Below are 288,358 nucleotides of genomic sequence, written 5' to 3'. Positions count from 1 at the left end.
GTTCTGCAGAAGATTTATAGTCCTTTGCGTATTGGAATGATGCAACGATGATTTCTACGAGTTTTAGGACGACATTAACATAGTTCAGGGAATTAGGAGACAGCGGCTATGCTGGCTGATGTCGTTCAAAGGGATGAAAACACTCCAGCTCTGAGAGTTTTCGAGGCAGTACCCGCCGAGAGAAGCAGAGGAAGAGGAAGAACTCCAGCCCGTTAGAAAGATCAGGTGGAGAAAAAGCTGCGCACATAAATGACAAAGGTCAAATTTAGAATAACTCTCTTTACAATTTATACTATACTAATCCTTGGAAAGATACTCAAATGGGTTTCCGGTTTAAAGGAAATGCGCTATTAGTAAGACTGCCATAGGTAATCAAGTTTTTAGTGGCGATGTATTATACAAATAAGAGACACAAGAGACTCTCTTGAGATATCTCCTGCTCCAACCGAAATTAAAGCCGTTCGTTCATAGGTGCCGCATATAGGACCCGGAGAAAGGCGCTTTAGGAAGCTCTCTGGCACAATTTGAATAAGGCTTTTTAATAGGTTAGGTTAGTTTGGGTTCCATGACTGATCCAGAAATCGCACTTAGACTACTATATACAGATTTTTATGAAGCCATAAACAAGAACTCCTGTATCCGAAGTTATAAGACGGCATGTGCCTTGTGGCGTTTTTTCCCACCAGCTGATGAGATATCTGAACATGTGAGCAGTTCCCAAGTGTTTATAAAGGAAGCATTGAGATCTTTCCACCTCTTTTTCTGCTATACCATTTCTATAGCTGGCATTAGGTTAAGCATTCCTAAACCAACCCTAAACGCACAGTTAGTGAGCTCCAGGATAAACTCGCCGCTTTACTAGCATTTGTATGAAGAAGGCTGCATTCCGCAGCAGTAAATCTTTCGCTACCTTAATGGCAGTAACATCAGGAAGTTTGAAACTGCAAGAGATAGAGAGTTCCTGCAATATATTAATGAAAATATCCGCTGTGAACTCGTTAAGAGGGATCGATGTCTATATATTGTGGTACTTAAAATGGTGTGGTTATGGGCCGATGTTTCAGTTTTGTCAACTGTGGTGTAAGTTTCATCACGAGCTCATAATAATGGGTTCACATGTAGACGGTCGTCTGCTGATCCTGATCGCTAAACTCTGTATATGAAATTTTCTACGAAACCAGAAGAAGTCGTCGGAGCCTCTATAAAGATATACTTAAATGATCAGTGCGACGTTGCTGATTCGATTTAGCCCTCTCCGCCTGCTTGGCCGTTGGTTTATACGGGAGCTAGGCCTTCTACACACATCCTTTTCTTACCAAAAAGCTGCTCATTTAAGGGAACCTGTGATCTCGAATGGCTGTAACATATAGTTCCCATATGAACTGGTTGAAACTTTTATGTCTGACAATATACATTTCCTTAAAATTCGGCAAGGCAATGCTACAATCGCCTAATATATAGTTCAGATCGGACGACTATAGCATGTGGCTGACATAGAAACAGACCGATTAAGGTCAAGTCTGCTATAACAACTTTTAGATACTTTTTATCTTCTCGAAATTTAGCAAGTCTGTCCAATACAATACTAAGAGCTCCGAATATATTCGCATAAGGGACCTATGTTAGATAAAACTGTCATACAAACTGACCGATCATACTTAATAGCTTGTATGTACCGATGAAAATCAGTATATCCTATATTATAAGAGTCTCAAAAATTTGTTTTTCACTTTCTTTCTCCAATCACTTTAACTCTACCGATTTGTAGCGATGCCATAACGTGCTCTTTTCCTCCTTTTTCATGGCTACATTTCAAAGAATATCAGCTTCAAATTCTACAAAAAAAGATCTACAAAAAAAATATTATTTCGGTAGCCTATTTATTCGGTTCATCCTTATAATAAAATAAGAGTTAAGAGTGGTGAGAGCAAAGTGTACTTGTATGCATTTAAACTTCATTAATTAAAAACTGAAATAAAAATCTAAGAAATACCGTTAATATAATGTAAACATGTCTACCTATCTAAAACGGTAACTGAAATACAACAACGCAGAAAAAGTTAAGGCCTTAGCGACGAACTCAAATTTCACGGCAAATATTTCCATTCATTAAAATTGCTACGCAGTTCTCGGTAACTCGCCACAGGTGCTAGGATTCCACAGACAGTGAACGGGTGGCGCGAGAGTGGTGGCGAAGTGGCGCGCTCGCTCTTATACAAAGTACAATAGGCCGCGTAGTGTAACCTAAGCCTTTCGCCGCTTTTTCTTTTGCCTCCATTTCAACAACTCGCTTGCTTGTTCGTCGCCTGGGCATTCAGTGTGCAGCACATCCTTAGTATTCATGACGGCGTCCAAGTAAATGGGACAGAGCGGAAGTTTGCTCATTATTTGCCGTTGAAATGTAGCAAATTTTATTTATGCCAATAAATATTCTTATAAAAGCGGATATTATTGGCGATCAAATGACAAGACGGGGGCAGTGTGCGGCCGCTGAGCATGTGTAGGTGCGCCAAAATGAGGACACAATAGAGCGGCCGGAGGCGTTTTGTTGGCTGACTAGTTGGTTCACTGGTTAAGTTGGTTGCGTTGGCTCTGCCCAGCGGTTTGTGTGTGTGTGTGTAAAGGATTGCGGAAGCGGTCAACCAAAATACGTTCACCCGCTATTTGCCATAATAAATTTCTACACACGCGTCACTGACACTGCCACAAAATACAGTAAGAATCGCTGGTTTGTGTGCACTCGTTGTGCTACAAACTAACCGAAATAGTTTTGCTGTTGCACCAAGTGTACAATGAATGACGCTGGTGTAGTGACTGGTTGGGTTGAGGAGTAGGTGTTGTCATATCGGCAGAGTTAGCACAACAACAGCCGCATGCCAAGTAAGCAGTTACTGTAATGCTGAGTAGCAGAATAAAATAAGACGCGTAGCTGAATGCTACCCACGCAGACGACAAGTAAGAACTGTGGCATATCTCTTGGAAACAGTGTTTTACTTCCTTATAAACTTTACTCAAAACTAGCAGAAAGTAGTTTTTAGTAGATCTTCAGAAGCCCAAGTAATTTAATAGACTATGTAATTCTCTAACTAGCCTAAATCACTTCACGAGGTCTTATTCGAAATAATAAATAATATAAATAAGTAAATAGGAGGATGGAGCCATGTGTAGAAATTCACGCATGTCGTGCCATTCACTTCTGAGAGGCTAAAAATAAATCTTTTTCATATAACTCAAGCAGGTCTCGACTTTCGGTCTTAGATTTAGTACCCTCTAGGTAGTCAAAAAACATCCGTTTGAAAGCGAGCTAAAGCGAGAAGGCGAATCATACCTTCCCCGGGTTGTGCGCTGGGTTTGGGCCAGCCACGTAAAAAAACACCTCAATAAAAAGGACCCAACAGCCTCGGATGATTGGCCCCCGTTGTGGTGACGACCATTGCAAACTTCTTTAAACTATTGATGGAGAAAAAACTCGAGCTTCAAAGCTGAATAGAGATGATGCATTCTTCTAAATAAGTGTACAACTGCTGGCGTACTCCGAAGACATCGATATAATTGGTCATAACAAGCTCGCCGTTAGTTCTCCTTTCTACAGGTTGAACAAAGAAGCGAAGTAAAAATGTCTGGTAGTGAACGAGAGCAGGACGAAATATCTCTTGTCATCAACCAAGAAGTCGTCGCATTCGCAACTTGGCTCCTAAATCATTCTTGACCGTCATAACTTCGAAGTCGTGGATAATTTCGTCAATCTTGGAACCAGCATTAACACCAACAACAAAAACAGTCTCTTAATCCAACGCAGAATAACTCTTATCAAGAGATACTATTTTGGATTGAGTAAGCAATTGAGAAGTAATGTCCTCTCTCGACGAAGAAAGACCAACTTCTACAAGTCACTCATCATCCGCGTCGTGAAAAGATCCGACCATGGCAACATCTGATGAGTCGGCGCTATGAGTTTTCGAGAGAAAGGTTTATGGTCCTTTGCATTGGAATACCGCAGTTCAGCGAATTAAGAGACACTGGTTAGCTGGCTAGATCATGTCGTCCAAATTATACGACGCAATACCCGCCGAGGGAAGCAGGAAAAGAAGAATATCTCCACTCCATTGGAAAGACCAGGTGGAGAAGGACCTATGTACACTTGGAATCTCCAATTCGCACCAAACAGTGAAAAGGAAGAACGAGTGCCCGGCTATAATCGCGTAAGACGTGTCTATGCCAATAAAGAAGAAGAAGAAGCAAATAGGTGAGCATAACGAAAAAAACGTTTCTCCTTTAGAAATTCATTGGATAGGGTGAGATAGACAAAAGCACCGAGTAAAGTATTACGGTTTTCTTGGCAATGTCTTAAAAGAAAGTGGGCACGTTAAATGGGAGTTGGAGTAATACGTGGCAAAAAGTCAGCCATAGGAACTGCAGTCCACACATTCGGTATCTGACAGCTTAAAAAGTACCTTAAAGATGCCAGCTTTTTGTGGTAGAGGATTTAGCCTATCTACAACTCCGACCTACACCGAGCTTCTTAAAGTGCCAAGGCAAACTATTTAATGAAGTTGTCTTAATTTTTATTGAAATTAAAGCTTAGGCGGACGGAAGGACATTTTCAATATCTATCTCGATTATGCGAGCGATCTTCATCTTTATCCGAGTGGAAAAGCACACAATTTTTACATCCCTGCAGCAAAATGCCTCTGTCTGAGTGTCGAGAGAAATATCCCATCTCAACCGCTTGAAGGCTGGAATTCACAAAGATTATGTGCCAGCCGAATACACTTTCCAATTTTGTGAAAGTGAGATCTTAAGGGCCTGTGGTTTCCCCCCAAATATTACCAAGTTTCCTAATCCCAAGAAATAGAAGCTTTTTGGTTTGTCCATCACCAAAACTATCCCAAAGTAACTTTGTGGTATACTCTGTCTTGCTAGTGTTTCAAGATCTGAGGTGTTCCTTTGGGTCCATTGTTTTAAACAACTCTTAAAAAGCTTGTGAGGAGTTTGAGGCAGCTAAGGGGAATTGTGTTCCCAGGTGCTCTCGAGCGACCCAACTCATCTGCATTTTCATTTCCTTCGATTCCTATATGACCGGGATATTAACCGAGTTACCTACTGATAGTCTTGCTTAGCATCATGCTGATTAGAGCAGAGTTGGTTATGGCAATAATTTCGACTTGAAAGACTGATTTAAAGTCATTTAGTTTGAGGCTGCCTTCTGCTATTGGATTACTATTTCACTCTTTGATCTGTCGGTGAATATGTAGATTTTTACGTAGAAACTGTCGATCACAAAACCATTGATCCATTCCGCTCCACTGGAGAATGAAAATGTTGTGTTTCCTTCCTCATGCGTCTCACTTTCTTGTTCGCATTGCCAGTGGAGTCCAAGTTCATTAAAAAGATCAACATACAAAGACGGATTCCAACTCTTAGAGCCACTCTTACTAAAAACTAAAAAATCTAGCAATTTTAACCCCAACTGCCACACTGTCTTCGGAACTACGATTCCCACAGCTATGCACTCATAAAACATTTTTATGATCGCCAGCACAGCATCGAAGAAGCAGCAAACGCAAGCCAAGCAATTTCTATATTCACATCGAAATCCCTTGTGCTGTACGCCCTCGTACCGTATTACTAGCACGCATATATTAGAGGTATATGACAACATTTAGATGCGATTTTTCTATTATACAGCAGATATAATAGCAATGTGTGTCTGAATGTGTGTTGTCCTTAGTGTTTACCGCATATAATATTTGTAGTATTTGTGGTGTCAGACTAACGGTCTAACGCTGCGGCGACGACAGCGCCCACGCGTGTCCGCATTATAAGTGCTGATGAATCAGCCAAGTGCCGCGCAGCAGCGACGAAGTCATGAATGGGAGTTTTCCGTGCGCCACTACGGCTGCTTGGCTCGCATGACGCGCTGACAGGGAGGCAATGTGTGCAACTACCAGAGCGCATACACCTACACAATCGTCCTTAATGGCTTTATGGGTGATGTGTTGACTGTGCGCGTCTCTATGAATATGGAGACAATGTAGCGCCCGGCACACATAGAGTAAGTGAGCGTCTTATGCGATTGTATGTTGTGATCTGTGGTATGGACCAAAACTATTGGGCAAGACAGTGGTTGAAGCAGCACAATAAAGTTACTGCTACTTATTATTGTTATACCCTTCAGAAGGTATATTAAGTAAAAACATCGGTGAATCTAATCATGTCCACAAGGAATCCGAATGTGAGATAAGCGGGCTAGAAGGGTACTTACCAGCGGCAATAACAGCAGATCAGTGAGCTCTAATGAGTCTGTGGTTAAGCGACAGAGATTACATGTGGAGCAGTCCTCCTTCGGTAAGAAGTCTCGCACGGGCGTAGCATCAACGTTCATCGAAACCGCTAAACAGGCTACCTCAATAATACTGAGGGTGTTAGATCGTAGCAGGGAAGCTGGAGTCATCTCTCAACAGGAGAGGAAGCGGATCGCGGTGGCTATATCCACGGTTTTCATTAAGTTTTGCCAAAACTGGCTACACTGAGTGATTGTGGCCTCTGGCTTACTTCAGAACCATTCACCTCTGAGAAGGAAGAAGAGATGTGGCGATACTGCAATTCGTCTCTCCCAACTCGTAACTGGAGGGTGATGAGGCTCGAGAGAATCGATGAACCAAGTCGGCAAGTGTTGATTCTCCTTAACAAGGAGTCCTGTTCCCTCTTAGTCGCAAAGGGTGTCATCAGCTAGGGTTTTGAGAGGGTGGTTCTTTGAATTCTTCCGACCGATCTCCAGCGGATGTCCAACAGCCTACAGGAGCGAAAGGAACAGAGGTCCAAGCGGACATTAAAGTTACACGAAGAACGTGGAAAGTCCCTTGTACAAAAACTGAGGCCGCTCGACTTTCTCAAGCGACATCGCTTCGCTCTTGAAAAGTTCCAAGAAGATGCGACATTTTCGAGCCAAATTTTGTTCAGCGGTGAGGCCCATTTCTAGCTCAGTGGGTATGTAAACAAATAAAATCTCTGCAATTGTGACGAAGAGCAACCATCTATTCAGGTCATGAGCTGCCGTTTCGTGCTGAAAAATAACGGTTTGGTGTGGTTTGTGGGCCGGTGGCATCAAAGGTCCATATTTCTTCAAAAAAGATGCCGGTGAGAACGTAACCGTCAACGTAACCGCACCATGATTACCGACTATCTGATACCGGAAATTGAAGCTCGTAAGCTCGGCGACTTTTGGTTTCAACAAGATCGCATCAATCAATGGATTTATTGATAGAACACTTCGGTGAGCTAATAATTTAAAGTTTTGTGCCGGTCGATTGTCCATCAAGATCGTGTGATATCACACCGTTAGACCTTTTTCCTGTAGGGATGTGTAAAGTCTAAAGTCTATGCGGACAATCTCGCTTCGATGCAGACCTTGGAGCAAAACATCACGAATGTCATTCGCCAGTTACCAGTCAAAATACTCGAAAAAGTCACCAAAATTGGATTCTGCGGTTGGACCATCTGAGACGTCATGGTGACCAATATTTGAGAGAGTTAATATCAAGAAAATAAATGCAAAAGAATGATCTTTCGAAGGATGATCTTTCGAAGGATGATAAAGATTCCCCCTTAAGAAGTTTGAAGTTTTTGTGTTATTTTTTTCAAAAAGAGTAGGGAATCTCGATGTGGATCAGCCTTAGAGAAAAATTGCACCTGTAGAGGGTATTATTGCCTCCGTGCACCCGAAGTTAAGGCTCCTTCTTGTGTTTGTTATTGTTTTCATAATAGTTTTCCCACAACTGCGTCGGTGTTAGTTTTCTTGGCATTGCAGATGGCGCTAAAGTTGTGTGACACCCGCACTATCTCGTCTGGTTTCTTTCGATTTCGGTGGCGGCGTCTTCAAGAATCCAGTTTCGCTATGCGTAGGCGTTTTATAGTAATTTTGAAAATGCGTGGACATTGCTAGCTGTAATTTTGGTGAACACATCTTATTTAAGCACACATACATTCATACAAACATACATTAATATACATACTGCTTGCGTTTACATATGTACGCGTGTTTGCTTGTTTACTACAGTGCCCTTCAGTGCGCTTATTAAAAAATTTATTTGCTTATTTTTACAGCACTTATGACGTTTTAGTTGCTGCTTTGCCGCCCGCGCTCACACACACACACATTTACCAGCCAGCGCCGGCACTATTGCCAATACAATATATCTTTGTTTTTTTCTAGTCACCTTCATCATTTTTATTGTTGTTTTATTGCGCGAAATACGTTTTCATTGACGGCATTGTGCGGCGCCTTTCGATACTATGCTTGCGATAGCGCCTAGGAGTATGCTTGTGCGTTGCTCGTAGGAAAACAAAACGCCGTTACAAACATTTACATATACTGTGCGCCTGTATTTGTGTTGTTGTGTTGTTGTGTATGCGTGTTTGCATGTGCATGGGTATTTGTCTGTTTATTGTTAGGTTGCTTGTCTGTTGACAATTGACGCTTATGGCTATTTTCATAGCTGCTCAATGCTTTACTTTTATTGTTGCGCATTGCCACGCTCCCACACTGTTGCTTTGTTGCCTTTGTTGTTTTCTGGCATTTATTTTTTTACTCTTCACTGCTTCGTTCTTTTGCGGTCATCAATTAAATATATTAATGGTTGTGCAATGGTTTGCATTCAGGGAAATTTATGACAAGTCCATATCGTTGATGGCGCTGGCATTTGTTTTGAGTTTTCGATGAATAATTTGTGTATTGTAGATTTAAGCTAGATCGCTCTTTGTTGGACTAGTGGCGTGTACTGTTGACTTGTTATACTTTTTTTTTTTAATTCAGGGAGCGTGACAAATAGAACAAGCAACTGAGATAAATGGAAACCAAATGAGATAAAGAAAGAGACGGGAAGACAGACAGTTGACACCAAGGAATAGTCGAAATAGTAGACTTAACTCGGCGAAATCGCATGGAGGAAGGCGTAGTCTATCGCAATGGCCGGAAATAGCAGTATTGTCAAACCGTCAACTAATCCTGCTAAGTATGTCGAAGGGCAGGGCAGGGCACAATAGACCCTAGGTCGCGGTGCAATCCTCATTTAATTATATCGAATTATTGATCAATCGTCGGCAAATTGCACAAAATGTTTCCATTTGGCGAAGATAAAGGTTTAATTCCTCCCGGTTACTCCTGTGCCATTTTTAAGAATTGGCCACTTGTGACTTCTTTTTCGACATATGTGGCGGCGTAGTTTCAACTGTCGGATTCACATAACCTTCGTTTTTGGAATTAACGCCGTACCTTAACTTAGGTAGGTCATCTTCATGCGATGCATCCTAGGTAGCGCTTCCCTTACATCCTGTGAAAACTCCTAACGAACCTGACCTCGGTTTCGACTCAGACTATGATTTCGGAACTGAGGATTTTGGGTTTGGTTGAATACCGGGCTGGTAATCGAGGTATTCCGTCCCCTGAACATATGGAAGTGACACCCTCTCGGGTTAATGCTTCCGTCGCTTGATGTGGTAGGTGTAAATTAATATGACTGCCTCTTTGCGCTAGTCAGCTCCGAACTCATTGTCCCTTAAGAACGTGAGTGATCGCCTGCAATGACCTCTTAATAGAGAAAACCTTGTGAATATTAAAGGCGGCTATCTTCCGGGAGTGGGATAGCGACTCTGACCGAACAAGTTGTGAGTGGCAGTAAATCGAAGTCGACCTTGATATGTCGCGGGTGAGTCACTGCCTGGAGTGACGAGTAACACGTTCCTCCACGAAAGACATGTTCTTTTGGAAAGCGCGGTTACCGACTTCGGATGGTAAGCCAGTCAGCAGAAGTCTGCCGGCTGAATAAGCAGTTATGGATGAGGTATGTGGTGGAATAGCCAGTACCAGCAGAAGAACTTCCGCTAGGTTTATGGTAAGTTCGGGACCACAGGCAATGCTGACAGCCCGGAAAGAAAGCAGGAGCCGACGACAAGAAAGTTTAAGTGGCGTGGCAGCAAAGATAGTAGTTATCTACGGTGGCATGCAGACTATACATAAAACTGAAACTCAAGTGATCTTGTTTGGATAGAAGGGTACTTAGCGGCAGCAATGACAGCGCATCAGTGGGATCGAGGGAGTTCCAACCTACGTTTAAGCGACATCGCGTGAGAAAGAGTCCTCTCTCGGTAAGAAGCCTCGCACGGAAGTAGCACGAAAGTTCAGCGAAATCACTAATCAGGCTGGCTCAATAACATTGGGGGTGTGTTCTCGTAGCAGGTACAATGGAACCATTTTCCACGAGCAGTGGAAGCGGATCACGGCGGCTATATCTGCGGTTTTCATGAATGTGATTAAGGGAAACTCCGAGCCACCTCCAAATTGTGAGATTGCAAAATGACAGCATTCACAAGCTGGTCATGTGTGCCTGCGAACGATCAGTGTCCCTATATAAGGAAGCAGTTGGGGGGATCTGGAAGAGAAGTAGACTAGATGCTTTGCCCAAAGTGGATATAATGGGTCCTCACCCTCACCTTTGGCTTACTTCAGAAGGCTCCAGCTCTGAAAAGATAGAAGAGATGTGGCGATACTGCAATCCGCGTCTTCCAACTCTTGACTGAAGAGTGATGAGGCTCGAGTGCACCGAAGAACAATATCGGCAGGTGCTGATTCTCTCTTCGTCGCAAAGGGTGACATCAGATTTGATTTTGAGGCCGATACCCGAGCGGATGTCCAACAGCCTTCAGGAGCGAAAGGTACAGAAGGAGCATTGAAGTGGATTCGTACCTTTCAGACGCAGCAAGCGTTTGGGCAGATCGTCGACTGACGATTCCGCCTTCAACTTGGGCTTATCCTTGATAAGAAGCTCTCATGGAAGCCAAATATCGAAGAGAGAGAGTGGTGAAGGCATCAGTCGTCTTATACCGTTATAGAGAAGCAATTGGGAGGGCTGGGAAACAGATCTGCAGGATTTTCAAAAGTTATTCCAGTGGCATTCGCTTGCTTTATTCTTCAAAGCATTTTAAATAAAAGTTTTTACTTTAACAACTGGTTTGACAGTTCACTACACTTCTGATAATACATTTTCTAAATCAAGTATGTTCTTTTAACACTCTATAAACCCTTTCCTTACCTACTAAGTATTGGTGCGATTCTTAATGAGTAGAATCAATGTATTACTTTCCGTTTTCGTTAGAGAACTATCTTTAAAATGTTTATGCCGTTAAATTTATTAATATCGCATTATTCTAAGTTATGTCTTTGCACTTGGCATTGACATTGTCTTTCGCCCAGTGGGTTCCAGACATTTTTAATCAATTTACTCCTTCCGTTGGATGTGCGTGAAAAATTGCGATTTCTATTGTCTGATAAATGAAATATTCATAAGTCACGTTGTCATCTGAACGGGATAACCAAAGCATCCAATTTTGTATGTTTCATGTATGGATTTTTTTATGCACTCATTTGTATGTATGTAATCGTACTCGTTACGAACTTCCTGTCTGTTCTTGACCACAGTTACATGGAAAGTTTTTGTGCCTAGCCGGCTGCCAACTCTCATGCTTTTGGTTTCATTGTAATAAAACATATTTCCGTTTCCGCTACAGAAGTGTCGATTCCCTATTTATTTATGTATGGTCAATTTTTTTTTAAGAAAAAAATGCATATGACATATGATAGAAGTAAACTACAGGGAAAGAAATTTTTGTAAATTTTGAGTAACTTTTCTCAATTGACTTAAGGCCTCTAAAATATTCTATAACATTGAAACTAAATTGAAAAATATTTCCTGAAAGCCACACCACTGTTTGTGACTCGGTGCATTATATTGGTGAAACAGCACTTTCTTTTTCTTCAACGCGGCCGTTTTTCAGCGATTTCGACCTTCAAGCGATCCAACAACGCAATGGAGTAGTCGCTGCTGATGATGCTTGCTTTATCAATATAGTCACTAACAATTATTCTAAGCTAATTCCAAAACTCAGACGTCATAACCTTGCCAGCCGACTGTTTTTTCATAATTTTCAGGGAGTCATCGTCTGCAATCCACTCGGATGAATGTGGATTGAAATGATGTAGCCATGTCACATCCATTCTCACATATCGATCCAAAAACTCGGGCTCCTACGCTTCAGTGGCAATGTGCACTTGCCCAATCGAAGCACTTGATTTCATGCTGGAGCTCACACCGTGGCCTCTAGTGAACAAACAAGCATCGAAGCCTAGCATGCTGCTCATGATAGGAGTGGTTTTGGCTAAGGGAAGATAATAACGTATCGGCAAATGAAGTCCTTAGCGGTAGCCACACCACTTCACAAAGAAGTTTAAAGTTACTGTTGGCAGTAAGGCGGAGTGAAGTGATTACACCCTAGACCCGCTAGTGAGGGGCAGCACTATCCAGGCTTACACTGACGACTCAAAAATACCGAAAGGCTTTGGAGCAGGCATTGCGGGAATGCCTACCAAACTATCCATATCAATGGAATGTTTTCCGAACATCTTTCCAGCAGAAGTCTTTGCAATAAATCAGTGTGCAGAAATCAATCCCCAACGCAACTATCGCAACCAGATAATCGCTATATTCTCGATAGTCAAACGGCTCTAAAAGCTTATGAAGTCAAATAAGGCTAAACCGCCTATCAGTTTGCAACCGTGTTCACCTGAACTGGGCTCCGGGCATAAAGGGGTAGCCGGAAATGAGCTCGCCGACGAACTAGCCCGCTCTGCGGTGGCTTCCAGGATGATGAAGCCAGAACCATACATTGCGGTGGTGTCTCACACCATAAATAAGTTGCATGGAGGCGAGAGTGGGGAGTTAAGAGCACCTAGCAATGTTAATATATATGATCAGCCTTCTCCAAAACAAATTCCATCTCTTTGTCGCGCTTTATATTGGACACTGTAGACTCAAGAAACACTTGTCCAACATGGACATAGTCTCTTGCACAAACTGCCGGCGATTTTTTTACGTGACGGGTCCCAACTTCAGCGCACAAATTTGGAGAGAGATGTCCCGCCTTCTCACTTTAGCTAGCCTTCAAAGGGATGTATTTTGGCTACCCGGAGCATATTTGGTCTAAGACCAGAAGTCGTGAAGATATAAAAGAATCACTTCCAAGTGAATGGCGCTCAGAGATCTTTCTTTGGCTACGCCGACTAGATCATGTCGTCCAATTGGATGAAAACACTCCAGCTCAGAAAGTATTCGACGCAGTACCCGCCTGGGGAAGCAGAAGAAGAGATCGATCTCCACTCCGTTTGAAAGACCAGATAGAGAAGGACTTGGATACACTGAAAAAAGGAAGAACGACTGCGCCAATAAAGAACTTCTGAGAACTGTTGGCCGAAACAAGTCTTTAAAGCGATAACAAAAATTCGAACAAAAATACGCAAGTATTGCCTCTCAAAATCTTAAGCTTCATTTGCTACTTCCAACAACTCTAAACAATAACAAATTACAGAAAATCTTTCTCTATGCTCTAAAATTCGCATAACTCAATTTCTCTCATCATTTGCCACAGTGTATGCATACAACTTCGCAAGAAAATTACCAATTTCGCATTGAACTTCAAATCGACAGGACTTCCTTGTAGCCTGATGAGTCTGTCGCCGCATAAAACTGACCACTGACCGCCGACCACCAACCACCGACTGCCGCCACAACTTTCGAGTCGAGTCAACTGCGATTTTTGTGGCTTGCGTAATGTCATGCTGTTTATGCTTGGCTAGAGCCACTAGAAACGTCACTTGGCCGCATGTCTGCCTGCCTGTCTAACGGCATGTCTGTGAGTGCGTCAAGCACCCACCCGTTTAGAGATGCCCGCTATGCAGGGCGCTATAAAGCCGCTTATGGACGAACGTGAACGTGAAGAAAAAGTAAGAAAAATCACAAAGCAATGACAATTTTGCCTACTTGCAGCAAATTGCTTTGGCTTAACGCCAAACTACGACATCAATTACAACAATGCCAACAATGGTTGAGTCATTGATCAGTAGGGCATGCATTGATGACAACGGTGGACAACGAGCAACGATTTTAGCGCAATTTTATTTTTATTTTTCATTCAGCATAGTGACACACACATACACCTGTATATGCAACGAGTGGACAACTCGCCTGCGCACAGGAAGTGCTAAAGCACCGTTATAGCAAAGCGTGGAAGTGGCATGACGTTCAAAACGGACTGAAGGCAGTTGTGGTTGGAGCAAGTGTATAGCGTGTGCGGCACAAAGTGAATGTGTATGTGTGTGTGTGTGTGTGTGTGTGTGTGGAAGAGCTGCGCATGCTAATATTTGTTGAAAAATTGCCAAAAAAATGTTGTAAGCAATCGACCCACGTTTGCAAACTTTCCAGCTATGAGTTTGTTTCGTTGTGCTTGACTTTGGCGTGTTACCCAATTGTTGTTGCTTATTTATTTTTCAACCGAAAGCGAGTAAAAGAACTAAAAAACTAATTTAAGTTTAGTTTGTAATGGCAAAAGGGGGAAGAACACACACAAAATCAACGCCGTTGACACCAAAGTTTTACTCAAGAAAATTCGCTGCTTGTGGTTACTCATACGACACGTACAACCAGACTCTCTATGGTATATAGGGTCAGTAGTATGTGAGAAAAACTGTATGCACAACTCTTGGTAACGTAAAATAGCTACGTAGGGGTGCATGGCATACGTGGCGTCATGCATAACGCTCGCTGCAAATATACTTTTTCGGAAATTTTCTGAATGAACAAGTCAGCAAACGAGCGATGAGTCGCCTAGCGTAATTTTTTCATCACCATACACACAAACTCACAATAAAAACTACAATTACAACCAACAGCAACATATTTACAACAGATAAAAAAATATATAACGGTCATATGAGTACTACGCATCACGTGGGTACACGCCGCTTGTGTGTTTGCGCCGCCACATGATGATGTCATGCGGGCGCTCTTATTTTAACGAATGAATGAATGTTCTGCTGCTTGTGAAAATCTTAATCAACAATAAACGTAGTAGGCAGTCTGGCAGCTAGTGAAAATTGTGAAATGCGCGCGTAGACTATCATTTTCACAGGAAAGGTGTGTGTTGGCATGATTATGCACTTTTCTGCCTTGTGATCAACTGCAGCGGCAGTGAAGTGCCTATACTTAAGCGTATATAAATAGTAGCGGATAGTTTATGACATACTGTGTGTGGGATTTACCTTGATATGTTTCACTTAATGTTTAATTAAATGCGGTTTGTGTGTAGGTACAGCCGTGGGAAGCGCAAAGGGTTTGAAAATAAATTAACCAAGTAAACAATTAAAATCGTGTATTAATAAACTCGTGTCTAGTGTTGATATTAGTTTGAGGTTAAGGAAAGTAGAATGTGTTATTTTAGAATAAAAGCAATAGATAAAGTCAAACAAAAAAGTTTTTCATACAAGAACTTGTTTTTGAACAAACATATGGCATATTAATACTATATAATTCTATAGTAATCTGATTTGAACTATATATTCTGAGGTTATAAACAAAAATACTTTTTTAATAATCCGAAATTTTGTGAAGAAATCTTGCCAAACAAAAAAGTTTTTCATACAAGGGCTTGAGTTTTACCGATCAGCTTGTATGGCAGCTATATGCTATAGATGTCCAATCTAAAAAATTTCTTCGGAGATTATAGTAATACTCTTTATAATAAGCTGCACCAAATTTTGTGAAGATGTCTTGTCAAACAAAAAAGTTTTTCATACAAGAACTTGTTTTTGAACGATCAGTTTGTATGGCAGCTATATGCTATAGTGATCGGTTTTCAACGATTTCTTCAGAAAATATACAGCTTCTTTTGGGAATAATTCGTGTCAAATTTCGGGAAGATACTTTGCCAACCAAAAAAGTTTTTCATACAAGGACTTGAGTAGAATCAAACAGTTTGTAGGGCAGCTATATGCTATAGTGATCCGATCTAAGCAATTTCTTCAGAAATTGTAGCGATAGTTTTTGTTATAATCTGTGCCAAATTTTATGAAGAAATTTTGCCAAACAAAAAAGTTTTTCATACAAGGACTTGAGTTTTACCGATCAGCTTGTATGACAGCTATATGCTATAGTAATCCGATTAGAGCAATATGTTCAGAGGTTATAGTGTTATGCTGGGTATTAATATGTGCAAAATTTCGTGAAGATATCTTGTCATACAAAGAAGTTTTTCTTACAAGGACTTGACTTTGATCGATCTGCTTGCATGGCAGCTATATGCTATAGTGATCCGATCTAAACAATTTCTTCGTAGATTGTAGCGATGACATGGATAACAATATATATCAAATACCGGAAAGATATCTTGTCAAACAAAAAAGTTTTTCATACAAGATCTTGTTTTTGAACGATCAGCTTATATAACAGTTACGGTTGGCTTGTGCCAGAGAGGAGTTGAAAACGCTAGGGCAAATTTCGCCACACACACTTAGCGCAGTGCATCGGATCCAGCGTTTGCGAATCGCAAAGAGTAGCCTCTCGCTAAAAAGAGGCAGCGCTTGGACATAGAGAAAGTGCAGGAACATAATCGCTAAGCTGAACCTTAAGTACGAAGACGATCAGCCGACAACGTCTACAGAAGCGGCGGCAGCCAGTGAGATTGCAAAACAATGTTTAAAAAGGATGTCGCAAGAACGGTGAGCTAGTGCAGAGGAATCTCTTGAGGATCTTGAGGATAGTCGACACACCCCTACCGTTATTTGACTGAGCAGGAAGATTTAGCGGAGTCACAATCGTAGACTTCGCTGAGGGAACCTATTGGAAATCGTAAAACTGGAAGTGGTGGACCGCAGCAACTTTCCAACAGTGCCTTAAGCCAAGCTCAACTGCAGAATCTGAACATGCCGACTAGTGACATAAGGATATTGTGCGTGACGAAATTTTCAAACAAAATTTGAGGCCAAAGCTTCATCTTTTGGAGCAATGAGGAGGCAGACGATGTTCTCTACGCAAGGTTAGGGAAAATGTCATGGGCACTGGAAACACGTATCTTCGTCTCAATAAACCCTTATCCACCGACGACAAACTCGCTGTCGAAAGTTGAAGTGGAAAAGGATCTCGGAAAGGAAGAGTTCATGGAGACTTTACTTGTACCGCAGGTGGTGGAGAAGGTACCAACTCAGAGGGTACAAACCTATAGTGACTACATGTCTTTAGACCCGGAACTATGGATAGCGTCGTTTAAAATAATCGCTGCGCTAAAGTCCCAAAATTACACTACTCCGAGCGTCTTCAACAATGTAAGAACGAGGATATTGGTGACCAAAACCCATATTCCCATACTGATCTTAGTCTTTCCACAGACGACTTTACAATTGTGACAGTAAAGGTTGTCAAGTATGAGCTTATAATCTTTGTATTCTGAGTTCCAAGATCGGAGGCTAAATCCATCATAAGGAAAAGGCGCTGGTATTGGCGCTGATGCCAACGCCCATTATATAATCTCGGGCAGCTCCGATATCAATCAAGCAAGTGACTCTATACTTAACTTTGTCTTACAAAGTAGTCTAGAAAAAGCTAATCGAAGTGAGGTCCTACCTATATAGTACCTACTTCCTGAAACGTCCCACACATAACGTTCTTTACCAGGAGAGATACAATTGTAGAGATCTGAAGAGTGCAAAGCACACGACATTCTCTAACTACAGATACATCTCCTTCTCCATCAGTTCTGAAGCAAAGACCAAACACGAGGCTAGGAGTAACCACAGAAACATAAACTGGATTTCTAAACATATACTAACGGATGATCCAATTATAAAGATCGTGCAAGCTGTCATGTTATTTTTGTTCATAATTGTTTGGCATTTCATCATGGAAAGACCTACGCCAGAACAACGCTTACAAATCGTTTTACTTTATTACGAAAATTCATTTTCTGGAAAGAATGCGTTTCGCGTGTTTTGCTCAGCGTACGATCAACATAATCGGCCTACTAAGTGTACTATTCGCAACACCATCACTCATCTTGGGACCCAGAATTCATTATTGAATAATATGCGACCGAAAGACCACATCCAGTACGCAATGAAGAAAATATAGCAATCGTAGCTGAGAGTGTACACGAAGACCGTAGAGAGTCGATTCGGCGCCTTTCTTTGCAACTCGGACTGACGTATGGAACTACTTTGGCGCATCGAGATCTTAAATTAAAAGCGTACAAAATACAGCTTGTGCAAGAACTAAAGCTCTAGGGGCTTGTGAAAGGTTCCAAGAAGATCCAACTTTGTCGAGCCAAATTTCAATAGGTATGTAAGCAAGTAAAATTGCCACATTTGGGACGCAGAGCAATTTGAAGAAATTCAAGAGCTCGCATTTAGTCCAGAAAAACCAACGGTTTGTCGTGGCTTGTGAGCCGATGGAATTATCGGTCGACGTTGAGAACGTAACCGTCAGTGGTGATCGTTATCGAGTTATAATAACCGACTATTTGATAGCTGTATTTGAAGCTCGAGATTTCGGCGACATTAGGTTTCAAAAAGACCTCGTCATTCCCATCCATCGCATCAATCAATGGATTTATTGAGAGAACACTTCAGTCAGCAGACAAAAATATTCTTAATTTTCTGAACTAAAAAAACGTGATATTATAATTTACAAATATTTTTCGCCTCAAAAATCAATTCATATGCCCAAGGACCCCTTTGCTATTTACAAAACAAAAAATAACCCCATTCCGACAAAGTCTCAAAAAATACCTAACATTCTTCAACACTGTATCACATCATCTCATTGCAATAACGCAATAAGTACTGCACGAATGCACAAAATTACGAGCACTCAATCATGCAGTGCCGTGATTCACACAGCTGCAGGCAGTAAGCGCTAACCTCACAGTCACAGTGTGTCAACCTTTTCCTGGAACTGGCGCCTGGATCCTGCATGCAGTTGTCAAAAGTAAAAGCATGCAATAAAACCTCAAACAATGAATTATATATAACGGCAGTGCCGAGCAGCGCATTCGCCGCGAACAGTTGAGTGACAACATGATCGGTCAGCCATTCAAGCAGTCAATCAGGCGCGGCTGCCGTTATTGCCGCCGTGATACAGAAGATTTCCTCTGTTATATGCGCTTATATGTAATGTGTGTAACGGTACAAATGCAAAGGATGTGCATGCAGCTGCCACCGGCTGAGCAGTAAACTTGGAAGACATGGTGCTAAAAATAAGCCAAGCTCTTACTTGCGAGACCGCCTGCTGGCCTCATGCGCCGTTGTCTGCAACCGCATAATGCCTTAAGGATTGCATACCTCCGCGCATATTAGATGATTGTTAAACGCATAGATAATCGTATTTTGTTGCATATTCTATGCCATGTGTCATGTCATGCATAAATATAATATGGGTTATAAATATAAAGATATCATGGCGTCGTATTTTAAAGCACTCATTTAATGGCGAATAAATAGTTATTGATAGCCGAATGAATCAATGCATGTGGCACGAACTTTTTGTAATATTATATTGTCGTTACAATAACTGAGAGAATAGTAACTACATAACTTGTAGAAAAGTATAAGTAAGAATATGTAGAATCAGTAAGTACATACTTAAGTATTAGAGAATATAAATGTAGCGTAGGTATAACGTAATCGATTATAAGCGGTTATAATCGAGATAATATCGAGTTGAAACTTTGCAAGAATAATGCTTGCAACATACAGCAACTCAAATCTGCTCGAATAACATACTACTGTGCCCAAAAAATAAGGTGACATTTGAATTTAGAATTTTTTTAGGTTGGTAGTACTGTCAGTCACATTTATGTCAAATTTCATGTCAAAATATTCATTAGTGTTTGAGATACGTGTCGTTTTGTGAGCTGCTAAAAGTGAGTTTTTCGTTTTTTGCGATGTCGAAATTTGTTGAGCAAAGAGTTTGCATTAAATTTTATTTACGGAATCAATTTTCTGCTGCGGATACGTTGAGGATGGTGCAGAAAGCCTTTGGTGATGAGGCTATGTCAAAAAAAAATGTTTACAAGTGGTATAATGAGTTCCAAGCCGGCCGTGAACATGTCGAAGACGAAAAGCGTCCAGGGCGACCATCAACCTCAACCGACGAAGCTCACGTTCAACAAATCAAAGATTTGATGTTGAAAAACCGTCGATTAACAGTTAGAGACCTTGCTGATGAAGTTGGCATATCGAAAGGCTCAGCCAATACCATTTTGAAGGATGTTTTGGGCCTCAAGCGCGTCAAATCTCGACTGGTACCGAAAACATTGAATTTTTTGGAAAAAAGGCGTCGCATTGAAGTGTGTGAAACGATACTTTCCGACTACCAAAGTGTCATGAAACGCATTATAACTGGCGATGAGACTTGGATCTATGCTTACGACCCCGAAACAACCGATCAATCGAGCAAATATCGTGCCAAAAGAGAGCCGAGACCAAAAAAATCGCGCCAAAGTCGCTCAAAAATCAAGGTCATGTTGACTGTTTTCTTCGATTATCGTGGTGTTGTGCATTATGAATTCCTTCCAACCGGTCAAACAAAGAATATTATTTGAACGTTATGCGTCGTTTGCGTAACGCTATCCGCCTAAAAAGGCCGGAATTGTGGAAAGACAATTCTTGGTTTTTATGCCACGATAATGCACCATCCCATACTGCCCTCGTAATTCGTGCTCATTTCGCCAAAAACTCAACCCATATCGTTCCGCAACCACCGTATTCACCTGATCTGGCGCCGTGCGACTTCTGGCTGTTCACCAAGCTCAAAAGACCGCTCCGGGGACACTATTTTTATACGTCCTCTATCGTATATCGTATCGATTCAAGCCGCAGCGAAGACGGTACTGAAGGCCATCCCGGAAAGTGACTACAACCAGTGTTTCGAAGATTGGAAAATCCGTTGGCATAAGTGCATTGCATCGGGAGGGGATTACTTTGAAGGGGATGAAATTGATTTGGAAGAATAAACAAAGAATTTACAAAATAAATACAATGTCACCTTATTTTTTGGGCACATTTCAAGCGCTCAGAAATGCCGTCTGGGACCTCAGGCTTATAACCGAATTTATACCAAAGCCAAAGAATTGTTAACTTCGGCTGCACCCGAAGTTTGAATAAAATAAAAAAGCATACTTACTAAAACTTGATTTCGATGGGCTTTCCAGAAATGGGCCTCATCGCTGAACGAAATTTGGCTCGAAAATGTCGAGTATTCCTGGAACTTTTCAAGAGTCCATAGAGCGAAGCAATGTCGTTTGGGAAGGTCGGTTCTAGCACATGCTGTAATTTGTACGCTTCAACTTAAGATCTCGACGTAAAATGCGCCAAGTCGTTCCATACGTTAGTCCGAGTTTCATGTTCGCTCTCAACTACGACTGCTATATTTTCTTAACTACGTCCCGGGGTTTTCAAACTTCTGTTTGATCTTATGCCATCTATGTATATCGATCAGTTTGAATGAAATCTTAAGAAAATTAACCGAGGGTGCAATTGAGGTACCAAAAATTAGTGCTATAGGTCGGTGAATTACTTCAGCTCCCACATACGTAATACAGTTAGTGATTCTGTTTATTCTACTTTAGACAATCGCATAATAGGTTTGGTCGTCCAATTTGAGTTTTGACTCGACACCGAAGATCATAGAAACAGGATGACAGAAAACATAGTTACGGAATAAACGAGGACGGTGCGATAAATATTTAAATATTTAGCATGCAAAAGAAATTTTTCAAAGTAATCTCCTTTTGGCATATTATACTTGACTCAGAGATGATCCAACATAAATCAGATTTCTGCGAGAGATTCTTTAATTTTGGTATAAAAAATCGCCAGTGACCAAATCTCTAGATGGTTATATGGCGGCAGTGCAGGTGGCCTAATTAAACCGATTTGGCTGTGGCGATGGCGCAGGTGTGATCAGGTGCGTTATTATGATGGAGGAGGCCATTCTGTCCTTTTTCAGATGGTCAATTGTAAATCATTATCTTTCCAACCAATATAACAATCTACGACCTCTACGGAGCGGATTCCCCGTATGAAATTGCACTTTCAACTTTTCCTTAGTATCTTGTGTGTGCCAGTACTTCAATGTTTCATCGATAGTCACGAAAGCTCGCAGAAGATCTCTCACACAGCTTCATACACTGTTGTGAAGTGGTCTCATAATAACGCTTACTGTCTGAAGAGAGCCAATGATGTACCCTTATTACGAACAGTTTTTTCATGCCCAATAATGCATGCAGTATATGATACACGTGTTCTCCCAAGCCTATTATATTATCTCGTGCACCTTCTTCATTAGATGGTTACGAATACGAGATCATAGACTTACCTTCGTGGTAGCTGTTATCGGAGGGAGTCCAAGTATGGCCGGTATATGCTATAGTGGTCTGATTTCAACAATTTCTTCAAAGATTATACCGTTGTTTTTGACATAAATTCTTACCAGATTTGGTAGAGATATTTCGACAAATAAAAAAGTCTGCTTTACAAGGACTCGGTTCCGATCGTTCAGTTTGTATGGCAGATACATATATGCTATAGTCGTTCGATCTGAACAATTTTTTTCGGATATTATACCGTTGCTTTGGACATAAATTCTTAACAATTTTTGTGGATATATCTCGACAAATAAAAAAGTTTTCCATACTAGGACTTGGTTTCGATCGTTCATTTTGTATGGCAGCTATATGCTATAGTGGTCTGATCTGAACAAGCTCCTCAGAGATTGCTATAGTACCTTAGGCAATAAGTTTTGTCAAGTTTTGTGAAGATATCTCGACAACTAAAAAAGAGTTTCATTCAAGGAACTGACTTTGTTCGCTCAGTTTGTATGGCAGCTATAGTCTATAGTGGTCTGATATCGGCGATTCCGACAAATGAGCAGTTTCTTGGACAGACAAGTACGTTTGTCAACTTACAGATCGATATCTCAAAAACTAAAGGACTAGTTGGCGTATACATACTTATATGTACAAACAGGCACGCATGATTCGTGTCTCCCTACTCAACCCTTAAACTATACGAACTTCTTCGCCTAACAGATTCATACTCGTTATCGGGTATTTCAGAGCTTTTCATGCAATCTATTTATGGATCTTATGATAAGGTAATATTTTGCGCAAGATTATAATCCAGCCATTTGTTAACCGACTGCAACAACACAACGCCGAAACGCATTGCGCTCGACTTGTTGTTGCTTTGCAAAGGTAGTGGTGTAAAGCGATTACATCGCCATTGCTTAAGCATAAATCGTAATGGCGACGCTGGTTAACGCTGCATTCATTTGCCAGCACATACCGGAGCAGATACTCAGCATATGCGTTATGATGTAAATGGAGGAGGAGCAACACAAACAACAATTGCAGACGCGGCCAGCGAGAAGCGAGCGAGCACAGCTGCTGTTGGCTTTTATTTATAGCACATGCCATGGCAAGCAATTGTTGCGACTATACACAAGTGTTGTTGTTTTTCTGCTTTACAGTTAGTTACAAGCCATTCAACGCAGCGTTGCTTGCATGTATATGTGTGTGTTGTGCGCGGCTGGTGGCTCCTTGAGAGCTTGGCATGTATGAGCGATGCCATCTTGTTGCTACATAATTGCACATCGACACAATGCCACTGGAAACAGTTATATTATGTTTATTATATACATGTGGATATACATATATGTATGTGCGTGTTTATATTGTAAGCGGCAGCGGCAGCGGCAGCAATGTTGCACGCTTCGGTAATAAAAGCGAATCGCTTTATGGCAGCGCTATTATGAGTGCACATTTGAATTATGAAAGCAAATATTGGAAAAGCATTGGCGTTGCGGCGCACACGAACACACATACAGATGTACGTGCTGTTTGCATGTTGCCACGCAGCATTAACCGACTTGTATGCAGTTTAATCGATTATAAGCGCGCGCCTTTATGCCTTTTCTCGCAATTGAACTATGCAAACAGCATAAGTGTAATTGCTTTATGCCAACGCTGCTTCATTGCCTCCGATGTATGGCTGCATAAATTGCAATTTATTGAGCTTTTGAGCAGCCGAAAGGGCACATAAGGCTGTCGTGCACCCACAGATTGGCTTGGCGGCATATAAAGTTAATATTGCAATGCTCAGGCGGAGCACCTACGCAGGAAGCAAAGTTGATCTCATAGAAGTTCCAATTACAGTTTCGAAATCTCTCTCAGCTGCATATCGTTAAACGAGCCGTAGCGGTATCGGTTTGTGCGAATCGTTGTACAACCAACGTTCGCATAGCAAGCTGTGATCGCCATCCAATCCTTCGAAGAGCACATCCAACAGTTTCAACTCTACCGCTTCCAATTTTCTTCCGTTTTCTGTCCAAGGAGGTTGCTTTTGTCAATGATGGATACGACTAAAAACCTCTTGGCTACTTCGCAGGACGTAGAGGGTCTCTTCCGATCGAACGTGACGATTGACTTTACGAGTACCTAATCCCCGTTTGTATGGCAAGAATTATACATATATGTTGTCATCGACATTATCCAACGGTAGGCTCAAGAAACGTGCTGTTTCGACAGATTCGGACTAAAGGGAAAAGGGTGTCAGATGTGTGGGTTAAGGAGGGCATGCAAAGAGGTTGTTAGAGTAATGCGGGGACTCATTGCACGCTAGACATGTTATTGATAAGTCAGGGTCTATTCTGGATAAATAGGAGTTTAACCTGCTACAGTATCCAGAAGGAGCGTCACTCTAGATTCTCGCGGCAACTCGAGCTCTTCGTCTGAAATTGGTGGTGGTTTAACCCCAAGTGCACTATTCATTAAGAGGGAGTCGGTGAAGGTGTTAATGGCTGCACTGTGAATGGCGGTCATTACAGGTCTGAAGTTTGTTGCGTCCGAAGTCTGGTCAGAGTATTATTTTATGTTGTCGACGTAGTTAAGGAAGGACCACTGCTCCTTGTAGGCGGTTCTGTTCCAAGCAGGGCAGAAACAGCTTAGAGAGGGGTTCATTATGCTCCTTAACTGCAAGCATACGGGCCTCAATGTGCAGGTGTTCGATAGAAGACATCAAGAAGCATCCTGTCGTAGTTCGGAGTGCAGTTTTCAGACACTTTTGTAGCTTCCTCGTCTGCGTTTCACTTCATCCAGGCGAAAATATTGGTGCGTCGCAGTTAAGGACCGGCTCACCGATCACCTTTTATGTTTGCCAGAAATATTTCTTTGTCTTTTCCCCTTGTTGATTTGTTGGGACTCCGTACTTTGGTAACAATCGCGGTTGTGGAAGTAAAGTCTGCCTCTTTAAAGTTTAACCGCACCCGCTGTTTCGCGCGCAATTCCTTCCTCGACCCGGTTTGCAAACCTCGCATCCGTGGATGTGAATTACGAACGCGGCGCATAGTTTGCTTGCCTTTTCTCCATTTTTGCCATAGTCCAAGCCAACCTTGCCTCATCCTTCTTGGCACGGTTGGACTTGCAGCTAAGTCTTTCGCGGACTTTATAGGTTGCTTTTGCTTTCAACGCCTCCTTACAGGGTTTTGCCCTCGATCTACTTTGTATCGCCGACGTAGAACGTTTAATATTCCCCAGAGAGCATAGCAGAGCTTCCTTTTCTGTAGTGTTGACGCTTTCAACTGTTTCGAGGTCTAAATTTTCATGAAGTGTTTTGGAAAGTCTACTTTAAGAGAAGCACAACTATTTGAGTGACACAGAACATTTAGTGAAGGTCATAAAGTCACCGAAAGCTTGCCTCATTCGAGTCGTCCATCCAAATCGGTTAAAGACGAAATTCGTTTTGTCGGCACCCAAGAGATATCCTCTGAAATCTTTTAGCATTTCTTACGGATCGTCCAAACTTTTTGCGAAAACGACGTCGACCCGACCTCTACGAGTATAAAATACAACAACGAAAATAGTTAGAAAAAAGAGAGAGAGAGAGAGAAATGGTGAGAGGAACAGATCTTGTAATAGCAGAATTATTATTTCTAATTAATATATTCGGGTCTTCTGCCTTGATATTTGCCGGTATTAAGAGTTAAGCATCATTATACATGATTCAAAATGTGAATTCTTTCATCGTTACTATGAAAATTTGAGCTGTCCTTCTCCTCGATAGTCTGAAACTAATCTGAGTACAGTAACAAAATAAATACTTGTACCCCCTAGTACCGCTATCAGAACGGGTCACATCCATCTGGTCACCTCTTTTCGTGATTTCTACTATCGTATAGCTGGGCTTCACAGGAACTTGGCATCAGTTAATTCGCTATCGTGAGGTCGTTTTGTCCCAAGATCGCTCGCAAAAGATGCAGTGAGCTCTATGCACTCAGTAAGGCTAGCCTCTCCTTATTTGTGGGAAAAGACCATTTCTCTATCGAGTCGATACTGTAAGGTTGAGATTTTAACCGGACGCCAACTGCAGAAGCTGAATAGAAGACGACAAAATTGAAACATTCCAACACATATTTCTTCATCGTCCCGTATTTGCGATATCGAGTCTTAAATACTGAGGAGCTCGCACCATCCAGCTGATGCGTATAAAAATTAAACGCCTGAACAAATTCCTATTGGCCACAAAGAGGAGTGCTTATAAGATCGAATGCAGGAGTTCTGTTTTTATGGCTTCACATAGCACTGCAGTCCTAGTGCTATCTCTGGATCAGCCCTCGAACCGTGTTCGTAATAACGATGAGTTTGACTACAGTTTCCTGATACTAAACTGCAACTGCTCTATCAACTCAATTTACATTTAGACACTTACGTTCTAACCTCAATACCGAATCCCCTTCCAGCAGATTTCTTGCAACTAAAAACGTAACCGACAATTTAGTCACTTCTAATTTGCTTTCGGTTGCTAAGACAGCCAATTATTTACACTACCCTACACTACTTGTGTCTGGCTAATCCTTAAATACCCTTTTAATGTCGCTAAATGGATAATAGCGCATGAACACCGCCTCCATTGGGTCCTTTGATAATAATTAATGACGCGTTGAGTGTATGTGTGTGTGTGTGTGTGTTTATACGGAGCGGCATTATGCGTACGAAGTGTAGACGATTAGATAGGAAATCAAGTGGAAGAAATAAATTATTTAGGTTAAGCTAGAAGCATAGAAGTAATAAAAGCGAACAGATTTTCAAAATTAGCAATTATAGCAATTAACACGAATGAAGACATTACAACCGGCCTAGTTGATTGCCTTGAGTATATTTCATATTTTTTATGTAATTTTCTGCATTGTTAGCTATCTCAGCAGCTTTTCTGACGTAAAAGCGTAAAAGCTGAAAGATACTGCAGTATTTCGGCTGTCATGGGCTTCTTCAGTTTTTGGAACCAAAAAGTTACAGAGGTTCAGATCTGGAGAATACTGTGGCTGCAGCACCTTTTTTGTGTGGTTTCGGTCTTGGCTAATGAAGCGGCTTCCATTGAGGTGATTGAGTTTTGTTCTCCACATCATAACCATAACCCTTGATATGTCACTAGTCATAACCCTCTGAAGCAGATCTGGATCACCACAAACTAAATGCAACAACTCCTGAGCAATGTCAACGTGACGCTGTTTATGGTCGAAAGTGAGCAATTTTGGCACAAACTCTTCCCGACTAAAACCCAAATCATTGGTTAAAATTGAATGGTTTGATATGCTTGGCTCCTCAACAATTTTTCAAATGATATATCGAGGATTTTTTTTTTGCGGGTGAGAGGCGGAAAATGTCTTTCGCATCATCAGTGCTGTCGTCACAGCAACGGTATGTGCCGTATTTGTATGCAGGTCACTAAAAAGAACCCCCCTTTAAAGAACTGTCGCCACCTGGAACCAAATTGGCAAATTTGAGTTACTTCAGGATGGCATTCCATTTTTTCCATTAAGAGATTTTCAACATATTCAAATTTAGGGTTTGGTCATTTTTTTAGGTCGTTTATTGGTCTGGTCGTCCACCTGCCGCGACTCTCATTCTCACATCTTCGTTGCCATGTTGTTATTGTAACTGTTTTTATTTGTTTTTTTCTTTCGTTTGCCAGAAGGTCAATTGGAGCATTATAACTATTATTGCATCGCCTGACACTATTTGGTAGGCTGATTTCTTGGCTGAGGCCCCAGATGTGAGCCATTACTCCGCTAAGTTGGAAGGTGATTTTCGCTGTCTTTCCTGCGGCGTGCTAGATTTGTACCCAGAAGGTTAGTCTGCCCAGGTAGTTTACTGCTTTTTGAGTCCTAAGAATACCCGTGGTCATACTTATTTCGAGGGGTATGTGCTTATTTGTTAGCAGTAGTAGCTCTTTTTTTTCGTAGCGAGCTGTTGCGTGAGTCGAGCCGTGCGTGCGTCCGTATCACGATCGAGCTTTCTTCGCGCTTCTTGTGTGTCTCGTGCTGTAATAACTGCTGCAATGTCGTCCACGTAGCCAATTAAGTACGATTCGTCTGACATTTCCAGTTTTAGTATAGCGTCGTAGGTGATGTTCCACAAGCCAGGGCCTTGAATGGATCTTTGTGCTGCTCCTAACGCGACCGCTATCTGTCGCGATCCCTCTATAGTTTGGTACAGCAAGTTTCTGTTACTAAGGTAGCTCCTTACCACAGCTCTGAGGTAGTCAGGGATTTTGAAGCTTTTTTCGAAAACATGAGTCAAACCTTGTATGAAGACCTTACCAGCGAATCAGTTTTGCACCACTTTCTCCAGTTTAGTCGATCTTATCTACATAAATGCATTCGAATCTGTGCCAGTTCTTAGTTGGTTCATCAAAAAAAATCACATATTTGACATACCGCCACAGTACCCAAGTAACCAATTGACCGATCCATTAATAATGACGTTCCCCAAAGTCGAAAGGAATAATGTGCTAATTTCATGATTGATATCGTTAACTAAAATGCCACGAATAACCGTTACTTCCATCTTCGGCTTTACCACTAGTCAACCTTGGTCTCGAATACGTTACAGAAAGCAATTTATATCAAAGACACGTGCTTACTTTGACAGCTATTACGACCACAGACAGACTTTACAGTTACAACAATCCGACAGCCTATTTCCTCCTCTGTCAGCTAATTCAATTACAGCTGTATCTTTATCTATTTAATTTTAATTCGATATTTTCAGTTTTTGGTGCTCCTTAATTGAGGCCGCAATTGCCAGCAATATTTTCATGCGGCATATCGCATTTCATTGCTGTCTGGATGAAAACGAATGAGTACAAATCGACATACAAAATGTGGAGTTTCTACATGCAGACTCATTAAGAACAAGCAGAGAACAAAAACAAAAAAGAAAAAATGTGGTTGTTGGAAAATTAAATAATTGCTTTAGGTCCTTAAGGATATTATTATTGTGCTCTCTAAAGTAAAAGCCTGCCTCTAAAGTAACGGCAGGCCGTTGGCAGCTTTTAGTCAAAGACCTGATAATTGTTTTACATTTGGTTTCTTAAATTTTTGCATACGACTAACTGAGCAGATAATTTTTCCTTCATCATTTTTCATGCTCTCTAACAGCTCTTGAACGATGCTAATACCAGCTAAGATCCGTCAGTAATTACACCCTGAACAGGGTATATTAAGTTTGCCACGAAGTTTGTAACACACAGAAGAAAGCGTCTATATATATTAATGATCAGTATGTTGAGCTGAGTCTATTTAGCCATGTCCGTCTGTCTGTCTGTCTGTCCGTCTCTCTGTATATATACGAACTAGTCCCTCCGTTTTTAAGATATCGTTTTGAAATTTTGCAAACGTCATTTTCTCTTCAAGAGGCTGCTCATTTGTCGGAACTGCCAATATCGGACTACTATAGCATATAGCTGCCATACAAACTGAACGATCGGAATCGAGTTCTTGTATGGAAAACTTTCACATTTGACGATATATCTTCACGAAATTTGGTATAGATTATTTTCTAAGACAACAATGTAATATCTGAAGAAATTGTTCATATAGTATAACTATAGCATATAGCTGCCATACAAACTGAACGATCGGAATCAAGTTCTTGTATGGAAAATCTTTCACATTTGACGATATATCTTCACGAAATTTGGTATAGATTATTTTCTAAGACAACAATGTAATATCTGAAGAAATTGTTCAGATCTATTAACTATAGCATATAGCTGCCGTACAAACTGAACGATCGGAATCGAGTTCTTGTATGGAAAACTTTCACATTTGACGATATATCTTCACGAAATTTGGTATAGATTATTTTCTAAGACAACAATGTAATATCTGAAGAAATTGTGCAGATCTATTAACTATAGCATATAGCTGCCATACAAACTGAACGATCGGAATCGAGTTCTTGTATGGAAAACTTTTGCATTTGACAAGATATATTCAAGAAATTTGGTATAGATTATTTTCGAAGACAACAATGTAATCTGAAGAAATTGTGCAGATCTATTAACTATAACATATAGCTGCCATACAAACTGAACGATCGGAATCGAGTTCTTGTATGGAAAACTTTCACATTTGGCGATATATCTTCACGAAATTTGTTATAGATTATTTTCTAAGACAACAAAGTAATCTCCGAAGAAATTGTTCAGATCGGTTAACTATAGCATATAGCTGCCATACAAACTGAACGATCGGAATCGAGTTCTTGCATGGAAAACTTTCACATTTGACGATATATCTTCACGAAATTTGGTATAGATTATTTTCTAAGACAACAATGTATATCTGAAGAAATTGTGCAGATCTGTTAACTATAGCATATAGCTGCCATACAAACTGAACGATCGGAATCGAGTTCTTGTATGGAAAACTTTCACATTTGGCGATATATCTTCACGAAATTTGGTATAGATTATTTTCTAAGACAACAATGTTATATCTGAAGAAATTGTGCAGATCTATTAACTATAGCATATAGCTGCCATACAAACTGAATGATCGGTATCGAGTTCTTGTATGGAAAACTTTCACATTTGACGATATATCTTCACGAAATTTGGTATAGATTATTTTCTAAGACAACAATGTAATATCGGAATAAATTATTCAAATCGGCTCACTATAGCATATAGCTGCCATACAAACTGAACGATCGGAATCGAGTTCTTGTATGGAAAACTTTCGCATTTGACGATATATGTATCTTCACGAAATTTGACATGGATTACTGCTTAAGGTAATAACATAATCACCGAAGAAATTGTTCAGATCGGTTAACTATAGTATATAGCTTCCATACAAACTGAACACATAGTTACTAAAAGAAATGCACTTGTGAAGGGTATATTAGCTTCGGTGCAGCCGAAATTAACGTTTTTTCTTGTTGTTTGACTGTGTTTATAGAGTTGAGAACGTATTTGACATCCAATGCGTCGTGAGTTCAAAACTTTACCGAAGCAATGCCCAAAATTCTATGCTGAACTCATCATTTTATTGTCATATAACATATATGTAATATATACATACATATATGCTTATGTATCAAGAGATACATGTCGAGGGTCGGTTACTTTTCGTTAGCTGCCGCATATAATGTCTGCGTGTGAGTTTTCATATGTCACCTGTCGCAACTGGTGAGCCCACACAAGGATATAAACGCAGACAGCTGTCAATGTCACTTCAATAGCAGTGACAGCGTTTCAACGCCTCTTCAAATATAAAATAAAATTAAATAAAGTAATATGAAACAATAGAAAAGGAAATGCGAATATGTTTGTAAATAAAAATGGTGAGAACTAAGGGGACGATTAAGTATGCAACATGCTGCCCTTTGCAGGACCGAAATAGACATACATATGTAAATAAGTATATAAGTATATAAGAATATATATATATATATATATAAATTTATCCACCATTTTATTTATCTGTACCTATATACAAACATATACAACGCAACATATATACATTGCCGTAGCCATTTGCTTTAGTGCGTAGTTTCTTTTAACGTGGTTTGAGTAGTATGTCTAGAACTTTAACTCCAAGCTTAAAATGTTTATAGCTGCAATAGCAACCTTCTCACAAGGCGAAGTAAATACGAAGTAAAATACGTCGGCACATCTAATAACATTGCCGAGCTTGGCGTGGGTTAGTTTAGGTTAGATCGTATTGCAGATGACTCGAGATTACAGTTGGACAATTGTGAATACCGGTTCTTTGCGATTCCCAAAACTACTATGTATGCAATACCAGCCCTTTATATTTATATATAGACCGACGAAGCGTTTTGAACTTACCAGTAATCTGTCAAGGCGGCCACTTCGCTACGTTCGTCGTAGATTCGTATACCGAGATGATTAAGCCCCAATCCGTTAAAAACTGTAGAGTTAAGCGGAAACTGCCAAGTGATACCAACTCGCCGGTAGGGTCCAGTCAAAACATCTTCCATGTCACAATAAATTCAATCAGAACACCTACCAATTCGTTGTGATGAACCTTGCTAAGTTCAAGTAGTTCAGTGGATATTTTGCGTTTGACTCTGGAAACAAATTGTGTTGTCACAGCTGCACAAGTTTTTTTGTTAACCAGCGTTCTTCAAGCACACGGGTGATCCATGGAACGAACCTAAATAAACAAGCAAAATTTCCGCATTTGGGTCACGGAAATACGGAAAAAACCCGGGCGACGGAATCATCGGTCCATTTTTCTTCAAAAATGATGCCGCTGAGAACGCAACCGTCAATGGCGACCGCTATCATGCCATGATAACCGACTATTTGATGCCTGAAATTAAAGCTCGTGATCTCGGCGACATGTGGTGTCAATAAGATGACGTTACTTCTCATATCTCGCATCAATCAATGGATTTATTGAGAGTACACTGCGGTAAGCAGATAATTAAACGTTTAGGAACAGTCGAGTGGGCATAAAGGTCGTGTGATATCAACCTGTTGGGATATGTAAAGTCTAAAGTCTATGCAGACAACTCCGCTTCAATTCAGGCCTTGGAGCGCGTTTCAATCGCCAGCTAAAAGTCGAAATGCTCTAACTATTCTTCGAAAATTGAACTCAACGGATGGACCATCAGTAGGGTTACCATATCGGTCTCAGTCAAAATCAGTCCCGTTGCATATGACGTTTCCTGCACGCGATGATTACTTTACACCTCCTTCATTCAGTGACGCGGACCACGTTGGTAATGAACAGAGGGTACGACTTGAAAGGGAAGTTGACATTTGAAAGCGATGCTCTAGTATATTTAGTAGTTACTTAGTATTAGTTCAGTTAATGGTACATTTTAAGCACCAAAGAATATATCGAAAAAAAATATCTCACGAATAGTGTTTTTATGATGTTCCGATTCAAGAAAAAAAATTGTCAAAATCAGACCATAACTGCTCAAATTCACCATAAGTTGAAAATATGAGAATCCTACCCTGATAGCTTTATGTATGTCGAAAATAGGTGGCATCAGGTCAATACTTCCCTTAGCCCCGTATACCAGATAGCAAGATTTTCGAACTTCCGGTTGACTTTATACCGCATTTCTCAGATCGGCGTGTCTTTTTAATAACCTTGCCATAGCACCCAAATAACTAATATCCACAGTTTCAAACGTCCGATTGACTTTGGTCATCACCTCAAGACCGTTAGGATTGGGAAGGACCTCTCCGAGCCGTTCGATACCAAACGCGGCTTCAGACAAAGCGACTTCCTCTCATGGGACTTCTTCAATCTACTAATGGAGAAAATAATTCGAACCGCAGTGCTGAATAGAGAAGGTACAGTCTTCTACAAGAACGTACAACTGCTGGCGTACGCCGATAATGTTGATATCATTGGCCAAACCAACCGCGCCGTTAGTTCTGCTTTCCCCAGAATGGATACGGAGGTTCTCACGTCACTGTTGAGGCAGTATTAACAACGAAATTCAACGCAGAATAACTCTTGCCATCAGTTGCTACTTCGGATTGAGTACGCAGTTGAGAAGTAAAATCCTCTCTCGACGACATTGACATAGTTCTGTAAATTAAGAGACAACGACTATGCAACGATTTTTCTTTTTCATTGGTACTGATTTTTAAGTGGTGGGTCCCAAACCCAGCGCAAAAGAAAGAACGACTGTATGGGATGTTTCGCCCTCCAATATAACGCTCGTTCGAACGATATATGTATATATGTACCCAGAGTATAATCAAAGGAAAATAAAATCCTTTAAAAAATCGTCGAAAAATATGAATGGCGATTGACTTTATTGCGTGAGTACTTCGGTGACACAAAATCCTTCCTTACTTGTTTTTTGAAGTTAGACAAAATCGCGTAAGCGGAGTCTACGCTTAAGAAGAAGAAGAAGAATGCTGGCAAGGTTATATCGTTCCAATGGATGAAAACGCTCCAGCTCTGAGAAACAGAGGAAGAAGAAGACCTCCACTAAATTTTTTTGAAAAGACCAGGTGGAGAAAGACCTGGCTAAACTTGTAATCTCCAATTAGCGCCAAACAGCGAAAAGAAAGAACGACTGATAAGCGGTGTCTACGCCAATAAAGAAGAAGAGGTTTAAGTTTACTTCCTATATATTGATAATGGTATGTGAGTAACCTTAATGAAACTCAGAGAGCATCTGAGCATTTTAAGTGTAACTTAATGGGCTCTGGATTTAGTAATCCCCAAATAAGACAAAGATAATAATATATTTTTTTTTAGGAATTTCACACCCAGACAAAGCATGGCTAAGCTCGTCCAAATATGTATGTATGTATGTATGTAAATATGTTAATAGGAATATTATTCCTGGTTATGTCACTCTTAGTTACACTTTCCCCTCCAACTTCCTTCAAATCTCAAAAAAAGTTGAAGAATTCACAAACCGGCAGCTCATGGGTGCGTGTGTATATGCAGAGAATAAGTATGTAGCGCCCCACATGCTGCTAAAAACAAGAAGGTTCGCCTCGCAAGCTCCATTACTCTAACTACTGCGGCGACTCGAGAGATAATACTATGATTTTGTTGTTGTCTTCTTATTGCTGGAAATCTCAATGCAATTGCTTCGTAAACGACATAATTGAAACACAGCAGGAAGCGCTATTATCAGCGGCATGTTGTGTTGCATATAGCACGACTTGTGTGGCATGCAGCCGCGCAGCTGTGTGTCAATGCAAGCAGCGAGTGGTATTCACAGTTATATTATTATATCCTTGCTTAACGTTTATGCAACTCTCATACCCAGCAGTACAATAAGTATTTGTATAAATATGTAAAATATACAATATATAGATATATATGTATGTATGTATATGTACATACCATTATGTGTCTCCCGATTACCGCACACTGACAGGCGCTGGCTGTATCGCCATAATCCGGCATGCGAAAATTCGCATTTATTTATTTTTAATTTAACCACACCCCCCTCATCTGTCTATCGTAATGCCCGCAACCTCAGCTCAACCAACACTTTTCGCTCAATATTTACATATTATTTGTTATTTTCCATTTAAACGCACACACGCGCGCACGCACTGCTTTAGTCACTCATTAATTTTCCAGTCAAATGGTGATTACTTGATTACTTTCAATTAGTCTCATACTAATTGTTTACATTCAATTACAATTCACCAACTACACTATTGACTATTTATAAATGTATTGGCATTTTAATTTGTTTGTTCGCGTTTTGTGATTTCGTTGTTGTTGGCGCTCTTGACAATCGGCTGCTGTTGCTGCTGCTGTTTTTACTAACTGTTATTTGTTGTTTTGGGATTTGTAATCCCATGAAAGCGAACGGTTTTAGCACCAATGTCCATAAGCTTGCACTTGTATGTGTGAGTGTATGTGTGCGAGTGTTTAGTAGTCAGCGTTTGAGAGCAATTTGTTTGTGGTGGATTGGTGGATTTTGAATGAACACTTTACGGGACTTAATTACGCTGTGATTAATCAAATTTTATAGGTTATTGTTTGGTTAAAAAAAAAAAAAATAAAAAAAAAAAAAAAAAAAAAAAAAAATAAAAAAAAAAAAAAAAAAAAAATAAAAAAATAAAAAAAAACAAAAAAAAAATAAAAAAAAACTTGTGGAAGAAACTTAAAGCATTACCGGCTGTATATTTTAAAGCATAAAAGGGTATAAAAAGATATTTTTCCAAGTTTTGTGTGGTCAGGTTTGGAGCGTTCCAAAGTAAACAGGACTTTTCTAGCGCCCTCTGGTGACGCCATCTACATATATGTCGACTGATGCGTTAGAATCTGCTATCTTTATCGCTTGTCCAGTGAGAATTTCATGATATTTCATCTATTGGAAGTGAAGTTATTGCGCTTTAAGTGTCCGTATGTTGGTGTTAACGGTGCGAAAATGAGCTTCGAACAAAGAGCCAACATTAAATTTTGTAAAACTAAAAACAAAAAAAAATTAGTAAAACTTTTACCGAAACGTTTCAATGGATGAAACAAGTTTATGGCGATGATTGCCTATCCCGTAGCAGAGTGCACGAGTGGTTTGTACGTTTTCAAAGTGTTCGTGAGGAAATAAATGACGATCAACATATGGGCCAATCAAAATCCGTGATCACCGAAAATTCCATCGAAACTGTGCGTGAATTCAACAAAAATCAGCCGAAATCAGCATTGAAATTCATGGAAATGGAGTTGAACATCTCCAAAACGTCGATTCATCGCGCTTGGTGCGCCGTATTCGACGTGTTCCCGAATATCGCGAAGATGAAAGTTGGCGTTTGTTGCACGATAATGCGCCGTCTCATCGATCAACGCTTGTGACCGATTATTTGTCCAAAAATCACATTTTAACCATTAACCACTACCCGTATTCACCTGATGTGGCACCGTACGACTTCTTCCTTTTCGGAAAAATGCATTTGCCAATGAAAGGAAGGCTTTATGCAGATGTAGAGGCCATTCAAAAGGCTTGCACCGGCATGCTGGCGGCCATACCGGCCAACGAGCTAAAACACTCGTTCGACATGCTTTTAGATCGTGCAAAAAGCTGTATTGAAGCAGAAGGAGACTATTTTGTATAAAATAAATTGATTTTGCCGAAAAAACCATTTGTTCTGTTTTTTTTTAAGTCCTGTTTACTTTGGAACGCACCTTGTAGTGGCCCGATTTATTCGAAAATTGTGGCAATACCTTGAAGAATAATATATGCTGAATTTTCTGAAGATAGCTTGCCAAATAAAAAAAATTTTCCATACAGGGACTTGATTCTGATCGTTCAGTTTGTATGGCAACTATATGCTACAGTTGTCCGATATCGGCGATTCCGCCAAATCAGCAACTTCTTGTTGAGAAAAGAATGGATGCAAAATTTTAGATCAATACCTCAAAAACTGACTAACAGACGGAGGATCATAGCTAAATCGACTTGTCGACATTGAGCTCATCACATTGATCATTTGTATACTCTTAGATACTTTATAGGGTCTCCGACGTTTGCTTTTGGGAGTTACAAACTACGTGGCAGACTCAATATAACTTGATAAGGATATATAAGTACAATTTCCTTACTAACAAAATCATTGGAAGTATTAAGAATTAGGGTACGAGAAGGTCTCTGACATAAAGTAAGCATACGGTAAACTAATGTTGTATGATTTCATCTTTTCCAAGGCATGAGCTACATGTCGACGATTATGCTTTAGCATATCATCCCGTATTATCGACGTACCAAGACCTTCGATGTCTCGCCGTCATCCACTGCTTCAAGCAGTCTGGAAGAACAGGAGCCTAATTGCCTGGAGTAGCCCTCTCATTCATTCATTCCCACACCTATTTGACTGGGAACTCAAAATTATGTTCACTGACTTCCTCACTGAAAACCTAAGTAATTGTCGTTTATTTTTCAAACACAAAAAATAAACTGACTTGTCCGAAAATAGAAGCACAATTGAGGTCATTAGTTAAACCTGTTAAAAAGTTATAGTCGTGAACATTACAACCGCTCTCGTTAAAGCAAAAGATCTGCAGAAGTCTAGAACATTTTTCCCTCCTCACAAGTCTTCGCCTATAACTCTTTTTGACTGCTGTAGTAGACTCTCCGGAATGAATTGGATGGTTATAATGCCTTCGAAGCCGTTAAAAACCAGTCAAAAACTCAGAGACTGACATTATTGCAGACGAAAGAAGTAATAACTCGACAACTCAATACAATAACCGATATAATAACCGATAAAATAACCGACATAATTGGATAATTTTCAATTATTGTTGCCAAAAATAAATACAGTTAGTGTTTTGCTTATATTTATGTACATATGTGAATTGGCGAACATATTAGACACGAGTAGCTGGCGAAATACTCGTATGCGAGTATTGCGTAGGCTTTTCATCTAATCATGAATGTCGTCCGTTCAACAAACTTTGTACAATGACGAATCGAACAAACAGCTGGTATAAATGTAATTGATTGGTAAAATCAAATAGAGATAGAGGAAATGTTATTATACTTTACTGTGTGTCCTCATATGCGCTGGTATTGAATTGAACTGAATAACTTTATTATTGGTTTCACATGTCAACTTTTGTATTGGAGATTAACCTCAATTGTCCTCAGCAAAATGACGCTTAAATATACATATATATATATATAATTCTGTTGAGTTTAGCATATTAAGCAACAAAAACTTTCAAATTCTAAGAGTAAGTAAAAGTATAACTTTTAACTCTCACGAAAACAACTTAAGTACCAACATAATATACATAATAAATACGCTGAGCGGCAGTGAACGTGAATAACAGTAGCCCGCCTGAAGAACAACAAATGACGGACCGATGGATTACCGGCCGCGCTAATCAAATACGGCGGCAAAGAATTGACAAGTTGTATGCGTCAGCTTCTCTGCAAGATATGGTCAGCTGAAAGCATGCACGACGATTGGAACGTAAGTGTACTCTGACCAATATACATACAAAAAGTGGGGGAATTACCGTGGAATAAACCTCCTTAATACCACAGGTTTTATCGAGCGTAGTGTGTGAAAGACGGAAGTCCACCAACAACAAAGTGATTGGACCTTTTCAGTGTGACTTTAGAACTGGAATATCTACAATCGTCCAGATTTTCACCATGTGTCAAATCTTGGAAAAGACCTGTGAAAGGATGATCGCCACACTTCGACGATTTCAAAATTGCTTTTGACAACACTGAAAGGAGCTGTCTTAATGCCGCTATGTCTGAATTTGGTATCATCGCTAAACTAATGCGGCCATGTAAACTAACGTTGAGCAACAACAAAAGCTCCGTCAGGATCGGTAAGAACCTTTCCGAGACGTTCGAAAGCAAACGAGATTTCAAACAAGGCGACTCCCTATCAGGCAACTTCTTCAATCTATTCCTGAAGAAAATAATTCGGGCTGCAGATCTGAATAGAGAAGGTACAATTTTCTACAATGGTATACAACTGTTGGTGTAAACAGATCACATCGATATAATTGGCCTCAATAGCCGCGTCGTTAGTTCTACTTTCTCCAGATCAGGCAAAGATGGGAAGCAAATGGGTCTGGTAATGAAAGAGGACAAGACGAAATATCTCCTGTCATCAAAGAAACTGTCGTCAAACTTGCGACTAGGCTCCCACGTTATTGTTGACAGTCATAACTTCGAAGTCGATCTTGTAACCATCGATAATTTCGTCCATCCTGGAACCAACATTAACACTAATAATAGTCTCGAAATCTAACGTAGTATAACTCTTGTTAATAGGTGCTACTTCGGACTTAGTAAGCATTTGAGAAGTAAAGTCTTCTTTCGACGAACAAAGACCAAGCTCTGGTAGTCACTCATTATTCCCGTCCCGTTAGATGGTGCAGAGGCATGGACGATGACAACATCTGATGAGTCGGCGTTACGAGTTTTCGAGAGAAAGGTTCTGGTGAAGATTTATGGTCTTTGCGCATTGGCAACGGCGATTACCGCAGTCGATGGAACGATGAGCTGAACATTGATATAGTTCAGCGAACTAAAGACAACGGCTACGCTGGCTAGGTCATGTCGTCCGAATGGGTTTTCATCCAGCTCTGAGGGTATTCGAGGCAGTATCCGCTGGGGGAAGCAGAGGAAAAAAGGCCCTTACTCCGTTGGAATGACCAGGTGGAGAAGGGCCTGGACCGTCAAAAGGAAGGCCGACTGGCGTGCTGTTGTGAACTCGGCTATAACGGCGTAAGCGGTGTACACGCCAATAAAGAAGAAGAAGATTATGTTCGATAATGTTATCTCTTTCCAGTTTCCATAGTATATCAGATGAAAATTAGAGCGAAGTTGCCTTCCTCGCAACCTTATCCAACATCTTATTTTCCTGCTTTTGGTTATTGAAAAAATGTATATTTAAAATAACTTCCCACCCAAAAAAACAATTCAAGAAACACATCTAAAACCTAATCATGCCGTCCTTTTATATAAAAATTGCAAGAGAGCAGCTTATTTCATCACACTCACAAAGTCTACACGCAACCATAAATGCATAACAATCGGTTATGGCTAAGGACCCTACTCCAATTTCAATTTCGTCACAGCACAGGTGTGAATGGTTTCATTTAGGACCCTTCACACGTCCTTTTTGTGCTTACGCTTGTATAATTTGAGCACACATACACACATACCAACAGGAATACATTCATACTCTCACACACAGTAATATATTGATCATATTGTATTTATTAGACATGTTTGTTATTGTGTTTTCCACTTTCTGCTGCCTTTCCAACTGCCATAAACACCCTGACATTTTCATAAATAATCTTCACTTGTCTAAAATTTGACTTTCCACACATACTTACATGCGCACAAACAGCTACGCAAATCAGCATAATAAGAAAACAAGTGAATTGAAAACAAGTTGGAAAATATTTATGAATATTTTGCAGCAGGAAATCGGCGCTCGCATGAGGTGACGGCAGTGGGCAGCAGTAGTGAGATTTTGTATAGTTGATTTGCTGTTTGCCACGTGGGCGATTTGCATAAACAGGCGCAAATTGAAGATATTACTGAATAACCTAAGAGTTTTTGGGAATATCCATGTGTAGAAAGTTGAATATTTATTTAGCATTTCAGCTTTAAGAAAAACAAATACGGAAACATTTCTTCGAAGATTGCACCTTGGACAAAAACCCATGCCAAATTTCGTGAATATACATACATATATTGTCAACTAAAGAAGTTTCCCATATTTGATTTTGATCGGTCAGTTTATATGACTGGCATATTCCAGAGAGTTCGATAAAAGGGCGTAAGGAAAATTTCTGATCGATATACAAGGTCTTTCGCAAAAGAAACAGGACTGTTAAAACAAAAACAACAAAAAATTAATATTTTTCAAAAGTTATATTTTTTTATTCGAGGTAGTTTCCTTGTGCTTCGATACAGCGTTTGGCCCGGTCAATTAGCATTTCAAATGAGTGTTTAAGGTCATTTTTCGGAATGCTCTTGAGAATATCGGTCGTCGCCTTTTGGATAGCTGAAATGTCCTGAAACCAGTGTCCTTTCATGGACAAATGAAGTTTGGCCCGGTCAATTAGCATTTCAAATGAGTGTTTAAGGTCATTTTTCGGAATGCTCTTGAGAATATCGGTCGTCGCCTTTTGGATAGCTGAAATGTCCTGAAACCAGTGTCCTTTCATGGACAAATGAAGTTTTCCAAATAGGTAAAAATCACAGGGTGCCAGATCAGGTGAGTAGGTTGAGTGATTAATGGTTAATATGGAGTGTTTTGTCAAAAAATCACACGGCGCATTATCTTGCAACAGGCGCCAGGACCCTGCCTCACGGTATTGTGGTCGAGCACGACGAATGCGTGACAAAAGACGCTTCATAACACCAAGGTAAAACACAGCATTAATCGTTTGGCCAGGTGGGACGAACTCTCGGTGTACAATACCCTCGGAATCGTAAAAACAAATCAGCATTGTCTTTATTTTTCACTTCTGAAGACGACCGACTTCTGATCGTCACAGAGGTCCTCATGACCTTCTTGGAAACGCTTAAACCACTCATGCACATTACTACGGGATAGGCACTGATCACTATAAACTTTTTTCATCATTTGAAATGTTTCAGTAAACGTTTTCCCAAGTTTAAAACAAAAAATTTAATATTTGCTCTTTGCATTTTACGACCGATGACCAAAAGCTGCTGTCACTTTTTGATCGATAACATCGATTGTAGTTATCTAATTGTCTTAAAATTTTTGCGAAATGTCAACAAGAGATCAAGCTTTTTATTTCATATACCCACCAATAGGTGGCGCCACCAGAAACAGTTATATTTAAAAAGTTCTGTTTCTCTTGCGACAGACCTTGTATCATACACTAGTTTGCGTATATACAGACAGACGGATAAACAGACCGACATACCTAAAACGACTTAGTCATGCTGATCATTTATATATGTATGTATATATTTTATAGTTCTTCGAACCCTATGCGAGGTATATATCGCCTTCCTTGGCTATAGTGGCTTTGTAAAGTTCGACCGATCTCTCATCGTCTTCATAAATCATTCCTATTTATCATTGGTACCAGTCGGGCTCTGTGCAAGACGGTGACGGTATTGCTTTCCACGGGCCTGAGAGGGTTTTTCCTTCTGCATCTCTCTAATCCAATGATAATTCAACACGCCCTTTGTCTCCGGTCTTTTGGCTGACGGCTTAACCTCTTCAACAGATCTCTGTTGCTTGACAGTTCAAGCTTAATGTTTGGTAAAACTGCTGTCGCGCAATCACTGGATTCTTGGAGCTTCTTCATAAGCTTTTCATATGTCGGCAGGTGAGCAGCACATCGGCTCTCCTCATACCTTGCCTTTGGCATCTTTCTTTCTTGGTTCCGGCTGCCGCTGATGTTGTTGCCTTCCGAGAGCTAGGCTTAGCGTGAACTCCCTTGCTAGTGTCAGCTCCTGCATCTATACCAAGCTTCACTCCTGCCTTTGTCCTGGCTGGTTGAAAGCGCGGAACTAATTTCCTCCGACTTTTTTTATAGGAGATCCGTACTTTTTTCTTTACGTTTCATTGTTGTTCTGGTTCAAGTTTTTGGATCCACCAGTGTAAAGGAAATTATATCCGCTTGCGCATAGCCCCCGCTACTCAAGTAAGGCTATATTGTGACGGGAGACTGGGCCATTTAAAGGTTCTCAGCCAGGCTGATGCTCGGCAAAGTTCGCACGATAGCTTGACCGAAACCTTTCAGCAACCGCAACCACAGTAAAGGTCCCCATCCGAATGCTGTGCTATTGAGGAGCAACGCACACTTAGATATAGAGTCAGTCCTTAGCGAAATACCTCCCAATATCAGCAGGGCGAACTAATATCAGCACATACCTGCTTTTATCGAGATATTTTGTGCATCGATTACCAGTCAGCAACCTCGGGTTTAGCGAGAAATTTTTGCGAACCCAACATCAATTTTTAGTCGTGTTGCCTCGACCTTTTCTTAGAGTGTCTGAATCCAAATTTTGATCAATGGAAAACAATTTATCCATTCGAAGATCGTAAAAGTCCTTATAATACCAGATTGGTGTTTATAAAGTCTGTACCAATCGATGGAAAAAAGTATGAAAAAGGTCTTGACAGTCCATAAAAGTCCCCGAATCAAAGCATTCCGTTACTGAATGAAACATTTTTATAAAAAGGCTACCTAACAAAGTGTATTGACAAACTTAAAACCCGGCAAAAATAATTCTTTCAGTTTGCTGTGTTATAAAATTTCGAACCAAAGCTCGTTGAAACAGACAAAAGCCAGATATATCACTTCGAAATCCCGACCACTTGACACCACAGAAAATTCTGTAACTTTTTAGCACTTTTTATATTAAAATTTCCTGCACTGTTGTTTTAGTAGACATATCCAGTCTTCGAAGTTATGGATTTCTGTCAATACATATTCCAACTTTTATTTCACATTAGCAAGTTATACTATCAACTACTTGTTTTCTGTATAAATTTCCGAAATGGAAAATGCGTCGCAGCATGTTGACAGCTCGCAAATATAGTTATCACAACTAATACAATATCTTTCACTTCGTAAGCGTGTTTGCACTTTGATGCGCCGATAAGTATGGCGGCGTAGTAAGCATGACACCTAAAAATAGATGACACAGGTGAAAAGTCAATTCAATAACAAAATAAAACACTTGTCCCATGTGTGGAAGGGATATAAATATGAAAACATATATGCCATTATGAGTTGGCAAATGTATGGTAGTTGATTTCTTCGGGAATACTCCATACGCTTAGACATCATATCACTTACAGCACTCTCCAGTACAATGTCTGAGGTTAGGTTAAGTTTTATGGCTGGTAGAGAGATCGCACTTTTAATGATAGTCTCCGGAAATATTCTTCCAATTTTTTGTAAATTAGAGCATACAAATTCTTTTTTGGAACTAAGGGGAAAGTCTGAACCCGAACCAACCGGATGACAATGAATGACTTTTGTCAAATGTTTGCCTTAATGCTCCGAATTCTATAAGTCCAGCACACAGTGAAGAAAAGAAAGTATCCGTAGCTGTACACGAGGACCGTGGAGAGTCGATTCGACGCCGTTCGCAGCAGCTCGGACTGACTGACGTATGGAACGACTTGGAGCATTTTATGTCAACATCTCAAATTAAAAACGTACGAAATACAGCTTGTGCAAGAGCTGAAGCCGCTCGACCTTCCGCAGCGCCATAGCTTCGCTCTATGGGCTCTTGAAAAGTTCCCAGAAGATCTGTCGTCAATGGATATACAAGTATAAACAAGCAAAATTGTCGATTTGGAACGAAGAGCAACCTAAAGAGATTCAACAGCTGTCATTTCCTTCAGAAAAAACAACGATTTGGTGTAGTTTTTAGGCCGGTTTAATCATCGATTCATATTTCCTCAAAGTTGATGCCATTTTTGGCGACCGTTATCGCGTTATGATTACCAACTATTTGATGTCTAAAATTGAAACTCGTTATCTCGGCGACATTTGGTTTCAACAAGATGGCGCCACTTTCCACTCATCTCATCAATGAATGGATTTATTGAGAGAAGACTTCGGTAAGCAGATAATTTCACGTTTTGGGTAGGTCGACTGGTCACCAAGATCGGTTGATATCACACCGTTGACTTTTTGCTGTGAGGTTATGTAAAGTCTAAACTCCTTGCGGGCAATACAGCTTCGATTCAGGTCTTTGAGCAAAACATCGCCCGTGTCATTAGCCAGTTACTCAATTGATTTTTTACAGGGAATTTTTTAATGCCTGTCCATTCAATCCTCCCTTTGGAAAAACCTTTCTTACCTTATACTGGGAAATGAATTGAATATGGAAAAACTTGGCATTGGAAAGGCTGTCAATGCTACCTTTATGCCAATAACAGACAACAACAAGTAGAAACAGAGAAAATACAGATACAGATAAGAAATGAAAATACAATAAATAATAGCTGTAAACACCAAAAGTAGAACAGTGTCATAAATAATATTCTACAACGTAATACTGAATGCAAGAGTGTGGCAAAAATAGTGTGTGTAAGAAAAAACAAAGGCAAGTGGGAAATACGCATAGGTGTATACATACATAGATATGTATGTAATATATATACATATATATGTACATAAGTACGGAATTACGAGCAGGCGCGAATATGAATGAGAGCGATATTTACGCATTTTTTATAGTCATTTTTGCAAGTTCACTTGACATGTGTCGCTGTTACAAGTCAACCAAATACCATACAGTAAATGCGTATGTTGATGAGACTGTGAGTTCTTATAAGTATAAGGTATATGTATACCCTTTAAATGTTTGACTATTTTACTACACACAGGCAATCTCTGTAGTATTTACATGTGTTATTAGCTTCACTTACCAACACTTTTCGCAATAAAGTGGTTAATTTCGAGGTTCCCTACATTTTTTAAAGAAAAACAAGGAAAAACGTTAACTTCGGATGCACCGAAGCTAACATACCCTTCACAGGTGCGTTTCTTTTAGTAACTATATGTTCAGTTTATATGGAAGCTATATGCTATAGTAAGCCGATCTGAACAATTTCTTCGGAGATTACATTGTTACCTTAGAAAATAATCTATACCAAATTTCGTGAATATATCTTGTCAAATGCAAAAGTTTTCCATACAAGACATTTTTCTGATCGTTTACTTTGTATGGCAGCTATATGCTATAGTTAACCGATCTGAACAATTTCTTCGGAGATTACATTGTTGCTTTAGAAAATAATCTATCATTCGAAAGAACATTCTTTCGCATTTATTTTTTGAAGACTACCTCTTTCGCATGTTGGCCGCGGCTACGTTTCAGATAGCCTTTCCGTTGAGTCCAATTTTCAATGACTCGTTCGAGCATTTCGACTGGTAACTGGCGAACGACACGCGTGATGTTTTGCTCCAAGATCTGAATCGAAGCGGTATTGTCTGCATAGACTTAAGATTTTTCACAGCCCCACAGAGAAAAGTCTAACGGTGTGATATCACACGATCTTGGTGGCCATTCGACCAGCCCAAAACGTGAAATTATCTGCTCATCGTAGTATTCTCTCAATAAATCCATTAATTGATGTGATGTGTGAGAAGTGGTGCGTTGAAGCCAAATGTCGCCGAGCTCAGGAGCTTCAATTTCAAGCATCAGCTAGTCTGTTATCATGGTGCGATAACAGTCGCCATTGACGGTTAAGTTCTCACCGGCATCACTTTTGCAGAAAATATGGACCGATGATTACACCAGCCTACAAACCACACCAAACTGTTGTTCTTTCTGGATGAAATGGTAGTTCTTGAATCTCTTCAGGTTGTGCTTCATTCCCATTCAGCCAGAAATGGGCCTCATCGCTGACAAAATTTGACGTGAGTCTTCTTGGAACTCTTCAAGAGCCTATAAAGCAAAGCGATGTCGCTAAGGATGGTCGAGTGGCTTCAGTTCTTTTACAAGCTATATTTGGCACGCTTTCACCTAAGTGAGGAAAGAGCTCTGATCGCCATTCACTTGGGAGTGGCCAGAAACGATTCTTTTACATATTTCTCAAGCTTCTGGTCTTCGACCAAGTATCCTGTGGGTAGCCAAGGAATATCACTTTGAAGGCGAGCTTAAGTGAGAATGCGAAACATCCCCTACACAGGGTTTTGCGCTGGGTTTGCGACCAGCCACGTAAAAAACGCCCCCAATGAAAAATTATCAACTGCCTCGTATGAGAGACCCCCCTTTTGGATGACTATCATGTCATACGAAATAAGGATTACAATTTGATGGCATACGCCTTGAATGTCCGGTCTCTTATTTGGGAAGGTGCCGCTGCCCAGCTGTTTGATGTCCTTGTAAAAATAAAGGCTGACATAGCCGTCCAAAAAATGCGATGGACGCGACAAGGGCTGAGGCGAGTAGGTCCTGCAAGGTATATTTTGTTACATTGATTTCGGTGCAACTAAAGTTAACATTTTTTCTCATGTATAGTATCTTCTTCTTGATGTAATTTGATTTAAAAAGTATGAGGTGCCCTCATGGGAAACTGGCTGCCAGCTGGCTCCATATAAGTACAGCAAGCATCGAGCCGGACCGGCGCTTAGGAGACTCTCGTGTCTCGATGTGATTTGATGAGGAAGTCGCAAAGTGACTTCAGGGAAAGCTGACTGCCAGCTTGCTCTATATAAGTAAAGCAAGCATCGTGCCTAGCCAGTGCTTAGGGGACTTTCACGCCTAGATGTGATGTGATTTGAAGTTCATGAGGTGACCTCACAGGAAACTGGCTGCCAGCTGACTTTATATAAATAAAACAGCCAACACGCCTAGCCAGTGCTTAGTGGACTGTCGATGTGATTTGATTTAAAAGTTTTGAGGTAAACCTCACGGGAAACGTGCTCCATTTCTAGCCAGTGCTTAGATGAGTCTCACACCGCGATCTAATGTAATTTGAATCAACACTATTTCATCGGAAATTGCATTATTTCCTTAGACAATACCTCATGTCAAATGTCGTGAAGATATCTAGTCTAATGAAAAAGTTTTCCCATAAAGATTGTTGACCTCGATTGAATTCACTACCATCCGTAAAGACTGTTCCTTAATGGAACTTTTTCGCCAAAAATTTAATTAAGATCATCGAAGCACTGTTGCTGAGTTAATCTACGTCGAAAGTTGTAAAAAATAATCGATTTAATTCCATTTTTTGACTGAAATGAACATTTTATGTTACTGTAAGCAATACAAATATCGCTCAACACGTTCTGAGTATGAGCAAAATCAAAAATACAAAATCCCGAAATAAAAAAGAAACCTACGTTTACGTTGTCCATATATCATATGGCCAATATCTGCGGCATCAGCAATTCTTTTTGCACCTTTAAATGTATACTTATTGACTGTTTACCTTTTTCAATTGAAATGTGTACTAAAATTGGTCCTTGCGGACTATTACAACTACGCCTGCGGTTTCTTTTCGAATGATTTACTGCTTTGACATTTGGGCAATACTTTAATATTTATGACCAGAACGATTGCTGGGAAACCTCAAGGCAATGGTGTGAAATTTTAGGTGGCTAAAAGTTATGATTTTTGCTTATGTAAGGTAAATAAAGTTCGTTGAATGCGTGGGCCTATCACTCTTTCGGCTTTTGGATTCAAATTGCAGTCGGGGAAACTTTAGAATTTTACATATTGTAACACAAAGTCGAGCGTTTGCTAGGCAACCAAGAGATTTGAAAAGGGAAGTGAGACCCATCTACAGATAAAAAAAAGAGATAGGCCGAAATGCGTAAGTACGAAGAGCTTGACAAGCTGACCGACAGGGATAATGCTCGAAAATTCTACGAAAAGATGCGGCGTTAACAGAAGGTCTCATGACCGGAGCATACCATTGTAGAAACTCCAGAGATGATCTAATGACTGATGCCCAGCGCATACAGAAATTATGGAGAGAACACTTCTCCAGCCTGCTGAATGACAGTGAAGGCATAACATCGGGAGATGATGAACTCGATTCCCCAATCGATGACGATAGCGCGGACGTTCCATTGTCCGACCATGAAGAAGTTCGAATAGCAATTACCCATCTGAAGAACAACAAAGCGGCTTCTTAATAGAATATGGTTGGACGAAAACATACCAAGCGATTGGAGTTTAAATGTGCTCTGCCAAATCCACAAAAAGGAAGACCCAACAATCTGCGCCAACCACCGTGGGATAAGTCTCTTCAACATCGCATATAAGATTGTATCGATCGAACTATATGAAAGATTGAAGCCCATCGTCGATGTTCAATCTACTGTTCGAGAAAATAATTCGTCCAAGTCTCTATCATCCAATTTGAACCAAAAATATTCGATACTCATTGAGCGGTAGTGATTCCCATTCACAGTAACATGCTGGTCTTGATCATCACGGAAGAAGTACTGCACAATGACGCCGGCCCATAAACCGCTCCAAACCTTAATTTTTCCGGGATGCAATGGAGACTCATGGTGTACATAGGAATGTACTTTCACAAGAATAAAGAATTTCATTGATGTTCCAAACATTTTTTGCTTTATTTAAGAAACTTTTATAGCGCTCTTTATGAAAAACCCGCTCTTAAAGTGGGGGCCACTGGCTCCGAATTTCGGTACTCAATTTTAATAATTTCGACTCGTTGTTGGAACGTATGTATCTCTTCTCATGATGAAATGGCGAACCTTACTGAGAGTATATATTTGCATGATGAAATGGCGAACCTTACAGAAGAGAAATGTCAGAAGAGCGGGAAAAAATATGGCGTCATTCGATATCCCTATCGGCATACTTTTGTAGCGGTTTCCCCCGAGCGGTCGCCAGAAATCAGGCGAATACGGTTGCGTCATGATATTGGTTGAAAATTTGGCGAAAACACACGAAGGGTCAATGAATTATGCGACGGTGCATTACCGTGGTACAAAAACCAATCGTTATCGGTCCATAATCCCGGCCCTTTTTACGAATAGCTTCACGCAAACGACGCATAACACTCAGATAGTATTCCTTGTTGACTGTTTGGCCGGTCTGAAGGAATTTGGAGTCCACCACTGCTCGATAATCGAAGAAAACTGTCAATATAACCTTTTTTTAACTGCTTTGACGTGGTTTTTCCAGCTTGGCGCTCCTTTATCATGACGGCGATTGATCATCTGTTTTCGATCATACAAGATTCATCGCCAGAATATATGTTTAATGGCATCCTGGTAGTCGGAAATCATTGTTTCACACACGTTAATGCAACGCTATTTTTCGAAAAAAATTACAAATTGTGTCACTTTTTTTAGTCCCAAATGATCTTTCAAAATGGTTTTCACTGATACTTTCAATATTCCAACAATACCAGTAAAATCTCTGACTGCTAATCGTCGCATCTCAAGCACCAATTCCTTTATTGTATTGACTTGTTGATCATCAGTTGATGTTGATGGCCGTCCTGGAGGTCCTTCGTCGTCAACGCGTTCTCGACCGTCTTTGAATGATTTATCACGGAAGGCCTTTTCCAATATTCTGACCGTTTCCGCACCACAAATTTGATTCCACACACAAAATTTAATGGAACCTTCCTGTTGAATAGCCCAATATAATGGATACCGTCCATGTGGTTGATTTTATATCGCATTTTCATATTACTACGTCATCTCAACAGAACAGTTCGTTTGACCTTTCTGCGTAACCGCAGCAACTGCATTCACCTCGGCAGCAACAAAGGATTTCTTGATGACTTTTGGTTAATAAAAGCGACATTTGCTCTCCTTTGAGATTAGATGGAATTTCGTCTTGACTTTCTATTTCAATGCAATCGTATTCCAACTGTGAAAATAAATTTGCAGGCGAACTGAATAAATGCATTTCATTTTACAACAAATACAAATAATTCCAGTCGCTTGTCGTTGACAGATCTGTGTGTGTGTGTGTTAGGAATGGAACACAGGTGTGGGCTGAAAGCAGAAAGCACAAGAATCCAAGATTGGATGCTGAAACCTAATTTCTATGCTTCAAATGGCAAACTACATTAAGTAAATAAATTGGTGAAGTTTTTTGTATTCGAAGAAGTGCCACAGAAATATTGTAATATAAACAAACAAAAAAATATTTATGGAATGGTTATAAAGTGCAGTAAGTAGGAAATGTAAATACGGAGAAAATGTGTGACAAGAATTAAGGAGAAAAATGTAGTCGAAGAATTGTAGTAAAACAGAAATGAGCGCACGATCACGTCACCCACGTAAGAGCAAAAGAGTTGCCATAATTTTGGAAAAAAATCTAAGAAAATAGTGAAATATATTGTATTAAGGATTAAAAGTACGTGGAAAAAAGAATGACAAAGGTGGTTTTAAAGGGTTCTTCAATAGGCCGCTACAAAAGTAGTGACCCGCTCTTTTTGGATATTTCTCTCAGTAAGGTTTGCCATTTCATCATGGAAAGAATACCATCTAACAACGAGTCGAAATTGTTAAAATTTACTATCGATATTCCGAGTCAGTGGCCTCTACTTTAAGAGCGCTACGTCCAATTTATGGTCATCGTAATCATCCTGTCAGACCAGCAATTGACCGTCTTGTGGAAAAATTTGAATCCACCGGCACAGTACAAAATGTTACCGTCCCACTAAGCAAAGAAGTGCCCGTAGTGTCGCGAATATTGCTGCCGTTAGCGCATCAACTGTGAAAGACCCATATCAGTCTCTCACACGTTGTTCTCAAGCGTTGGGCATCTAAGTGTGACGTTGTTGTAGGAAATTTGCGAAAAGATCTTCGCCTACATCCTTACAAGATCAAATTGACGCAAGAACTGAAGCCGCTTAACCACCAGAATCGTCGTTTGTTCGTGAATTCTTCGAAAAATCATGTTCAGCGATGAGACTCACTCCATGAGTCACCATAGTATTCCGAAAAAATTACGGTTTTGTGCGCTTCATAGGCCGGCGGCGTCATAGGGTCGTACTTCTTCCGTGGTAATACCGCTCAATGATAACCAAGTATTTCTGGACCGAATTGAATGATACGGACTAAGACAACATGTGGTTTCATTAGGATGGCGCCACAAACCACACAGCGAATGTCAAAATCTATTGAATGAAAACCAAGTTTGGCGAACGCGTTATCTCACGAAACGGCCCAGTCAATTGGTCGCCTCGGTCGTGAGATTTGACGCCATTAGACTATTTCCTATGGGGCTACGTCAAGCTTATGGTCTGTGCCAACAAGCCAGCGACGATTCATGAACTTCATACGAATAACGAACGTGAAATTGCAGCAGTATCGGCCGATTTATTTTTGAAAACCGTCGAAAATCAGGTTCAGCGTCTGGACTTCTGCAAACATGCCAGTCGTGCCCATACAAAATAAATCGAGAATTCCATAGATAATGGCATCGAATTAAACACAACATTTTCATTCCCGAATAGAGAAGAATAGACTAATGGTTCTGTGTTCGACAGTTCCAACGGCGAGATCTACATATTCACCGATGGATCATATGGTGAAATAGGTTCAGAAGCGGGCTCCTGTTACGCGAGCAGCCAATAATAATTAGATTAAATGAGCAAATCCAAAGTGAAAACGATGCTCATTGTCTTTTTTGACATCAAAGTGATTGTCCACGATGAATTTGTTCCTACTGCACAAACCGTCAACGCCAAGTTTTACGGTGAAGTCCTCAAGAAACTCAAGCGAAGGGTCAATCGGGTCCGAGAAGACATCGCAGCCGATTGGAAGTTGCACCACGACAACGCCCCCGCTCACATCGCCTTTCTTGTGAACAGCTACCTAACCATGGCCAGCATCTTAGCGCTTCCCCAACCGCCGTACAGCCCAGATGTGGCCCACCCGGACTTTTTTGTTTCCTTACCTGAAAAGGCCGTTGAAAGGCTAGTATTTTGAGATGACAGAGGGGATCCAAGCAGCATGCACTTCGACTCTCAAGGCTATTCCGGAGAATGCCTTCCGTGACGCCTTCAATGCTTGGAAATCGCGCTGGCAGCGCTACATCGACGCAGAAGGAGCCTATTTTGAAAGTTTTTCAAGAACTGTAACGATTGGTTCAATATTTTTTTTAATCAATTCACTCCTATTACTTTCCGGACAAACCCTGTACGTTATGTAACACTAAATATTTCCGATTTTGTGGATTTTATAAGCAGTAGTTTTAAACAGTAAAATCTTCCTCACCGCCAGAGAATTTTTTTCGGAAGTCCCTTATCGATCCGTTATGGAGTTAAAATAGTGCAGCTGCCATGGCCGCCAAAGGCGACACGATTGCACTCCAAAGTTAGGTTCGGGCGATTGCCACGCCCCTATTAAAACTCTCTACACGATATACGTCTTTCATTAACTTGCAACTACGAGGCTACTTGAATCCGATAGCCCATGTCATCCAGGTCATGAGGTCAAGCGCAAATGCCCTCCAAGGTGACATGTTATCACTTCAAAGTTGTTTTTGGGGTTTTTGGGCGATTTTCATTCCTATAGATTGACTACCTAGACGATTTATTTCTTTAATAATGTGAACCTTGTGGATAATAATCGATACAGATGGAAACCGTGTAAAATATACATGTAAATGATCGGCATGACGCGCTGAGTCGATTTAGCGATGACAGTCCGTCCTTCCGTATATACGTGAACTAGCCTCTCAAGTTTTGAGATGTCTATCTGAAATTTTGCACACGTCTTTTTCTTTCAAAGTAGCCGCTCAGTTGTCAAAATCACCATTATCGGACCACTACAGTATATAACTGCCATAAAACCTACCAGATCGAACTCAAGTCCTTGTATGGAAAACTTTTTTATTTGACAAGATATCATCACGAAATTGGTCACAGTTTAGTAACCAAGGCATTGCTACAAACTGCGAAGAAACGATTCAAATCGGGTTACTATAGCATATGGCTGCCATACAAACTGATCGCTCGAACTCAAGTCCTTGTATAGAAAGCAATTTTATTTGACAAGGCATCATTACCAAATTTGTCACAGTTTAGTAGCCAATGCATTGCTATAAATTGCGAAGAAACGATTCAAATCGGGTTACTATAGCATATGGCTGCCATACAAACTGATCGCTCGAACTCAAGTCCTTGTATGGAAAACTTTTTTATTTGACAAGGCATCATCACGAAATTTGTCACAGTTTAGTAACCAAGGCATTGCTATAAACTGCGAAGAAATTATTCAAATCGGGTTACTATAGCATATGGCTGTCATACAAACTGATCGCTCGAACTCAAGTCCTTGTATGGAAAACTTTTTTATTTGACAAGATATCATCACGAAATTTGTCACAGTTTAGTAGCCAAGGCATTGCTACAAACTGCGAAGAAACGATTCAAATCGGGTTACTATAGCATATGGCTGTCATACAAACTGACCGATCAATATTACGTTTTATATGGAATATTTTGGATTTGTGACGGCTTTTTCTTTTTTTATTTACCTTATATTATTTCAAGGCCAAGATAACATCTATAACTAGTAATTCGGAACATCCGCTAACCTAACTTCCCCAGTATACAAATTATTAAATAGAAATGAGATTTGATGAATTTAAATCTAGTTGACGTCAGAACTCAAAGGAAACGGATGTGCACACATAGATATATTTTTAACTCAAGCATGTCAGCAAACCAATAACGAACGGTGTTTTTCAAGTGGTCACAGGAAACGCACACTCCCACCTATACACCTACGCACGCCACAGCGAAATCGCACAGACGGATGCGTGTGTAGGCAGGTATAATGTAAACCAACTTTAAATAATAAACATTTAAATAAAATAAAAACATACTAAAACAAAAAAGAAATAGTCAAATGAAAATAAAAGCTTCCTTTTCATTTGCCTTTGAGGTCAAGTGTCGGCAGAAAGCACAATGCCATAGAAATCAGTAGCTGCCCATAGAACAATATGGATGTACACAAACAAACAAACAAACAAAACTAATCAAATATTTCGCTCTGAGCACTTCAAGTGCCAACCGAGATAAAAAGTTGACGAAGCAAGCAGCAGGGGGGTCACAGTAAGAGTTTTTAAGTGACTTGCTAAATAACGAGTCAAGCTTTGGACAGCCGGTTTGTTTGTGAGATAACTCGTAGGGACAGAAGCAACGCAAATATAACAACAAAATACTTTAATATAATTTCCTTTAATATTCTGTATTTAGTTGTGGTTGTTGTTGCTTTTTTGTTTCATTGTTCTTCCTGTGATGCAAAACAGTCGCAGTCAAATGTCACAGTGCCCACTCAAGATGTTAATGGCGATAAGTTACGCTGCTGCATTTGTGCTGCTTTTGATCTTGGTCATTTAATGAAAACTGCTCGAATGTTCTAAAACATGCGCGTACACACACACGCTTATGTCCAGCAGTGCTCAAGGTCAAGCCACAAATGGAAAGTGACTGACAGCACAACTGGCAATAAAACCAAAATAAAAACATGAACAAGTAAGGCAGCGCTAAGTTTGAGTGTAACCAAATATTTCTCTTTTATTCTCGCAGCTTGGAAGGAATAAAGCCGAGGAAATAACTTCAGGCGTTCTCAAAACAGCAGACCAAAACACCTTCAATCGGGAGCTTAAAATTCTTATCAAATTCTTTCGTAAGATATAGTATATTTTGACCTGATTTTATCCAGTCCTAGATAAATAAATCATTCCCAGAAATATGGTAGGGGCTATCTGAAATTCCTTAATAAACCTCTCGAATTGACCAATATATAAGTTATAAAGTCAAGCGTATGTTTGAAAATCCTTATACCGGATTTTCCAATAAGGATGATTTGATGAAGAGCTTGACAAGCTGGCCGACAGGGATAAAAACTCTACGCAAAGATGCGGAGACTAACAGAATGTTTTAAGAACGGAGCACACTCTTGTAGCACCCCCAAAGGTGATTTAGTAAATGATGCCCAAAGCATACTGAAATTATGGAGGGAACATTTTCCCAGCCTGCTGAATGGCAGTGAAAGCATAACGCCAGAAGAAGGTGAAACCGGTTCCTCAATCGACGACGATGAAGCAGATGTTCCATTGCCCGACCATGAAGAAGTTCGATTAGCAATTACCCGTCTGAAGAACAACAAAACGGCGCGCCCGATGGCTTGTCGGCCGAGCTATTCAAATACGACGGCAGAGAACTGAGAAGAAGCATACATCAGCTCCTTTGTAGAATGTGATCCAACGAAAGCATGCCCGACAATTGGAAGTTAAGTGTTCTCTGCCCAATCCACACAAAGGGAGACCCCACATTCTGGGCCAATAACCGTGGGATAAGTCTAATATCGCATATAAGTTTCTATCGACCGTATTGTGTGAAAGATTAAAGCCCACCGGCAACAAACTGATTGGACCTTATCAGTGTGACTTAGGTCCAGGAAAATCAACAACTGACCATGTATTCACCATGCGCCAAATCTTGGAAAAGATCCGTGAAGCGAGAATCGACACACACCACCTTTTCGTCGATTTCAAAGCTGCTTTTGACAGCACGAAAAGAAGCTGCCTTTATGTCGCGATGTCTGAATTTGGTATTCCCGCAAAACTAACACGGCTGTGTAAACTGACGTTGAGTAACACCAAAAGCTCCGTGAGGATCGGAAAGGACCTCTACGAGCCATTCGCACCTGACTCCATCCATTACCATAGTTCAACAAATTAAGAGACAACGGCTACGCGGCTAGATCCTGCCGTTCGAATGGATGAAAACACTCCAGCTCTGAGAGTATTCCTCGCAATACCCGCCAGGAGAAACAGATGAAGAGGAGGACCTCCACTTCGTTGGAAAGACTAGCTGGAGAAGGACCTAGCTTCACTTGGAATATCCAATTGGCGTCAAACAGCGAAAGGGAAGAACGACTGATGTGCTTTTATAAACTCGTCTATAACCGCCTAAGTGGTGTCTACGCCACTAAAGAAGAAGGTAAAGCCCTAACCCTGAGATTTTCTCTGGTGGGAACCGATTCCATTTATTCATGGCATTTAACAAAAATATGCTCGAAGACCTATTTACAAGTAAATTTATGAAGATAACTAATATATCTGCCATAAAGTCCACTAAAATAACGAGGATCAGTATACTACAGATTTAGAAAACATATATGGGATTTGGGATAATTCACTTAATTTTTTTCTTTTCAGTTGTCTTATATGTATATTGACCGATATATCGTTATAAGGTTATGCGATAGTTTTAAACTCGTATAGGGCTTAAAGGAAGTACTGAACAGAGAGGTAAAAAAAATCGGTTCTTGCTGAGATTAGTTGACATACTATATGGTAGCTTTGGTAGTTTACTATATGTACAAAATCATTATACTTTCGGTGCGACATCCTGCGAGAGTATCAACATAAAAAAATAAAATTCTGCATTCACCACAAACCCTGGCGCACGTGCAGAAGGTTTGCTTACACGAGCGGGCTGTTAATATCACATCATATGCATTTGGTATTGTGCATTTTAAATTTGTGGTTATCTTGATTTTTATTTACAAAAGCATTTAATATTTATTTTGACAAAAGGTAAAGCAATTATTTGAAATTCTAATGTAGAGCGTTGGGCAAATGCTAAAAAATGGTTTAACTACAAGTAAAGGAAGTATAGTTTTACACTACTACTAAAGGTGAATGTCAACGAAGTCGGACCATAACTTGGAAAATGATGTCGAGATAGAAAAATAAATGAGGATTGCAGCGCGACCTAAGGTCTATTGTGCCCTCTTCTAAGTCACAACGACGCACTCAGCCTCAACGTACCGATACGTTTCAATGCCTATGGCTGTCTTCTTTCCGAAAATGTCGCTAATCTGTGAGATACATCAGTAAAAGTCAGAGATCATCGTTTTCTGGTAATAATATGTGGTGATGCCAATAATGAATAACATCGGTTTGACCCCACACTCCTAATATGAATAATTTCGAACTTCCGTTTAACTTTATACAGCATATATGTATATCGATCAGTATGTAATATAACATACAGGGTCCGGCACTCGAAGTGTAAATTAATTTATAAAAGCCATAAATTCAGTTTGGAAAATTATTTTATTTATTTTAAAGTACAAAATGTGGGAAAATAATCATAATTTCAGGACCCTTAAATATGGTCAAAAAACGAATCGCAAGCTGTCCGAATGTGACTTGCCGGTATTTTGGCCCACTCGCGGACAATGGCTTTCTTCAGCATCTCGAGACTGGTTTATTTTTTACGTCGGACCTTGCTCTCCAAAATTGCTTAGAGAGAATAATCCATTGGATTCGCATCTGGTTAATTCGAGAGCCATTGTGTGGTCGTAATGAAGTTCGGAACGTTGTTTTTCAGCCATTCTTGGTTCACTCAAGCTTTGTGAAACGGTGCTCAGTCTTGTTGAAACGTCCATGGTTTGCGACCGAAATATTTGTTTGCCCACGGCTTCAAAGCAGCCTCCAGAACACTTTCCCGATAATATGTCGCATTTACTTTGACGCCAGGCTCGATGAAAACAATTGGAGAGCGCCCATCTGCGGTGACAGCGGCCCAAACCATTATTTGTGGCGGGTGCTGCCTCCTGGTGGCCAACCGATGACTTAGATTCTCGTATGAACGGTCGGTCAAGTAAACCCTATCGTTTTGAGAGTTTACGAATTGCTCAATTGGAAAAATTTTTTCGTCAGAAAACACAATGTTCGGAATTTGACCGCTTTCGGCCAAGCGAAGCAACTGCTTCGCTCTCTCAAGTCTTACTTGTTGCTACTTCGGTGTGAGATCATGGGCCTTTTGGAACTTGTAAGGCTTGACCTTGAGCTCATTTTTCAATATGCGTCGGATGCTGCGGTCGGATATTTTCAGTTCTTTAGCCATTTGATTGGCACTTCGTCGTGGATTTCGCTTAAGTCGCTTCTTCACTTTCCGAACCATCTCACGTTATGTTGCAGTCTTTTGATGACCACCTCCATGGCGTTTTGTGATGCTACCAGTATCATTGTAACGAGTGATGGTGCGATAAACAAAAACTTTATTCACATTAAGATGTTTGAGCTCACGAACAATTCCTGGCTGTGATTTTCCAGCTTTTGGCAAAACGCTTTTGTACACTTGTGAACATCACTCCGAACTGTCATTCAGCAAATTTTTCAACAGCTGATTCCAGTGCGATAGCCGCGCGAACGGTCTGAAGTTTGTTACACTTCGAATGCCGGGCCCTGTAATGAAATGCAGAGTAAAAATATTTCTTACAAAAGTGTATCCTCATGCTTAATGAATTAAAGCGAATGAATATGACCCTCAGTGTGCAGAAATTAATCTCTAACACAACTATCTCAACCAGAGTATCGCTATAATCAGCGATAGTCAAGCGGCGCTAAAAGCGACCTTATCAGTTTACAACCATGTACATCTGATCTAGGTACCGGGACATAAAGCGTTAACCGGCAACGAGCTGGCCGACGAACTCGCGCTCTCTGCTGCGGCTTCCAAGGTTATGTATTGCGATCTTAGGATTTTATTCAATACCATAAAGGAGCTGCTTCGCATGGAGGAGAAGCGGTTAGAGAAATATACTGGCTGCAAGTAATAAGTATTGGATAATAAGTATATGTTATTCGGAGGTTACGAGATTCAAGAGTATGATCATCCTATCTTAAGGCAAGAAACACCTAAACAATACAGGCTTGGCTTCTTGCGCAAACTGCCAATTTTGCGACATGGTGGAAACTCCAGAACACCTGATTCTAGATTGCACAGCAATTTGTAGACGCAGGCTCAAGGCCCTTGGATCCATTCACGTGGATAGGTATCAATAACCAAAAAAAAAAATTTTTTTGTTTAAAAGATTACCCTACTGACCCTTTAATATTTATTTTCACAAAAGGTAATGCAATTATTTGAAATTCTGATGTAGTGTAAGTTTCGTTGCGAAAACAAGCAAATAGCTACAAATAAAAGGTAGAAATATTTAAGCTTCTGGAAAAAGTTTCAGCAAATTCTTTGAGCTGCTATTCACTAAAAGGGAGAACAAAGTTCTCGTGGACTCATGCCATATTTTTATACTTCCGCAATATGTTATCCTCCCCAGGGTTGCGCGCGGGGTTCGAGACCGGTCACGTAAAAAACACACCCCATGAAATGTTCAAAACAGCATCGGATGAGATGACGACCCCAACAAGTGCGTATACCTGGAAGTCTGGTCCTTAATTGGGAAGGTGCCGTTGCACAGCTGGTTGATGTCCTCATAAGAGTAAAGACTAACCTCACCACCGTCCAAGAAGTGGATTGGACAAGACAGGGACGGAGATTCGGTGTGGGATTCGTAGTGGGAGAGAGACTGAACGTCTGATCACAATCCGCATCAAAGTGAAGTTCTTAAAAATAGCGCTGATTTTTCGCCAACACCCCGACGGAAGTAAAGAACGATGTGACAAAAGATGTCTTCTATGAGCGTTTGGAGCGGAACTATGAAAGCTGCTCCAACACGATCATGCTTAGTGACTTTAGCGCCAGGGTGGGCAAAGAAGATATCTTTGGCACAACGGTCGGCCAGTTCAGCCTCCACAATGAAACATCCTCAAATAGGTTAAGGCTGATACGACATCACAACAGACAGCCGACGGATTTTCTACTCGACTTACACTCCTGCTTCCTGAAAGCACTTACCAGTGACTCGGTATAAGTGAACTGTGGGATGGGATTTGAAGATTCTTATGTACACCTGCAAACGAAACCATTGCTTTTCGGAAAAGACAAAAGAACAGCTGGTACGATGAGGAATGCCGTGTCGCAGCGGGGAAAAAACAGATTGCCTACCTCACAACGATATAATCGACCACAACACGTGCGGATGGGAAAGATACCGAGAGTTGAAGAGAGACCCTGTCATGTGTGAGTACGAAGAGCTTAACAAGCTGGGCGACAGGGGTAATGCTCGAAAATGCTACGAAAAACTGCGGCTACTAACGGTAGGTTTCAAGACCGGAGCATACTCTTGTAGAACCCACAGAGGTGCTTTAGTGACTGATGTCCAGAGGATACTGAAATTATATAGGGAACACTTCTTCAGCCTGCTGAAAGGCAGCGAAATCATAACACCAGTAGGTGGTAAACCTTCCCCAATTGATGACGATAGATCAGACAATCCATTGCCCGACCACGAAGAAGTCCGAACAGTCATTACCGTCTGAAGAACAACAAAGCGGCGGGGCAGATGGATTGTCGGCCGAGCTATTCAAACACGTCTTTGTAGAATATGGTCGGACGAAAACATGCCCAACGATTGGAATTTAAGTGTGCTCTGCCCAGTTCATTAAAAGGGTGACTCCACAATCTGCGCCAAATACCGTGGGATAAACCTCCTCAAGATCGCATATAAGGTTCTGTCGAGCGTACCAAGCTTGAAGAGAGCAAAAGAGTATAACTTCATTATTAAACACATTTCAATATTATGTATTTTTGCCATATAACAACACCATTTACAAAACTACGTTCAAATAGTTATCACTCTTTCCGCTGAAATGCGCAAAAAAAGAGCAAATTCAAATCAATCAACAATTCAAATTGCAACATTGCACTAATTGTCGAGCAGTACCGCTATTTCTCAGAATTTCGCATATTTTCTTTCCGTCACTTATTCGAAAAAGCGCCACTTTGCTGCTGCAGTTTATTTAATTAAAATGGATATCTAATCCACCGGCTGATTCGTGACCACTGCTGCCCGGGTTAAATGGCAACGGTTCGCATGTCAGCCAGTTTAAGTTGCAACATGTGTCAGGTGACAACGTCAACTTTTGTTACTCATCCTCCAATTGCACTGCGTTATTTTTTTTGTTCTATTTTCCCGATTAGCCCCCGCAACACACGTGCACAGCGCCTCGCAAGTCCAACAAGTCGTCAATGTTGCGCTTTGCGTGTTATTCCCAGCTCGTGTCGCCTTAATAGCGCAGCTCCGCTGGCAGTTGGTTGAGTCTCTTTTGCTGGTACATCTTTTTTTTTTTGCTTGTGGATTGCGTTTGGTCGCTTAGCGTGGGTGGACTTAAACACGGCAATAAGTTGGACCATTAAATAAAGTGCAAAGACGCCAATTAAAGTGGATGAAACAGTTAGTGGTTGATGAAATTCCATGGAAGAAAAACTCATTTCTCTAACTGTGTGTAGGTGGCGTATGGGAGCATTAATTAAATAACTGTTTTATGTACAGAAAACTTTCAAATAGCGATACACGAATGGTCTGCAAAGAGTAAATATTACCTTTCTTGATATTCTTACTTTATATTTCCACTTTTTAAAGGTAATTTTAGTTTAGTAAAATCTTCAAAACTGTTAAATTCTTGTGTCAAATGCAACCCTGCATTTGTCAGCTAATACACGTCAATTCAGTGCGAGGCCTAGTATCTTTATATAGACCAAATACAAAATATAGGGACAATGACTTGAATTTACTAATTTTCATCGATAGCCATTGAGGCCTTCCGGTTTGAACATTTTAAATTGGAATCGGTTGAAAATTCACTGAATCCTAAGGTCTAAATAAGCCGAATCCAAACGTCTGATGTTTGTAGGCTATTAGGCAGGTTAACGTACTCAAGTACTCAAGTATTATTTGGCTTGACCGAGATTTTTACCTAAGATTGACTGAATCGAGCAAAGTAACCATATTTTCTTAATGTTCGTTCGTCATCTGGATCATGAAAATCATTTACATCAATTACTTTTAAAAGCAAAAACGAAAATGAGATTCACTGGCTGGAACTGTATATACAGAGCAAAGGCAGGTCAGCTCGCAATTGAGTCATGGCTAGAAAAAGCTCTCATGTATAAGGAATACGCGATGGGAATATTTCTCGATATGGAGTAAGCATTCAACAATGTGCAGCCAGAAGAGGTCATTAGTACTCTGGAGAGGTTTTGAAAGGAACATCAAGCTTCTCATATATTGAATTTATTGCGACAGAAAATGATATTTGGGCTGAGCATTCCCACAGCAAAGGCAGGTCGGTAGGCACGCCCTGGTGTCATGGCTAAAGGAGTACGAGGTGAGATCACGGTCTTTAGTGCTCTGGATAGGAGTTGAAACGGACCTCAAGCATCTCATATATTGCCTACTTTGTGACAGAAGTGTCGTGTCGGAGTGGGACAGTGGACTGCACTACAAAAATCAATAGAGCCAGCGCGTAAGGTAGAGTTCTGTCTTCTTTACTTTGGATCTTAGTGATAAAGAAACTATTGAACGAACTCGAAGAACGCGGTCGTCGGGTGATAGCCCATGTTGATCTTATGGTAAAATGAAAATTCTTAAATACCGTTTATGAGTTAACACAAGATTAACTCAATGTAGTAGCGTAGTAGCTAGCGGTAGCTGAGCAGAAAGAAGCGGCTTAGCTCTCAATCCAAATACAACTAAATTGGTTTTATTTACCAGGAGGTATAAATTCCGTATGTACCCCTTTCCCTATTGGGGGCTCTCGAAACCTCACTACCTCCTCTACTCTGTCGAAAAGATGAATTATTTTGGCTTCATTCTTGATAGAAGTCTATTATTTAAGCATAATGTTGAGAAGAGGGTGAGGAAGACATTGTTGCCTTATAATCTTGTAAAGGAGCTATTAGAAAGCGGTAGAGTCCCCCACCAAAAGTTGTGCTTTGGCTTTACGAAACTGTAGTGCAGTCAATACTGTTCTATGGAGTATTTGTCTGGTGGATGGCGATCGATAAAGACACACTCGCTGAACAGCTAGAACGTTTTCAAGCAACGGCTCTCATTGGCATCAGTGGTGTAATATGTACAACACCAACGATGGAGGATAGAGTCATGTATAGCAGTTCACGCAAGTGAGGAAAGAGCTCTGATCGCCATTCACTTGGGAGTGGCCAGAAACGATTCTTTTACATATGGCTCAAGCAGCTCACGACTTCCGGTCTTTGACCAAGTATCCTCTGGGTAGCCTAAGAACATCCGTTTGAAGGCGAGCTAAAGTGAGAAAGCGAAACATCCCCTACATAGGGTTGTGCGCTGGGTTTGGAACCCGCCAAGTAAAAAAACACCCCCAATGAAAACTAACAACCAGCCTCGAATGAGGAGGAATGGACGAAAACACTGCAGCTCTGAAAGTATTCGACACAGTACCCGCCGGGGGAAGCAGAGGAAGACCTCCACTTCGTTGGAAGGACCAAGTGGAGAAGGACCTGGCTTTGCTTGGAATATCCAGTTGGCGCCACGTAGCGAAAAGAAGAAACGACTGGCGCGCTAGTGGACATAACTGGCAAATGCATTGCTGCGAAGATTACCATCAGACTTCGGGAAACTTGACGCATTAAGCGATCGAAACAGGAATCTTCTCTTTAACTTCGATAGCATCCCTGATCTCTAGGACCACTGCGCCGTGGAGCCAGCGGAGTCGTCGAAAATTGTATAGCCGCTGAACTTGCAAGAAAAAGCATCCATATCCAAATTCCACCAGGATGTGAACGAGGTTCCAATGTCTTCGTGCACTCGGGCACTGGATCCCGCGAGCTCGGGAAAGCGGTGCTCAGCAAGCGTTGTCATAGTTTTTACGAACCCGCTTCAATAAATTTTTGGCAGGCTCTAGACATTTAATCGATATTCGACGATATTTTTGATCTATACCCAGGAGTTATGAGCATCAAAACGGACAAGCGTCTCTAGCTTGCCGGCTAATAACCTTACCCTTCTATTGGAGAATGGGGTTTACGCATGGAACAATTTTCAACTAATGCCTCGAACATGATATAAAAACCGTAAACAGAGACATTTCTCATTATTGAAGTGATTGTGTTTTGAGATCAATGTAAGACCAAGAGGTTAAGGCAAAGAATTTTCAGGTCATGCGGTATTCCTCAGTCACCAATTTATCATCACTAAGAGAGCAATGAAATAGTGGACAAGTTTGCCAATAATGGTGTACGGCTAACATCCGAAAACGTGATCAACATTGAGAAACTCTACGACGATCTCGACAGAAGCATGAAAAGAAAATCAAAACTCGATGGTACGAGTTACCTGGGTGCAAAACTGTAAAAATCATGTGCAAACGGTAGATCGGAAGTACACAAAATTCCTATTGACACTCGATAGAAGAGACTGTAGGTATATGATGGGAATACAATACTAACTGGTCACTGTCTGGTGGCGACTTACGCCAGCAGTATGGGGCTGATAGAGCGAGAAGACTAAAGCAAATGTCTAGAGCAGAGCACCAGGGAAACACTGGAGCATCTCTTGTGCACTTGTCTTGGCAAGACCACGCTGTAAGCATCTGGGGTCTCCGCGGTGTGATAAACTGGAGGAGGTATCGATAGTGAGGCCGCATAGTCTGTTGAAATACGCGTCAAGCGCAGGCATCCTAAACAGTGATTACTCCTTGGACTTAGCTACTGAGCACCATCTGATATCGCATACGACCAAACTGGTCTATGCGTGGCTTTTTGGCCTACAAAATTAACCTAATCCAGTAGCAGCATTATATCCCTATTATATAGGCAGCACACAAAGGAAAATCGAAGTACTTGTCATATAAAGCAAATTTTTAATTTAAGTCAGCAAATCATAATCCTTTCTTCTTCTTCTTCTTAATTGGCGTATACATCGCTTACGCGATTATAGCCGAGTTAACAACAGCGCGCCAGTCGTTTCTTCTTTTCGCTACGTGGCCCCAATTGGATATTCCAAGCGAAGTCAGGTCCTTCCAACGGAGTGGAGGTCTTCCTTTTCCTCTGCTTCCCCCGGCGGGTACTGCGTCGAATACTTTTAGAGCTGGAGTGTTTTCGTCCATCCGGACAACATGACCTAGCCAGCGTAGCCGCTGTCTTTTAATTCGCTGAACTATGTCGATATCGTCGTATATCTCGTACAGATCATCGTTCCATCGAATGCGATATTCGCCGTGGCCAATGCGTAAAGGATCATAAATCTTTCGCAGAATTTTTCTCTCGAAAACTCGTAACGTCGACTCATCGGTTGTTGTCATCGCCCAAGCCTCTGCACCATACAGCAGGACGGGAATTATGAGCGACTTATAGAATTAAGCTTTTGTTCGTCGAGAGAGGACTTTACGTTTCAATTGCCTACTCAGTCCGAAGTAGCACCTGTTGGCAAGAGCAATCCTGCGTTGGATTTCCAGGCTGACATTATTGGTGGTGTTAATGCTGGTTCCTAAATAGACGAAATTATCTACAACTTCAAAGTTATGACTGTCAACAGTGACGTAAGAGCCAAGTCGCGAGTGCGACGACTGTTTGTTTGATGACAGGAGATATTTCGTTTTGCCCTCGTTCACTGCCAGACCCATTTTCTGTGCTTCCTTGTCCAGCCTGGAGAAAGCACAACTAACGGCGCGGGTGTTGAGGCCGATGATATCAATATCGTTGGCATACGCCAGCAGAGCTGTACACTCTTATAGAAGATGGTACCTTCTCTGTTTAGTTCTGCAGCTCGAACTATTTTCTCTAGAAGCAGGTTGAAGAAGTCGCACGATAGGGAGTCGCCTTGTCTGAAACCTCGTAATCCTTTACATTTTATATATTTTCCAAGAATGGTTATGTGATTATGCGAACTATCCGTAGATAACACGCCCTCAATTCTTAGAAAACTGCTTTGACACAACCTTACTTTGCTTACCTGTTATTTTTTCCTTTTTTTATTAATTCAAGGATATATGTACATATTTATGTGCCTACATAAATATACCCGGCAGCATGTTTTTAACTTTTCGCTACTCAGCCCACTGCCATCTTTTCGTTTGTTCGCCTCCGACTCCTCCGCTATCTGTGAGAGCTTATGTAAACACTTGGCAATTTGTTTGCCCTTTGGCGTAGCGCCTACAGGATAACACCAGGATACACAACCACAACAACAACAGCAGCAAAAGCAATAAAGTCAGTAACTCTTAATTTGTTGCATGGCAGGGCTTCCGCTTTAGAATTTCCATCCTTTCTTCATTCCCTTTTACTTTGCCTTTGCGTTAACAAGTATTCGCCATTTGTTATGTTCATTTTAGTTGTTTTAGATTTTTTTACCGTTTTTTTTTCAGTATTTTTCTTGTCGTGTTATTTCTATAACTCCTACGACCCATTAAAGCGCCCCAATGGCCTTTTCTACTTTTGTTCAACTTTTTGTACTTTTTGTTTTAAGTTATCTTTTTTTCTAAAGGCCTCGACAGCGCATTATTTTGTACTTTATTTTGCTGTGTATTTACATTTTAATTACCGTCATTTATTTCGACTTTTATCGCTGCCATTGGCAGTCAACAACTCGTTTTTTGCAAGTTCACACGCGCACACACAAAGACACATGGCCGAGCTCGACCGAATGACGTATGGCTGTAACTATGTTTTAAACGATTTTGGTGGGAATTTGGCGTCCAGTGGTCAGTGTGAGAGTAAAACTGTTAAATACCGACATATCTCCTTTGACAATATTTGTGTTGAAATTGAGAAAAATTGTTGCATATAAATTACAAATGTAGAAATTTACAAAGTATATGGAATATTTGAAGCTAATGAAAGGTTAAAAATCTCAAATAGGGCGATTACGAACTAATAGATCCCAAAACATCGGGTCGACTTACTCCGGAACACCATTTACAAATCGTGCGAATTTATTATCAAAATAATGGTGCAGAACGGCGCAAAGCATCACGCGCTGCGTCCAATATTCAATCCAAATAATCATCCAGCAGCGTCGGTAATACGGCAACCATAGATCGGTTTCTCACAACACACATACTCTAGTGGATAATGCACGTCCTCAGAGAGGCCAGAAAAAAATTACCTCCGATCCCTATTTTCACAAGAAAATTTTGTTCAGCGATGGTGTTCGCATTTTAATTGGTGATAATCCACAAGAGACTGAGACTGTTAGGTGTTCAGTGTGGGCCGAGATACCCGCAGGTCTATTTTTCTTCAGAAATGATGCCGTAAAGCCATGATTAGTGACTTTTTCGTGCCCAAATTTGTTGATTTTAATGTAGACAAGTTTTGGTTCTAATAGATTAGATAAATAAATGAAGATTGCACAGCGATCTAAGGTCTATTGTGCCCTCTCCTAAGTCACAACGATTTATTAAATACCACATTGATAAATTTTTTAGAAAAATGGATCCAAAGGCCTTTATTCTGCGCCTACAACTGCTATGCAGTCAAATAGCAGGTGTTCTGGAGTTGGAGGCTCCATGTCGCAAACCCGGCAACTGCTTCTTGAACCAGTGTAGAAGCCGACAAGTAGCCTGGGTTTGTCCTTGAGATGTTGATTACATATTTGAGACTTTTAAAGTTTTAACCACCTATTAGCAACTTGGTATGGAATTGTTGCCAATAGCTCCTTTATGGTATAGGGACTAACCGATGGGTTCGAGCCCTACCATGTTGGTGGCTGCTGCAGCAGGCGAGCTCATCAGCCAGTTCATTCCCGACTAGACCTTTGTAAACGGGCACCCAGATAAGGTGCACTTGGTTACGATCTGATAGACTGTTCAGTCATTCTACACACTCCTGCGCCAATAGCGATTTGATCGGAGATCAGAGATCAGATCAGAGATCGCTTTTAACGCTGAGTGTAACTATACCTTCATTGTGATAGTTGCGTCAGAGGTTTATCTGCTTGCAATATGCTCGGGAAACTTTCTACAGATATGGAGAGTTTGGTGTGTGGTTCTGCGACTCCTGCGCCAAGTTCCCTCCGATGTTTTCGAGCTGTCGGTGTATCATTTTATTTTACTATCTCTAAGCAGTAGCTCGAGTGCGGAATCGTTCCATTCAGCCTTAAAGCTGAGAATAACCTTGGACTTCTTAGTGAAGTTTACAATTTTGGTAATGTTTTTTCTTGGGAGAAGATCCAGTGATATTTCGCCATTTGTAGCAGTGTGTGTTTGGCAACCTGTCCGATTACTAGGTGAAGCGGTGTCGGATCCAGCATGAATTCAAGTGCCGCCTTCGGACATGTGCGCATAGTACCCGACACGCAGATGCTGCCGAGTTGTTGCAGCTTCAATAGTTGAGCCGAAGTCTTCGATGCTTTCGAGACTCAAGGCACCCTTCCTTAAGTCAAAACCGGTCAACGGCAACCATCTGACAATCCTTGGCTTGCAGCCTCAGCATCTACCAGCCAGCCGATTGCACACCATAAGTGCTTTAGTAGCTTTGACAACATGATGCTTCCATCGCAGAGTGGAATCCATCATACGACCCAGGTATTTGACAATATTAGTCATCTCCATCTTCTCTTTCCAAAGGGTAAGGATCTTAAGATGAGGCACCATCCCTTGCCTAGGCCTAGTCCCCTTTGTACAATATCGCTGAGAGTGTCCTCAACTTTTCCTCTAGTTATGATTACAATGTCGTCCGCATTTCCTTGACAGCGAATTCGATTGTTAGTTAGCAACACGAGCAGTTCGTCCACTACAAGGCTCCATAACAGGCGGATACTCGTAGCACTCCACTCTTGCAGTGCCGAGACGAATTCTGGTATCCCCTAATGTGGTTTCAGCTATTCGGTAATATTAGTTGTAATAAGAGCTAACGCAATGAAACTTTTCATCGCCGATATCTGGTGGTGAGACTGCTGGGCTCCTTTTCGTAGGATTATGTAAAGTCACTTGTCTAAAGAGATTATTCGTCGCGTCATTGCTGACCTACGAATAGATATGATGGAAACGATCGAAAACTTTGATTCCACAAACAACCGTTTGAAAACATTTAAGTAAGGCCGGTTACAAAAAGAATCTCGTTGAACGATTGCGCCACGAGTTAATGCAAAATAACCTAATGAAACGATTTTCCATCTGCGACTAGCTGCTGAATCGTGACAAAATCGATCCATTTCTGAAGCGTATGGAGACGAAAAGTAGATCACTGACGGCAGGGTCAAGCGAAAGTAATCGTGGCCATTTTTCTATGTATTTGGTGGGATTGGCAGGGAATCATCTGCTTTCAGCTCCTCTCCTACGGCCAAGCTTTTAATTCTGACGTCTACTGTCAACAATTAGGCTGTCTAATGGAATCAATTGCCCGGAAGCGCCCAACTTTGATCAATATGAAACTAATTGCCTTCCATCAGAACTACGCCAAACCAGATACATCGATGTGACTCGCCACAAGCTCCAGGAGCTCGATTGGGTTGTTCTTATATTCTAAGTGGCGATTTTCACCAAGAAAAAGAATTTAACAACAAAGTTGCTTGTAAATTTATGTTTCCAATGGAATTACGGCTATGGAATCGTTGAAAATATGTTTTGAGGAGTATATACTTTATCATTAACATAATTATTTGAGTGGCACAAAGCATTCAGTGAAGATAGTAAAGTCACTTGACTCTGTTAATGACGATGACATCGAAAAAACTAAAGAAAGAGTGTTTGGGTGTTGCCAACCGAAAGATTTCAGATGATCTCAACATATTTTATGGATAGACACAACACATTTTGGTTTTTATTTTTTGTATGAAGCACTTTAAAGCTAAACACATAACCAAGGACCAGAGCTTTTTGGAAAAACGACAAGGTCACTGAGAACCCAACATTCATCAAACTCATAACAGCTAGTGACGAGACGTGGGCTTATAAAGATGACTTTAAAACTGTTCAACAGTTTCAACAGTGGCGTTCCAAAAATGAAGCAAAACCGAAAAAAAAAAAATTCATTGAAGGCAGTGGAGGTCATCCCAGCCGACGCTTATAACAAATATACTTGTACTCGCTCAGAAGTCTAATTTGAAGGCGTTAATAAAGATCTGTATTAAGTAAACATATATTTTTTTTGTCAATCGAGATCAATTTAAATGTGTATACGAGTAATAGAGAAGTTATTCTTCTCACATGCATGTTCTTCTCAAATAATCTTCAAATAATGCAGTATTACTTAAGGTTCATTTAGTTTTCCATTAACTCGTAATTGCGTTGTTTCCTAGCAGATTTGTATTAACCTTCGACTTCTTTAATCCCTCGCTTATTTGAAATACGCCATTAGCACATTTCCCTGTTGTACTCAGCCCGTTTAATGTACGGAATATTTATTCATTTTTCTGTTGTGCTTTTCACTCTCAGCTCTTTTTCAAATTCTACTCTTTATTTATTTTCTCTGTAACGTGAAAAACGCGATGTTGGCCTTATTTACATGCCACACATATCAGCAGCATCGCGCTTCCTTAAGCATGCAACTCCCACACAAGTGTATATACAAGTACATATCTATCAGTAGGTATCTACATACATACTTTCTTTACTCTCTTCACATGCATGTGTACCCTTCACTGCATCTGCTACTGACATTTAACCTTTATAGCTCGTGCTGATGCTAAAGGTTTAAATCGCCACAAGGAGATACAGCTTCTCCAAAGTAGGATCGATGCATTGCGCTCTTAATAATGGATATTTACTACGTAACCTGCTGTCTCACCCATACATATTCTACGCATGTTTTTGAGATATATGGGTAAACGGTTATTTGCTGGTGCCTGGAAAAATATTCTGAAGAGGGGTTTACTTAACATTAGTTGGATGTTAGGTGTAAGTAATGAGTTAACTACAAAAAAAATTAAAGTACTTGGAAAAATACAGCTTCAAATGAATATAAAGCTACAACAAAAGATGATTATTGAGTTCGTCGAGGTGGATTAAAAATAAATCTCTTAAAAATTTAACAATTGTAATCGAAATATCGCCAAGTAACAGCAACTATAACACCTTATGTTTGACAACGGCGGTGTTAACAGGATTATTGAATATCCCAAGGGTAATTTTATCCAACATACAATTAGGGATAATATAGTAGGTAAAAGACTAAAAGGGACCTTCACTTTTTTCAATATTTTCATAAGTTGAAGAGCTCGAAGGTTGACCAAAGCGAGGCATGTCTTCAACGATCTCTCGACCGTCTTTGAAGGCCTTCTACCACTCTGATTAATTACAATTTCTGGATGCTTTTTTGTCACAATATAGATTAGGTTATTGCAAAAAAATCGATGGATCTCACTTGGACAAATATTTGTCCTGTGTGTTAATCAATTTAAAGTGCATCACCTTATAGATCGACGTAGTTTTTTGAGCTTAACACAAATTTATTAAGACGACATATATCAAGATATTTTCAACCTCGGTTTGGCACAAGACGGATCTCTTACGGTGCATTTTGGGCCAGAAGGATCTCACATTCACTCAAGTTCTGATTGTTGACCAGCGCTTACCGAGTTCACTGATGTTGATCCCCTTCAATCGGATGTAATCGAGCTAAGGTTGCTCTCCCTAGCAAGTTCATCTTCTTGACAGCTTCCGGCAATTATACTGTGACCGGGCAATGAGGTCATGCAGTCCTTGACTAGTTTTGAACGCACAGTCAGCTAGCTCAAAATCAGTATAGCCCCACGCCTATCGGAGTGAATACATACCTCTCTGAAAGAGGCTGCACTTCGGAGCAGCATATCCAACACTACCTTGTTGACAGCCCCCTCTGCTTGAAAAACACTACAGTGCTCTCGTATCCTGACACTAGAGTTGACGGAAAGTTCCCGACCTAAGAATGATCCTACCCCCCCTCATAAATTGGTTTCATTCGTAAAAAAATTCCTTACATCTGTTCTCCAACGGCTTCGCCCCGCCAACAAATCTCTCGCAGGAAGGGTTCCCTGATAGAATGATCTAAATTATAAGGAATGCAATCGAAGCAGTGGAGAATTTCAGTTTGTCCATGCTCGTAGGGGTTGTTTGGCTTCCATGACAACTTCCCTTCCAGGATAAGCCCCAAGTAAAATAACAGAATAGAACCTCCCAACGAGGAGAGAGTAATATCAACGATTTTGTATCGCCCATTTCTATCTGCCCACTTGATTATGACCCTATATCCAATAATATACGAATTTCAAACTTCTGGTAATATATACATATATCATATATGCTACCATATAACGGGTCATCCAAGTATGGGTACTTTTTTCAATAGCCTTATTATGACAGATTATTATTAGATAATATTCAACCGAATAGACCATTCACAGCAACTCGGACTGACGTATGGAACGACTTGGCGCATTTTACGTCGAGATCTTTGATTGAAAGCGCACAAAATATAGCTTGTGCAAGAACTGAAGCCGACAGTTCGACAGAGCCAAGCGACATCGCTTCGTTCCATCGGCTCTTGAATAGTTCTAAGAAGGTCCGACGTTTACGAGCCAAATTTTGTTCAGCGATGAGGCACATTTCTGGCTCAATGAGTATATAAACAACAAAATTGTCGAATTTGGTACAAAGAGCAAGCTGAAGTGATTCAAAAGCTACCATCTCATCCAAAAAAACAACGGTTTGTTGTGGTTTTTGAGCCGGTGTAATCATATTTCTTCAAAAATGATGCTTGTGAGAACGTAACCATCAATGACGACTGTTATCGTGCCATGATAAACCAACCTTTGACACCTAAAATTGAAGCTCGTGATCTCGACAACATTTGGTTTCAACAAGACGGCGCCACTTCCCACACATCGCATCAATCAATGGATTTATTGAGAGAACACTTCGGAGAGCAGTTAATTTCACGTTTTGAACCTGCCCATTGGCCACCAAGATCTTGTATTATGATACCGTTCGACTTTTTCCTGTGGGGATATGTGAAGTCGAAAGTCTACGCGGACAATCCCGCTTCGATTCAGGCCTTGGAGCAAAACATCACATGCGTCTTTCACCAGTTACTAATCGAAATATTCGAACGAGTCATCGAAAATTGGACTCAACGGATGGACCATCTGAGACGTAGCCGTTGCCAACATGTGAAAGAGATAATCTTAAAAAATTAAATGCCAAAGAATAATCTTCTGAATGATAATAAACATTGCAAGTTACAAAACAAATGTATTAGATAAACCCCTATTCTGATGCACGCCCCTTTTTAAAGAACAACGATTTGCACAGCCTTTCGTGTGAGCTGCACTATCTGCTAACTAACGAGGCATTTGATGAGTACGCGCAATGTGGTTGATATGCATGGGCCACCCTAAGCTACTTTTGCATATTTTGCATCATTTAATATATGAGGAGCTGAGCAACTGAGCAACGTTCCTTCAAATCCCTGCTTAACCCCGGCGTCCTTTCGTAGGAGCGTTTCGGCGCTGTCGGGTAGAATATGGCACATGGCAAGCTACTAAAAACACTTGTAAGAAAATTAAATGCGCATGCCAAATTTGTGTAGATATGTATGTAGTATATGTCTGACAAATGAGTGCAAAATATGCAAGCGGCTTTGGCAGTGTAGTTATGTAACTGTATGCGGCCTGCAAGCGTTTAAACGAACAGCTGCTGCTGCTGCATAGAAATGCGTTTATGCATTATGTAACAGCTTTTTCGCTTGCTTACGAAAATGCCGAATTGATTGCAACTAAAATCTTCAAATTGCGTTTTAGTAATGGCAGGCAAATCCACGCACTAATAGCTGACTACCATCTAAATATTTACATAAATCTGAAATAAATACTAATGTGACTAAGTGCACCACTTGAATTGACATTTTAATTTCTATAAAATATTTATTAGCCAAAATCGGCTATAAATTTGAGCTGAGCCTACAATTAGCTAGAAAGTGGTACCATTTTTAAAAATATAAAGCACGGTAGTGTAGTATTTTGCCATCGAGAAGAAGAAATTTCAATAAGAGATAGCTGAGTTAGATATAAACAACCGTTATAGTATAGCTTTGGTGTTTCCAATAAGATTTCTGGCTACCTCCTACACTTCCGTCACCTGTAGGCATTGTTTCTCCATAAATCAAACTTGTAGTTAGGTTAGGTTAGGTATAGTAGTCAGTCCTAATAGTGAATTTACTTGAACAGGTTAGACCGCCGGTCCGTTGTCTCTTATAATACAGGGTCCGGCACTCGAAGTGTAACCAATTAAAAAAGTCATAAATTCGGTTTGGAAAATTATTTTTATTTAATTTAAGGTACAAAATGTGTGAAAATAATTATAAATTCAGGAACAATTAACTTTTGCTCTATATGACCACCTTTTGCCATAACTATGGCCTTGAGACGGTCAAAAAACGAATCGCAAGCTGCTCGGATGTGACTTGCCGGTATTTTGGCCCACTCACGGACAATGGCTTGCTTCATTCATATCGAGACTGGTGTATTTTTTACGTCGGACCTTGCTCTCCAAAATGGCTCAGAGGGAATAATCCATTGGATTCGCATCTGGTGAATTCGAGAGCCATTGTGTGGTCGTAATGAAGTTCGGAACGTTGTTTTTCAGCCATTCTTGGTTTACTCGCACTTTGTGAGACGATGCCGAGTCTTGTTGAAACGCCCATGGTTTGCGACCGAAATATTTGTTTGCCCACGGCTTCAAAGCAGCCTCCAGAACACCTTCCCGATAATATGTCGCATTTATTTTGACGCCAGGCTCGATGAAAACAATTGGAGAGCGACCATCTGCGGTGACAGCGGCCCAAACCATTATTTGTGGCGGGTGCTACCTCCTGGTGGCCTACCGATGACTTAGATTCTCGTATGAACGGTCGGTCATTGCTCAATTGGAAACATTTTTTCATCAGAAAACACAATGTTCGGAATTTGACCGCTTTCGGCCAAGCGAAGCAACTGTTTCGCTCTCTCAAGTCTTATTTGTTGCTGCTTCGGTGTGAGATCATGGGCCTTTGGAACTTGTAAGGCTTGACCTTGAGCTCCTTTCTCAATATGCGTCGAGTGCTGCGGTCGGATATTTTCAGTTCTTTAGCCATTTGACTGGCACTTAGTCGTGGATTTCGCTCAAGTCGCTTCTTCACTTTCTGAACCATCTCACGTGACGTTACAGTCTTTTGATGACCACCTCCATGGCGTTTTGCGATGCTACCAGTATCATTGTAACGAGTGATGGTGCGATAAACAAAAACTTTATTCACATTAAGATGTTTGAGCTCACGAACAATTGCTGGCTGTGATTTTCCAGCTAAATATAAAGCAATCACACTATTACGTTTGAATTCCATCGTTGATCACTTTTTTTTGCGTTCACTTTTGGCAAAACGCTTTTGTACACTTGTGAACAATACTCCGAACTGTCATTCAGCAAATTTATAAACAGCTGATTCCAGTGCGACAGCCGCGCGAACGGTCTGAAGTTTGTTACACTTCGAGTGCCCTGGACCCCGTAGATCATAACACCCTTACAAATCGACAAACGCTCTAAGCCTTTCAAAAATTTGTTAAGACGGTTCGCTGAAGTTAGGACTAACGAGATGTTTCAACCGCAGTTTTGCAAAGACTGGATAATGGAGGAGAAAGTACCTGGATAAAAACCCTTTCGATTACGACAAGATGAACTTTGGTAAAGCCAAGCAGTTCAGAGGATCTACTGCTTTCTGCTCTAAACCAAAAAAGATCATGCACACGCAGTTATTGGGTTATCGAAAAACGCCTGCTAAGCGCCTGCGAAGAACATTGGTCTAGTGCAAGAACGCAAAATAGCAATAGATGTGGAACTCGGTCCCATTCCGATCTGGCTAGCACATCTGCTTTGCAGTTACCAGCGTTCCAGTATGATCAAGCAACCACGCAGTCCGATGATGGAATAACTTGATACTATTTCCAGTGAATTAGAATTGTATGTAGAATTGCAGCTCTGCTGTCGGAGTGAAGGCTCACCTCTCTGAAAAAGTCAGCACTTCTTACCAATAAGCCTACTAACGGGGTTTTCAATGGGACGCTAAAAAGTAGACCAATCGGGACAGCAAACGACGCCATATTTTCCCCCGCTCTTTTGACATTTCTTTTCAGTAAGATTTGCCATTTCATTATGGAAAGATATACAAACCAAAAACCAGTCGAAATTATTAAAATTTACTACCGAAATTCGGAGTCAGTGGCCTCAACTTTAAGAGAGTTACGTCTAATTTATGGTCGTCATAATCATCCTGTCAGATCAACAATTGAGCGTCTAGTGGACAAGAACTGAATCCACCGGCACAGTACAAAATGTTGCCGTGCCAATGAGCCCGTATCAATAACCGAATAATTTGGCCCGAATTGGATTATATGGACTTGCAGAATATGTGGTTCCTACAGGACGGCGCCACAAGCCACACAGTGAATGTTACAATCGATTTATTGAAAACCAAGTTTGGTAATGTTGTCTAACGAAATGGACCAATTGGCCACCTCGATCGTGCAATTTGACGCCATTAGACTATTTCCTGTGAGGCTACGTCAAGTCTATGGTCTATGCCAACAAGCCAGCGACGATTGCTGAACTTTGTACGAATATCGAATGTGAAATTGCAGCAGTATCGGCCGATTTATGCTTGAAAATCGTCGAAAATTGGGTTCAGCGTCTGGATTTCTGCAAGGGTGGCCGTGTCGCTTATGCAGTGATCAAGTTCCATATATAATGGCATCGAATGTAGTTTCACAGGAATTAAGAATTTCATTGATAATCCACTTTGTAGCGTTCTTATTAAAAACCCTGTTATTTCATTTGATTCACGCGGTCTTTTGAGTTGCCTGCTGTCTCAACTAATTCGCTGACCTTCCTTAATTTGGCAAACTTCAAATACAACACTGTAAACCTTTGCTACGTCATTCTTGTTTGTCGTTTTTGAGGCACCAGCACATGGCTCTTCGAATATCAACGATCATATTTCTTCGGATTTCGCATTACGAACACATCCATCAACTATGGTAAGCCGTAATAATTATTGAAAGCTTTTAATTGCAACGCGAGTGACAATAAATTTTATACGATATCATAAAGTATATCCCTCGCTTCTGGCCGGTAATTTGGATTTCAGTAAACCCTCAACTCGCGCATTTAATCCTGACATTTGGTACTCCTTCATTTGCTGTAAGCTGCTTCCGCATATCACGCATGCGATGCTCATAAAATTACCATCAAAAAATAGCAATAAAATATTATAAAGGACTGGGAATTTGGAATAAGTAATATATACATACATACATAAAGTTAAGACGGAACTCGTAAGGAAGGACGAAGTTCAAACGAAATCAAACATTTCAAAATTGCATGGAGTGGAATATAATTTCGATACAAATGAAGTGTAAAATTAAACTTAATTGAATCCTTATATCTATGTGATAGAGATGAGGTTAATAGCTTGAAGCTCACGCCTCCGACGTAGTGCTTTGGTCAGAGGTAATACTACACCGCAAGCCTTCGGTTCGCCAAGTTCAAAATTAGTCCTAAATAGGAGTAATATTTACATCTTTGCGATAGATTTGAAATCAGGAGCTAAAAGCTCAGAAAGCTTATGCCTCCGACATAGTGCTTCGGTCACAGTTATTACTATACCACAGGGCTTCGGTTCGCCAAGTTCAATTAAATCTAAATAGGAGTAATATTTACATCTTCGCGATAGATTTTAAATAAAGCTAAAAGCTCAGAAATCCTCCGAGATAGAGGTTTGTTGTGAGCCACTACCATTACGGTTCGACCAATGTTTCGAAAGGCAACAAAAAGTGTTTCCCAAAAGTGAACTCATGGGGTTGCGTATGACAAAGCTTAGAGTGAATTCTTGTAATGAAAATGTTTCAACCGTTATCTGTCACCGTCGGTATTCTTAACTCGTCCGTTGAAACCGAGTCTCCTACTACAAATAGTAGGAAGAACTCTGCCAAACAATCCGCAAAATTGGAATACCTTTCGCAAAATGTAGTCAACGGGTATAAATAATGTAAAGTGGCAAGTAAACAAGATTATTATATGCCATAATCCCAGATTTTTATGTGCAAAAATATAAATATTTATTGACATACATATGTACATATGTAACATCAGAAGATATTTTAGGAAACGACTTCCCAAAGCGGAGATATGCCAAAAAGTTTGATTAAGTCTGTAGAGCACAGATTAGATGATGTTTTTTGGAGTTTTAATAGTCATAAAATTATGTGTGGAATTTAAAAAAAATATTACGTTTTCAGTCAATAATATTACATACAACAAATAAAGCTGAAATTGAATGGCCTTTTCCTACTAAAGGTGTGTAAGGTAGGCTTAGAAATACACATTAGAACTATAGCTACCACAACTCCCAGAAAATATGCCGATCTTGTTCAGGCAGCAACAAAAATTATACAAAATATATTATATTTACTGAACAGGGTTCATAATCTCAAGCTCCTAAAAAACTGTTCAGATCGAACAACTGTAACATATAGCTGCCATACATACTGACCTATCAATCTCAAGTCCTTGTATAAAAAGCTTTTTTGTTTGACAAGGTATCTCCACGAAATTTAGCACAGATTATAACCTCAGGCATCGCTATAATCTCCGAACAAATTTCTTACTCGAGCAAATCCAAGAAATCCACAAAAATCTTTTTGTGTGTTTATAAAAATTACACCTGTGAACCGTCTGCCAGCATCGGTGCAACCGAGTTATTTTTTTCTTTTAAAAGTATTTTAATGTCGTTCTTTAACAGTTACATACATTATGGTATATAGTATATCACGCTTGCACACGGCGTGTTAAGGTCAAAAAGCGCACATTAAAAATATATAAAAATTGAAAGCTACACTAAACCCACATAAAAAAGCGCAGCGTGTGCGGCCGTGTATTAAAGGATACAAATGGCCTGCAGGAAAGTCGTAACTTAAATTATAAGTATCATTAATTTACAATGTTTACGGTAGGACAAAAAGCCCGTTGGCATATCAACTTTCAATACACAACTTTTTTGGACTACTTAGCATGATTTTTCTTGTAATCCGGTGCACACGAGTCTAATAAAATTTAGCAGAATCGCTAGAATGTCAAAGTAGTTTAATGTAACGAGAATCTTGTATTGTTATTGTTGTTGGCATAACAGAAACCACTATCTATTAAATTGTTAGAAATATTGTTAGAGTTGGCAATCTTTAAACAAACTAAATTTGGTTCCGGGCCAATCACGTAGACCCGATTTCTGTAGTAATGACAAAAAGGTTCGTGGAAAAACTGGAATTTTCCTTGAATCAGTTGGAGATATAGCCGCCAAAATTTAGTTTAGTAGTAAAAATATCATAAACAAAACAGAATGGATCATTCAAAGACAGTCGTCAAGCCTACCAACAACGACATAACCTTCGACACCTAAGAAAATATGCTTCAATAGTTGAATTGAAGATGCACAATTCATCAAAGCATATATGTATATTGTATGTGTTCCCTTACAGAGAACAACTTTTGACGTGTTATCAAACTATAAATACCAGTAAATATTCTAAAGGGTGATCTCTTTTCTACTTTTTCCCACTCTACTTTTTTAAAGAAAAAACACAGAAATTTCAAATTTAATAGGAAAAAGGAAATTATTAAAACTCGAAGGAGCATTCTTTGGCATTTATTTTTGAAGATTATCTCTTTCAAATGTTGAACGCGGCTATGTCTCAGAAGGTCCATCCGTTGAGTTCAATTTTCGATGGCTCGTTCGAGCATTTAGACCGGTAACGGTGGATGACACGTGTGATGTTTTGCTCCAAGGCCCGAATCCCAGCGGGAATACCCGCACAGACTTTAGACTTTACATAACCACAGGAAAAAGTATAACGGTGTGATATTACACGATCTTTGTGGCCAATCGACTGACCCAAAACGTTAAATTATAGTATCTGCTCACCGAAGTGTTCTCACAATAAATCCATTGATTGATGCGATGTGTGGGAAGTGGCGCCGTCTTGTTGAAACCAAATATCGTCGAGATCACGAGCTTCAATTTCAGGTATTAAAAAGTTGGGGAAGCAGAGGAAGAAGAAGACCTCCACTCCGTTGGAAGGATCAAGTGGAGAAGGACCTGGCTTCGCTTGGAATATCCAATTGGCGCCAAGTAGCGAAAAAAAGAAACGACTGGCGCGCTGTTGTTAACTCGGCTATACTCGCGTAAGCGGTGTCTACGCCAATTAAGAAGAAGATGAAGAAATAGTTGGTTATCATGGCGCAATAATGGTCGCCATTGGCGGTTACGTTGTCACCGGCAACAGTATTGAAGAAATATGGACCGATGATGCCACCAGCCCACAAACTGAACCAATCCCTTGTTTTTTTCTGGATGAAATGGCAGGTCTTTAATCACTTGAGGTTGCTCTTCATCTCAAATGCGGCAATTTTGCTTTTTTACGTATCGATTGAGACAGAAATGGGCCCCATCGCTGAACAAAATTTGGCTCGAAAACGTCGGATCTTCTTGGAACTTTGCAAGAGCCTACAGAGCAAAGCGATGTCGCTTGGAGAGGTCTAGCGACTTCATTTCTTGCACAAGCTGTATTTTGTACGCTTTCAATTTAAGTTACCGCTTCAATTGTGAATGCACTGGCTTTCCTACAGGGTATGCACTAACGCACTACAGGCGAATGCCAAACGCAAAGCAGAAAGTGCGTATACTTAAGTGACTTTGACGCAAGGATGCCTAATGCTTTTGCACGCATTAAATTCTAACCGCACATGCATACTCACACACACACATATATTAATACAGATGTAAAATAGATATGTATATATATATATTCATATGTATATTCAATATACGTGCTGATATTCGCTTTATACTTCATACTTGGTAGGCATAAAATTAATGACAACCATTTTCAAATAATTTACAGTACGCAGATTTTCCTATAAAGGTCGGCTATGCAGCGGGAGAGTGGCGGCTGAAGTAGGCAAGTAAGTAAGACAAATCTTCAGGTGGTAACTGTGCTGCAAAGTACGATTATAAAGGCAGGGAAAAGCCTAACGTGGGGCGCAAGTTTCAACAAGTGATTTGATTTCTCTGCGGAAAAGTGGGAAAAGCGCGCAAAGAAATAAGCTTTGCTTGCTGTATTTACACATACACATATGTAAGTAGGTAAGTGGTATGTAAATATTCATCACAAAGAGGTTAGCAATATTTTATGATTTCTCCACATCCGCTCAGTGCTGGCAACAATTTTCGTTGAATCACAATCCACTTTCAGCGCGCTTCGTTTTCACGCTAATTTAACCCGCAAAATCGTGGTTACATGTAAAGAATTGTGTGTGCGTAAATAAAAATCAGTGCAAATTGGCTTTAAGCTTTAAATATATGTATACTATATTAAAAGTGAAATGACATTACAACTTCTCTTCTTCTTTATTGGCGTAGACACCGCTTACGCGGTTATAGCCAAGTTTGGCGCTAATTGGAAATTCCAAGTGCAGCCAAGTCCTTCTTCACCTGGTCTTTCCTACGAAGTGGAGGTCTTCCTTTTCTTCTGCTTCCTTCGGCAGGTACTGCATCGAATACCATCACAGCTGGAGTGCTTTCGTCCATTCAGACGACATGACTTAGCCAACGGAGCTGCTGTCCCCTAATTCGTTGATCTATATCAATATCGTCGTATATCTCGTACAGCTCTCATCCTTTCATCAACTGCGGTATTCGCTACCAGATCCATTTACTTCGTTTTCTTATCCCGTCCGGAGAAAGCAGAACTATAGGCGCGGTTTTTGAGGCCAATTGTATCAATATCATCTTAGCTTACGCCAGCAGCTGTACACTCTTATAGAAGATTTTACCATCTCTATTTAGTTCTGCAGCTCGAAATATTTTCTCCAGGTGTAGACTGAAGAAGTCGCACCATAGGAAGTCGCCTTGTGTGAAACCTCGTTTGGTATCGAACGGATCGGCTTATTTATTTTTCAAAATCTATGTACATACATATGTCGTCCCACTAAAAGTAATCCCCTTTGACTCCAGTACACTTGTGCCAACGTTTTTTCCAATCCCCGAAACAGTTGTTAAAGTTAATTTCAAGAATAGCCAAAAGTTACACGGAGCTAACTCAGGCGAATACGGTAGTTGCCACGCGATAATTCCGACCTCTTTTTATTTTACGAAAAGCTTCCCCCAATCGACGCATAATACTCAAAGAATATTACTTTGTGACAGTTTGAACGGTCGGAAAGAAATCGGAGTACACCACACCTCGATAATCGGCTCACCTTTGCCCCGATATTCAGTCGATTGATCGTCTGTTTTCAGATCTTAAGCATAGGTCTGAGACTCATCGCTAGTCATAATACGTTTAATTACACCCTGATAGTCGGAAAGCATTATTTCAGCAACGTTAACCCGACGCTGTTTTTCGCTTTAGGGATTTTGGAACCAATCTTGCTTTCACTTTTCTTACGCCCAAGTGATCCTTCAAAATGGTTTTGACTGATCCTTCCGATATTCCAACGATGCCAGTAAGTTCTCTGAGTGTTGCTCGTCGCTTCTCATGCACCAAATCCTTTATTTTATTGGCGTGTTGATCATCAGTTGGTATTGACGGCCGTCTTGGACGTGGTTTGTCGTCAGTAATCGAATTCTTTGAATTCCGCACACAAATTTTAATGGAAATCCTTTGTTGAATAATTTCAACAGGGGTGACGTGATTTTGACAGCTGTAGCTGCCATGTTTGTCAACGGATTTGTGTCAAATTTTGTCAGTTTGTTCTGTAAGGTTTGTCATTTCATAATTTTACGTTTCATATTATTGGTATAAAGCTTGGAAATTGTCGTAGATTATTACTCAAATTCACGTTCTCTCGTTCAGATGAGGCTCATCAACAAACAAAAAAAAATTGTCGAGTCGAGTCCTTGTGGGGTTCAGAGAACGCAATTGCGGACCTTATTTCTTTTGAAATGAAGCAGCAACTTAATTAAATCGACTCGAATAATCTCTACTTCCAGCAAGACGGTGCCCCACCTCATGTTTCACGTCTAAACATGGACACATTGCGTGCAAAGTTTGGGGACTCGATAACTTCGAAAAATGTTCTAGTCAAATGATCGTAATGGTCATGCAATTTAACGCCACAAGATTATTGCCCCTGGGATATGTTAAATCAAAGGATTACAATCAACCAGCAACGCTCAAAGAACTCAAGGACATCATTCAGCGTACTATAGCCGAAATACTGTACCGAGTCATCGAAAATTGGCGTAAACGCGAATTAGTCGCTCAGTTTTTGAGATATTGATCTGAAATCCTTCGTCCTTTTGTCTACAAGAATATAAAATAGAGATGTCATATGCACTGAACGATCAAAACCGAGTTCTTATATGGAAAGGTTTTATATTTTACGAAATATTTTCACGAAGTTTGGCACAAGATATTTTCCAAGTCAACGCTATAAGCTTCCCAGAATCTGTTCATAAACAGTTCGATCAAAATCAAGTCCTTGTACTTCTCTATTAGCGACGGATATTCTAACTTCCGTGTTAACGTTTTTTCCAAGTTCTCAATTATTTTTTTATGAGAAAGAAACTGCCTCCGAAAGTTGAACCGCTGCTTTAGCTTTTTAATTTTATTTTACAATCCGAGCATTTACAAGCCACAAATTAAATCAACTTTTCTTCCTCGTAAACAATGCAATTTAGGTGCAGATAATAAACTTTTCACTAGAGCAATATTTTCAAGCAATTTGCAGAGGCTAAAAACTTCGAAGGCATCCGCACTTTCATAAAACCGTTGAAATAGCGCAGAAGTCTAACATGAGCTGAAAGAGTTTGTTGTTAGTTTTCTCTGATCGCGCCTTAACAAACAACGGCGTGTAATATTTTATGAATATTTTCTTAACTTTTGCACTTTTACTTTCTAGCCGGAACATATTTCCATAAAACTGTAATAACTCTGCAGCCTTCACTTAATATTCTTTGCGTTGAAAGATTAAAAGCAAGAAAGAAAAGGAAGAAGTGAAGATATGAGCAAAAGAGGACTGAAATTAAGAGGCTTCTTCTTGTTATTTGCACACAAACTACGAAAAATATTTACAGGATATTGCTCATTTACCAATATGCGATGCATATAGGTCAGCTGAGTGCAAGTAAACATATTAATTATTTAAATATGTATATTTAATTAGAATATTATTGTATGTGATATCATTTTCCCTCAATCGCTGACCACCATGAAAAAAGTTCAAATAGCAATTACTCGTCTGAAGAACAACAAAGCGGTGGGGCCGATGGTTTGCCGGCCGAGCTATTCAAACACGGCGGCGAAGAACTGATAAGAAGCACGCATCATTTTCTTTGTAGAATATGGTCGATGATTGGAATTTAAGTGTGCTCTGCCCAATCTACATAAAGTAAGACCCCACAATCTGCGCCAAATACCGTCGGATAAGCCTCCCCAACAACGCATATAAGGTTCTATCGAGTGTCTTGTGTGAAAGATTAAAGCCCGCCGTAAACGTACTGATTGGATCTTATTAGTGTGGCTATAGGTCTGGAAAATGTACAACTGACCAGATATTCACCATACGCTAAGTCTTGGAACATACCCATAAAAGAAAGATCGACACACACCACCTCTTTGTCGATTTTAAAGCCTCCTTCGACAGCACGAAATGGAACTACCTCTACGCCGCTATGTCTGAGCTAGATATCCCTGTAAAACTCATACGGCTGGGTCACCGACGTTGAGCAATACCAAAGGAACCGTCAGGATTGGTAAGGACCTCTCCGAGCCGTTCGATACCAAACGAGGTTTCAGACAAAACGACTCCCTATCGTGCGACTTCTTCAATCTGCTGCTGGAGAAAATAATTCGAGCTGCAGATCTAAATAGAGAAGATACAATCTTCTACAAAAGTATACAACTGTTGGCATAAGCCGATGGCATCGATATCAACCGCGCCGTTAGTTCTGCTTTCTCCATGTTGGACAAAGAAGCGAATTAATTGAGTTTGGTAGTGAACGAGGGCAAGACGAAATATCTCCTGTCATCAAACAAACAGTCGTCGCATTAGCGGCTTGGCTCCCACGTCACTGATGACAGTCATAACTTCGAAGTCGTAGATAATTTCGTCTATCTTGGAACCAGCATTAATACCAACAACAGCGTCAGCCTAGAAATCGGACTGAGTAGGCAATTGAGAAGTAAAGTCCTCGACGAACAAAGACCAAAGACATGGACGATGACAATATCTGATGAGTCGGCGATACGAGCGAAAAGTTCTGCGGAAGATTAATGGTCCTATGCGCATTGGCAACTGCGAGTACCGCCGTCGATGAAACGATGAGTTATATCAGCTATACAACGACATTGACATAATTCAGTGAATTAAGAGACAGCGGCTACGCATTCTAGGTCATATCGTCCGAATGGATGAAAACACTTCAGCACTGAGAGTACCTGGGGGAAGCAAAGGAAGAGGAAGACCTCCACTCCTTTGGAAAGACCAGGTGGAGAAGAACCTATGGCTTCGCTTGGAATCATCAGCAACCATATTTACTAACAGAACAAAATTATATAAACCAGACTTCAACATTTTTGTCGATGACGCCACAATTCCGACAGTCAACAACCGTAAAATTTGAATGATAAGTAGTCTGTACGCTTCCACTACATCAGACGAATGTACAAAGCCGCAACAAGATCTTCAAGTGGCTAGCAGACAGCACCTGAAGCAAGGACAAAGAAACGCTGCTGACTTCTTACAAGACAAACGGACGGACGTTTATATATTAGGCAGCTCAAAGCACCAAACATCTCAAAACACCGCACTCCGGTATAGGACTGGATGTCGAACTGTTAAGGTGCATAACGTTTTCCTCTCCAAGCAATTTTTTGCTGGGATGCTTTCGCAGAAATCCACTTTGCAGGCATCTGCTTAGAGCGGAAACTTTGGAGCTTTTAACACTTTCATTGGCATCATCACAGTGAATGGGATTCCTCTTTGCTTGGAATCGAAACACCACCCAACGCAGACCGTGGGTTCGAATTGCCGCGTGAAATCATATCTTACGGACATACTTATCTAACAGACTTTTTTAAATCCCGGTTTTTAAAATATCCGCTTCTTGGTCTCTTTAGTATTTAATTCCATTTTGTCAGGAAAGTAGTTTGTTTAGTTAAGAACGCCACCTGTTTTTCAACGCCATCTATCGGTAAAGGTTTGAACCAAAACAAGGTGAGGAAAAAAACAAAAATAAATATAGTATCGTTAAAATTCTCTTCTCATTTATAACCAATGTTACATATATAATTTAATGCAATCAAAGGTTTTAAATGAAGCCATTTAAACTCTACTTTTATTAAAAGAATTTTTTTTAGTAAATTTTCAGCCAATCGGACCTACCAATTTATCGGCTAATTAGAATCAAAACACAACGCTGGTTCGAGGTTTGTAAAGAGCCGCACTGTTGCTGTTGTAAATGTAGCCACATCTACAATATAAATAAATATACTTAAAATTTTTTCTAAAAATTAAAGCCTTTATACACGATCTTTGTTAAAACAAAAACTGCGATTTAAAGATATTATGAAAAAGTTTGATTTTCTTTTAATGTCACAAAAACTATCAAATTGTACTTTGAGTTCACAAAAATATTGTTTACGCGCTAAACAATAGGGCAGCACTTCGGCGCATACCACGAGCAAACCACGAGAGCCGCACGCACACACTCTCGTTACGTATTGACATTTGTGACAGCTCGAGGAAAAGAAGATGAAATCTTCGAACATATTTTTGTGATATATTTAAAACAATTTTTTTGGTTAAACTACACATATTGTTTTATAAAAATTAATACGTGACCGCTGAAATTTCATATACAAGTGAAAAATATTTGATTAACTCCTGGTTTTCGTCAATAAAACGTTATTGAAAAACAGGCGGTGTACGACGGGCCCCTGAGTGCTGTGAGCTAAAAGAGAGTGTAGTGTGTTGCATGCAGTGTGCCGACTTTGCATGCGGCTGCTGCCATAAGAGCCCCAACCACGAGCAGCTGTCAAACGGGAGCAGAAAATTCTCGCACAAACTGTTGGTAAAAGAACGGCATGCACTTGCGGCTACCAGCAGCAGTACGAACGTATATAAGAATTAAAAGTTACATTTGGATTACGCGATTTTTCATTATTCGGCTGCTGTACAATATTACTTTATAGAAGATCGCTTATAAATTTAATATATATTTTGATTGCTGCACACGCTAACTAACCGTAACTATACCACCTACTGCCAGGCGAAGCTGAAGCCACACGTTTGTTGCAAACATGGATGTCTATGATGTTAGTGATGATCTTGTCAAGAAGCTGAACGATTGGAAGCTTATTGGCATAATATCAGGCAAATTTAATGAACTGAAAGAAAACTATTCTAAAGTTAACTTTGTTGAACATGTACTGATCGATTTTAAATATATTGACAAAATAATGTTAAATAACAAATTGCGCGAGGAGAAGTGCGATAAAAAGAGCTCCGAATATCGTATGCTGGGAAACGAGCAATTTTCGCTAAAAAATCGCAAATATTTTCAAGTAGATTAATATTATTTAAATTACACCAGCAAATTAATTAATATATTCTATTTTTAGGCATTAGAGCTCTACAATAAAAGTATTTGCTATTCGGAGCCTGGTTCAGAGAATCTCTCTATCGGATACGCTAATCGCTCGGCGGTGCTTTTTGAATGGAAACGCTTTCGTGAGTGTCTAGTTAATATTGAACTGGCACGTAAAGCCAATTATCCAGAACGTTTAATGCATAAACTCGATAAACGCGAAAATGACTGTCGCCAACTGCTGGCAACACAAGCGCCCGATGTTCAACCATATGAATTTCAAATGTCCTTTGAACCACATCCACAAGTACCCATCATTGCGGATTGTCTCGAAATGCAATATACCGAAGAAGAGGGCCGGTTTATCACCACGAAACGTGATCTGGTCGTTGGTGATCTAGTTGCCACCGAAGAGCCATTCTGTTCAACACTCTTGCCACCGATGCGGTATATACGTTGTGCCACCTGCAAAGTGGAAAACTACTTATCACTTATACCCTGTGAGAGCTGTTGCTCGGTGATGTTCTGCTCGGAGCAATGTCGCGAACGCGCTGTCGCCACTTTTCATAAATACGAATGTCCCATCATCGATTTACTGCATAATATGTTCAATAAAATTCATGGCATTGCGTTGCGCGTGTGCCTATCAGCAATAGAAATCTTCCCCACCATTGAAGAGTTGATGGCGTTCTGTGAGGATCCTGAAAATCAAAATAAGTCTGCATTCGATTTGGACTTTACGAATTTTACGCCACGCGAACATTATCGCGCCATACATGGACTAGTGACGAATCGTCATTTACGTTCCGTATCGGATCTATTTCAGCGCTCAGTGGTGTGCGCAGTACTGAAGCATTTTGTTATCGAGTTTACGCCATTAAAAGAATACCTTGGCGGTGAAGAGGGTGAAAACTTTTTCACCGAACTATTATTCAGACATCTGCAGACATCGCCATCGAATATGCACGGCATCGATTTGGTGGAACAGGTGAATGAGACAAATGACGATACCACACATTCATCCGGTGCTTTTGCCTTTCTTTCGCTGCTCAATCATTCGTGTGCACCGAATACACTACGCGTATACCTGGGCACCAAGGCATATCTCTTTGTCTTCCGTCCAATACCTGCCGGCGGAGTGCTGTACGATACATATGGGTGAGTAACGGTTTAATTTGCAAATTTTTTTTTTAAATGTACAGTTTTTGACGTGCTTTTTTTATATTGCTTTTTTTGTAGTGTACATTTTGCCGTCACTACACGTGCGCAGCGTATACAAAAACTATCTTTGCAATATCATTTCACCTGTAAATGTGAAGCCTGCGTTAACGACTACCCCAACTATGTGCATATGCAACCTAAAATATCCGTGCCCTATGCGAATGATGAGACGGACAATGACAGTCTGATACGTTATGACTATGATTTCGCCATGGATAATTACCGTAAATACTGTGAATTCCTGACGAAACATGCGAACGCCTACCCCTGCGCCCAGATCAGCTCAGCAGAGGAATGCTTAAAAATGGCATTGCACATACTCGTCGATGCGGTGCCGTTAAAAGCTAAAATGTAAACTGCTTAAGCCACCAGAAACACACATCTAGCCACAAGCACGCAACATATGTATGCTAACAATGTTCGCTTGCAATAAGTCAAATTTTCTTTAGTTTTTTTTTTATTTTTCAATTGATTCATACATTTGGAACACAACATCAACACACACACAAAAAGTTGCATTTGCATATATTTAGTATATTTATATAGACGATGAAATATGTTGCCATTAATGATGAAATCGATGTGGCGTAAAGGATTTTCGGCTAAAAACATCATCAAATGTTGATACTTGTGACGTAATCGTATTTTTTTCTAAAACGCGAAGTGTGCGCGTACATACTGGCATGTGTCGAGTGTTAAGAAAAACCAAGCAATTTATTCGGCGCTCAAAGTGTTGCACATTCAATGGCGGCTTGCATAACAACCGACACTCTGGGAAGCATTAGTGCGGCAGCGTTTTTAGCACCTTATTGGTGTGGCCACACAGAAATGCACGCATAAAAACCATATCCAATTGCAAAAAAATAATTGTTACAACTTTTCACTTTCATACATATGTATAGAAATATTTGTGTGCAGTGGTATGTAGGTATATGAAATTAAAACAAAAAAAAAACAAGAATTGTATTCGTTTTGCGGCATTTTGCATCAGTATAACGCCAACAAACACAACATAAGTTTTATATATATTAACATATTGAACAACTTCATTTAGTCTTAACTACAAACTTATATACTATGCTGCTGAAGTATGTTTTTGAAAAAGCTTTTTGTGTATATTTTCTGTGCCGCACGGTAAAACGGTATTACTACTTCGAACAACAAGTCAAAATGTAGCAAAATAATTCGATATTAAAAGCGAAACGCGTTTGTTTGATTTATACGTAAAATAATTTTTTTGCAAAGCATAAAGTATAAGTATACAAAAAATTTTTATTTAATAAAAGATAGAGTTTGATATGACATTCGAAAGCTATGTAAAAATATTTAATTGCAATATAAAGTTTTTCCACAAATGTTTACTTTTGAAGTGTAGAAAATGTGAAATTTGACGGTTTTTCTCAAATACAATTTTTTTAGCGTAGTGTTTAAGCCGATATCTGATATTAGCATAGTTTTCGAACGCAAAAAAAAAATATTTGTACATTACACTCAGCGAAGTGGCTAAAACTCAAAACTAGTGGCATTAACTTGCTTGCGTATGACGAATACAAGTGCTACATATTGGTTAAAAAACTCAAACAAATTGTATGATTTCATGCAAGTAACGGTAAATGACTGAAAATACACACAAAAGGTTTCTTAACAATTTCTAATCAATATCGTGTATAAATGAAACACATTATTTTTAAATTTTCATTATTTCTAGTGTTTATTCTTAAATATTTTCAATACATTTAGTGCACTACGGTGCGTTCTTAAATCTTATTTTCCTTTTTAATATTATTTTTCTTGTTTTTAACAAACCATGTAATTTCTAATTTATTCTAAAGCATTTTATTGTATGTTAAAGCAGTTAAAAAGATATAAAAGCAAAGCAAAACAAAAAAAAGTAAACGAAACGAATATTAAGTAAACCAGAAAGCAACAACACTAACTTCACAAAGCAAACCCAAATGAAAAAAAAATAATAAAATACAATTTATTTTAATAGATGAAACTAACAGCGCATAACAGCCGCTTTTTTTTACTCACAACTCCACACTTATATTTATGTAAGTATATAGCATATACATATGTACATATATACATTAGGGTGTGCAAAAAAGTCACGTAATATTTTTTCCTTAGAAACCGTAAAAATAGCATCCCTAACGACAAAATCAGGACGGAGCCATGTGTAGAAGTTCACGCAAGTGAGAAAAGTTCTCTGAGCGCCATTCACTTGGGAGTGGCCAGAAAAGATTCTTTTACATATGACGCGAGCAGCTCACGACTTCCGGTCTTAGACCAAGTAACCTCTGGGTAGCCAAAAAACATCCGTTTGAAGGCGAGCTATAGTGAGAAGGCGAAACATTCTCTGTGTGTTTGGTTTGGAACCCGCCGCGTAAAAAACCCTACATACATACATGATCGAAATTTAGTTGTTATATGAAAAAATTTTTCAATTGAGAAGATATCTTTACAAAATTTGGCATATTTTATTATCCAGAACAACTCTACAATCTTCGCAGAAATTGTTCAGATCGGACCACTATAGCATATAACTGCCATACAAACTGCACGATCCAAATCCAATTCTTGTATGGAAAAATTTTTCATCTGAGATGATATCTTCACGAAATTCGGCATGTATTATTGTCTAAAGCAACGGCATAATCTCCGCAGAAATTGTTCAAATCGGACCACTATAGCATATAGCTGTCATACAAACTGAACGATCAAAATCCAGTTCTTATATGGAATATTTTGTGTTTATGAAGGGCATTTAAAACTTTTTCTTAATTTTTCGTAATTTCTTACGATGTTTTCACGGTATCCAACAAAAAAAGTTTATTTTACCCACCCTAATATATACATTCAACTGTATGCGCATGCTGAAACCATTTATTGCGCCCTCCTAATGCTCGTCAATTTAAAGTATTTGACTATATAAATCAAGCAAATCCCGATTTAGACCCAAAGCGCCGGCGCGGCCAGTATCCGCATTACGGTTATACGTCGCCGGCAATTGCACGAACTCGCCTTGCGCTCGCCGCTTTGTCGTCGACAACATCGTCGAGGAATCGGGTAATATCTCACTATTACCAAAAGCGCCAACGAAGTCATTCTCCGCTGCTATATCTTTCTCAACCGCATACAGCTCCTCTTTAGTGTCGTCTCCGCCTCTACTGATTGTTGTCGTCGCTTCATTCACATCCAAATCGAAGAATAAAATATTGCACTGTTGCAAATTCTGTTCGAATTGCTTTTGAAAATTATTTGCATCGATCGGTTGTAGATCTTCGCTATCCGATTGCGGCAAATTAAAAAGTTCCGCCAGCGGATCAGCGTGTTGCTTCGTCGTCGCACGCGTGCTGCTGCTGTTCTCTTGACGCTGTGCTTCGGCAATTTCAACACTCTTCACATACACATTCTCACCGATGCTCTCAACGAATTCCTTATAATAGCTGGCCTCTACGGCACGCACAAAAGTGCCATCCAAATTTTGGAAACCGAGGCGTATGAGTAATGATATTTTCGTATTGAAACATTGTAGCCACGCTTTGTTCGTTTGATAGACGCCCCATTGACCGTCATCGCTCAAGACATTCCAGAAATCGAGCAGCACATTCTTGGTGAAATCGACCAACATTGTGCGTTGTGCATCGGGTCGCAGGCGACAAATCGCGTCCAAGTGTCTGAAAGTTATATCGAGTAAATGTTGTGGATGTTTCGAGTTGAAAAGTTGCCATTTGTAGATCATTGTCATGAGATTCCATAATTTATCCATCGAACTTTTGTCGAGACGCATGATTGATGAGGTGGCAATGTCATTGAGCATGTATTTACAGTGATCCACGGTAAGTAATTGCGAATTGTGGTGTGTCGAACCGACAATCAGGGAATCGAGGAACTTTGGCTCGAGTAATACAACGGTAACATCGTGAATAACTGTAAAGAGTGTGAAATTAGGAAATATTAAAATAAAGACAAAATAGTTAATATCTGTCAAAAAATATATGAGGTGGAAGTTATTTTTCAAAAAATTAAAAAGTGTCTTATAGAAATATAGTTGAGACTCCCTAACTCGAATCATCATAACCCACAAAAAAAAATTTTAGTTGGAGAGACTTTGAGTTATGAAAAGAAAACTTGTATGAAATTTGACTTTTATTGTCAATTCAAGAGTTCGAGTCATGTAGAACTTCGAGTTTGAGTTATGGAAGTTCAACTGTATTTGTATATACATATGTATGTATGTTTGTTTATATATGATATGTGGATAATATTCGACCGAAAAGACTACGTCCAGAAAACAGTGAAGAAAATCTAGCAGAGGGAGCTGAGAGTGTACACGAAGGTCGTGGAAAGTTGCTTGTGCAAGAACTGAAGCTGCTCGAACTTTCCAAGTGACATCGCTTCGTTCTATGGGCTCTTGAAAAGTCCTAAGAAGATCCGCAGATTTCGAGCCAAATTTTGTTCAGCGATGCGGCCCGTTTATGGCTCAATGGATACGTAAAAAAGCAAAATTGCCGCATTTGTAACGAAGATCAACCTGAAGAAATTTCAGAGCTGCCATTTCATCCAGAAAAAAATGCCTTAGTGCGGTTTGTCGACCGGTGGCATCTTCAGTCAATATTTCTTCGCAAATGATGTCGGTGAGAACGTAACCGCCAATAATGACTGTTATGGCACCAGGATAACCGACTATTTGATGCCTGAAATTGAAGCTCATGATCTCGGCGACATTTGGTTTCAACAAGATGGCGCCACTTCCCGCACATCGCATCAATCAATGGATTATTGAGAGAACACTTCGATGAGCAGATAATTTTACGTTTTGGGCCGGTCGATTGGCCACCAAGATCGTGTGATATCTCACTGTTAGACTTTTTCCTGTGAGAATATGTAAAATCCAAAGCATATGCGGACAAGATCGTGTGATATCTCACTGTTAGACTTTTTCTTGTGGGAATATGTAAAATCCAAAGTCTATGCGGACAATCCCGCTTCGATTCAGGCCTTGGCGCAAAACATCACACGTGTCATTCGCCAGTTACCAGTCGAAATGCTCGAAGGAGTCATCGAAATTGGACTCAACGGATCGACCAAATGCGACCTTGCCGCGGCCAACATTTGAAAGAGATAATCTTCAAAAAATAAATGTACAAAAATATACTTTCGAATGATAATAAACAATGGTCATTAAATTTGAAGTTTATGTACTTTTTTCTTTAAAAAGGTTGGGAACATCGAAATGGATTACCCAGTCCTTTCCAGTTACAGAGGATCGACAATTCATTTCAAATAAGGTAGATCCTTCCAAAAATGAGAGGCAGTGTCGTTATGTTTCCTTTTACATTTTTTCAGGAAACATTCCTGTTCTACCTAATAACTCAGATTCAACTCACAGAATGAGCCACAATTTCAGCACAGCTAATACGAAGTTCGCCAAATAGACGACTATATTCTCGGTACTCACATGACGTTAAGCTCTTATCGAAAAACCTTTATAATTAATATCCAATTATTTATATGAATACTTGGATGAATATTGGTGACATGTAGGCTTAAGAGCATATATGTACATTAAAAAACTTACTTCCTATGCATGTAAGCAATTATAAAATAAGGAGTAAAAACTAGCGGAATATAATAATAGAGCAATGAAATGTAATTATCCTTGCGGCAAATGCATTAAGCCGCTTGACCGCTCACTGCAAGGAGCTGCAACCTACCTACACTCGTAAGTATATTCGTAAGTATGTTATAAGGAAGTGCTAGCAACGACAAATCCTTAGGAGTTCACAAATTGGCACGTTCGCGTGCTTGCCGTAATGGTAAGGAGTGTGGTCCGTCGCCACTGAGAATGAAAATCAGAGCAATTTACTCGGAAAAGTAAGGATTGGCAAAACTCTGAAGAAACCGAAATTTTAATGTAAGAAACTGGAGATTGAAAGACGCTTAAAGTAACAACAACCGCATTAGATAGATAAAGATTCAAAATATAAATGTTTTGGGGCCAATGCTTTATGGCATTCGGAAAACTGGAAGAACTAAAGTGGTAACCATACTGTCTAATAATGATGTGAACTGAAATGACCACAGTCTTCAGCCCTGCTCTTGTATAACCGAACGTGATAAGTCCACCTTAGGTTTGAAGTGGTCGTATAGTTTTTCCTCGGTTATACAAGTAGTGTAAGACTGGGACTTATGCAACAAATTATGAAAGGTATTGGTAAAAATGAGAAGAACTTCATTTTCAACGAGACAGTTTTCAAAGAAAATAGGGAAATTTTTTCGAACCAGAGTTAAGATCATTAACAGAAAGCTCCAATTTTACTATAACTGAGATTGAGAAATCGAAATGAAGTGAGTTTATTCCAAGTTTTTTTGGGAAATAGTAGGAAAAGGGCTATTTTCATACTCGGTATGAGATAAAAGAGTCATACAATAAGCGAATCAATTTCGGCCATTTTTAAGACTACGCAATTAAATTTTTATAGAAAAAATAAAATGTTTTTCGAATCGCATGTGATCTCTGATGGTTCTCCACTGCTGCCGTAAGACCGGCTATCTAGCTAACTGCTAGCTCTTAGCAAAGCTTATATCGCCGTAATGATAGAAGTCCTTACTGGACACTGTGCCATTGGCACGCGTTGAGGCCAAAGATTTTGGTAGACCAACTTTTCAAAGTTGCAATAAGGAAGATGAGAAGGGAACATCGAGGCGATTTCCTCTCCCCTGTTCAGCTTTCGCCAGACTAAGGTTGAAATATTTTACTCTCTAGGAACCCTGCGAATTGACTGAAATTGATATTAGCCGCCACAATGAATTTGCAGCAGGCTCTAGGCGACCAGCTGCAAGCAAACCCATTGGTTCGTAAAGATCAATGAGGACTGTCGTATCGCAGTGGAGAGGCCGAACTGCGTAAGTATGAAGAGCTTGAGAATTTGGCCGACAGGGGTAATGCTCGAAAATTCTACGAAAAGATGCGGCGGCTAACGGAATGTTTCAAGACCCGGAGCTTACTCTTGTAGGACGCAAATTGGTGATCTAGTGGCTGATATTCAGGGCATTTTGAAGTTATGGAAGGTCACTTCTCCTACCTGCTGAACGACAGTGAAAGTGTAACTTCTGGAGATGCCGAACCCGATTCCCCAATCGATGACGATAGGAAAGATGTTCCATTGTTCAACTATGATGAGGTTTGAATAGCAATTACCCGCGTAAAGAACAACAAATCGGCTGGAGTCAAAGAAATACCAGCCCAGCTATTCGAAAAAGTGGTGAAGAACTGACAAGATGCATGCATCAACCTCATTGCAAGATATGGTCGGATGAAAGCATGCGCGACGATTGGCACCTAAGTGAGCTCTGCCCAATTCATAAAAAGAGCGACTCCATAATCTGCGCCAATTACTGTAGGATAAGCCTCCTTAATATCGGATATAATGTCTTATCAAACGTAATGGGTGAAATACTGAAGCTCACCGTCAACAAACTGATTGGACCTTATCAGTGTGGCTTCAGACCTGAAAAATCTACAATCGAACATATTTTAATCATGCGCAAAATGTTGGAAAAGACCTTGTGAAAGTAAGATCGATACACACCACCTCTTCGTGTCTGAACTTGGTATCCCCGCAAAGCTAATACGACTGTGTAAGCTGAGCGTTAAGCAACACTAAAAGCTCCGTCAGGATCGGGAAGGACCTCTCCGAGTCGTTCGATACCAAACAAGGTTTCAGACAAGGAGACTAGCTCTTGTCATTAAACAAACAGTCATAGCATTCACGATTTGACTCGCATGTCACTATTGACAGTCATAATTTTGAAGTCGTCGATAAATTCCTCTATCTTGGAACCAGAATTAACACTAACCACTATATCAGCCTTGAAATCCGATGCATATATACGGCGACATTGACATAGTTCAGCAAATCAAGAGACACCGGCTGCGCTGGCTGTTTTCCGGACGGAAAAGAACAGTCCAGCTTTGAAGGTTTTCGATTCAGTACCCGCCGGTGAAAGCAGGGATAGAGGAAGAACTACACTTCGTTGAAGCGATCAGGTCGAGAAGGACCTGGTTTCATTTGGTATCTCGAATAGGCGGCAAATAGCGAAAAGAAGAAACGTCTGGCGCGCTGTTGTTTACTTGGCTATAATCACGGAAGCGGTGTCTACGCCAGTAAAGAAAAAGAAGAAGCTCTAGGCGTTTTGTCGATGTACGACGGTCTCCTTGATCCATATCTCAAAATTCTGGGCATTATAACGAATATAATATATGGACACAATAAAAAACTCCAGTGTTTCTCTAAGGTTAAAAACATAAAATCTTAAATTTTTTCGAAAGCCTCCTTTCTGATCTTCAATAAATTTTTATCATCCCGTTAAAAGCAATCATTGCGTAAACAATGCATTGCCACCTTTGTACATATGCCGCTAAGAAAAATCTGTTGGTACTCAACTGTCCTTTCCTTTGCGCGGTTGGCTTCTTTCTTGCCTGCTTACGAAGCCTGCTTCGGGCACTTAAGTTGCGCCAGCAGCACTTTCAGAGTATTTGCAGTGGGTATGACGCATATGGTCAAAAGGACAAGCAGCCTGTGTGCAAATGCATTTATAATCTGGTCATTAAGTATATATGTATGTATGTATGTATATATGTATGGGTGTTTAACTTAATGTTATATATTGTGTCATATGCCCGCATACCCATACAGATGTATGTATGTATATATGTAAATAGTGTTACTTGTTTAATGGCATAAGTGACACCGCACAAGCACAACAACACCAACCGCAAACTAATAAAATGTTGCTATTACAAATATTATTGCTTTTAATACATTTATGCCATGCTTTGTTGTTACTGTTGTCATGAGTGTTGTACGCTACAAATGTGAACATATGTAACTAAATTTTATCGGTAAATATTTGTACGACAGCAAAACGACGACGATACACAATTCAGAACGAAAGCGAATCACTGCCACCGCTAAGTGAACGGACAAACAAAGGCGGCCAAGTGAACTTGAAGTGAACAAAATGTTGGTCGGTTTAATTTGAAAATCAAACAAACCGAAAATGCCATTGCAATAAATTCAAAATATCAGTCACAACAACAACCGACAGCGAATTGTGCGCAGTAGCTTGCAATTGACTTTTGAAATTGCAGCAACAAATGAAGAAAATGCAGAAAATAAACAGGTAGACGACTAAATTGGTGGCGAAGTATAAGCAAGTGCTCTTCTTATTTCATACGAAGACACTGTCGAACGAAAGTATGGAGACACCGAGCGCTGTTCCAAGAAGATCCGACAAAGTTTATTTAGCGATGAGGCCCATTTCTGGCTCAATGGGTTACATACAAGCAAAATTGCCGCATTTAGAACGAAGAGAAATTTGAATTCATTCAAGAGTTGCCACTTCATCCATAAAAACAACGGTTTTGTGTGGTTTGTGGGCCAGTGGAGTCATCAGTACATATATAATGATGGTGAGAACGTAACCGCCAATGGCGACCGTTTCCGACTATTAGATGCCTGAAATTGAAGCTTGTGATTTAGGAAACATTTGGTTCACCAAGATCGTGTGATATCATACTGTTGGAAGGCATCCCCAGCGGTGTCGACAATCCACCCCTTCAGGCCTTTCGGGAAAACATATACCCCCAAAGACCTTCAACCTGGTACCACGGGGAGCAAGCTGAGTTCGCTCCAGTCTGCTCATTGAAAATTGGAGATTCGTGGTTGACCATCTGTGGTTAAAACCCAAATTTGAAAAACTGATAATCAGTCAAAGTAATGCAAAACCGCTCCTTCAAAGTACGGCAGAGGTTTTAGATGGGCCTCGAGCCATACAAGGTGTTAACAATGTGTCCATGCCACACTGCGAATTGGTACTGAAAATGTTTACCCAGTTTTCAGGGCGCTGATTGACGCATTGTATTGATCCGTTGTGCTTTTGAGCACCGTGGAGTTAAGCTGTCGACAGCAGGATCCCACGTTAAACACAACCATACGTCAGACGTTGTTAGAAGGCTAAAGTCTATGTCGACAATCCCGCTTCGATTCAGACCTTGGAGAAAAACATCACTATTGTCCTTCACCAGCTACCAGCCGAAAAGCTCGAACGAGTAATCGAAAATTGGATTCAACGGATGGACCATCTGAGACGTAGCCGCGGCCAACATTTGAAAAAGATAATCTTCAAACCATAAATGCCAAACAATGCTCCTTCGAAATAGTCTTTAAAGAGTTAAGTCAGTCTAGAACCCTCAAACGTTAACAATTTTTACTGAATTATATCTTTAGGTAATGTTAAAAAGTCGATCCTGTAACAAAACCAATAATAAGATTCCCGAATAACTCTGATTGAACCTGAATTGTCGTAAGGAAAACTTTTCAAAATGGCTTGCATTAGGCCAATTTTTGGTATAAACTTTTTCTAGTGGGACAATAAGGACAACGCTGATTATGGGAACTCGCAAAATAAAAAAAAAATATCGCCAAGCTCAGTCAAACAGCACTTAAAGCGAACTCGCTAATGGTGCAAATAGTCCATTAGATCGTAACCAAGTACAGCTTATTTAGGTGACAGGTCACAAGGATATTGCCGGGACGAGCTTGCCCGCTCTTCAGGTACCACTAGAATGGTAGGATCGGAACCCTGTATGTTGGTTGGTCTCCATACCATAAAGGCGCTACTCCGCGAAGATGAAAAAGTATACAGCGAAAATTATTGGCAACAACTCCAAGACATAAGCCAAGCTAAATTGCTAATGGGTGGTTACAACCTCACCAGGTTTAAAAATGTAATCAATCTCAAGAGAGACAAGCTCCGGCTTCTTGTCGCATTTTACGCTGGGCACTGTAAGCTCAAGCAGCATCTATTTAACTTGGGTCTAGCATCTTGTGCAAACTATCGGTTTTTAAATATGAAGCCGGACACTCCCGAGCACTTGATGCTAGATTTCACAGCAATCTGCGGACGCAGAATTAAGGCTCTTGGATTCATGTATCCAAAAACTAATCATATCACCTCAATATCGCCTAGGAGAATACTGGAATCAATGTAATGGGTATATGTGAGTCGTTGTAACAGAGAGGAGGGCACAATGGACCTTATCCTTTCTGCAATATGGGTGCTAAGTGCTTTCAGAACCATATCAAACGACACTTCTGAAGTATTAGCCAGTATGGCGGCCGATTGAAATTCAGGCAGACGAATTCGCCCACAGACTACTGGACAACTTTCCAGAGATGTCCAATGTGACATAAAGAGAGGAGAGACCATCAAAAGCATGCAATCTGTTAAGCAACACAAAATCTTCATGAAAAGTTCATATTGTTCAGACTTGATTCAGAGTGCAAACATTCCTGAAGACTCTGGTCATTACTTTATCATTTATATTTTGACATGTATAGAGTGAAAACTCTGAAAACCACTGTTGGAGGTAGTCTTACGGTGGAACATTTCACAGCACTTATATGCGAGTCTTCTGTAAAATGGAAAGCTGTCAGCGAAGCGGCAGCTCTAATTATAAAAAGATTGAGATTTTTACAACAATCAGTCCGTGCAATAGTGGATATTTAAATGTCTTCTTCTCTCCTGTAATACTTAGTTCAGTGGTCCCGTGGGAGAGACATGAGATGGGAGTAGGTTTAAAGTACCGCTCTATGGCTTTCCATCTTTCCTTTTACTATAAAACAAAGAATAGACCTCGCGGTGCAAAGCTCAATTTTATTTGTATCCGTCTAACCATCAGTAGAAAATGTCGGAGACTTCATAAAATATATATATGTATATAAATTAGCCATCTTCGTCTGTCTGCATATAGGGGAACTTGTCCGTCAGTTTTTGAGATTTCTCACATTTTATTTTCTCCCCAACAAGCTCATTTATCGGACCACTATAGCATATAGCTATCAACTGAAAGATCAGAGTCAAGAGCTTGTATGGAAAATTTTTTCAATTGGCATTGAATATTCTCTGAGACAACGGTGCAATACCTGAATTCTTGTAAGGAATCTTTTGTAATTGTGAAGGGTGTTAAAGAGAGATCTCTCATCCGAGACTGTTTTCTTCTTTTCATTGGCAATGTTTTTTACGCGGCGGGAAACAAAGACCAAACTCTACGAGTCACTCATTATTCCCGTCCTGCTATATGGTGCAGAGGCATAGACGATGACAACGTCTGTTGAGGCGACCCTACGAGTTTTCGAGAGAATGGTTCTGCGGAAGATTTATGGTCCTTTGCGCATTCGCTACGGCGAGTACCGCAGTCGAAGGAGCGATGAGCTGTACGAGTTATATGACGACATTGACATAGTTCATAGAATCAAGAGACAGTGGCTAGCTAGGTCATGCTGTCCGGATGGAAGAGAACACTCCAACTCTAAAACTATTCGACACAGTAACCGATGGAAGAAGCAGAGGAAGACCTCGACTTCGTTAGAAAGATCAGGTATAGAAGGACCTGGCTACACTTGGAATCTCCAATTGGCGCCAAATAGCGAAAAGGAAGAACGACTGGCGCGGCAATAAAAAAGGAGAAGAAGGGTACAACTGAAGTTAACGATTTTTGTTGTTTTGATGTAGTCTAACAAAACAAATCAAATTGATTTATCATTTCGTTGTCGAAGTCGACCTTGAACCTCTGTCCAAGTGTTTTTACATAAATTGTCATAGGTTTCCAGTGTATCTACATATACTTTTATGACACAGTGTACCACGATAAGCATACGAATTGGACTTAGTCAATAAGAATCAGTGTCAAGAACTTGCAAAGCAAAGCAGAGAAAACTACAATAATAAGAAATAATAAGAAGAGGCTGACAAATGAAAGTGAATTGAACCAGCAACACCAATGGCAATTAAAGATACTTATGTATGTAGTTATATGCTTATGTATGCGCTACAGTCATACATGCTTACTAACATAAGTACACTAGCCTAACTGCAGATGCTTTGGGTGCGCAGGGATCATAAACATATGCAAGTATATGAGAGATATTGTTATTCTACCTGCAATATTTATCACAGAGCTCAATACATAATACAAGTGACAACCAGTTTTCATTAACATACCCAAAATCACAAAATCACAATTCTCCACTGTTGCACAACAAAAAGTACACGCAATCGCGCATATGAGCAAACACCCATGTTCATACATATGTGTGTTTGTACGCACAAGTACGGAATGTACACTTACCTACAGGCAAACACATAAAATCGAAAAATAAAATAAAACAACAACAGAATCGGAGCCTAAAAAACACCCTCACCCTAGCGAATCCACGAACTAAGCAGCAAACAAAAAGTCATAAAGAGTCATTAAATCTTAATACGTCTTAAAGCCTTGCGTCAAAAAGGGCATAAAACGATTGGGTCAACTGTGGCATGTTGTTGTTGTTGTGTGCTGTGCGGTTTCGGTTTAATATAAACGGAAATTTAGTTTTTTATACGCCAATGTTTAATTTTGTGTTTAGTACTTAAACGAGTACATAGAAATGTACACACACACGAGTAAGTGCGAGTATGTACGAGCTGTGTACGCCGTAATCACAACTGTACCTCCAGAGGAGTGAAGGAGTGGGGATTTAATTTGAAGGTAAAGACCGAACGTATAATTTTCATAAAAAAAATTGATGGCAAGAGGCAAGAGGTTAGAAGCGTGGCCGAATGGTTAAATGCGTGTAATAAATGACCGAAGTAAATTATTATTGTCAAATCATTTTGAGTATACGAAAACTTACCCCAAACACACTAGAATTAACCAACAGTCCATTAATATTCAGCACAACCTCTGAATATTATGTTGATTTGTCCGAAAACTTAATTCATAGATTTACATTTAAGTAAAATAGAAGTTCTAGGCCTGACTGATTCGTAGATTTACATAAAATAATATAGTAAGTTCTAGGCTTCACCGACACTTCGAATATGTGGTCCGTTTGCCATTATTATCGCCGCAAAACTAATACGGCTCTATGAACTAACGTTGAGCAATATCAAAAGCTTCGTCAGGATCGGCAAGGAGGTTTCATACAAGGCGACACCATTTCGTGCGACTTCTTCAATTTACTCTTGGAGAAAATAATTCGAGCTGCAAGACGAAATATCTCCTGTCGTCAAACAAACAGTCGTCGCACTCGCGACTAGGCTCCTACGTCACTGTTGACAGTCATAACTTCGAAGTCGTAGATAATTTCGCCTATCTTGGAAGCAGTATTAACACAACAATGATGTCAGTCTCGAAATACAACGAAATACAATGCCGAATAACTCTTTCCCACAGGTGCTACTACGGACTGAGTAGGCAATTGAGAAGTAAAGTCCTCTCTATCGACGAAAATATAAGTCACTCATTATTCCCGTCCTGCTATATGGTGCAGAGGCATGGACGATGACAATATCTGATGAGTCGACATTACGAGTTTTCGAAAGAAAGATTCTGCGGAAGATTTATGGTTCTTTGCGCGGTGGCTATTGACATAGTTCAGCGAATTAAAGGACAGCGGCTACGCTGGTTAGGTCATGTTGTCCGAATGGACGAAAACACTCCAGTTCTGAAAGTATTCGACGCAGTACACGCCGGGGGAAGTAGATGAAGGGGAAGGCCGGCACTCTGTTGGAAAGACCAAGTAGAGATGGACCAGGCGTTGCTGCACCATTTTTTTCGGAGATTTTGGCGTTGTAGTATGCTATACTCTATTCCAAACTTCGAACAAAGATCTTCTCAAATGGAAATGGATTTTCCATACAAGGACTTGATTTTGAGGTCAGTTGGTATGACTGCTATATGCCATAGTGATCTAATATCAATGGCTCTGATGAAATTTCAGATCGATATCTCAAAAATTAAGGGACTAATTCGCCTTTATATAGTAAGACAAACATAGCCAATTCAACTCTTCAAACCTATGATATACATATATATACATATACTGTAACTTTCAAGCAAGCTTAGTATATCTTGTTTTCTTTCAGCAGGAAAACGGTATCTTCCGAAAAATCGTCAAAGTAGTATAACGCTTGGTGTGGTAGATTTTTGAAATAGGGTTCTTCAAACTATTCGAATAATCTGTTATCATAAAAACAGATTATCTGAATATCCGGTTTGTAATCGTTTTCATAAACTTATACACGTAGAAAAACCTTTTAGAAGTTGAACGCTTGCTATTCGCATAGTCGACAACAAACGGTTAACCAGAAAGTCGAAAATGAGCGGTTAATCGAATATGGTAGTCGACGTCTTGCGACTATTAGGATACTGCAAAGCGATTATTATTATTTGAATAATGTCCTATCCGGTTAGTCGATTAGTCGTATAACCAAGAGCTCTACTCTGGAGATAAGGTTATTGATTAATAACAGCTTGTCGAGAGATTTACAAAATCTTAAACATTATTCTTCTTCTTTATTGGCGAAGAAACCGCTTACGGACGGAGTCATGTGTAGAAGTTCACGCAAGTGAAGAAAGTTCTCTGAACGCCATTCACTTGGGAGTGGCCAGACACAATTCTTTTACATATTTCTCAAGCAGCTCACAACTTTCGGTCTTAGACCAAGTATCCTCTGGGTAGACAAAAAACATCCGTTTGAAAGCGAGCTAAAATGAGAAGGCAAAATATGATTCCCCAGTATTATGCGCTGTGTTAGGAACCTGCCACGTAAAAACCACCCCCAAAAGAAAGGTTAGAAAAGGCCTCGGATCTTAAACATTACATATTATTAAAAACATTTTAAAAATCTTTTACGGAGAAAATTTTATCTAATTAGCTGGTTAACACACTAGAAAGAATCCAATAAGCAGTATCTAAAAGTAGCTGATAAGGCGAACGTTGTACTGTTTGATAGAAACATGATTGGAACCAATCAATATGAGAATTGTTGGCATTTTTCCTTTGTATTTTTGTTTAGCTCTCGGTTCGAGTATTTTCTTCGCATAAAAATATTTTTCTGCATCAATTTCTTTAAGTAAATTCATCTGATATTTCTATAATTTCCGGTATAGAGATGAATCCAGTATAACAAATCTCATAAAAATAGATATCGTCAGTAAAAAACGATCTAACTAACCCTACTTTGTTGGAAATGTATAGATTACTACCTATCGCCGACGAATTTGAACTGGAAGTTATAAAAACGAAACTATTTCGCTGTAAAGCTTTGGCTGATTTGTCACTGATTCACTGTCAGGATCGTTGAAAAAATGTCATATTATAAGGATTAACACTTAGTATCCTTAAACAACATATTTTCAAAGTGTCACTTACACCACTATCCAACTATGGTACTTTCCACTTCACAACAAAAGTATGATAAACAATCAAACATTAGAGAACCGACATTTGAATTAACGAAAACAAATCGATTGTTGTTTTATTTGAATATGTAACCAAAAAGGGAAGAAACAGCAAACTTTTAATGTAGATTAAAACTCTAAGCAAGCCATCGAATGACCGCTGCGCTTGTAACCACACCTTGTAAAAACTGTACTCAAAGGATTGGTTAAAGGTACAACTGCCCTTCCCTGAATTCTTTCCTTTCTTATTAATTTTTGTTTTGCGTTTAATTTGTTAATGTAAGGGGATGTTTGAAAAGCAAGATACATTGATTTATTGTGATAATATTCGAATTAGGTTGTTGTGTTTCTTAAGACACTAACTTACTCAGAGAAATAGACCCTCCTTATTTTTGAAAGGTACGAAATGTATATTTAAACATTAGGGTGTGTCATTTAATAGTTCGAATGAGTGAATTAATCTAACCGATTACTGAAAATTGATGAAGTTTAGGTGTTTTAAGAACTAACAAAACAACAAATTCATGTCATATTGCACTAAAACATACATACATATATACAAACGAAATCGATACACCGATTATACAACTGCCAAGGCTTTGTCTAACCCAAAGGAACATGATGATCGAGTGGAATTGAGTTCAATGTCCATGCCTCTTCGAACCCGAGCTATTTTAGCCGGCAATTTACATTGCACCCTTCGGTAGACAAAGCCAAACGATGTGTTACCTGAGGGCTCCACAAAATCCCAAAAGACTCCGCACCGCTTACTTTCACTGATGAGCATCTACGTGCCCTTCAGGTTTAAGAGGTGAACTATGAACTACCGGATCGATCGACAATCATCCGTACTGTTTCGAGGTAAAAACTCTAAATTGAAATAAATTAAAAAGGGGGATTCGCAGGATGGTGTTCTCTCCCCGTTGCCTTCTAACTTTTATACCTCGAAACTCCCTCAACTACCAGAGGGAATTTCTATCACCTCGTACGCTGATGATTGCACGATAATGTCATTGGGCGCTGGAATCGACAGCTTGTGCTCAAAAAGGTACGGCTATCTCTGCGACGTTTCTCGCTTCTTTGCTGCACGGAACCTACAAGTATTACTTTCCCCCACTAACTTCACAGCGACCATATTCACAAACTGGACGAAGGAGTACAGACTTGACCTTAATATTTCAGTGGTAGGCGTTAAAATTTCAACTGTCAATAACCCTAAGATTTTAAGTGCGACACTCAACAGCCTGTGCTCCTTCACTTCTCACACAACCGCGATTATTGCCAAAGTACAGAGCCGCAACAAAATCCTCAACTCGCTAGCTGGCAGCACATGAAGAAAAAACAAAGAAACGTTATTGGCAACTTACAAGGGAATCGGCCGGCTGGGCCTTAACTACGCCGCACCAATATGGTCGCCTGGATGCCGTGAAACGCAGACGAGGAAGCTTCAGACATGTCAGAACACTGCACTACAGACTATAATCTCTGATGTCGCCTTTCGAACATTTGCACAGTGAGTCCCATATGTTCCCAGTTAAGGAGCATAATGAACTTTTCTCCAAGCAGTTTCTGCTACGATGTTTTCGTAGAAATCATACCTGCAGTCAGCTGCTTAAAGCGAAATCGCTTCCTAGAAGCATCAAGAGGTCCTTCCTCAACTACGTCGATGACATAAGATAATACGCCGACCAGACCTCGGACGTAACTAACTTCAGACATGAACTGACCGCCATTCACAGTAGAGCCATAAACATCTTTACCGACTAACTCTCAGTGAATGACGTACTTGGAGTCAAACCACCACCCATTACAGACGACGAGCTCAACTTCCCGCGAGAATCGAGAGTGACTCTCGTTCTGGATACTGTAGCAGGTTGAACTCTTACTTATCCAGAATCGTCCTTGACATATCAAATACATGTCCAGCATCAACGAGTCCCCGCATAACCCTAACCACCTCTTTACATGCCCAACTAACCTTACACATCTGACACTACTCTTCCCCCTAAGGTCCGAACCCGTCGAAACAGTACGTTTCTTGGGCCTACCATTAGATCGCCTCGATGACAACTTATCTGAACCTTACCACCTTAATGGGGACTATATAACCGTTACAACAACAACAACTTTCCAAGCCTTCTTCACAGAGTTAAGAACAGGATATATATACAATACAATCCATTAATATCTTGCAGAGTATCAACAGTCACCATTAACCTCTTTTTACTGTGAGATAAAAAAAATTTTAAGAATTTTTTCAAGTCTTCATCCGTAAGTCCTCCGTTTTCGTATTAATAGAATTTTTATTTTTATTCCCGATTATGCCGAAACTTACGTCTCTCAAAATGCCATAGCATAGATTCAGATTTCGGAGTTGAGGATCTTATGAACTCGAAAGTCCCCAATATTAGAAAGCTTCCCTTAATTAAAATCCGCAAACCTCTAATGGGGCCAACATTTATAATCGGTTCGTTGCAGAGGCCAAAGCTGTTCTGAATTTCGATTTGATCGTCGATTTTGATACCCAGAAACTTTTTTTGGTTTCTAAAATATGTATTTTATTTAACATTAAATAGCTGGAGACCGCATATTTCAAATTTTTCAAACAGAATCGGTATGCAGTAAGACCTGAAAGTATAATTCGATTCTGCGAAATTCAATCGAATCCCGATGTTCGGCAGACCTGTATATACTATACATATATAGAAATGCTCTACATATATGAACCTCTACACAAGTATATATTTGCTCACATTCTCACAATTTCTGTTAATTGATGTTGTTTATTAGCTCTATTTCAGTATAATTTGCTTTCGATATTCTACATGAGCGATCAATAAAAATCAATCAATTGATAAACAAATTAATTCATCCGCTCCTAACATGAAATTTATGTTATATTCTTTCTTTCAGTATCTACAATGTCTGGGCGAAGAGTGAATCCAACTACACGGCTGCATTTGGCTTAATTGTATGCTTACGAATGATAAGTATACTATACTAATCAACAGATCTTCTTTTATTACAGGAAGGTAAGAGAGCGGTTTGTTAGAGGAAATAACAGGCAACTTGATATTAAGCGAGTAGTCCAGTCAACGGCGCGAAAAGAAGACTTCACTTCGATAATTTATTCTGGGAGTAAGGTAAAATTAATCGAATCTGTCTCTTTCAGGCAGTATTCAAAATCGAGAGGGATGTACGGTGGAGGACGACGGTGATTCCCTTCCGTTCCCACGACTATTGTGGGAAAAAGTAACCGGAACGGAGCCGAATTTTTATCCGGCCGGCCAGGGACTGTCAACTCTTGTCAAACATGGTGCCCAAAAACTGAAAGACCCTACTCAAAACACAAAATTTTCAGATTTTAGACGTAGACAGGACCATTTTTAGTATTTTCTATGTTTTTATAGTTACTCTTATACAAATTGTATATAGTTATAGCTAGAATTTGGGTTCACGGATACTTGCTCTGTCAACGAATGCCCATTACGTTTTAAGAATTACTTTGGGGCAAGTGACCACCGCGGCTGACCCAAATAAATTCCAACCGAGAGGCCCAATGTTAGATCATGCAGCAAGAGTCAGCAATAGCGGACCGAATATTCTCTTCCAAGGAATTAATCGTCGCGTTTTTGTCTCCTCAGATAAGCGACTTTACATAACTCCACAAAAATAGTCCAACGGCGTTAAATCACATGAAGTACTGTCTTGTTGGAACAAAAGGTTGTCCACCTCAACATACTCCAATTCAGATACGGAAAAGTCATAAATCATGACACCATAGCGTTCCCAATTGATTAAAGTTGACTTCATTTATGAAGAAATATAGATCAAAGATTCCCTCTACCCATAGAGCAAAACAAACAGTGATTATGATCCCTGCAAAGGCGTCCATTTTGTTAATTAACGTACTCATTTGTGAAAATCGGGATCGGTGGCCATCTCGTTTTGGGTCAGTTCACGATGGTTGTACGAACGAGTTAGCGACCGAATTAGCGCAGGGGTCGCAGGACCATGCACCAAACTCTCCATATCTTTGGGTAGTTTTCCGAACATATTCGAAGTAGAGGTCTTTGCTATAAGTCGGTGCATAGACCAACGCAACTATCGCAATGAACGTCTGGTTATACTAAGCGATAGTCAAGCGGCACTCAAAGCGATCTCTGCGTACGAGATCAAAACGCTATTGGTGCAGGAGTGCTTAAACCGACTGAACAGTCTATCAGATCGTAATCAAGTGCCCCTTATTTGGGTACCAGGTCACAAAGATATAGCCGGCAATAAATTGGCTGAAACTCCAGAATACCTGCTAATTGACTGCATAGCAGTCTGTAGGCACAGGATAAAGGTTCTAGGATCCATGTTTCCAAATAGGGATCACATCAACTCATAAGCACCTAGCTGTATATTGGAATTTGTCAATTTGCTGGCGCAGGGTGAGTCGTTGTGACTTCGGATAGGACACAATACCTTATGTAGGTCGCGGTGCAATCCTCATTTATTAATCTATTCTAATGTAATCTAATCTAAGCCCCCAAACCAAGATCCTTTCGGAAAGCTGTCCATAAACTGGATGAGCACTAAGTAAGTATAAATCAATTAACACCTGTCAAAAATATTAACTCCGAAAAGACAGAACACCACACGTCTAAAAGACACAATCACTAATATCCCAACTGAATTCATAATTTCGAAAAGTTATTGAAATAAAAATCTCCTTTCATTTGTTAACTAGTGTCAAAAACCAATTGCTGGCTGCTTGCTGCTCCCTCAACACGAGCACAAGAAAAGCGTTAAATATTCAGCATCTCGAGTATCACGTTTTTTGTTTTCTTAAACTTTATTAACAGCACAAAGTTGAATGAATGCAATATTGCGATTTCAATGAATGAGCAATAAACGAATGCTCAAGATGCCAAGAGTGACAATTGCTGGATTAAGAAAAAAACGGCGAGCGAAAAATTAATAACAACGACAAAATTGCATGGTTCTTGAAGAAATGCTCGCATATGCCAAGCAGCGCAATAAATTCGGCAATCAGCAACGGCAGTAAGCGTGGCGGGTAGCATTATGAGCGGCAAGCGGACATTCGAAGTTCATTGCTGATCATGAATTGGTTTGAATTAATATAAATTAAGGATTAATTTAGTCGGTTCCGTTGTGACAAAGCTGATCACTATACATACATTTATATTGTATGTAAATACATAATGCAGGTTATGAGCACACCATATGTTATGTGAATTATGCATGCGTTGAAAGAGTTACTTTCAACGAGCCTTCAAGTCAAGTGATTCCTTTTGTGCTTGCGTTCAATATCTCATTAATCATGAGTCATTGTGTTCAAAAACTGTTTTGCGACAGCAAAGTGGCGACACAAAGCCGGTATTTTCTATATGTATGTACATGTTGGCGTTTTGGAGGTATATAATCTTTTTAAGGGCTGTCAAAATAAGGAAAACAGGGTTTAATATTTCTGTTCGATATATTTGAGTAGATAAACCTACAGAAAATTAAGTCGTAACTCTTTAATTTCCCCACTAAAATCACTCTTCTGCTTACGAAATTTCAACAGAACGTTGCAATAAATCCAAGCTCACATGAAACCACGCAATCTCTATTGGAGCGAAGTTCGGTTAACCAAATTATAGCATAAAATGGGCCATATAGCCAACTAGCTCCAATGACTTGATTCCGTTATGCCACTCTTTGTTAGAGTATATCAAGTCGAAGTAGACCTTTGGTAAACCAGCTACGACTGATCCACATTCGTTGCGTTTTTGTCGAGTTAGAGCCGGCTATACTGGAATAAGCGGACAGTATGAAATCCAAAAAAGTCTATCCGAACAATAAATATCTTAAAAATTTCAAAGAAATTAAGTTCAAAATTTTCTTAATTCTTTAGTTCTATGCCATAAATTTCCAGTCATTGTTATATTTTTTCCGCTAGAAGTACATTAACCTTGAGTTTGAGTCTATGACCCAACAAGATATAGACTTTTTATACCCAGAATAGGGTACCGATCCTTCAGTTTTTAAGATATCAATCTGAAACTTTATATACGTTCTTTTCTCCGCAAAAAGAGGCTCATTTGTCGGAACCGCCGATATCGAACAACTATAGCATATATCTACCACATAAACTGAACTATCAGAACCCCGTTCCCATGGCAGTCAGGCCTACGTAACCGAGACGGACCCGTATTTTTCATCCGGCCAAAGACTGTCAACTTAGCAGAATTCTGCCGCTACAATAACAATGGTTGAATCAGGTGCTTGTATGGAAAACTTTTTGATTTTACGAGATATCTTCACGAAATTTGGCAAGGTTTATTATCCAAGATAATAATACGATCTCCGAAAAAATTGTTCAGATCGGATGAAGATAGTACATAGCTGTCATATAAACTGCATGTTCGGTGTCAAGCTCTCGTGAATTTTCATGCTGAATACTTTATCATTATTATTTTTTTGTTTTATTTTATTTCATTTTATTTTATTTTTAAGAATATTATTTCATTTTTTTTATTTTTTTTGCTTTTATTTTTTAATTTTTTACCTAAGCGAAAGCAGTTTTTATTAATATAACTAAAAAAAAGTTAAAAAAAAAATTAGCTCTCATGAATTTTCATGCTGAATACTTTATCATTATTATTTTTTTGTTTTATTTTATTTCATTTTATTTTATTTTTAAGAATATTATTTCATTTTTTTTTTATTTTTTTTTCTTTTATTTTTTAATTTTTTACCTAAGCGAAAGCAATTTTTATTAATATAACTAAAAAAATGTTAAAAAAAAAATATTTAGCTCTCATGAATTTTCATGCTGAATTCTTTATCATTATTATTTTTTTGTTTTATTTTATTTCATTTTATATTTATTTTTAAGAATATTATTTCATTTTTTTTTATTTTTTTTTTTTTACTTTTATTTTTTAATTTTTTTCCTAAGCGAAAGCAATTTTTATTAATATAACTAAAAAAATGTTAAAAAAAAATATTTAAAAATTGTTTTTTTTTATTTAAAATATTTATAGAATTTTTTTTTTTTTTTTTTGGTTTATTTGCTTAAAAAAATATATTATTCAATGTAACTAAAAAAAATATTTGAAAAAAAATATAATTATTAATTATAATTATTGAAAACAAAATATTTTTTTATAAAAAAATTATAATATTTCTTTTTTTTTATTTAAAATATTTTTATACAACTTTTTTCATAATTTTTTAATTTATCTGCTTTTTAAATCTTTCAGTTATTATATTTTTAGTTTAATACTATTTATAATATATTTTTTTTATGCTTATTTGAATTTGATAATAATTTTTACAATGAATCTCCTTTCACTAAATATTATTTTGCGCAATTTTTTGTTTTTTAATTTTAATTTTTATGATTTATATATATGTATTTGTTGTTAATAATTCGTAGTTTTTTTTATAGTTTTTGAATATATTTGCTTTCTAAATCTTTTAGTTATTATATCTTTATTTTAATACTATTATTATTTTATTTTAATAATTTTTTTATATGATTTTTAATACTTTTTATTCTTTTTTGAATTTGATAATCATTTTTAAAATAAATCTCCTTTCACTAAATATGCTTTTACTTAATTTTTTATTGTTTTTTAATTTTAATTTTAAGATTTTTATTTATTTGTTTGAAATTTATTACTGATTTTTAAATAATTTTATTTATTTTCACTGAATTTCCTTTTATTTTGGTTGTTTGTTTTTTAATTTTGGTGTGTATTATTTTTTTGTTTTTATTTGTAACTGATTTTTTAATAATTTTTATTTGATTTATTTATTTTTATTTTTTTACTGTATTTTAAAATATATTAATTATTTTTAATTTTAATTTTTGTTATTACTATTTTCTTCTTTTTATTTGTAACTGAATTTTTAATGATTTTTATTTTATTTATTTATTTTTTTATTGTATTTGTATATATTTATTCCTTTTATTTACATTTTCTTCATTTTGAATTTGCATTATTTTATACATGGTACATATTTTCTTTTGAATAGCATTCCAAATTTTGTTGTACTGTTTTTTATATTTTTTAAATGTATAACTGTTATTTTGTGTTGTTAAATTTTTGATTTTATTTATAATTATTTTTTTATTTTGTACAGTAATTTTTTTATTCTATTTTACCTTTTTTTATTTTGTATTTTTTATATTTTTTATAAAACTTATTTTTAAAATTTTGTTTCTATGTATATTTTTTAAATTGAAATAATTTTTTTATTTTTACTTTTTTTTTTGTATTTGTGTTATATTATATATGGTGCTTTTATTAATATTGCAAAATTTATTGTAACACTTTTTATATTTTTTAAATTTATAACCCTTATTATTTATTGTTAAATTTGATAATTTTTTATATTATAATTCTTAATATTATTATATTTTCTGCATTAATTTTTTTTTTAAATCTAACCTTCCCTTTTTTAATTGTGATATTTTATATTTATTTATAATACTTATTTTTAAAATTGTATTTTTTACATTTGTAAAATATTTTTTTTTTTTTTTTATTGTTATCGTTATTTATTTTATTTTATATATTTTGTTTGTGAATTTATATATACATATTTCACTTTTATATTCAGTGTTATTTTAATTAAATAAATCGCACTATTTTATTAAATTAATAATTATATTTTTGTTATTAATTTATTTTTTTATTTTATTTATTAATTTTATTTTATTTTGTATATTTCTTTTATTTTTAATTAAATTTTTTTCTTTTTTTAAATTTAATTTTTTATTTATTTATTTTTTTTTTAATTAATTTTATTGCTCATTCTTTTTAGTTTATATCAATCGCACTATGTTACATTAATTATTAATCAATAATTTGCATACCGTTACTTCCAAGAAATACACCAAATTCACATTGTTATTAGGGTAACTACAAAATTATTGATTGCCTTTACTAGTATAATAAAATTTATTGACTCCCAACGGCAAGTGTTCTCGAACATATGCACACCTGTGTTAGAATTCAGCACACCATCTGATAGCTCCCATAATTAGACGCTTAATAGTCGCGAATTTTAAATTGCTAATTTCACCTAACACAAACACACACACACATACATACATACTATACACGAGTAAAAGTGCATTCATTTACTCCCGAACCCCCGCTGTTGTTGCTTTTTTGTTTTGTTTATACCTTGAGTTGACTTTTCCTCGCAAATTTGTTGCGCCTTCAGGCGTTGATCAATCACATAGAGCATTTCACAGCCCAAATTGACCATTAGAAAGACATTGGCGCGCGGGTTGCACTGCTGACTCAAGGACGCCATGCTGCTATTCTTGTTGTTGTTGTTAGAGTAAATGTGAATATGTCACCCGCCGCGCGCGGGAAAAATTAACGATTATCAGCTGTTTGCTAGCTACCGACAAAATACTGTTATTTAAAGACACTTCCACACCGCCACACTGCAATAACAAAAGCTCGCGCGATTTTATTGAGTTTCTCAACAATTTTGTTTACTCGTACAATTGAAGCGGAGCGCAACGTCTAGCATGCTAGCGATCCAATTGAACACTAACTCAAACAGCGTGCTGGCGCACACAGGAGTCAAAATGTTACACAAGCGCCCCCACACGCCGCCACCGCATGCACACGCGCGCACACACACTCATAGCGCCGCGCTCGCATTGCACAGTTCAACGATAAGAGTATGTCCGGCGGTTCGCTTGCCGTTGTCACTGTTTTCATTGTCGGTTAGCGCGCGCGTACCGCCGCGCTGCGCCTGCAAGAAGAAACGCTGTAGGCAATGAACCGCAGTTGGTTGGCGGCGTCAGTGTGCGAGTTCGGGTTGGCTTTGGCGTTGTCGCCACATTGGAGCTGGCAGGACAATTAGTTACGGCAGCATTGCTGGCGCGCAAACAAGTGAACAAGTCGCCGGCAGTCAGGCGATCGGGCAGTCTGACACACAGGTAGTAGTGAGGCATGCTAACTGAATACTAGCAACTACCTGCCGTCACTTTGGTATGTGAGAAAATATGAATTTCTTATATGTACCATATAACATATCATACTCACATTTAATACTATAGTTACTATAGTTTGTCGATATACTTGTATATATTTTTTTCTTTCCTCTTTTCTCCAAATTGTTGAGTCGCACGGCACGCGAGCCCTGCATTATGGGCTAACATTCAGCGCCGTGTGGAGTGCCGTGTTTCGGTTTCGTCGGGCGATGAAAGGCTCGTAAATGCTATATTTGGTTACATGCTGTCGGTGGTGGGGTAAGAACAGGGGTTAGCGCCAAGATGTAGACTAAAAAATATATGATTATAAATATGCGCTCACACAATATATTCGAAAATCTGCATATATGTATGTACGGTCGAGTACGTTTGTATGATTTGTTGCGTATTTGCGTGTGTGTTACGTGGCGCCAAAGCCAAAAGTGGAGGGCAAGCTTACGAAATGATAGATGTGACCGTATAGGTACATGTAAGTATGTATGTATGTAGGTAAGTGGGCAAGCTACTAATGCAGCAGAAGAGAGCACAAGTTTTAGTTTTTGTAGTGAAAGTTATTGATCCACTAATTTTTGTAACAGTATTTTATGCAGCACGTTACCTATAACAGTGGTTAATATGTAATAACAGTGCCGTTAAGTTGTCATTAAATAGTTTTACAAATATACACATAGACTACTGTGGGCAAAAAATAGTAAGACTTTTTGATTAAAATTTCGCGCTGCTGGTGTACGTCGATGATATTGATATCATAGGCCTCAATAATCTCGAAGTTAGTTCTGCTTCCTTAAGACCGGTAAAAGAAGCGAAGTCAATGGGTCTGGTAGTAAACCCCTGTCATCAAACTAACAGTCGTCGCACTCACGACTTGACTTCCACGTCACTCTTGATAGTCATAACTTCGAAGATGCAGACAATTTCGTCTATCTTGGCATTAACACCAAAATCAACTTCAGCCTCGAAATACAACGCATAATAACTCTTACCAACAGGTGGTACTTTGGACTAGGTGGCCAATTGAGAAGTAAAGTCCTCTTTCGACGAACAAATACCAAATTCTACAAGTCACTCATCATTCGTCCTGCTGTATGGTACGGAGACATGGACAGTGACATCATCTAATGAGTCGACGTTACGAGTTTCCTAGAGAAAGGTTCTCCGGAAGAATTACGGTCCGAATTACGGTTGTCTTGGATCTATGCTTACTACCCGGAAGTAGACGATCAATCGGCCGAATACCGTGGCAAAAGTAAGCCGAAACTTAAAAAAAACAGGCAAAGCAGGTGAAAATTCAAGGTTATGCTATCTGTTTTCTTCGATTATCGCCCCATTCCCTCCGAACGGCCAAACTGTCAACAAGGAATACTATTTCGTAACACTTACCGATCCAAACGGGATTAGATCGCCGAAAAAACAGCCCTTGGTCGGATGAAATCCGAGTCAATTCCGGTGCGTACAACCGGCTGTCGTGGGAATTGAATTGCAGAATACTATTTCGTCGTACTCGTCGCTTTCGTGAAGCTAATCGTAAAAAGAGGCCGGAGTTATAGACTGACAACTCTTGGTTTTTACACCACAATAATGCGTCGACACATACTGCGTTGATTCTGCGTCAGTTTTTCACCCTCCTCGACCTTTTTTTGATGGATCAGTTTGTAAGGTAAATATATCTTTAGTGGTCCGACCTATACAACTTCTTCGAAGGTTGTACATCCGAAGTGCAAACAGTTTGCTATGTACTTGGACCTTCCATTGCATGCGTGGGCGCCCTTGCTTCCGTTGTCCACCCATGGGTCTCGAATAGTTGCTACTTTTCGCCAGAGCATAATTTTCTATGCGAATGGCATGGCGAACCAGTATATTCGTCGGAATTTTATTCGCTTACCTATATCCATGTCGCCTTAGAGCGGACGGCTCCAAAGGCCTTGTGGAGAATAGTTCTCTAGAATGCTTCAAATGCTTTCTCATCTAGGTTCATCATAGTCCATGTTTCTCCGCCGTATAATAGAACGGGAATAATGAAATACATATAGAGCGTAATTTTTGTTCGCCGAGAGAGAGACCTGTTTCTCAATTGCCTACCGATCCCAAAGTATACGTAGCATTGCTGGAATGTTCTGTTCCGAGATATAGTACACAAAGTCCTTAACTTTTTCAAAAATATACCTGCCAACAGAGACGTATTTCTCACGACGCGAGGAATCTTTGTGTATGGCCACCAGGTACTTTGTTTTTTCTTCGATCACCGCAAGACAACCCTATTTCTCCTCTTTTTCTACGCTGGAAAATTTATAAAACCTCTGAAGATTCGTTCAGTTACTAAGCTCCGAAGAAATTCTTTAGGATATAGCTTCCAGAGGTACGCAGATGATATTGACATCGTAGGCCTTAACGACAGAGCCGTCAGCTGTGGCATTTACCCTGGTGAAACAGTTCAGAAGATAGCTAACACTATTCAAAAAGCTGGAAAGGTGATGGTCATCGTTCTCTGAGGTAAACAAGGTGTGATCAACATCGACAATCTGAAAAAAAATTTTCACGCAAGGCCACGACTAACACTTTCGTTGTCGCCAAGGGCTAATTGATCGAATACCGTTTTATTCACCTATTTTTACATATTTGGCATTTCATTATATATTTATTTGTAATACATGATAGATTATTGAAAGGACATATGTATGTCTTTCTTGATTAGAATTATATGTTTTTCTAAAAACTACGTAATTTTTTTCTTCAAAATTAAAATAAACAGAAATAATAAAAATATATTTATTAAAAATAAAATATGGCAACGACATAAATGTCACGAACATGACTTTACTATTTGGCAGCCGCTGTCATTTTGAAATACACACAGTCACCGGAGGAAAATCGCATTTTTGTTTGTGTCTAACGTTTTGGTAAAATCTATTAAAATAAAGCATGGATTTCTCACAGGATTATGGTATCCACGACAATGCCGTCAGCACAGGCACCACTATTATGGCAGTTGAATTCGATGGCGGTGTAGTGATCGGAGCAGATTCACGTACCAGCACTGGTCTCTTTGTGGCCAATCGTGTCACAGACAAGTTGACTCGGATTACCGATAAAATATATTGTTGCCGCAGTGGTTCCGCAGCAGACACGCAAGCCATCGCTGATATTGTGGCTTATTCGTTAAACTACCATGAAAACCAGACTGGCCAAGATCCATTGGTAGCAGAGGCGGCATCAGAATTCCGAAATTATTGTTACAACTATCGTGATAGTTTGCTGGCGGGCATTATCGTGGCTGGCTGGGATAAACGTAACGGCGGTCAAGTGTATTCTATACCATTAGGTGGCATGTTAAAGCGCGAGTCGGTAACCATCGGTGGTTCAGGTTCGAGCTATATTTATGGTTACGTTCGTGAAGCTTATCGCCCGCAGATGAATAAGGAAGATTGCGTTGCATTTGTGGTTAAAGCTGTGAAACATGCTATCTACCATGATGGTAGTTCCGGTGGTGTGGTACGAATTGGTATTATCACAGAAGACGGCATCGAAAGGAGAGTGTTCTTTAATACAGAGTCCGGAAATCCAGTTGAAATAGGCAACTAAATACCTTACATAAATATGACTTATGAATAATAAGAAATGTATATGAGTTTTTAAAATTAATATGGATAATTTCAAATAAAATTTCTTAAAAGAAAAAAAATATATTTTGATTTTGAATTTATTTTCTAAATAAGTGTTATCTTCGGTAACAAATAAAAATAAAAAGGTATTTCAATAAGCTTGATAAGCAGACATTTCTGTTTACAAACGTAGTTTTTTATACAAATAGTATTTAGAGTAAGCATCGAGACATAGACATGTACATTTAAATGCCATTTTCTTTTACAAAGTTGGATTTTTAACAAAAATAAGCAAGCTTACGAAAACCTTGTATAACAAAAGTATTTAAAAAATATATAACGATCGATTAGTTTTGCATATCTAATATAAATTTCTTTCCAGCGAAACCTTTGAAATCCAGAACAGCAGCCATGGCATCCTTAAATTTTTGCAACGGCACCATCTCATGAACTGGTGCCACGAATTTGCCTTGTTCGATCAATTCACACAATTCTGTAAACATTTGTATACGTTCGGGTGAGTCAGCGTTTTCTTTACTCCAGCGTGTCATCCAGAAGCCACGAAATGATACATCCTTGAAAATCAGCGCAGCTGTACCCGCAATTACTGGTTCTCGTGACATACCGCCGTAAGTAACCATTACACCCTTGTCGGCCAAATGACGCGACACCTCAGTTGCACTCTTACCACCAACACAATTCAAAGCTAAAAGTGGCCGTGGCAAATGATTTTCTTTAAAGAGCGTGCTAGAACGAATTTCTTCCTCTGTTAATACTTCTGTAGCACCTTGTGATTTTAAATATTCTTTTAAAGACGCTATATCTGGACGGTCGCGTACAATGCCAACGGATTTTATATTCCATGCCCTACACAATTGATGAACAGCTTGACCTACAGCACTATTCGCACCGTTCTGTATAACACAATCACCTGGTTGTAGAGCTACAAAATCTTTTAACATACGATAAGCTGTACAAGGATTAACAGTAAGGGTGGCAGCTTCAGCAAGTCCAATTTTTGATGAAACCGGCATTAGTTGTTCTTCGGCAAATATAGCATGTGTGGTCCAAGTACCCAATCCCGAAGCAAAAGGTATAACATGTTGACCAGTTGTTAGTTTTGACACATTCTTACCAATGGCAATAATTTCTGCAACGCATTCATTACCACCAACAGCAGGAAACTTTGGCTTAACTGGATATTTACCTAAAAGAAAATGTGGACTAAAATAGATTAAAAATATAAAATATTGTCTAATGATGCAGCAATTACCTTGTATGGTATTTATATCAGCCGGATTAATAGGTGCGGCCAGTACTTTAACCAATACTTCATTATCTTTTGGGTCCTGTAGTTGGCCTTCTACAATTTCCATTACATCAACCGGTTCGCCATGTTTGGAATACTTCAGTGACTTTACTAGAACACTCATTTTACGTGTAAATTGGAAAGTTTTCGGTAAATTTGCAAACGCGTAGCGTGTCGGTTGAATTAAATTTTTAATGAACATGCTGATTAGTTATCACAAAATATTTGGATTATAATCCTAAATTATCTTTTCCAGCTTGTTATCACAGTATCAGCTGTTTGTCTCCGCAGAGTTGTATGTGTATACAGTTGACAGACTCAAAAAGTTATAAGCATTTTAATTAATAAAATTTTTTTCATTTTCGATATATTTTCTGTTCTATCTGCCCTTTTTTTTTACTTTAAATTTTAATTGCCTTGGCATTAAAGTAGCTAAATGCCAAAGAATTTTGAGAAAACAAAATTTTTAGTTGTGATTTCAAACAAAAAAATTGCAAAACTATTTGGTAAAGCTAATATTTTTGTTTAGTACACATCTGGTAACATCTCCACTGAAGTGTAACTCACGCCATTATATTTGACAGCAGCTGCGTTTTTGTTGTTTCAATTCAACGGTCAACTGTGTCAAACAATCGTTCGAAAATTTGGAGAAGGTGCGTTGTTTTCAGTTTTTTTAATATTAAATATATATAAAAAGTCGCAAACGTGTTATTATATTAAAATTGAAGGTGATAGTGGTGTACTTAAAGTATTGTTTTTTAGAAATAGAGCTTAAATATGTCGGCTGCCGCGTTGTCCACATTGGCAACATTCGACGATATTCGTCGTTGTATTCAGGTATTGACTGATGGCACCGCAGAGGAAGGTAAGAATCTTTAAGCCAAGCTTAAGACACCAGAATAAACAAAAATTACATTGTTTATCTATTCTACGTTAGAATTCCTACGAGTTTTGCGTTTACAAGAACAATTTCGACAGGAATGCTTAGATACCGCAAAAGAAGCACAGCGTATACAGAAAGAACTAGATGCTTCACTAGAATCAATGGCAGATTTGGAAACGAAGCTTTATCATGCGCGTCGTCTCCTTGAAGTAGAAAGTAAGTTACGTCGTGAAGCTGAACATGAGCGCGATCAAATGGAAAAGAAAATAATTGCTGTAGCTGACTTAGTACAGAAGGATGCCAATTTAAACAATGAGACACGTGATAAATTAGCCTTTCTAAATACTTTGCCGCGCAAACGAAAGTCAATGAACCGTGTAATGGAGGAAAAATATGGCAATGATATCAATTCGACAGGTTCATTTCTCTCCGATTTATCTATAACACAATCGGAAGATGATTTTCTGGATGTGCGTCCATCTACCGGCTGGCAAAAGCATCGTCCCTCTTTGCCTAAAAATTCAATACCATGCGTCGGCGGAAAACGTTCACGTGTTAGTGGAGCTGGTATGCAAACAACACCAGTAGCCAATACAAGGCGCTCCACTACACGACGTAGTGGTGTTGGTACACAACAGCAACATATGGTGGATGTAGCACCTGGTGCCGAACGCATATGTGCAACTACTAAGGTGACCATTCCACAAGATGGTAATGGTGCTATACGGGCGGAATCTACCATTGAGTCTATGCCTGCTGTGCCAATTGTTGCTACCGTGGCTTTAGATAAAGAGGCGAGCACTGAAGAAGCGGCATGCACCACACCTACCGGTTCACCTTATAAACAGGCAACTGCACCACCAATTACACCGATGACAGCAATTAAATGTGGGCCGGCTATTAATTTATGTTCACCACAAGTGTCCAGCCTACGCACACAGTTGATGCGACCACATAATTTCGCTTCGCGCACTTTCATACGAACGGATACTTGCACACATTGTCAAAAAAAGTAAGCATTTATTTAAACACTCAATAACACTTATAAATAAATATATTTTTTACAATTATAGAATTCGCTTTGGTACGGTAGGTGTCCGCTGTAGGGACTGTCCAGTACGTTGTCACGCAGATTGTCGTATTGCGTTGGCAGTAAGCTGCGTACCACAATCGGGTACGCCCACAATTAAAGGTATGATGAGTTACATCAGTGATTATGCACCGAACGTGTCACCGATGGTACCAGCACTTATTGTACATTGCGTTAATGAAATTGAATCACGCGGTCTCAATGAGGTTGGTATTTATCGTGTATCGGGTTCGGAGCGTGAGGTCAAGGCACTGAAGGAGCGCTTTTTACGCGGTAAAAACACACCACATCTGGGCAATATTGATGTACATGTATTGTGTGGATGTGTAAAAGATTTTTTGCGTTCCTTACGTGAACCACTCATACCTACCAATTTGTGGAAAGATTTCTGTAATGCCGTGCAACAGCCCACAGAAGTTGAGATACAAAAGGATCTCTTTAAGGCAATTGATGCTTTACCAGCAGCAAATCGCGATACTTTAGCATTCTTAATTCTGCATTTCCAACGTGTTGCTGAATGCCGCGAAGTTCTAATGCCGATTGATAATATTGCGCGTGTATTTGGACCAACTATTGTTGGGTATTCATCCGCTGATCCAGACCGACACGCCATCTTCACTGAAGTATACATGCAGTTCACCACCATGCAGAATTTGTTGAAAATCCCAGGCGATTACTGGTCACAATATGTGATATTGGATATAGATAAGGAGAACAATCAAACAAATGGCTCAACCAATACAATAACGCGCACACCGAGCCACAATACTAAAGAATCTCTCTATTCCTTGTATGGTGAGTTATTTGTATTTTAAATAACTCACTGTTTTACTAACTTATTGCGATCTTCCATATAGCAACTCCACTCAAAGGCACACTTAAAAAGCGAAAATTCCATGCCACACCGCCATATCCGTATAAAAAATAATAAATAAGGAACTTCTCGAGTAATTTCAAACCAGCCGTCAAACGTCCGTCTTAAACGCGCCGTCACAAAGAAACTTGTACTTCATTTTTCTATATTAATACATATTTTTTTGCAAAGTAGCAATTGTAATATTTTTGTTAGTCGCCGCAAAAAAAAAAAAAAATACACTTTTTGGCGCATATTTACATTTATTTAGCAATTAATTTAATTTTGGTTAACATTTTCAATGTACCTCATTTGAACTTTAAGTACATATATGCGCTACTTTGAATTAACTTTTTTTCTGTTGTTATAATTTTGAATTATCCTTGCAAATCTCAAGTATATTTACTTTTGCGCACACAAATATATTTATTTACATATGGAAGGAGAAAATAATTGGTTGTGGGCCCGTAACATATGTATGTATTTACTATGTGAATACTTAATATTTAATATATGAAGATATTTTATACTTGCACATTTTTACAATAACGCCTAGAATAAGGTATTTCTTTTATGACCAAAAAAAACAACATATTTTTAATAAAATTTCAAATGTTGAATATTTCTGAATTAAAGTTGGTGAGTGTTTTAATTTGATTTTTAAACGAAAAAGTCGTGAACAGTTAAAAAAAAAGTAGCTGTCTATAATTATTTAAAATGTTTCTTGCTAACTGCAACCCTGTGGTACACCAGGGCAAATGGAACACATGAATAGTAAGAAAAAAATTACTATTTCTACCAAAAGACATATTGCAAATATTTTTTTGTTATAAAACCACGAAATTTAACTTAATTAGACATTTATGTTTGTACCAGTTGCATAAAAAGAACAAGCGTGTGAGCAGTATTGCATGAATTCTTATCAGCGATTATTAGTGGCGTTGTACAAGAAAGTTTTCCTCACTAACTCCAGTTTTTCCTACAGGGTATGCTCGTCTCCACAATAATAACCGGCATATAAATAGAACATGTGTTATCTCGTTTGCACGCGTTGAGCTTCATAGCAAAACAAGATCAGTGCTGTCAGAATTGATTATGCCTGTTAATTTTTCTGGTTCCCAACATGGCACAATCCATTAATATTTCATTCTGTTTCCAGACCTTGCAGCGCGTAAGTGGCGTGGCGCTGATAACGAAAATTCTAATAAGAAACTAGCTAAGTATTGTGTTTACTTTGCAGGTGTGTGGCATTCAGTAATTTAAAATAATTTGTGCAAAGATGGCGAATATTGCAAAACTTTTGGCTGGACGTGCCCAACATGTACTACAAGTGGCCGCAAAGCAGCCACAGTTGGCACCGCGTTTCTTCGCCTCTGGTAAGTGCAATATACATATGTATGTACATAAGAAGTTGAAATTTATATAGAAGATTCCAAAGCGGCAATCTCTTGTGTCTCCGGCTATCTTTGTGCCCTTATGAACTTCCTTATATGTACATATATTCCATGTATAGCAATGTATATATGTGAAAGAAAAGGTTGGACTTTGCACATTATTGCCACTGTTGTTTTTTACTTCTTTTGTGCAGAAATCAAGTGTTTTGATTATAATTATTTGAGAAAAGTATATGTATGCACATTTGTTGAGTTCAAGTGCAAGGTGTTTAATTAAAAAATGAGATGTGACAAAAACTAGCTGTCACTCGTTTGTTTTTGGTTAATTTGACGACATCGTTATGTAATAATGACATTGACGTGTTATAGTTCAAATGCTTATTTGTTATTGTTTTCATTGTTTTTTTTTTTTGTTTAGTCGAAAGGCGTTTATAATATAAGTAATGAAATAGGAAACTGCATTTGTTTAAATTAATTGCGCCTGTTGTAATGTATGGTTAAATACATACATACATACATACATATGTATGTAAGTAATTTATGCAAAAATGCCGGTTGTATATAAGTGGAAAATTTATATGGCATATTCACAAATATGAATAATGATTACATTATCATCTATTCTCGCAATTATCATTTTAAATATAAACAAATCAGTCAGATTTGAAGAATAGCTATATATTTTATGAAAACATACAAAACCGTAAAAATTATTTGACTCCATGCCATTTTATAGGGAAAAAATTAAACATATTCAATATTCAGTGCCACAAAACATATTGGAATTATGGTTGTTATTTAATATTTTATAGCATAACCATCATTTTTTATTACTTCACTGCATCTATTTGGCATGGAGGCTATAATATTGTTAATATTTAACTATTTGTGGTATGTTTAAACAGGCTTGTTTTGCAGCTTCGAGCAATTCGTTCTTATCTCCATTCACTCCTTCTCTGTCTATCATTATATTTGTTATATACCAAAGATTCCCAATAGAATTGAGATCCGGCGATTGGGTTTGCCCATTTAGGACATTAATATTTTGAGCTACGAACCGATTTACCACTGGTTTCGACAAGTACTTTGGGTCGTTGGCGTTTTGAAACTCGGCCGATATCCTTGTATCTGAATCGATCCATATTGGCATTGATTCGATAAAGAGGTTTAACACCAATCCCGGAAAAACTTTCCTTTACCTTAATGCCACTCCCACCTTGCTTAACCGTATCTTGGCAGTATCGGGGATCTGACCTCTTATTTTTTGGTTGGCGAACTTTTCTTATTCCGTCTGAATATTTCAAATGAAATTTTGATTCATCAGAGAAAATTATTGTTTTCCATCGTTTCACTGACCAGTTGATGTGTTTCCGAACAAATTGTAATCGTCTTAGTCGATTTTTTCTTGATATAAAAGGCTTTTTAGCCCTATAACTTGTTAGCCCACCTGCTCACGCTCTTCTTTGTACAGTACGGCTGGTAACTTTCAAATTTAAGGCTTTAACCACGCTCGCTGCCGACTTATCTGGAAACTATTAAGTATTTTTGAATAATCAAGTCGTGTTGTAGCTTTGGGTCGTCTTCCACGAAGGTGAGTTTTCACAGATCAACTGTCCCTAAATTTCTTTCTAATAAAGCTCACTTTTGATTTGTTGACATACAATTTGTTACAAATGTATTTTTATGATAATTCATTCATGTAGTCTTTACTAATTAATTGTTTTAATAGAATTAAATTTTTGTTTCCAGCCATGGTCACTTTTTGTTATTAATTTCTTCGAAATAAGTAGAATTTTAATCTCGGCACAACTTTTTATATAAAGAAACTTGGTTAAACTAAAATGATGCTGATTTTTTATGTCGTTGTTCGAATTGCGGAGAGAATGCAAAATCTTCAGAAAATAAAGAGATTTTCGACCATTATCACGAAAAACTCCGATTAGCCCAATATATTATATTTAGTAGTTTTACATAGTCTCATAAAGTTATAAGATATAACGGTCCGAAAACATAGTGTTCAGAGTTGTATTTGCGTAAACTTATTTTAGTATGCAATACAACAACAAATTTTTTAAACTAGTATACAAATTTATGATTTTATGATTTTACGATGCTTAATGACACGTTGTGAGTACCCCAATTGTATTATCATATATTTTAATTTGAAATATAATTTATAGACACTTGTTTTTATTAGAACTTAGATTGCTAAATAAAGAAAGAGGTATTATAGCTAAAAGGAGAAACTTCAGCGAATTGCTCATATTTGCTTATTATCATAAGGCAGCGCTACATTTCCTCATAATTGTTAACACATAAATGATGCTCACTACGAGTGCAAAAAGTAATTTTTAAAATATAGATTTCTTGCTTATAAAACCTGCAAAAAGTGTAAATTGTGAATTTGTTTAAATGTTTACAGTTTAAATAAATGATTTTGAAGTGAAAAATTTGCATAAAGTGTGTTAAATGTAGTGAAATAGCTTGTTGAAATGTTCGAATTTTGGGAATTTTTGAACTTTAAAGTCGAATATCTCGTAAACTAAGCGTTTGCGGTACCTATAAATCTTTATATTATTTAATTAGGAGGACTTCCTCTTTCCAATTGTACCGCGCAGATCGCGGCGTCAAAGAAATCGGAATTGTGCCGATTTAACCATACAGCAATTAATAGTATCGTTATGTATGACATTTGTTTGAAATGTGTCAAAAAGTATAATGAGAATAATATTATTTACCAATTAATTAAAAAAAAAACTAAATATATTTCAATAACAAATGCCAAATGTACTTTTCTACAGCCACCAACTTGGAGTACATCAAGCACGAAGTGACTGGTGAAAAGAAGAATGTCGCCGTTATCACATTGAATCGCCCCAAAGCGCTTAATGCTCTGTGCAATGGTCTAATGTCGGAACTGAGTCAAGCACTCGACACATATGAACGGGACGCGAATGTTGCCGCTATTGTTATCACTGGTAGCGAGAAAGCATTTGCAGCTGGCGCTGATATTAAAGAAATGCAATCGAACACCTATGCCGATTGCATTATGGGTAACTTCCTGAATGACTGGACACGTGTTGCACGCTGCCAGAAACCCATTATTGCCGCCGTGAATGGTTATGCGCTGGGTGGTGGCTGTGAGTTGGCTATGATGTGCGACATCATTTATGCTGGTGAAAAGGCGAAATTCGCTCAGCCAGAAATTGCTTTGGGCACTATTCCCGGTGCTGGTGGCACTCAGCGTTTGACACGTGCTGTTGGTAAATCTAAGGCTATGGAAATCTGTTTGACTGGCAACATGATATCTGCCGTGGAAGCGGAAAAAATGGGTTTGGTGAGCAAGGTAGTGCCCGCTGATCAGTTGGTTAGCGAGGCTATCAAATTGGGTGAGAAGATTGGCACACACTCAGGCTTGATTGTGCAACTGTGCAAAGAGGCTGTAAATACAGCGTACGAAACTACACTACAAGAAGGTTTGAAGTTCGAACGCAGAACCTTCCATGCCACATTCGCAACTGTGAGTAAATGCTTAAATATTAATTGAATTTTACAAATAATTATAAACTTTATTTTTATCGTACTAACTCGCTTATTAAACGTATCTTTGCAGGAGGATCGTAAGGAAGGCATGACTGCTTTCGTTGAGAAGCGTCCAGCTAAATTCAGCAATCTTTAAACTATAAGCAAAAAGTAAAGCATTTGGTTCATAATGGATCCTTATGTCTGGAACTTCATGCCAGTTATGCATTTATATGTTATTTTTGTATTTTAACTTAAATATTTTTGCGCAAGAAAAAACACTGTAATTTCCAGCAACAAAAGTGAAAAATATATATTTTGTTAAAGAACGTATACATAGTATATAGTACAGAGTACACATCATGAACTTGTTATATATAAAATAAATTACCTTTTTAATTAAAACATTTGCAATACTTTAATATTTCAGTGATTATTATGCAGTTATAATTGCGAAATGACCTTGTAGGTTGCAAAGTACGAAATAATTATTCTTAAAGCTCTCTGCCCAGCAAAATAATTGCAGTAATTCCCAGAAAAAGTGGTTTTTTACATTCGATATAAAATAATTAGATATCGATCACTCGTGCTTTGATTAGAAGCGGCAACTAGCTTAATTAAGGAAAGAATGTTGTCAGAAGTAAGATCATTGAAGCATATAACAGCCAACCAAACTGACCGATCAAAATTAAGATATCTAAGCACATACATATATTCTTGTTTTATGCCCTTTTGTACTATAATAAATGTAAGTGTGAAGGGTATTATAGCTTCTATACAGTTGAAAGTAACGTTATTTACTTTTGTAATTTTTTTTTATATAGACATAACTTTTTTCCGTTACACAAACACAGAATTAAGGTTTTCGGTTTCAATTATTGATACTAAAGAACTCTCTAAAAATTAAAAAAAGGCGTTAAAGCTTAAAAATGTAGAATATTCGTGTAAAAGAAATTTCAAAATTGAAATTTTAATAATCACAAGTAAAAAAATTCCTAAATTATATATTTTCTAAAAAAAATTATAATAAAAAATTTTTATTGAAGAAGTCAAGAGACAAAAATTCTCCCTAAAAGTTTGAAGTAATTAAATATAATTTTTTGTGCATACTTCTAGGCGATAAAGCTGAAAATCGTTGATTAAGTAATATCATAATCGATAAGTCATTCAAAATTCATAGATTTTATAAGTATTTTTGTTTCTAATCAAATATTTATTTTTCAAATTATAATAAAATATTTGTATTAAAGAAATAAATAGACTACTAGTTCTCCCTAACAGTATTAAATAAATAAATATAAATTTTTTATTGCATACTTGTAGGCGATAAAGCTTAAAAATTGTTGAATAAGCAATTTCATAATCGATAAATCAATAATTATAAGTAATAATATATAATTTTTTTTGTTTCAAATAGAAATGATAATAAAATATATTTTTTTTAAGTTCAAATAAATAAAAATACATTTTTTGTTGCATACTTCTAGGCGGTAAAGTTCAAAAATGTGGCTTATAGATGAAAAAGTAATTTTGTAATGAAATATGTATATGTTTTTAAGGTGGCAGGTGATGAAAATTTGTCGCCAAAACGTTCAAATAAAGAAATAAAAAATTTTCGCTGCATACTTTTAGGCAATAAATTTCAAAAATGTGGCTAATAGATGAAAAATTAATTTTAAAAAGTATTGAAACTGTTTTGCTTTTAATATCAATTAGTATTTAATATGTTATTTTAAAATTTTTGTTTCAGAAAATTGAAATTTTTCACGCTAAATACATTTTTAATCAAGATTTCGTTTCAAAAAATTAAAATTATAATAAAATATTTGTTTTTAAGACAACATGAAACAAAAATTTGTCGCCAAATCGTTCAAATAAAGAAATAAAAATTTTTCGCTGCATACTTTTAGGCAATAAATATCAAAAATGTGGCTTATAGATGAATAAGTAATTTTATAAAGTTTAGAAACTGTTATATTTTTAATATAAGTTAGTATTTAATAAGTTATTTTAAAAATTTTGTTTCAGAAAATTAATTTATTTTTTGCTAAGAACATTTTTATGCAAGTTTTTGTTTCAGAAAATTCAAATTTTCCACGTTAAATACGTTTTTGTACATTCGCAACAAAATTACCGTTATACTTAAACGATTAGTGCTCATATTATGCAATTTCGTTGCATACTTTTAGGCGCCTATGCACATATAATTACATTTTTTGTTCAGTAACAATAAAACAGTTTATATTTGTCAAAAAATCATATTCCCACCAAAAAGTAAAACACCTGTTATTGCACAATTGGGTAACTACCGGTTATCCAATTTGAATTAACCGTTACACAAAGCACTCGTTTAAATCTTTTTTTTATTATTTTGATATCTTCATACCTTTTGTTGTGTTTACACATTTTTATCAGCAAATCAGCGCTACCAACCGCAACACTAAATTGACACTTGGTGGTGGTGTGTACGCGCGCCTCGGTTGCACAGCATTGCAGACCCACCCTCACATTGGCGTGTTACCTGTTTCGTGCGCTTACTCATGACAACTTGAAGGAGATGAAAAACAGTTAGAAAAGCTCGCGCAACGATTTCAGTACATTTTGTGTTTCCGTTATTTGTGGCAATAGCACCACGGCTAGTAGCTGTGCTGCAATCCGTATAAACGAGCAACAAACAAACATAGTATACATACAAAGTGTAAGGAATTGTACGACGAGCGACGACGACGACGACGACGCTGCTACTATAACTATTACATACAGAGGTGCGAGGTGTGCAATCAAAAGCTGAAAAAAAATAAAAAAATTAATAAAAAAAATAATAATAATTCTTAGTGCTAGTTATTTGCTATTATTTGAGTGTTGGCTAAGCGATATTAATAAAAAAAGATATTTTTGCCATACATACATACACAATCGCGCATATAAATACATACATAAGTGAAAACGAAATATTTCAAGCGCAATTTTCTATTTGTGATTTTCTTTTTGTGCGAAAATATTTCTCGCTAAGTCTTCAGGCACATAAATATTTCGCGTAAATAGACGGCTGTGTGTGTGTGTGTGCCAGTAGTTCTAGCTGCATATTTAAATGCTATTGAAAGGTTAATTTCATTAACACTCTCTTGTGAAAGCGTCAGTGCGCTGTAACGGTTATATATGTATGTAAGTATCTATGTGCGCTGCGTTGGAATGCCGTTATGCCACACACCTTCACTGCCACCGAATCGCGTTTGTATTTCGCTGTGTGTGTTCGTCCTCTAAACTCGCTTGAAAAACGCGTACGCGTGCCTGTGTGTGTGTGTGTACACGCTGTTTTGTAACCAAAAACTGTAAAAATAAAAATTGTGCATTTGCTTTCAAATAAACAACAAAAAAAAAAAAAACAAATAAAATAGAATTTAAAGCAATTGTGTTTTTCTGTGTTAAAAAGTTCTAAATATTTGCTTATTAATTTTTTTTTTTAAATGCATCTATATGTTTCTTTCAGATTTGTGCAAAGTAATAGATTTTTAATAAACAAGTTACGCTTGAATAACAAAAAAACCATCGACCCATTCCACCCGCAAACACACACATACACATACTAATAGAATGGATATCTTAACTCAAATTCTGAATATGAATGCTGGCGGCGCGTATGGCGGTGGCAAGGCGGGTGGCGCCTTTGATCCCCTCACATTTGCCATGAAACCGCAAGTGGTGATACGCGCTCTATGTTGGGTAAGTTGACAGTTTTGCGCACATTCTGCAGCTTTTGTAGAAATTCATGCACATACAGTTAGTATTTTTTTATATATTTTTCTAAAGTATATACTATGTACTATATATATCGTCACCTAAAATGCATCAGAGGATTTGAAATTGAGTTTTTTATTGCTTACGATTCACTACATCATACTACATATATATGTATGTAGCATAAAATTGTCTGCTTCCGTCGTCAGATATAACCGATATATAACCCATATATAACCGTTTTATAACCAAAACTCAAATTTTGTTTTAGTTATGTCGTTTTTCCTTCACTGCAAACTTATGAAAAGTGATGTTACGTTATTTTGCATTTTAAGTGACAATATACAGTTACTATTTTTTATACATTTATGAATATGGTTATACATAACTAGAAGCTAGGTCACACAAAAAATTCTAATTATACCACTATGTAGATAGTAGTCATGAAAAAGGGTGTGATTTTGACAGTTTCTTCTATTTCTTCACACAAACCAAATTTCTGACTTTCAAACTCTACTAAAAAATATTTATATAATTAGTCAATTAAAAAGTCCCCAACCAACATATTTTTTAGGCAAAACTCTTTTTTATTTAACATACTTCCCTACAAGGGTGATACACTGATTATAGCGACCCTCTAAATTAGTTTTTAATATGTTATTTTAAAAATTTTGTTTCAGCAAATTGAAATATTTCACGCTAAATACATTTTTAATCAAGATTTCGTTTCAAAAAATTAAAATTATAATAAAATATTTGTTTTTAAGAACATGAAGCAAAAATTTGTCGGCAAAACGTTCAAATAAATAAATATAAATTTTTCGCTGCATACTTTTAGGCGATAAATTTCAAAAATGTGGCTAATAAATGAAAAAGTAATTTTATAAAGTTTAGAAACTGTTATATTTTTGATATAAATTAGTTTCATTCAATATGCTATTTTCAAAATACATTTTTAATCAAGATTTTTCTTTCAGAAAAACGTAAATAAATAAATTTTTTCCGCTAAATTTCAAAAATGAATAAATGAAAAATTAATTTTATAAAGTTTAGAAACTGTTATATTTTTGATATAAATTAGTATTCAATATGCTATTTTAAAATTTTTGTTTCAGAAAATTAAATTTTTTCACGCTAAATACATTTTTAATCAAGATTTCGTTTCAAAAAATTAAAATTATAATAAAATATTTGTTTTTAAGACAACATGAAGCAAAAATTTGTCGCCAAAACGTTCAAATAAATAAATATAAATTTTTCGCTGCATACTTTTAGGCGATAAATTTCAAAAATGTGGCTAATAAATGAAAAAGTAATTTTATAAAGTTTAGAAACTGTTATTTTTTTAATATAAAATACTATTTAATAGTTATTTTCAAATTTTTCTTTCAGAAAATTAATTTTTTTTCCGCTAAGAACATTTTTGTGCAAATTTTTGTTTCAGAAAATTAAAATTTTTCTCGCTTAACACTGATACACTGATTATAGCGACCCTCTAGCTCTTCAATACCAGTTTTGTTGTATGATTTGACCTCTGCTGCAAAATAGGCCTTAGTGTCGGCGATCATCTATGCATGCGATGAAAATTTCTTCACAGCGAGCATTCTATTGAGATCTGAGAACAGGAGATAGTCGCTGGAGGCCAGATCTGGAGAATATGGTGAATGCGGAGAAATTCGAAGTCCAGTTCATGGGTTTTTGCCATCGTTTACACTGACTTGTGACACGGTGCATTGTCTTGGTGAAAGAACACAGGGGTTCCCCTGAGAAAGAATGCGCCCACGTTGGCAGGTTAACTCCTTACAGGATCATCTAAAGTGACAAATACGTATTTTAGTTAAAACCTTGACTTAGAACTTGAACGAAAGAAAAAACTGAAAATTGGTTTTTTGGCAGACATTTTTACAAAGAAAAGAAAATTTCAGTTTTTTCAAATTGTTGTTGTCGAAAAAAAATTCTTCAACCCAGTCTTTAAGAATTGTATCTCAAAGACCTGTGTAAACTTTTATAAAGATCAGTGGAGTAGTTCTCGTAGCTCTCTTGCCAACCGACTTCAAAAACACAATTTCGAGAAAAAGGCGTTCAAAGACGGCGCACTTAGCCTAGCTAGCCTTGAGCGCACAAGTTCTCAAGGCTGTATCTCCGAAACTATTACTCGGATTAACTTGAAAATTTACGACAATATTGTAGAGGTCTTGTAGAATTTAAAAAAATAAAAAAATATCGATTTTTTTTTGAAACCCGTAAACCCATGTAACCCGTTAAAACACTTATTTTTCAAGGTAGTCAATAAAAATTTTTCCATACATATCGAAAATACAGACGCCATAACCTTGCCAGCCTGCTTCTGTGTTTTTCCACACTTTGGAGCAGGTCCACGTGTGCAATCCATTTGGATGACTGTCGATTTGACTTCGCTGTGAAATGATGGTGCCATGTTTCATCCATTGTCACATATTGACGCAAAAACTCCGGTTTATTACGCTTGCACATCTCCAAACCCTACTCCGAATCATCAACTCGTCGTAGTTTTTGGTCAAAAAGTGAGCTCGAGCGGCAACCACTTTGCACAGAGTTTCCTCATACCCAAATATTCGTGAATGATATGATGTACATGTTCAGTTGTTATCTTTATAGACCATGTTATCTTGAACGACTTCAGTTTATGGACATCCAAAATTATTTTAGGGATCTTTTTAGTTTTTTCGTCGGTAACAACCTCTTTTGAGCGTCCACTGCGTTCACCGTCTTCGGTGCTCATTTCATCCCGTCTAAACTTAGCATACCAATCCTTGATGGTTGGTTTTCCTTGTTCAAATCCCAAATAATAGTGATCAATCCAAGCCTTGGCTTTAACCGTAGTTTTTTCCTCCAAAAATCAATGCTTTATTAACAGACGAAAATTCTTTTAATCCAGTTTTGTAAAATAGCACAAGTTGCTTCACATAAAATATAGGGTAGTCGAAAAATGTCAACTTATTGTTTTTTATAATGTATTTATAATGAACTTTAATGAACCAAATATGTACCACCAGAGACATTATTCCATCAGTGTAAAACTTTTTTTGGTTTCTCGGCGAAAAACTGCGTCAAGTAATTTGCATAGGCTTCTCTTGAAGCCAGCTTTACTCCACTAAGGAAGTTCTGCATTGACCGAAACAAATGGTAGTCCGATGGTGTAAAGTCAGGACTATATGCTGGAAAACTTCCCAGCCAAGCTCTCCCAGTTTTTGCCGAGTCATCAAAGAAGTGTGTGGTCTAACGTTGTCCTGATGGAAGTCGAAGCCCTTTCTGTTGATCAGTTCTCGACGTTTTTTCGATTGCTTGCTTCAATCTCATCAATTGTTGACAGTAAAATGTAGAATCAATCGTTCGACTAGGCTGGAGCAGCTCATAGTGGATGATTCCTTTCCAATCCCACCAAAGACTCAGCATAAGCTTTCGAGGTGTCAGTCCTGGCTTCGCGACCATTTGTTGAGCTTCACCACGCTTGGACCATGATCTTTTTCGCACATTTTTGTCGTATTTGATCCACCTTTCGTCTCCCGTTACCATTCGCTCCAGAAATGGTTCGATTTCATTTCGTTTCAGCAAAGAATCGCAGATGTTAATTCGATTCATTAAATTTTTCACAGACAATTCATATAGTAGCCAAATATCGAGCTTCTTTCTGTAGCAGGTCTTTTTTAAATGGTTCAAAACCATTTGATGATGAATGTTAAGTTCCTTAGCGATGTCACGGCTGCTTATACGATAGTCCTGTTCAATCTTTTCCATAATTTCATCGACTTTTTCAACGATAGGTCGACCAGAGCGAGGTGCATTTTTCACATCAAAATTTCCAGAAGGGAAGCGAGCGAGCCATTGTTGTGCTACACGAACTGATACAGCATCGTGTCCATAAATTTCACAAATTTCATTGGTGGCTTGCGTGGCATTCTTCCCTTTTTTATAAAAAAATTTCAAAATCTGGCGAAATTTCTTCATTATTTTCACTCATTTTTGAACAGCTGTAACTTTTTTTCAACTTCCCCGAATTTATTTATTTTTTTGTTAAATGAAGCTTAAAATCTCATCTTTTCAACACTATTTGGTATAACACAATGTGATTGGTAGCACTGGAGATATACGACTGCAACGACATCTATTGACAATATACGAAAAGACTTTTTCGACTACCCATATTTTGGAATATCTAAACTATCGATTAAAAAAAAATTTACTAGAATACCGCCTTACTTATACTTGTATATCAACTTTCCTTACGTTACATATCAGCGTTTTCCACTTCATTTTTATAGCTCCCTAAAGTAATCACCGCTTGGTTAACACATTTCGGGTAGTTTGGGACGCATGTGACATTTCTGTGTTAACAACTTGCCATACAAATCAGGCGCAAGAGCGTGTGCTTCAGATTTTTTTGCGTTTGTGGTAATTAACACGAATCATAATAATAGCACGCACGCTTATTTACCGTTACGCGAGTTAGTGTGCTGATAATTATAGTCGCTGTGAACTCGTCTTTGTTTGTTAATGTTGAGTTCTGTGAGAAGAAGTACATGAAACTTGGTTATACATGAAAAAATAACAATGTTATGCAGTTAAATTTAAATATTTTAATTTTTATATATTTTTCAGAATTTTTTATATTGAATTTACATTTTTTTATATTTTTTTAGCTTTTATTTTTTTCTATTTTAATTAGCAAATTGCTTTAATATTCCACTGCTTTCGCAATAGCTGGAATTTCGTGTGAGCACTATTCGTTGAAGCGTATAAAACTAGAAAAAATTCCACAAACTTTCACATTTCAAAAATTTACCCTTTTTCATGTCCCACATAAATATATTATATATTCGTCACTTGATTGCTGACAATATGATTTGTGTAGAGTGTGACTTTGATATTCACATTGTCAGCGTGACAACACTATATACACATTTATATACATATGTACAACGCCTACCTATATGGTATACTACATATACTTAGGAGTATATGTATTATATATACATATGAATATAATACATTCCATACTCTATGCAAGTACCTATAGTTAAGTCCCCAGTGCATTGATTGTCATTCGATTTTTTGCTCACGTCAGTGCTGTCACTACATTGCTATGTCCTGCCAACAGATTGCCAATGTTAGTGTAGGTTACTTAGACTGGCTGTCACGTCATATATATGTATGTAGACCCACATTTCCACCTTCCTTACATTACATATCAGTGTTTTCCACTTCACCTTTATAGGTCCTTTGTAATGTCAGATGGACGTTTATTATTAATATGAGCTGAAGTTTACTTGATATCCAATTCTGATACTTCATGCATTCCCTTGAACTGCGAAGCTCATAGATATCTAAGCCGAGTTCTAGATAGGGTCCGACATAAGAGGAAGAGATGTTCCAGCGTCTCTCTCATGCCTACTTCGCTGCACTTTCTACATGTGTCTACGTTAATAATGCCCATACGGCAGTGTGAAGCAAGTAAGCCTGTAAATAAGCTAACAAGCGTTCTGTCTTTTCGTGGCCGCATGACTAGAAAGCTTGCGTTTTTCCTTCTGCTTCCTTGCACTTGATCTTGGCGATCCTACATGCCACACATTCCATCTCATCCTGATCCGTCTGTCAGCCTTCACGGAAATTTCATTGCGTATCGTTTTCAGCGACCTGCGTGTTTCCTGAACGTTGCTACTTGTATTTCGTTCGCCAGAACGCCTTTGTGGCCTGGAATTCAGTATACATATATGCAGCACTATACCTACTGCCTCCCTGCTTCTAAGGACATTCTTTGACGCAATGCAATGTGAGATTATTGCTTCAATTGACGCTTCGCTATTTAAGTATACATATAGTATACTAGTATTCTTTATATCGTTTTCTGTGTTACTAGCTATCACTGCAGCTTTTCTGACCGCAAAGACTTCTACCTGAAAGTTGCAGGATTATTTCGACAGCGTGAAGGTTCACCTGCAATCTAGCTCCCCGCAATAGATCCAAGCGTCCACTCCATCAGCACTTTTTGATCCATCCGTGTGGATGTTGAAAGTTCCACTAATGGGTTGCATGTGCTTGCACCATCCATCCTCTTTTAGCGTTAAACCTTCTCTCCCAGAACAAGTATAAGGGTTTGCGGTTTATTTTATACACCAACATCTTGCCTATCGAGCTATGTCCGAAGGTTTTTGTGGAAAATCCACCTAACTCCGCCAATCTTGCAGCTGATTTCGTTGTCGAGCTTTCTTCTACAATGTCAATCGGCGGTTAGTGGTGACTAGCTTTAGTAAACTGTTTCAGAATAATTCTTGCCAACAGGTGCTACTTCGGACTGAATAGAGAATTGAGAAGTAAAGTCCTCTCTTGACGAACAAAGACCAAATTCTACAAGTCACTCATCATCCCCGTCTTGCCATGTGGTACAGAGGCATGGACCATGACAACATCTCGAAGAGGGTTCTGCGGAATATTTATGGTCCTTTGCGCATTGGCATCGGCAAATACCGCAGTCAATGGAACGGTGAGCTGAACGCATAGTAAGTAGAGATTTCAACAAACATAAAGCCTACTAACTTAAAAAAAAAAAATCTGGTATTTTAAGGTGAGAATTTTTGATTGAAAATAGGTTTTTTCTATATAAAGTCAAAATAAGGAGAAAAAATAAATGTTTTAAATAAAAGTAGTTGTCTGAAATTTTCACATAAATTCTTAGGTTATGTGAAAGAGGTGTGTGTAGAAATGTTATAGATCATTTTATTGCCTAAAACTTTGGCATATAACTTTTCTCTATAGCACTCCCAGTTTTGCGGGAAGTCGAGATTAGATAAGACTTTTAAAAATTCAACCACGCACCTTCTCTTCCTCTTCCCGACCTCAGTTCTTATGGTTAATGATGATGTACTAAATAAATTTTGGTTAATGATTTGGGTATAAAGCGTGTCAATGCTAGATTCGTAGCAAAAAAATTTGCAAAACTATGTCGAGTAGAAGTCGAAAAAGCGATGACAACATAGCTGAAGACACTGTGTATTCATCAATTACTGGTGACAAGACAATCTAGTGAATATTGTTCCAAAAATTAGCCGAAACCGGAACGACTAAAAATTCGGTAAAGACCATTCCAGCCAAGGCTTATAACAAGTGTATGGTAAATTGGAATATTTGTTCGCATGTTTGTAGGGACTCTGGTGCCTATTTTGAAGGCGATTACAAGGATTTGTATTAAATCTTGTGAAAATATAGTTCTTTTTGTTAAGCACGGGTCAAATTTGATCTCGTTCAAAATTAGCCTCTACGTAAGGTCTACGAAGCGTACTTTTCTACTGGACTGCCCCAAAGGAAAGAGGCTGTTAGTTGACTAAGCAAAGAAGTGGTTTTCGTTGTTGTTGTTGTTGTTTTAATGGATGCCTAATCGCCTTTAGGCAAGGATTAGCTAAGTTTTCGTTAACGTCATCCAACGGAAGATCCAAGAAACCTGCTGTTTCGACTTCGTCGGACCAAAGGGAGAGGGGTGTCAGATGGCTGGGGTTGGTGGGGAATGCAAAGGGGTGGCCAGTGTATAATGGTTATGTCGGGGTCTAATGGATAGGTAGGATTTTAGTCTGTTATAGTATCCCGAATGAAAGCCAGAATCCAGAACGAAGCTGTGCAAGGGTCACTCTCGTTTCTCGCGGCAACTCGAGCTCTTCGTCTGCAAGGTTTCTTGTTTTCGTTATGCGAGGGTTCCTTACGTGGATGTATACGTCATGGAATGTGATTACATAATTTGAAATTGACAAAATGTTTGATTTGTATTAAAGGGTCATAATAAGAATTTCACATTAATTATATATGAAAATGGAAATTTGTGTGGTCAATACTGATTTCCAATATGCAGGGAAAAAATATTCATACATACATATACATATGTATTTATGCATATGATAAATATATATTTACATATATATACATAAGCATATAGTACTGTATATAAGTATGAGGCCACACAAATCACTTGATGTCCTTCTGCAGCACGCCTCTTCGTTCATCCGCCCGCACAAGGCCATACAAGGCCATCTAATGCACAACATTTGCCTTTGTCATTAGTTTCGCTTCACTCACGGCGAATTTCAAAAAGTAAAAAAACAAAACTGCATATGTATGTATATATAAACATATATATCTCTCAGTAAGAAAGCTTGCCACAGTCCACTACCCAAAATGCCACCCATTATGGGGTATGATTATGACACGTAGGCGTCAGTTGTGCATTGCCTCATAGCCAACAGTTTACAAAGTTTTGCTTTTGCTGTTGTTATTGTTGTAATTACATAAGTCCCATGTTGGCAGTAGTTTACATATTTCAATTTCTTTGTTGTGGACAAGATATTCTGTCCAAGTCCATACATTTTTATATATACACATACACACAGGGTCCGGCACTCGAAGGGTAATTAAAAAAGCCATAAATTCGGTTTGGAAAATTACTTTTATTTATTTTAAAGTAAAAAATGTGTGAAAATAATCATAAATTCAGGACTAATTCACTTTTGCTCGATATGACCACCTTTTGCCTTAACATTGGCCATGAGACGGTCAAAAAACGAATCGCAAGCTGCCCGAATGTGACTTGCCGGTATTTTGGCCTACTCATGGACAACGGCTTTCTTCAGCATCTCGAGACCGGTGTATTTTTTACTTCGGACCTTGCTCTCCAAAAGAGAATAATCCATTGGATTCGCATCTGGTGAATTCGAGAGCCATTGTGTGGTCGTAATGAAGTTCGGAACGTTGTTTTTCAGCCATTCTTGGTTCACTCACGCTTTGTGAGACGGTGCTGAGTCTTGTTGAAACGTCCATGGTTTGCGACCGAAATGTTTGTTTGCCCACGGCTTCAAAGCAGCCTCCAGAACACCTTCCCGATAATATGTCACATTTACTTTGACGCCAGGCTCGTTGAAAAGAATTGGACAGTGCCCATCTAGGGTGACTGCGGCCCAAACCATTATTTGTGGCGGGTGCTACCTCCTGGTGGCCAACCGATGACTTAGATTCTCGTATGAACGGTCGGTCAAGTAAACCCTATCGTTTTGAGAGTTTACGAATTGCTCAATTGGAAAAATTTTTTCGTCATGTTCGGAATTTTACCGCTTTCGGCCAAGCGCTCTCTAAAGTCTTACTTGTTGCTACTTCGGTGTGAGATCATGGGCCTTTTGGAACTTGTAAGGCTTGACCTTGAGCTCATTTTTCAATATGCGTCGGATGCTGCGGTCGGATATTTTCAGTTCTTTAGCCATTTGATTGGCACTTCGTCGTGGATTTCGCTCAAGTCGCTTCTTCACTTTCCGAACCATCTCACGTGACGATGCAGTCTTTTGATGATCACCTCCATGGCGTTTTGCGATGCTACCAGTATCATTGTAACGAGTGATGGTGCGATAAACAAAAACTTTATTCACATTAAGGTGTTTGGGCTCACGAACAATTGCTGGCTGTGATTTTCCAGCTAAATATAAAGCAATCACACTATTACGTTTGAATTCCATCGCTGATCACTTTTTTTGCGTTCACTTTTGGCAAAACGCTTTTGTACACTTGTGAACAATACTCCGAACTGTCATTCAGCAAATTTATAAACAGCTGATTCCAATGCGACAGCTGGACGAACGGTCTGAAGTTGGCCGGACCCTGTATGTTTTGCAGTATAATTCAAATATTGAACAGCTTTTCTCTTTAATTACTTTTGTTGCTGTTGCTGTTAGTTGGATGGCGTACTGCTTTTACTACTGTGCTTCATCTTTCTTTTATGCTTCTTCTATTGCACTTTTATTACTTTAGTTTCAGTTATTTAGTAGGAAAAATACTCACCACTTGCTTCAGCATTAACTTTTAATTGAACTCAAAAACAGTTGGTCCGGCAGCCTTGCCAACGTTGTGATAGGCGGTTGCTATCGGAAACCACCACTAGCTCCTGTCAACTTCACTCACTATTTATTTAACTAACATGTCTTCGCAAACTTGGCCTTGACGGCAGCAAGCGGCAGAAAGGAAAGTGAATTTCTTTTTTCAATTTAAACTAGGTCAGTGTGGGCCACTTTCCCACATCTGTGCTATTAAATGTTGATTCATTGCGTTGGTTTGTGGTGTGTGTCGTGTATTGGCGCCACAGCTGTCATTCTGTCTGTCACACCATATGTTGTGGGTGGTCATGTGCATATTCCTGGTGTTGAAATCAAAGAGCAATTCGTGATTCATTATTTTTATTATAATTATTGTTAGTATTTCTAACGGTTGCTCACTTTCCGTCTATTTGCACGAGTAGCGCAATATGGATTCTTATAGCCTGAAAGAAAAGGGTGGAGAACATATAAAGTATATACTTATGTACATGTATCAATGATCAGAGTGACGAGCTGAGTCGATTTAGCCATGACCGTCTGTAAATAAGCAAAATAGTCTCTCACTGCCATTGGTACAATCTATGAAGAATTTCTTTAGATCAGACAACTACAGTAGAGGCCCGCTAATCCGGACATGGCCTAATCCGGATTCCACTGTAATCCGGACAGGGTTAAAAAACTCAAAATTTCTATTATGTCCCTTGTAATCCGGACCGACATTCTCTATCCGTATTCTCTAATCCGGATCACATGTTTATTATTCACTATATTCGCTTTTATGCTTTATTGGTTTAATTTTTTTTTTGTTTTTTTGGAACATGTGTATTATTTTTTATAATAAACAAACAGAAATTTATAAATATTTTTTCATAATACATAGTTCTGATATGTCTTTGGTAATCCGGATTACCTTATATTCCGGATAGGGGCCGGTTTTTATTGATCCGGATTAGCGGGCCTCTACTGTATAGCGTATAGAACGGTGATCCATTTGGTGGTTCACTTATTCTTTAAAGAAAAAACACAGAAGCTTCAAATTTAATGGGCAAAGTTTATTATCATTCGCAAGAACGTTCTTTGACATTTATTTTTTTTTTTTAATTTTTTCTTTTAAATGTTGGTCCATCTAGTGAGTTCAATTCTCGATGACTCGTTCGATCATTAACGGTCGCCATTGACGGTTTCGTTCTCACGTTGGTTTTTGAAGAAATATGGTTCGATGATTCCAAGGGCCCACAAAGCAAACCAATCGTTGTTTCTTTCTGGACGAAATGGCAGCTCTTGAATCTCTTCAGGTTGCTCTTCGTCTCAAATGTGATAATTTGCTAATTTACATACCCATTGACAAAAAAATGGACCTCATGCTGAACAAAATTTGTGTCGAAAAAGTCGGAACTTCTTGGAACTTCTCAAGAGCCCATAGAGCGAAGCGTTGTCGCTTGGGAAGGTTGAGAGGCTTTAGTTTTTGTAAAAGTTGACAGCTACTGAAAAAAGTACCTCTACTTGGATCAACCGTTATAAAAAATGCACCTGCGAAGGCATCAAAACTACGGTGGAGACGAAGTTAAAGTCCGCAAACACAAATTAAATGAAGAAATCTAGAATGAAGAGCTCATTTGATACAAACATACATTACTCTGTGACGTCATTTCTTTGCAAGTAATACAAAAGTTTGACAGTTTCTTGATATTTCCTTTTTTTGAAAATTTTGTATAAAAAAGGGAAGAATGCCACGCAAGTCATCAATGAAATTTGTGTAGTTTACGGAAGTGATGCTGTATCAGTTCGTATAGCACAACAATGGTTCGCTCGCTTTCGTTCTGGAAATTTCTAAATTTTGATTTACACTGATGAAATAATGTCTCTAGCGGCAAAATGGCAAAAATTGTTCGAACAAAATGGTACATATTTTTTTTATATTTATTATTATAAATAAAAAAGTAAGTTGAAGTTTGTTTAGAAATACGAAAAGACTTTTTCGACTAACCAATATACGTATACAATATATGTATATAATCATATATCCATATTCATGTACATTTATGAATGTATGTATGTATATTTAGTTATGTATATTTATAACAAATGTATTACAAATGTGCTTAATCTTGTTATAATTTTTTTTATTTGTGTATCTTGTCTGTTTATGCAAGTGCAATCGATTATTTAGACAATTCAGAGTAATTGACACTGGTTTGGGAGCTTGTGCTTGTGTCGTCAACAAGCACAATGATAATTTAATATTAATTGATGTGATAAATGAAATGCAGCAAGGAAATAGCATGTACAGCAGACAAATGTTACAGCTTTTTGGGTGGTTGAATACACACATGCATAAGCACCTACAACGTACATATGAAATTAATATCTTTGTTTTTTGTGTTATTTTAAGGGGGTACTCTCATGTGAACGCATACATTTTACCACTTTTTAGGAAAATTTTTTTTATGCGACAACAAAATTCAATCATTTTCATTTTTTAATATATTTTTATTTGTATTTTGAAATGTACAAAAATTTTTTTTTTTTTCGTTTTTTACATTTTTAATATATATTTTTTTTAAATCAAAGTAGTCCCCAACAAAAAAAAGTAGTTCTCTGGTCATGGTGATAGCGGCTGTTCATGTTGTCTGAAATAAAAAAATCGAATGGATTATTATTCAGTAGTTCTGCGGCTATCGTCATTAAAAAAAATGTTGAACTTCAAAAAAAAGTCCAAATAAACAATTCTGATAATCAATTTTCCGTATAATCGAAAATCCGATAATCGAAAAAAAATTATGTTATAAGAACTTCCGAAAAATGTATTACATAATACCTATGTAATTTAAAATTTTGGTTTTTTTTATTGGTCTTCGACGTAAAGAATCACATCGTTTCATTGCGGCCAAGTCCCTGAATCGTTAAAAAAAGCAATATCAAGAAAATATTTTGCGAAATGGTACTTGACATAAACAATTCTCTCTCGTTATTTATTATCGGACGACGACAACTATAACAATTAGTAGTCCGGATAATCGAACATAATCGGGATTCTACTGTATGTAAATTTTAAAGCAATCGGTTGAATAGTTTTTGTTTTTTAGGAGCATGACAGTTTCAGAAAATGATGATTCGAGAAAAATACGTGTAAAGTTTACCGATGCAAACAATAGAAACTTAGCAGCTGCAGACTTGTCATGGCGCCTGGTAGACAGTCGCTTACGACACGTCGGCGACTATGAGCTGTAACTTATCAAATACTATGAATTTCGGTCTGAATTTTTCACAGCATGTTTTCAATAGGTTTTACTGTCAAAAATCGATTTTTCGAAGTGATTACATGAGAATACCCCCTTAAATACAATAAAATATTTTTAATTTTATTTTTTTTGGATTCTTTTTTATTTCAAAAAGTAATTTTTTTTGAGAGTTTTATAAAAAAAATTCTGCGGCATATACTTACATATGTACTACTATGAGCAAGAGTTAGTAAGACTTTATTCATATTTTTAAAATTCTTAATTTATTCTTTAAAATCCAAAACGCCCCCCTCAAAGTATTCCCCCTTCCCATAACCCCCGCAATACCTTTATGCAAACGTTGTTTTCAATCCTCGAAACACTTGTTAAAGTCAATTTCCGGAATAGCCTTCAATGCTCGTGGCGATTCACATTTAATATGCTCTATTGACTCAAAACGGTTTCCCCGGAGCGGTCGTTTGAGTTTGCTGAATAACCAGAAGTCACGCGAAGCTAAATCAGACGAATATGGTGGTTGCGGCACAACATTGGTTGAAAATTTGGCGAAAACCTCACGAATCATCAACGCAGTACCGTCGCATACATTATTGTGGTGCAAAATCCAGAGTTGGCGACCCACAATTCCGGCCTCTTTTCACGAACAGCTTCACGCAAACGACGCATAACACTCAAATAGTATTCCTTGTAGTCAGTTTTGTCAGTCGGAAGAAATTCGGAGTACACCACACCTCGATAATCGAAGAAAACTGTCAACATAACCTTGATTTTCGATCTGCTTTGATGTGGTTTCCTCGGCTTCGGCTCACCTTTACCACGGTATTCGGCCGATTAATCGTCCTTTTTCGGGTCGTAAGCGTAGAACCAACAATCATTGCCAGTAATAATACATTCCAAGGCATCCTGGTAGTCAGAAAGCATTGTTTGAGAGACGTCAATGCGATGCAGTTTTTCGAAAACATTTATTGATTTTGGAATCAACCGTGCTTTCTCTTAAGCCCAAATGATCTTTCAAAATGGGTTTCTCTGATCCTTCCGATATTCCAACGATCCCAGTAAAATCGTTGACTGTTAATCGCCGATTCTCAATCAATCACCAATTCCTTTATTTTATTGAAGTGTGATAATCAGTTTTTGTTGATGGTTCGTCGTCGCCGCGTTCTCGACGCTCTTTGAATAATTTCTACCAAACAAAAATACGCTTAATTGTCCCGGGCCTAACAGCGTAGATTAGCGATTTCACAGAACGCCACAAAAAATAGTACAGTGGTGCTAAATCGAATGATCTTGGAGACCTTGCCACAGACCCCGACGAGAGTTAATTTGCACACCCAAAGTTTCATTTTATAAATTGATTGCCTTTTTGATCATGTAGCGACACCTTGTTAGAACCAAAGGTCATCCACATCAATATCCTCCAATTAGGATACGAAAAAGTCACTAATCATGGCTCTATATCCTTCTCCTTCGATTGTTACTTATTATCGGCTTCGTTTTTGTAGAAATGTGCACCGATGATTCCCTTTTACCAAAGAGCACAATTTTATTATTCACCTACCATTTAACCAAAAGTGAGCTTCATGGCTAAAAAAATGTTTTTGTGAAAATCGGAATCGGTGTCCATCTTGGTTTGGGACCATTCACCGAACGTGTGTCGCGCTCAATGGTCGTTCAGCTTAATTCGTACACGAGTTGGATTTCGTTAGCCCACGAAACAAGATCCCTTTGCAAAATCTTCCATAAAGTGAATGGGCACAGCTCCAATTGTTGCGAGCGATGGGGGTTGGTCTTATTCGAGTCTTCTTTGAAACTATGTTTCACAACAGCAACAACGTCTTCGGTGCGCACTGTACGGCCTGTCGATCCATGGTTGCTTGAATTACCGATGGCGATTATGTTGACATTATTTCTATAATAAATTTGCACGATTTGCAAACGTTGTTCCGGAATAAGTCCATTTTTTTTATAAAATGGCAAAAAACTGCTTATAAATCCAGTAACGACTATCAAAAAGACAAACTCCGAAAAAATAATGTGTCATTTATATTCTAAAAATGGAATTTATTGTCAAAAAAATAACAATTCTTGAAAAAATTAGGAACGAATTAAGTAAAATATATTTCATATAAACCCACACGTCTAAAAATCACCCGTTACTTACTTTCACAAAGACAGTTATTAACATTTCTTTTGGTTTCGTAGACCCGACTGTCATGGAACGGCGCTCAAAACCACTATTTTTGTATGATCTCAATTATAATTGCTAAAAAGACTTCTGGAAAAATTTACTTTCGAAAATGTAGAAAAATAAGGGAACATGCACAAGTATTCATACACACCGGGTAAAATATAAAAATGCATTAATACACATGTATAACCGAAAGCAAGTACAGTCACATATATATATTTACCGTCTTATGTTGGCCTCTATTTTGAATATGTTTCCTGGTACTACTGCTCATTGTTCGCATTCACTTTTTATGCTAATGCATTTGTATTCTTTATGTCTTTTTGTTTTTGTTTCCTTGCCAACCGCTTTCAAATATCCAATAATGGCATACCATGACTCGCCTTATAGCAATAATCGCCGCACGAGCACTTTCTGCAGTTATTTCCCAGACACATATACATATATACTTATGTACGTAGCTTAGTAGTAGTTCTCAAACATATTACATATCTCTGACTTGTTTCCTTTCCTTTGCCATGCTTTACTTCCTACTACTTATTGCAGCGAACATGTCTAAATAGCAGCAAAAATAAGTAGAGCAGAAGATTTTTTGCGACATTCCTCCATTACTCTGCGTCGCATTACAATGGCGATAAGAATGGAGGCGACAACGCTGGTTTTGCCGACAACAAGCGGAAGAGCGAATAGCCATTGTGTGGGCATTGGACAATGCGTAAGGCGAGAGAAGTGGTGGTGGTGAATGAAAAAAAAGTGACGTAAAAATGAAGGCAGCTGGCGCTTGGTGTATGTATGTGGGGGCACTTCACTTGACAGCTTGGTTAGTGGGCGTGTAGCACATGAGGCCGAGCAGGGCAATAAGTAGTTACAAGTACATAGATATAAGTATGTGGCTGTATGATTTTTTATTGTGGCTTATAATAGGTTGTTTTTTTAGGGGTATAGAAGTATTAGACTAAATACTGTTCTGCCGTTCAAATTTTTCATCCCTTTTTTTTAACTCAGTCAGTCGTAATGTTTTGACTCGGGATTCTATGCTAAAAATCAGTTCAGTTGGAAAAGGCTTACGGTGATTCAGTTTTATCAGAAACACAAGCCTACGAGTGGTACAAAGCCTTCAAACACAAGACGATCGAGAGATCGTTGAAGACATGTCTGATTCTAGACGAGCTTCGAGAGTGAAGGATATGGTGCTTGAAAATCGACAAGGACAAGTGATAGAGAGATAGCAAGAAACCTCGCTCGTTCGTTCGAATGATTTTGGTGAATATTTTGGGTACGAAAAGCATTCTTGCTCGACTCGTCCTAATAAAGTTGAATTTTTTTCAAAATGAGTACCGTAAACAGGTCTCCTTGGACATGCTTGATCGTGCGAATTCCGATCCCACATACATGAAGAGCAGTATAACTGCCTAAAAGAGATGGGTTTATGAGTTTGGCATGCCAACAAGTCAACAATCATCGGAATGAAGGGGGAAAAACGAGCAGAAACCAATAAAACCACGTTAAAGCCGCTAAAAAATCATGGTGTTGCTTATTGTTTTTTTTTATATTCATAGTTTGGTGCGTCATAAATTTATTCCGGCGGGACAGACGGTCAATAAGGAGCTCGATTTGGTCGTATTGAGGCCTGAGAACATTCGTCGATAAAGACCGGAATTGTGGAAGAACAAGTCAAGGATTTTACACGATGAGAAGCACCATCGCATTGAGCCACGATTGTGACCGAACTTAAGGCCATAAATGCAATGAATACTATCGATCAACCACCATATTTCCCAGATTTGGCTCCGTGTGATTTTTTCCTGTTACCAAAACTGAAATTGCTGTTGCCGTGGAGCCCGTTTTCAGTCTATCGAAAATACTTATATATAGCAAAATTCGTTGAAAGAGCTGAATGCCATACCAAAAGGTACTTATGAAAAATGTTTCGAGGATTGGAAAAATCGTTGGAATATGTGTATTAAATCTGGTGGGGATTACTTTGAAGGCGACGAAATAAATATTCATGAATAATTAAATATTTTGTTTTTTATTAACAATTTCCGGGTACCATGTACTATACATATCAAACAAGTGTTTTTTTTTTAAGAGTTGTCTTGAAAGTCTTATACCTTTATAAAGTTTGAAACATCTAAAAAACTACCTTACCATGCCTATTGTAGGAAATTGTGCCTAAAGCTCTTAACTGTTTCTATTTAGCGCTTTCTACGTACTCGTGGCGGTGTAAAGAAAGCCCGTGAAATTGTTTGGTACGTGAAAATTCATTGTTATGTCTATTGATGCTTTGATTGAGGTGATATCCGTACTTGGTCACGGTTGATAACATTGAGTATACGTTGGAGACTTGAGCAAACATATGATTGTTATCGTATCAGCTTACGAAGCGAGATTATTCTTTGCTTAGTTGTCTGCTCTTTAATTAAAAGTGGCGCCTGAAGGATACTACTATTCCGCGTTCTATTATCATTTCGATTACCATCTAGCGAAGGTTGGAACTTTTATAATTTTACAATGCAGAGACTACCTTAAATTGTTGTTTGATGCCGTGTTTGGGCAGTTATGTAATCATTTGTTATATGTGGCAATGTAAGGGATTTTGTAGTTGCAGAAGCATTAAAAATATTTGCTAATGCGAACGAATACTACAGAAATGACGGTCCAGAACCGGATATCAATCCAGATACGTTCCGGTTAAGTAGAAATTTGAAATAATGAAAATGATGTTTCAAAAAACAAAATTCAAATACAGTCACCTGTATTTTCAATTAAATATAACATTTCCACTGTCTAAAAGTTAGAATATATCATATTTATTATGTATTTACGAAGTTGGAGCAGTGATCTGCTATTCACAGTAAAAACAGTCTGCCGGACCAATGTAGTATATGTATTTCAAACAGAGGACTTTGCTTTGGGAAAGCCGCGGAGCTGACCTCTAATGCATCAGCACGAAATATCAGAGTCAACAAATACGTGGAAAGTCAAGCAGCAATCAAGGCAATCAAGGCTTCAACTTGGTTTTACATAGCGACCAGAAGTGTCTTGGAATGCAGGGCAGCAGTGGAGAGTGTCGCCAGAAGCAAGCGAATTCACATCAACTGAGTGGCAAGGCACAAAGGTGATCGGAAGCATTGAGATAATGAACGAGATAAAAAAGAGTGGTGTACGGCTGTTACTGGTTACAGTCTGGTGGAGGCATACGCCTGTAAAATGGGACTGACAAATCGAGACGACTACGGAATTTTCTTCTTGGAAAGAGTATCCTGCAACTCTTGTGCAATTGTAACGCGTTGGCAAGATTTTTTTTCTTTTCGAAGGGGGAATCTTTCATAGATACCCTCAGTCCAAGACAGCATGCAGGATTCATACTGCACGCTAAGGGTACACCTCTTTCGGGACCACGCTCAGTATGGATTATCATACCATGCTGAACTTGCGTAACAGTACACCGACGTACTAAACCCTAACTCCGACTGCAGCTAACCGATTCTACGAGACTGCCGTTAAGCATTTCTTCGCAGAACCTGGCTCAGCCAAGGTTAGCTCTTCGTGGACACCTTCTGAACTATATTTTTCTACTTCTTTGCTGCCTTTTTTTTTCAGTTCCTGGAGAGCAATTGCGGATCAATTCTTCACTTTATTCCACACGACGTATCATGTGGCGCACTATATTCTCTGGAGTCACACGTTTGTTGGTAATAATTTCTAAGTCATTCCTCTCTGCTTCCAATTACGGACAGTAAAAGAAAATATGCTGCGCGTTTTCGCTGCCATCACCGCAAGAACATTCTGTTCCAGTCTCGCTGTTCTTTCCATCAACCCATGCTTTCACCTTTCTGATTAGTTTATACGTCCACCTTCCATTTTCTGCCATGCCCCAGCGCCTCTGCCACTCACATATATTTTCCTGCCTTTCCTCGTTTCGCTCTGCTGTTGTAAGACGTCTTCCAACGCTTCTTGATTTTTCATAGACTCTTTTGAGCTCTAATGCCATTATGTCCGGTGAAATGATACCCGCTATGACTCCAGCTGCCTCGTGCGACACCATGCGGAATCCACAAATAACTCTTATTGCATTAAGTCGCATCAGAGATCCTGCTTTCTTGACGTATGTCTTATTTTGCATTGCTGGTCCCCATATGGGCGCCGCGTACATTACCACCGACTGACTGACTTTAGCCAATATTGCTCGCTTGTCATAGCTTGCTTGGATCTGCTCAAATTAGCGTCAAGCATCCTAAAGGATGCCTACTCCTCATAGACTTCCTAACGAAACTCTAACTGGTATCGCAAAGGATCAAAAGTAGTCTATGCGTAGCTGTTTAGCGTACCATGCTAATCTAACATAACCTATATACATTTTCTTCTTCTTAATTGGCGTAGACATACGCGATTATAGCCGAGTTAACAACAGCGCGCCAGTCGTTTCTTCTTTTCGCTACGTGGCGCCAATTGGATATTCCAAGCGAAGTCAGGTTCCTTCTCCAAACGGAGGGGACGTCTTCCTCTTCCTCTGCTTCCCCGGTGGGTACTTGCGTCGAATACTTTCAGAGCTGGAGTGTTTTCATCCATCCGGACAACATGACCTAGCCAGCGTAGCCGCTGTCTTTTAATTCGCTGAACTATGTCAATGTCGTCGTACATCTCGCACAGCTTATCGTTTCATCGAATGCAATACTCACCGTTGCCAATCCGCAAAGGAACATAAATCCTCCGCAGAACCTTTCTCTCGAAAACTCGTAACGTCGACTCATCGGTTGTTGTCATCGCCCAAGCCTCTGCACCATATAGCAGGACGGGAATTATGAGCGACTTATAGAGTTTAGCTTTTGTTCGTCGAGAGAGGACTTTACTTTTCAATTGCCTACTCAGTCCGAAGTAGCACCTGTTGGCAAGAGCAATCCTGCGTTGGATTTCCAGGCTGACATTGTTGGTGGTGTTTATGCTGGTTCCTAAATATACCAAATTATCTACAACTTCAAAGTTATGACTGTCAACAGTGACGTGAGAGCCAAGTCGCGAGTGCGACGACTGTTTGTTTGATGACAGGAGATATTTCGTTTTGCCCTCGTTCATTGCCAGACCCATTTTCTGTGCTTCCTTGTCCAGCCTGGAGAAAGCAGAACTAACGGCGCGGGTGTTGAGGCCGATGATATCAATATCATCCATACTATATAGTTGCTATAAGAAATGCAACTGTGAAGGGTATTGAGTTTCGGTGCAGTTAAAGTTCACGTATTTCCTATTTTTCGCCCCTGAAGAAACTTCGTCCGTATAGCTCATAGTTGATTTACTCGTAATTGCAATAAGTTTTAATTTTTTCTTGGAATCTTGACGCTATGAAGTGTGCACGTACCAATTCTACTATGGAAATTTATATTGCATTTGAGCATAATAAAAATAAATTTTCATGACTTCAATTGGATTGCATGAAATGCCGAGTTGAGTGTTTGTGTTGTGTGCGGTCGCTAGGGAAATGGGTCAAGGTGCTACATGACAGGAATAGTCAATATTCAATAGTTGTTTCACTACGGACAACCGAGCGTATGGCATTTGGTTGCCACTTGTGAAGGTTAAAGTTGTCAGAGTATGCGAAAGGCATATATATATATGTATATATAATATATATATATATATATAAATATATAAATATATATATATATATACATATATATATATATATATCAACAGTTTTACTAAAGAAATAAATTTTGCTAAATTCTAGACTTAAAACCTCTTGAAAATGCTAATTATATTATCTCTCCTATACATTGTTGCTGTAATCGGCTCAATTGAAATGATAAACCTTATTATACCAAACATACGTATCTACAGTGCATCGTGAAAGTAATGAACTCAATTTTCAGGGTTAATTAATTTCGCAAAGTCACATTACTTTTTCAATCTATTAACATTATACACACTTAATGAGAATTTTTAATTGAAAATTCATTCAGGCGGCGCTTACATAATAATTATCACGTACCATCTAACGCTTTTCTACACACAGTCATTCACACACACAAACACCCACATACCTACAATACAAGCAGTATTTCTCTATTCTCTATGCTCAATTTTCATTTTACTTTCAGCTCTTTTCCATCGTTGTCTTTGGCTGCATTTCATCGGAGGGTTGGCGCACCGACGAGAATGGCAAGGAGGTGTGTCTGTACAATGGCGATGCCATGGCGTGCAAATATGGCAATACAATCGGTGTATTCGGTTTTCTGGCGTCGATGGCCTTCATCGCTGGTGAGTACCTGTTCGAACGTATGTCATCGGTGAAGAGCAGGAAACGTTATGTGATGGCGGATATGGGATTCTCAGGTGAGTGTCAATTGCTGTGACTTCGTTTTGAGAGAAGAGCTCAAACCCGGCGTTGTGATTTACAAGTTTGTTAAATTATAATAATTTTAATATTGTATTTTGCTTTTAGCATTCTGGGCCTTCATGTACTTCATTTCGTTTGTGTACTTGTGGTCGCAGTGGTCCTCTGCGCCTATGCCACCAGGTGGTGTTGGCTCTAGTAATATGGAAGCGGCAATATTTTTCTCTTTTTTCTCGATTTTTGTGTGGGTGAGTAAAAGGAAGTTAAATGTAAACAATTTTCCATAGTTTCGTTATATCATTAATTAACTAAAACAAGAAAAAACGTTAATTTCGGCTGCACCGAAGCTAATATACCCTTCACAGGTGCATTTCTTTTAGTAACTATGTGTTCGGTTTGTATGGAAGCTATATGCTATAGTAATCCGATCTGAACAATTTTTTCGGAGATTATATTATTACCTTAAGCAGTAATCCATGTCAAATTTCGTGAAGATACATTGTCAAATGTGAAAGTTTTCCATAGAAGAACTTGATTCCGATCGTTCAGTTTATATGGCAGCTTTATGTTATAGTGGTCCGATATCGGCAGTTCCGACAAATGAGCAGCTTCTTGAAAAGAAAACGACGTTTGAAAAATTTCAAAACGATATCTTAGAAACTGAGTGACTAGTTCGTATATATACAGACAGACTTTGTAGATCTTCGAAATTTATAAGTGTTCTTAAAGTGTTTAGTAAATGTTTAATGTTTTTCAAGGTCCCAAACACTATACATAGTCATTTTTGTGAATATCAATACAGATATTAAGTTAAGTATCAGAGAAGATTAGCGAGGTTCGGAGTTGACAAAATTTTAAATACCAGAGAGGGTTGCCGAAGAAGAATTGAGAAAAAGTCGGCAGACGTATTGCAGCGGAGGTCACAGTACAGCTGAGGGATGTTGGGTACATGAAAGAGTTTAAGCAGAGACATTCCGAAAATCTTCTTACTATTTTCTGAAGGCATCTAAGAGTCTACACTTGGTGACTTTGTCTCTGCTCGCATACCGTCGAGGGATTTGTGGACGGGACGAAGTCTAAGGAGAAGAGGCGTCACGGATGGGTCGAATCGCGGAAAGAAGCTATACGTCAAGTTTAGTTTTAGGCTAAAGAAAATTCTAACTTTAACCTTCCTTTCGAGATTCGACAAATCCGTGAGCGCCTCTTATTGACGTGAAGCTAGTTTAGTTTGAGACTAACGAATCATTGCAGTGTTTTGAACGCACAACTGCTGGCCATAAAGGTAGCAGAAGATATATTGATCCGAGAACAGCCTCTTTCAGAGTATTGAGAATTCACTCCGACAGGAGAGCGGCAGTACTACAGTATCTGTCCTTACAATCGATAGTTTTAAGCTAAATCATAATCAGACTCTTTTGGGTGCCTGATCATAATGGAATTGCTGGTCACTGCAAAGCCGGTGAGCTCGAAAGTGAGCCTTGTCCCGATTACATGGCATTGGAAACGAGCTGAGTCTCCGATGTCCTCTTGCTTTCAAGCGTTGTTTAACAACCAGCTTCTGTATGGCCACAATACATATATTTTTAGCCTAAAGTAGAATGCAGGAGATCCACTGAACTACATGCTCTTAGCAAAGTTCATCTTGCCGCAATGCAGGAGTTCTTAGCGGACATTGTCCAATGAAAATACGTGCAATAAAGTTAAATATCTTGTCGGAACCAAATTGTTAAAGGATTGTGTTGGAGAAAAGCACTTTCTTCTCCACAATTAACCTTTTGAAAGACTGAGATTGATACATTTCGCCAATTATACCTTCGGCGAACTTGGCGAATTAAATGAAATTGATATAGCCGCCTCAACAAAATTGTGACAGACTCAAAGCCCTTTGTCGATTGAAAGAGATCTTTACGATCGATACTTAGGAGTATTTCGGTATCACAATATACCGACGTTCTTAGTTGGTCAAGTGCAATCCTTACTGGCTTTTGTCACAGGATCGAATTTTGACTTACATACAAGAAATAAGTTTGTCTCGATATCGGTCTGTTAGTCCCATAACCTTGATCTGAAATAGCTGCTGTCATTGGTAGTTTGTAGCTAGCTTCTATATTAGAATATTTTCTTATCTTACCAAGCTTCCGAGCTTAGTAAATGTCAGTTTGTTACTTCATACTCTTTTATTTATCTATGTTATCGTACATTGAAGTTATTTACAAATATACATAGTATAATACTGTTCTTCATTTAGGCACTTTGCGCTTTTCTCGCCTACAAACGTTTCCTGATCGGCGCCGGTGATGAATTCACATCCGCCTTTGAAACGGATCCAGCGAACGTTGTGCATCAGCAAGCATACACAAGCTACTCCATGGACAACGACAATGATCAATACAGCACGTCACCGTTTAGTGGCCAACAACAACAAGGTAGGATATAATTATACTTGTATACATATAAACGATGGTGGTTCAATAAATATTTAGGCTCACAACTCGAAAGTTACTATCGTATGTTACATTCTCGTAGACGCTAGTCCATCATCTCATAATAGAAGACCACCGATTTAAGGTTTGCGAAATAGCTGAGACATCTTAACTGAGGATAACAATTGAAACCGTGAGATCACTTGATAGTAGTGCTTGACGCTGTCTCACTGGCACAAACGAGAAACAAAAAAAAAACTGCTCCACTCCGAAAAAGTTGAAGATTGACGTATCGGTCGAATCTTGAAACTGAGACATCTCAACTGAGGACTGTGGACAAAAAAGAAAATAAAAATAGCTCCGCTCCAAAGAAAGCGACGATTGGCCTATCGGTCTATAAAGTGAAAGCCAGACCGAATGTCTATACCAAAATTGCTTTGCAAAATTTCGTGCCGGCAATTTCGATCTTGAGGGTGCAGCACATCTTGGAAGGACTCAAGTGCAAGGATGAATCAGCTCAAACCACTCCGAAGACCGATAGTCACCAAACAAAGGTTATGTTGTCTATTTGTTGTCCGACAATACCACGATCAATTCTGAAGGGTATTGTGATCAGCTGGACAAATTGAGTGAAGCACCTATTCTTCAGACTTGGTACCTTCGGACTATTACTTGTTCCGGCTTCTGCAAAATTTTTTGATAGAAGGACCTTTACCTCAAATCAAGACGTCAATAACCACTTGGACCAGATTTTTACCTGCAGAGATCAAACATTTTATGAGCGTGGAATTAATATCTTGCTCGAAAGATGACAAAAGATATGGGACCCAAATGGAGAATAATTAATTTTAAAAAATGTCTTAAAGAATAAAAAATCGTGTTTAAAGTGCACTAAAAAAACACGAAGTTACTTAGTGAACAATATAGTACTGCTTCGAGTACTGCAAAATTCGAGATACCAACTGCAGCCAGGTCCTACTGAATCGAAAAATTTCAAAATTGGAGTGTTCTCTTCCATCCGGACAAGATGACCTAGACAGCGCATCAGTGGCCTCTTGATTTGCTGAACTATGTATATCTCGTACAGCTCATCGTTCCATCAACTGCGGTACTTGTCGTTGCCAATGCGCAAGAACCATAAATCTTCCGGAAAACTTGTCTCTCTAACCTTTCTAAGGTCGACTCCTCAGGTAATGTTATTATCCGTGCCTCCGAACCATAAGGCAGGACGGGAATGATGAGTGACTTGTAGAGTTTGATCTTTATTCGTCAGGAGGGGACTTTTCTTTTCAATTTCCTACTCAGTCTAAAGTAGCACTTGGTGGCAAGACTGATTCTGCCTTGGTTGTCAAGGCTGATATTGTTGTTGGTGTTGATGCTGGTTCCAAGATAGACGAAATTATCTACGACTTCAAAGTTATGGCTGTCAACAGTGACGTGCAGGCCAAGTCGGGAGTGCGATGAATGTTTTTTTGATGACAGAAGATATTTCGCCTTGTCCTTGTTCACAACCAGATCCACCTTTGATTAAATGTATTGAGCTACAAGGAGACCGCGCTGAGCAATAAAACTAAATTATTCCAAATTTTTATTTTGTCGGCTAAATATTTATTGGACCATCCATTTGTTGCACCTATTTTGATTCATATCAATTCTGGTTTTTTGTTTTTATAAAATAGGTATGGAGCAGCAAGGCATGGAATACCAACAGCCCACCTATTAAAGTCAGCGAGCTAATACTACGTGTACAACATTAGCATTATAATAGGCTAAGATATAATAACGTGTGAGCGCCATTAAAGCTCATGCAATTGGGCATTTGTGAGTTAAGTATGCTTTGCGCTGTACAGATTTAGCAGAACAAAAACAAGTTAATTTTTAAATAAATAAATGAACCGCAAACACCGATAGTAAACATATACAGACATGAATACATAAATACATAATGAAATAGTAACGTAAAATAAATATAAATAAAATAAAAAAAAAATATAAAAAATATTTGCTAAACGAAAGACAAAGGACAGTTACTCACAAAAGCCACGAAAAAGCTGTAAAGTTGTAAAAGCTGTAAAGCTCTGCCCATCACCCAAACAACGCACATTCAGAGATGAAATTAGGCCGCAAGCTTCATTGGTATCTCAGCAAATTTCAATAATTTGTTGCATGAGAAGTGCTATTTTGAGGTTAGCGGAGCTTTGTTAAGGATTCTTGACGTTACTCGTTTTCGAAAGGAAGCCTGTTGGTGCTGAGCTCTCAAAATAATGTGTAAGTCTGAGGTACTTATTGAATTGTGGACCATGAACTTAAAAGCGTTTGTGTATTATAAAATGGCACTACAGTAACTACTTGATTGTTTGAACTATGCATAGGTGGAAGCTACTTTTATTGACTTTGCATTATTTTTATTTTTTTTTATTAAAAAATTTTTGGCAAAAATAAAAAAAATTTTTTAGGTTGATATCTAGCTAATTATATATTAAATTCAACAAAAAAAAAATAAATAAAAAAAAGATTAATATTTTTTATTGAATCCTAAAAATATTTGAGTCGTATAAAAATATATTTTTTTAAATTCAGAATTAAAACAAAAATTTAAAACTTAAAAAAATATGCATGTATATATTTTTTAATTAAAATATTTTATATTTTTTATTCATTTTTATTAAAAAAAAATTTAATTAAAAAATATATGTTATTAATTTTTTTTATTACATATTTTTGATTTAAAAAAAATTTTATTTAAATAAAAAATAAAAAAAATACATATATATTGTATATTGTATTAAAAAAATATATATACATTAAAAATTTTTTTTTTTTTAAATTAAATTTTTTTTAATAATAAAAAATTAAAAAAATATATATTATTTTATTATATACATATGTACATGTTATATGTATATATATTATTTTTTAATTTTTACTAAATATTTTTAATAATATACATATATTTTTTAATTAAACTTTTTTGAATTAAAAACAAAAATGAAAAAATTTAATGTAAACATAAACATATATTTTTCTTAAGCTTTAAATTTATTTTCCATTCAAAATTATAATTTTATTTTAAATTAATTTAAAACTTTTTTTGTATTAAAAAATTTATATGTACATATATATATTTGTTTTTAATTTTTATTTAAATTAAATTTTTTTTATTTTTATTTAAATTAATTTTTTTTTAATTTTTAATAAAATTTTTTTTTAATAAAAAAAAAATAAAAAAAATTTAATAATATACATATATTTTTTAATTAAACAAAGTTACAAAAAAAATTTTAATCAAAAAATAAATAAAATTTTTCAATTAAAAAAAAATTAATTTTAAATTTTTTTAAATTAATTTAAAAATTTTTTTGTATTAAAAAATATATATTTTTTTTGAACTGAAATATTTTTAGCATTCAATAAAAAATATGAAAAAAATTAATTCTCAATTGTTTCGCACTTAATCACATTACCTTTAACTTTAACCGCGCGCATTATTCATCGAAATTAGTTCACATAAACGAGTGGCTACTGCTATTGTTCTATAAAAACCTTTTCGACTATGGATGTACGTACCATATTTGCTAAACAAAAAATACAAATAAATCAAGTAAATGACAAAGATTGAAAAAATAACGAAAAACTTGTTAGTAATTATGTAACTGTAATTACGTAAATTTTATAAGTGAATTTTGTGTCGCATTTAAATATTAAAATTGCTGTGCATCGTTGTACGTAGCGCGTAAAAATATTAAAACAAGAGAACATAATATAAATATATTTGCAAAAACAAAAAAAAAAATAAAAAAAGTTGTAAAATGCTTTGGCTTCAACTTTAGCAATGTTCGCATAAGTGCAAAAACAAAACTCAAACAACAACAAAAATCAAAGAATTGTTTTAATGAAGAGAAAGAAAAAATAAAATTTGTTAAAAAAAGTTATAAAAACGTAGCATAAAAGTACACTTATTAAAACCAATCACCGACTCGTACATACAGACACATATTTTTGCAGCGACAAATTGTTAGCTACCCCTGGCTGATTAACATATGTAAGCTTTGCATATAAACAAAGTATTTATACTGAGACATTAACTATGTACACGACCTTTATGTATACAAAATATAAGAAATAGTATATAATGTGAGGCAAACCTCGTAAACGTTGACATATTTACATATAAAACGTATTGCTTGTTGACTAGAAGAGTGGCATAACTCAAAAAACCACAAATTTCATTTAAGTATGGTTAGATAAAACTATAAACAGGTTGCACTGCGGAAAAAATATCAGAACGGTACATTTTAAATACTAGTTATGCTGGATTATTTACTTTACTTTCCACTCTGTAGCTGTTTTCGACTCGCCAAACGTTGGCAAGTAGCGTATCGACCAAACTACCAGCTAACACCTTAACATCGTTTCCTCGTGTAAAAAATAACATTTTTTCATCAATTATTTTCCTATATAAAAATTAAATATTTTATTAGAATTTTTTATTGTTAAAAACAATTGTTAATAGTTTATAAAAAAAAATTTAAAACTGAAATTTTTGGGCAAAAAATATGCCTTAGCAAAAAAAAAAATGCGTGCTTTATTTAAAACCTTAACTTAGAACTTGGACGAAGGGAAAAACTGAAACTTGGGTTTTTGGCAGATATTTTTACAAAAAAAAAATTGAAAATTTCGCGATTTTTTTTTTGAATAGTTACAAAAAAGAAAAAAAGTTCTTCAACCACGTTTTGAAGATTTGTATCTCAAAGAACTGTGTAAAATTTTATGAAGATCCGTTAAGTAGTTCTTGAGAAATCTTGCCAAGCAACTTCAAAAACACAGTTTCGAGAAAAACATGTTTAAAGATGGGGAACCTAGCCCAGCTAGGCTCGAGCGCACCAGTTTTCAAGGTTGTATCTCCGAAACTATTAAAGGGGCCAACATGAAAATTTAGAACAATATTCTAGAGGTATTGTAGGGTTTAACAATACCGTAAAAAAAATCGATTTTTTGAAACCCGTAAACCAATGTAACCCCTTAAAAAGCCTGTCAGAATTACACTAAAATCGAAAAGATTTATTTGGTCAAATGACATTTTAGTGCCACATTTTTCCGCAGAATATCAACTTCTATAAAATATATATTTTTTAATTTAAGAGGCAGACCTAGTGTGAAAAAATAATCGATTTTCAATTTATATAGCATATTATTCAACTTAAGGGGCACACCTAATGTGAAAAAATATTATTGTTTTCACATTTCAATACATTATAATACTCAAAATAACACATCATTATTTTAAATCGATATCTCAAACAGTATCTTAGTTCCATCTTTCTAAAAAGTAACCGCTCAGTTCAATCAGTTAATGGGTTTCACGGCTTCAAAAACTCGTTTTTTATGTCCTTATTTAATTCTATAATATTTCTGGCATGTCGTCCTTAAAGCTCAAGTTGTGCCGAGTAATATACATAGCTCGAGTTCAGCTCTATAGTCACTTAAGGGGTTATAGCCAGTTAGAAGACCGTAAAAGCGAATTTTTCTGAATTTTTTCTGAGAAAACTTTTAAATTTATTGATCCCACCATACCTATAATTTCAAGCTTCCTTGCAATCTGAAATCAATAAAAATGAATAATCTGAAATAATGTTCCACTGTCTGGTTCTATGGAAAAGTATTATACCAGAGTATTGTACTACTTATTTTGTTTCTTTCGAAATTTTAAAAATGGTAAAAGTTTAAATTTGGAGATATGGATAGTTACAGCCATAGACAAGTCTATAAAGAAGACTTAAAGACCTGAGAAATAGTGGGTATTCTTTTTGGAAAAGGCAGTGAGGAGAAAAAAGTCGAATCAGTTTGGATGCCGGGTCAAAAGTATCTGTCTTCAAAATTAATTCGAATTTTAATATTGAATGGCGAAAATTTTGTTTGTATCACTTATTTTTTAAAAATAGTAAAAATTTTAACTAGCGGATGTGTATAGTTCAAGACATAGACAAGTTAATAAAGAAGACTTAGGAACCGATAAATAGTGTGTATTGTTTTGAGAAAGACATTTAGTGAAAACGCGTTTAAAGTTTCAGCTTCGGTCGAGCTAAACTTTTAAAATATAAATTTAAAAAAAATTTCTTATTTCTAGTCTAGAATACCCCCTTAAGTTACATATAAATATGTTCTTAAATTCTTAAAACAATTGATACAGTAATTGTTTTTTAACTCAGATCTTAATTTTATTAAATATCGTAAATATTTTTTATTAAATAACAAATTTTGTCTTGTCACTTTTGACAGCAATTTGACATTCGAGTCATGGCAACGTTACAGCAATTGATTGAGGGTTTTCACACTTATGTAATTTTTTCGTCCAAAGCGCAACGCGCAAAGTTAGCATACCGAGTAGTGGTGAATCGAAGATAGCTATTAAGCTATTTGAACGTTTTGAGTTGTGACACTCTTTTAGTGAGCAAGCGATATGTAGATTTACAAAATAAGAATTGAAAATTCACAACTAATATCATGAATACATACATATGTCGTATATCTTTCTATACAAAAACAAAACAAAACGAAAAACAAAAAATGTAAGTCATTATATACACATTTATATATAGTTCATACATACATATATACATCTTTATGTGAGTATTTATGTATGTACATACAATAGCTTTGAAATGTAAATGATCACTAAAACACACTTCATAAAAAAATCAAATTTATCAATATTATATTTTTGCATAATTTGTTGTTAACTTAATGAAAATTTATATTAGTAACTAATTTTAATAATTATTTAAACAAAAAGCGCATTTAAGTGTTAAATTAATTAATATTTTCATATGTGTTTTGAAGAACTAAGGAGCTATATATAAACATAGCGTAACTTACGTTGTCTTCAAAAATATGTTTTTTTTTTAAGGCAAGGGCTGTTGCGAGTTTACTTAAATTTATATTTGAATGTCATTAACATTTTGATGCGTTTCTTGCGTTGGAGGAATGCTGCTTTGCTGAGGTGCATAAGTTGTTTCGATTTTGTTTTTTTTTTTTAAATGTTTAAGGTCGCAAATATTATATAAATTTTAGTTTAGCTTTTATATTATTTATTTTAATTTAATATTATTTATTTTAATTCAATATTATTTATTTTAATTATATTAACTGTATTTAAAAAATATATATATTTTGTTTAAAAGCATATCGAATTTTAATCCATTTATAATTCATTCTGTATATATTTCTTAAACAAACACATTTATTTTTCAAGTGTGTATGAATATACATTAGCTTAAAGCTTTACGATTTTAAGTGATTAGGCCAGTCTAGAGCTCTAAGAAAGGTATAACTTTGACTAGACTTCCGTAACCCATAGGTACACCAAAGGTTTATTATGAGTTAAAACTCAACCATATCCTAAAATAAAATATAACCCCTTACTTACAAAATTCTTTTGTTTTGGAGATATGCTTATGCCATACAGTATATTCCATTTTCTTAGTTTTTGTACGAATTTATTTTTTTTTAAACAATAAAAGTTTTGAAGGTATATAACCATTAACTAATTGGTATATAACCATTAAATAATAGGTATATAACCACTAACAAATTGGTATATAACCACTAACTAATTGGTATATAACCACTAACAAATTGGTATATAACCACTAACAAATTGGTATATAACCGCTAACAAATTGGTATATAACCGCTAACAAATTGGTATATAACCACTAACAAATCTGTATATAACCACTAACAAGTTAGTATATAACCGCAAACAAATCGGTATATAACCGCAAACAAATTGGTATATAACCACTAACCATTAATTGGTATATAACCATTAACTAGTTGGTATATAACCACTAACAAATTGGTATATAACCACTAACTAATTGGTACATAACCATTAACTACTTGGTATATAACCACTAAATAATTGGCATATAACCACTAACTAATTGGTATATAATCACAACACTTACTTTTTGATATACAATTGATTTGTTGATTTGGTTGTTGATTTGTATTACCACTAGCCAAGATGCTGCATCCAAAAGCTTTTCATAGAGGGCTAGCAAATTCTTAAATTCTTCATAATTTTCATCATTACAGCATATTTCTGGCATGTGCCGTTCATTTTAGAAGTTTCCGTTATTTGATAAAGATTAAAAATGACAACGATGATAACTTTTACTACACAAATTATTATATTTGTGTACTCTGCTGTTTATTGCGTTATTGACAACATAGTATCTTCCAGGAATTGCTTGACAATTAACGTAAACAAACCGAGATATGTATAGTATGTACATATATAATTGTTTATCATACGAAAATAAGAACTTCATACAAATATTAATGTTATAATAACTACATACACACATAAAAGCAAGATTTTTTAGTAATTGAAATGTGAGCTTTCACAGTTTATTTTTGAGATCTTGTTGTTGTCACTAAGTAAGTAACAAATGTGTTAGCTTATAAAGAAGAGTGCATAGCTACTAATTCAAGTTTAGTCAAAATTAAAAATACAATTTTAACAGGAAGCTTTACTCGTTTATACCACTCAGTATTTCGCCAAGCAGCTTAAGCATGAAAACTCTTAGGATTGTACGAGTTTTCAGATGACTAAATCCAACTCGCTCAAGGCTACAGAAAAAGCTGTAAAGGCGTAATGAGTTGATAACTTTTTCTGATATTTTCTGTAGGGTTTTTTAACGTTTGTTTGTGAAAGCTTTCACTAAGCTAAAGTCGTGAAAGCTTATTATTTATTTATTTGATTAATTTTGTTTTTGTTTATTACATTAAAATTTCAAGTTTTGTATGGCAAACATTTTTAAAACGCTTTAAAAAGCTTATAAGAGATACAAAAATGAAAGCTTTCACTAACTAAGAGAAAAAGCTGTAAAGGCACATTAAGTTGACAATTTTATACAATAAATTCGGTAATTTTTTTAAACATAGCTTTATGAAAGCTTTCACTCAGCTTATTACTCATTTATTTATAGGTCAAACGAGTAATTTCGAATAAGTAAGAAAGAATAAGCAAATGAAGAAAAATTATCATTGTATTGAAATTACACACTTTTTTGCAGAAGTTATGAAGCGCTTTAAAAAGCTTACAAGAGATACAAAAATGAAAGCTTTCACTAACTATGAGAAAAAGCTGTAAAGGCATATTAAGTTCATAATTTTTTCCACTACACTCGGTGAGTCTTTTTTAACGATTGTTTATTAAAACTTTCACTAGGCCAGGTCGCAAAAGCTTATTATTTATTGCTTATGGGTCAAATGAGTAGTAAACAAAGAAAGGAAAAAAACTTTTGAAGTCAAATAAAGTATTCCATTGAAATTTATGACTTCTTGTAGCAAAAGTTAGAAAAGATATAAAAATTAAAGCTTTCATTAGCCTAGAAGAAAAGGCTGACAACTTTTTCCGATATATTCTTTTGTTTTTATAAGAATGGTTTATGTAAGCTGTTACTAAGCAAATTCAGTATTCCATTAAATCTTCACATATCTGATGGCAAAAGTTTTGAAAAGCTTTAAAAAGCTTATAAGAGATATTAGAATAAAAGCTCTCGCTAGCCTCGAAAATAAGCTGTAAAACTTAATTATTTTATGGCAAAAGTTTTGAAAAGTTTTAAAAAGCTTACAAGAGTTATAAGAATTTTGATAGTAGCAAAAACAAGCTGTAAAACTTCACGTATTTCCTGGTAAAAATTTGAGAACGCTTTGAATAGCTGACGAAAGAGATAAGAATGAAAGCTTTCGTAAGTTGAAGCTGTAAATCTTCCTTTATCATGGCAAAATTTTTAAAACGCTTTAAAAAGCTTAGAAGAGAGATAAAAATGAAAGCTTTCGCATGTCTCGAAACTAAGCTGTAAAGACACATTAAGTTGGTAACTTTTTTCGATATATTCGGAAAGCTTTTTAAAATTCGCCTATGAAAGCTTTGACTAAGCAAAGTCGTGAAAGCTTTTTATTTTATGATCGTTTTTAATTTTCAGTTTCTTGGCATGATATTGATTAATTATTTGAAAACAAAAATATCCTCTAAACGTATCTATTCTATTTTATTTTAGGAATGAAATCCTTGAACCTATTTCTCAACATCGTAATGCTTCGTTTCCTTCGTATTTTATTTATATTTTGTCAAAACACATTTAAAGCAATAATTTCACACTAAACGTAGTTTAAATTATACATATACATATATACATATGTACATACTTACTTAGATAAGTATGTGTACATACAACTGTAGTTTCTTGTATTTACTTGTAGTAGATGTGCGTTCCAACATTAGATCAAATATACATACATACATATATTTATAAAAGAAAATTTAATGCGAAAAAAGTACAGCCAAAACTAAACAAGAACTAATACCCACTACGAAATTCCCAAAAAGTGACTATTTAAAAACAATACTGATAAAAAATAATAGCAAACAAACAAAATACATACATACATGTATTATATATACATATATAAATAAAGACAAAATACAACTGGGCGTCAAGTACTATAGTAAATTATATGAAATTGTAAATTTTTCGCTGAATGACAAGTACTCACGCATACATTTATAAATACTTTAGTATTGTAAAATTATACTTGTTCAGTTGATATTATTATTGCATATATGAGAATAAAGAATATACATATAAAAGATAAATTGGTGAAATTGAAAACAAAATAACGGTATTGCGAGTTTTCACTGTAAACTTTTTAATGGGAAAATATGAAGTATGGGACGAGAGTTATGCACGATTAAAGACCATGCGGTAGAAGTGCCTTTACAAAGATCACAGCTGGTTAGTTGGAAGTGTGAGTCAACATATTTTAGGTTTTTCGTGATTTTTGTAATAATGAAAATAACAGTTTTTTGTGTTTTTAAAAGCTCGAAGCTTTAAAAAATACTTTAAAGCTTAAGGGGTTACATGGGTTTCCTGCGTCGGCAGAATAACACCTTACAGGATCATCTAAAGTAAAGAAAAATACGTGTCTTAGTTAAAACCTTATCTTAGAACTTGGACGAAGCAGAAAAAACTGAAAATTGGATTTTGCCCGACATTTTTACAAAAAAAAGAAAATTTCAATGGAAATTTTGCGAAATTTTTTTCAAATAGTTGTTATCGAAAAAAAAAATTCTTCATCCAAGTCTTTAAGAATTGTATCTCAAAGACGGGTGTAAGATTTCATGAAGATCGGTTGAATAGTTCTTGAGAAATCTTGCCAACCGTCGTCAAAGACACAATTTCGAGTCTAGGTAGCGCTCACAAGTTCTCAGGGCTGTATCTCTGAAACTATTAATCGCATCAACTTGAAAATTTAGAACAATATTCTAGAAGTGTTATAGAGTTTGTTAAAACAATAAAAAAAATCGATTTTTTGAAACCCGGAAACCCATGTAACTTCTTAAAAGCTTTTTCAGTTCGACCGCAACTCTGTTGTTTTTAGCAAGGTAGAGTCAGTATAGATCAAAAATAATAGTGCTTAAATGTCTAAGTTGACTTTTATAAAACATAAAATGATCGAAATCTAGCCTTTGTTGAAACAAATAAAAAAAAAATCGTATTATCTCAGACTCGTGAGAAAAATTGTTAAGTCCATAATACCGCAAAGAAAACTATATTTTCTGACTATTACGAAAATTTTATTGCGATTGGAGATATTCTTCTTCTCTACTGGCGTAGACACCGCGAGGTAATAGCCGAGTTAACAATAGCGCGCCAGTCATTTCTTTTTGTCACTATTTGGCGACAATTGTATAAACCAAGCGCAGCCAAGTCTTTCTTCAGCTGATCACTTCAAATGAGTGGAGGTTTTCACTTGCTGCTACCGGCAGTTACTGAATCGAATACTTGCAAAGCTAGGGTGTTCTCATCTATCCGGACAGTGTAAACTAGATAGCGTAGCCGTTATCTCTTCATTCACTGAACTATGTTAATCTCTCAGTATATCTCGAAGAGCTTATGGTTCCATCGACTGCGGTACTCGCCGATACCATTGCGCAAAGAATCATAAATCTTCCGCAAAACATTTCTCTCGAACACTGCTAACGTCAACTCATCAGTTGTTGTCATTGTCCATGCCTCCGCAACATAGAACAGGACGAAAATAATGAGAGACTTGTAGAATTTGGTCTTTGTTCATCGGGAAAGAACTTTACTTTTCCATTGCGTACTCAGTCCAAAGGCAAGAGTGATTCCAAGGCTGATATTGTTCCTTTTCCAAGATAGACGAAATTATCGACGACTTTATAGTTGTGACAGTCAACAGTGACGTGCGAGCAAAATCGCGAATGCGATGACTGTTTGACAGGAGATATTTCGTCTTATTCTCGCTCACAATTAGACCCATACGCTTCGGTTTTTAATAAAGTCTAGTGAAAGAAAAACTAACGGTGCGATTGTTGAGGCAAATGATATCAATATCATGGGCGTAAGCCGGTAGCTGCATTCTTTTTTATTTAGCTCTGTAGATTGTAAAAGTCACATGATAAGTAGTACATCTGACTGAAACCTCGCTTGATATCGAACGGCTACGAGAGCTCATTTCCGATTGTGATGTATCTTTTGGTGTTACTCAAGCTCAATTAACACAGCCGAGTAACTTTTGTGGGGATACCAAGTTCAGGCATAGGGGCAAAGGGATGGTGTGTATCGATCTTTTCTCCAAAATTCAACGCATGGGAAATGTCTGGTCAATGGATTTTTCAGACACTTTCTAAAGTCACACTGATAAGATCCAGTTTGTTGACGGAGGGCTTCAGTCTTTCATACACTACGCTCTATAGCATCTTATATGCGATATTAAGCAGGCTGGGGGCTTATCCCACCGTAATTGGCGCAGATTGTTGGGTCCCCTGTTTTGTGGATTGGAAAGAGCTCACTTTGGTTGTAATCGTCGTTGATGCTTCCATCCGTTAATATCCTGTAAAGAAGCTGATGTCAGCACCTTTTCAGTTCTTCGCCACCGTATTTGAATAGCTCGATCGACAGTGGCTTTGTTGTTCTGTATAATTGATCGGCGCGACAAGCTGAATCGATTTAATCATGTCGGTCTATCTGCCCGTCTGCATATACGCGAACTGGTATCTCAGTTTTTGAGGTATTTGTTTGAAATTTTGCAAACGTCCTTTTCCCAACAAGAAGCTGCTCACCGCTCGAAACTGCTTATATCAGAATACTATAGTATATAGCTGCCATATAATTTGAATGGTCAAACTCAAGTACTTGTTTTGAAAATTTTTACTAGAGAAGATATCTTCAAGAAGTTTGGCATAGATTTTTATCCAAGGCACAGCTATACTCTCCAAATATATTGTTCTGATCGGACCACTAAAGCTTATAGCTGCCATACTAACTGACTGATCAAAATTAGAATAAAGATTTCTTTATACCTTTTATGATATAAAAAATGGCCCTATGAGGGGTATTATAGCTTCGCTGCAAGCGAAGTGACTGTTTCTTTTGTTTTACCACAAAAATGCTTGAAATTCAGAGCTCTAATTTAGAATACGCTCTAATATTATCAAACATAGTACCACATATATTCACAAATAGTTTATTCATGTTTATTTATTGTATAAACACTTCCATATAAATATAAATATAGATAACTTAGTACGTTTCTAGCTAGCCGCACCAACACTACAATACTGATCTATAAACTTGAAAGTATACTGCCGTTATCTCTACTACCGGTATGCAGCCAGCGGAGAAATTCTTCATGACTCATGTCGGCAAACTGATTAACGCCCATCTCGAAAGTCACCTCACCTCTCTTATAGCGTTCATTGTGGGCATCTATCATGCGTAGGTTTTTGCAAAATATAATGCGACGATGGGCGTCTTCGAGGTTCGAGTTGTATTGTTTTTTATATTCAATCTGTAGCGAGCGTAAAAAACAACAAATTAAGAGAAAATATAAAAATTGAACAAAATCTCTTCACTTCACCACGAACCTTGTATAGCTGCCATCTTTGAGCGCTGCAATCGTCCTCAACACAGAATTTGCTGTAAGCCGCCACTATCATCAAAAGAAGAAGCAGCAGGGCGCGCTTGAAATGTGTCGAGTGAATGAAAGCGCACATTTTGTTCTTGGACTCGAGTGTTGTGCGGCAGGTTACGAAATACTTGACGCTTAACAACGGCGCTTTGATTTATACTACACCTCAAGCTCTGTTTAGTGGGTCTAAGCGGTGATTATGGGGCCGTATATAGGCATACATAGGCATATGCAGCTGTGGGTGTGTATACGTGCGCATGTGGGGTCCATGCTCGCGTTTCAGATAACCGTTCGAAGCAATCAATTTTTTACTCAATTTCACTTAAAAAAGTAGGAAACATGATAATGACTTTCAAAATATATATTACATTGATGAAAACATTTAACACAAATTATTACTCATTAGCAGTTCGACATTGTTCTGACATTTGTATTTAATCCAACTCTAATTGATTTGGAAAATATTGCGATGGCGATAGAGCGCAAACTCGCACGGGCGTCCGCCCACTATGAATATTAACTATTAATATAATTTGTAGATAGCAACACTAATTTAAGGAAAGCGTTATTTATGGGTGAACTCTCTGTTAACTAATGCAATATGGTATACTTCTATGAGCAAAAAATAGTAAGACTTTGTTCACAATTTTAAAATTCTTAATTTATTCTTCAAAATCTATGTCCGCCCAGTGCTCTTGTTCCAACGTTTTTTCAATCCTCGAAAAGGTTGTTAAAATCAATTTTCAATGTCAATGCACCTAGCCATTCACGTTTTATAACTTCAATTGACTCAAAACGGTTTCCCGGGAACGGTCATTTGAGTTTGCTGCGTAGCCAGAAATCACTCAGCCGAATACGATGGTTACGGCACGATGATGGTTGGAAATCGGTATAAAACCTTATGATCAAAACTTGTTCAAATCCAACAAAAACCGCTCAAAACCCTAGGTACCGAAAATGGGAACCCCAGTATCTATAGTTGACTTTTGATCGAAAATATCGGTCAATGTGTGAGATATATAAATTCAGGGATAATACTTCTCTGACAATGGTGTGTCTGTATATCAAAAATTGGTTGAATCGGGTCAATAAATTCCGTAGCGTGTACCTAATATAAAAATTTTCGAAATTCCGGTTGACTTTATACCACATATGTAAGTACATATGTATATCGGCCAATATGTAAGTTATCTCAATGAAAATCAGAGAGCGTGTGGCCGATGAAAGGCAATCATTTTGAGACGACAGAGGGGATCTAAGCAGCATGCAGCTCGGCTCTCAATGCTATTCCGGAGAATGTCTTCCAAGACGCCTTCAATGCTTGGAAATCGCGCTGGCAGCGCTGCATCGACACAGAAGGAGCCTATTTTGAAAGCTTTTAAAGAATTGTAACAATTGGTTCCATAAATTTTTTTAAATCGAATCTGTCCTACTACTTTCCGGACAAACCCTGTTTTTGAGTGTTGAGCGTCGCTTGCACGAAACTATTCGTGAAAGAGATCGCAATTGTGGGCCCAATTTGATTTCGGGCAAGTAACTGTTGCGGCTAACTCGAATTAATAATGTGGGGCCTAATGTTAGACCACTTTTTTCAGCAATCGGATATGTCACCAATCATCTCAGTGTAGGCAAACGAATTCACATAGTCATACAAAATAGTACAGCGGTGTTATTATTGCACGATCTAGGAGGCCACGTAACAGGCTCACAACGCGGTATAGTGCGCATACCAAAAGTTTATTTAAGTAAATTGTTGGCTTCGTTGGCTGAATAGCATGTAGCGCCGTCTTGTTGGAATCGAAGGTCGTCGACATCAACTCCACCTGGACTGGCTACAAGAACATGTCGTTAACGTTGTTTAATACAAAAAAAACCTTCCGATATTTTTTGGCTGTAATTTTTTAAAAAAATTAAAAACTTTGATTCTGCTTGTGGATTATTTTTAGTTGGTCTTTTAAATTTTTTGACATCAAGTCAAGAATATGATATCATGCAAATGGCCGCCGCCACATTTGATTATCATTTGAGCCCTTTTTATGACATTTTCCATCACTTTGGCCAGAACTTCCGGCGATAGGTCCTCATATTCTTGACGAATATTGTCTTTAAGCTGCAAGAGTCTGAGGCTTGTTGACATAAACCCATCAAGTTGCGGCAAAAAGAACTCGTTGATCATTGCTCTGTAGCGCTTACCACTCTCTGTAACCGTTTGGCCCGCGACGTTTTCGAAGAAAAAAGGTCCTATGACTCCTCCAGCAAAAACAGCACACCATACAGTGACTTTGAGCGAGTGTAATGGCTCTTCGTGTGTTATACGCCGATTTTCAGTGCCCCAGAAGCGTAAATTTTGCTTATTTCCGGACCCGCTAAGATGGAAATGGGCCTCATCACTCATGAAAAATGCTCTTCCTCTTGGTGGTGATTAAGGATGGCTTGAGTGTATGTTAGACGCGATTGGCGGTCAGCAGCTAACAGCTGATGCACCGTCTGGACTTTGTACGGAAACATCTTTAAATCTTGTACCAGAATTCGCTGTAAACACCGTCGGCTGATATCCATTTGCGTGGCACGTCGTCTAGTCGGCGCTTCCATGACATCCTCGGGAACAGCAGCAATATTCTCTGCAGAACGGCTACTCCGGAGTCTGCCACGCCTGGAAGCATTTCGTGCTGTGCCAGTCTCTTCGAGGTGACCGGCTAAACAATGTTTCAACAGTAGACAAAATTCACTTTGTGCCAAAGTCACCGACCGATTATTGGTCAAATAAATAATCACCAATAACCCGCGTTCTGGAGCAGTGTAGCGCACCATAGTTTATTTACGTGTATTTCGCATGTGTTTACTACACAAATGTCAAAACAGAACTGACATTAGAGGTCAATTGAAATTTATAGCATCTTCTGATAGGAGGATTACTTTTGCGCCACCCTGTATAAGTAAGCTTTAAGTCAAAGCTTTAAGTCATCTCTTATGAAGATCTATGTTGGTTTCGTGAAGATCTGTTGTGAAATAAAAAACTTTTCCATATTTGGACATGACTCCGATTGTTCAGTTTGTATGGCAGCTCTATCTTATAGTTGTCTGATATCGGCCGTTCTGAAACAGAGCCACACACAATCACCCGGAATACTGCCATTGTAATCTATAAGACAATCGACGGAAAGTCCAACCCGCTCTAGCCTTAAAATAAATTTTGACATCCAAACATCCAAGATCCAAAACATTATCGATTTAATTACTGCTTTAATTCAGTCAGATTACTGATTATTTTGTTTTGTATACCTATTGCTTTACATAACTCCATAAAAAAAGTCTGGTGCAGTCAGATTCCGTGTTGCTGGGACCAAACGCTATTGAAAGCGATATGTCTTCGGCACAGTTCTGGGTAAAAAAAACTCATTCAATAGCTTTAAATAACGATTCCCATTGGCAGTTACTGTTACACCGTGTTCTCAAAGAAGTATCGCCCGACAAAATACTTCACAGTGACTCGTTCTCAGTGAAGTTCCGCCTCGTGGATTATTTCTATATTTCATTCACTGCTTATACGGCAGTTTTGCTTGTTTTTAGTTATTTCCGTTTAGATAAAAGTGGGCGTCATCAGACATAAACAGACAATTTATTAAATTAATGGCTGCTTCGGAAATTTGAACCATTTTCAAAATTCCAGACGAATAGGCAAATTTTGAGGGTTTAGCCGGTTTGTTATTTGAACTTTGTACGGACCCAGGTTAAAGTCAACATGAAATATCCGTTGTAATAACCGTCTGCTAACACCACGTTGCGCAGATAAGTTGCGAGTCGTAACTCTTAGATTTGACTAAATTGACAATGCAACAGTTGCCTGTTGTTGTTGATTGTTGCATACGAACATACTGATCTCAATGATATGGTCTTCTTGTGATATTTCCAGTTTTGGCAAACATGTTTCTTCTACTTCTTTATTGGCGTAGACACGGTTATAGGCGAGTTTACACCAAACATGTTTACCAACCTCATAATGGTCCTTCTACTCGGCGGAGTGCCGCCAAATTCCGTCTGAATTCCCTTTGGACGGAAATAACGGACTGCACTATCCAAACCCTCTTTTCGGTAATCCAAACATTCATTGCAATACTTCCAGATTCGACAAGCATGTTTACCAACCTCATAATGGTCCATCTACTCAGGGGAGTTCCATCAAAATCCTGTCTGAATTCTCTTTCGATGGAAATGACGGACTGCAAAGCTTGGTACCGCTGCACTATCCAAACCCTCTTTTCGGTATTCCAAGCATTCATTGTAACACTTCTTCTTGCGATAATTCCAGATTCGGCAAACATGTGCACAAACTTCATAATGGTCCAAAATCCCGTCTGAATTCAATTTGGACGGAAATGACGTACTGCAAAGCTTGGTACCGCTGTACTATACAAGCCCTCATTTTGGTAGCATTTTACAGAAATAATCTAAATAATAATTCTGAGAATCTGATTGTTTGAGTTTTAGTTTAGCATGGCCTGTAGGGAACATGTAATATTTATTGCGCAAGGTTAACAAACTTTCCAAGATATCATTTCGACTAGAAACCTACAAAATAACAGACTCAAGTGATGCCTAGCAAGAGTTAAATAAACACAAAAATAAAAAAAAATATTAATCTCACCAAAACTTATAAAATATGTATATAATTAATTTATAATAGCCCTCATTTAATAATAATAAATATGATAAGCTTTGAAAAATGCATAAGATCAATAACATGTGCCATGAGTGGGCCAAGAACCTTTGAATTGTTTTCGAGATCAGTGTGTTATCACTACAAAATTTATTTTTCTTAGTATTTCTTTAATTTATTGGTGGCTTTGAAATCGCTAATGCACAAAAGATACTACAAAATACACAAATAACTCAGTTGGCAACCACAACAAACGCAGCCAGCAACAAAGGTATGCAAATTAGACAAATGCCAGATGTGATAAACTAAGCAATAAATTTTGAAATTCTCTGCATTCGTTTGACCTTTACCTGCCGTATCGCAAATTGTCACACAAAAAATAATAACAAAGAAATAATAAAAAAATAATAATAAAAAAAAATATTTTAAAAAAAATTTTAAAATAATCTCATTTTATTTAAATGTAAAATAAATAACAGTATATAGTACACATAACAATATTTTTTACTAAACTTAGATTAAAATTTTGCTAGAACTCGTTTCATTGCATTAAACAATATAATACTATTTTTGTTATAAATAGCGCCACGCCTCCTCAAATGTTTTTTTTTGTTTTCTTAATTACCTCTACAATATCGGATAACTGCACTCGCTCGCAATGCCGCAAAAACTATTCGCATTCCGCAACATGCGCATAAAACCGCCTTCGCCCCAATTCTCCGAATACGAATTCTTAATAATCCAATAGTCGCGACCATTCTCAGTGCCATAACCGACCACCACAACCGAGTGATTCACCTCTTCTTGATTGCATTCATTATCATCATATATGCCGCCCATGTATTGCTCAAACGATATGGGCGAACCGTTGATGGAGCACGCTAATGGGCCGAGCGTTGCAATGACCTCTTTCATTTTCTCCTCATCGCCCGGTTTAATGCGCGCATAGTCACGTATTTGTACACCCTTACCCGTATCGTTGCGATGACACTGTGCATTCTCCATTTGTGTGTATGGGTAATTGTTCGCTATCGAGATGCCGTGATCGCGTATATATTCGAAGCCATACTCCTGAAAACCGCCATCACAACCCATATTACCATACTCATCGGCACAATCGACGAGATTTTGTTGTGAGAGCGGCACTAGTATGCCGGTGCGACGAAAGAGATGTCCCTCGAGTGCAGCAGCTGTGGCGAAGGACCAACATGAGCCGCAGTCGAAACCCTGAAAGCCGGGCGGTGTGACGCCACCTTTTTCGCGCCAATCAAATGAGTCAGGCAGATTTTGTAGATTTGCCTTGGCAGTGACGAAATTTGTGTGCTTAGAGGTGATTTCCCTGCAATTAAATGTCGATAAAGGTTAAGCTGATCTTCATTTCAGTAATCTAGTATTTTATGTTAATTTATGGCGGTTTCTCGTTAACTAATCTAAATTGTGAGAATTTAGAAGTTCAGCCTTGATTTAATAACCGGTGAGTAGAAAAAACTCGGCTATAACCACATAGGCGGTGTCTACGCCAATAAAGAAGAAGAAGAAGAGTAGGAAAAACCACCGCAAAATAAACACACAGAAATAAATATATATTTGTATAGTCGAAGCTCGAATTCCGTGACGGTGTAAGTATGTATTACTCATCATTGCGTTCTCGAAATTAGTCAATAAATATTGGAAATCACTAAGTTAAACCCAGGTAATATATTTGCTCGAATTAATAATGAACACACAACACAATTGTGGGTTCTCTTCAGCTATTCTGGAACACAGTTTATAATAACATCTCGAAAAAAATGTTTGAGGAACAAAGCTATCGCTTCATTGTCTTGCAGACGACGAAGCTTTGAATAAAAAGGCTGGTGGAGGAATTTACGAATGGTGTCTAAAAATGTTGATTCAAACTGCCAGACCATTGAGGTAGAATTAAATCTAATGATTCAGAGTGCAGTCTCATCCAAAGGGAGATATCAGAGCGGCATTACTAGCCTTTAGCTTATATAGCTTTGAGATTAGCCTAGCCACGATTTCAACGTATCGAGTTAGTTCGTAATAAAACTCACGGAATCATAGATAATTGTAAAGCGAAAGAATTCGCAAGGTTCGCTTTTGCCTCAATATCTGAAGGATGAAAACAATTTGTATCTCCGGTGTCTGGCTTGGTTTCAATTAATCGCCGATAGCGCTGTTCAAATACTAGCTGTTTTTGTTATCGTTATTGTTGTAAAGGGTATCCAAACCCCGCAAGAATGGTAAGGATTGGATAAGTTGTCATCAACGTCATCCGGGCTAGGCCCAGAACATGGATGATTTCTAGGAAAGCACCAAGGCAGGAATAGCTTTAAAAGGAGTTCATTATGCTCCTTAGCTGGGAGCATAGTGGCCTCACTACACAGGTGTTCGACGGGAGAAATCAAGAGGCATCCTGTCGTAGTCCAGAGTGCAGTGTTCTGACAAGTTTGCAGCTTCCTTGTCTGCGTTTCACTGCATACAGGCGACCAGATTGTTGCGGCGTAGTTAAGTACCGGCCGGCCGATTGCCTTGTATGTTGCCAACAACGTTTCTTTATCCTTTCCCAATGTGCTGGCGGCTAGCGACTTGAGGATTTTGTTGCGGCTCTGTACTTTGGCGATAATCGCAGTCGTATGAGGAATGGAGAAGCACAGGCTGTCGTTAGTCACACCTAAAGTTTTAGGGTGATTGACGTTCGGAATTCTTACGCCATCGACTGTAATATTAAGGTCAAGTCTGTACTGCTTCCTCCAGTTTGTTAATATGGCCGCTGTGGATTTAATGCGAAAGAGTACTAAGTTCCGTGCAGCGAGGAAGCGAGAAAGGTCGAAGTGATAGCCGTTTACATTAGGATCTAACAACGTTTAGATCGGTAAGATGATAGGCCAGATGAAAAACAGAAAGCCTTCGAAGTTTTGTGATTAGTTTAAGGTGCAGAAGCACCAAGGAGTCAATCTAGCCCATTATTAATGGTGGTTTTCGCCTTTGATATTTTTTTAGTTTTGTTATCGGCTGCGCGGAAACTTGGCGAACGCTGGGCCACCATCGGTACATGTGCTGTCGCAAACGTTTTTTAGCCCTAGAATGATCGCAGGAGAACTATTGATCCCTTTGCTCTCAGTGCGGCTAAACTCTCTCTACCTAAGTAGTTGTGGGATTTTCAACAGGCCATTGCGCTATTGGCATCCATGCTGTAAGGTTGGGGATTTTACCAGACACCATTTGCAGAAGCTGTATGGAAGAAGATGGGATGAAAACAACTCAACACTTCCTTCTGGACTGTTCCGCGTTTGGGAGGTCAAGATTTAAACACTTGGAAGCGCATACCTTCAGGCATACCACCGAACTGGCGAGAGTTAAAATTATACACCTAAGTATTAAATTTGTATTGGCTACTAAGCGTTTTGCTAATTTATAAGTTCGTACACAGCAGTCTTCTTTCACAAAGACTACATATAGCAGTTCACGTGCGCTCTTCGATCAGCCTTCTAATTTAACCTATAACACCTCCGGAGCTCGAAGAAAATTTTTGATCGATTTTATTTATTTATTTTTTGTTATTTAAATAAGATTTATTTTTTACTTACTCTCCAGTAAATGTGATCCTTGATCCCGTCAATCTGCCAACTTCCCGACGCGTCAAATCCGCCAAAGGGTTAATGGCTAAACGGAATGAGCTCAATCCGGAAGCAGCATATTTATTTGTCAAATCCACAACCGATTTTTTAGCAATAAATATCGATTCCCGATATTGGCGTTCTCTGTCGTCATTGTACACTTTGCCGGTTTGTGACAAATAATCGTCAAAATTTTGTACATCACACAGTTTGTTGAATGTCTGCTGTGCCAATGTGGGCGCTAACCAAATGACGAAGCAATACGATATTGCCGGCAATAGATGAGGTAATAAACGTGTGGTCAACATTTTTTTGCAACAGGTATTTCTGTAAAAAGCTGAGGCGTGGAAATTTTAATTAAAAAAGAACAATAATTTACGCTCGTAAAAATAATGTGTCATAAAATTAGTTGTAAACTAAATATATTAACGCTGCTAAATTGTCTGCATGAACAAAGAAATATACTTGAAGCGTGGAAGTGCTAAGCTTACTAATGCACAATGTTGTATTTGTAAATGTTTATGTAAGTTTGTAACCTAGAAGTTAGTTGTAAAGTTTCCGGTACTAAGGAAAACAAATAAAGGTAAAGCAACGATATAAAGATATGCAACTTAATATTGACAATGTTACGGAGCTGTAAGTAAGTATGATATTTTATACATTGGAGGACAAACAAGTATCAACTATTTCTCCGGATATTACTGCTTTTTGTACAATAATTTATGCCAACCTTCGTTAAAATATCTTCTGAAATAAAATTTTTTTTATTCAAGAACTTGATTTCAGATCTCGGCGCTACGGGCACTTTTTTGTCTAACTGGCACGGGAACTCGGCCTGTGGACTCAAATTTTTCCACTAGATGCTCAATTGTTGATCTGACGAGACGATTATGACGACTATAAATTGAACGTAGCGCTCTTAAAGTTGAGACCACCGACTCCGAATTTCGGTAGTAAATTTTAACAATTTCGACTCCTTATTGGATCTTATATATTTCCATGATGAAGTGGCAAACCTTAATGAAGAGAAATGTCAAAAGTGCGGAAAAAATAAGGCGTCGTTTGCTGTCCCTATCGGTATACTTTTGTAGCGACCCTATGAAAAGATCCGATATATACTACATATATAATAGCTGTTTGGTGGAAGAAGAACGTGTGCAAAATTTCAAAATGATATCTCAAAAACTGAGGAACTAGTTTGAGTGCATACAGTCAGTAGACGGACGGTCTGAAAGACATGCCTAAATCAACCCAGCTCGTCGTGCTGTTCATTAACATTTTATGGTTCTCTGAGCTGTCCTTCCGGGTGTTACAAACTTCATGAAACTCTTAGTATATCCTTTTCAGGGCATAAATATCATTCGAGTAGGCATATCATAATTTTGTTTTTTTTTTTTTTATTTTTTATGGATGAATATAAGCAGCAGTGCTAACAATAAAGATCAAATATCCGAAAATGAACAAATTCGTTTATATATATATATATTTTTTTTTTTTTTGCGGGTGAGGGGGTGGAAAATGCCTTCCGCATCATCGGTGCTATCGTCACAGCAGCGGTATGTGCCACTTGCAGGTCACTAAAAACCCCCCCTCTAAGGAACAAATTCGTTTATAATTATTTGCCGATCATTGTATATATTACATTGCCTATTCCCGCTTTCTACACTTTTTCAGGGATTAAAAATCTTAATCTTAATTAATTATTTTTAACATTGTTATATTTTGTTTGACGCTTGGTATAGGTTGTTACAGTATTTATAATCATATGTTATTTTAATTGATGACACTTAGAAATTTTGACAGAATATTATATCAACACAGAACGAATTAATCGCTTATCGCTCGAAATTTTGTTACATGACAATAGATATTTTCATAGGTCGTTTTTGAAAAAAGCATAATTCGTCAGTAAAGCTTTTGCTATCTTCAGAAAGTAATAAGATAAATAGATGATAAATTGCACCGCGACCTGAGGTCTATTGTGCCTGCAGGAAGTGATGAATTGTGCATATTGGAAAACCTAATCTTGAGAGAGCTTTTAAGAAACAAGAAAGAGACTTAAAAAAATTAAATAAATAATCACTGGAACGTCTACAATTTGTACTGGTATGTAGTCAGGTATGCTGAGTGGACCGCTTGATGCTACATCTTAAGATTTGGTTAAGAATGTCTCACTCTTTGCCATACTTAAAATACCTCAATCAAAAAGCAGTGTGTTTGTATATACAATTTAGCATAATTTCTTCGCTGAACGTTTTTGGAGGTGATTGTGCCGCAAAACACGAATTATTGGCATTGTACTTATAAACCGAGTGCAGTTGTAGTATGATAAAGCTTCTCAGAAGGCCCATCTGTGTAATAAGCTTGTTAGTTCATATATTGGGTACTACATAAATTCAAAAATTTATACAAATAAATTCTAGTTGTTAATTTTTATGTAACGAAAATTGAAACAATTCTGAGCCGCCTGAGCTTAGCATCATTTCACTCCGAAGTCCAATCGACAGTCATCCGAGAAGACTGCACACAATGAACTCGCTCCAAAGTATGGAAAAACGCAACAGTCGGCTGCAAGGTTATGACGTCTGTATTTTGGGATGCGCATGGATTAATTTTGATTGACTACTTTGAAAAGAGCATGAACATCAACAGCGTCTATTACATTACATAGCGTTATTGAATCATTTGAAAGACGAAATTGCCAAAAAAATGGCGGCATTTGAAGAAAATAAAAGTGCTTTTTCACCAAGGCAATGCAACGTGTCACACACAGTGAAAACGATGGCCAAAATACATGAATTGGGCTTTGAATTGCTTCTGTATTCACCGTATTCTCCCTATCTGGCGTCCAGAGACTATTTCTTGTTCTCAGATCTCGCTGAGGCTATTTCTTGTTCTCAAATCTCGCTCGAATGCTCGCTGAGAAGAAATTTTCATCATTCGAATAGGTAATTATCCAAACTGAAGCCTATTTTGAAGCAAAGTACAAATCGTACTACCAAAATGGGAACGAAAGATTAGAGAATCGTTATAATCAGTGTATGAAACTTGAAGAAAACTGTGTTGAATAAAATAACGGATTTTGCCAAAAACATGTATTTTATGACGGTAGGTCGGGAACTTTTCAATTAACCTGTTAGTCAACTACTACTTCTTTATTAATGTAGACACCGCTATTACCGCGTAAGCCGAGTTTACAACAACATTGAGAAGTCCTCTCTCGACGACCAAAACCAAACTCTATAAGTCACTCATTAGTCAACTACTGTTGGAGCTAAACATCATTGATATTGGAAATGAATTTGCAACGAATATGCCTCAAGTTTGTTAATGAAGACATTAGTGGTGACTTTGCGTCAATATATAATATTCTGCGGAGCAGAACTCGCACTGTCAAAACCAGACGCTGTTAAAAATGCTGTACTAACCAAGCTACCTACACAAATCTTAAGTAATTTACAACTATTCAAAATATTTTAAAGTTTTTTAATGACCGACGCACAAATTTAAAAACCCACTTGAAGAACAATAGCTGCGAAAAAGTACACGCGCAATTTCATACCTACTTAAAGCAGCAAAACGCCTTCAGTGGCAATCAAGCGTCACGCATTATAACTAAATTAAAGAGCACTTTGAAAAGTGAAAGGAAGTGTGTAATACCACACACATGTGTAAACATATTCAAATTAATAATTTTTATATTATTTTTTTAATATAGCCAACAGAATCGTGTTGTGTTAATGAAAGCGATGGCATTTTCAAGCATCTGCACTCCCTCCTACATAAAACATACGGACCTACAGTTATTATTTGTGCCACTTGTGTCATTTCCTGCGTTACAACAACCGTCAAATTGCTGCTCATACGGTAATTTTTTTGTGCGATCACTAATTATAAAATCGTAGAAAGGTGAAATTTTTATGCATAATCATTTTGAGTTAACCAACCAAAGCAACAATAATAAAACTCATCTAAGACATCAATACCACAAAAGCAATAAACAAAACATAAATCAGCTGTACATATGTATGTTTCATACAGTTGTCTGTCAACTTCATAACTGAACTCCGCTTACACTTGGGTGAGCATATCGATGAGGAATGGCGGGTCGAAATGAAGCAACTAGTTGGAGTTTTATGTAATTTTGGCTTGTAAAGTGATTTGCTAGCGGTCAAAATAGCCGGCTGAACTTGTGCATAGCCGCAATAGCGGGTATTGATGTTTTTGGGCCGAAAACACAACACAAGAAAACGACTAAATTCAGTTTTACGAAGTTTCGAGCTATATGCTTGCGTAGTCTTCAGAGATTGACAACTTATTATGGAAGTAAAGCAATGTAATCGAATCTCTATTTAGAGGCTGTATTAAAAATACATATATTTAAGTGAATAAATGTTTTTATATTGACATTTTGAGACATAATAACGGCTACTTAGTCAATTGGAATGGCTTGGAATAGCTTTTTCCAAGCTGGCCTCCAGGGCGATTTAGAATCTCAATGGGGTGATTTAAATAGTTGCACGTCGAGATCTTAAATTGAAAGCGTACAAATCACAGCTTGTGCAAGAACTGAAGCCGCTCGACCTTCCCAAGCGACATCACTTCGCTCTAAGGGCTCTTGGAAACTTCCTAGAAGATCCGACGTTTTCGAGCCAAATTTTGTTTAGCGATAGGGCCCATTTCTGGCTCAATGAATATGATAACAAGCAAAATTTCAGCATTTCCACAAGCGATGACCTATCTCCGAATGTTATTCACTCACACTCTTAACATATACAAGTATGTTAGAGTTTAAATCCGAAAGCGGCATTAGTCAAATCGTCAATAAACAGCCGCTTTGTCACTAGATGGGAGGAGAAGCTCATACAAATTTTTAGTAAAGGATGCAATATTTAGTAAAAGATGCAATAGAGGAAACGTCAATTACGCTATACAGCAAAAACGATTTTGAGATTGAAAGCTATGTACATATAAAAGTGATTTCCCGAAGTAGATCTTCAAAATCGAAATATTTGCATTCGAATTTAAATTTCAAAGGCGCAAATCATTTTTGGGTCAACCTTAAGCAAATGTAGCTTTTCGAAGTTAGTTTTCAAAGTCAAAATATTTGTCTTCGAATTTCGAAATTAAATTTCAATGGCGAAAATAATTTTGGAGTCAACTTTACACATGTAGTTTTTCGAAGTTAGCTTTCGAAATCGAAATTTTTGCCTTCGAATTTCAAAATTCGAAATTGAATTCTTGTGGCGCAAATAATTTTGGAGTCAACTTTACCAAATGTAGTTTTTCGAAGTTAACTTTCGAAATCGAAATATTTGCCTTCGAATTTCAAAATTCGAAATTGAATTTTTAGGGTGCAAATAATTTTGGAGTAAACTTTACACAAATGTAGTTTTTCGAAGTTAGCTTTCGAAATCGATATATTTGCCTTCGAATTTCGAAATTGAAATTTTTTGCCGCCAATTATTTTGAAGTCAACCTTACGCATATAGTTTTTCGAAGTTAGTTTTCAAAATCGAAAACTCGCCTACCAATTTCGAAATTTATTTTTATTGTCCAAATCATTTTGCGATCACTCTTATATGCTGTTTTAAGTTTTCAAAACTGTGTGAGAATTTTTTAAATACAAAATTTTTTTTTTCGAAGATATAACTTTGACTCCTTATAAATAGAAAACGTGGATGATGTCCATATTATTTAAAGCTTTTAAATGTATGCTTATTGTCTTTTATTGTAACAAAATGTCATTTTTTAATAGACACTGCTGGCACAACACAAAATCGCAGTTTCTTACAAACTTTTTGAAATTATTTTTGTTGTTATTTTGCATGTAAGACAATAAGAAACCCATTTCGGATCCATAACGGAAAACTTTCGATCGATCTCGCCTCATTGCTCTTAATGAACTTAGTAATTTCTATTTCTTTTCAAACTACACTTTTCAATAAGAAATGCAGGATCAATTTTCTGTACGCTCTTCACTTTCTAAATAAAAAAAAAGTTAAAAAAACACCAGTTTTTCACAAATGACTTTGCAATGTCGACATTGACACTTTCGTTATATATAATTTATATTTAATATTTGCTACTTCGCACCTGCACAAACACACTTACAGCGGCTTAGCGGCTTAACTGATTTTGCTTCGACGTTCGTTGCGTTCGCTTTGATTTCGTTACACTTCCGGCAATACAGTTAAAAAATGCAAATCGTAACAAATTTCCGGTTTCACGAAAAAAGTCCCTCAACAGCGATTACTTAATTTCAGTGGCAAGCTATTCACCAGCGCGAATGCATTTGCTTTTATTATTTTTTAATAACTCCACACAGTTACGCGCGCCAAACCGTTGCACCGTCCGTCAGCATCCAGCGCAGAAGTCGAAATAAACCGATTTTAAAGTTTGAAAATGTTTTTATAACGACACCACAGTTTGATTCAATCTTCGATTTGGTCGGCGAGCCGGCGCGTGTTGGTTTGCCCCGCACGAAAATGTTTACATTCATTTATGAACGGATACATACATATGCACATATGTTGATATGTGTGTGCAAGTCTGCTTAAAACATTTCTGTTAAGTGTGCTTACATATGTGTGCGCAGGTAAAGGGTTTCCCAACGGATATATCGCATCTCATGACTCAAACGCTTACGTTTTCTATTAATTGCGGTTAAATATAAATAACTATTAGTCCAAATATAGAATGGCACAAAATATGTGAACGTTCAGTGAGTAATTCAAAAAATTCATAAGACAATTTATATTTTGTACGAAAAAATTAAAAAAATCACAATTTTTTATGCTTATATTTATACAGGGAGTGGCATTCCTTTTTATACTCTTGCAACCTGTTGCTACAGAGTATAATAGTTTTGTTCACCTAACGGTTGTATGTACTTATCACCTAAAATTAAGCGAGATATTAAGATATAGTGTTATATTGGGTAGTCGAAAAAGGCTTTTCGTATTTTGTCGATAGATGTCGTTGTATACAACTGCATATATCCAGTGCTACCAATCACATTGTGTCACCATATAGTAATAATGAAACTTGGTATGTGTGTACCTCAGTCCAAAAAAAAAAAAAAATACAAGTTCGTAGATGGACTTAATCGGACCACTTCCATAATTTACCTCCGACCACTGGAATGAGAGAAATGACGAGGATGCTGCCCATATTTTTACTTGTTTAGTTACTAATGTTCTCAATGGGCTGAGTTTTGAATTTCGGAAACAAAAATTTACAATTTTGAAAGCTGACTTCAAAAATAGGAGAAATTCTTTTATACTTAAAACTCAATATAATAAATCGATTTTGCCATATAATGTATAATTACGTAGGTTGCCTTTTATATTTCGGGATTTGGCAACACTAGGAATCTGGTAACTTAAAATTCTATCGTAAGCTTTGAAGGCATGAATATTCGTAACTTTTTGACATACGAGCGCTATTTGTGTTGTTACAGTAACTTAAAATATTCTTCTCGAACAAAAAATAGAATTGAGTGCGTGCTTTACAGTAACTTAAAATATTCCTTACCACCAAAAATGGAATTGAATGTATTGTTTACAGTATCTTAAAATATTCTTTTCAACCAAAAAATAGATCGCGAACATTTTCGCGCGACACAACTTTCGACGTGAATGAACTCATCAGAAGTGCATAGATGAACATAATGAAAATCTTGACGTTGAAGCACCATCAAGAACCAATGTTTATCGATGGTATGGTGAATTCAAACGAGTTCGTAGATCACACCAAGACGTATTTCGGGAAGGTATTCCAAAATCACTTGCTGTTGTACGTAAATCTGAAAATGAAAATGGCCAACGGTTTGCATCCAAAGGAAAGTTGGAAATTACAGTTACTTAAGGAGGTAGCAAGATCATTTATGAAGATTCCTAACGGTTTGTATGGCAGCTATATGCTTTGATGGTTGGATCTAAACAATGTATAAGAAGATTGTGGCATTGTCTCGGACAATAATCTATGACAAATTTTGTGAAAATATCTTATCAAAGAAAAAAGATTTCCTTACAGAGACTGGATATTGATGGAACAGTTTGTATGGCAGCTATATGCTATAATGGCTCCATCATAACAATTTCTTCAAAGATTGCTTTGGATAATAGTTCATGCCGAATTTCTATATATTTAACTAGTCAAAGGAAAAACAATATCCCGTAGAAAAACTCGATGTCGTTTGAGCTGCTCTAAATAACGCTTTTGGCACACCCTACATTTACGGCAATGTATTTTAAGCTCCCAGCATCATTACTGAACCAATTTGGAAAAAAATTAAAGCGAAAGTAAAAAATTGAAGTGAGTTCACTTGCTTACTCATGGTGCATATTAATGCTTGTTTGAGTTATAAGCATTATGTATCTTATAATTAAATTTGTTGTAGTTTTCTCTTAATGCCCATTGAAATATTTTGATGCAATTTGATCAATATTATATCTATTATCTGCAAAAATCACCAAACTAACGGAAATATAGGAATGTTTAAATGAAAAAATGTATTTGTGGAAATCGCAAAGCATGTTCAAAGTGAGAGGCGATGAATTTTTAATTCATAATGTATTTCTATTTTTAGACCAGTACAAAATAGCGCGGGTGTTTTTTTTCTGAAAAACCGCGTATGAGGGAAATGTTCTATGGATCATTCTGAACAACTTTGCTGAAGAAAATATGGATTTAGAACCTTTTTCGAGGCACCGATGTTTAGGGGAATATTAATTTTTAGGAATTTCAAAAATTTCTTTTCCAGTTTTTGAGATATCCGAATGAAATTTAGCACATAGCTGCATTCTATTGATCTATTATATTTAATATTTTTCGGAATACTCGTAGACCAGATCTGACAACTATATATCATATTTCCCTCATATTCAGTTATTATCCGGTTGCCTTCCTTTGATTAAACAGCTAATAATAAATAATTTTGTGGAACTGTTCTCTAATACATATAGTATGTAGTTAAAATTGACAGTGAACAAGTAAGGAAGGGCTAAGAATAATATTTTAAGTTACCGAACATTTTATACTCTCGCATGATAAAGTGATAATCGAGATTTCATTATCCGTCAATTACATATTTTTCAAATACCGTATTTGTGTAAAGTTTTATTCCGCTATCATCATTGGTTCCTAATGTATTATACTCGTACATATATATATATTATACCGAGAAGGCATCAGATGGAATTCAAAATAGCGTTATATTGGAAGAAGGCGTGGTTGTGAACCGATTTCACCCATATTTCGTACATGTCATCAGGGTGTTAAGAAAATATTATGTACCAAATTTCATTGAAATCGGTAGAATAGTTCCTGAGATATGGTTTTTGGTCCATAAGTGGGCGACGCCACGCCCATTTTCAATTAAAAAAAAAAGCCTGGGTGCAGCTTCCTTCTGCCATTTCTTCCGTAAAATTTAGTGTTTCTGACGTTTTTGTTAGTCGGTTAACGCACTTTTAGTGATTTTCAACATAACCTTTGTATGGGAGGTGGGCGTGGTTATTATACGATTTCTTCCATTTTTCAACTGTATATGGAAATGCCTAGAGGAAACGACTTTATAGAGTTTGGTTGACATAGCTATAGTAGCTTCCGAGATATGTACAAAAAACTTAGTAGGTGGCGGGGCCACGCCCACTTTTCCAAAAAAATTACGTCCAAATATGCCCCTCCCTAATGCGATTCTTTGTGCCAAATTTCACTTTAATATCTTTATTTATGGCTTAGTTATGACACTTTATAGGTTTTCAGTTTTCGCCATTTTGTGGGCGTGGCAGTGGGCCGATTTTGCCCATCTCGAACTTAACCTTCTTATGGAGCCAAGAAATACGTGTACCAAGTTTCATCATGATATCTCAATTTTTACTCAAGTTACAGCTTGCACGGACGGACGGACGGACGGACAGACAGACATCCGGATTTCAACTCTACTCGTCACCCTGATCACTTTGGTATATATAACCCTACATCTGACTCTTTTAGTTGTAGGACTTACAAACAACCGTTATGTGAACAAAACTATAATACTCTCCTTAGCAACTTTGTTGCGAGAGTATAAAAAGAAGACAACCGGAAAACTATATTACGTACTACTATGATCAAAAAATGGTTGATTTTCTTCATATTTTTAGAACTCTTAATTTATTCTTCAAAATCTATGTCCTCCCCTTCAAAGTAGTCCCCCTTGGAACCAATACACTTGTGGTTATGTTTTTTCAATACTCAAAACAGTTGGTAAAGTCACTTTTCGGAATAGTCTTCAAAGCGTTCAGTTGACTAAAACCGGTTTCCCCGGAGCGGTCGCTCGAGTTTGCTGAATAGCTAGAAGTTACATAGAGCTAATCACGTAAAGACTGTGTTTGCGGCAAAATATTGACTGAAAATTTGCCGAAAAGTCACGAAGAATCAATGCAGTATGCGACGGTGCATTATCGTGATGCAAAGACCAAGAGTTGTCGGCTCATAATTTCGAATGGCTTCGCGCAAACGACGTATAACACTCAAATAGTTTACAGTTTGGTCAGTAGTTTGAACTCGACCTCATTAATAGAAGAAAACTGTCAACATAACCAAGATTTTTGATCTGCTTTGACGTGTTTTTTCGGCTTCGGCTCAACTTTGCCACTATATTCGGCCGATTGATCGTCTGTTTTCGGGTCGTAAGCACAGAACCAAGACTCATCGCAAGTAATAATACCTTTCATGACATCCGGGTAGTCAGAAAGCATTCTTTCACAGTCGTTAACGCGACGCTGTTTTTCGAAAAAATTTAGTGATTTTGGAACCAATCCACTTTTCTTAAGCCCAAATGATCTTTCAACCTAGTTTTCACTGATCCTCTCGATATTCCAACGATGCCAGTAAGATCTATGACTGTTAATCGTCGATTCTCCAGTTTTATTGACGTGGTGTTCATAAGTTGACGTTGTTGTTGATGGACGTGGTTCATCGTCAACGCGTTCTCGACCCTCTTTGAATAATTTGTACCACTCAGAAAGATCTTTTCTAGCATGGTGAACATTTCGGCACCTGAAATTCGATTCCGCACATAAAATTTAATGGAATTTCTTTCTTGAATAATTTCACTCATTGTAAAAATCGCCGAATGCACTTTATGTACTTCAGAAAGACAAGCGTATACTAAACATTAATGATTATTTTGACGTGACATTTGGCAAAGATGTCACTGACAGTCATACAAACCTAGAAAAAAATATTTCGACGAATGTGTTTTCGCGCGAAATTTAAATTAAAAAGTCTTACTATTTTTGGACCGCATTCAATTTGCCAAGAAGATATGTGATTTTCTCCCAAGGTTGACAATTTTATTTTTTTTTTTCCAACAGATGGCTTTAATATACTATCACGCGAGTACATGGTTCTCTAACATAAAGTTTCCATTATTCGCTGTTACATGATTCTGTGACTTAATTTTATGCCAAACCTTGTTTATGCGGGGTTTCCAGCAAGGTTTATTGTATGATATAACAGTTATAAAACTTTACACACACATTCACTGAGAGATTTGTATTTTTCTGCACATGCGTATGCACAAACATGCATACTCGTATGTATATTTCTTATGTTAATTTATTAAATGGTCAAAATATTGAATGACCGGCGGCTAAAGGTCGACAGCAGCAGCTTGTTTGGTGGGCAGCACCTAGTTTACTATTGAATTAATCATACCAAATAGATTTCATTGAATTAAATCATTCGTTTATGTTTCTTTGAACACTCGTTGTTATGAATTAGAGTCGGGGAATTTGCCTTCGTTTAAGTTGATATTTACATAAATTTGTTTTCCTCTTGCATTTAGTTAACAAAACGATGAATATGATAATTGGTTGCCAAAAGAAAAAAAATAAATGTCGAATATAAATAACTTTAATAGCAGAAAAAAGCAATTAAAAGCCGTTTATATTACTGTTTTATTACAGAAAGTGATAGTTTTTGATTTATAATGCCGGCGGAACTAAGTATATATGGTATGGATAAAACACTAGGGCACGAGTGGGATTAGATAACTTCAAATTGTAAACAAAAATGGAATATACTAAATATGTATAGTATCGTTTTGAATATACAGTGCTGGGCATAAAAACTTGTCAGGTAAATGCTACCACTTTAAGTTTGAGTAACTTTGCTCTTCTTAATTGGATGCAATTTTTATAATGTACATATACATATGTATGTATATGTATATAGCGTATAGCGTCAACTTTGATTTCTTTTTTGCTGCTCATGGGATCAGAGTCCCATATTTTTGAACACTGATTCTTATGTAAAATTGGACGAGGAATCGAATGGAAAAGTCAATTTTGAAAAAAAATTGGTAGAAAAGCACAAAAACGGTATTTTTGGAAAAATAATGTTTTTTTGGGGATTTTGAAACTTGTTTTAGAGTTTGAAAATATTTTTATCAGAAAGTTAAGATTTTTTTACATAAAATTGGATAACTTCAAAATTTTTTTTACTCAATTTTTAGGTCGTTAAAAAATAAAAGAAAAAGTAATTTTTTTGTTTGATCGGAATTTGAATTGCGCGCCAAAAAACAGAGGAGCAACTTTGACCACTAAAAAGTTAACAGATATTCTTCTGCTGGTCTATATTATGATATTCTAAAGTTTGGTCAAAATCGGAGAACCACGGGTACAAAACCATGTCGCCAATTGATGGAATGGTCCATATATAAAGCCGTAAGGCGTTGATCACCATCACTCATCTTGAGACCCAATATTTATAATTGGTTAATATTCGACCGAATAGATCAAAATCGAGCAAAAGTGAAGAAAATATAGCAGCCGTAGCTGAGAGTGCACACGAAGACCGTGGTGAGTCGACTTGGTGACGTTCGCAGCATTTCCAGACTGACGCATAGAACGATTTTACGTCGATATCTTAAAATGAGAAATGACTAATGCCACTAAAGGCAAATAATAGCAATAGACTCAAAGACAAATATCCGCCATTGTTGAATTCCGCCAGACTACTGTTGCGGTTTTTATAAAAACTCATTTCGAATGAGGATTATTTTGGCCGGGAAAAAAGGTTCTGGAGATATCCGAAAGACGAGAGTCGCCCAAAACAGACTCACAACGAAAGACGACAGTCCATTTACTGGATCGCTTTAAATCCTCTTCCGATATTAATAAGAACCTTAGTGATATGACAAGAGTGATAGTGGATCCATCAACTATGCTGCAAAACAAACCTTTTATGACTCAATGAATGAAGAAACAGCGTTATGTATGGACGAAAGGGCATGACAATTGATGAAATCATATATCGCCTGGTAAACCAATTACAACCAAATTCGGTAAGTGTCATTCTTAGTTATAGAGCAAAAATGGGCGAAATCGGCTGACAATCAATCTTCTTCCCATGTAACACAATTTTAAGTTCCAACTGATTCTTTAACTTTCCAGTACACAAATAAAGCACCAAAGAATTACATATTACGATACAAATTTGAACAAACAATGTCTTAATGATATTCTACGTAGAGTCCTATAATTGTCATAATTTGATCTGTTCAAGCTACGGATACCGATGATATGGACGCCAGTGTCTATGGCTGACTTTTCACTAAAAATATCAGTCAATGAGTAAGATATATGGTATATTTGAAATTCGGAGAGAATTATTTCCTGCATGTCTGTATGCCAAAAATGTATGGAATCGGGCCAGTACTTACTTTAGCACCCATATACCTAATATAAAGATTTTCGAACTTTCAGGTGACTTTATACCGCATATATCGGCCAATATGTGAGTTATCTCAATGAAAATGAGAGAGCGTATTTTCCTCATAACGGAGTATCTTGGGGCCTAAAATGAATAAAATCGTGTGAATACTTGCCCTTGCCTAATATGAGGATATTTATTTGCAATTTGCAAGAGTATGAAATTCGGTTACACCCGGACTTAGCCCTTCGTTACTTGTTTGTGGATACAATATTGGTTAAAAAACTAAAATCTTAGTTTATATTTCTCAGATTATTATACCTCCAAAATTTCATATTATTTCAAGCATAACAAGTAAGGAAGGGCTAAGTTCGGGTGTCACCGAACATTTTATACTCTCGCATGATAAAGTGATAATCGAGATTTCATTATACGTCATTTACATATTTTTCAAATACCGTATTTTTGTAAAGTTTTATTCCGCTATCATCATTGGTTCCTAATGTATTATACTCGTACATATATATATATTATACCGGGAAGGCATCAAATGGAATTCAAAATAGCGTTATATTGGAAGAAGGCGTGGTTGTGAACCGATTTCACCCATATTTCGTACATGTCATCAGGGTGTTAAGAAAATATTATGTACCGAATTTCATTGAAATCGGTAGAATAGTTCCTGAGATATGGTTTTTGGTCCATAAGTGGGCGACGCCACGCCCATTTTCAATTTAAAAAAAAGCCTGGGTGCAGCTTCTTCTGCCATTTCTTCCGTAAAATTTAGTGTTTCTGACGTTTTTTGTTAGTCGGTTAACGCACTTTTAGTGATTTTCAACATAACCTTTGTATGGGAGGTGGGCGTGGTTATTATCCGATTTCTTCCATTTTTCAACTGTATATGGAAATGCCTGAAGGAAACGACTCTGTAGAGTTTGGTTGACATAGCTATAGTAGTTTCCGAGATATGTACAAAAAACTTAGTAGGGGGCGGGACCACGCCCACTTTTCCAAAAAAATTACGTCCAAATATGCCCCTCCCTAATTCGATCCTTTGTGCCAAATTTCACTTTAATATCTTTATTTATGGCTTAGTTATGACACTTTATAGGTTTTCGGTTTCCGCCATTTTGTGGGCGTGGCAGTTGGTCGATTTTGCCCATCTTCGAACTTAACCTTCTTATGGAGCCAAGGAATACGTGTACCAAGTTTCATCATGATATCTCAATTTTTACTCAAGTTACAGCTTGCACGGACGGACGGATAGACGGACGGACGGACAGACAGACATCCGGATTTTGACTCTACTCGTCACCCTGATCACTTTGGTATATATAACCCTATATCTGACTCTTTTAGTTTTAGGACTTACAAACAACCGTTATGTGAACAAAACTATAATACTCTCCTTAGCAACATTGTTGCGAGAGTATAAAAATTGGGTTAGTAGGTCTTGGGGAAATAAAGTGTTAGAAATGAATTTAAATTATAATGTGTTATAATGCCTATAATTTGCATTGTGTTACTACTGGTATTCTTAGAAAAGCACAGTTATATATACAACTAAATATGTAAGAATGTATGTAGAATGTATGTATGTATGTAGGCATAATCAAAAGCCAGCTTAACCATCGTACATCTTAAGACGTCGCGTATCTAAAAACAAATACAAGAGAAGCGCGTCTGTGGGTGTGTCACTTTAATATTTGTCTGTTAGTCTGCAGAGCCTTTCTTTGCATAGATCAACGCATTAATTGACACCTCTGGAAATCTTCGAATAGCATTTACACCTTTACGCTAGTAGAATTGGCGGCATGTGTACATAACTATATTCATATATGTGTAGGAATGTAGGTATGAAGTACACATGTTATTGACACATAACTTCTAGTATGCTGTGACTATTGCACTCTCTAACATTTACCGTTAGTTTTATACTAAGCAAAACCAAATCTATATAGGTTTATAACAGTGGCGTGAGTTAAAGGTTCTATGCAGGGGTTTCGAAAACTTTGTTTTCTACAAAACAGTTGTTAAACTAATGATTTCAAACAATGATTTCTAACCAAATAGTGAATATTTGAAACTTTCACAATAATAAAAGGATTGCATCAAACATATATTTCTTAAAAAGCCAGCTGCCAAACCAGTTCTCAAAGCAAGTACCGGTTTGACGGTATGAAATAAGCGTTTTTTTTGCAAATTAAATGCTAATATGCTAAAAGAAAAATTATTTCGACCACATTTCCGGCAATTTGTGGATATCATGTCAATAGAAATGTTCGTCGTTTCAACCAAACCAATCAGACACCCAGTTTTCGACTTCTGCGTAGGAATCGAAGTGCTGCTCAGCCAACGTGTCTCAAATCGCTGAAAACAAATAATATTCAGATTGGGCCAAATCTGTTGAATACGACGGGTGGAGTAGTAACTCCCAACCAAGCACTTTGATTGTATCCTGAACCGATTTTGCTTTCTGTGCAGGTGCATTGTCGTCCAACAAAATTACTTTGCCGTGCCTTCTGGCGCATTCTGATCGCTTTTCGATTAATGCATGGTTCAAATTGCTCATTTATTGCTTGTAGCGAGTAGTATTAATAGTTTCATAGGTTTTCGAAGCTCTTCAAATACCACACCCTTCTGATCCCACCAAACACAGAGCATTGGCTGCTTACCGCGTCGATCTGCTCTTGTAATCGATGTTGCTAGTTGTACCATGATTTCCTCAGTTGAGGATTCTTAAAAAAAACATATTTTTCGCCATTGATAATTCGTTGCAAAACTGATTTTTTCGTGTCTTTGAAACAAATGCAGTTCGGCGTCTTCAAACTTTTGTGATTCTTCATTTCTCCACCATATGCCTCGACAAGCATTCGATGCGACTTCATATCGCTAGGTTGTTTGACTTTATATTCAGCATACACAACTTTTTAAGTTAAGACTTTGGAACAACGAATATTTCTTTCCAAAATGTCTTTTCTGTACGGCAAGATTATTGCTACAATTTTAGAAAATATAAATTTTTTTTGTAAAATATCAGCGATTTTTTACTTAACTGTTGAAGAAGAAAATTGAAGTCATGATTCCAGATAAGGCGACATTCACACGGACAGCTTTTTCGCACACTTTTCAATAGGGACTTTATGGCTTAAAATTTATCTCGCATCTATCATTACACCAAGGTACTTTAGTGCTGATTGTGTTGCAATGTTATCTACATCACCTATTTAGAGAGATATTCTCGAGAGTTTTTTCTGACTTGTAATAAGCACTGCTTACGTTTTTTGTTCTGCGAGTTGAAGTTTTAAGCTCTTTAGCCAATATTTTATTTTTGATACAGTCTGACATCATATATTCTGAATTTGGTAAAGTTCTTTGGCTACTATGGCTGCCGCTACATCATCGGCGTATTCGATAATCTGTACTTCTTTAGGCAGCGAGAGATATAGTATTCCAACATACAGGACATTCCATAAGAGTATGCCCAATACGGAACCTTGTGGCACTCCACCAGTTACAGTATACACATTTGGTCTTTCATCCGTGTCATAGAGCAGCAGCCTTTTGGGCAAAGAGCTCTGTATGATGTCTAGCAGGTAGATTGCTGCTTTTTTGGGCTCTATTACACGCAGTATATGGAACCAGTAAGCCGAATTAAATGCGTTTTTCACATCGAACCGAAACCGCGGAGTATTCTTTGTTGTCGTACATTCATCTATCGCCTTAAATGGTATTTTCCGCAATACCTGCGAGCTTCTTAATTACTCGACAGTTAAGCATTTTCTGCCAAAGCCGTATTGGTTGTTGAATATGTTCCAAGCCTCGTCTGCTTGTCTTTCTAGTCGAACACAGATAAACCAAACCTGCATTTTGCACATTGCGTCGATCATGCATAGTGGGCAATAAGAACTCGGTTCCCTTACTGGTTTGTTTGCCTTCTATAATAGCAGTAGTAGTTGCATTTTCCCTACGCGTAGGTATAGTATAAATAGCTCCATAAATGGTTTAACATTATACATCACTGCGAACTTCAAGGTCCTGTTCGGGATTCCATACAGGCCTAGTGTTTTGCAAATACCGAACTGTTAAGGAACTTGTAGCACTTCTAGATCATTTACTTGTCTGATTTTTCAAATAATAGAGTCCGACATAAATCGACAAAGATATGAGTATAAGTTTGGACAAACCAACCAAGCACGATTTTTTGTTGCTTCGCTTTTGGAATTTTTGCCAAGAGAGTGAGGCGAGATAGCGAGAAGAGTAATGGCGAATCGAAAACGTCCGTAAGCAAATTACTTACAACTTTTTTCAGCTTTCCACACAGTTTGTGGTATCCAAAAGGCAACGTTAGAGATCCTATGAAGTACAAAATGTATATATAAATGATCAGCGTGACGAGCTGTGTCGATTTAGCCATTCTGTCACTTGACATCTACCATCTACAGTGACAGGGATGACATCACCTCCATTAAAATCTTGGAATTGTTCAGAGTGCTGGACCTTTTTGACATATGTAATATAGGAGAGAACACAATAGACCATAGGTCGCAGTGCAAAACCTCAATTATTTTCAATCTATCGGGTTACTATAGCATATTAAAATCATTATATTTGTATGGAATATATTTTTATTTGACGAGATATCTTCATTTATATACATAGATTATTGTCTAAGGCAACGCTACAATCTCCGAACATATTGCGCAGATGGGTAACTAAAAATTAAATAAATTTCTTAATGTCATAAATCCAAATAAAACAATTAAAATATTTTTGTAGCTACTTAAACTTATGTGCACATACATAGTACATATGTATATATAAATTACCCCCCTTTACAATATCTCCCAGTGGCTGCAGGTGCATTCACATTGATACATAGTATTTGCTAGTAAATCCATTTATGAAGTTTTGTTGACATAAAAAAGTTGTGCCCATGTCATAATTAGCGCCACAAACTAACGTGAACTCCAATAAAAATTTACCGCAGAAAAATTGTGATTTCAATGGCAAAATAGATTAGAACCACAGGCAACAAAAGTTGAATGTTTACCTTTGAAGAAGACACCGATGCTACACTACACTGTAAACGAGTATGTGTGTGTGTTTATGCATTTATGCGCTTAGATTAGCGCTGTTATCTATTTATTTTCACTTTGTGATACATATACACACCTCATACGTATGTTAAACAAACATACAGGTGTGTTAGAAATTTCACCTAGAACTCTTTTCTTCGGTATAAAAATGGTAGTTACGAGACTTTCTCCACTAGTCGTACGCAGACAACTCCTTTGGTTGTCTCGAGTTTAGTGCTTATTATTTGATTTGTGAAAATTTAGTTTACAGTGAGTTGTCCTTTAAGGATGTACGGTGTAAAGGAGTTATATGCAGTGCTGCTGCTAACAACTATTTTTAGTTTCAAATTTGGTGATACGGTGATTGTGCCAGCGCTAACGATTAATTCGGCTGAATGGAAAAGTTATGTTGTGAGTGAATAATATTAATTCAAAGTAATCTTTAAAATACTGAAAATACTATAGAAGGAAATGAAAAAGTAAATGGAAATATATGACATATAAATATGGATATGAGGATATTGTTTTTTGTAAAAAAGTGCAACAAAAACAAGAAACAAGAAAAAACGTTAACTTCGGTTGCACCGAAGCTAATATACCCTTCACAGGTGCATTTCTTTTAGTAACTATGTGTTCAGTTTGTATGGTAGCTATATGCTATAGTTAACCGATCTGAACAATTTCTTCGGAGATTACATTGTTGCCTTAGAAAATAATCTATACCAAATTTGGTGAAGATACATTGTCAAATGTGAAAGTTTTCCATACAAGAACTTGATTCCGATCGTTCAGTTTGTATGGCAGCTATATGCTATAGTTAACCGATCTGAACAATTTTTTCGGAGATTACATTGTTGCCTTAGAAAATAATCTATACTAAATTTGGTGAAGATACATTGTCAAATGTGAAAGTTTTCCATACAAGAACTTGATTCCGATCGTTCAGTTTGTATGGCAGCTATATGTTATAGTTAACCGATCTGAACAATTTTTTCGGAGATTACATTGTTGCCTTAGAAAATAATCTGTACCAAATTTGGTGAAGATACATTGTCAAATGTGAAAGTTTTCCATACAAGAACTTGATTCCGATCGTTCAGTTTGTATGGTAGCTATATGCTATAGTTAACCGATCTGAATAATTTCTTCGGAGATTACATTGTAGTCTTAGAAAATAATCTGTATCAAATTTGGTGAAGATACATTGTCAAATGTGAAAGTTTTCCATACAAGAACTTGATTCCGATCGTTCAGTTTGTATGGTAGCTATATGCTATAGTTAACCGATCTGAACAATTTCTTACGGAAATTATATTGCTGCCTTAGGAAATAATCTGTACCAAATTTGGTGAAAATACAATGTCAAATGTAAAAGTTCTCCATACAAGAACTTGATTCCGATCGTTCAGTTTGTATGGCAGCTATATGTTATAGTGGTCCGATATCGGCCGTTCCGACAAATGAGAAGCTTCTTGAAGAGAAAATGACGTTTGCAAAATTTCAAAAGGATTTCTTAAAAACTGAGGGACTAGTTCGTATATGTACAGACGGACGGACGGGCGGACGGACAGACAGACATACGGACATGGTTAAATCGACTCAGCTCAACATCGTGGGTCTCCGACGCTTCTTTCTGGGTGTTACAAACATCGTGACAAACTTAATATACCCTATTCAGGGTATAAAAACGTGAAGATAACTTGTCAAATAAAAAAGTTTTCCATATAAGAACTTGACTGTGATTGATCCATTTTTTTATCAATGGCAGCCATATGCTATAGTAATTCGAACCGAGAAATATATTCGAAAATTATAGCATTGACTTTGACAACTATCGCTACTAAATTTCGTCAATATATATTGTCCTATGATGAACAGACTCTTAGTGAGAAATGGATGTGTGCAAAAATCAGATCGATACGAGTATCTCAGAACTAAGAGACTTCTTTTTCTTCTTTATTGACACCGTAGACACCGCTTACGCGGTTATAGCAGAGTTTACAACAGCGCGCCAGTCGTTCCTCCTTTTCGCTGTGTGGCGCCAATTGGAGATTCCAAGTGTAGCCAGGTCCTTCTTTCCAACGGAGTGGAGATCTTTCTCTTCCTCAGCTTCCCCCAGCGAGTACTGCTTCGAATACTCTCAGAGCTGGAGTATTTGCATCTATTCGGACGACATGATCTAGCCAGCGCGCTGACTCTTAATTCGCTGAACTATGTCAATGTCGTCGTATATCTCGCACAGCTTATCGTTCCATCGAATGCAATACTCACCGTTGCCAATCCGCAAAGGAACTTAAATCCTCTGCAGAACCTTGCTCTCGAAAATTTATAACGTCGACTCAGATGTTTTCATCATCCATGCCGCTGCATCATATACCAAGATGTGAATAATGAGTGACTTATAGAGTTAGATCTTTGTTCGTAGAAAGAAAATTTTACTCCTCAATTGCATACTCAGTCCGAAGTAGCACCTGTTGGCAATAGTTATTCTGTGTTGGATTTCGATGCTGACATTGTTGTTGGTTTTAATACTGGTTCCATGCAAGACGAAAATATCTACGACTTCGAAGTTATGACTATCAACAATAACGTGGAAACCTAGCGACTTGGTATTGTTGTATTGCGACGACTGTTTTGTTTGAAAACCATATTTCGTCTTGCCCTCTTTCACTACAAGATCCATTTGCTTCGCTTCCTTATCCTTAACGGCGTGAATGTTTGGGCCGTTTCAATATCATCGGCGTACGCCAGCAAAAAAGATTTTGCCTGAGAGGTCCTTCCCGATCCTGACGGAGATTTAGGTATTGCTCAACGTCAGTCAGTCAGTTTTTCGGGGATAAAAAATGAGTCTCTCAACCGAGACTCTTGTTTCCTTTTCATTGGGAGCGTTTTTTACGTGGCGGGTCTCAAACCCAGCGCACTACCTTGAGTAGCTATGGCTCGTTTTCTCACTTTAGCTCGCCTTCAAAGGTTATGTTCTTTGGCTACCCAGAGGATACTTGGTCCAAGACTGCAATTCATGAGCTGCTTGAACCATATGTAAAAGAATCATTTCTGGCCATTCCCAAGTGAATGGCGCTCAGAGAACTTTCCTCACTTGAGGGAACTTCTTCACAAGAATTCATCCTCCGAACTAAGAGGCTAGTTCGTGTATTTACAGACAGATGGCCATTACTAATTTGACTCAGCTCGCCATGATGCTCATTTATATATACACTTTATAGTCCAGAAGCCATTCTCAAGTTCTTACTTAGCCAGAAGATTGAACACGAAGTTTTATTAACATTTTTTCAAAAACCTATAAAATATACTTTGTTTTTTTCTTTTTTTCAAACATTTTTGAATTGAGAAATAAAACTGTCAAAGGTAGTTTTTTTTAGGAAATTGATGGCTTTATAAAAATCCGGTAGGTAAATAAATTTTCCGAACCCCTCAAAAGTTATGGTTGGATATATTTCTGTGTTATTTATTGTATGTATATGGGTATCCTTCAGAGAGGTATTGTATTTACGCCGATAGCCGAGGGGCTATACTGACTTTTTGCTCGCTGACTCTGCTAGTCAAGGAGTACACGTGCTCATTAGCAATAGTTTCAAGCATTTCCATATTAGACTTGTGTGAGTGCCCGATCACATCGGAGTCGCCATAAACTGCAATATCGACGAACCTGTTAGGACACTCTTTCTCCAATTTCATTCAATTGGAAGCGAGTCGTTTTCCCATGTTCTCTTGCATTCTGGCGTTGGACCTTTAGAACTCCAGTGAGCTCAGCAAGCGCTGGTCAACAAACAGAACTTGTGCGACTATATACCCTTCTGACCCAGAGTGAACCGTAAGAGGTCACCGAACTATGGTACTTGCTCTTAGCAAATGTGTTCTGACTGGACACTGTCCGATAGGTTCACACGTCTAAATATGTATTTTGTCTGATGCTCCTTGCAAAAGTATGGAGGAATGCGAGATGGTATCATCTTGTCACTTTATACTTTATTGTCCCTCTTTTACTAAACTGATATTGAAATATCCAAGTAGACGTAAGTACCTTTGGCGAATCTATCGAAGTGGCTGGGATTATTATTAATCGCCTTAATAAATTTTTTCAAAACGCTTAATGGATCTATGAGGATCTGATGATCTAGAGTTAGGAGTTATGCGTAACACAAAGGACGAATATCTGTCCAAGTGAGAGCCTTCGATTTTGGATCCATCCTATGACTTAAGCTGATACACTTAAAACTAAAATTTTAACCTTTTTAATTATTATAAAGGAATTACACGTACATACACACACTTACATACATGCTTAAAATCATATCTTTTATTGCAGAGCACTTATGGAAAAACATACACCACCATTCCCGAATCATATGCGGTTTTCTATTATAACTACAATAACAGATTGATAACGGCGCACAATTTGCAAGCGGATCGGAATCCAAATACTGTCACATACAGATTAGGTGTAAATCAATTTACCGACATGCGTTTTATACATTTCAAGGCATTGTTCCCCAAAACCACACTACCAACAACGGCACCTTCAGCAACAACACCGCCTACAGTGCAAACTGCCGCATCGTCAGTCGATATTATAACAGACCTACAATTAACCATAACCGTAGAAGATCAGGGAACAGTTTGTAATAGCGGCTGGGCCTATGCTACAGCCAAAGCCATTGAAATATACGCTGCAAGTTTAATGGTGTCTACAGAACGGCTTTCTGCGCAAAATTTAATCGATTGCGCCGGCTCTGGCATCGGTTGTACGAAACAAGTGGCGCAAACCGCTTTCGAATATCTTGTCGGCTATAGCCAACCATTGTATTCTGTAACAGATTATCCAGATAATAACAAGCTAACAACTCAAGGTATGTGTGTACCACCCACAACACCGACAGGTACACCCATAACTTTAGCTTCGTATTCGCGTGTTGATAATCCCGATGATGATACGATTATGCAGTATGTGTCAGCTCTATTCCCCGTAGTCATTGAATACGATCCGACTTCTTTTGACTTTATGGAGTATAAGTCGGGCATTTTCCAACAGCCACACACAAAAGGCGGTTCCCACTATATGGTGGTTGTGGGCTACGATACGGACACAACTACAAATCTAAATTACTGGTTGGTGCTCAACTCCTTTGGCACTACTTGGGGTGAAGACGGCTACATTCGTATAATACGTCAAACGAATAAGCCATTAACTACGGTGGCTCTCTTCCCAACTGCATTCGGACCATAAAGAGACGAGCTAAGACAACTTTTTAGATTATTATTTAAGAAATATATTTATAATATTAAATAAATTAACTGTTATAATAAAAACTTTTGTACGATTTGCGTTTGAATTTATACTGGAAGTTTAAAATTTTGTAGATTTTATATGGGATGCATGTAGGTGTTTAATCGACCGGCCGAAAGCGTGAAGATATCTGCTCACCGAAGTGTTCTCCCAATAAATCCATTGATTATTGCGATGTAAGGGAAGTGGCGCCTTGTTAAAACCAAATATCGCCGAGATCACGAGCTTCAATTTCAATCAGCAAATAATCGGTTATCATGGCGCGATAATAGTCGCCATTGACGGTTACGTTTTCACCGGCATCATTTTTGAAAAAATTAAACAGATCATTCCACCGCCCCACAAACCACACTAAACCGTTTTTTCTGGAGGAAATGGCAGCTCTTGGTTTTTTTAGGTTCCTTTTCGTCCCAAATGCGGCAATTTTGCTTGTTTATATTTTGCCAGAAATAGATCTCATCGCTGAATAAAATCTGGCTCGAAAACGTCAGATCTTCTTGGAACTTTTCAAGAGCCCATAATCGACGTAAAATGCGCGAAGTCGTTCCATAAGTCAGTCAGAGGTGCTGCGAACGGCGCCGAATCGATTTTCCAAGGTCTTCATGTGCACTCTCAGCTACGGCTGCTATATTTTCTCCAATGAGTGTTGAACGTCGTCCATTCGGTCGAATATTATCCAAGATAATTTAAGATTTTATTTAGCATAGTAAGATCGATTCGATTTAGATCAAATATTTTGTTTCATAACTTTTTGCCATTGTGAACGCATTATGCCACACCCATAAATCCCTTTGCTCCATTGTTTTGAAATTGATGAATTCGATGTTCACCTACTTCTCTTTTTGGCGAATTTTTCACCAGCCAAATCATCTGCCATAAACCGGAACATACATCAATCACTTGCGATAGATTTAAGCTATAAGGAGGATACATAAAAACCTTCCAACCAAGCTCTCAGAGCTTCTAGCAAGTCACTATCATACCATTAGTAATAAATCTTGACAAGTACTAATTTTGGTTTTTTGTATTTAATTTATTTATTGATTTCTTCTACAAGCGGAGCTTTACAGACTTATTTACTAGAAAATAACAATTTCTTCAGAATTCATTAACAAAATATTGATAAACTTATCAACAGCATGATTTACTCCATAATTTTTTATTGAGTTAATTTCAACTACTATTTTCCACATGACAATAATAGTTGCTTCAAAAGTTCCTTTCGGTTTAGCATTATTTATAATTTCATGGAGATAAACAATAATGTCTTGTCACATATTCATCTTTATTTTATTTTTAGCAACATATAAGTAATACTGGTTGAAATGAAGACAAATACAAAATGGTAACATTGAGTTAACAGGTATACTGTAAGCTAGCTGTTAAGTTGAGAGAAAGTCGTTGTATTTATACATAAAAATATAAGTGAAATTATAAATCTATGCAAGTGTAATTTGTTGCAAAAATTAATGTACACCAAAAACATTTTTAATCACTTCTATATTAGTGGTTAAAACACATACGATCATTTAGAATTTATGCATATAATTCTTATATTTTATTACAACAGTTTAGTTTTGGCAGCCACTGTCGCTTGCTTTTATTGTTACACACATGCGCTGTTGTGCGTGCTGCTCGCTACAACACGTTCAATTCAATTTTATTTCATTTCGATCAATGTTACCGGGTTCATATGGTAAATCCGAAAATTTAAAAAAAAATTAATACACATACATATGTATTTATAATTAATTTCAATGTTTAGGCGAGAAACCTAAATTTTTATAGAAGCAAAAGCCTTTGATAGCCGCTTATTGCACAAAAAGAAAATTTGTAGAACAAAAATTTTAATTTGAGTTGAGGATATACATACATATGTATGTACATATGTATAAAATGCTTTGATTTCATTCTCCAGCTAAATTTTAATCAATTTGCACAGATTTTAAGATGTGAAGCCTGTGTCCTTAAAAATGCTCAACTTTAAGAATTTATTCTGTAAACAGCAAATGATTTTCTTTACATCAGCCTTTATTAAACATGTATTTGAGTGTATTTGTTTACAAAATGGCGCCTAGTGTGCAATCTACGGAATCGCCATTTCATTGCGCTTCATTTACGACTGTTAAATATTCGGCTCACGAACTTCAATAAATACACACATGTATATTACTGCAGCCATGATTAACAGCTATTTAAAGAAAACATTTCTTTAATAAGTTAATAATTAAACATTTTAAAATTAATTATTTATTATTTAATAAAAATAGCATTTGCACGCTTTGTTGTCAATAAAATTAAGTACATTCGATACACACGCTGCTACAACAGCAACATTGCAGTGGTGAAAATTTCACATAGAAAAAAACAAACCCGTGTTACTTCTCAATAAACCGACACGTATGAATAACATGAATCACGAGTGAATAAAGCGCAGCACGAGCAGTGCACGACAGTTATGTAAATGCTGCTGTTTACCTTTTGCATGCTTTAAACAGCAAATTGTAAATACAGAAAATGCACAAATGTTAATTAACAGCTTATCAGTTGCCAACGTAGTAACCAAAAAAAAGTTAATGAAAATGATTTAATTTCTCTGTTAGAATAGCATTGAGTCATTAACAATCTTTGCTGCAACTTTCTGGTGCCTATGCAGAGAATGTTAATAAATAGCTGCGGATGCTAATGAATATTTCTTCAATATTTTCTATTATTATGGCACTGACTCATTAGCATTAACTGCTCGTTTGGGCTGTTAACATGTTATTCACTGCTGTCAGCGCTGCCCGTTCATTGCCATGCTCTGCTGCTTCTGCACACATGTTAGTAACATTGCGCATTCTCTGTATGCAAAATTTCGCTGCTTTTTCACGTTGTTAATGCAAAGCCCGTTTCTTTTAACAGTTTACTGTTGTTTATATATTTTATTATTATAGCTTATAGCTTTTAATTATATATTTTTTATTACTTTATTTTTATATTTGTTTAATTATTTCAATTTTATACTATTTTTTTTATTTTACTTTCATGTTAAATTATTTATGCATACATTCTGTTGCTATGTGGGTGCTGTATTTTTTGTATGGCAGAATACATTATATGATTGCCTAGTAATGCCTAGTAATGGGTGTTAACTTAAAGAACGTGTATACAGTGTTTATGTAATATTTAGATCATCATTGTGTTGTTGGCATTTCGCCTAACAACGGTGTCAATTTGTTTTTTTTTGCAATAGTTATTAATTCGCTTGCATTTACTAACGCAATCAACTCACTTTCGTTAATAAATCAATTTATAATATTTTATCTAAATGTAGTGAAGAATTATATATTTGTTTTTTTTTTTGTTTCTTTTTCATATTTTCTCATAGTTCTGCTTTCGCTCTAAACTTTTTGTTTTCCATACTTGCTTTATTATTTTTTAGCATCACTGCTGAGTTTTACTTGCCTGCTGCACTCGTCTACATAATTAGTTAATGATTTGTTTTACTATTTCATATTGAAATAATTATACTTTAGGCTTAATAACTTTTTGTTTTTATTTTCATTTCTTATTTATATAATTATATTTACTGTTTTGCTTAGTTTTCGTTTGTTTATTGTATTTTATGTTTTTTGGTTTTTGTTTTTGTTTTTGTCGGCTAGTGTTTGTTGTTTCTTGAAGAATTTTTTTCTTTTTTTGTTATTATCATTTCGTTTAATAATTTAAATTTATTTTAATTTTTAAAATTAGTTCATATATCTACATAAATTTCAAGTTTATTAAATATATTAATCTGTTCGTATTGTGTTTTCTCAATTTCAATGTGTTTATTATTTGTTGTTGCTTTTCATTTTGTGTTTGTGTGTGCTTACATTAATTTCAATTTCCTCTTTGGTTTATTTAGTATTTTTAGTAAATAACTAATTATTAAATTAAAAATATTTTTTTTTCTTAATTTTTTGTTTCTCTTTCTTGTTTTATTTTTGCTTTGTGTATACCCACAAATGTGTATGTATGTATATACATAATTAGCTTGCACGCATATATGTATGTATAAAGTGATAAACACATGTACTTAGCGTAGTTGAATTCAACACATTTGTCTATATGTTCAAAAATCGGGTGTAACATTGCTGTTGGTTTGCAGAATTCTTTCACCTTCAAATTCGTCGACTTCAAAGTTTGCGCAAAATTGCTCGCCTTTTCATTAATTTTTTTGTTTATTTATCATTTTATTTAAGTATAATTTTTTAATTATTTGTTAATAATAGATTTGTTGCTGCTATGAATGACTGACATTGTTCTAACTGTTTTTTTAATAGAGTTGGGTGTGTTTAATATGCGCGTGAGTGGTGTGTTTATGTGTAAAGGCGTGTTGAGTAGCTTAAAGTTTTCGGTAAAAAGACTTCCGTTGGTGAGTGTTCTTGACATAAGCACTAAACTGTGTTAATATATTCATTATAGTAATTAACAATTAATTTAAATGATTTTTATTATGCTACATACATTTTTTATGGTCACAAAGTTAAGCTGAAACTATCGTTTATGTTAACGAGAACAGCATACCACTTGTGGTAAGATACGAGAATCTGTATTGAACTGTAAAAATGTGAAAAAAGCACCAATCACAGGTCCGTTAATTAGCGAAAGTCTCAAGTCGTGCGCTAATTTCATTATGTAGAAGATATGCTCAATGTAATACCGTTATATTGCTTATTGAATTGAGTATATTATAATAATTGGAAATTATTTTTAACCAGTAGTAGTTTAATTTCTAAACTATATAATGGCGAATGATTCTATCACACAACTGTTTAGAAATCACTGAATATCTTAAAGTAGTTTAAAAAAGCATGAAATATTTGCACTTATTACGAAATTGCATCAATCGACGGCATATAAAAATACGCATTAACACAGTAAGTTTTATGGAAAAGCGGAGTTTTAGAGAAAATTATATTTAACATGCAAATATTTGTACATAATATAATTAATAATTAAATACTGCAGTGAAATCATGATATGTAATTATTTTGAAATTTTTTGGATTTTTTTTGTCTTAATTTTCGGAATAAAAATATTCACAATAAACTATAACAGAAATCATATAAAACACAAAAATATATTAATACATTATCAATGAGTATATTTTTGCAAATGTATGTACTAGGCAGGGTTGCGATTTTTTTTTATTTTTAGATAAAAAATTAGATTTTCAATTTTTACTTTCAATTTTTGGATTTTAAAGCAAAAAAATTTAAAACTAAAAATTGAAAAATAGAAATTAAAAGTTAATTTAAAACTAATAATTGAGAAATAGAAATAAAAAGTTAAAAACTGAAAACTGAAAACTAAATTTTGTAAACTAAAAATTGAAAAATAAAAGTTAAAAGTTAAAAATTGAAAATTTAAAATTAAAAATTGTTCATTAAAAATTAAAAGCTGAAATCTAAAAATTAAAAAGTAAAGATTGAAAATTAAATATTGAATTATAAAAATTGTAAATGTAAAATTCAAAACAAAAAATTAAAAATTATTTTTTATATTTTTTATTATTAAAAATTCGTATTTAATCCTAAAATCAGAATTAAAAATTAACCCGTTTCAATGTGTAAATTTGTCGACCACGCTCAAAAGTATTGAAAATGTGCCAAATATGTTCAGTGCGAAATATATTAATTAAGAAAATTTATAAAAAAAAACATAAAAAACATGTTTTTTATTTATAATAATTTGTTTTTTAAATAATAATTTTTTTATAACAATAATTTTTAAATAAAATTTTCGGCATTTTTCAAAATAAAATAAAATTACTTTAAATCAGACATTTCAAAATATTAGAATTTTTTTAATAATAAATTTGAGCAAACATTATTTTTATTTTCATTCCAGTAATTGGAATTAAAAATTTATTTTAGTTTCTCAATTAAGTTTAAAAATTTGAAAATTACTTTTAATCAAAATGTTCGGAATTACGAAAAAAAAAATTAATTGAAATGCAAAACGTCAAAAAATTAAAATTTCAAAATTTTTTTTATTTTTGAATTTTTTATTATAAATTTGGATTTATTTATTTTTTTTTAATTTTCCAACTCAGAGTTTTTTTTTATTATTTTTTATAAAAATTTTCGTGATTAAAAAAAAAATAAAATTAATTGAAATTCAATCGTCAAAAAATGTAAATTTCAAAACTTTTTTTTTTAATTATAAATTTGGATTTATTTATTTTTTTAATTTTCCAACTCAGAGTTTTTTTTATCAGAAAATTAATTTTTATAAAAATTTTCGGGATTAAAAAAAATAAAACTAATTGAAATGCAAAACGTCAAAAAATTAAAATTTCAAAACCTTTTTTTTAATTTTTAATTAAAAATTGGGATTTTTGTTTTAATTTTCCAACTCAGGATTTAATTTTTTTTATTTTAATTTTATATTTAATCAAGATTTTCAGCATAACAAAATAAAAAAAAAATATTCCAATATTACTTCAATTATTTTTAAAAGCTTTATATGCAACCCTGGCCTTATATAACTGTGTAAGTAACACAAAGCATTTGTTTGTATATGTAACGGTATTGCTATTTACTTTCATATTTGCAGTTGTAGTTTGCGATTTCGATATAATACATACATACATAATCAGCCTCATATACATAATTATAACTGTACTTTGCTTCAAGTTTATTTCTATGTACTTATATGCCTTGAGGAAAAATTTGAAATCCCGAAAAAAATTTTATGAATTTTTCTTTTAATTATTTTTTTTTCGCTTCACTGTATAGTAATAATAAGTTGTGTACGTGTTGTTGTTTTTCGATGAGTGTCGTTATAAATACTAATATTATGCGCAGCATTTTGTTCATACACCTTCGTTTATATGTTTTCATTAAGCTTATACTCATTACATACATACATATACATATGTATGTATATTAACTATATTATGTTCTTCTTTATGGAAATTAATAAAGGTTCATGTTCACTTTCATTACGCAGCGTGTTGCTTGCGTACTAAATTATATACGTTTTTAATTGCTTTATGACAGTTATTTTTTATTTTTAATATTTGAATTTTTTTCTGGACAAAATTTGCGGTTTTATGCATATAATATAAATATTGAGTATGTGTAAGTTCGTGTATGTTTATATGTAAATTTATGTAGGCATGACAGATTTTTTTATATAATTTGTTAGGCGATTTATTTCACTAGCTTTATATGCTTCACATATGTAACTGTGTAAGTATGTAAGCGTGTATATGTTTTTTGCAGTATGGAGCGCATTTGTATGTATTTAAATTAATTGCATTTGCATAATTTGTTGTTGTATGCGTTGTATTTGCATTGAATACTAGTGTTTTTGGGCTTTATATGGTAGTTAGCTGCTTTAAATCATTAAGTCCCTATATTTTTTAAGTGATTTATTTATTACATTTGCTAAATTTACAAATTTTTTACGCTTAACTGTTCTTATACTGTTGCCTTACCATAAGGACTGCCTTTTAGTAGTGTCACATACAGCTGCATGTGTAAACGCCAACTCTGTGTGATTCTGCCAAAATATTACAGTATTTAACTGTTATATAGTATGCAAATAATGGAAGTATAGCTAAAAACTAAGGCATATATGAACTATGTTGCTATAACTATTGCAATAATGCAGCAAAATCGTGTTTAGAAGCAAATATTATTTTACTGTTAAAACAAATGTTAGATTATGTAGCTTATGAGTGAGACTAGTGTTGCATTGCGAGTTAGCTACTAACACTCATAATGCATTTTTGTTAAGTTACATTTTATATGCAGTTATTTTAAGTATTTCTTATTTACTTGCAACTGTTAAAGTAACATCTCAATGTTATGTTAAGACTATACAACAGTGGTTGGCAGCTTAGTGTTTCCAACGTGGTGGCGTTGTATAGAAAATACTGTACGTTATAACACACACTATTTATAAAGTATTTAAGAAGTTTGCGTACACTTTTCTTGCATTTTTCAACAACAACTCGGTTTTAAGGGGTTATATCCACTTGTGAATCTGAAAAAAATCGACTTTTTTATGCATAAATTTTTTGCATAGTTATCGAAGGTACAGATATTTGAGGGTATTTTCGAAAATTTATTATTGATTTGGAAAATAGTTCAGGAGATATGAGCGTATTTGTAATAATCGGCAGCCAAAACTTTAAACGCGTTTTCGCGAGATGCTACTTTCAGAGTTGGTAAGGAAAATTTCTCTAAAACGGCGAGATTGACCGATTTGTGGTCTCACATAACCTTTCAAGATATATTACTTATATATTTTACTATATAATGGTGGAAGGAATAAGATGTTTATAATAAATAATCGATCTTTAAACTACTCTGAAGTGTAAATTATTTCACCAAAAGAGACTTTTTCAGAGTTGGTGCGGAAAATTTCTCCAAAACGGCTAGATCGACCGACTTGTAGTCGATTACATGACCTTTCAAGATATATTATTTATATATTTTACTATATAATAATCGAAGTAATGAGATTTTTGATGATAATTTCGATTTTTTAGACACTTCGAAGTGAGTTTAAAAAAAAATATATTTTTAAAGAAACCACCAATTTTTCAAAAATCAAAATTTTCACCATTCCTGCCATCATTAACTGCATTCATTTATTGTAATAATATTTTTTCTTTGATTCTTGAACTTTGGATAATTTTAAGCAGCAAAATCTTCCTCAGCGCCAGACAGCTTTTTCGGATGTTCTCTTGGAGATCAACGACGGGTTCAAGAGAAAAAAAAATTTCAAAATTGATAACCGCTTATTAAGGTACATTAAATTCCGTTAATGTACAATATTTTAATTAGTTTATTTAATTAAATGCCTCTCTAAACAAAATACACAAAAAAACTCTTTTTTTTCTTACTTGCAAGTGGATATGACTCCTTAAGCACCATATCCTGCTTCAATAACGCTGCAAACACAATTTCATGTGAAGTATTTAAAAAAATTTATAATTCTTCTAATTTAACTTTTTTTTACAAAGCAACTACTACATAACACTTTACACTTTCATACGCAGTTAGATATTTATGACGTACGTCGTTAGTGTCAGCATGTGTTGGTTACATTTAGCACTATAGTATACATACATACATATATACACTGTGAAACTATTATTAAAAATTTCGAATACTTCTTCGCAAGACATGTGACGGCAGTTGTTTTTGTTTTCCTTGTATTTGATTTTTTTTCTAATGTTTTTGTTTTTGTTATCTTCCTAATAACTTAAATGACATATTTGTATAAGTAAGTTAATTATGTATATACATATATATGTATGCGTATTGTTTAATAACAGCCACATACATACGCAGCAGCGCTGGCGCGCACATTTATTCGCGTGGTTTGCCTTAATTGTAACATAACCTAAAAAATAAAAAAATGAAGTATTAGCATAAAATATTATTAAAGGGTTATAGCCACTTGTGAATTGAAAAAAAAATCACCTAAAATGCAAAATAAAGTAACAACACTTTTCATAAGTTTACAATCGAAGAAAAATATGTAACAAAATTTCTGTTTCGGTTATATAAATTGGTTATATATTGATTATGTATAGGTTATATCTGACAGCGGGAGGTTAAAATTCATCAACATTTTCATAAGTTTACAGGCGAAGGACTAACGATATAATGAAAACCACTCATATTGAAACAATATTTGGGTTTTGGTTATAAAAAGGTTATGTATTGGTAATTTATTGGTTATATCTGACAGCGGAAGATTTGAATTTTATATAATTTTTATTTAATGTGGCATTTCAGATGACGATGTATTGAATCTACATATATTTGAGACTATTCTCTGAAAGTTTTGAAGTTAATCCAGCAAATAATTTCGGAATTATGAGCATATTTGTAAGAATTTTTCAATTTACTGTAATCGGCGCCAAAAACCATAAAACGTTTTTGTACATTTTTAGAGAAAAACCATCATGTTAATGTACATACATACATACATATGTATGTGTATATTTTTAACACCAACAGAAAGTATATATATTCAACAAATATAAAACCTACCGATTTTCTATAAAAATTCAATCTTTTAAAGTTATTTCTTTAGAAAAAAAAAAATTATTGAAAATTTATTTTTTTTTAATCTAATATTTTTTAACACAAATTTTCATTACCTAAAAAAATTTGAAAATTGACCTACTGACTTTTTATAAAATTGTAATGTTTTTTAGAAAAAAAAATTATTGAAAATTTAATTTTTTTAAATATAATATTGTTTTTAAATATAATATTTTTTAGAAAAAAAAAATTGAAACATTTTTTTTTAATCTAATATTTATTGGAAAAAAAATTTATTGAAAATTGAGTTTTTCCGATTTTAAGTCGAAATAAGAATTTCACCTTAATATTTTATATAAAATATGATAGCCTTTGGGACATAAGAAGTAAAAGAATAATAAAAACTTGGATATTTTACTATTTCACACAAATGTTGAGACATTTTGTATGTGAGAAACGTGTTGATACAAAAGCGGGATATTTGCATAACCTAAAAAAATTTTATTGTAAATTTACCTACTGACTTTTTATAAAAATCTAATATTTTGTAGAAAAAATTTAAAATTGATTTTTTTAAATCTAAGATTTTTTCGAAAAAAAATTTATTGATTTTTTTTATCTAATATTAATAGAAAAAAATTTTTATTGAAAATTGAGTTTTTCCCGATTTTAAGTCGAAATAAGAATTCCACTTTAATATTTTATATAAAAATGATAGTCTTTGGGACATAAGAAGTAAACAAATACAAAAAACTTGGATATTTGACTATTTCAATAAATAATAATTTTGAGGTTATGTGAGAAACGTGTTGATACAAAAGTGGGATATTTTCATTACCTATAACTTTGTAATACAACTTTTTTTTATACCACGCCCTGCTCTTCCTCTACCGGAACTCAAATCGTCTGTAAATAATTTTTCCTTTAATTTTTGATATTTTGTCATTCATTTCCAATAGATTTCATCGGCTATAATTTTTTTTTTTTGGTTTCAAAAATAAAACTACTCAACAATACTGAAGGAAAAAACATTTTGAGTGACTTACAAGTGAATATAATCCCTTAGTTGTTGTTGTAAATATAGTTTAACTTCCATAACTCGAACTTCCATAACGCGAAGTGCTTCAAAACTTGAACTTCTATAAATCAAAGCTCTTCATAACTCGAACTTTTAAATTGCCAATAGAAGCCAAAATTCATATAAATTTTCTTCCTCAACTCGTAATCTCTCAAACTCGAAGTTTTTTTGTGGTTTATGCTGATTCGAGTTAGGGAAGTTCAACTGTACTTAACTAACTATCTTTTTGCTCACATACCTGCTTTCAACAGCAATTTTTTCCGGCCTTGTCAATTGCATTGTCTTCGAACGAAAAATATTTTTATTAGCATACTTTTAGGGGCAACATATACAGTAAAGATGCTTGCTTTCGGTTTTAGTTGAACAAATCGCTGTTTTTCGTATTAATTGCTATTAATTTAGTTTATTTCTTTATTTTAGCTTGAATGTGGTTATGCAATCTCAAGTGTGCTGATTTCATTTGTCTGCTTATGCAACACATGCTACTTCAGCTAGGCTGCGTCGCTCTCCTTTAAACTGCTTTAACATCCGTTAGCTTTTGTTCCATGCTATTTTTAACCGTTAAGTGTTGGTTGCGCTTTCCTTTTCTTTCTTTATTCCCAATCAACTTCTGCTTTTACTTGCGTTTTGTTTGCTCTATTTCGCTTGAATTATGCAATGCATGTGTGTGTGTGTGTGTGTGTGTTCTAGGGTGTGTGTGTGTGTGTATGACTCTGTTATGACTTTCCAAACTTAAAGTGGTAAAATGAAAACTTCGCGACTTCATTTCCTTAATACACATATACACATCTATCATATGTATGTATGTATGCATGTATGCTTGTATGTATGTATATGCTTATTTATTTCTACTATATATGCGTGTAGGCTTCTGTATATCTCGTACTATTTATGAAATTTGCACAGCACCAAAAGCATTGATATTGAAATGACTCGAAAATGTGGCAAACCAAACAAAGAACGCTGCTAATGTATAGGGTAATGCCGATAGTATGGGATGATTGTTGTTCTGATACAATGTGGAGGCGGCATGATTGCACAGCTCAGATGTGCACGCACAATAGATTGCCTGCACGTCATGTGTGCCGGAGCGTTTCATGCACAAGCCATCATCGCTCTTATCGGGTATGTAGCCGCAACCGCGCACCACGCGCACCTTGCCATAAACTGAAACGATAAAATGTTATAGGTGAGTAAGGTACCAAGTTATTGAAATTAAAATAATTATCATATTTCACTCACCCTTTTGTGTTGTCTTACGGCAGAGCATAGGTTTGGTGTATTTGTCCTTAAGATGTTCCTTAACCTCCTGCTGGGTGCAGTTCACCTTACCCAAGGTATAGGGTTCGAACGGATCACCGCAATTGGGATCGTAGGCGCTATTACAGTCGTAACACATCAGCGCAGTGGTTGCTGTGGAAGGGAAATTGTGATGCAGGGTCTTAGAAAATATGTTGATAAAGGTATGTAAAGGGTATTTTTTTAGACGTGTGGTTTTTAAGAAAAAAAAAAACGCTTAGAATTTATTGTTATGGACAAGAATTAAACTCTATTATAAAAATAAAATTTTGAATTATGTTTTAAGAATGATTTCGATGAAGTCATTGTCGCGGCTAGCTCAAACAAAATCCATTTAAGTCAAGTCCCTACTTTCGAACACTCTTTGCAGCGCTGAATATTCTCTTCCTAGCCATCAATCGTCTCGGGCTTAACTGAGTAGATGAATCGACACTACACATTTCCACAAATATAATAAAATAGTCCAGTGGTGTTAAATCGGTGGCCAAGCCAAAGACCTACGGCGCGAGATATTATGCTCACCAAAGTTTTCTTCAAAAATTATTTGTTTCGTTGGCTGTATGGCATAGAACCCATGTCGGAACTCAAAGCCGTTTACTCCAACCATCTCCAATTCAGACATTGAATCAGTATTTTATCATGGCTCAGTAGCATGCCCCAATGACCGTAACGTTATGACCAGCTTCATTTTTAAAGAAATATGCATCATTGATCCCCTTTGCCTCTGATTTTTTTTGGATGTAACGGCGTCTCAGCAATGGCTTATGAATTATCATCGCTCTAAATACGACAATTCGGTTTATTAACATATCTTCATCGCTGAACTAAATTTCCTTGTAAAAATCGGGAGTGTTGGGTCCATTCATGGGCGTGTGATTCGCTGTTGGTAGTTTGGCTTCAACTCTTGCACAAATTGGACTTTGTAAGCCCGCTAACCAAGATCTCTCACCAAAATCCTCCATAAAGTGGAAGGGCACAGTTCCCATTATTGCGCGCGATTGCGGATGGACTCATACGGGTCGGCTTCGATACTCTATCACTCTTCGATGGGTGTCGCTGAGGATGAACATTATCTGCTTAAGCAAATATGGTGCGAAACCGATCAAACTGAGCCATTATTTTGGTAATAAATTCGCACGATTTGCAAACATTGTTCGGAAGTTCTTTATGGAATGGCAAACCAAACTTAGTGAAAATAGCAAAGTACCCAGAAATTGTAATTTAAATACTCCAGGTAAATGATATTTCAAAAACATGTATTTAGCTAATTAAAAAATTAATTTAAACATAAGCCTACGAGTGGTACAAAGACGGTCGAGAGATCGTTGAAAACATGCCTCGTTCTGGACGACTTTCGACCTCTACAACTGATGAAAATATTAAAAAAGTGAAGGATATGGTGCTAGAAAATCGTCAGGCAAGTGTTAGAGAGATCTCAAGAGAGCTTGACATCTCTCGCGAGTCATTTCGAATGATTTTAGTGGTCAGGCATTCTTGGCTGATTCGTCCCGGTTATGCCGAATTTTTTCAAAAGAAGTACCATAAACAGGTCTCTTTTGATATGATTTAACGTACGAATTCCTATCCCACATTAATGGAGAGCATTATAACTACCGATGAGACATGGGTTTCTGAGTTTGACATGCAAACAAGTCAACAATCATTGGAAACAATCTTCCACTTTCTCTGTGAATGCCCAGCTCTAGCACAGATCCGACACAAAACACTTGGAATCCATCTAGCACCAAACCTTGAATGGATTTCCACTAAAAGCATAGCGGACATAAGTAGTTTCATCGAAACCTCAAAATGGTTTGAAAGAGAAGGTGAAACGTAATAGCAGATACAGGAGGTTCTACGAACAGTGCATCAAAATGGCACATCAAGTGTTAATTGAGCCCGATAGGGCTGCACTCCTACCTACCTACCTACCTAACAATCATTGGAATGGAGGGAAAAAACGAAAAAAAAAACAGCCGCAAGGTGAAAGGTGATGCTCATTGTTTTTTCTCTATTCATGGTTTAGTGCAACGTAAATTTGTTCCGGAAGGATAGACGATCAATAAGGAATTCTATTTGGCCGTATTGAGGCGTTTGCGTGAGAACATCCGTCGAAAACGGTCGGAATTGTGGCAGACCAATTCACGGATTTTAGACGATAATCCACCATTACATCGAGCCACGACTGTGACCGAATTTAAAGCAAAAAAGACAATGATTACGATCGATCAACCTTTGTATTCACCAGATTTGGCTCCGTGTGATTTTTTATTGTTTCCCAAACTGAAATTGCCGCTCCTCTGAACCCATTTTCAGTCGATCGAAGAGATAAAACAAAATTCACTAAATGAGATCATCCCAAAAAGTGTTTAAGAAAAGTGTTTCGAGCACTGGAAAAATCGCATAATTTGCATTAGTATATTACATCTGGTGCGGATCAGGTTAGGGTTTTCTTCGATTTTAAGTCAAGTCAAAATAAATGAACATATTGTGTTCGGGACATAAGAAGTCAAGTTTTCATCAAATTTTGTGAAATAATTAAGAAGGACTTGGCTACACTTGGAACCTCCAATTGGCGCCAAACAACGCCAATAAAGAAGAAGAATATGTTTCATAGATTTTCTGAGAATTTGATGACATCAATGCTACTGAACACATTCGACTTACTTTTGAAATGCAAACGGAGATTTTCATTGAGTAAAACTGAACATTTTGTATACTCTGGGTTTAGATATCTCCATATTTGATTTTTAGTGAATTCTTAAACGGACGCAATACAATAGTCATAATGGAAAAGCTGATCCAATTGATAAAAATATATGCAATTATCATAAAAATAAGAGCCCACTCCATAATTTCATGAACAAATTCGTGAGCTGGTAACTTGAAACCAACAAATTTGCTAAGATATCCAAGAAAATAAAAAAATATTATTTTAAAAATATTTGTAAGCCATAAAATTATGTAAAATTGTCATTTGTATAACAGACCTACCTTGTAAACAGCAAAGGATGCCCAAGAGCAGCAGTGTTCGTTCCATTAGTGGTGACATTTTTCTTGTTTCTTTTTTTTTTTTTGCTTTTTGTGGTTTTGATATTATACAATTATCGATTTATTCACAACAACAACGAGATTAACAAAAAACTGTTGGTGAGGATTAAAAACAGAACTATTGTTGTTGTTCGCTACGCGTTTAGTTTCGAATGTAGTTCGCTAAAAGAACTTTTAGTTAAATTGTTTTGGTTAATAGTTGATACTTTCGGTTAGTTTCAATTATTTTATTATTTTAATTATTACCGTATTGCTTTTTGCTATGTTATTTTGCTTGCTGATTACTATTATTTGTTTTCGTTTTTGTTTTTTTAAGAGTTCACTTAAAACACGCAGTTAATGGGTGTGAAGCAAAACTTTGTCACTTCGAAATAAAATCACAAATCGGGGCACGTCTCATACACAGGTACAATAATTGGACTCGGCCACGCAGGCTACTCTGCTACTTAGCTTAACTGGCTTGGCTTTTCGGCGGCAACTGACACACCAACTCACTGTCACACGGACTTTTCAACGCGGTCTTGCTGGCTCACTGACTAACTGACTCACTGACTGGCTGATTGATTATTTGACGTTCTGTTATGCCGACATCTCGCACTGAACTGCAATGATTCGGAAGAAATGCAACAAAATAATCGGTTAAATCATTTGGATGAAATGCAAGAAACACAAAATGCAATGAAAAACGAGAGAAAATGTGTATTTCAAAGAAACATTGGCAAATGGCAAGAATTCAAACGGCAGCGGCAGACAATGACTTTTGAGGCGCATTTGCGTAGGCGAAAACGTCGAAATACACGGGTGATGGCGGCTGCGGCGGGGCGTAGCATACTTATGTACATATTATATATTTTTATATATACGAGTAATATGTAAGCATGTATATATGTATATTCGAGTAGATATACATATCTACATAGCAGTTGTATATAATGAAAAAGTGTGTACACATTATGACATTCATAGTTCGTTTTGTAGTTTTTCGCTTTGTAGTTGTTAGTTTTCTCATCCCTATTGTTGTTGTTACAACACATTTAGCTTAACGACTGCCTGCTTGTGTCCGACCGAAAGTTTGTGGCACAAAGTAATTGGCCTAATCCACTTTATTGGGTGCTGCGGTTGTGGTTGCATCCAACTGCCAAGATTTATACGCTTGCACATGTTCAGCGTTGCCATTTTCCCTTGCTCACAATTTATTTTCTTTTTCAATTATTTGTTTTTGTGTTTTTTTTTGTTGTTTTTAATTTGTACATGATTTATATTGAACGAGTGGTGCTGTTGTTATTTTTAGTTGATTGCACTTTCCGCCGACAAAAAGTTTGCGCACATGCTTAATCATGTACATACATGCATGTATGTATGCACCGTTGTTCTCACTTTTTCAGATATGGGACACATTGCAATTTTCTTTTCATTATGTTTTTGGGAAATTTTAGACCGACACACATACATACATGCATACAATATATACTTACATACATTTATACAAATTTTCACATACATACTTATATGTATATAAATATATATTTACATAAGCATGTACATGCAATCAATTTTTGACACACTACTCATACTCAAATATGCATTCTCTTACGCTCTCTTTTCACAAACACTGCCAGCACTTGCACACGACTACTCGTGCTCACTTTGCCGAGCCAGCATGCAAGAATGAACGCAAACGAATGACAATAATGACGTTGCTGATGTTCTGATGTGCCGTTGATAGCGCTCACGTTGCGCAGGAAGATTTTCCTGCAAGTGCTGCGCTTGCATTTTACATAATCGTCGGCTGTCATAGTGGCAAAAAAAGACAATGTACATACACATACATACACCCGTGCATCAACGCATGCACTACATAAGTACCAATAAGTTCATGTAAGTGGAGGCGAGTGGTCGCGTGTTCAGCGGTAAGGGCTGTAGTATAGGAAATGGATTTGGCACTATTTGATGGCTTAGTGGGCGTTTCATGTGGTCACGTTGTAGCGTAGTATATACGGTAAAGCCTTGTATAGAAATTGAGATTTATGAAATATTTGAAGGCAAGAAAAAATCAAATTTTTCTATTATCTGGCGCGCGTTCTTGCCAAAAACCTTATATGTGAAGGCAATACGACAGTTATCCAGTTGAATTCATTACAAAATAAGAAAAAATGTTAACTTCTATTGCAGCATTGTTATTATACCTTACACAGCCGCATTTCTTTAAGCATGAAAGGCATACAAAACAGTTTGTAAAGCAGCTAGTATATGCTATAGTTGTTCGATCGGCACAATTTCTTCGAAGATTATAGAAATGCCTTGCGTAATAATCTATACGAAATTTCGGGAGGTCATCTCGTCAATTTTTTTTTTTTGTGATTTTCAATATATTTAGAATCTGTTTAATTATAAAAACAACAATAAAAATTCATGAAAACACAATGAGGATGAGTTACAGTAGTATAACTTTAAATAAATAAAAAAAAATAAATTAAATTAAATTAAATATAATAAAATTGTATACAGTAATTTAATCGAATTATGATAGTATGACAATAAATAAATAAAAAAAGTTAAATTAAATTAAATAAATAAAAAATAAAAAATTATTCATTAATTGATTCGGAAGAAGAGGTCCAACGAGTGATATCTTTTCAATCCTCTACGTTGTAAACTATTGTCCCGCAATTGAATAGCAAATATGTATATTCTCATGACGGAAGAGGTAACGTCTGCTAAATTCATTTCGTCCAATGAAAAAGTTTTCCATACAAAATCTTCATTTTGAACAGTCAGTCAGTTTGTAAGGCAAATAAATTTAAATTTGAAATTTAATAAAACTGCAGGGATCTATCTTTAATTTACTAGTTTTAATTTGCCAGTTTTGTGTTCGATTCACCACTCTCTAGTATTCATCAATCACTGTTTTTTTTTTAATTTTTATTAGAAACTAAAACTAAAAACTACAAAAATACACATTTTCAAGTTCCTAACTAACAAACTCATGGGTTTACAATAACGGTACTTCATTTTTTTTTTTAATTTGCTATATACAGTTATTCGAGTTACATTTTCGTAAAACTAAAACCCAAAAATCTTCTTCTTCATTCCAGCGTTTTGTCAGGAATTCAGCTAGAAGTTCATATGTAAAGTTTGTATTCTGTGAAGTTCCATTATAGCGAGGTTTCACTGTATACGAATATTTGTTGGCATATAACATGTTATCCATTTACGACACATTTAATGGAAGATTAATGTTATACAACAAGCCATGTTGGTAAGAACGAGCTAATTGAAGTATGTGATGTATGTGACTGATGGGAAAAAACCCAACAAAATAATTAATTAAAGAAATGATAACTTGCATTAAGTTTATATTGATTGCATATGCTAATGCTGCGGAAAGACAGCAGTTTTAAACGATTTTAAGGAATATTTGTCTTTCAATTCAACATAAATGGTTCTATTTCTAACACTAAAAAGTGTTCTCATGGGAGACACATGTGTTGGGACCAGGTTAGGTTTAGCGGATTAAAGTCTGGCAGTCGATGCTTCCTGCTATTAAAAAAAATAATATGAAGGTTTTCATGAAAAACTTTCAGTATATTCGAACCTGACTCAGAATTTGCAGATATCTCACTTTTGTTTAATAACTTGAAAAGAAACCTTACACCACTTTAATAATAGCTCCGAGTTCAATAGCTGATATAGACTTCTGTGGAAAAATGCTCAGAAGAAAGATACAAAATATAAAACTTGTTTTAAAAAGAATAAAATTATTCCTCAGCGTAACCTTAATGTTACAGGCAAAGTATGTAACCCTTGAAATGTTCCTTCTCGAGAAACGTCTCGTCATCATTGGTATACTGTTAAAATAGTAATAATATTTCCTAAAGCAAATAGTGAAATATCATATTGGTGGAATCATTTTACTAGTCCTGAGACAGAAGTTATAGCTTTACTTTATAATACTAAAGTAGTTCTCTCTAAATACCGGTTAATCTGAGTAAACATTTACAAGATCAAGGAATTCATAATTATGGATTTATTCTCTTAAAGAACACACCTCATCTCAACAACTCAAAATATGTCACGGTATAGCTAGCGGAAACACCAGATATTTCTTTTTCCCAAGTATATACTTCCGGACTCACAAAACCCGACGTTTTCCCAAGTATGTACTTCAGAAGCATATAAAAAGTAAAATTCAATCATAAACAAAGGTCTGCTCAATTGCGAATCCATTGACTGTGTTTACTCTCTGAATTCCTCTGTAAGATGTCCTATGTAATATTATAGAAAATATGTTCCAAACAACGAATAACTAATTCTTTGTACTTATTCTTGAGACAATTTCGTCAGTTAAGACCATCTAAAATAGCTCTAATCTTTTCAACGCAAGAAAAAAGAGGATATAAATATCGGCATAACAATATTCGAGATTTGGTGTATCTATGACTTATTGAGGTCTCAGAATGACGCTTAACTTATATATCATAATTCTTCTGGACATTATTAAGACATCTATAATAAAAATTATTAGTCATGTTAGTCAGTTCATGCCTAAAATGTTTATTTTGTCACTGGCCTCGATACAATCATCGCTAGTGTTTTAACAGTAGTCATCACTCGCGATGTCGGTTTTCGGTTAGAAAACTATTCATGTAATTTTCATTACTGATATCAACATGAAACATGAAAATAAATATATTTGTGGTTAAGGATTTACACACCTTCTTTTCTGTTAAACAAGTTGTTCAATTGTCGAAATCGCCGATATCCGACCACTGTATCCAAAGTAACGGTTTCTACTCTGAAGAAATTATTCAAATCGCATGACTATAGCATATAGCTGCCATAAAACTGAACGATTGAAATCAAGTCATTGTATGGAAAACTTTTTTACCTGATGAGATAGCTTAACGAAATTTGACAGGGATACTTGTTCAAGGCAACGGTACAATCTCTAAAGAAATTGTTATGATCCAACTACTATAGCGTATAGCATCCATACAAACTGGCTGATCAAATTAAGTTTTTTAAGGGATCTTTTGCATTTGTGAAGAGTATTATAGCTACGATGCAGCTGAAGGTAACATTTTTTATATTTTTTTATGAAATTTGTTTAATTTTGCGGTAATCTATCAGCCACGTAGACCATTTTTCCATGTATGTGTGTATATATGGATTATTTAAACTTTTTCTCCCAGCGAAAGGCGGCAGAGGCTTAGGTGTCAATTTATAGCATGAAAAGATAAATAGATGAGGATAGCACCGCGACCTAAGGTCTATTGTATATCATGATAAAAAAATTAAATTGTGCCACTATAACACCATAGAGAGGAGACAATAACTAATTTTATATGGTAAATCGCGAGCAATTGAAATTTGTTCTTTTAATGATACAGTGGATAATAAATACTTACATATATAAATTTTTCGAGGTTCTAAGTGGGGTTTGGCTAGGCATGTACATAACTATTTGACTTATTTATTTCAAAAATTTATATTTATACATATCTTATAACCGACAACAAAGCAAATGTTAATGAAATGCCATGCTGTTTCTGCATTTTAATAGAAACAAATTTTTATTACAGGAAAATTTCGTGTTCACGCAATAACGCAGTATAAGTATATGGTATATCGTGACCTAAAAGGCAAAATAACGTAACATCACTTTTCATAAGTTTACAAGGAAGGAAAAACGATATAATAAAAATTCATATTGAAACAAAATTTGAGTTTTGGTTATAAAGTGGTTATATGATGGTTATATAGCGGTTATATAGTGGTTAGTTAGTGGTTATATAGTAGTTATGTCTGTCAACGGCAACTGAAAATTTGATACTACATATTTCTAACATCATGTAAGGAAACGTAGGCAACAAAAAACTCAATTTCCATTTTTTTGGTGATGCGTTCTTTTGCCTTTTAGGTGACGATATGAAAGTTAGTATTGTAAAATGTAAATATACATATACAAACTTCTCATTTACTTTATGCGCTTAAAATGAAAGTAATAAAAATAATGAAAATGTGCGTGTACTCTATTAACGGTCTTCTGACTCTTCAGTTAAAGGCAAATTGCTAAGCTTGAAGTGGTTATGTAAGCGGATACAAGCACCTTGCAAACAATTTAATAAGGGTTCAGTCAAGCATATTTTGTTACAAATTTCCATTACTATATACATATATATGTACATATGTATGTCTATTTGCCATGAAAAATCATATAAAAAAAGCGATATGCCTGGCTTGTATAATATGTTGAAAGAAAATAATATGTTGTAGGAAAAAAATATATGACAGCCAGCGGCTATTATGTAAGGTAGAAAAAGCAAAGAAAAAGCGGCTTCAGCGGTGGTTAATTACACACAACGAAAATATGTCTATTTATAAATATGAATCAAGTAGTGAAATCAAATATCAAAAGCCACTTAAGCAGGTGCTGCAAGTACTCACATACATACATATGTATGTTTATGTATATTTGAAATGTGTACCATATTTGAAAAACCACATATACATATGTAGGAGTATATGCATATGAAAATAACCTCAATTACTCACAAAAATATATAATTTACCGTTATAAGCGCTGATATGTATGTAACACGAGCTCGCTCTAACTAATGCTATGGCGTTTGATTTGTGAATCATTCAATTAACAGCTTATACATATGTATAAATTTACATATGTATGTATGCGAATACATAACAGCACATGCAACCAAACTGTTGAGTTGAGTTTGGCCGTGCTAAGCCATTTTGAGGTAGATTTGACATGTCAGTGATTGTTCTGCTGGCATTCTTTATGGGTGGAGAATTGATTTTATTAACTGTTATTAGTGGGTTGCCTAGCGAGTATATGAGCGCACACACCTTAATACACACACACGCATACACACATAACGAAAATAATAATACAACAAGAAAGCTAACCTTAATATGCACACACATACACATAACGAAAATAATACAACAACAACAAAAGAAGTCACCGCCAAGTGGATGAAAGGCTATAAATGAAAATGTAGGATAATGACAGCAAAAAAAGAAAATGAGAGCCACAAAAAAATGACAGCAAAAAAATGACAATGTCTGCGAGATCAATAGTCACAAATACAACAACATATTTACAACAAGAATAATGTTGTTGGCATGCAAACCAGTTTTCATGTCAAATTTTAGCAAATTAATGACAAATAACTTTAAGCCACAGAACATATTTGCCCTATTTCATATTGCTCTTAAGTTAACACACAAACACACACACACATGCATATGTACATATAACTTTCTTTATTTTTTTTTTAATTATTTTCGACTGCGCTCATTTGCTTGCATGGAAACCTTTGAGTTGCAGTCACTTCCGCATTGCTTTCCACGCTACCAACGCCATTTCGCACAATTTGCACATTTTCGCTTTTCGTTGCTGCTCGCTTTCATGCCTTGCTTCGGCTGGCACTTCATGCAATCGTTACTGTCTCTTTTTGTCGTTAAAAACGCGTTGCTTGTTTTTTTTTTTTATAACTGTCTTATTGTTATGCACTGTGTTGGTCATACGAGTACATGTAATTGTTGTTCTTGTTGTTGTTGTTATTGTTATTGCTGCTTGCGCATTGCAATTCGTTTGAAAATTCAATAACTGACCTAGTTAAGCCTCAAATACATAGATTGTGTTGCGCCGAAAACCGAAAAACCGACAAACGACTCTCATACTGGACGCTGACTAACGGTTTCGCATGCACACGAACGTTCGTAAGCTAAGACACCACAATGCAGCTGGCGAAAACGAAGCGGCAACGACGAATAAGCGCAACCCCTTCAACACTGTCACCCATATTACGCTTGCAAACACCCACTTTTTTCTTTAATTGCTTTTGAAAAAACGAAAAAATTTAATGAAATTGTTTCGAGAGACTTCATAAAATATTTGAAAGAATTTTGTTTGCAAGTGTAACGCTAATTCCGTTACTTGCCGCAGCTGCGCTTGCAAATTCACAGCACGAATCTTATGTAACTGCGTCCAATTAGTGTGGAATGGTGCCCAGTGGCTGTGCGTATGTGTGTTAATGCACCGCGAAGCAGGTATGTGCGTTTGTGTGTGTGTGTATGTGTGGGTTGGTATGGGGGCCCGCCAACCATAGCGATATCGATTGAATCGTTTTGGCTTATGACAACGAAAATGTCAAACGGCAAAGCCAAATTTGCGCAAGTTTTTCGAAATTTCTGCCAAAAACGCACACAAAATTATAGAAACGTTAGAAACGCTGCACACCGTGCGAAACTGTGCACTTTTAAACACTATTTGCTAGATTTTTCCTTTGCCATACATACAGTTTTTGCCGTTATGCTTCCGTGCTATTTTCGAATTACGTATGCGCTGCTGCTATATATACATATATATATATATATAATATATTTTCATATAAATAACTTTGCAATTGCAAATACATTTTTTTCTACACACAGATTGCACAATTATTCCATGCCCTCATTGCAATTATGACAGTCTGCAACCGATGCCATATACATATTTATATGCATTTGAAAACCGTTAGCTGCTTGCCGCACCACCGCCTTCACCAAGCTTTGCCTACTTCATTTGCCGAAAAAGTCTTGAAAATTGTGCAAAATTTTGTAATCGATTTTCTTTGCTTCGTTGCGTGGTTTTCAACTTTTAACCAGTCCTTTTCAGCGCTGTGCAAGCTTTACAACTATTACTGCCATTTGGCTAGCACACACACAGCTTTTTTTTTTAATAATTTTTTATTATTTTTCTTTTTCAAATAATTTTATAGATATTTACGTAAGAGACAATCTCCTATTTAGCTCGCACCCGGACAACGATGTGAAAACGTTTATTCGATATGACAATAGCACGGCTAAATCATCCAGCAAGGACGTTACGTGATTGGATACGAAAACACTGGCGGGCATACAGAAAGCGTACAAGCCAGCGTACAGCAGGCCGTTAGGCCAAGCAGCGGCGGTAGCAATCGATATTTTTACGCAGTGTTGCATTCGAATGGCATGTGCCATTGAGCATTTATGACAGTTATTTGTAGTCTTCCGGGTCTACATGGCGTATGCCGCACAATGCTTGCCAAATGACGCCTGAAGGTATGCTAGTATTTTGTGCAGTTTCAGTAAATTGCGCGAAATTCGTAATAAAAATATATTTAAAAAGGTATATATTATATTTTCGAAACACGATTAGAGCAATGTTGTATTTCGGTAACAATTTATAATGCTTTTTTAAATATAAGTTGCGGTATACACATAATTTGTTCAAAGTTTTGCATCAATAAATTTAAAAGTTTTCTCAGAAAAAATTCGTTTTTTTTTCGACCTTCATACGGCTAGAAATTTTCTCAGGAAAAAATCTGCAAAATTTGCTTTTTTTCGGCCTTCTAGCTGTAAGTTTTCTCAGAAAAAAATTTGGAAAAACTTCTTTTCTAGCTGTATGAAGTTCCAAAAAAAGCGAATTTTTTCTGAGAAAACTTTTAAATTTATTGTTCCAAAACTTTGTACTCATATTATGGTAATTAACTATTTATTAAGACTTAGTGTTAGCAAAAATATTTATTTGGAAAGGAACTACAGCTGATCTCCGGGAGCTTCTCTCAAAAAAGACGTTTTGCGGTGACCAATACAGAACTGAAATTAAACCTCTGAAATTAAAAAAATAAAAAGATTTCGTTAAAGTAATATTAAATCTAGTAATTAATTGGAGGAATAAGCAAAATAAATTTTTTTTACAAAATCGCGATTTCTAAAACAAAAAAAAATAGATTTTAGAACAAAATTTCGGTCGGTCTAAAATTATTTATAAAAAATATATATTTATCGGTGAAAAAAATCTTCGTTTAGTTACTAAAAAATATATTTAACAAGCTCGTGTTAAAATTTTAGACTAATCGGCTTAGCCGTTTTGAAGTAATGTTGGTCACCGACTTTGAAAACAACATTTTGAGAAAACCAAGAACTCTGAAACGCCTTTTCAAATTTGCGCATAACTTCGAAAATATTCACCGGAACGATATGGAATTTTCTGTGGATATTCTTAAATATATATACATTAAGGAATAAAAATAAAAAAATTGATTTTTTGAAAATACTAAAACCTTAAGGTGTTAAAACCACTTGCATGCCAGAAAAAACGCGTTTTTTTATAATTTTTTGTTGGTGTGGCATTTCATTTGTGTGTTTTGAAATTTCAACAAATCGTTTCTTCATATTTTTTTTTAATACTATGATATGTAGTCTATAATATGCTCAAATCAATCGCTATAAAAGTGTGGCAGATAGAAGCTTTGGAAAAGCGGCCCAAAATTTCATGGCAATCGTAATACAAGTGCAGGAGATAGGTCAGGCTACTTCAAACTTTGATCGTGTTTCACTCGAAAATTTATTTTATCAAAGTCGGAAGCCACGATTGCTCAGAAACTAGTTGAGTATACTAATAGAATTTTTTCACAGTTCTATCAAATAGAAGGGCTTTCTTCGATGACAACAAATTTTCTCAAGGCTATTTTTGGAAAAAATTATATCCATAATCAAACTGTTTTGTGTACAAAATCTTTGAAAACTATATTTTTTTTGCAAATGCTTCGCTGAACTATTCTTCTTACCGCCGAATTTTGATTTTTTTGTTTTAGATGAATCCCTCGTCTGTTATGTGGACCACCACGAGGAGCAATTTTGGACACGAAAGTGTCCTCCGGAAAGCAGCTGTCAATGGCTAAATTTCTAAAAAAAATAAATATGAAAAATTCAAAAAATAAAATATTCAAATGTTGCTCTTTGATATGCTCAAAAGTTTTAATAAATTAATTAATTTTTTTTATGAAAAAAAATTGTGAAAAAGGCATTTATTCAGCCGCCAAACTTTTGAACTTTTTTGAAGCAGAAAAATTTTGTGCATTTGTGAAATCGAATAATTAATAAATAAAACCAAAAAACTATTAATTTATAGAATTTATTCTGTTTTAACAATCATTGCTTTATTATGAAATATTTTGTATTCGTTGGATCCTGTAGTGGATCTCCAAGAGGACTTTCGGAAACATTAAGAAAAAGGTGAGAAAAATTTTTCTGCTAAAATCTGAAAGCTTAAAAAAGTTATTAAAACATTAAAATATGGTAGATGATTTCAGTTAATGATCGAAACACTGGTCAAAATGTTGTTCTTTTTACAAAATGGCGACATCTTTAAAAAATTATAATTTTTTTAATTTTATTTTTTCATTAATTTTTTTTTATTATTGTTTTTTTTTTTTTATTTACACTACAGAGTGGATAAAATAAATGAAATCATTATCAAAATCTTATGTCATCCATAATTATCTGACAAATAGTATACAAAAGATAATCGAGTGAAAATTATAAGTCGAAAAATCTAAACGTTTCGGAGAAATTCAACTTGCCGACTCTGCAAACATTTTTTCGAGAAAAACACGATTAAAATTTTAAGTGTCAATTGCAATAAGTTAAAAAATTTTCATAAATACGCTCATATCTCCGAAAATATTGGCGGTATCAGCTAGAAATATTTATTTTGAAATATATGTATGTACTTCCGAAATCCATTTGGTATTTTACAGAAAATTATAATAATTTTTATATTTAAAAAAAAAAACGAAAGAGCACGTGACACATAATTTTTATAAATATAAATATTATATGTTAGGAATACGAGTACACAATAAAATTTTTGAAGAAAAAAAAATTAAATATTTTTCGCTAAACACGCCATCTTCGACGGCGTTAAAAAAGGTCCTCCTTTTCTTTACTGTTTAAATGAAACAAACTGAAATTCTCGTTAATCTAGAAGATATTGTTCGTATAATGACCAACAATCGAAAAAACAGACAGATAAAAAATTGCAAAATGGCAACGTTTTTTTATTTAATCTTTCTTCTAATTTTAGTCGTTTTTGTTCTGTCAAAAACACAATTTTTGATCCGTACGAAAAACTGGTAGGGCATTGCATGCAGTGCTATATGAAGAGCATGCAAATTTGCTTTTGCTCGGATCATTTGTTTCCGAGCAATCATTGCAGCAAATTCGAACACTGCTGTTTTCCGAACCGCATTAAAATCTAAATTGTTTGAACTGAGCGACAGCACTTTAGAAGGCTGTAACTCCAAAAATATTTAAAATAATCACTCAAAAATTTTGTACGTTATTTTTAAGGGTATGGACTATGAAATACGAAAAACACATCAATTTTTTTTTTGTTTCGTACTAGGTGCGCTCTTTAAAGACTTGTGATGGCTTGTTTGATGATAGTTTCGAATGATATCACTATGTTTACTGTACAGATCAGTAGAATATCAAGTGCCATGTGGTAAAACAAGGGAAAAGTAACTATAGAGAACATATTAAGAAGTATTTTTAGTATTATAGTTTTGAGAATATTATTGGTATGTGAAATTATGTACACCTAATTTTTTTTTCTACAGCTTTAAGGCCAGATATTTTCATCAAGTATACTATTTCAGAAATAATATTAAATTGTATAACGTCCACTTCTTCTCAATTCATTTAATTCCGGAGAAAAATCGTCATTCTCTTGAGCTGTTTGGTCTTCATTTATACTTCCACCAAGAATAATGTGTCAACCTCTTCCTAAATTATTAAAAATAAACGGCATTACTCAAGATAAACTAATTAGAATTTGGTGATAACATTCTCATAATAATTACATATATACAAAAAATTAATGCTAATTATACACATACTAAACGTACCAAATTTTATACCGAGAATTTGTTAGAGTCATAATTAAAATGTATACTAAATGTACATATTGGTATGTCCGTTGCATGTTGTGGAGTGTGAACCAAAAATAAATGTATTTTATGTTATCGAAAATAGGATAAACAATATTTCAGCAATATAAAATTATAATCTTAGCTAATACCGTGCCCATGAAGTAAGTGTACATGTGGTAGAAATCAAATTCAACATGAAAGCGTGGTGAAAAAGTTTGAACGATGTCATGCGCTGACATCTCTGTCATCTAAGTTTTCAATTACAATTTTTATACTCTCGCAACAAAGTTGCTAAGGAGAGTAATAGTTTTGTTCACATAACGGTTGTTTGCAAGTTCTAAAACTAAAAGAGACAGATATAGGGTTATATATACCAAAGTGATCAGGGTGACGAGTAGAGTTGAAATCCGGATGTTTGTCTGTCCGTCCGTCTGTCTGTCCGTTCGTCCGTGCAAGCTGTAACTTGAATAAAAATTGAGATATCATGATGAAACTTGGTACACGTATTTCTTGGCTCCATAAGAAGGTTAAGTTTGAAGATGGGCAAAATCGGCCCACTGCCACGCCCACAAAATGGCGGAAACCGAAAACCTATAAAGTGTCATAACTAAGCCATAAATAAAGATATTAAAGTGAAATTTGGCACAAAGGATCGCATTAGAGAGGGGCATATTTGGACGTAATTTTTTTGGAAAAGTGGGCGTGGCCCCGCCCCTTACTAAGTTTTTTGTACATATCTCGGAAACTACTATAGCTATGTCAGGCATTTCCATATACAGTTCAAAAATGGAAGAAATCGGATAATAACCACGCCCACCTCCCATACATAGGTTATGTTGAAAATCACTAAAAGTGCGTTAACCGACTAACAAAAAACGTCAGAAACACTAAATTTTACGGAAGAAATGGCAGAAGGAAGTTGCACCCAGGCTTTTTTTAAAAATTGAAAATGGGCGTGGCGTCGCCCACTTATGGACCAAAACCATATCTCAGGAACTACTCAACCGATTTCAACAAAATTCGGTATATAATATTTTCTTAACACCCTGATGACATGTACGAAATATGGGTGAAATCGGTTCACAACCACGCCTTCTTCCAATATAACGCTATTTTGAATTCCATCTGATGCCTTCTCTGTATACATTAGGAACCAATGATGATAGCGGAATAAAACTTTACACAAATACGGTATTTCAAAAATATGTAAATGACGGATAATGAAATCTCTATTATCACTTTATCATGCGAGAGTATAAAATGTTCGGTGACACCCGAACTTAGCCCTTCCTTACTTGTTCATAATATAAAATATCAAAACTGAAATCAAACTATTAAAAATTGTTTATATATTTATAAATAAATAATAGCACTCGACTCTGATTTTATGTTAGTTTAAGAAAAACATATAGAAGACAATTTTTATAATTACCACAGCATATCGAGACTGGTAACCCTGCGTTGTGAGAGAGCAATTAGCTGACTCCTTTCTACGGCAAAAATCCAATTCGTCGAAAATTCTACGGTAGCGTACGTTAAAGCGGGCGGTAAAAGCGGTGTTGGCTAATCATTTATATTGCGCTCTCATAAGATAGGTCGTATCAGCTGATTCTGGCTGCGGTTTTGCGTTGTTCGCTGTTTCTGCTATAAATTCAGCTGCAAGCGGAAGCGAGAAAATTATTAGCGATTCGCAAGTCATACAGACTAGTTGGTTCTTGTAAAGTATTTAAACTGTTACTTTTTGTATTTGAAAGAAAGTAATTAATATTAGTGAGAAGAATTGATTAAAGTAAATATTTTTAAACTGCAAAGTTGCGTTTACGGCGAGCGAGAGGCCACGGAAAATTGCCATAAAAACCAGTAAAACTGTGCTCTCAACAATTGGCGAATTAGGAAAAGGGAAATAACAAACGAAAAGGGGTAATTTTTTAAATATATGGGCACGATTCCGATTACTTTGGCGGTCGGGGAAAAAAAATATATTTCGGTATAAATGGGGTATGCGCAGATAAGGGAGCTTCTCCAGAGGAGGAATATGCTACATATAATGCTGCTAAGAGCTATATTTATTCAAATATTCTCGATTAAAAATTCAAAAATTTGTATTAATAACACTTATGCCGCGTTTCACAGTCCATACTTAAGTTGTGCTTAAGATAAAACAGGAAAATAGTGTTTTACAGTTCATACTTACATAAGTTATGCTTAGGTACTGAAAAATGGGAGACTTAAGCAGTGCTTAAATAACAGCTGATTTTTGTTTTGAATTGTTTTGAATTTTCAGTTATTTGTCGAAAGAAGAATAATAAAAAATAAAAATTATTTTTTGTGAAAAAATATGTTGATTGGGATTTCCAGCAGTTCCAATAGGTGATGTGACTCGCTAGCGGTGAAATTCACGGTTCTTTTGTTGTTTTCATCCATTTTCGATATAACTTTCCTCGCAAATTTATGTATTGTCTGTTATAATTTAAATATTTCAAACATATTTTTATCGATGACATTTGTAAAACATATGTTGCCCATACTTTTGTAGAAATTAAGCATCGACTGTGAAACGCAAACGACTACTCAGTCTGCAACAATGCTTAGCTAAGATTTTATTTGGGCACAACTTAAGTATGGACTGTGAAACCGGGCATAAATATTTCACAATGTTTCACTAAATTTTTTCACATTTTTCACTTTGTATATTTAAATATACACTCTATACATTGAAACAAGTTCATATTTCACTTTTATTTTGTTATATTTTAGCTAAATTTATTAATTTAAAAATCTCTTAGCACACTCATCGTTGATAAGGTTAGATTGTTTACAATTATGAGGAAAACAGGCATTGCCACATCTTAAACACCAAATAAAGAAAACAAATAATATCCCAATGACAGGAAAAAATAACACATTAGTTTTTCGCATAGAATTCCTCTCAAAAAAATAACAATGGTTGGACCAACACCTGGGCGTGCTCAGTTCTTACGCGTTGATCCAAAGATAAATGTATTATTGTACATATGTTATCGAAAATAGGATAAACAATATTGCAGCAATATAAATCTGAGCTCATACCTTGTCCATGAAGTTTGTAACACTCAGACGGGGTCCATAAAGTTTATGCTATACATAAATGATCAACGTGACGAGCTGAGTCTTCGGTGCAAGTTTAACCCTGGTCGAGACCAACAGTCTGATACACTTAGTCGAGACCAATGGTGCTTGGCTAGGCCTAGACTAGTTTACATACATACAATACGTCTTGTATTTACGCTCATATATGTACAATATAGATACATTTTTGAAATTTCTCACCTCTCGATCTCATTTTGAGAAAAATTACATTTTTCTTAACCTTTAAAACGCTCTAGCGGCTAAAGTATTTGACCTATCTATCTAACATACAAACCAATTAGGACATGTAACGAACATGAAAACAGATAAATCAACCGTACGGATTGATAGAAACATACCAAAGTTCATACATTTCATACAAAATATATGGGGTCTAGCCAAGCACCATTGGTATATCCTCTTTTTGTCCTTTTCGATACGATATCCTTGAATTTTTTTCTGAATTCTATAGACAATAAAATTCTAGGCAGCTATCTGGAAGTGCAAGTCGTTTGCTACACTCTAAATATATTTAAATAACATTTAAAAACAAAATATGCCTGGCCAGACCCGAAGTTCTCGATGAGGGTTAATGCAGTAAAATTTATGAAATGAACTAATTTATTTTTATATAATTTATTAATACAATATTTGTTTTGCAGATTTACCACCAAGATGCGCGCAGTATTAATTTTTGTGGCGTTGTTCGCCTATACTAGTGCGGTTTCGTTCAGCAATCTTGGTAAAGAAGAATGGTTTGCCTATAAAGTAAGTTTTTTTTAATAAAATAATTTTATTAACTGCTAAATTTACTACTAATAAGAATTTTTTAATGCTTAAGTGTTTCCAATAGTTTATTAGTGGTTATTTTATTTATATTCCTGATATGATATTATTTGTTGAAAATTTAAAACTTTTGAACTTATTTTAATTTTAACCAACCCAAAATCTTTTGCCGTTAGCGGCTTTATATAATTGAGTGGCAATTACCGTTACTCCGACTACGTGTTTATTACATTTTAATGAAAACTCTTCCATTTTCCATTTCAACATTTTATTTATATTGTACCGTCAGTTCCCTTTATGTTTGAAAACTTTCAACACTTTTTTACAAATTTCTTTTGTTATTCATAAAATCCCTTGCCATATCATTATCAGCCTAGACCGGACGGTTACTTCAATCTTTGATCGTGCTTTTTTCGAAACATCGTTTTCATCAAAGTCGGTGGTCACGATTTCTCAGAAACTAATGAAAATTTTCACAGTTCTTGTGATAGAAACATGAGGTCATGTTTGGTCGAAGAATTTTTTTCGACTACAACTAAATTTTTGTTTATAACTTTACCAGAAATTTAAATTTTTTCCAAATCCTTCGATTAATCACGTCCTATACTCATCTTCTAACCTAATGCCATGTTCAGACCGACACTTAATCACACGATTTCGGCTGTTGAGTGGTTTAACCTACTAATCCTATAAATTTATCAAGATTTCGCCATACAAAAATGACAGTTCAAAATCACTTCATCGAAGTGATTTCAAACTGATCCTTCTTCTTCTTAATGGCGTAGACACCGCTTACGTGATTATAGCCGAGTTAACAACAGCGCGCCAGTCGTTTATTTTTTTCGCTACGTGGCGCCATTTGGATATTCCAAGCGAAGCCAGGTCCTTCTCCACTTGGTCCTTCCAACGGAGTGGAGGTCTTCCTCATCCTCTGCTTCCCCCGGCGGGTACTGCGTCGAATATTTTCAGAGCTGGAGTGTTTTCGTCCATCCGGACAACATGACCTAGCCAGCGTAGCCGCTGTCTTTTAATTCGCTGAACTACATACATATGTCGTCGTATATCTCGTACAGCTCATCGTTCCATCGAATGCGATATTCGCCGTGGCCAATGCGCAAAGGACCATAAATCTTTCGCAAAACTTTTCTCTCGAAAACTCGTAACGTCAGGACAGGGGATATTTCGTCTTGCCCTCGTTCACTGCCAGACCCATTTTTTGTGCTTCCTTGTCCAGCCTGGAGAAAGCAGAACTAACGGCGCGGGTGTTGAGGCCGATGATATCAATATCATCGGCATACGCCAGCAGCTGTACACTCTTATAGGAGATGGTACCTTCTCTATTTAGTTCTGCAGCTCGAACTATTTTCTCCAGAAGGAGGTTGAAGAAGTTGCCTTGTCTGAAACCTCGTTTGGTATCGAACGGCTCGGAGAGGTCCTTCCCGATCCTGACGGAGCTTTTGGTGTTGCTCAACGTCAGTTTACACAGCCGTATTAGTTTTGCGGGGATACCAAATTCAGACATCGCCGCATAAAGGCAGCTCCTTTTCGTGCTGTCGAAAGCAGCTTTGAAATCGACGAAGAGATGATGTGTGTCGATTCTCCTTTCATGGGTCTTTTCCAAGACTTGGCACATGGTGAATATCTGGTCGGTTGTTGATTTTCCAGGTCTAAAGCCACACTGATAAGGTCCAATCAGTTTGTTGACGGGTGGGGTGGGGTCTCCTTTTTTATGGATTGGGCATAGCACACTTTAATTCCAATCGTTGGACATGCTTTCGTCCGACCATATTTTACAAACAAGCTGATGCATGTTCCTTATCAGTTACTCGCCGCCGTGTTTGAATAGCTCAGCCGGCAATCCATCGGCTTCCGCCGCTTTTCTTCAGGCGGGCAATTGCTATTCGAAATTCTTCATGGTCGGGCAATGGAACGTCTGCTCCATCGTCATCGATCAGGGAATGGGGTTCTCCTTCTCCTGGCGTTGTACTTTCACTGCCATTCAGCAGCCTGGAGAAGTGTTCCCTCCATAATTTAAGTATGGTCTGGGCATCGGTGACTAGATCACCTTTGGGGGTTCTGTAAGCCGCCGCATTTTTTCGTAGAATTTTCGAGCATTACCCCTGTCGGCCAGCTTATCAAGCTCTTCGTACTCACGCATTTCGGCCTCTTTCTTTTTCTGTCTGCAAATGCGTCTCGCTTCCCTCTTCAACTCTCGGTATCTATCCCATCCCGCAAGTGTTGTGGTCGATCGTAACGATGCGGGGTAGGTAGTCTATTTTCTCTCCGCTGCGACACGGCACTCCTCGTCGTACCAATTGTTCATTTGCACTTTCCGAAAACCAATGGTTTCGGTTGCAGCTGTACGTAAGGAGTTTGAAATGCCGTCCAACAGTTCCCTTATACCGAGTTGTTGACGAGTGCTGTCAGAGAGCAGGAGTGCAAGCCGAGTAGTAAATCGTTCGGCTGTCTGTTGTGATTGCAGCTTGATGTATCTTCTTGTGCTGGAATCTAGTACTACAGATAACCATATTTCGGGCCCCGGCGAAGTCAATCAGCCTCAACCATCAGTGAATGATAGCACTCGGCGACGGAGTCTCTCTCCCACCACGAATCCCACACCAAACTTGCGCTCCTTTATGTGGCCACTGTAGTAAATGTCACAAGGACCTACTCGTCTCTGTCCTTGTCCCGTCCATCGCATTTCTTGGACGGCGGTGATTTCAGCCTTTATTTTCGCGAGGACATCAACCGGCTGGGCAGCGGCACCTTCCCAATTAAGGGTCCGGACATTCCAGGTGCATGCCCTTATATCGTTGTCCTTATAAACTATCAAACTGATCCACGCTAATCTAATTTCACCCAAAAATCTACTTAACAAATGAAAAAATGCGTCCATTATTTCCATTATATGGAAAATATTTAAAAGAAGACCACTTTTATTTCAAAATACTATGGGGCAATCCAGAACATAGAACTAGGCTATACTGTCCGAATTTGAGATAAACAAGTTTTGACCGTTGTCGTGTTTTGACCCACCCCCTCTCCCCTACCTAACACTTCACAACATCATATCCTTATTTTTTTTTCTTACTTTCTTTTAACTTTATTTTTATAAACTTGCAATATTTATAAATATCTTTTTCTTTTTGCCTTTATTTTTAGAAGCATATTATATTTATACGTTTATTAAATGTTTTATTCTCACTTGGATTACTTTCTTATTTGCAGATGGAATACAAGAAGCAGTACTCAAACGAAGTAGAAGAGCGTTACCGTTGGAAAATCTTCAATGAGAACAGATTGAAGATTGCCAAGCACAATCAATTATACGCAGCGGGCAAAACTTCATTTAAAATGGCAGTCAACAAATATAGCGACATGTTACACAATGAATTCCGTGGAACAATGAATGGCCACAACAACACGCTAAGAAAGCAACAACGGTAAGTGTTAAGCGACTTTTAGCAAAATTTGTTATACAAAAAGTTTAACTGAAAATAATTAAATTTTTGCTCTTCAAGCAGTAGCTACCGAAAACTCACCGGCGCCACTTTCATTGCACCAGCCCATGTTACTGTTCCGACATCTGTGGACTGGCGTTCGCGCGGTGCTGTTACCGATGTCAAGGATCAAGGTAATTATAACCCTTTGTTTTTTGTTTTTGCAACTTTTAAATAATTTTCCTACCTTATTATTAGGTGACTGTGGCTCTTGCTGGGCTTTCTCCACAACTGGCGCACTTGAGGGTCAGCATTTTCGCAAAACAAATAAACTAGTTTCGCTGTCCGAACAGAACTTGGTCGATTGCTCTGGCAAATATGACAACAATGGTTGTAATGGTGGTCTGATGGATAACGCTTTCCGTTATATTAAGGATAATGGTGGCATAGATACGGAGAAATCCTACCCGTATAAGGGTATTGTTGATTCCTGTCACTATAATCCATCCAGTATAGGTGCCACCGTTCGCGGATTTGTCGACATTCCAGCCGGTGATGAGGAGAAACTGAAGCAAGCTGTTGCCACCATTGGTCCAGTTTCCGTTGCTATCGATGATTCGCCTGAATCATTCCAATTTTACTCTGAAGGTGTTTATAATGAACCAGCTTGTGATGCACAGAAATTACATCACGCTGTTTTGGTGGTAGGCTATGGCACTGATCCCAGTGGACAAGAATACTGGCTGGTAAAGAACTCTAGGGGCACTAGCTGGGGTGACAAAGGTTATATTAAGATGGCGCGCAACAAGAAAAATCAGTGCGGTATTGCTACAATCGCCAGCTACCCACTTGTTTAAGTTGTAAATATTCAAACATTACAAAAAAATTGGAAATACTTAGGAATCAAAATTTGCGAATTAATATTTTTTTATAAACTACAGTGAATTTTTAACTTCTATATGAAGCGTATATGATTTTTTGTTTGTATTATTTGTACGTTATAAGTTGCGGTATTGTTTAAGTTTTTTGTTTAATTTTGTCGATGCGTGAATTTGAAAACATTTGCAAAGAGAAATACCAAAGGTTACATTAATATGCAACTTTTATGTAATAAAACATAATACCACCTTGTGTAAAAATGTGTAAAAATATTACATAAATAAATAAAAGTCTTAAAATATAAAACAAATTTGTTTATTTGTCAAAAAAGAGTGGAGGTAATACATACAAACAGAAAGCAGCTGAAAGGTAATGTCAATAACATAGCTTGTTCGGCAAATAACGCATAGGCGGAGAGTTTGCAACGCCGCTGCATTTTGAAGAGCATCTTCTGCAGCAATAATTAAAATGCTGTGTTTTTAATGTTACAGGACGAAAACAGCCAATTTTTGGAAATTAAAAAAAAAAAACTACTGCAGTAACACTTTTAAATTTTCAAGCGAATATCTTCAAATGCATTAAGAAAATTATTAAATTAACACTAGAATTGAACTTTTTTTCGCCCAAAATTGAAATTGCAAAAAAGTATGATACCGAATATCCGGATTAAATATTTTCTTTTTAAATTCTTATTGATTTTTCTTTTTAACTTCCATTCCTAAGTACCGGACGGAATAAATTAATCCCAAGCTTATTATTAAGAATTAAAAGAAGAATTTGTTTCGGAACATATTTTCTCGTTTGCGTACTTCATGACCCTCCATTTTGAACTAGAGCTTGCACAGAGGCATCAGTTTCAGTACTATAAAGAATTGGTCAACAAACTTACACATTTAAACGATTTATATTTTATAATTTGGATTTTAGGATTAAAAAAAATATTTAAATTTTACAATTTAATTAAAAAAAAAATTAAAATTTTATTAAAATGTTTACTATCAAATTAAAAAAAAGATAAATTTCATTAAATGTTTAATCCCAAATATCTCGAATTAAGCACTAAATTTATAATTTTTAATTCCGATGTTGGCTTTTTGTTTCCGATTTAAAACAAAATTAATAAAGTAAGTTTACATGTACATGTTTTCCACCACATGTATGTCAAATTCAACATGAAAGCGTGGTGAAGTAAAATTTTGAGCACTGTCAAGCGCTGACATCTCTGTGCTTGAGCAACAACAGATGACTCGACAAACAACAAAACAAAGAATGAACTGCAAAAAAATCATTTAGCGTAGCGCAACAACAAATCAACGAAACTATAAACAAAATGGATGTAGAAAACAGAAAAACGAACTGTGGACGAATAAATTCAGCTGCAAGCGGAACTGAGAAAATTATTAGCGATTCGCAAGCCATACCGACTAGTTGACTTTTGTAAAATATTTAAATTGTTAAACCTTTTTGTATTTGAAGGAAAGTAATTAATATTAGTGGGAAGAATTGATTAAAGTAAATATTTTTTAACTGCAAAGTTGCGTACACGGCGAGCAACAGGCGGAAGACAATTGCCATAAATATCAGTAATACTGTGCCCTCAACAATTGGCCGATTGGGAAAAGAGAATTAGCAAACGGAAAAGAGGTAATTATTTAAATACATATGTTTTTCGCTGTATGTATATATGAATATATAGTTATTTTTGTAAATATATCTCAGGTAAAGTGAAGCTATTAGTTGATGCTAGTTAAAATTGCGTCATGTGACGAATAGTACAGTATTTCAATATATCAATATTGCCTACGCTAGTATACGCTGAATTCATCAGATCTTGGCTCATCTAGTTATTAGTATTTTGTTATAAAAGCATATTAACCCAGTGACAGGAGAGTTGTGCATCTCTTTATCTTTGATATTAATAAAGCACTTTGGCCCCCATTGTTTGTCTTGTCGCAACAAACTTGTTTTAGATAAATATTTCTATAGAAATTCAATGCAGAGAAAACCGAAGAAGTAAATAACTGACAATTACTTATAAACAAATAACGGAATTCAATCTTATTTTCACAAGCGAATTATGAGACCATGAATTCGCCGCGAAATCCGACTGAAAGAATAGGGCCATGTCATTTTTATTGTCAACACTTTCAATAAACAAAATATTAACTTTTATTTGAATTTCACAACAAAATTTTCAATATGTCGATTTTCTAATATTAATAAATAAGCATATAATGTATATACAATGTACATATGTGTAGAAAGTAGTCCAATAAAATCGTTATTGCTGCGCCAAAATAAGGTCAAATAACCGCGTATTATTTGTTATAATCTCTGCCTTGATAATGTCTACGTTTCAAATTCTCTTACCTTATCTGAGTATACTTTTTAGATCGCATAGAAATCGAGTCTTTTGCCCTGGTGAGGCATAAGTTTATATGAAATTTAACCCACAAGTCTGTTTATGTATAAACGGAGATAATGTTGTGCTTTAATAAACAAAGAAAAATGGGGAATAGGTAAGAGCAAAATAAATAAATAACAGAGTGGCTCTATATTTAATGACTAATTGGTTTGGGTATAAACATAGATAGTACCTTTTATTGATTTTCTTTACATGCAAGGGCGTAAAGATTATTGATTATTGTTGTTAAATGCAACTGAAGAGCAGTTTTGTTTTTATTATTTGATACTTTAAAATATATGTACATATATGCATGGATGTACTACATACATACATATATGTTAATAAAATAAATATCTGCTCTTATACTCTCATTTCAATATTTGTTCTCTTCCACTCCACCTCTTCTTATTTTACTTGTGCCATTGACGTGACAAGATTACCTGATAATCAGCTGTTGTGGTACACAAAAAATATATGTTTACACTTTAAATATATGCGCAGAACACAAATACATATATTAATTTATTCAGTGGCATTGACTTTGCTAAATTTTGCTATGGTTTTCTCTTCTAAATACTAGTTGTTTAATTAAAATTGTAATAATAAGTAAGCAAATGTTGGTTTTCATGTTGTTTGGTGTGTATTTGCTATTTAATTATTTACTAATATATTCCAAGAAGTTTTCAAATGATTAATGTTGTAAGGAGTTTGTTTGTTGCACAAATATAATTCAAAGGCATACATATTTTTTCTTAGTAATATCATTTCATTCTCATAGCAATTACTTATATATATTAAAAAGTAATCATGTAAGTTTCTGTTGCTGCTAATTACACACATGTGTACGTAGATAATGTTATTCCCAGAATTTGTTAAAGTCATAATTAAAATGTATACTATATGTACATATTGGTATGTCCGTTGCATGTTGTAAAGTTTGATCCAAAGATAAATTAATTGCATATTATAGGAAAAAGGGTAAACAATATTTCAGCAATATAAAATTACACTATGGGCTTATACCCTGTCCATGAAGTTTGTAGAGACGGAAACGTCGGAGACCCCATAATGCTTACGCTATACATAAATGATCAGCGTGACGAGCTGAGTCTTCGGTGCAAGCGAAGTAATAATTTTTTCTTGTTTTTGTTGCAAAAATATTGAACAAATGAATGCAGTAAAATTTATAAAATAAACCTATTTATTTTTATATAATTTATTAATACAATATTTGTTTTGCAGATTTACCACCAAGATGCGCGCAGTATTCATTTTTATGGCGTTGTTCGCCTATACTAGTGCGGTTTCGTTCAGCGATCTTGTGAAAGAAGAATGGTTTGCCTACAAAGTAAGTTTTTTAAAAAAAATAATTTTATTAACTACTAATGAGTGATTTTTTAATGCTTGAGTGCTTTCCAGAGTAATAGTTTATTAGTGGTTATTTTATTTATATTCCTGATAAGATTTTACTAATTGAAAATTTTAAACTTCTGAACTTATTTTAATTTTAACCAACCAAAATCTTTTGCCGGCAGTGGCTTTATATAATTTAGTGGTAAATACCGTTACTCCGACTACGTGTTTATTACTTTTTTACTGAAAATTCTTTCATTTCAACATTTTATTTATATTGTACCTTCAGTTTATGTTTGAAAACTTTCAACACTTTTTACAACTTTCTTTTGTTATTCATAAAATGCCATGCCATATAGTCATTACTGTTGACCACCACGTAATGGTAATAATTATTTCAAACTCAGAACAACGTAACAATGGAAGGAGTAATTGCGTGGGTGATTCATTTTTGTATGATGCATATATGTACATATGTTGCTATTGTTATTTGCAATAATTACACATTTTTATAGCATGCACTGACACAATGGTGTCGAAATTATATGCAATATTCAAGTGACTGATCTGCTTACAAATCCATTCTTGATTAAATGCAAAAATCCTGACATTACAAATATTGTAAATTTGTTTATCATAAATGGATGAATAGCATGCAATGGGTAGAAAAAGAAATGTAGTTGGTGCACTCGGTATCATTTTTCTTTCAAAGAAATGCTGCATGGTTATAGAAAGATAAATAGCATCCCAAGCATATATGACTAATTATCTGTACATACATACATGCATATATGTATATACATATGTATGTACATATATATTCAAATCCTTACGAAAATGTAACTCTTAATGCGGAATATTAATGTGCTTTTAAAGCGTTTTAAGAGATAATACAATTTTTTTCTATAAGTACGCTTACGTTTTTGTTTTTTTCCTGTCTTTATACATATATTGTAGACTTGCGCCTATCTACACTTACATATGTATATTTTACTATATTATTTTTCTTTCTTTAATTGTTGCTTTGCATACAACGTACTCTTATTAAATGAAACTGTAATAAACTTCTTGCTGCGTAATTCCAATGCAACAACACGCGCCAAAAGCATCACATGGTCGCAGCAGACTGATATGACAGTTCTGTCAATCATAAATGCATTCATCCATGCAGCAGCTTATATTTTTTGTTTATAAAAGAAAATGTGCCTTATCAATATTTAAGTGGCTGTGTTAAGTGTTAAATGTCGGAGTTAGTTTTTGTAAGCAACTAAACGCTTTTAATTATACGAAAGTTGATTAATGAAATTGGAATTTATTTTATGTAAACAATTGCAGTTTCTATATTTGAAAAAAATATAGTTATATTAGTAATAATATATAAATAAAATAAATATATTAGTAATATATGTATATATTTATGCATATTTATGTGCATGTTGTCAATCAAAATGTTGAATTTTACAGTGTTGTGTACAGTATTAGTTAACGAAACTTTCGATTAGAATAATATGGCTCAAGGGGTTACGTGGGTTTAGAAATTTCAAAAAATTGTTTCCTTACATTTTTTTTAAAGCTATGATATATCTAGAATATTTTCCCAAAGTTTCAAGGCAATCGCTATTAAAGTATAGGAGATAGGACCTTTGGAAGGGCAGCTCGTCAGCCTAGACCGGACGGCTACTTTAATCTTTGATCGTGCTTTTCTCGAAACATCGTTTTCATCAAAGCCGGTGGTAACGATTTCTCAGAAACTAATGAACATTTTCACAGATCTTGTAAATATTTTGAAAATTCTTGTGATCCATCCTGTTTGGTTGAAATTTTTTTTTTTCGACTGCAACTAAATTTTTCAAGGCAATTTGTGGTCTAAATTAGACCTAAAATCTATTTTGTCTGCAACTTTGACAGAAATTTGAACTTTTTCCAAATCCTTCGATTAATCACGTCCTGTATTCATCTTCTAACCTAAAAAAAAATTATTGTAAAATACGAAATTACTATCAAAAATCATTGTCTAAGAAAATCGTATGAAAATTTCAAGTCAATTGGTCCAGCCGTTCGGAGAAATTTTCCTCACCTGCTCCGAAAAACGCGTTTAAAAATGTGAAAGCGGCTTCCAGCAAGTTAGAATAATCTTACAAATACGCTCAAACTCGAAATTATTGCTGGATCAACTTGAAAACTTTCAAATAGTCTCAAATATATTTATATTCGATATACATACTATAATTGCCAAAAAGCGATTTTTTGAAATTCACAAGAGGCTATAACGCCCTGAAAGTACTTATAAATACAATTAGGTTTCTTATAGTAGCTTGCTTGCTATTGTTCTGCACATTACTGTACTTTGCTATAAAATATATTCCAATGTCTCTTTCAATAGCTTATCTATCAAAATCGCACGTTATTTTGCTTATTTTTCCTCCATTGCTTGCTCAGCCTGCAATTGCGTTCTAGCCATTACTTTCTCAAATGGGTCAGCTATGATAGTCGTTATAAAGTAGCTAAGTATACATATGTTTGCATATACCTATATTTTTCTTCAATCAATACCGTATTGAGACGTTGTATGTGCATATGTAAACATATACTATAAGTCGTTAACATTTGAATTGACGGCATTAAGTTTTCTTATCAGCAATAAATGCATAGCTTCGCAAATACAACAGGGGAGAAGGTCTAACTAAAGCGAAAACTGTGATACTATATGCTATAAATATTTTTAAAAATGTACAGACATGTGCATATCTATACATACATATATGTATGTATGTATGGGTGTTTGTATAGAGCGTTTCTATATTTGATAAGGAAGTTCTGCTTCAAAGCTACCATATTGCTCCCTAAGACTATAAAACACAAACACCTATGCAATAGGAAGGTATACAACGATATGTAGTATGTTGTTGTAGGGACAGAAACCGTTACCCATAGATTACATAGAGCATTGTTACCGAGTTGTGACTGCTGGCGCGAATATAATTCCGTGACGGTTGCATAGATTCGATTGCTGGCCGTTCCTACGTCAATCGGTTATTAATAACCGGAACGGATCCGTATATTTATCGGGCCAAGCGCCGTCAGCTCGGCACCATTCCTCGCTATTACTACAGAAATGCTTTCTGCCTCTAAAACAACAACATTAAATTCTTGGAAACTAACTTTATTCAGCTGGCCGAACTATATCGTTTAATATATGTTATTGTTATTTTAACAAATATATTTATTTTAGAAAAAAAGTTGTTTACTTCACATTAATGAATAATTTACTGAATCTACATCCCACTATTTTTCGCTTTGTGCAACTCACCACTTTAATTCAACACAACTCTATTACCTCCATTATAGTTCAATAATGCATTATGGTTTAGCATACTTTTAGGCTTTTTTGAAAAATAAAGTGCAGTTAGCAAGAAGCCATAGTTACATACACATACATATATTTTTTATTCTTTGCTGCTGCGATAATGACCTCAGATTAATCCGGATTCATCGTCTGGAGTTGATAACACTCGTCTAGCTTTCTGTATGAATCGCTAAGTGCATTGAACTAAAAAACATGAAGATGTATTAAGATTACAAAAAAAAAAAAATTATTAAAAATTGATTGCAAATCATGATCATCTGTTACTTTGAACATATGTACGTCGTCATCATTACAAGAAATCCCTTTCTGTAGTGCCGCCGCAGTACTGTTTATACTAAGTACAGATGTCAGCATGATTTCGGGATTTTCTATGTTGATTTCGGGTTTGACTTACCATTACTCACCCATGTATCTGAATAACTGCTTGTATTGGTAGTAGTTGCAGCATTTACGGCTGCTGCAGCTTGTTGCAGCATTGCCGATCTACACAAAAAATAAAAATAAAAATAAAATGTCAAGACAACAACAACTTGATTTGTAACCTACAGATCAGAATGTCCGAAAAGGAAGGAAGGTTAAATGAGTGAACAAATAAAGCGAATGCCATCAAGCTGAGTTATTTCAAGTGTTTTCGTGCAATGAAAATGGGGCGTTCCACTTATCACTGGTAACCAAGGAAGAATTTACGCTTTAAATGCACATACATATTTACATGCCATATGTATGCAGCTAAATTGAAGCAACATTGAACATGAAGTTGATTGTGTCGATAGGGTTGATTTTAGAAATATGTCATTTGTGCTGTATTAATGTTTGAGTGCTCATCTCTACCGTTGTAGTTGTTGTTGTTTGTTGCTGCTCAAGTGGCAAATAATTTTTTGAAGTGCTGTGGCGTTAACAATCTGATAAAAATGTGGATACATTCGCGTTTCAGAGGCCCGACTGTCATGGGAATGTCCTCTCTATCATTATTTTCCTAGAAGAAACTAGCATTATGATTGAAAAGCTCTTAAGGTGCTCACATATTTGTCATACTGCATGTCTTCTTAAACTTGCTACTTGCTAATCAGCCTTCACAGAGCTTTCATGCGCGGTTTTTTGAAAAACGTATTTAGACTTTAAGAGGTTATATCCAATTACAAGTCTGAAGAACACGCTTTTTTGTGAACTTTTTTTCCGAAAAGGCATTTCTTTTAATAAATAAATGAAATAAATTAATAAATAAATGAAATAAATGCACATTTGATCCGGGATAATTGTTGAAAAATTTTGGATTCTGTTGATCTTGAATCAAATCTCCACGTGGACCTCCGAAAAAAGTATCTGGCGGTGTGATGACTTGTCTGCTTAAAATTATCTCAAGTCAAAAAAAAAAATGTTATTACTGTAGATGGAAATTTTGTTTGGTAACAAAATATCGACTTCCCAAAAAGTGATTTTTTTTGCACACTACAGAGAGATAGAGCTGTTTTGGAGAATTTTTGTTGTTGTTGTCCTTAAGTACTTTCGAGGAATGGTGCCGACTTGACAATCCTTGGCCGGTTAAAAATCAGTGTCCATTCCAATTAGTTAGAATCGACTGTCATCGTTTCGACAAAAACACGTTTAAAGTTTTGGAAATCGTTTACACCAAGTTTCTTACAAATATGCTCATCCATACATAACTCCGAAACGATTTATCGTTTTAAATTTAAAATTTCCGTGAACAATCTCAAATATACATAAGTAAATACGATAACCACACCCATATGCAAAATAAAATATCGATTTTTTTTATTAATTCTCAAGTGGATATAACCCTTAAATAATTAAAATAAATATTCCGTCATTGTAAAATGTGAACTTTATATGTTGAAATCAATAAATGTAGCAAGGCGTAAATGTGGTTTTCGTTTTAAAATAGAAATTATAAAATGTTTTTTCTCCGAAACCACTCGTCTTTTGAAAATCTTACGTACACTTCACTTGCATTCCAATATTAATATATTTTTACTTGAAACACTGAAGCCGTATAGCGCTTAGTATACATTTATACTCTCTGTTTTAGTAGCGACTGTGCTAAACAAGTTAAACTGATAAATAATTATTCAACGGGCTTGAAATGCTTGCATGTTGTTCGTGTACAAAACTATGTTTCATACGTCAGAGGGGTCAATATTTTGGCAAAAGTTAGCATACAACAAAAAGAAAAAAATCTAAAATTTGTATTATTTAAACGAAAGTGAAAAGAACGAAAAAAGTGTAACAAAAGAATATACATACATATGTACAGCGTGTGATAATTTTGACTATGTCAATCGTCAGCATTAAATTCTAGAGTCAAGGTGAAAGAATAACAAAAGGCATAATTTTATTAATAAAAGAGCGGAATAAACGTACAACTACACAGCATAAATATATATATATATGTATATAAATATGTATATATATGTATGTACATATACATATGTGCAAATTTGTAGCCTGACTAATACTGCGGTTCATACGCAAATGCCGTTCAGCAACAATACAGCATGGACAAAGTGCCCGAACAACAAGTAGGAGGAAGTGAAGCCGTCGTACAAGTGGACACTGGCGCTGCAGAGGCCATTCAACGGCAAATATCAACATATGATTACACATACAACAATGAGCGTTTGGTGCGGCGTCCAGTGATTAGTTTATCAGCCACTGTCGAACTAATTTCACTACACATACGATTAGCGAGGCAGCAGCAGCAGCGGCAGTCTGTAGAAAAGTCAGCAGCTTTAGCGACTGCGTCGTTAAGAGCAACTAGCGCAGTAGTTCACCCAAACGTGCAGCCCAAGTACGGTGTGTACTTCGCAAACAGCAGTTGCAAGCGAGTAGTGAATGTGGAATGTCAGCGCATGGAAGGCTCTACAAAATAAATAAATTTATTTTCGTTAATTCTACTAAGTTAAGTAGACGCGTTTGTTTTTGACAGCAACGACGACAAAAGACTGATTGTCATTAGTACAAAGCTAACAATACAATAAAACAAAAACACAACAAAGGAAATAAAGCAACTCAGCATACGCAATTTGGCACGCACAAAGTACAAAAAAATATATAAAATTATACTATACAAAAATACTCGGTAGTCAATAGTACATAAAGCAAACAGGATGTCTGATAGCAAAGCCGCCGATGACAACCAAATGATGCGGGATGTGGTTATGCCCGGCATATTCTTGTTGGTCATGTTTGTGGCGAATGCTATATTATTTGCCTTTATTATGTATAAACGAAAACGTGTCGTGTGGGAAGATCCTAGCATATATGAAGCGTGTTTGGAGACACAGGCGGCGATGCCAGCGGCGTCCGCGTCGAACGGACAAGATGGTGGTGTCGTGCTGGAAATGGAGCAACTTAAACAGTAGTTAGCATACTAAGCGCATAATTTTAAAATTAGCAACAGCATATGATTTAAGAAAATAAATCCTTGCAGCTCAAGCAATACATAGTTACTACACGGTTAATACACAAAGTTACTGCAATAAAAGTAGAAAATAATGAAAGTAAATAAAAGTAAAAATGCAGAAATTAAATAATAAATTTTTCAGTGTATACAAAAGCACAACTAAATTTATGACAAAAAAAATATTTAAAACACTGTCAATAGTACTAAAAATTAAAAACAAAAAAAAAATGTACTAAAAATATAAAATACAAATATAAACGAAGGCTGAAAACTCAGAAGGGCACCAAAAGGCATTTATATCCTAAACGTGTGTTTTTTTCTTTGTATATGTGCAAATTATAATAATTTTAAAGTGCATGATGTACATTTTTTGTACAGCAACTATATTGTAATATTTTTATAAGCATTAGTTTAATGTAATTTATAAATAAATGCAAATATTTAAGTTAATTGTTAACGAAAATTCCATAATATTTGCGTTCCTATGACTCCAATTCTTTGGCGGAAAATCGATATTAAAAATCACGCATTGATGCATGTGTGTGTTTGTTGTTGTTTCGCTTAATAAAGAGGGTTGCAGCTTGCCAGCACATGGCCGCATATTTGAAAGCTTTTATATTTTTGTGTTTCTTAATGCGCGCAGTGTTCTTGAAATGTGTGCCATTGACAGCCATCATCAGCTGTGCGACGCGCAACTACAAGAATCCTGCAATAGAAATGTCAAGCAACACGTGTAGCTGACTCGTTGGTAGGAAGGAGAGAATGTAAAGCACAACACATGCGTTTTAGTTAACAATAAAAATGAAATTAAATGAGAAAATGCTGAAAATTTTTTGTATTGTTTCATAGAACACGCAGTTTTTACTGCAAGCACCTCAGCTGTTCAATAGCTATTTTGGGAGTTTGACAATGCTTTGATCTCGTTCTTTACGTTTTTATTTTTAGTTAAAAAGCATACAGGGAATCATGGACAATAGTCCCTGTTGGACAATTTTTATGCTAGTTTTTTTTTTAAGTAATTTCAAATTTACTTTAATTTATATATAATTTATTTTTATATTTATATAATTATTAGTTTTTGATAAGAAATTTTTTTATTGTTTCAGTTTTTTTTTTTAAGTCAGAAAAACCATTTTTTTTTGTTAATTTTGGGAAAAGCATTTTATTTAAAAAATTAACATTTAATGTAAATTCACAGAATTTAAAAATAATCGGTTTTTTGGAAAAAAATTGGTTTCCGTAGCCGTTCTCTAGTAGTACCTTTGAAATTCCCACGACAATCGGGTCTAAGTAACCGGAATGGATCCGGATTTTGACCCGGCCAACTGTCAACTCGACACCATACTTCGTAATTATTTTAGCAATGTTTTCTGCCGCTGTAACAACAACAGGATCTTCGAAAAAAGCTGTTTGGCCGTGAAGAGGTTATCGCTGCTTAAAATTATCTCAAATCAAAAAACCAAAAACATTTTTTATTACAATAGATCATTATTTAATCATCAAATGGCTAGTCAAAATTATGATTTTTGACAAAATGGCGGCTTCCCAAAAAAATTGTTTTTATTTTTGCAAAATTCACTTCAGAGTGGCTAAAAAATAGAAATGATCTTCAAAAATCTTACTACTTCGATCATTATCTGATTAATAGATCTAAGAAGGTCCATTCGGTCCAACTATTTTCCAGGCCCATTCGGTCCAGAAATTTTCTTTACCAACTCTGAAAACAATGTTTCAAGAAAAACGCTTTTAAAACTTTGGGAGCAAATTACACAAAGCTAAAACTATTTGTACGATCAACTTCAAATCGGAGCATATAAACACTTAAGGAGTTATATACAGTTAAAAGATCGAAAAAAGCTAATTTTCCAAATTTTTTTTACTTTGAAAAACCGAGTTTAAAATTTGTCCTTGTACTTCCAAGCGCTCTCAAACGCTTTTTCAAACCGGAACGATATAAAATTTTCTGTTTGTATTCTTAAATTTATGTACATTAAGAAAATAAAAAAAAAATCGATTTTTGGAAAATTCTTAAATGATTGCTGAAGGCCACATAAGGAACTTCCGAAGCAGAGCGTTTCATTATCATACTCTGAGAGCATCGAAGTAAGCGTCTTCATTTGGTGGTTGAAGTATCTGCCCTCCATATTTAACTATAATCTGGTTCTCTGCAAATTTTTTTTGGAAATATTTTGTTATTAACCTATGTAGCTATAGTTATTCTTCTAAAATTTCAATCTATAATAGTTATACCCACTAAAAAATTGTGCACGTTTTCCCCGAAAGTCCGTTTGTGAACTTTACCCATTCTCTCTTTATTGGCCGAAATATACAACAGCGCACCAGTTACCTACATATAAAATGTCATGTGAATTTTTGTATACAATCCGTCGCTTCTTTTCCTTACAATAGGTATAATTCTTATTCATTAATCGAAATAATGATATCATATCAGCCACTATTATTCATTGCCAATAAATAATCGTAATGAAATATAAACATTTTCATAATTTCTGACAAGAACTTACCTAATTGAAACACATGTGAGCTAGCAGATTACGTACGGTTACCCATGATAATCTAATCTATTGACCACTCATATAAAAACGAAGCATTTCATTATATGAATTAAACAAGTTCGACATGTTAATACGGAGGTAATACCACATTAACAATTCGCATACTCAATCTCGATAAGGCACACTCAATAATAATCGCTGATAACAACCGTTACGACACGCTGCACACTTTCTTCGTTTATGGTACTCTTTTAGTGATGGCAAATGTTTGTATCCCGGAACGCGTAACTTTTTTATTTCCGATAAAGCCGGGATTTGCATCGTAATTTTACGCTATTCGGTTGTTTGTAAGCTTTTATTTCTTGTTTATACAAGTTATTGCATTTGGGTTTGTTGCTAATGTCATATGACAATAATATAAATCGGATTTCGTAAAGATATCTTTTCAAATAAAAAAGTTTTTCATACAAGCACTTGATGCCGATCGTTCAGTTTGTATGACAGCTATATGCTATGAGGGTCCGATAACAGTTATTTCACCGTATGAGTAGCTTTTTGAGTAGAAAAAAGACGTGTGCAAAATTTCAGGTCGATATCTCATAAAATGAGGGAATAGATCGTTCGTTCATAAATATAATTAAATTTTATTTTCATTGAGTCTCTGACGTTACTTTCGGTTCAGCGCATAAAAATACTTCCGCATTATTTTCAGATTAAATTATTTCTAAATCATCGAAACCCGAAAATTTCATTATAAAATCCCGCACATCTCAGGTTTGTTATAGTTGGCAACACTAACGCAAGAAGATGTGCACTCAAATAAAATAAATAGCTACTAAACTACTGAATTATAAATAATCAAATAATAACATGACTTTGTAAATAATTGACTCGAGTGTAGCTCTTCAATCAATTGCTGTGCTCAACATTTCGGTTACTCACTGTTATTTAATGGCGCCGATAAGAACACACGAATGAGCACTCGTCTTATCACTCAGCCGGTCTGCTTACGGTAGTATTAGCAAAGCTAATCACTGAAATATACAATATGATAAAAACTATCGGCTAATCGCCTACAAAAAAGCACAAGCAAACAAACAACAACTTGAGACAAAAGTGAACAGTCATCTTTGCATACAATCGCGCTGTTATGACTTCGTCGCAAGTTCCTCTTAATTGAATTAGGCGTGACAGGCTAATAAATGCATTGTTTTTGTATGGAACTTTGCCCAGAGATCTGTGTACAGTATGATTTTTCACTTGAAACTTTCATGTCACCAAGATCACTTGAAATAGTCCATTTACAGAATTATAATTAACTGTGTTATAGCATTGCGTAAGCTAACAGACAGTTACTAATTGAAATGCATATCTAGCATTCGCTTAGGACATGAGTCTGTCTAAATTCATGCTGGTGCATATGAATGCCCATTAGGGCATTATATAAGAACGTAAGACCAATAATATGTCTTAAATATTTTAACTAAGTTTTTATTTTTTTTTTGTAATCCCGAAAATCTTAATTCAAACTAATTTTGAAATTTTCAACATCAAATATCGAATTCAAATACAAAAAATGCCATACAATAAAATATAATTGTATGGCTGCTATATAATATCCAATCTGATCAATTTCTACTGAGATTGTACCATTACTTTGGACAATAATTCATGCCATAATAATTTAAAATTAATATTTTGTTTTTTATTAAAAAAACTATATTTTTTAGATTTTGTGCGATTTATAGTCTATTTGGTTTCAGTTACGTCTCAAAAACACATTTTTATTGTCAGAAATGTTTGAAAATATATATTTTTAATATTTTTGAAGCAAATCAGCTGATTATGAGATCATGAGTTAAAACACTATTCACAAATTGTTGTTGATTCATGGTTTCAGTTAAAAGTAAGGATAATTTTTCCTTTTCCTTTATATAACTTTTCATTCCAGCTTTTGATTTTAAAAATATTTTTTTTATTTGTTACTCCAATTTTTTAAATTAAAAAAGGAAAATTTTTTATATAATTTTTAAATTATAAAAATATTTTTTTTTTTATTTGTTACCCCAATTTTTAAATTAAAAATAGTTTATGAATTTTTAAATTATAAGTATTATTTTCTCAATTTTTAACTCTGATTTCGGGATTAAAAGTTAAAGCTACATATTTAAATCCGATTTTACAATTAAATTTAAGTCAAAATAAAAAATTGAAAATTAAAATTAAATTTTTCACTACAATTTTTTAAATTAAAAACTTCAACACATTTAAGTTCAAATCAAAATTAAAAATTTAATTTTTCACCCAAAATCCAACCCTGGTGTAGAGAAAATTTACTTATGAACGAGTTACATACTCGCTAGTTGCTTATAATCGTTTGAATGTGCTTTTTGAAAAATAACGGCATTGCAGAACAAACGTCCTTTTCAGCTCACCAATTTACTTTATATATGTTTATATATTTAATTTATATTTACTTTACAATGCTTTGACATTACTTGCTATGCATTTTACTAAATTCGCATATTTGCATGTAATTTTTAATATTTTTCATATGCTTTTATTCAATTCTGCAAAATATTTGGCTTTTTCTCTCGAATTCACACAAAGTGGCCGCGGCTTCATTTTCGTTGTTTCGGCAGATCAAATGTCAAACTGATTTGTTTGTTGTGTCTACTGTTGTTGTACGAATTATTTTTTTGTTATTTAAGAAATTATTGAGACTAAATTTCAGTTGAAACAGTTTGTGTAATGTCATAGAACTTGCACACAAGTTCTCTATGGAATTGAACTTAAAACTGGAAAATCGCTTTGCGAGCAATTTGAGACCACAACAAATAGTGTATCGAATTTTATCAAATATTTTAATTATGTTTATCATGTTGTAGGTATCATGGCCATTTCCAGCAAGTCTTACATTGTCATGTAACTAAAAGGACAGGTTCTTCTCGATATTTTTTATTCAAATTAGGATTACCTTCTTCCACGAGTATATTGAATGATTTACAATGCTAAACGCTCTTAAGACTATTAAACCAATTACACTTTTATATCGCATTCAATTATACATAAACATCGTATCTTAATTGAGGAAACAACAATAAAGCACACCTCTGAATTGGTATATGGTATTTACGACACTTTTTGACAGCGTAAGATCGAGATAAATGGCTCAATGCTACTAATTTGTTTTGCATACAAATAATTAAGCGTTAGATTGCAAATCTGCAGGTGGTCTTTAGCTTATCTGTACTTGAAAATATATTTTTTTATGCATGCATTTTTATATGTATGTTCCCGCCATAAACAAAATCTCTCTTTGTATGTTTATTATCGCCATAAAACACACAAAAATTGAGGGAGACACTTTTATGGCTCACAATTCTCTTTTGGTGCGTATTGCATACACACTTTTACTTACTTTTTATAGTATTTTCTCAAATTCTCTCTGATTGAAAATGGTTTGGCATAGATTAGGTTAGGTTTTACTGGCCGAATTCGTGATAAACCCAGTTTTGACCCTTAAAAACACAATCAACACCACCCCTCTCCCCTGCCTAACACTTTGCGATATCAGAGCGTTATTTTTTTTCTTACTTTCTTTTAACTTTATTTTTATAAAAATGCAATATTTATAAATTTCTTATTTGTATAAGCATACTATAATATATTTATACATTTATTAAATGCTTTATTCTCACTTGGATTATTTTCTTATTTGCAGATGGAACACAAGAAGCACTACTCAAACGACGTAGAAGAGCGTTTCCGTTGGAAAATCTTCAATGAGAACAGATTGAAGATTGCCAAGCACAATCAATTATACGCAGCGGGCAAAACTTCATATAAAATGGCAGTCAACAAATATAGCGACATGTTACATAATGAATTCCGTGAAACAATGAATGGCTACAACAACACATTAAGAAAGCAATTACGGTAAGTGTTAAGCGACTTTTAGCAAAATTTCCTATACAAAAAGTTTAACTGAAAATAATTAAATTTCTGCTCTTCAAGCAGCAGCAACCGAAAATTCACCGGCGCCACCTTCATTACACCAGCCCATGTTACTGTGCCGACATCCGTGGACTGGCGTTCGCACGGTGCTGTTACCGATATCAAGGATCAAGGTAATTATAACCCTTTTGTTTTTTGTTTTTGCAACTTTTAAATAATTTTCCTACCTTATCATTAGGTCACTGTGGCTCTTGCTGGGCTTTCTCCACAACTGGCGCACTTGAGGGTCAGCATTTCCGCAAAACAAATACACTAGTTTCGCTGTCCGAACAGAACTTGGTCGATTGCTCTAGCAAATATGGCAACAATGGTTGTAATGGTGGTCTGATGGATAACGCTTTCCGTTATATTAAGGATAATGGTGGCATAGATACGGAGAAATCCTACCCGTATGAGGGTATTGATGATTCCTGTCACTATAATCCATCCAGTATTGGTGCCACCGATCGCGGATTTGTCGACATTCCAGCCGGCGATGAGGAGAAAATGAAGCAAGCTGTTGCCACCATTGGTCCAGTTTCCGTTGCTATCGATGCTTCGCATGAATCATTCCAATTTTACTCTGAAGGTGTTTATAATGAACCAGCTTGTGATGCGGAGCAATTAGATCACGGTGTTTTGGTGGTGGGCTATGGCACTGATCCCAGTGGACAAGACTACTGGCTGGTAAAGAACTCTTGGGGCACCACCTGGGGTGACAAAGGTTATATTAAGATGGCGCGCAACAAGGACAATCAGTGTGGTATTGCTTCGGCCTCCAGCTACCCACTTGTTTAAGTTGTAGGTTCTCAAACATTACAGAAAAATTTGGAAATACATAGGAATCAAAATTTGCGAATTAATATTTTTTTATAAACTACAGTGAATTTTTAACTTCTATATGAAGCGTATATGATTTTTTGTTTGTATTATTTGTACGTTATAAGTTGTAGTATTGTTTATTTTTTTTTTTTTTCGTTTACTTTTGTCGATGCGTGAATTTGAAAACATTTGCAAAGAGAAATACCAAAGGTTACATTAATGTGTAACTTTTATGTATAAAACGTAATACCACCTTTTCATCGCCATCACTATATTAATGCATACTTAGCATACGAAACGTGTAAAAACATTATATAATAAAATACAAGTTTTAAAAAATAAAACATTTTATTTTGTTTGACACAAAAGAGTGGAGGTATTATTATATACAATTATAGAAACAGAAAGCAGCTGAATGGCAATAGCATAATAACATATCTTGTTTGGCAATTAACGTAAGGAGGAGAGTTGGCAACGCCGCTGATTTGTAATTGAAGCAAATGCGAATGTTTTATTAAATTTTTTATCTGGTCAAGGACTGTCAACTCGGAGGAATTCTGCCGCTACAACAACAACATTTTACTACATATCCTGCATTTTGAGGAGCAATATCTACATCAATAATTAAAATGCTGTCTTGTTAATGTGACAGAATAAAAAACGCCAATTTTTTTAAATTATAAAAGAAATGCTAAAATGAGTTAATTTTAAGATAATATCTTCAAATGCATTAAAAAAAATAATTAAATTAACATAATAATTGATTTTTTTCGCCCAAAAGTGAAATTAAAAAAAAATATAATTCCGAAATCCGAATATTTTTGAAGTTGTAAGCTATCGTAATACGATAAATTATTATTTTTTTTTTTTTATAACTTCACATTAGGCGTGCCCTTAACTCCATTAGTTTAGAAAAAATTTAGAAAGAACTTCATGAAATAAACTAGGTTATGTCCAGGTATTTTAAATACACTTTATTCATTTTAAAAATGTGCAATATTAAAATCTTTTCGATTTGCCTTTGAAAGTCATAATATCAGCCAATGTTATTAGAGCGATATGTTATTGAAAATATTAAAAATTTAAAATGATCAGGCAAATTCAATAAGAATATATGTATATTTATAATAACTATACAAATTCTTGGTTAGAAAACTGTTTTTTATGCGCTTTACATATTTCAAATAAATAATTTTTCTAATTAATGTAAATGTTAAAAGTTTTTGCTCTCAAAAGCTTCAGCATTTATGTACACTAGTACGCAGTCTCTTACAATTATACTTTTTATATACTCTTAATTTCACTTCCTTATCATAAGGCCGCACATGTACAATGTCTTTAGTCTTTCAAAACATAATAAATAAATTAATTTAAAAAAAAAAACTAAAAATTAAGCGCTAAATAAGTTAGTCAATTTGATTGATATTTAATATTATTTTAATTATTTTTTGGTTAATGAGCGCAGCTATGCACGTACAGCTAGTTGCATTTCTAGTGCCGAGGATGGGATGAAGATGTTGTAATTTTAAGCTTTGCATTAATTTAATCTGCAAAAAATATATAATAAATAAACAGCAGGCATTATTGTTAGCTATTAACAAAATCATATTTACCACTTACAATGTTCTCATTGTCACGCGCACACCTATACGCAACGATTTGTTTTATGTTTATTATAAAAGTCCAAATTTTCCATTACCTTACGTCCAAGGTAGATTGTTGCAAAAGAGCGCTGTGCCAATTAAATAGTAACTTGTAAACCATACTAATATAGATCCAGCTTTTGACCGCAATTTGATTAGATCAAATGTCTTGGGCAGCTGATCGGCAGCAAACCAATAAAGACATGGCGTAGCCGAGCACAATAACCTTGTTGATATTTGTATGTGCACAAAAAAAGTACAAAACAGTGTAAGTATCAATGCATGCAGTACAAAAGGCAACGATTTATATTCTTTTAATAGCTGCATGATGGGATAATGCGGCAGTAGGATACGCATGAAATTTCTAAAATACGTAAAGCAATGATACAGCAAGAACGCGAGCACAGGCAAAGCTAACATGAAGTTCGGTAACTGTTTGAACTCGTAGTAACGTAGAAAACCGACATTCCAATAGTGTGATTGTATGTAGGAATACGGAAATGGAAAAGTATTATCACACCACGGTGAATTTTGCGGCATTCGATGACCAGCTAATATGTAATTTTTCTCTCGCGCATAGTTCAGCACAGCTTCTGAATGCGCTACTGTATGTTGTGGTACACAGTACTGTTTGAATGCGTAAAAGTAGAAGAATGTGAGCGGCGTTAGTGCACCAATCAGACAAAGTGTTAACTTAACAGCAGCAAAACAGCGATGATATGACTTGAGTATGGTGTGCCGCAGCATAAAATATATAGGATAGCCCGCATTGAGTAGACCATTTGAACGGCTCACAATAGAGAGTGCCAGTGTTACTGTGGTACGCGCAAATCGAAATTCGGAAACGCATTCCAACATCAAGTGTAGCGATAACCAACAGAAAAGCGCTTCCGAGTAGGCGGCAGTGAAGAATATCGATGCTGGATTGAAGCAAAACAATAACGCCGCATTCCAACTTTTATTTGGGTCCTTAAAAATACGCTGTGTGAGTGCATATAGTGCATTAGCTGCTTTGCAGAAGCAAAATACATTGACCAATACGGCCACTACCAAACACCAGCTGCGCAATGACACGCCCATATTGAGTGCATACAAAGCATTTGCGCCTGCACGTACCACTAACGGAAATAGTGGGTAGAAAGCGAGTGTATTCTCGTAGGAATAAGAATATTCTGCAATGTGTAGAAAATATTCGCCATCCCAGTGACGTAGGCCGCCTAGGCAAAATTGTACTGTGCGATCAAGCCAAGAATTTTCGGTGGCATTTTGGGAGTTAAATTCGTTGTTTTCGAGTGCTCCTACATATTGTTGAGTTTGTTGTGCAATCGGTGTTCGAAATACATCTGATTTGTGATCAGGCATCAGGTGGTTTGCAAGTAGCTGTAACACCAATATAATCACTCGACTAGCTAGCGCTAATTTCGTTATTTTCTCAGTCATTTTTTATGAGGTAACTAAGGCAATAATGAATCAACGATTAAGATGCGATAAGTTAATATTGATGACGTTAATACTTCGTGGTAGCACTATGTTGTTGTTCATTTAGGTTATGGCTGTTTCGATGCACTGCGGCCCAAAATTAGTTATATCTGCTGAATATGTAAACAATTTGATATATTTAAATAAGATTAAAGAAGTCTAAATGCCGGTCAGATTGTCAGGTGATATGTCATGGACAAAAATGTGATGCCTTTTCGCACTAACAACTGCCACAACGGTGCACTTACCTTTGTGAAAGACCAATACTGTGGAAAACCGAACCTTTAGAACCAAATCTTTATTTGAACTTCTTTCAATGTAATATTAATTATTTATTATCGCAAACCCTTTACTTAACGTGCCACAACAAAAGCTCAGCCGGTTCTACCCAAATGACGTTTGCTTCCCAATTATTATATGTAAACTTAGCGATGCCACCTTATCGATACATAAATTGAAAAACAAAATATAACATTGAAAATAAAACTTAAATTAATTATTTAAGTTTATACTCTTGCTATTAACATTTCTAACAAAATTAACAATTAATTATTTAAAAATTATATATCTGGTATTCCGATCTATAATTAACAAACGAAAAGTTTGTTTTCAAATAATATTAAATAGTTTATTTACAAAACCATTTGCATTTCATCGAATTTCTGCTTTAAAGGTTTCCACACAACCATCAGCTATGCTTTTGTGTATCTCATTGACCTCTGCTTGCGTCAAGGTGCGCTCCATATGCCTGTAGACTATACGGAAACATACGCTAGATTTGTTTGTTTTACGATTCTTAAAGCGATCTACCAAGCTAATCTGTAAGATAAAGAAATATTAAACGTGATAAGCTATATAAAATTAAAAAAATAGACGTTTTTTAAAACTCACTTGTTCCACCACATCACCGGCCACTGAACGCACAAGATCGTAAAAATCATTACAAGCAAAACCAGCATCCACATCTACGCCTAGAGGCAACCAGAATGAAAGATCATTGCTGCACTGCGGGTAAACGGAGATGGGTTTGTATTTAGGTAGTTTATGCAAATTGTCTTCATTGAATTGTTTAAGAAATCCACTATCATTTGACCAAAATAGCCTTATATCAGGTATATCGAAGAGCACCATTGCCAAACGCTCTAAACCCAAACCGAAAGCATAGCCTATATTATTGTGAGCGCCTGATCTTTGAAGAATCTCGTGACGCATAATACCACATCCAAGTACCTCTAGCCATTTATCATTATAAAGTACTTCCAACTCCCAGGAAGGTTGTGTAAAGGGAAAATATGTGTCCACCCAGCGATATTCCAATTGTGCACCAAACAAATCGCGTGCTAGCCCCACCAGCACATCCTTCATTTCGTGTTCCATCAATTTAACTGCTTCAAGTGTATGGCACATTTGTTTCGTTTGATCCAAGCATTTTGAAGATGTTTCAGGCTTTGGAGCATCTTTTAATTTGAATTGCCAATCATTTTCAAAAATTTCCAAATCTAGATTACGACCAAAAAGTGTGTCCTTCGTAACCAATCGCACTGCATCTAATTGGTGGAACACAGGATAATGGGTGCAGTCAATTTCATCACGTCGGTACACTTCACCAGTTACCAGAAAATTATCTAGACCGCAAGCAATTAGGTCTGCTTGATGTGCGGTGGTGTGGGCACGCAATATTTGATTTTGGTTAATGTAATAGCAATCTGACTTATTACGACTTACATGATCGGCGGGAAATAGTAAATTATCAAAGTTTTGCTCCACTGTCACAATAGGACTTAACTTATCATAAACCGAAAATAATGGATTACCGCGTGAGTTTCTGTAGCAGGCGTAGAAATAATTAATAATGCGTTGACGTATAATTGAAAGCGGATGGTTGCGCTGCAAATGTTTGTTTACACCCAAATAGGATAATATTTTTGGCGTGACATTTGTCCAATCGTCTGTTGGATACATTTTTCCATCGATTTCTATACTGGCCTTAGCATCTGCGGCACCGACACTGGTGGCCATTTGCCGGTGTTGTCTGCATTGTTTAGCTCTTGTGTATTGTTCACCGGTTTGTAGACATAACCAATTCCTGGACGTTGATGGAGTTGCTCCATTTAGCTGACGCCATTGGCGTATAATTAACATGTTTAATTTTAAATGAACGCGTCTGAGCTTACCGTAACGTTAGAAATAATAATACAAGAATTGTTTTGTTTTTTAGTTACATCACCTGTTTGACATACACGAACAGCTGATGCTTATTCAGATGATTTGTCAAAATAGAGGAATTTTCGAGGAATTACTTTACAACTGGAAGTAACGGGAAATTGCTTGTTTTGTTCCGGTATTAAGGCATTTGAAATGATTAATATCACTAAAAACAATAAAAATATTAACATAAGCAACTTATATGAATCTAATATAAATTATATGATATTTAAATCATAGCAAATAATTTTGATCTGTTTATTAAGTTTTAAAGCGGCTTCAATCGGGGTTTACTTTATGGTGAAAATATCAGCAAAATAAACATAAAGTGGCTGGGTTCTAAAAATTGATGAAACGGTTCTTACATTGCATGAACTAATTACAATGAATTTCCTATGTATGTACGGTTGACTTGACGTCATATAAGTACGTCTTCAAATGCGCCGACTGTTTGTTATATTATATTATATAATTAAAAGTTTCGCGTAAAAAATTATGTTGGATTTAAAAATTGAGTTCTTAATCCAAAACATGCGTTTTGATAAAATATAAATCATTTGAATGTGTAAATGTGCCGACCACTGCTTTAGAGTATTGAAAATGATGGTTCTGTGAGGGCTGTAGTTCCAAATGAAAGAACACGAAGTTTATCTCTTGTTTGCGAGCGCGAAAATGTGTTAATTCTAAAACAGTTTTTAAATTCTTAATTTTAAACTTTTGGTTTGGTATTGGTTGACTCTTTAGACCAGTGCCATGTGCGATAACAACATCTTGAAACGACGAACTAACTTCGTGGTTGTTGAGGCCAATGATATCATGACATCAATATAATCGGCTTACGCCAACAACTGTAGCTCGTATTATTTTCTCCAGTAATAGAGAGAACAAGTCACACGTCAAGGAGTCGCCTTGTCTGAAACCTCGTTTGGTATCGAACTGCTCGGAGAGGTCTTTCCCGATCCTGATAGAGCTTTAGGTGTTGCTCAACGTCAGTTTACACAGCCGTATTAGTTTTGGGGAGATGGCAAGTTCGAACATAGCGAAATAAGGGCAGCTCCCTGTCATGCTGTAGAAGTCGACTTTAATATCATCGAAGATATTGTGCGTGTTGATTTTCTTTACACTGGCCTTTTCCAAGATTTGGTGTTAGGGGAAAGTCTGATCGTTAGTTTTCCAGATCTAAAGCCACACTGATAAGGCTTTAGTCTTTCACACAATATGCTCGATAAGACTTTATATGCGATATTGTGGAAGCTTATCCAATGGTAATTGGCGCATATTATGGGGTCCCTTTTTGTGGATCGGGCAGAGCACACTTAGGTTCCAATCGTCAAGCATGCTTTCATGTGACTACATCTTGCAAAGAAACTGATGTACGCACCTTGTCAGTTCTTCACCGCCGTATTAGAATAACCCGGCCGGCAATCCATCGGTCTCTTGCGCCTTGTTGTTCTTCAGACGAGTAATTGCTGTTCGAACCTCTTTGTTGACCGGTAATCGATTGGGGAATTGGCTTCGCCATCTCCAGGTTTTACACTTTCACTGCCGTTAAGCAGGATGGCGAAGTGTTCCTTTCATACCTTCAGTATGCTCTGGCCATCAGTCACTAGATCACCGCTTCGGCTCCCATAAGAGTATGCTACTGTCTTGAAACCTTCCCATTACTCGCCGCATCTTTACGTAGAATTTTCGAGCATTGCCTCTGTCGGTCATTTACTCAAGTACCCCTTTCTTTTTTTGTCTGCACATTCATCTCGCTTCTCTCTTCAACTCTCGATATCTATCACACCCCGCCCAGTTGTGGTCGATCGCAAACATTGCGAGGAAGGCTGTCCGTTTTATCTCCACTGCGACACGACAGTCCTCATCCTGTTAGCTGTCCTTTCGACCTTCCCGAAAACCAATGGTTTCCCTTGCAGCTGAACGTAAGGAGCTTGGTATGTCATTCCACAGTTCCCTTATACCGAGTTGCTGATGAGAGAGCTGAAGTCGGTTGTGATTGCAGCTTCTCAACGTCGAACCTTCCTTGTGTTTGTTGACGAGAATACCTTGCTGAGCAAAAGCGAGTCCGTATCTTTGTTACAACAATATAGTGATAATTCGTACATAAATTTTCTAGCGAATATTTTTAGCTTCTCAGCATTACAAAAATTTGCGCGCTCATTTTACTTACCGCTCCAAAACAGGCTTTGATCGTTAAATGACATTTTACTAATTTTACTCTAATTTGCTGATTATTTCATACGGCGAGTATCTCATTTTTAAGACTCTTCCCATTGGTTGTTGATTAGAGAGATTAGAGATCTGAGAGAATTTTCCATACATGAAATACTTCCAAATTTTTGGCTTGATTTTGCCGGCTGGCGAATCGAACAAACGAATTATTTCGCAACCGTGATTCAAGTTCTCTTACTTCTTCCCGTATCTATATCTGGAAAATGGTTGAAATAACCAACAACTCAACTAAAGAATCACTGAATTTTATTTATAAACCACATTTATGGAGAACAATATTTCAAAAATATATATTTATATTGGCAAATTCCGGGAAATACTGGCTTATCATTGGAATGTCTATCCAATGAGAGCTTTCAATAATTAATAAATACGGCTTATCTCTACTGAGAACTGAACGTACTCAGACCAACGCTTGAGTACCATATTTATATAAGACTCTGTATTTGCAAAACTCCAAGCAGTTTTCGAAGAGTAATCAGCTTGTGCGGTTGTTATAATGGCGGGCCTTAACCTACGTTTATTGGCTGTAATTCTCTTATTTTGTTGTTGTTATAATTTTCACAGTGCTGGTGAGTTGAATAAACGCGAGAAATAAAAAAAAAATATTATTTTTAATTTATTTTTAAAAATATTTTCAAGACGCTTACTATTGCAAAGCAAATGGCCGCATTGGACAATGTTCTTTCTCTGAAGACTGTGCATGGCCAATGGAGATGGTTAGATACAACGCAGATTGCGCAAAATCTGGACTTGTAAGGATATTCATTGCATTTTGGCTTTCTTTCTTTGGCAATTTATAAATAACTTTGGGATATTTGTTTAGAGTGGTGATGTTGTATGCTGTTTAAGGCCAACATATCGTCCGATAAGAACCACTAGAAGAACTACAACACCTGCCACAATACTGGAAAAGGAAACCATAAATCCTCGTGGTCTCGCTTTACTCAATCAACACGATTGTGGCAATGTGGAGGATACTCGCGTTGCTAATGGCATAGATGCTATGCTAGGTGAATTTCCGTGGATAGCATTACTACTCAGTTCTGAGAAGAATACAATGTGTGGCGGTTCTGTAATAACAGAACGCTTTGTTTTGACAGCGGCTCACTGCATTCAGAATAATTTGTAAGTATTCAACAGTGTGCATGGAACAAAATGAATGAAGTTTTTGATAGGTGTGAACAAAAATAATCAATGGAATAATAAAGGGTGATCCATTTCGAGGTTCCCTACTTTTTTAAAGAAAAAACACAGAAACTTCACATTTAATGGAGAATGTTTATTATCATGCGAAAGAACATTCTTTGGCATACATATATATTTTTTTCAAGATTAAGCCGGACCACGGCTACGTCTCAGATGGTCCATTCATTGAGTCAAATTTTCGAAATCAGCATTTCCACTGGTAACTGGCGAATGACACTCGTGATGTTTTGCTGCAAGGCCTGAATCGAAGCTGGATTGTCCGAATAGACTTTACATATCTCCACAGGAAAAAGTCTAACAGTGTGATATCTCTGGGATCTTAGTGGCCAATCGATCGGCTAAAAACGTGAAATTATTTGCTCATCGAAGTGTTCTCTCAATGAATCCATTGATTGATGCGATGTGTGGGAAGTGGCGCCGTCTTGTTGAAACCAAAAGTCGCCGAGGTCACGAGCTTCAATTTAAAACATCAATCAATAATCAAGTCGATTATCATAGCACGATAACGTTCACCATTGACGGTAACGTTCTCACCAATATCGTTTTTGAAGAAGTATAGACCGATGATTTCAACGGGCCACAAACCACATCAAACCGTTGTTTTTTCTGAATTAAATGCCAGCTCCAGAATCTCTTCAGATTGCTCTTTGTACCAAATGCGGCAATTTTGCTTTTTTATATACCCATTGAGCCAGAAATGCGCCTCATGGCTGAACAAAATTTGGCTCGAAGACGTCGGATTTTTTTTCAACAGTTTCTAGAGTGAAGCGATGTCTTTTGGCAAGGTCGAACGGCTTCAGTTCTTCAGTTTGTACGCTTTCAATTAAAAATCTCGACGTAAAATGCGCCAAGTCGTTCCATACGTCACTCCGAGTTGCTGCGAACGGCGTCGAATCGACTGGCCACGGTCTTCGTCGTGTACACTCTGAGCTATGGCTGCTATATCTTCTTCACTACGTCCGGGACGTGGTCCACTCGGTGGAATATTATCCAATAATGAATGCTGAGTCTCAAGATGAGTGATTGTGTTGCGAATAGCACACTCAGTAGGCCGATTATGTTGACCATAAGTTGAGCGAAGCCAGCAAAACATATTCTTTATAGAACGTGAATTTTCATAATAAAATTTTAACGATTTGTAAACGTTGTTCAGTCATAAGTCTTTCCATGATGAAATGCCAAACAATACTGAACAAAAATAATATGACAGTTTGACACGACTCAAGCGTGATCTGTCAAAAAAGACTATTGAAAAAGTATCTCTACTTGGATTACCCGCTAGCAATATCCATATATGAAATAGGCAGACTTCACGTGTAAATAATATTTTCTTCGATATATTTTTGCAGACAATTTGTGCGCCTGGGCGAACATGACCTGATGACCGAAGAAGATTGCTTATCCATCGGTTATTGTCAAACATTTGTAGAATTTCGTATAGATCCAATCCAGAAACCGTTTATACATCCCGACTACAACGCGGTGAACAAGCACAAAGATATTGCTTTGATAAAACTTGAAGAAGCTATCGACTTTCAAGGTAGATATGCAGTTTTATTACTCATTCATGAAATTATATTTGTTTAATCCTGATTATTGCTCATTAATATTAAACATTTTTATATAATCTTTTCCTTAAGCTTACCATCATATCAAACCCATTTGTTTGCCAACATCACCAAGTGATTACGCTATGTTGCCAACGGATAATTTAGTGTTAGCCGGTTGGGGACTAACCGAAAGTAATGACGGTAAGTTATAAAATTCTGCGAAAAATATTTGTATATAAAATACTAATGTTCACCTTCCTTCACACATATACATATATATAGTGCGCGGTTCTGATATTCTACAGAAAGGTTATCTCAAACTCGAAGCTTTGGATATTTGCCAAAAATTACACTCATTCTATGATATAGATCAATCTAAGCTCTGTGTTAAGTCTGGTGCAAACCATACGGTTTCTTGTCAAGGCGATTCTGGTAGCCCCATATTTTGGGAAACCAAGTACATGAGGGGCAGGTTCTGGCGAAAACATTATACGCAAGTTGGTTTGGTATCCCTGGGTGGTAAAGTATGTGGCAAGTTAACTTCAATACCATATGCATACGAAAATATCACCGATTCCATGCCGTGGATAACGAATACTATTTTAAAATGAAATCGCCATAATAAAGTACTTGATTAAGTTACCCAATTTATATTTTATTTAAGTACAAGTAATGTAGCACCGTATAGGGTTGTAACCGCACATTAAATACTATCGCAATTTTCAAGGATTAAAACAGGGGCACATTTTCAGGTACTGACGGAACTTTATATTAAAACAAGTAAGAAAGAGCTACTAAGTTCGTGTGTAAAGAAGTACTTTCAGAAGCATAAGGTTTGTAAATTATATGGGGTCTAGGGTAAGTTTCGCCCGCCGTGGTGGCCCATGGCTTACCGGCCAAGCTATTCAAAAAAGTAATAAGAAGCATGCATCAGCTTCTTTGTAGAATATGGTCGGACGAAAGCATGCCTGACGATTCGAATGTAAATGTGCTCTGCCAAATCGACAAAAATGTAGAGCCCACAATCTGCGCCAACTACCACAGGATAAGCTTCCTCAACATCGCATAAAAGGTTCTATCGAGGGTATTGTGAGAAAGATTAATGCTCACCAATACGAAACGACGTTTCAGACAAGGCGACTTCCTATTATGCGACTTTTTCCACTACTGCTGGAGTAAATAATTCGTGTTGCAGAGCTGAATAGAGAAAGTACAATCTTCTACAAGAGTAAATAACTGTTGGCGTACTCCGATGACATCGCCGACGTACAAAGACCAAATTCTACAAGTCACTCATCATTCGCGTCCTGCTATACATATGGTGCAAAGGCATGGACGATGACAACATCTGATAAGTCGGCGTTACGAATTTTCGAGAAAAAGTTTTTCGGAAGATTTATGGTCCTTTGCGCATTGGCAACGGCGTATACCGCTGTCGATGGAACGATGGCTGTACAAGATATACGACGATATTGACATAGTTCAGCGAATTAAGAGACGCTGGCTAGATCATGTCGTCCGAATTTATGAAAAATCTCTCGTAAACTCGGTTATAACCGCGTATGTGGTGTCTACGCCAATAAAGTAGAAGCAGATCTCATATCTTGACGGTCGGGTATAAAATTTAATGCCTCTGGAGTATTCCTTTACTGGTTTATTGCGATTTTTGTAATTTATATCGGGAGTGAAAGGAGTTATCCCCGATTTTATAATACGTTACTTCGTAAGAGATCGCATTCGCTCGGATTCATACACAGTTATGTTATTACGAGTTCGTTGTAAGACCAAGATTCACGAATACATTACGTATAATATCTGATTAAATTTCATCTGGACTGACATTCAAACTACTTTTTCCGGTATTTTATTACAAGTTTGATTATCGCCTTGAAAGTAAGTTCCACAGCCAATACACTAGTTATTAGCCTCGGTTGGAATGCTCATCAGTGTCTTTTATACTATATTTCTAGCCCTTCGTTTCTACTAAATATAGGGTACTCAGCTATGTTATCAATATGGTTTTTTTTGCGACCTCTCTTTGCAGTCGTTTTGGAAAAAAAATCAGTTCTTTTGGTACGAGTCTAGCGTTGACCCGCTTCGTCTCTAAAACATTAAACAAAATGAGTTGAGTCGATCCATAAGCGATATTGAGAATCTTTGCTAATTTTCTGGTACCAACACAACATAGGCAAGTCTACGCTGTAAGCATCTGGGGTCTCTACGGTATGGTACACTGGAAGAGGTATCGACAGTGAGGCCATATATTCTGTTAAATTCGCGTCAATCGCAGGCATCCAAAGGATGACTACTCCTCATGGACTCCTTCTGAACGAGTAACTGAACTTCATCTGTTATCGCAAAAGACCAAAACTGGTCTATGCGTGGCTCATTGGCCTACCGTAGCCAATGTTCGTTATAAAGTAGACTCCACAAAACACTTCTGCAACATTTTCAAGAATTCCTTAGCTAAGCTTCCACGGGGAACATAAAATTTCAGCAAACCCGTTGTTCAGCTTTTTTCATGGCATAATTTGCCGGACAAACTGTTCGCATCTTAAAGAAATTTGGCATTTATCCAACTTGTGGAGATAAAATGTCAGACGAACATAAAAAAATTTTGTACCAATTTTGAAAAATAATTTGATAAGATGCTATTACAGAGTTTGTCCGGAAGGTAATAGGACTGAGCCTATTTAAAAAAATTTATTGAACCAATCGTTGCAATTCTTTAAAAACTTTCAAAATAGGCTCTTTCTGCGTCGATGCAGTGCTGTCAGCGGGATTTTCAAGCATTGAAGGTGTCTCGGAAGACATTCTCCGGAATAGCTTTGAGAGCCGAGGTGCGTGCTGCTTAGATCCCCTTTCATCGGCATTTTCAGGCAAGGAAACAAAAAAGTCCGGGGGCCGCATCTGGGCTGTAGGGCGGCTGCGAAAGTGTTGGGATGGCGGCCTTGGTTAGGTAGCAGTTCAAGAAGGGCTATGTGAGCCGGGGCGTTGTCGTGGCGCTACTTCCAATCGGCTGCGATGTCTTGTCGCACCCGATTGACCCTTCGTTTGAGTCTCTTGAGGACTTCCGCGTAAAACTTGGCGTTGAAGGTTTGATAAGGAGGAAAAAAATTGTCCACTATGGATTTTTTTCCTCCTGATCAAACCGTCAACGCCAAGGAAGCCTTTGATGTCAAAATAGACAATGAGCATTGTTTTCACTGTGGATTTGCTCATTCTTCCGGTCTTCATCAGCGACCTCTTCCCGGCCCTCCAAAAAAGCCTGGTGCCACCGAAAAAGACCACTTCTTGCTAAAGCAACATCTGGGTAAGCATGCTTGATCATGTCAAACGTCTCTGTCCCTGATTTAGCGAGTTTCACACAGAATTTAATCGCATATCTCTGCTCTGCTCTGCATTGCCAGCTTGCAACACTCACAGAAACACGTCGCGCGAAAATGTTTCTCCTGACTCTCCAGGTGCTCGGAGACAACTGACTAGCCGCTCGTTCGCTAGCTAGGAACGCCCTTTACCGAATCTAGTCGGTGCGCGCACGCTTCGAAGTACAGTTGCGACGGAAGACAATCGGTCCTATTACATTCCGGACAAACCCTGTATATAAGTATCGTATGTTATGTTACTGACTGTTGAAAAATTCTTTCGGGTTCAACCTGCCAAGTCTATCTTATACACGTCCACAAACTATATTAATAAATACCAGGAAATTGGGAATAAAAAACACTGCATTTAATACTTCAAAACAAACAATTCTCAGACAGTATATAAAATCTGGTAAGTACAAAAACCGATTAATTAGAAGTATGGTAATATCAATAATAATGCCTATATGAGTATAATGAAATGTTAACATATATTTCCTAGATCTCGACAGTCGTACTGCGACTCCGTGCCAAGCTGCGTTCGAAGTCATGCTGCCGCGCCATATGATTATTCAAATTCCCCACACACTGATAGGACTTGCCGCAAGTGGGACACGAAAATGGCTTTTCACCGCTATGTACCAGCAGGTGAGAGGTCAGATGACCGCGCGTAAAGAACGCCTTCTCGCATTGACCACACTTAAAGGGACGCTCTTGCGTTACGACATGGGAGCGCATGTGCGTGCGCAAGACCGATTTGGTGGGCCAACGTTTGTCACACACCGGACACTCGAAGATGCGCGGCTTGGCTTCACCAGTGTGTATGCGTAGATGTGATGAGAGTTGTGTGCGCAAAACGAAGCGACGATCGCAGTGCGTGCATGCAAATGGCCGCTCGTCCGAATGTACCGAACGTTGATGATAGCTAAGGCTGTGACGTGAAGCGAAGGTTTTGCAGCATTCTTTGCATACGTACTGCAGTCCATCGCCCAACTTGTGCACGGAGATCATGTGTAGTTTTAGCTGGAATTTGCGTGTGAATTTCTTTTCGCACTCGGAACAGGGATGCAACGACTTCGGCGTACACTCCTGTGAGCTGTCCGTATGTGAGGCTGAGCTGTCGGTATGTTGCGGACTTGCTGGTGCTTCGTCATTTATATCCGGCTCAACGTTGCTTACAGGCATTTGTATTTTAAGATCCATTGTTGTCGTATCGTTGAGTAAACGCATATCCTTCACTGCTCTATGCATGAGTCCCGTTAGAGGCGGCGGCTGTTCTACCGCTGTTATATGCTGTGCACTCACTGGCAGCGGTCCGATGTTGTGCTCTTCCAATTGCAAGAGATCATCCAACATGGCGAGCTCATTTGGACCTAAAAAACGAGTGGTATTTCACTTTCTATCAGGCTTACGTATGTTCATTTCATTTTAATTTTCAAATTTGGCTTACCCAAGTCGCCAGTTAAATGCAGACCAGTCACACAACCCAAATCTGCGATGCCTTGTTGACCCTTAGTATCCATCATGTTGATGATTTGTAGCGCCTCTTCTATGGCGCGTTCCGTATCCGCATAACGGCGCTGCAGTTCACGTTCGCTATCCTCACAACGCCGTCGGAACTCCATTGCGTCGCGTAAACGTACAAAACAGTGGTCACATATGACGTCCGGCAGTCCGTCATCGTGCTCGACATGCAGATTCGGCGCACAGCTCAGTAAGGCGGCACGCAAACTTACGCTACCGTCAACGCTGTAATTACCGTTACTAACACAATCACTGAAGCTAATTTTATCGAAAATGCCATATGTAGCGGCAGGATTCTCGCGCAAACAACAACGGCAAATTTGAAAACTCATCGTCGCACTTACTGTATATTTCAGTTATGGCGGGACTCTAACAAAAACACTAGTTTCACACTTTTTTCCACGTAACTCCGATTTTAGTTGCATTTGTTATTCACGAGTTGCTCGAAACCAGTCTTGACTAGTCCGTCAAGGCATTCTAGCCGTAACTCTCAACGCCGCGGTCGCTACTACAATGCCAAATGAAAGCGATTGACCAGCAGCCGGCTCTCGAACATCGAAAGTACCAGCATAATCTAAGGTCACCGCGTAGTGATAACACAAACGTGGATGACAGCGTTCCCAACTTGCTATTGTTATTGTTATTTGTATTGTTATTATTGTCGTTACAGCTCACTTGCATTCACAATGTTTAGCAAATGTTTGCGCTTGATAGCCCTTGACCGCTAGCTCAGCTGCTGATGCTGCGAAAAATCGGCAATGCCGTGAGATAAGCAACGATTCCAGAGTTCGGCGCGCAAGTTTCGTTTACGGCTGATAAGCAGCCGAGATACGCAGCATAGATTGTGTTTCGTTTGTTGATAAACTCTCGTGTGCATTGAGGGGTTTATCTGGCAGCTATTGTTATTTTTGTAATTCGTGTGCTTATAAATAAAAATTTTAAAACAAATTTACATATATGTATACATATATTTTGTTTTGAATTGATATGCAACTCTTTCAATTTTGTTTCTATTTTGCATAAAAAGTGTTTTACTTGGCAGCTAATCGAGCTCAACGCAACGCTCTGCTATCACAGGGAATTTTCCTCTCATTCTACTTTACGACATTAATTAGCTGACTTTTAGCTGATAATGCAAATCTGTTTATATACATTGGCGCATCTAGATTGCTTCTTGTTTACATTGCTGTTTACACTAATTGATTATTTGCTTATGATTAATCACTAAGCGTTTAATAGAAAATGCTTGAAAAAAACATTGATGCTTTATACCCTATCGGAAATTATTAAACTATGTGATTGACCAGCAAAACTGTCGTTAATATAGAGAGATCTGTCAGGATCCGCTTGCTACAACAATGGAGCTGAGGGCCATTACGATGCCTTAGGGTCTGGTTAGCAAATACAGAGTTTAGAGTTCTCTCCAATGTCACAATACAAGAGAATGCTGAAAAATCCGTATGGTTTATTAGAATTATACAAGGTGCGTTCCAAAGTAAACAGGACTTAAAAAAAAAACAGAACAAATGGTTTTTTTCGGCAAAATCAATTTACTTTATTCAAAATAGTCTCCTTCTGCTTCAATACAGTTTTTTGCACGGTCCAAAAGCATGTCGAACAAGTGTTTTAGCTCGTTGGCCGGTATAGCCGCCAGTATGCCGGTGCAAGCCTTTTGAATGGCCTCTATGTCTGCATAACGCTTTCCTTTCATGGGCAAATGCATTTTTCCGAAAAGCAGGAAGTCGCACGGTGCCATATCAGCTGAATACGGTGAGTGGTTAATGGTTAAAATGTGATTTTTGGTCAAATAATCGTCCTTCGAATGTTGGATTCTGAGCAATTTTTGGTCGTCAGTCAATTTGTGGCGAACAAACCGTGCACACACCTTTCGTAAGCCCAAATGTTCGGTCAAAATGCGATTAATCGATGTTTTGGAGATGTTCAATTTCATTTCCATGAATTTCAATGATGATTTCGGCTGACTTTTGATGAATTCACACACAGTTTCGATGGAATTTCCGGTGATGACGGATTTTGATTGGCCCACATGTTGATCGTCATTTATGTCCTCACGACCACTTTGAAAACGTTGAAACCCTTCGTGCACTCTGCTACGGGATAGGCAATCATCGTCATAAACTTGTTTCATCAATTGAAATGTTTCGGTAAAAGTTTTACCAATTTTAAAACAAAATTTAATGTTGGCTCTTTATTCGAAGCTCATTTTCGCACCGATAACACAAACATACTGACATTTAAAACGCAATAACTTCACTTCAAATCTATGAAATGGAACACTGGACAATCGATAAAGATATCAGATTCTAACGCACCGGTCGACCTATAGATGGCGCCACTAGTGGGCGCTAGATTTAAAAAGTCCTGTTTACTTTGGAACCTACCTTGTTGCCGAAAGCTGACTTCTCATGAGGCCATAAATAGTTCCACTTGGACAGCTAGAGATGCCTGTCCATTATAATATCTGGAACTGTTTGTTATAGATCAAAAAGACCGTAACAAATTGATATGTATCGTATAATTATACCGAATAACTTGTACCAGCTAACAGATCAATGGACTCTTTATGTTTCACTCTGGGCCAGAAGGCTTTGTGCTGATATCTGAGCAACACTTGCTGAACTCGCGCAGCGTCCATACTAAAGAAATTGAGGTAAGGTTCGTACAATCTCATCGGCTTTATCCGTTGTGGTCAGGCACCCAAACAAGTTAAAATGGAAGTAGCTTGAATTGTTAATGAGTTCGTGCAGTCCTTTACTAGTTTTCAGCTCACTGTCAGCCAGCTCAAGGTCTGTGCAGCAGCTCCGCTAAAGGAGTGACTGCATACATACATATATCCCTAAAAGAAGCCTTACTTCGAAGAAGTACATCTGCTGCTACTTTCATGAATGCCACTTTTGCTTAAAAGACACTTCGGTGATCTGATTGAGAGCTTCCGACCAGAAAACTTTCTCACCAACACTGCGCCTCTTCTCCAGCGAATTCGTCCCATTCCCATATATGTATCTCGGAGATAGATGCGTGGAGAAGATGCCGCTAAGAGTAGTCTCCGCGGCGCAGAGGTGCAAGTTATCAGAAATATAGTTGAAGTGACAGAAGGTTTCGGAATTTTATGTAAAATATCCAATTTTCTGGAGTCTGATAGCAACTTTCGCCGTAATGCACCGGCAAGGTATGACCACGAGTTCTATTTAAAAAAAAAAATAAAAAACCGTTGGCGTTGTACAAAGAGAGCCGCTCGAAGAACACCTAAGGCAACCAATATCTGCCTCACCCTCTTCTCAACATTGGACTTTCATAATAATGTTCTATGAAGGATGAGGCCCAAGTTATCTTTTCGACCGGGTGAAGTCGAGAGACCCCAATGGGAGAAAGAATGCATACAGAATTTATAACTGCTGGAAAAAAAGTTTAATTCGTATTAAGAGCTAAACCACTTCTTTTCGTCCTGCTTAAGCTCACATTGAGGTACCCTTGTTTGAACTCGAAAACGGTATTAAGGAATTCGCCTTTAGTCTGCACGGACTATCAGCCTATAGGCTTGAAATAGCCTACTTTTCGATACAATTTTTATGGAACGATTTTCATCAGTTTCGACGATTTATTTTCAGCCAGCATTTCTTTGACGTATATACCATACCATAACATTATTTTATGCAAAAGGTATGACTAGCATAAATGTAATCTTTCCACTCCAAAATAAAGGTGATCTCAAAAACTGCTCATAGCAGTCGCCTGAGTCTGCATCTGTTGTTACTGGTTTTGGTTTAAAAGTCGAGATTTATTGCAAACTTCAGATATTTCGGAAAACCTTTCCGAGATTCAGGCATAAATTTTCCAACTGGTAAACAATTAATTACAAACTGACTCACAATACTCGTGTTTGAATACTTATACACTGGCATTATGATCTTAAAGTGTGTGATAGTTTTGTTTACATAATGATTTCCTGAAATAAATGCGACAGGGTAAAGGTTATACTTGTACTAATGCACTAGAATTTTCCGTATGACGAATGGAATTGAACTCAATATTATTGTGCAATGCTCTTAAAAAATTACACGAGAAATACTGAAAAAGTTCGACGTATATATCTTATGTAATGAAATTGTACAAGATTAGACCGCCCACCTCACATTTAGCTTCAATTAAACCTATTACAATAAATAGTGATATGAAAATTGTAAAATATTTTGATATGTTTCTTCAAAATTTGTTATAAAAAATAATTATTGAAGGTTGGGTCCTTGCTTGGTTTTAAAATGAGGTTTCATGGATATTATGTTATAGTGTATGTATAGGGTTTCACAATAAAGAGCTACAAAAGTAGACCAATAGGGACAGTGAACGACGCCATCATGGAAAGATATAAGATCCAACAACGTGTCGAAATTAATAAAGTTTACTACCGAAATTCGAAGTCAGTGGCCTCACCTTTAAGAGCGCTACGTCCTATGTATGGTCGTCATAATCGAAGACCCAAATCAGTCGCTCACACGTCGTTCTCAAGCATTGGGCATCTCTGTGACGTCGTTGTGGCGAATTTTGCGAAAAGATCTTAGCTTACATCCCTCCAAGATCAAATTGACGCAAGAATTGAAGCCGCTTGACCACCAGAATCGTCATATGTTCGTGAATTGGGCTGAGCAACAACTTGAAAATTATCCGGATTTTCATCGAAAAATCATCTTCAGCGATGAGGCTCATTTCTGGAAAAATTGGGTTTGGTTTGGTGCGGTTTATGGGCCGGCGACGTCAGTGATGCTCAAGACCGGCACATTACAGTGAATGGGAATCGCTACCGCTCAATGATAACAGAATGTTTTTGGCCCGATGGATGGATGGTATCGACTTGGCCAATATGTGGTTCCAATAAGACGACGCCACAAGCCAGCAAAGCGAATGTCACAATCGATTTTTTGAAAACCAAGTTTGTTGAACGTATTATCTCACAAAATAACTTAGTCAATTGGCCGCTTCGGTCGTGCGATTTGACGCCGTGCGACTATTTCCTGTGGACTAGTACAAGTAATACATAAGTCACTAAAAACGATACACCATGAAATTTCTAAATTGGACAGGCGGATCATGATGTGATGGAATGCTTTTGTTCTTAAGGCAAGATCGCCAAGATCAAGCATGATTTTTATTTATAGAGTCTCCAAAGGACTGCAGGACGGCTGTTGGCCTAATGAGCCGGATGATCATAAATAACGACGATACATGCATAAAGTGTAGCGACTCCTCCCATGCTTCTGACGAGCCTTACGAGCTTTGCAATTCATGAGAATAGATGAAGTATTCACTTTAGATATCAATTCGCTCTTAAAGTTCGCAAAAATCATCTCTCTCTCTTTCGCTCTCCAAAGAAGGCTTCCAAATTGGAGAGTAAAAGTAATTAGACAGTAAAAAAGTATTAAATATTAACGCGTACATTAAAATGTGCAAGTGTTTCAAATTCAATCGACGAAGCTTGCATATACATTGTATAGAAGGCTATACTTCTTGCTAATTGATAAGCACTTTCCTTTCCATTAATCACTCATTTACATAAAACATCCGCATGAGTATACATAATATGTATGTATTTCTTTGTACGTATGTACATTTAAAACTAAATTGTGTTCAGATGAATGAAACATAACATTTATTCCTTATGTCAGTTGAATGAACTCTGAATTTCTGTGGAAAATTCTTTGTATTCATTGAGGCTTACAAAGCATATGTGATTATATAGTAGGCTTCCATTTTGCTGTGAGAAACGATGTGTTTCATAAAATTATATTTAGTGTGTAGAATATTTGGCATGTCTATAAGGGAACATCGGATACCTTATGTAAAGGATTATCCAAGTAGAGGTACTTTTTTCAATTGGCTTTTTTTGACAGATCCCGTGTGAGTCGTGTCAAGTTGTCATATTAGTTTTCTTCAGTATTGTTTGGCATTTACCATGGAGAGACTTACGCCTGAGCAAAGTTTACAAATCGTTCAACTTTATTACGAAAAATGAAGCTCTGCAAAGAATGTGTTTCGCGCGCTTCGCTCAACTTATGGTCAACATAATGGGACTATTGACACCCAGCATACCTTATTGGATAATATTTCACCGAATCGACTACGTCTAGCAGGCAGTGAAGAAAATATAGCAGCCGTAGCTGAGAGTGCACACGACGAAGACGTGGCGAGTCGATCCGACGCCGTTCGTAGCAACTCGGACTGATGTACGGAACGACTTGGCGCATTTTACGTCGAGATCTTAAATTGAAACCGTACCAAATACAGCTTGTGCAAGAACTGAAGCCGCTTCACCTTCCCAAGTGACATCGCTTCGCTCTAGAAACTTTTGAAAAAAAGATTCGCCGTTTTCGAGCCAAATTTTGTCCAGCGATGAGACTCATTTCTAGCTTAATGGGCATATAAACAAGTGAAATCGCCACATTCGGAACGAAACATTCCCCATTAAATTTGAAATGTCTATGTATTTTCTTTAAAAAAGTAGATAACCTCAAAATTCATTTCCAGCGAACATTTCTTTAAGATCTGAGAGCAGGAAATAGTCGCTGGAAGCCAGATCTGGAGAATACCGTGAGTGCGGAAATAATTCGAATTCCAGTTCATGGATTTTTTTTATCTGACTTGTGAAATCGTTCGTTATCTTGGTGAAACAGCACTTCCATTTTCTTGTTCGTTTCGTTCTTCAAACAGTTGGACGCTATCTAACATTCGCTGTTGAAGGTCATTCCTTTTTCAAGGTAGTCAATATAATTTATTCCATGCGCATCCAATAATACAGAGGCCATAACCTTGCCAGTCGACTATTCCATTTTTTCATGTTTCGTGGCGGGTTCGTCTTGTGCAATTCACTCAGATGACTGTCGATTGAACTTCACAGTCAAATGATGGAGCCCTGTTTCATCCGCCGTCACATATCGATGCAAAAACTCGGGTTTATTACTCTCTAACATCTCCAAACACTGCAACGAAACGTCAACTCGTAGTTGTTTTTGGTTAATAGTGAGCTCACGTGGCATCCACTTTCTTATACCCAAATATTCGTGAATGATAAGATGTACATGTTCAGTTGGTATCTTCAGAGTATCTGATATCTCAACTCGGCTATGATCGCGTAAGTATCGGTGTCTCACCAATAAAGAAAAAGAAGATATCTCAAATAACTTAACTTTATGGTCATTCAAAATTATTTTGTGGACTTTTCTGATGTTTTCGTCGGTAACAACCTCTTTTGGACGTCCACAGCGTTCACCATCTTCCGGTCTCATTTCACCACTTCTAAACTTAGCATACCAATCCTTTTTGCTTGATTTTCTTGGAGGAATGTCCGCAAACGCGTCTTCAAGCCAAGTTTTTGCTTCATCTATATTATTTCCCTTCAAAAAGCAATATTTTATCAAAATGCGAAATTCCTTTTTAACAATTTTTTCCTAATAACAAAAGTCACTTCACTCAAAATGTTATAACTCACAAACTAATGATCAGACAGCTGTCAAGTTTATACACACTCGCTGTTTGAAGGTTAGGGCTAACTAAAAATCATATGGTTTAAGTTCTAGTAGCTCTCTCTATATGTCAAGTCGACTTCTCAATTGACCTGCTATATAAATGATCAGCTGAGTCGATTTTACTCTGCTCATCTGTTGGCATATACGCGACTTAGTCCCTCAGTTTTCGAGTTATCGATATGAAATTTTGCACAGGCCATTTTCTCTCCAAGAAACTGATCATTTTTTAATCCCGGATATTGGACCACTATATTATATATTTGGAAGTTTATTGTTTAATTCCAGTTTATTTAGAAATACTTAAATATTATTTAACAAGGCGAAAGGTTGTCCGTGAACACGTCCGTTCGGTATGACGATTTGTAGAAAAAAGGGAATAATGATAGGATTCTGGGAAACGGGTTGCTTACAGCTAGAATGAAAAAAGGTAGTACAGCGTTGCTAAAGGATGGTGTTGTAAACGTAACAAAGGGTTGCTTATAAGCGGTGAATACGGCGTTGCCACATATATTTACCATACAAACTGATGGACCAACAATAAGTCTTTATATGGAAAATTTTTATTAATTAATGTCCAAGACATTTTTCGTATTTCTTCATAAAACTGCTTTTTCAAGTTATAATTCATGCTCCTTTCTTCTTTTTGACGCTGGTGCTCTCTTACCTTGGTCAATCGACAATATCTATATATTAAATATTTGTCAGGAAGTGTGTGTCTTCTGTTTGTAAACATTGGCACATTGAACATTGAGTCGCTAGTTAGCAGTTAATAAGCACATGTGCTCAGTGGCTGACGGTCACACTCACCAGTCAATAAATTTATCGCTTATATGTCCTTTACTTTAAATTATCAACATTAGTTTTAAAAAATTAATGAATTAAAAATTAAAAATATTAACTCTTCATATGAAATTGGGATGTTATTTTTGTACAGTCAAAATATAATAAATCATCTTTCACTCGATCACACAACAAGCAAGTCATTCACTCTTTATTAATCACTCTTTTGCCACCCAAGTGTTGGGTGATAACAGCGGTCAAGGACATGACAATAATTTTGAACATTAAACAAATGTGAAATATTAAAACTAAGAAGAAAAAAAAACAATAACAATAACATTTGAGTACATAACACTATACGGCCAATTCGACTTTTTTGCTGGGTGGACTTTGGACGAAAAAAAATTGTTTTGAGATTTTGAATCATAAGGAAAAAAAATATTTCTACGTACTTATTTCCAAGCTATAAAATATATTTCGATCAAAATCATATACGTATGACAGATGCTGGAAGGTTTCAAAGTCGGATCTTCAAAAAATATAGATGGATGGTGCAAGCCGAGAATGCAGCGTTCGTTAGAGCAGAGATACACGATTAAATTCTGTGTGAAGCTCGGTAAATCTGCGATAGAGACTTTTGATATGATCAAGCATGCTTACCCAGATGTTGCTTTAGCAAGAAATGGTGTATTTCGGTGGCACCAGGCCTTTTTGGAGGGCCGGGAAGAGGTCGCTGATGAACACCGGAAGAATGAGCAAATCCAAAGTGAAAACAATGCTCATTGTCTTTGTTGACATCAAAGGCAACGTCCACCATGAATTTGTTCCTCCTGGACTAACCGTCAACGCCAAGTTTTACGTGGAAGTCCTCAAGAGACTCAAACGAAGGATCAATCGGGTTTGACAAGGGATCGCAGCCCATTGCAAGTTGCACCACGACAACGCCCCGGCTCACACCGTCTTCCTTGTGAACAGCTACCAAACCAAGGCCGGCATCCCAATGCTTCGGTAGCCGCCCTACAGCACAGATGCGGCCCCCGGCCTTTTTTTCCTTGCCTGAAAAGGCCGATTAAAGGCAAGCATTTTAAACGACAGAGGAGATCCAAGCAGCACACACCTCGGCTCTCAAGACTATTCCTTCCGTGACGCCTGCAATCGCACTGGCAGCGCTGCAACGACGCAGAAGGAGCCTATTTTGAAAGTTTTTAAAGAACTGTTACGATTGGCTCAATAAATTTTTTTGAATCGACTCAGTCCGATTACTTTCCGGACAAACCCTGTATATTTCGAAAATATAAACCCGACTATGAAACCTTGCAACAACTGTCATATAATATTAAAAACCGAAAAATGTTGGACACCGTTGAAATAAAAGAAAATTAAAAAATTTTGAATTTCGAAATTCGAAATTCGAGGCGAAATTTAATTCGAATATATTTCGATTTCGAAAAATGCAGCAATTACTTTTTGAATCATGATCCGTCCTCAAAAAAAATTTGGTCCAATACACAGTCGAGTGTTGTACAGTGTAATACTAGAGCGATGGCTTGTATGGAAGCTCACGTTGCGTCTAATCGCATAAATTATAATTGCAGACTGATAAGCGTCATAAAAATTAGTTTACGTGCATGCAAATTATTGTATATATACTTATGTATACGCTATGTATGTACATTAGATTGGGTCCAAAACTAACCTATTGAATACAAGGGTTAAGGTATATATAACTATAGTGGTTCTGAACAATTTATTCGAAAAAGAAAAAAAAACGTGCGCAAAATTTCAATTTCGAATAGACAGACGACTAAGCTCGTCATATATAGTACATATATTTTATAGAGTCTCCGATGTTTCCCTGTGGGTATTACAAAGTTCAAAGAAAACTTAATATGCCATGTTCAGGGAATTATAATTACATTAAGGTTAGGTTATGAGAACGATCCTAACAGTGATCTCATTTGGACAGCTTAGAAGGCGGTATGTTGTGTTATCTAAAACTCCTTTAGAATATATCATAAGACCATTAAAATTCGACAAACGCTTTAAGCTTTGTCGAGACGGCTAATGTCAGTTTCTGTTATACATATATCTGGTTCAACCAAGATAAGAGTACCAAGTTATTTCAATCTCAGTCTGGCAAAGGCTTGACAGTGGCGGAGAAATTTCCTGATTGTTTTCATCTGTCCTTCCCCCATACAACTTTAATAACTGGGGTCCGTGAAGGTCGTTAATCTTACCGCATGAAAGCTTATTGGACAATGGTAAGAATTCCTACGATTTCGACAAGATGAACTTTGCTAAGCGAAAGTAGTTCAGAAGTTCTCCTTCGTTCTACTTTAGGACTAAGTTTCCTGCTGTCGTACGGGAACGGGTCGTTGACTAGCGTCTGCGAGGTTCATTGGTCCAGTGCTAGAACTCAAGATGGCAACAGAGACCAAACTTGGTTCCAATCCACTGGCTGGCTTATCGGTTTTGCAGTTGCCAGCAATTCTGCTATGACTAGGCGCCCAACCCCTGTCTGATAATGAAGTAGCTTGTTGCTATTTTTAGTGATGACATAGCCTCATTGGTTAGCTTATAAAGTAAAATTGTATTATAAAAATATAAATTAAAAATAATAATAATTTTTAAGGGGTCAATAGGGTAATCTCGCCTGTTTTTTTGACATTTTTTTCATAGATATTTTTATTCTAAAATAGAACTTTTTTCACATATCATGAGGTATATCGTGGAGTGTATAAGCAAATTTTTCGGAATTTTTTGATGACATCTGTCGAAGAAATGGCTGGGTGAATGAGATGCGTTTTCTGGCACGTTCACTGGCGTACACGATTTCACATGTTTGGATCATCTGAAACACAAATTTAAAAAATGTATTCTTAAAAAGTACGTGAATGGTTGTCGTCCCTACTAGAATCATGAAGAAATGTTGATAAGTAAAAAAGTATTTAACGTTTTTTTTTAATTTTTCCCCATGTTTTTTAACATAAATTTTGTCATAACATCGTCAATAAATTATAAATCTAGTAGGAACGATAGCCAGGCGTTTTGAGAACATTAAAAAAAATGTAATTGTGTTTTGAGAAAAATGCGTTTAAAGTTTGAGGTGTGCACTCGGAGCGCTCCGAACGTCGAGCGGTATTATTATTTTTGGGCATTTTTCGAAACCTTCCAATGGTAAAGTGGGTTTCTACATTCATTCCAAGAGTATAAGGGAAAAGAAAATACAAAAAAAAAAAAAATTGAAAAAATATTACCTTACTGACTCCTTAATATAAAAATTTCACATGTTTTTACACGGGACTCATGCTTTCAGTTTCTTTCCATTCATTCACTCCAAAAAATTCAATAAAATATTTTTACTTGATTATCAATATATATGTACATACGAAATAATATTATATATATGTATATGTATGTATGTATATATAATACCTGTTAATTGCTTTCATATATTTTCATAACAATGACAGGCTATTTCGCTATATATATTACAAGTCGAAATTTATTTTTAGATTTTTACAAATTTCAATAAATCAAATGAAGGAATTTAATGTTGCTTGGTTTTGGGTGATGATAAGCTTAGCAGCTGCTGTCATAATGTCATTTGAAATAAAATAAGTCACGAATTCTGTAATCTCAAGCTTATTATCGATTATATTATACAAGGTACTATGAGCAAAAAATTGTAAGACTTTGTTCATAATTTTAAAATTCTTAAGTTTATTCTCATAGTAAATCTGTAGAGTCGTAAAGTCGTAGAAAACGATTCACGTTTAATGTCTTCCATAGACCCAAAACGATTTTCCTGAAGCTGTCGTTTCAGTTTGTTGAATGGCTAGAAGTCATACGGAAGTAAAATCAAAATATAGTGCTTGCGACACGATATTGTTTGAAAATTTGGCGAAAAACTCACGAAGAATCAATGCAGTATGCGACGGTGCATTATCGTGGTGTAAAAACCAAGAGTTGTAGGCCCATAATTCTAGCCTCCTTATACGAATAGCTTCGCTCACTTAAATAGTCATCTTTATTGACAGTTTGGCCAGTCGGAAAGGAATCGGATCGATTATAATCCCGATAATTGAAGAAAACTGTCAACATAACCTTGATTTTTGGCCTGCTTTGACGTTGTTTTTTCGGCTTCGGTTCACCTTTTTCGGTCAATTGATCGTTTGTTTTCGAGTTGTAAGCCTATACCCAAGGATAATCGCGTAAAAATACGTTTCCTGACATCCTGCTAGTCAGAAGGATTTGTTCCACAGACGTTAACGCGACGCTGTTTTTGAAAAACACTGAATGATTTTGAAACCAATCGCGCTTTCACTGTTTTAGGCTCAAATGATCTTCCAAAATGGTGTTCACTGAACCTTCCGATATTTCAACGATGTCAGTAAGGTCTCTGACTGTTAATCGTCCATTATTATATTGATGTGTCGATCACTAGTTGATGTTGATGATCGTCCTGGACGTGGTTCGTCGTCAACGCGTTCTCCACCCTCTTTGAATAATTTGTACCAATCAAAACACTTACTCGCGACAAACCATTATCACCGAAGGCCTTTTCCAACATTCTCAACGTTCCGGCAACAGAAATTTGGTACGGCAGATAAAATTTAATGGAACTTCTTTGTTGAATAATTTCGCTCAACTTACTATTTTTTGCTCACAGTAGTATTGACGATGTTATCTTATTATCTTCATAATAGCAAATGAAATCAGACCTACTTACTTTTCCAAATCTTCATATCTTTTCTTTATATTATCATCGACTTCTTACAAGGTTCATTCGAAAAATTTGCGAATTTAATCAAATTCACGGTAATTATGTTTTATTGCGTTGCCTCCATCATTGTCGCCCACTAGAAAATTCCAAATTTTACGAGCCCACTTGTCTACAAGTTCACCATCAACTAAATTATCAGACATATAGTACATATTTCACGCGCTTTCGCGAAGTGCAAAGACTATGCTTCCTGAAATTCCATGCTCAGTGCTAATAATATTTTATACATATGTACATACATATGTGTTGTGTACCCACATAAATGTATATATATATATACTCGTCTTCTCTGAACATACTTATAAATTAATATAATTGGGATAGACGACGAGCATTAGTGATGTGTATACTATTATCGAGATTTATACCGGTCGAATCGGAAATATTTATCTTTTATATAATCCAGCTTAAAGGATCGTCTCAGTACCTATAAATTTTAGAAAAATCGAGCGACTCCAATCTTTAAACGCGTTTTTCTCAGAATGGTGTTCTTCAAACGGTTTCCACGAGTTTTGAAGATATCCAGTTCTAATTTGGTGAGAACATTTTCAACGTCATTCTCAATCGCGTTATGGAAGCATTTTTTTTGAAATCTTCCTACGAATGACTGTCGAAAAAAGGGCCAAATTTGATACATTTTGTTCAAACTGCCGCCATTTGGGAAATTAAAAAAAAAAAAAAAACGTCCCGAAACACTTGAAATTTTAATATGGTGTTTTTAAGATCATCTATTGGTGGGACTACGATCAAATTTTAATTTTAAGAATATGACGCCTCCATAGCGGGTTAGAGACTTTCCTTTAGATTAATATTCTCTTTGATTTTTTTGTTTCCGCTACTCATATTTTTGTCAAAAAAATCTTAAGTTACAGCTGAAAATGTACCTTATTATGTCCCAAAAACTTGGCCGAGTACTCTCTTTTAAAAAAATTCACTTTACCTCATTAGAAAATGACCAGCTGCACTCCCTACAACTAGGGTATGATGGAACCTGTAGAGTGCAAGTAGTTTACTGAACCTCTTGCTACTTACTCTCGGCGGAAGCTTCCAGTAACAGTACAAGGGAAGATGGATGAATCGATGTTTTATAATTTTATTGTTTTATTCATATAAACATCAATACCAATTTGAAAGAAAAATCGATAATAACAATATCAATAAGTATAACTAAGAAAAATCTATATGAAGATATGGATAAATATAACTTGGAGTAATCGATAGTAAAAATGTCAGTAATTATATCTTAGAAAAAACGTTAATCAAAATATCGATAATTATAGCTTGGAAAAATCTTTAATCAAAGTATCGATTTTTATATCTCAGAAAAATATTAATCAAAATATCGATAAATATAACTTAGAAAAATAATAATAATTGATAATTATAAATTTAAAAAATCTTTAATCAAAATTTCGATAAGTATAACTAAGAAAAATCAATAATCAAAATTTCGATAATTATAACTTAAAAAAATTGTTAATAAAAATATTGATCAAAATTTCGATAAATATAACTTAGAAAAATCGTGAATAAAAATATCGATAAATATAATATATCGATAAATAAAACTTAAAAAATCGATGATTATAACTTAGTAAAACTTATAACTAAAATATCGGTACTCAGAAAAAAACATCAATTAAAATATCGATAATTATAACTCATAAAAATCGTTTAAAAAAATTTCGATAACTATGTAGCTAATTTAGCATAACTACGCTACTGATTTGTGAATTCTAGTGCATAAAAATAATTTATTTTACTTAAAAATATAACAAAGTAATCGCACTAATCAGCAAAAGATAGTAATAAAGTGTATGAGTAATATGTAGTATGCATATGTATACTCGGAAGTGCTCGTAATAGGCGTTGCTAGGCAGTTTGTTACAATGTTGGAAAAAGAGCAAGTTTTTGAATTGATGTTGATAAGCCCATTGAGTTAATCGACCGGCTTAGTTTATTTTTATTTAAGCAGCGAGACCAGCCGGTGTCAAATACTTAAAAAAAGTACTAAATAAACAATGACAACAACAACAAAAAAGCGGTGAGAATAGCGTTCTAGCAACAATATATGTATGCATATACTTGTATGCGGCTTAATAATGATTTTTGTAATTCAGATTTCACAATTGAGCAGGATTTCTGATAGTTATTGAAAAATATTTGAGGGATACACTGGGTTACGTATATGAAACATTTGTTACCTTGGTGGTGGCTTAAGTGTTACTCAAGAAAATTAGCCCTTCAGCCACAGTAATAAATTATTTCTCATTTTTCTCTCGACTAAGGATAGCAGAAGACTAAGACTTGATGTGGTCTGGGGCTTTAGGAAATATATATCCATTTAAAGCAACATTATATCCATTTTATATATACCGCTAATAATCGAAAATAAAACTTAATTTGTCTATTATAGCATATCGATGAATGTATTAGCATAATAGTTCACTAAAAATTTTCGACTCTAATATTATTAATGATGTTTTAAAACCGACAAAAGTGATAAAACTGTGTTTAAAAAATTGTTTGGGAACAAAAATATGATAATATTTCTTTAAAGAAATTTTTCACAATTTTCTAACGAGTGTGAAGTACTGACAATCATTTATCGATATACCGCTATGAATTTCGATAATCGAAAATAAAAATTATTGGCTATTAAAGTATCCGAATCATATACGCTATTCACTTTCTTTCGAATAAATTCCAATCGACACGCCCAATTTTCGAAAACTTTTTGAAGAGAAAGCCGAATGTCAGCAATAACGCGTCGAAAATTCTCTTCTAAGGCGTCAGTCGTCTCGGGCTTATCTGAGTAGACAAGCGATTCCCCAGAACTCCACAAAAAATTAATCAGCTGTGTTAAATCGTTTGACCTCCAAGGCCACGCAACATACCCACGCCACAGGATAATTCGCTCACCAAAAGCTTCCTGCAATAAATTGATTGTTTCGTATATGTATATCATGTAGCGCCATCTTGTTGGAACCATAGGTCTCATCAACTTCCCCCATTTCAGTGACCGAAAATGCCATTAATAATACCACTTTTGCGTTCCCCATTGACTGTAGCATTAAGCTCGACTTTATTTTTGTAATAATCTGGACCAACGGACGTGTGAACTCATTTGGGACTTCTTCGATAATCTGCTCCACAGCAGCAATAGCGTTTTCAGTTCGCACTGAACGGCGCCTCTGGAGATGTGATAATACTAGCATTCATTACATAATAATATTCGACCAAATAGTCCAGCCGTAGCTGAGAGTGTACTACATTAAGACCGTGGAGAGTCGATCTGGCGCCGTTCGCAGCAACTCGAACTGACGTATGCAACGACCTGGCACATTTTATGTCGAGATATTAAAATAGAAAGCGTACAAAATACAGCTTGTGCAA

At 36.7% G+C, this 288,358-nt stretch overlaps 16 protein-coding genes and 3 long non-coding RNA genes across 29 annotated transcripts; 9 read left to right on the top strand and 10 right to left on the bottom strand.

Moving 5' to 3' along the window:
• Positions 1 to 87,096: 87,096 nt before the first annotated feature.
• On the top strand, positions 87,097 to 91,185 carry LOC126756680 (SET and MYND domain-containing protein 4). The gene is made up of 3 exons (XM_050469924.1): positions 87,097 to 87,938; positions 87,996 to 89,119; positions 89,201 to 91,185. The coding sequence occupies exons 1-3, from the start codon at positions 87,675 to 87,677 to the stop codon at positions 89,535 to 89,537; spliced, it is 1,725 nt and encodes a 574-aa protein (XP_050325881.1). The 5' UTR covers positions 87,097 to 87,674; the 3' UTR covers positions 89,538 to 91,185.
• A 448-nt stretch (positions 91,186 to 91,633) lies between these two features.
• On the bottom strand, positions 91,634 to 115,206 carry LOC126756691 (uncharacterized). Its single transcript, XM_050469935.1, has 2 exons — positions 114,671 to 115,206; positions 91,634 to 93,115 (listed from the first exon to the last, which is right to left on the bottom strand). Exons 1-2 carry the CDS (start codon positions 114,801 to 114,803, stop codon positions 92,097 to 92,099), a joined length of 1,152 nt encoding a protein of 383 aa, XP_050325892.1. The 5' UTR covers positions 114,804 to 115,206; the 3' UTR covers positions 91,634 to 92,096.
• A 3,113-nt stretch (positions 115,207 to 118,319) lies between these two features.
• Positions 118,320 to 119,178, top strand: LOC126756702 (proteasome subunit beta type-6). The gene has a single exon (XM_050469952.1). It carries the CDS (start codon positions 118,417 to 118,419, stop codon positions 119,074 to 119,076), a length of 660 nt encoding a protein of 219 aa, XP_050325909.1. The 5' UTR covers positions 118,320 to 118,416; the 3' UTR covers positions 119,077 to 119,178.
• LOC126756694 (enoyl-[acyl-carrier-protein] reductase, mitochondrial) lies at positions 119,177 to 120,700 on the bottom strand. The gene is made up of 2 exons (XM_050469939.1): positions 120,370 to 120,700; positions 119,177 to 120,303 (listed from the first exon to the last, which is right to left on the bottom strand). Exons 1-2 carry the CDS (start codon positions 120,605 to 120,607, stop codon positions 119,444 to 119,446), a joined length of 1,098 nt encoding a protein of 365 aa, XP_050325896.1. The 5' UTR covers positions 120,608 to 120,700; the 3' UTR covers positions 119,177 to 119,443.
• A 332-nt stretch (positions 120,701 to 121,032) lies between these two features.
• On the top strand, positions 121,033 to 123,866 carry LOC126756679 (rac GTPase-activating protein 1). Its single transcript, XM_050469923.1, has 4 exons — positions 121,033 to 121,270; positions 121,343 to 122,300; positions 122,362 to 123,173; positions 123,236 to 123,866. The coding sequence occupies exons 1-4, from the start codon at positions 121,183 to 121,185 to the stop codon at positions 123,304 to 123,306; spliced, it is 1,929 nt and encodes a 642-aa protein (XP_050325880.1). The 5' UTR covers positions 121,033 to 121,182; the 3' UTR covers positions 123,307 to 123,866.
• A 451-nt stretch (positions 123,867 to 124,317) lies between these two features.
• LOC126756700 (enoyl-CoA hydratase, mitochondrial) lies at positions 124,318 to 128,554 on the top strand. Of its 2 annotated transcripts, XM_050469948.1 has the most exons (4): positions 124,318 to 124,402; positions 124,472 to 124,607; positions 127,427 to 128,145; positions 128,239 to 128,554. In XM_050469948.1, exons 2-4 carry the CDS (start codon positions 124,511 to 124,513, stop codon positions 128,302 to 128,304), a joined length of 882 nt encoding a protein of 293 aa, XP_050325905.1. In that variant the 5' UTR covers positions 124,318 to 124,402; positions 124,472 to 124,510; the 3' UTR covers positions 128,305 to 128,554. The 2 variants fall into 2 exon arrangements, with proteins under 2 accessions (XP_050325905.1, XP_050325904.1); XM_050469947.1 differs by having other exon boundaries at positions 124,369 to 124,607.
• A 2,095-nt stretch (positions 128,555 to 130,649) lies between these two features.
• Positions 130,650 to 158,514, top strand: LOC126756701 (synaptogyrin). 3 transcript variants are annotated; one of them, XM_050469949.1, is made up of 6 exons: positions 130,650 to 130,912; positions 131,638 to 131,870; positions 153,289 to 153,523; positions 153,633 to 153,772; positions 155,773 to 155,950; positions 157,627 to 158,514. In XM_050469949.1, exons 2-6 carry the CDS (start codon positions 131,742 to 131,744, stop codon positions 157,668 to 157,670), a joined length of 726 nt encoding a protein of 241 aa, XP_050325906.1. In that variant the 5' UTR covers positions 130,650 to 130,912; positions 131,638 to 131,741; the 3' UTR covers positions 157,671 to 158,514. The 3 variants fall into 3 exon arrangements, with proteins under 3 accessions (XP_050325906.1, XP_050325907.1, XP_050325908.1); XM_050469950.1 differs by having other exon boundaries at positions 130,650 to 130,919; XM_050469951.1 differs by lacking the exon at positions 130,650 to 130,912 and adding an exon at positions 130,974 to 131,316.
• Positions 158,515 to 161,861: 3,347 nt separating this feature from the next.
• On the top strand, positions 161,862 to 166,640 carry LOC126756710 (uncharacterized). The gene is made up of 2 exons (XR_007666625.1): positions 161,862 to 163,475; positions 163,520 to 166,640. It is a non-coding gene; the product is annotated as an uncharacterized LOC126756710 (long non-coding RNA).
• A 2,854-nt stretch (positions 166,641 to 169,494) lies between these two features.
• Positions 169,495 to 170,067, bottom strand: LOC126756707 (protein CTLA-2-alpha-like). The gene is made up of 2 exons (XM_050469961.1): positions 169,911 to 170,067; positions 169,495 to 169,834 (listed from the first exon to the last, which is right to left on the bottom strand). The coding sequence occupies exons 1-2, from the start codon at positions 170,037 to 170,039 to the stop codon at positions 169,610 to 169,612; spliced, it is 354 nt and encodes a 117-aa protein (XP_050325918.1). The 5' UTR covers positions 170,040 to 170,067; the 3' UTR covers positions 169,495 to 169,609.
• Positions 170,068 to 175,075: 5,008 nt separating this feature from the next.
• Positions 175,076 to 184,590, bottom strand: LOC126756695 (procathepsin L). Of its 2 annotated transcripts, none has more exons than XM_050469941.1 (3): positions 184,331 to 184,590; positions 178,205 to 178,571; positions 175,076 to 175,950 (listed from the first exon to the last, which is right to left on the bottom strand). In XM_050469941.1, exons 2-3 carry the CDS (start codon positions 178,540 to 178,542, stop codon positions 175,239 to 175,241), a joined length of 1,050 nt encoding a protein of 349 aa, XP_050325898.1. In that variant the 5' UTR covers positions 178,543 to 178,571; positions 184,331 to 184,590; the 3' UTR covers positions 175,076 to 175,238. The 2 variants fall into 2 exon arrangements, with proteins under 2 accessions (XP_050325898.1, XP_050325897.1); XM_050469940.1 differs by having other exon boundaries at positions 184,349 to 184,590.
• Positions 184,591 to 197,226: 12,636 nt separating this feature from the next.
• On the top strand, positions 197,227 to 238,856 carry LOC126755847 (dipeptidyl peptidase 1-like). Its single transcript, XM_050468564.1, has 6 exons — positions 197,227 to 197,427; positions 201,344 to 202,257; positions 234,324 to 234,429; positions 237,676 to 237,890; positions 237,969 to 238,081; positions 238,146 to 238,856. The coding sequence occupies exons 1-6, from the start codon at positions 197,305 to 197,307 to the stop codon at positions 238,742 to 238,744; spliced, it is 2,070 nt and encodes a 689-aa protein (XP_050324521.1). The 5' UTR covers positions 197,227 to 197,304; the 3' UTR covers positions 238,745 to 238,856.
• LOC126756705 (uncharacterized) lies at positions 203,334 to 226,728 on the bottom strand. Of its 3 annotated transcripts, none has more exons than XM_050469954.1 (5): positions 226,584 to 226,728; positions 217,730 to 218,388; positions 214,679 to 214,849; positions 213,675 to 214,603; positions 203,334 to 211,708 (listed from the first exon to the last, which is right to left on the bottom strand). In XM_050469954.1, the coding sequence occupies exons 2-4, from the start codon at positions 217,785 to 217,787 to the stop codon at positions 214,326 to 214,328; spliced, it is 507 nt and encodes a 168-aa protein (XP_050325911.1). In that variant the 5' UTR covers positions 217,788 to 218,388; positions 226,584 to 226,728; the 3' UTR covers positions 203,334 to 211,708; positions 213,675 to 214,325. The 3 variants fall into 3 exon arrangements, with proteins under 3 accessions (XP_050325911.1, XP_050325913.1, XP_050325912.1); XM_050469956.1 differs by lacking the exon at positions 226,584 to 226,728 and adding an exon at positions 225,917 to 225,989; XM_050469955.1 differs by lacking the exon at positions 226,584 to 226,728 and adding an exon at positions 225,425 to 225,751.
• Positions 238,857 to 240,152: 1,296 nt separating the features above from the next.
• On the top strand, positions 240,153 to 256,992 carry LOC126756698 (cathepsin L-like). 2 transcript variants are annotated; one of them, XM_050469944.1, is made up of 5 exons: positions 240,153 to 240,410; positions 242,416 to 242,521; positions 255,555 to 255,769; positions 255,851 to 255,960; positions 256,026 to 256,992. In XM_050469944.1, the coding sequence occupies exons 2-5, from the start codon at positions 242,429 to 242,431 to the stop codon at positions 256,622 to 256,624; spliced, it is 1,017 nt and encodes a 338-aa protein (XP_050325901.1). In that variant the 5' UTR covers positions 240,153 to 240,410; positions 242,416 to 242,428; the 3' UTR covers positions 256,625 to 256,992. The 2 variants fall into 2 exon arrangements, with proteins under 2 accessions (XP_050325901.1, XP_050325900.1); XM_050469943.1 differs by having other exon boundaries at positions 255,848 to 255,960.
• Positions 245,979 to 247,976, bottom strand: LOC126756712 (uncharacterized). Of its 2 annotated transcripts, none has more exons than XR_007666627.1 (3): positions 247,852 to 247,976; positions 246,288 to 246,376; positions 245,979 to 246,076 (listed from the first exon to the last, which is right to left on the bottom strand). It is a non-coding gene; the product is annotated as an uncharacterized LOC126756712 (long non-coding RNA). The 2 variants fall into 2 exon arrangements; XR_007666626.1 differs by lacking the exon at positions 247,852 to 247,976 and adding an exon at positions 246,440 to 246,673.
• On the bottom strand, positions 251,173 to 252,103 carry LOC126756713 (uncharacterized). The gene is made up of 2 exons (XR_007666628.1): positions 251,565 to 252,103; positions 251,173 to 251,479 (listed from the first exon to the last, which is right to left on the bottom strand). It is a non-coding gene; the product is annotated as an uncharacterized LOC126756713 (long non-coding RNA).
• Positions 256,898 to 260,287, bottom strand: LOC126756687 (GPI mannosyltransferase 2). Of its 2 annotated transcripts, none has more exons than XM_050469930.1 (3): positions 260,019 to 260,287; positions 258,262 to 259,883; positions 256,898 to 258,195 (listed from the first exon to the last, which is right to left on the bottom strand). In XM_050469930.1, the coding sequence occupies exon 2, from the start codon at positions 259,729 to 259,731 to the stop codon at positions 258,349 to 258,351; it is 1,383 nt and encodes a 460-aa protein (XP_050325887.1). In that variant the 5' UTR covers positions 259,732 to 259,883; positions 260,019 to 260,287; the 3' UTR covers positions 256,898 to 258,195; positions 258,262 to 258,348. The 2 variants fall into 2 exon arrangements, with proteins under 2 accessions (XP_050325887.1, XP_050325886.1); XM_050469929.1 differs by having other exon boundaries at positions 258,269 to 259,883.
• An 85-nt stretch (positions 260,288 to 260,372) lies between these two features.
• On the bottom strand, positions 260,373 to 262,007 carry LOC126756686 (probable phenylalanine--tRNA ligase, mitochondrial). The gene is made up of 2 exons (XM_050469928.1): positions 260,662 to 262,007; positions 260,373 to 260,589 (listed from the first exon to the last, which is right to left on the bottom strand). Exons 1-2 carry the CDS (start codon positions 261,910 to 261,912, stop codon positions 260,422 to 260,424), a joined length of 1,419 nt encoding a protein of 472 aa, XP_050325885.1. The 5' UTR covers positions 261,913 to 262,007; the 3' UTR covers positions 260,373 to 260,421.
• Positions 262,008 to 262,237: 230 nt separating this feature from the next.
• Positions 262,238 to 267,611, top strand: LOC126756693 (serine protease grass-like). 2 transcript variants are annotated; one of them, XM_050469938.1, is made up of 6 exons: positions 262,238 to 262,372; positions 264,853 to 264,965; positions 265,037 to 265,338; positions 266,769 to 266,959; positions 267,060 to 267,170; positions 267,252 to 267,611. In XM_050469938.1, exons 1-6 carry the CDS (start codon positions 262,360 to 262,362, stop codon positions 267,578 to 267,580), a joined length of 1,059 nt encoding a protein of 352 aa, XP_050325895.1. In that variant the 5' UTR covers positions 262,238 to 262,359; the 3' UTR covers positions 267,581 to 267,611. The 2 variants fall into 2 exon arrangements, with proteins under 2 accessions (XP_050325895.1, XP_050325894.1); XM_050469937.1 differs by lacking the exon at positions 262,238 to 262,372 and adding an exon at positions 264,664 to 264,782.
• A 3,068-nt stretch (positions 267,612 to 270,679) lies between these two features.
• LOC126756689 (zinc finger protein 567) lies at positions 270,680 to 272,395 on the bottom strand. The gene is made up of 2 exons (XM_050469931.1): positions 271,785 to 272,395; positions 270,680 to 271,707 (listed from the first exon to the last, which is right to left on the bottom strand). Exons 1-2 carry the CDS (start codon positions 272,188 to 272,190, stop codon positions 270,833 to 270,835), a joined length of 1,281 nt encoding a protein of 426 aa, XP_050325888.1. The 5' UTR covers positions 272,191 to 272,395; the 3' UTR covers positions 270,680 to 270,832.
• Between the last annotated feature and the right edge of the window lie 15,963 nt (positions 272,396 to 288,358).

This window comes from Bactrocera neohumeralis, chromosome 4 (assembly GCF_024586455.1).
Source record: "Bactrocera neohumeralis isolate Rockhampton chromosome 4, APGP_CSIRO_Bneo_wtdbg2-racon-allhic-juicebox.fasta_v2, whole genome shotgun sequence".
Classification (NCBI taxonomy): Eukaryota; Metazoa; Arthropoda; class Insecta; order Diptera; family Tephritidae; genus Bactrocera; species Bactrocera neohumeralis.
The sequence above is the reverse complement of the archived record's forward strand: the minus strand, read 5'-3'. Positions and strand labels throughout refer to the sequence as shown.

Excerpts from the sequence above, each read along its gene's own strand:
- LOC126756680 (XM_050469924.1), top strand. The coding sequence starts at position 87,675 with ATGGATGTCTATGATGTTAGTGATGATCTTGTCAAGAAGCTGAACGAT. Across the intron at positions 87,939-87,995 it reads AAAATCGCAAATATTTTCAA|GCATTAGAGCTCTACAATAA; the intron begins GTAGATTAATAT and ends TTCTATTTTTAG. Across the intron at positions 89,120-89,200 it reads GTGCTGTACGATACATATGG|TGTACATTTTGCCGTCACTA; the intron begins GTGAGTAACGGT and ends CTTTTTTTGTAG.
- LOC126756691 (XM_050469935.1), bottom strand. The coding sequence starts at position 114,803 with ATGGCGTCCTTGAGTCAGCAGTGCAACCCGCGCGCCAATGTCTTTCTA. Across the intron at positions 93,116-114,670 it reads CGAGGAAAAGTCAACTCAAG|TTATTCACGATGTTACCGTT; the intron begins GTATAAACAAAA and ends CACTCTTTACAG.
- LOC126756702 (XM_050469952.1), top strand. The coding sequence starts at position 118,417 with ATGGATTTCTCACAGGATTATGGTATCCACGACAATGCCGTCAGCACA.
- LOC126756694 (XM_050469939.1), bottom strand. The coding sequence starts at position 120,607 with ATGTTCATTAAAAATTTAATTCAACCGACACGCTACGCGTTTGCAAAT. Across the intron at positions 120,304-120,369 it reads TGATATAAATACCATACAAG|GTAAATATCCAGTTAAGCCA; the intron begins GTAATTGCTGCA and ends ATTTTCTTTTAG.
- LOC126756679 (XM_050469923.1), top strand. The coding sequence starts at position 121,183 with ATGTCGGCTGCCGCGTTGTCCACATTGGCAACATTCGACGATATTCGT. Across the intron at positions 121,271-121,342 it reads TGATGGCACCGCAGAGGAAG|AATTCCTACGAGTTTTGCGT; the intron begins GTAAGAATCTTT and ends ATTCTACGTTAG. Across the intron at positions 122,301-122,361 it reads TGCACACATTGTCAAAAAAA|AATTCGCTTTGGTACGGTAG; the intron begins GTAAGCATTTAT and ends TTACAATTATAG.
- LOC126756700 (XM_050469948.1), top strand. The coding sequence starts at position 124,511 with ATGGCGAATATTGCAAAACTTTTGGCTGGACGTGCCCAACATGTACTA. Across the intron at positions 124,608-127,426 it reads ACCGCGTTTCTTCGCCTCTG|CCACCAACTTGGAGTACATC; the intron begins GTAAGTGCAATA and ends ACTTTTCTACAG. Across the intron at positions 128,146-128,238 it reads TCCATGCCACATTCGCAACT|GAGGATCGTAAGGAAGGCAT; the intron begins GTGAGTAAATGC and ends GTATCTTTGCAG.
- LOC126756701 (XM_050469949.1), top strand. The coding sequence starts at position 131,742 with ATGGATATCTTAACTCAAATTCTGAATATGAATGCTGGCGGCGCGTAT. Across the intron at positions 153,524-153,632 it reads GGCGGATATGGGATTCTCAG|CATTCTGGGCCTTCATGTAC; the intron begins GTGAGTGTCAAT and ends TTTTGCTTTTAG. Across the intron at positions 155,951-157,626 it reads TAGTGGCCAACAACAACAAG|GTATGGAGCAGCAAGGCATG; the intron begins GTAGGATATAAT and ends TTTATAAAATAG.
- LOC126756707 (XM_050469961.1), bottom strand. The coding sequence starts at position 170,039 with ATGTGCGCTTTCATTCACTCGACACATTTCAAGCGCGCCCTGCTGCTT. Across the intron at positions 169,835-169,910 it reads AAAGATGGCAGCTATACAAG|ATTGAATATAAAAAACAATA; the intron begins GTTCGTGGTGAA and ends CGCTCGCTACAG.
- LOC126756695 (XM_050469941.1), bottom strand. The coding sequence starts at position 178,542 with ATGTTGACCACACGTTTATTACCTCATCTATTGCCGGCAATATCGTAT. Across the intron at positions 175,951-178,204 it reads AGGATCACATTTACTGGAGA|GGAAATCACCTCTAAGCACA; the intron begins GTAAGTAAAAAA and ends ATTTAATTGCAG.
- LOC126755847 (XM_050468564.1), top strand. The coding sequence starts at position 197,305 with ATGTACGGTGTAAAGGAGTTATATGCAGTGCTGCTGCTAACAACTATT. Across the intron at positions 197,428-201,343 it reads CTGAATGGAAAAGTTATGTT|AGCACTTATGGAAAAACATA; the intron begins GTGAGTGAATAA and ends CTTTTATTGCAG. Across the intron at positions 202,258-234,323 it reads TTCCCAACTGCATTCGGACC|ATTTACCACCAAGATGCGCG; the intron begins ATAAAGAGACGA and ends TTTGTTTTGCAG.
- LOC126756705 (XM_050469954.1), bottom strand. The coding sequence starts at position 217,787 with ATGTCACCACTAATGGAACGAACACTGCTGCTCTTGGGCATCCTTTGC. Across the intron at positions 214,850-217,729 it reads CATCCTTTGCTGTTTACAAG|CAACCACTGCGCTGATGTGT; the intron begins GTAGGTCTGTTA and ends TCCCTTCCACAG. Across the intron at positions 214,604-214,678 it reads CCGTAAGACAACACAAAAGG|TTTATGGCAAGGTGCGCGTG; the intron begins GTGAGTGAAATA and ends TTATCGTTTCAG.
- LOC126756698 (XM_050469943.1), top strand. The coding sequence starts at position 242,429 with ATGCGCGCAGTATTCATTTTTATGGCGTTGTTCGCCTATACTAGTGCG. Across the intron at positions 242,522-255,554 it reads AAGAATGGTTTGCCTACAAA|ATGGAACACAAGAAGCACTA; the intron begins GTAAGTTTTTTA and ends TCTTATTTGCAG. Across the intron at positions 255,961-256,025 it reads TACCGATATCAAGGATCAAG|GTCACTGTGGCTCTTGCTGG; the intron begins GTAATTATAACC and ends CCTTATCATTAG.
- LOC126756687 (XM_050469930.1), bottom strand. The coding sequence starts at position 259,731 with ATGACTGAGAAAATAACGAAATTAGCGCTAGCTAGTCGAGTGATTATA.
- LOC126756686 (XM_050469928.1), bottom strand. The coding sequence starts at position 261,912 with ATGTTAATTATACGCCAATGGCGTCAGCTAAATGGAGCAACTCCATCA. Across the intron at positions 260,590-260,661 it reads CCGGTGATGTGGTGGAACAA|ATTAGCTTGGTAGATCGCTT; the intron begins GTGAGTTTTAAA and ends TTTATCTTACAG.
- LOC126756693 (XM_050469937.1), top strand. The coding sequence starts at position 264,710 with ATGGCGGGCCTTAACCTACGTTTATTGGCTGTAATTCTCTTATTTTGT. Across the intron at positions 264,966-265,036 it reads ATTGCGCAAAATCTGGACTT|AGTGGTGATGTTGTATGCTG; the intron begins GTAAGGATATTC and ends ATATTTGTTTAG. Across the intron at positions 267,171-267,251 it reads ACTAACCGAAAGTAATGACG|TGCGCGGTTCTGATATTCTA; the intron begins GTAAGTTATAAA and ends ACATATATATAG.
- LOC126756689 (XM_050469931.1), bottom strand. The coding sequence starts at position 272,190 with ATGAGTTTTCAAATTTGCCGTTGTTGTTTGCGCGAGAATCCTGCCGCT. Across the intron at positions 271,708-271,784 it reads GCATTTAACTGGCGACTTGG|GTCCAAATGAGCTCGCCATG; the intron begins GTAAGCCAAATT and ends CTCGTTTTTTAG.